We start from the raw sequence: 232695 nt of genomic DNA, 5'->3' as shown, positions 1-232695 counted from the left end.
ACTCAGAAGTGTTTTTCTCAAGGACCTGAGAGCCATGCCTTTGAACTGTAATCAGTACCGCTGGCCCGACCCAACCCTTGTCAGTTTTCACCTGAGCCCCACCTCGCCTCATTCACCCTTTAAAACCCAGTCACCTCTGCATTCACGGGGCTGGAGCTCAGTTCTTTCCCCTGCTCATCATTAGTTACTGCATAAAATCTGTTGTTACTAAAAGTTCAGCTTTGTTTCTCCTTACCAGCTCCATTCACACAAGCTCTTTGGTAAACGGTGGATTTTCTTAGAGGAGTTAAGGTTTGAGGTCATTTGTTTATTTTGTTTATTTTTCAAAGATTGTCCCTTAACCTGCGGCACGGTTGTAGAGTTTACGGAGACAACCAGCAGGCCACGTCCCACAGTCCTGATTGGTCATCCTCTGGAGAAGAGGGCCATCCTCCAGGCTGGGAGGAGAGCAGAGGAGGGCAGGAAGCCAGAGCCAAGCTCCCTTCCGCTGCTCCTTGTGCAAAGTGAAAGTCAAAACCTCCCTGCAAACGGGCCCTGTTTGAAATCCCAGGCCAGTGGACTTCTGTCTCTTCAATGAGCACACATTCTCATTATACTCAGCGGCCAAGACTTGGACTTCTTTTTCAAGTGTAGTGTTGTGAATGAGGTGTGTATTTAAACTTGCACCTGGACCCCTTCACCTCTCCAGACACTAGACCCCATGAGTTTACCATCAGCACGAGGTCCTTAGAAGCCCATCCTCCTCACGGGCAGTAAGGAGGAACAGACAGGAGAAACATCTTGTTGATTAAGTATCTGTTCCTTTCCACACACATTTATTGATCATTCTCCCTAGATTGACCCTGGGGATTTAGTGTTTAGAAGACGCTTCCCTGTTGTTCAGGAGCTTACGGAGCTCCTGGAAGACGGACTGGCAGGATAATGTTGGAGGGCAGGCACGGTCAAGGTGCCGTGCAAGTGAGATGAAAAAGCAGGCAAATCTCAGGACAGTGGTGTCTTCAGAGGAAGGAGCTTTTGAGCTGAGACTTGAACAAAAAGTCTTTGAGAAGGGGCCCGAGGAGGGGATCCTGGGCCAAAGGTGCACGCACAACGTGGACTGAAGGAACAAGAGGATGTGACATGTTTGGACAGCCACTAGCAATCCAGCTTTATTAGAACGTACCTGTGTATGCAGGCGGTAGGGGGAGTTGAGGCAAGGCAGGTGGGCGGGGCCAGACCACAGATGCACCTGTCTCATGTTAATGTGGAGACACCTCAGGATGCAGAACAGCAGTGAGGTGTGATCAGACTTGGGTGTTAGAAGGTCACTTTGGCTGCTCTGGGAAGGAATAATGCCAAAGGTGGTTAAATGAGGGGCTAATGCCCTAGATCAGGCTGAAGTAATCCCGAATCAGGGATTCAGATTAACCTTGAATTAACCTGTTCTTCAAGGAGATCTGGTTCCTTTTAGAGAGAATGGTATTTAGAAATCAAGATCTGGACTACAGGTGTTCTCATTGCTATTGGGTTGCTTCTAGGCCCATTCAGTGGGCAGAAATAGGAATTATAAACTTTATACCACAGGGTAATTTCTTATCTTTCTCCACTCCGTATTCTGTCCCATTTCTTCCACAATGAGAACCTGGTCCCCAACAACATCATTATATTCTACAAGGCACACAAAGTAGATTTAAGTTATACAATACCACTACCAGCAATGAATCTACTAAGTGAATTTTAAGATTTCCAGCTGACAGAACAAGGAAATACACGTGTGTGTACTAAACCCATGTATGCACATATCTATCTATAAATATTTCTATAGATAGCTATCTGTATCTTTATTAAGCTAAACATGAGTTCATACTGATGTCTCCAACTCTAATCCACTACCTATAGATCATTCTAGACTCTTCCCCTTGCTTATCTGAAAACTTTTAAACAAATGGTCCAGATATGTTAGCTAGTAAACTTTGGAGGTCAGAAATTAATGAATCTGATTTTCCCCTTCAGGAAAACAGTCACAGTTTGTTCCAGTTATCTGAATTAAATCACATTCAGGATCAAGAACACTAAATACTTAGTAGGGATATATTCTGGCTCCCCTGTTCCCACAGGTGGGATGGTGCTGGGATCCTGAGAAGACCATTAATGGCCCCAGCAAGTGCTGGAGCTGGGTACCTAGTGATGACCACTTCCTGTGTCCTCAGAGCACCCAACCTGTATTAACCCTCACTCTTAGAGTTTAATGCTGGAGAGCAAGAAGCTGAACATTCTCTGAGTGTCATTGTTTAATTTCTATTTATTTTATCCAATAATAGCAGAAATATAACCCTTGTTTTCCAAGTCTTAACTACTACTGAGAAATGAATGGTGGATTACAGGCTACAGGTATATTTGGCCTACACCGCAGAACAGGTGACCTGTTCCACTTGCACTTTGACCTCTCCCCTCTCCCACGCTGTTCCCTTGGGAGATGGAACATTAGGAGGCTCCTCCCCACCCAGCTTCTAGGCATCACTGCATGATAATATGATGTTGACATTGTTACAACTTAACTTCTTGTTGCACGCTGCCACCATCGCACCACACCATCGTAATACAGTCAGGCTTCAATCCCCAACCTCCAAATCTTTTGTTTGTTTCTTTTTTGAGTGTTGAGACCTTTCCCATTTTTCTGTTTCACACTTACCCTTCCTCAGCTGAGACTATAGAATAAATCCTTCCAGGCTGAGCCTAGAAGTTCTTTAGAGAAGCATGTGCTGTACTGCATTACTAACCACCATTCTAGCCAGTCCAGCGTCTGGAGCAATAACCTGAGCACTGACTACTCCTCAGACCCAAAATCTGATGAAAAATTAAACCAGGGATACAATGTATGGGGTCATAGTTGGTTCCAATCTTAATGGATAAGAAAACATTATTATCACGGTTGCAGAAGAGAATTGCAACTTCTTTTAATGTATATCCAAACATTGATATGTTAATATATTAATAGAATTTATTTCATTTAATTCTGATAACATTTCATTTATCTGATGCTCATAATGGTTCCTTTCTAGACAACTGATTGCGGGAAGAGAAGTGTATGTTTGCCCCCTCACCAATGGCTCTGTTTTAATGTTTATCTCAAGTGAGTTTCCAGACTTCGGGTAACACCCTCTCCCAGAGACCAGTTTCATCTTCTCTTTAAGTTTGGAGCAGGGTGTTGGTGCTGAGTTTGGATCTTGCCGGTCTTGGAATGATGTTAAAACTGTGACCACAGAGTGAGCCACATACATAAATTAAATAAAGAGGGGTGCATTTAAATATCTGCAAGATGTGTGGCCCAGCTAATGAGGAAGAATTTGAAAAGAATGCAAAATGGAATCAAGCAGTACCTTGATTGTTTGAACTCAGTAAGTGCTGTATCAACCTGGCTGTGATTGCATACTCATCAGTAGAACACTGTGGAATAGGGGAAAGGCCACCCCATTAATAGGACATGAACTTGAAGTTCCTGCTTGGCATAATAGCTGATAAAAGAGTAGTATCCAGGGATAAGAAAAATCTTTTGGGATATCTGTAGCTTCAGAACCCCCATCCCACCAGAGTCTTTTTTTTTTAAATATTTATTTATTTTTGGCTGCACTGGGTCTTAGTTGCAGCACACGGGATCTTTAGTTGCGGCATGGGAACTCTTAGTGCGGCATACATGCGGGATCTAATTCCCCAACCAGGGATTGAACCCAGGGCCCCTGCACTGGGAGCACAGAGCCTTAACCACTGGACCACCAGGGAAGTCCCCCACCAAAGTCTTTATTCAACTTAAAATCTCATCCACCTTTGATAATAACTCCAAAATCCAAAATTACTCAATGAAATAACAGTAAGATTTAGAATTAACTACAGAGATAATATAGAAGTAAAAGTTACTATATTAATGTTAAATACAGGAATGATCCTTGCATATTCGGTATTGTAAGTATTTGTAGTACTTAACAGAGCTTAACATATTAAAGAATAGTTTGGAATACTAGAGATTCCAACTTAAATTATGTAATTGTTTACTTGATTTAGATTTTTTTTAATGACTAAATGTCATAACTTGAAAAATATCCTAGGATTGTAAACAGTATCGGGAAATTTAAGGGAACCTAAGCATTTCCATGTTTATAAGTTTAATTTATTAGATTACAAGAGCTATTGAAATACTTGGGAAGGTCTGTTTGTAAGTCAAACAACAGAAGTACTTAAAAAGAAAAACAACACATTGAAGAATGAAATTCAAAAGTCTGTAAGGCCAAACTTTAATCAAAAGTCCCCTTAAAAAAAGTGATTGTGAAAAAAAAAAAGTAAAATAAAAGAAGAAGCAGCTATGTAAAGTGAGCATAAAAATTAAGGAGATTTCTGAATTTGAAAATTAAGTAAATAAAATGCTAGTTAAAATAATAATAATGGTAATGATCATAACACCTTGCATTTTACAGGACTTATTTACGGAGTAATTTGACATTCCTCGAGATAGGGGTTGAAGTTTGAGAGAAAGCTGTAAGTTGAACCGTGATGGCAGGAGGAGTGGTAGATGACCTCGACAGAGCTGTGTGTCCGTCTATAAAGTCCCCACTGAGTGGAGGGATCAAGGCACACTCACCATGGCTCAGAATCTTTCTTTTAGCCCTTTAAAGAAGAACGTCTAACTTTTCTGTGTCCAAGAGTTGACTGGACTCAGGGAAGAGAATGATGATGAAAACGTCCTGCTCTTTTATCCATTGGCACTGAGAGATAGCTCTGCAGGCCCACAAGCTTGTGCATCAGTGTGGCGAATACCTCCTCTTCCTCCCAATGGGGACTGAACAGGGAAAACAGCCAACTCACAGGGTTAGCTGTGTGTTAGCCGGGCACCTCCCCTTCAGGCTGCAAGGAGGAGACCCATCCAGATTACATTAGAGTTAGGCAGGTTTGTGGTTGGGACACCCCGGGAAGTAATGCTTCAGCTGCCAAACGTGAATCCCAGAACATCCAGAGGCTGAGGGCTCAGAAGTCCAGTGGGGGAGAGAGCGACTTTCACTCCAGCCCTGCTGTGTGCTAGACGTTGGTCCTTAGTCTTTAATAATGACTAGTCTCAGATCTCAAGGGGCCAGGAACCTGCTGAGGATACACATGAGTAAACAGGCAATTAGGTTACCAGGGGAGAAGAATTAGAGGAGGGGAAGGGAGGGGGTTCTTGGAACCCACTGGACACTGGTGCCCACTGCTAACAGAGGCGCTGAGGCCTGACTGATCAGAAACATTTTGCTAAACGAAGAGAGGGTGAGGGAAGAGGGTGACAGAGAGCAGGGCCTTCTGAGGAGCTAAATTCAGCATAGGCTGGAAAACAGGGGGCAAAGGCTGAGTGTAGGGAGAGGACTGGGAAGATAAACCAGCCCAGGTAGTAGAAAGAATTACACTGCGTATAAAGTAATGTGGACTTTATCCAGATTTATATACGATGAGTAACATCATTTACTGATAAAAGAGAAACTGGTGGCTGGAAACCTGGAGGGATGGAAACTTTTCACTTGTACACAATTTATACCTTTTGCATTTTGAACAGTGAAAATTATTACTTATTCAAACTATTCAAAAATAAAAGCATTTAAAAATATACTTTTAAACTATCCTACTTACAACGAATCTAGCTGTATATTAGGCCCTGGGTGAGCAAAACCTACCCTATCAGTTTCTAACCTATGAGGTGTTTTCAACACTTTATATCCCCTCAGAGACACAGCCTACAGGTGGATTCCCAATGTCCAAGATGTATAAACAAATAATTATAACATAAGCGAAGTGATTGTTATCCTAGAGATATGGGCTTAGAACTTTGAAAGCACAGGTTTGGGGGTAGGCAACATACTATGCCTGAAGGCTTGGGGAGGTATCCTGTAAATGGGGTTTTGGTGGGAAGTAACATGTAAACTGGGTTTTGCAGAATGCTTAGGAGCTTTAAAAAATAGAAAAGAGAGGAAGAAAACCTCAAAGAGAAATAGAATTTTCTGAAAAGGCCTGAAATATTCTTGGAGGAAAATAGTTTGGTATGATGTTCAGGGCAGCATGGGAAATAGTAGGAGGTGAGGCCATCAGTCAGGATGAGGCCAGATTGTGCAGGCTTTGCATGTTGTACTGGGGACTATGGATTTCTTTCCCAAATACACCCTCATGGACATTGGTATTCTGGAAGCCGCTGAATATGTACCTTTATGATAATTTACTTTTTTCCCAAATAGCCGAAAAAAAAAAACAATGGAAAGAACATTTTCTATTTTGCGTTTTTCCTCCCAAAATTTTGACTGAAATCTCCTAGTTTCAGCGGGTTAATATAAGAAGTTTAAAAAAAAATCAGTATGACAAGCAAATATAAATGGGAAACCTGAGAAGCAAGTGAATTCGCTTGTTCTTTTTTTTCTCCTTGTGAAATATGTTCATAGTTGCCATTTTTATATTTTATATAAAATGTTTCTATTACCAAGACCGTTCTTTGTTTATGTGTTGGGATTAACTAATATAAATACTTTTCATCTTTTCCACGGAAATCAAGGCTTCCTGATGGTTTGCAGGCCCAAACTCTCGCCCACGGCTTGTTTTCTTTGGCTTATACAATTGGTTTTGGTTTTGGTTTTTTTCAGTAAGGAAGTTTCTAGCTTGTCTTGAAAAATCAAAATAGCTGGTAATGCATGGTCTATTTTCTGCATGACAATAGTCAGCTGGACGTGACTGGAGCCTGTTGCCTGCAGGCATCACCCCCCCCCACCCCACCCCGTGTAGGGCCCCAGTTCCAGCCCTCCCTGAGTTCAACCCCACTCACTCCACTGAGCCTTTGGGTTTGCCCTGGGTCTATGGAGCAATTGCTCCTGATTTCCACCAGAGAGGGCTGTGATCAACGTTTCAGAGTGAAGGACAGGGAGGAAGTGCTGGGAGCTGATTCTACCCGGCAGCGAAAGGAAGCCCTCCTTTCCTTCCTGGAGAGTAAGTCTTAATGCACAACTTCCCTTGAGGCAACTCAGTGAAGAGTCAGGACCAAGAGCTACTTGCAAGCCAAGTATTTTGAAATAGAAGGTGGAGAAACAAAGCACACTTTATGTTACCCTTGACACTTGAATAATACTTTGCAGTCAATACAGTTCTGTCAGAGACAGAATGTTATTTGGTCCTCACAGCAATCCTGTGTCAGAAATAGGATACAGTGTCTATCTCTGTGCCAGTGAGACAGAGAATCCCTTGTCTCACCTAAGAGCACCCAGCCAGCAGGTGCCCCACTGCGGTTGCTTCCTCACTTTTCCTTTGGTGGAGAGACAAAGACCCTGGACAAAGCCAGGGTACCAAGAATATGTGGCTGGAGGAACGGAGCAAGGAATGGACAGACCAGAGAAATTTGAGATGTGTCCGTCACAGCCGACTTCCTCATTGTGAGGTGGCCTTCCGTCGGCGCTAGGATTGTGTGCCTACCTATGAACCTTGGGCACAGTTGAATCTCAGTTTATATTTGGTGAATAAATAGATGATCCAAGGAATTCACTGGGCCTCTTCCTATACGGGAAGGGCACTAATATTCCATTGATGTCAAAGGCAAAACTGTAGGGGCTTGGGCCAGTGATCCTGAGGGACAGGGACCTTCTCTCCTCTGGCCAACCTCTTCCAGTGGCCGTGGCTGCGCGTCTTTGCAGCTTTGATTGTGAGGATGTTATCAGCCAGGATGCAGAATCCTGCTTCCTCTCCCAGTTTTCGGTCGCTTTTCCTCTGTGTTTGTTTTCTTTGGCTGCTGCAGGGAGATTTGCTTTTCATCTGAGCAGCACGTGTTCTTCTCGGAGTGAAGAATGAGGCTGTAGCAGGATACCATTGTCTGGGAAGGGAAGAGAATCTCCTTGATTGGGGCTGTCCTTTCCAAAACACGGCCCCTCTGTCGTCAGTACCTGTTGCCGTGTCTCTCCAATGTCCCTTTCTCCCCTTATTCCCCCAAGAAGAAATTAAGCAAGGTGTCTCCTCACCCACAGTTAGTCACAAAATAACCTCTATTTCCCAGGTCCTCTTTCATTTTATGTATGTATGTATGTACTTATGTATTTATGCATTTATTTATTTAACCTGCCAAAGTCTTGAACATCATTAGTATGACCGGAAAATAACGGCTTAGGTATGATTTACGGTACAACACTTGAGTAGCAAGCATTGTCATGTTCTGTTTTGAAATTGAGATGCAATTCACATACCATGAAGTTCACTGTTTTAAAGTGTACAGTACAGTAGGCTTTAGAAACTTCACTGTATTGTGCAATCATCACCTCTATCTCATTCCAGAACATTTCCATCACCGCAGAAACTCCATACCTGTCAGGAGTCAGTTCCAACTCCTCCCCCGCCCTCGCATCCCCTGAGAACCACTAATCTGCTTCCTGTCTTCATGGATTTGCCTATTCTGCACACTTTATGTAATAGGAATCATACAGCATGTGGCTTTTTGTGTTTGGTGTCTCTCAGTGTAATGTTCTCAGGGTTCATCCACGTTACAGCCTGTGTCAGCACCTCATTCCTTCTTGTATAAATGTATGTACCACATTTTGTTTATCCATGCATCAGTTTCCACTTTGAGCTATTATTCATAACGCTGCTATGAATATTCCTGTACAAGTTTTGTGAGACTGTTTGTTTTCAATTCACTTGAGGATATGCTAGGACGGAATTAAGCGGGTCATATGGTAACTCTGTGTTTGACTTTTTGAGGGACTACTAAACCGTTTTCCATAGTGGTTGTACCATTTTACATTTCTCACCAACCATATATGAATTTCCCTTCTACTTTTTCCCAGTTTTCTTGAGATATAATTGACTATAACATTTTACTAGTTTAAGGTGTACAACATAATGATTTGATATTTCTGTATATTGTTAAATGATTCCTACAAAACATTTAGTCAAAATCCATCACCTCACATAGTTACAATTTTTTTTTTCTTTCTTGTGATGAGAACTTTTCAGATCTACTCTCTTAGCAGCTTTTAAAATACAATACAGTACTGTTAACTATAGTCACCTTGCAGTGCATTACATCCTCAGGACTTATTTATCTTGTAACTTTGGAAGTCTGTACTTTTAAAAAAATATTTATTTATTTTCCTTATTTTTTTTTTGGCTGCGTCGGGTCTTAGTTGCAGCACACGGGATCTTTGTTGAGGCATGCGGGATCTTTTCATTACTGTGTGCAGTCTGCTCTGGTTTCTCCCTAGTTGCTGTGTGTGGGCTTCTCTCTAGTTGTGGCGTGCGGGGGTTTTTTTTCTCTCTCTAGTTGAGGCGCGTGAGCTCAATAGTTCTGGCGCACGGGCTTAGTTGCTCCACGGCACGTGGATCTTAGTTCCCCGAACAGGGATCAAACCCGCATCCCCTGCATTGGAAGGTGGATTCTTTACCACTGAACCACCAGGGAAGTCCCCGGAAGTCTGTACTTTTTAACCACTTTTTATTCTTACCTCTTATCATCCGATATCCCTTTCATTCTTAAGCCAAGCAATTAAGGGATTGTCTGGTGGTCTTAGGTGAACTTACATTGTCAAAGAGGTTAAACAGAGTCAAACGCTAGTTAAAATCGTAAGGACAGATTTTAATCAGTAATAGCTGTTGCAATAAGGAAAAGGGTCCAACATGAACTGAATCCAGCTTCGATCTGTACAGAGGAGACTGGGCAATTTAAGGAGAGAATGAAAGAGTAGGCAAGCAAGTGAGCAGGGGCTCAGAAGAGTCATAGAATTGAAAAACTACAAAAAGTGAGAAGGGGGCTTAGTCTTGTGAAAATCATCTGGATTGCTAACTGGGGCTTATCTTCCCACAGAGGCTGAGAGACAGGGGCCCTATCTTTAGATGTGGGCTGGAACAAACAGTAAATTCTTTCTTCCAGCAGCCTTGAGTTTCTCAGGCAGACACGTGAATGGGGAGCCAGGATCATTCTAGGTATTCAGCCCTGAGCTGTTAGAAACTATGTTTTAGTGTTTGCTTCAGTCTATACAGGCCAAGGTTGAGATCTAGCCAAGTCAGAGGAGCCTGGCTAGAGTTTGGTCAAAGGGAGAATGAAGAAATGTGAGGGGAATCTTTCTCTAGAACTGTCCTCTTTTCATGTTCCCCTCAAAGTATACAATGAAACTTAACACTGATATCATCAACTAATTCATTTTAAAATGGGCTCAATGCATCCTGCTATAGAGATTCCATCAACTTAATAGACAACTCATATACAGCATGGCTCAACCATTGAGAAGTAGCCAGAGTGGTATGTTTTCATGGATGTGGAATGGGAACACAGAACTGAAATCTGTACAAGGCCCGAGCAGGAACGCTGCGGGTGGGGTGTCAATCTGACACCATCCTAAATGTGGAAAACACAACAGGAAATAAATTCGCCTGAATGATGTGCTAAAACACTTGTTGACACTAACAGAAGGAATCCTGGCTGATTTTAGATTAAAACTTCTAACAAAGAAGCTTTGGAGAGTGAATGTTCTTGGGCGGAGAATGCTGCTTTATAACTAACTCCACAATCGCTACCATTGAAAGAGTCTTTCGTGATAAATAGGAAGTCAGATAAACTCTCTCGCTTTGGACAAGAGCCTCTGACAGCTTAAAAATGTGTAGCCCCTCACCACCCCGCTGCTCTCTCTGGAAGCAGCCACATAGCACAGGGAGATCAGCTTGGTGCTTTGTGACCACCTAGAGGGGTGGGATAGGGAGGGTGGGAGGGAGGGAGATGCAAGAGGGAAGAGATATGGGAACATATGTATATGTATAACTGATTCACTTTGTTATAAAGCAGAAACTAACACACCATTGTAAAGCAATTATACTTCAATAAAGATGTTTAAAAAAAAAAAATAGGGAACCAGTAGATTTAGTAACATCCCGCCCACCCTACCCCATCTCTGTCTTCCCTGCACAAATCTCTTTCACTCTTTATTTGTTCACCATTAACTGTTATATTGATACACATGAATTGTGACTGAGCATTTATTATATGCAAGATTCTATAGGGTTACAAAACAAATTTGGAGGCATTCTTCTCCCTAGAAACTTACAATCAATTGTGTAAAATAAATGTATAAATAAACAAATAAATATAATACAAGCTGAAAGCCGTAAACTTCATGTGGGAGTTCGGAATCTAGTGATTCAAAGGAAGGAGAAATCACTTCTGGCTGGAATCAAGAGAGAGAGTCCTTCCTTGTTGTTGAAAAAAGCCAAAAAAAAATCACCCTTTTGTGTTTTGTTTGTTTTGGGGTTTTTTGGCCGCATCATGTGACTTGCGGGATCTTAGTTCCCCGACCAGGGACTGAACCCAGGCCCTCAGCAGTGAAAGTGCGGAGTCCTAACCACTGGACCACCAGGGAATTCCCCCAAAAAGTACCATTTTGAATGGGGAGCTCACCATAGTACCAGGACAGCTATTAAGAGAAGTTTAAAAGGAAATGCACAATCAGATTAATCAGATTTGGTGTGATTGCTGCTAGATACCCAGTTAGAGGAAGAGGGAATATTTATATGTGTCACATCTAGGGCTTATTTCCTTCCCTTTGCGGCTTGAGTAGTTCTTTTTTTAAGGCCTAAAAGCCCATCTTTTGTCCAATTAGTTCCCCTAATTAAAAGCATCATGATGACAAATGCTTGCTCTCATATCCTGCATTTTTCCTAATCTAATTACACTGCTTCTAGATATTTCCTTCCAGTTCAAAGTTTTTACAACTTGTTTTAACACTTAAGAACAATGAGTAAAGGACCAGCTTTCACTAATCATATATATAAGGATGTATGTGCCTTAGGATTTTTATATTCTTTGGGGAAGGCCTAGATTTCAAGGGTCATAGAGGAAGCCCACAAGTCTAGAGCCTAGAACTTTTCTAGCCAATTACTAGGATATTAATGGGAAAAAAATTCCAAAAACTCACAAGGACTCAGAAGAGAAGCATCAGAATCTCCCCACGCTGGCTCTCTTTATCATAGCCTGGTTGGGTGGTGTGTGGGGTAATGGTGACAGAGTGGGTTAATTAGGAGAAGATACTGCAATAAAGAAACATAAGCCTCATCTTAAAAAACTTCAGGAGAGTTTCACTACTTTATCTTGGCTTGACATGGTACAGAACCCACTTCCATAATCTATTCATGGAACCAGTTATATCTGGTAGGTGCTAAGGATCTAATGATAAACAGGTAGAAACAATCCTGCCTTCAAGGTGGCCATGATGAGATCCATAATGTTTCCCAAGTTCATTTAGACCAAACTGATCGCTTCCTTTTTTGCAATATCTTGAAGATCTGAGAAAGCAATGACTCAGAGTCTCTGGCAGTCTTAACAACAGTCATTATAAAAACAGAGGTTTGGTTTATAGTAATAATAGACTAGAAAACTCAGACACATACAAGAATATTTTTGGCAACATTATTGGTGATAGCCAAAAACAACCCAGATGTCTATCAACAGTGGAATGGATAAATAAATTGTGTGAATGTGGATCAATATCCAGAGTTGCTACAATACATTATTTTTATTTATTTATTTTTTATTATTATTTTTTATTAATTTATTTATTTTGGCTGTGTTGGGTCTTTGTTGCTGCGTGTGGGCTTTCTCCAGTTGTGGCGATCGGGGGCTACTCTTTGTTGCGGTGCAAGGGCTTCTCACTGCCATGGCTTCTTTTGTTGCGGAGCATGATCTCTAGGTGCACAGGCCTCAGTAGTTGCGGCATGCAGGCTCAGTTGTGGCTCATGGACTCTAGAACGCAGGCTCAGTAGTTGTGGTGCACGGGTTTAGTTGCTCCGCGGCATGTGGGATCTTTCCAGACCAGGGATCGAACCCATGTCCCCTGCATTGGCAGGTGGATTCTCAACCACTGCACCACCAGGGAAGTCCCCAATACATTATTTTTAAATATCTAGTTTTCAACACAAAAATTATGAGACTTGCCAAAAACTGGGAAGGTGTGACCTATACACAAGAAAAAAAGTGGGCAACAGAAATTACCTTTGATTACCTTCTGATGTCAGACTTACCAGAAAAATACTTCATAGCAGATATTATAAATGTGTTCAAAGAACTAAAAGAAAAGATGCTTAAACAAATAAGGAAAGATATGATGACATTGTCTCATTAAATGTAAAGTATCAATAATGAGACAGATTTTTTTGTTTTTTTTTAAGTATAACTGACCTACAACACTATGTTAATTCCTGTTACACAACATAGTGATTTGATATTTCAATAAGTCTAGTTACAATATGTCACCATACATAGATATTACATAGTTATTGACCATATTCCCCACACTGTGCACGTCATACCCATAACTCATTTATTTTATAACTGGAAGTTTACACCTCTTAATCTCCCTCACCTATTTCTTTCCTCCTCCCTCTCCCCTTCTTCTCTGGTAACCATCTGTTTGTTCTCTGTATCTTTAACTCTGTTTCTGTTTTGTTATATTTTTTTATTTGTTTTGTTTTGTTAGATACCACATATAAGTGAAATCATACAGTATTTGTCATTCTCTGTCTGACTTATCTCGCTTAGCATAATACTCTCTAGGTCCATCCATGTTGTCACAAATGGCAATATTTCATTCCTTTTTATGGATGAGTAATATTCTTTTGTGTGTGTGTATATATATGTATACCACATCTTTATCAATTCATCTACTTATGGGCACTTTGGTTGCTTCAATATTTTGGCTATTGTGAATAATGCTTCAATGAACATAGGGATGCATATATCTTTTCTAGTTAGTGTTTTTGTTTTCTTTGGATAAATACCCAGGAGTGGAATTGCTGGATCATAGATATTATTTTTTAATAATGGAAAAAAGTGGAAACTCAGTGTTGAAAAATACAATAACAAAAAATGAAAAATTTACTAGAGAGTTCAGCAGTAGATTTGAGCTGAAGAAAGAATCAGTAAGTTTGAGAACAGATCAATAGAGATCATGCAGTCTGAAAAACAGAATAAAAACGAATGAAGAAAAATGAACAGACCCTCAGAGAAATGTGGGATACCATTAAGTGTATCAGCATACAAGTAATGGAAATACCAGAGGGAGAGGAAAGAAAGGAGCAAAAAAGAATATTTGAGGAAATAATAGCTGAAAACTTTGCAAATTTGATGAAAAACATCAATATACAAATATAAAAGCCCAACAAACTCCAATTATGATAAACACAAAGAGATCCACAGCCAAACAAATTATACTCAAAATGTTGAAAGACAAAACAAAGAGAAAATCTTGAAAGAACCAAGAGAAAATGATGCATCGTATATAATGGAACCACAATATGATTAACTTCTGACTTCTCATCAAAAACAATGAAGGCAAGAAGGCAATGGGATGACATATTCAAAGTACTGAATGAAAAAAATAACCCTGTCAACCAAGAATTATATATCCAGCAAAACTATCCTTCAAAAATAAAACTGAAATAAAGACATCCTAAGATAATTAGAAACAGAATATTTATTGCTAGCAGACTAACCTTAAAATAAATGCTAAAAGAAGTTCAGACTGAAAGCAGTGACTCCAGACAGTAATTCAAATCCACTCAGAAAAACAGAGTGCTGGTAGAGGTAATTATGTAAGTAATTATTAAAGACAGCATAATTGAATATTTTTTCTCTGTTCTTCCCTTAACTGATTTAAAAGGCAATTATAGGGCTTCCCTGGTGGCGCAGTGGTTGAGAATCTGCCTGCCAATGCAAGGGACACGGGTTGGAGCCCTGATCTGGGAAGATCCCACATGCTGCGGAGCAACTAGGCCTGTGAGCCACAATTACTGAGCCTGCGTGTCTGGAGCCTGTGCTCCGCAACAAGAGAGGCCGCGACAGTGAGAGGCCTGCACACCGCGATGAAGAGCGGCCCCCGCTTGCCGTAACTGGAGAAAGCCCTCGCACAGAAACGAAGACCCAACACAGCCAAAAATAAATAAATAAATAAATAAAATTTTTTAAAAAAGCAATTATATAAAACAGTATGTACATAAATGTATTTCTGGTACTGTAACATATAAAACATAATATGTTTGACAATAACAGCACAAAGAGGTTTTGTGGGAACAAAACCACCTTGGAATAAGGAAATAACACCAGGTGATAACTCCAATCCAAAGGAACATATGAAGAGAACCAGAGATGGTAAATAAGAAGCTGAATGTAACAAATCCTCTAAATTTATATTGTTTTCTTTTCTTCTCTCAGCTTTTCAAAAAGGCATAAAATTATATAAAGTAATAATTATAACAATGTATTGTTGGGTTTGTAACATACGTAGACATAAGCACAGTAAGAAGAATAGCACAAAAAAGGGGAGGGTAGAGTAGAGGTATATAGAACCAGCATTTCTAAACACACTGGAGTTTAGTTAGAATGAATCTGATATAGATTCTGATAAGTTAAGATACATATTGTAAGCCTTGGGCAAACACTAAGAAAATAACTAGAAATATACATATTTAAAGGAACTAAAATGTTACACTGGAAAATATTTGTGTAATACAAAAGAATAAAACAGACACTTTAGATTCAAAGATCCAAAAAGCATTTTTAAATAAACCTGAAAAATGTATCTTGCAAATAACAACCCATGAGAGCACAATAACAGCACAAAGAAGTTTTTTGGGAACAAAAGCGTGTTGGAATAAGGGAACAATGCTGATAGTAACTCTACCCCTAAAGAACAAAGGAAGAGAACCAGAATTAGTATTAGCATAGCTTGTGTAGCTCTATTAGTAATCAGGCAATATAGACTTAAAAATATGTTACTAGTGATAAAGAGGGGTATTTTATGATAAAAGAATCAAGCCTGAAAAAATGTGAGTATTGAAATAATAGAAAATATGTTCTCCAACCACAGTGCAGTGAAACTGGAAAGTCAATACCAGAAAGAAATTTGGGAAATTCATGAATATGTGTAAACTAAACAAAATACTTCTAAATAACAAATGGTTCAAAGAAAAAATTACAAGGGAAATTAGAAAACACTTTGAGATAAGTGAAAATGAAATCACAACATACCAAAACTTATGGGATAAAACTATAGTAGTACTTAGAGGGAATTTATACATGTAAATGCCGATATTTTCAAAAACGAAAGATCTCAAATTGATCATCTAAACCTCTACCTTAAGACTTTGGAAAAAGAAGAAAAAGTAAACCTAAAGTTAGCAAAAAGAAGGGAATAATAACTATTATAGCAGAAATAAATAAAATAGAGGATAGGAAAAATAAAGAAAAACAATGAAACCAAAAATTCAATTAAAAATAGGCAAAGGATTTGAATAGATATTACACCAAAGAAAATATACAAATGCCCAGTAAGCACAAGAGAAGATGTCATTAGTCACTACAGAAGTGCAAATCAAAACCACAGTGAGATATCAAGTCACACCCACCAAGGTGGCTATAACCAAAAAGATAATAACAAGTGTTGTTGAAAATGTGGAGAAATTGAAACACTTATACATTTTTGGTGGGAATGTAAAATGGTACAGTCAGTACAGTTTGGTGACTCCTCAAAATGTTATACATGGAGTTACCATGTGACCCAGCAATTCCACCCACAGGTATATACCCAAGAAAAATGAAAACATATATCCACACAGAACACGTAACATATATCCACACAGAACACGTAACATATATCCACACAGAGCACGTAACATATATCCACACAGAACACGTAACATATATCCACACAGAACACGTAACATATATCCACACAGAACACGTACACGAACAGTCATAGCAGCATCATTTGTAACCAAAGCATAGATGTTATGACTTTGTTAAATTAGCATGTGTTAAGTGGAGCACAGAGTGCTAGATGGTGAGCTGCAGTTCAACAATAGACCACAAAAGAAAGGGAAATAGAGAAGATTATCACTCACCAGTCCTAGAGGAAGTACATGCCAGGCCCCAAGGGTCCACGTGGGGAGGTGAAGTCAGGGTACAGACAGAGAGAGAGACAAGACCAAGGGCACATGCCTCTCTTAGGGTCTGAGGGTAGAGTGCTTTGGGGTTCCCAGGCTAAGGTTAGATTGGTTAATTCAAATTTAAGAAGCGGGGTTTTGTTAAATCCCACAGTGGTCTTTTCTAAGGGGCACATAAGGCATACAGGCTCTGGGAGACGGTGGAGGCTTTTGGTCACAAAGGCTGTTGGGTAGTGACATCAGAAATGGGCTGCTATCCAGGGCATATGCTTGCATATGAGAGGTGCGGGTGTCAGTTTAAGGTCCCTGGAGGACAATTGGCCAAACAAAATGGATGCCAAGGCAGCAATCCCGTGGAGTAGCTTAGCTAAACTCGTGACAATGAAACAACCCAAATGCCTATCAACAGGTGAGTGGCTGAACAAAATGTGGTGTGTTGATACAATGGAATATTATTCAGCCACTTAAAGGAATGTGGTACTGACACATGTGGGAATGTGGATGAACCTTGAAAACATATCGTTAAGGGGAAGAAGTCTGTCACAAAAGGCCACATCTTCTGTGGTTTCATGTATATAGAACGTCCAGAATAGGAAAATCCATAGAAAGATGAAGTAGATTAGTGTTTGTCTAGAGGTGGGAGGAAATGGGGAGTGATCGCTAACGGGCACATGATTCCTTTTGAGGGTGATAAAAAGGTTCTAACTTTGATTCTGGAGATTTTGCACAACCCTAGGAACATAGTAAAGTGATTGAATTATGCACTTTGAATGGATAAACTGTATGGTATGTGAATGATAATCAATCTGATTTGAAAAAACACTGACTTTATATACAGCAATAGCTTAGGAACGGGGTTCATGTTCTAGTTGGGAACGCAGATTCCTTTCATACAAAAATAAATAAAACTGCAGTTCAATATACGGATATAAAATGAGTGACACTCTCAGAGCTATGGGATTGTCAGGCAGGAGAGGTCCCCCAGGTGGAGAGACTGTTTTAGAAAAAGCTAGAACTTCAGCTGAGCCTGGAAAGGTGAAGATTCATTCCTAGGAAAGTAGGGAGAAGCCAGGTGTGTGGCCTTGCAGGCGCGTCACATCATGGACCCGGCAAAAAGGATGCAAATATGAAGGACGCCTCAGAAAGTTTGGCCCCAGCTCAGGGTTTCTATAAGGAAGCAATGGAAATTTTTTAAAGTCCATTTGATAGGTTAAAACGGTATATTTTTGTGCTAATTTGCATTTCTTCTATTATAGTGAGGAGGATCCATATGTTTATTAGTCATTTTATTTGACAGACGTTTATATATTTGTGAGGTTTCTTTCCATTGAAATGTTTTCCTTTTGTCTTACTAATTTTGTAGAGTTCTTTATAAATTAATTAGTATATATTATAATTTATAATACATACATATAGGGCTTTTAAAAAATATTTAAGTCGTAATTCTATCTAAATTTTGGATAAGCCTATGGCATGGTATAGGGATTTTTTTTTATATATATATAAATAGCAAATTGTCCCAGAATCATTTATCAAGCAATCCATCTTTTCTACATGGATTGAAAATGCCTCTTTCATTACATAAACAGTAGATCCAAGTAAATGCATCCCATTTTCCCTCTGGTTTCTCATGCTCCCTGGCACACCATGATGTCATGCAATTCGGAAAGCACCTTGCAAAGATTTATCTCAAAGAGAAAGTTGGAAATCTCCTAAATAAATGATAGATAATAGAAGATCTGCCACACAGTCACTTCCGATGATGTTGTGGACGACCTAGAATGATCTGGCAAATGCCCACCGTAGTATCTTCGGCTGGTGGAATTACCAATGTTTTTCACTTTCCTCTTTTCTTCCATTCAAATCTTCTGCGACTAAAATATTCGGAAGACAAACAATAAATGTTAATAAAACAAAAACGCTTTCAAGAATTTAAATCCCTGAAGGTTTAAAAGAACTCAGACACAGGCATGTCTGGGTCCTGCACACAGAGTTATACCAGGTTCAGCAGCTGCTGGAGTTGGTCGTACCAAAGTCCACGTGGCGGGCTCCCCCAGGGAGATCACCTCAGATGCCTGAGGCCCTGCCATCATGATCCGTCTCAACCCTACTTCCCACAGCTGGCACTCCCCTCCCTACTCCTCCTGAGAGGACACCAGATGAATCATCCCTTAATTGCATAACAAGGGCAACGGGCCGGGTAGAAAGCGGTGCACATCTTTCCCCCAGGGAGCAGGGAGTCCACAGGGCCTCCTATCAGTGAGAGCCAATTGTTTTGGAAGCCACGCCATGTAGCTTCTGCCCTGAGCTTGGGGAAAAGCAGCATGGCGACCCACATACCCTCCAATGGGAAGACAGGCGCTGGGGGTGAGAGAGCGGTTTACTGTAAAGACCACTTGGATGTCCAGCATAAGGTATGTGGGAGGGTGGGGAACGAAGGGGACCAAGGCAGAAAGAGTGGTTCAGTCTCCACCTGGACGGAAAGCGTGACCAAGAAGGTAGTGTTTGGATTTATGGGAAATGAGCCTTCTCCTGCAGGGCTTTGCGCCTTCGTGAGGCCTTTCGGTCAGTTTCCTTATTTAAATAATGGGGATAATGATATCTATGTCATTAAGTGACACGTGCTATTAAGCGCCCAGCAGGGCCTGGGCTCTCCTGAGTGTTCCTTTCCTCCACATGTGCACAAGGCATCCCTCCCTGCCCCCCACCCAGGGCCTGGAATGTGCCTTTAGGCAGACCCCGTGCCAGCAGCCACCGGCAGACCAGCAGGCAGAGCGTGTGCAGCAGGTCCTGCCTCTCCTGGGGAGGCCGGGGTCCGGCACTGGGCCAGTCATGTGACTGTCCGGGCGGCAAGGTAAAACCCAGCGCAGGAGGTGCCGTGGCTGCAGCAGAAAACCCTAGGGCTTCTTCTTGTATATTGCATTTCCGGCCCAGCAAAGAGGCATTGTACAAATTCAACACATAAACAGCAGTTTGGGCCTTAAGCTCAAAAGCCTTTTGGCATTCTTCTGTTTCTCCTCCTAGCCGGCGCCTCCCCGGCGCTAGGGCAAGAAGCCCAGAGAGTTCTTTGATTCCTCTCTCTCTCCCTCAGCCCGGCACCCACCCCAGCAAGTCCTGCCACGTCTGTCTGTTTCCTAAACCAGGCTCTGGGGGGCACCCTCCCCGCGGCCCCGACCCCGGGCTCGCTCTGCGGAATAACCCAGCAGCCCCCTCAGAGCTCCCTACAATGTCCACCCAGACCCAGCGTGTCCCCACTGCCGCTCTGGGGGGTCTTTACACAACATGGAGTTGATCCCACTGCCTCCTCCCCACCCCTACTGAGGACCACCGCCTTCCCTTTCCTCTATCGCTGAGGCCCTCGCGCTCTTTGGCTGCGGGCCCCTCCCCTCTCCCCAGACCCTCCCTCTGGCCCTGTCCCCTGCTGGGTGCTCCCGCCACACTGGCTCCTCCTTCTCAGACGCTGCTGAGCCCCTTCCCTCCTGCAGGCTGCCCTGCTTCTGACAGCTGGGTGAAGCTTTCTCCTTGCCAGGAACCCCTGCCCCACGGCTGTCCTCTCCTCCAACAGCCATCCCCACTCACCCACTGGAGGCTCAAGGCCCCTTACTTCCTCCATAGCAGTTGTTTGCTCATTTGTCTTTCTTTCCCTTTGGTCTGTCCCCCCCAAGGATGCAAGGGGCAGGCACGCAACCTTGGTTACTTGTGTGCCGTCCCAGCCCAGTGCTGGGCACAGGGGAGGTGCTCAGGTAACGCTTGTTGCACAGCTGAGGGACTGAATATGTGGAAGAAGGAAGAAATTGATAAATGAATGACAGCGGACGGCCAACACCCTTGTCTGACCCTCCAAGACGCAGTGCCGTGGCAGGGTGGGGAGAGGTCCCGGGCAGACACCCACACATCTGACCTCAGGCTGGCTTGGAGCCCCAGGACTTCCCATGCGACCTTTGAGTGCTGAGCCTTGGAGAGAACTCAACATCCGGTGCGCCAGCACCCCAGCTCCAGCTGTCGGCGTGTCCTCTGTCCTTGTCCTCTCATCAGCAAAGGCTCGTTGAACTCCTATTGTGCACCAGGCACCGTTCAAGGCACCGAGGATGCAGCAGGGAAGCAGACAGCCCCTGCTGTCATGGAGCTTGCATTCAAGGTGGGGAGGGAGACCCCCAAAGAGTGAGCAACTCAGAGAGAAGCGAATGCAGAGTGGGACGGCAGGGAGCAGGGCGCTGGGATGGAGAGTGACACCCGTGGATGGCGGCTGGGGAGGGGGAAGGTCAGGCAAGTTCCTGACCTTCTCTGCTTCAGTCTCTTCATCCATGAAATGGGCTCATGACAGTCCCTCCTCATAGGGCACCGGTAGCCCGTAAATCAAGTCCCCCCCTCGCCTGTTCAAAGCCAGCATAGTGCCTCCTGACACTAAGAGCCCTGCATGAAGTCCCCACCACTAGCTCCAAGCCCCCCAGCCTTCACCTCCCTGAGCTCATCCCCTCCTGCTGCACCCCCAGCTCCCTCTGGGCACCCTGCTGCTTCTCAGTCAGGCCAGGCAGCGCGCGGGACAAACTCCACTCCCTTCCAGACCATAACCAGGGCAGCCCCAAGACCAGACCCCCGAACCGAAGCTCAGGGTCTCACCCTCCCCGCCATTCACACTCCATACGCTCAGGGTGAGGGGCAGCCGAGGGCAGCAGCGGGTTCGTTCTGAATAACTTTTCTAGCGTTGTCAGCAATTACACAGGGAGAGCTTCACGATAGCCTACTTCCTTGTTCCCAAGCCAGGTTATCCAATGGAGGTGCCCATGGAACCCACGCATTCTCCACGGATTTCTGTTTTGTGTTTTATGTTGGCCATAAAACAATAAACAGGGACCAATTTTTGCCCCAGTTACGCCACCAAGCTTCCTACAGAGACTTGTTCTGTTTCTGTCCCTTCCTTTCCCTGCCACAAACACTTACCCAGCACCTACTATATGCAAACACGAGGCTGGAGGCAGTAGGAGGGAGATCACATGTGTTAACAACTCATTCTAACAGAGAGCAGAATAAAATGGGGCTAAGGCTCACTGCTGTGTCCAGAAGAACCGGTTCTTTCCAGCCGCAGAGCTCAGGGAAGGCTGCGTGGAGGAGGAGCCCTTGAGCTGAGCCTTGAGAGAGAAGCAGAGCTCCCAGTGCAGGGCTGGGAGGTGGCTGACGGGAGGGGGCAAAGGCCAGGGGGTGGCCTCTCCTGGCCAATCCTGGCAGTCCTCCCCACGGGGAACCTTGGTCTGGAAGGAGAGCCGGGCAGAGGGTGTGGTGGAGCTGGGGAAAACAGCAGCGGTGCCAGAAAAACAACTTGGATACCTCTCGTTGGCAGGGGACTAAGGCTGCTGGGGAAGTGATTCCTATTGTTTCTGTTTCCTCCGTGGGGGGCTGCTTGAGAGGACGCAGCAGGTCTCTGATTGTCAGTGGCCTTGAGAGCTTCTCAAGAGGAAGGCAGAATAGGAAGAGCCCCCTTGAAGAAATAAAAGCTAAGCAAGGATCAAACGACAGCACCCGTGATCTTGTAAGAAGCAGGCTACAAGAAAATTACTCAGATTCAGAATGCCGGAGCAAAGAGGCACTTGGGCGCCATCCACTCCGGCCTCATTATTTTACAGAAGAGGGTGCCCAGGTCCAAGGAGGTGAAGTGACTGGTACAAGGCCACACAGCCGATTGCTTTCCTGACTCTGTACAGCACTCAGATTACTTTCTGGGGCCAAGAGCAGGTGGAAGGAAAGACAGAGGTCCCTTCTCCCTCCCTCCTGTGTTAGCAGAGGATGGTTCCCAATTCCCAGCCAGGCAGGCCAACGCCTGCCCAAGTGCCCATGAAGACCTCGTGTCACAGGGAGAGCCTCACACGGGTCCCGGGTGGCCCACCCCCTCCCTGCCCACCAGCCTCCTTGGCTCTGAGGCCTGGGAGGTCTGCCAGCTCTGGTTCCAGCCCCACCAATCAGGAGAGCAAAGCAGGACGGGCCTCGCTCACAGCAGAAGGATGTCCTCAGCAGAGGCCTTTGTTTGCCAAGGTCAAGGTCGGTGATCAGGCTGGGGCCGCTGCACTTTACCCACCCTCCCCCCACACTCCAGCCACCCCTGCCTTTTGGGAAGCCTTCCCAAGACAGGGTGAGGGGCCCCTCCTATGGGCCCCTGGGTCCCCCCACGCACACACGCATCACACGGGGTTGTCTGAAGCCATACGATCGACTGCAAGTTCTCTCAGGGCCAAACCCTACTTTGTTTATTCTAGAAATAACAACACCACAATGACACATTTTGAACTCTTTCTATGGGTTTCACTGTGGTGAGAATTAACTCACTCTCTCCTGATAACTCTACAAAATGGGTAGAGTTATTACCCTCATTTGTCAGGTGGGTAAATTGCGATTCAGAGGCTGAGCCTCTTGCCCAAGGTCACAGAGGCAGTGAGTCGTGGAGTCAGATTTCAGGGACACAGCAATGTGCCACCCACATTTGTCTGCTGGGATCGTTGTGTGCAGAGAGCTTTCCAGGCTCTTGAAGAGTCCTTTCAAGACTGCCTCAGTTCCTGAGAGCAGCCTCAACTAAAGTCACGCGCCTTCCCAGGGCAGCCCACGTCCATGGACTGATCAATGTGGGGTATTAGGCCTGGCCTTCCCTGGACAAACCAGGTCAACCCTGAAGGCCCGTTCTAGCATCAGAGCTCCCGTGACTGGGAGAGGGCTTTACTGGGCCTGCAATGCAACTCAGCTTCTCCCTCTGCTGAGTCCTGCCCCCTTCTTTTTGGGGGTTGATCCCAAGGCAACCCTATAACCACCCTGCACGTGAATCTCCAACCTGCAAAGGTCTGTTTGACATCAGGATACAGTGCGGTAACCATGCATCCAGTTGCCCTCCAGTGAAGCAGCTCCACCACCCAGCGTGGTGCCGGCTGCCAACTAGAAACTGGCACTTGCCATCTGCCTCTACCAGGATGAAGCCACTAGCCACTGCAGCCGCTGGCCTTCAACACCCCCTGAAAGGAGTTCAGGGCGGAGATCAGGAATGAGTTTTTCCCTGTGCTCTGGGAAATACTGGCAGAATAGGCCTTCAGATAGTTAGATATTTTCAGGAGAAGATTTTATGAGCCCAAATTCTTGCATCTTCTCATATCTAGAAAAGCACTAAAATCATTAGTGCTTTAGGAGACATCTGCTCCTCGTGACTAGCGGTAAACTTCAGGAGACTAGCAGCAAGCCTCTGCAAAAATGTGTGCTTGACTTCGTGTATCTTCCTTCCCCCAGATCACATATATGCTGACATCCCCCCACTCCTACCTCTTCAGAGCAGTTCCTCAGAGCTATCTAAGAGGCTGTCTCCCAGGCTATATTTCTCATTTTGCCCCAAATAAAGCTTAACTCACAACTCTCATGTTGTGCATTTTTTTTCAGTTGACACGGAACACAGCAAAAGTGCTCGAAATGTATTTGTAATAAAGAAGACGTGGTATACGCATACAATGGAATACTATTCAGCCCTGAGAAAGGAGGAAATCCTGCCATTTGTGACAACATGGATGGACCTGGAGGACATTATGCTGAGTGAAATAAGTCAGAAAGAGAAAGACAGATACTGTATGATCTCACTTATATGTGGAATCTGAAAAAAGCCAACCTTGTAAAACCAGAGAGCAAAATGGTGGTTTCCAGGGGCTGGTGGGCAAGAGAATGGGAGAGATGTTTAAGGGCACAGCCTTGCAACTAGTAGATAAATAAGTCCTGGAGATCTAACGCACAGTCTAGTGAATATAGACAACAATATTGTACTGTAGTCATCAAACTTGCTAAAAGACTAGACCTTAAGTACTCCCACCACACGCGTGCACACACACACACACACACACACACACACACATAATTACGTGACATGATAGAGATGGTAACCATGGCTACAATGGCAATCATATTCCAATATATAAATGTAACACATCAACATGTTGTACACCATAAATTTACACAGTGTTATATATCAAATATATTTCAATTAAAAAATATTTTTTGAATAAATAAATGAACATAAATGAAGAGACTCCTTGGATGATTTAACAAAAGTGCATATTTGCCTTCCCGGTCTTCACTGTTTATAACACCTAGCCAGTAGGTCCCCTGCATGTTTACGATGAGGGGGGCGGAGACCCCTGCCCACCACCCCTCCTGAGCTTTCGCGTGCTTTCCCACCGACGCTCAGGCTGCCTGTTTGTCCTCTGAACACTCTGTGCCCCGGGGACTGAAAGGACTTCTGCATCTCCATGTTACAGATGAGGCCAGTCTGGGTATCCGGAAACAAGGCCACTGGCAAACTAGACTAAGTTCAGGGTGAAAGTTCAGAGTCCTTCCAGTGGCTGGAAGAGACTAGAAGCTATAAACAAACCCTTTCCTGCTCTCGTCTGTCCTCTGCAGCCCTTGATCCTGTCCCGCCCCAGCCCAGCTCCCCTGCAGTGCCAACTGGGTTTGTTTTCCAGCAAAGGGAAAGGTGGGGCTCTTATGTGATCAGGAGGACCCTGGAAGCCACTCACAGCAGATAAAGGATATGTTTAGGGGCAAGAGAGAAAAACACTAAGAGTGGATGGGGCAGCAGGCTGTCTCCCTGCCCCCAACCTCAGTTATGCCGGGTTCCCTCCCTCGCACTCTCCCCCCATCTCTCAGGCCTTCTTTTCCTTCCCTCCCACAGGTCAGGGCACATGCAGAGCTGAGCTGGGGCCACTGCAGAAGGCAAATATTTAATATCCTGCACGCTCGGTTCTGAATACACCCCATATGTCATCTTTCAAAGAAGCCTCTGAAGTAGATACTACTTACTCTACTTTTCAAAGGAAACTAAACCAAATCCTAAAATTCAAAGGAGTTGGGGACCTTGCTCCCCAACTTGCTCCCGGGGTCACAGGGCTGGAGGATTTGAAGCCAGGTTGTGGGTGCCAGTGCTGTTCCTATCCTGCAGGGTGGCTTCCTGCTAGCCTTGGGGCTTTGGCACGTGGGCCCGGGACCCTGGGATGAACAAGAAAGTGCTGCATGGAATCACAGTTACCAGTCAATGGGAATAGTAGCTGAGGCTGCAGAAATCACGCTAAGCAAGTTTGGCAAAATAAAGTAAATTCAACCAAACTGACTTGGGGTCACAGATCCCTTACCCAGCCCAGCCCCACGTCCCCTTGCTCTGCGCCTTGACCACGGCAAAGCAGCAGCTAAGCAATCTCAGCATCTCAAAAATCCAGAGTATGATGGGCAGGTAAGCACCTCGAGTCTTTTTTTGGAGGATTTCTAACTACTTGGATGATAATATTGGAACCAGGAACGCTCATTGGATGTAATTCCATTTAAAGCGTCGCTCTTCCTCATGGTCGCCGGTGGTAACAGGAGCCTGAGAGGAAAGGGAATGAGAGGCAGCTGAAACGGGCAGAAAAAGTAAAGCTGTGGGCCCTGGTTTCAGGCCTCCTGGCCATCGCATTGGAGCCGAATTCCCTACCTTCCCTCAGCTTCTGTTTCCTCATCTATAAAACCCAGATAATAATATCTATCTTGTTGACTTTGTTAATGAGAAGTAGAGGAAATTGAGAATTAAATTGATGTCATCAAGCCACCCAGCACAATGCCTTACTGACTGAAAGAAAAACACAAAAAGCGAAAGTTGTGAGTTATGATTTATTCGGGGACCTTACTGAGGACTATAGCCTGGGAAACAGCCTCTCAGCTAGCTCTGAGGAACTGCTCTGAAGAGGTGTATGGTCAGGCCACTCAAGATGGCTGTTCTCTTGCTCTCTGTACATCCCCCCAACCTCCCGCTGGCCCAGTGCCTGCTCCACCTACAGCCTACTCACAGGACTGACCTTCCTACATACTTGCCCCAGGTCCCAGCTAATGATTGTTCCTAACAGCTTATCAAAGGGGAAGTAAAGGGAATGCCGCTCTGCTGGTTTCCCTGGTAACCACGGGGCCAACCTGACATAATTCCCCCTGTAACTGGTAAACTCCCCCTGCCCCTGGGAGTGAAGGCTGCCGCCTTGTCCTGCCCACTCTCTGCTGCACACAGTAGGGTGTCACCCCAGGACCTTGCTTCAGACATTCCCCCAGCCATTAAACCACTGATGTCTCTGTCACTGACTTCAGGCTCTGTCTTCGGTCTCAAGGCTGGGCAAGTACAAGGCTTGTCGGCCTGCAGCCGAACAAGAGGTAAGATAGGAGCCAGAAAAAGCTATGCTAGGCCTCTGTTATCGTCAGCGACGCTACAAGTATCACTACTACAAGTGGACTCATCTGAAATTCTTTCATCTAGAGATAACGAATAAGCCTTAGAACTCCTCATTCTCATGTTGCTATTTATGTACATACTTAAAATTCCAAGTTAAAGAACAAACAAAAAATATATGCACTTTTTTTTTTTTGGCTGGGGAAAACATGCAGTCAAGCATAAAAGGATGACTGCTGATCACAAAGAATAGACATCTCAAGTTAATGATTTTAGTGTTTTTCTATCTCAGAGGAGATGCAAGAATCTTGGGTCACTGAAATTTTTCCTTAGGTATGCATCTGAACTAGTCGAGGGCCAGTATATCCAACGCGCAGAATGCTTCTTGTCTCTCTGCATCCTGAATTCCCCTCAGGGGCACTGTGGTTGGGTGACTGCAGTGGTTAATGGCTTGATCCTTGTAGAACTGGAACGACAGGCAACATTTTTTTCTTGACAGCCTTGAATCTAGTAGATGTTTGCTGCATCTTGGCTTCCCTCTCTGATCCTACGTGCAGCAGAGCCATGACCAGGGGGAGCAGGTAGAATGGGGGCCGATCACAGGAGTGGCTCACTGATTTATTGAAGTGAAAACACTGAAAGACAAACTCAAGTCTGATTTTGTACGGAAAAATGAGGTGATGAAGAAAAGTGCATAAATCACTTAGATGCCATTTTCTCCTCAACTCCAAAGATCTCCAAATACAGGAATCATCGTCTACAACATGAAGTGTCTCTGCTTCCTAGCTCTGTGCCTGCAGGCATTATAATACTTAACTCAGGATTCTTTCAATGATTAAAGAAGATAAACAAGTAAAGGGTTTTTCCAATGGGTAAGTCTCCCCGCAAAAAAAAAAAAAAAAAAAAAAAGGAAAAGAAAGGTTATATCACCACTTTCTACTTCTGCAGCAATTATAAACATCTTCCATAGGAAGTAAAACAAAAACAAGTAATCTCCCTTCATTTTCAATGAAGAAAGCTAGTCTGTGTGGAAGTGGTTTACTCTGGAATTACAGGGCAAGCAAAGGGAAGTGTGACCTCTCAGCTCTGTGTCTGTCATTACTTTTGCTCTGATTCTTTTGTCTGCTTTGAACCAGATACATTTGTTTAGAGCCTTGTCAACAGATTGTGCAAGAGGAATCACCTGAGAAACACCTTTAAAAAAAGCAAAGCCAGTGCTTGAAGGTGCTGAGTTCTGATCCTAATTTCTGTCTCTAGATGGAGCTGCAGGGTGAAAGGCACCAGGCACCCCTGGGGCGTCAGGCAAGCAAGCCTCTATTTTTCTCCTCCGTTCCTCTCCCCTCTCTGCCTCCGCTCCTGTGTGGTTTGTGTACCCACCGGGATCTAGCAGTGAGCCTTCTAAAAAACCTGAAGAGACCTTCTTTCCCTTTGGCTACGATAGAGTGGTTTGGCTCAAAAACAACTTTGACTCTAAAAAACCACGATCCCATGTATTATTAATTTTTCCCCATTTCTCCATGAATGGTCAAGGGAATTTGAGATTTTTTTTACTCAGGAACCATCTGGGCGTTTGGCAAAATCACGGAACTTCTCAAATGCAGCCTGTACAAGGATGCTGAGGGCATTCGCTTTTTTTGTTTTGTTTTGTTTTGTTTTTTGTTTTTCTTTAACTTTGGGTATAGTTTGTATTATAAAATAAGTTTACAGGAAAATCTTTAAAGTTTTCACAACATTTTGGGGATGATGGCATCACAAAGTTAAATTCAGTTCGTCTCTGCTCCTGCAGAGGGGCGGGGGGACATCACAGGTGCAAAACCTGTCACAGCAACCGCCTGAATCTAAAATTGCATTGATGGCTTCCCAGCCCCACAAGCACTTTCTGCTGAGGGCACTGCCATGCCCAGGAGGACTATTGGTGGATGCGAGGGGGAGGTCTGAGTTCAAGTCCTGCTTCGGGGTACTTCTTGGTGACGGACACCACCAGCTGGAGCTTCTCTGACAAAGCACAGGTGCTGAGCAGGGGGACAGTAGGGGTGATTCCAGGGCAGCTGAAGACATCAGGGACATAGCTTCTGCTTTGTCCTAAGCCTAAAGGTTGGTTGACACACGTGGCCCCAACCCTGCCTGGGTGGATAATCTGACAGCAATTCCAGAAGCTTCTGTAAGGCTCAGTGAGCGGGCATCCTATGCGTGCCCAGCTGGGGCTGGCACCTGGCTGACCTGAGGTCCCACCTTGGAGCCCACTGGCCAATGCAACCTGCAGCAGCCCCTGGGTCCAGCATTTCCCAGCTCAGGCAGAGCAACAGCTGCTTCAGAATCTTCTAGGCTGCTTGTGGAAAATGCAGCTTCCTGGCTACACACTAGACTCTCTAGATCCAAATCAGAGGTTCTGGAAACCTTCGTTATTAACAAATGCATGAGCTGAGGCTCCTGCACACTGACACCCGTTCTCCGGAGGACAGTCCCCCTTTAACACCCAAGCAGAGTCCCCAGTGAGTCAGGGCCCCTGTCCCTCCCCTTGGTCTTGGGGAGCAGCATTGGGCTCCTGCTGGGGGCCCCCCAGGGAGGTGTCCCCCACTGCATGAAGGGGTGAAAAACTCTTCACGCACAGAAACATTAGACAAATTGGGCCTTTTATTTACAGAATACGGAAGAAAAGCATACAAAAGAAGCCTCTTGGTCAATCGTGTCAAGGGAAACTTCTAACTCAATTTTTAGTAGGGTGTGGATGCTGATATATGTTTTTAAAAACTAAAGAGAAAGAAAAGGCAAAAAGGTAATCTGCGGCATGGGCGCCTTGTCTCGGGGGAAATGACAACTCAGCTGAGTGACAGTTTAGAGCAGTTCATCTTCTGTGCACACGGATCTGGCTCCCGGGACCATCCCTGCGAGGTTTTGACTTTTGAAATTTCTGGATTAATTCTTAACCAGAATTCCAAAACGTGAGAGCCAAAAGTGCTTGGCCTTATAATGCCTCTAATTTGGGGGTGGGGGGGGGCAATTCTCCCTTGGACAGGCTTCAGCCGCTCTTGTCCCTCCCAGGTCACACTTCTACGTCCCCTGGGAGACTCAGCGGGCTTCTCTGGGGGCAGGTCAGCGCACTGGGCCAGCGGGAATGCGTCCTCCAAACCCACACAGGCTCCTTGCTCCCGTCTGCCTTTCCTGTGACCAGCAGGTCGCACAGGCCTGACTCTCTTTCCCACCAGACGATGCTTTGCTTTTTCTTCCACGGATGTCGCCTCTTTTCCCTGACTCCCAGCGTGGCCAGGCAAGCTATAGTTATCGTACATGTGTGAAAATGTGCCATCATCAACTCTCATCATTTGAGCTAAAACAAGACCATTTGTTTTCTCTTTTCCTCACCGATATTAATGATGCAGGAATTGGGTCCAAGTTCATGTTCAACATGAGCCTCCAGAACGTGAAGCACAATCTAGCTTCACGGCTACAACGCTCCCCTCCACTCGTTCCTCTTTCTGTCCATCTGTCTGTCTTCCAACCTTCTCCACTTCCCGGTGCCACCTGGCTGGGTTTGATGGGTGACGCATGAGCACGGAGCCCTCATTTCCCTGCCCCGGGAAACTTCACGGGGCAACAAGCAGGTGTTGCCTCCAATCCTGCAGACTGGTCCGTAATAACTATTTTGGACTTCAGGACATTCTGGAAACCAGGTCAGAACAGGGGCCTATCGTGGAGGTTGGCAGCGGGCATCCCCCGTCCGATGGTCCAGTGGCAGTTCAGGGGTCACCCTCCAGGCCCAGGACCCTCACCCGCCCTAACTTTGAATCCAGCTGAGATGATGTCAAACTGGGCAGCACAGAAGAGGAAAGGTTGCGCCAAAGGCAGCCAGTGTGAGCTCACAGGCCTCAGAGGGTCTGGAAGCACCAGCACGGCGTCTCTGGCCACCCAGCCTCCCCTGGACCCCGCCCAGAGCCTAAGATTTTCCAACACTGATAATGCAGAACTGGCACCTGTGCTTCCGCTTCTCTCGCCCAGCACCCTTCTTCTGCTTCCTTCGTACCTGTCTCCTACTTTCTGGTTCCTTCTCTAAATCATACACTTTCATTTCCAGGTATAGCACCTCCCTCTCTCCCCAGAGAGAGCACGCTTCGTCGGCTGGATGTCGAGGACGAGGGGGCTGATGGCACCGCAGGCAGCTGAGTCAGGAGGCCCACGACCTCAGCCAGCCATCTGCCTGCAGGGGAGTATGGCCAGCTCCATGTGACTGGGCTGGACTGGGCTGGACTGGGCCCGGCAGCCCTCGGGAGCGCTCTCTCCCTCAAACAACCTGCACCTGAACTTGCTGATCTTCCCACCCTCACACCACCTCCACATTCATGTCAGAGGAGGTGAAAGTGACAAGTCTTCATCTACTTGAAACAGTCATGACACATCGTCAACACAGCTTTCAAAGCATCGTAGCCTTCAAAGAGGTTTTTCTTCCTTCCTTCTTCTCAAGCCTGTAATTAAAACTCCTGGTGGCCAAGGGGTACAGGAAGGAGATGGGGGGATGACTTCAGGAACAAACAGCTCCTTGGGTGTGCTCAGAACCGAAGCAGCTAAGGGCTGGGAGCCCTGTCAGCCTGTGAGCTTTCCAGAATCGAGCAAATCAGCTCACTCCAGATCCAAATCCCCCATCCCTGTCCCCAATCACCACTCTGCCACCCACCCAGAGCGCGGACTTCTGTCAAGTGTTTGTCTCCACACCAGCCCCCGCCCCCTTCACGGGCAGCCCCGGTTTTAGCGAACTAATCCTAATCCCAAGCCTGACCTCAGCCTAATTCTCTGCGGGATTGTCCACCAGGGCCACCTGTGTCCCAGACACGTGGAAAGCTCAGCAGACGGATGGGGATGACTCATGTGAAACACTCATCCAATTCAACCAAGATGTCTTCTTTCTTCCGAGGATTTTGTGAGTTCAAGTCTGAAATGCTCCTGGATGCACGCTGTTCCCGGAACAGAGGCTTCCAGCCCCTCCCGTGGCATCTGCCCAGGCGGCTCCCGAACTAGCGGACAAACGACACCACGCTGGTGGCCACACCGAACGGGGCGGAGTAGGCAGCGGCGAATCCCTGCAGGCCGACCACGATGTAGCGGCATCCTTTGGTGATAACCTTCCCAACATTCTGTTTTTAAGAACAGAAGAGAACAGCAAAGGGTTAGGCGAGGCAACTTCGTAATCTTCCATGCACAATGGTGCCACACATAAAGAATCATTTCGCCTCATCTTCCCAGGGCAAAGGAGCCAGCTAGCCTTTTCTCAGCTCTCTGGCGTCCCACGCCCAACCCCATCATACGAACACTGGGGGGCTCAGAACAGACACCGGTTCCTTGAAAAGGGCTTTCCAGCCCCGTGTGTTTCCAGATCCTTCAGAGATCTTCTTGGAAACAGCAGTGAAGCTGCTACTTTTAAAACCAAACCAGTTTTCTTGTATTTTTTAAACCAAAGCCCATTCTCTTCTGTTCCAGCTAAGTTACTGGGTCTGCTGAAGGCCGGGTCGAGAGTTTTCCGTCATTCACCTGATCTGAAAGCCCACGCAGTCCTCCCTCTGCCTCCAGGGCACACCCCTTCCTGACCCACATTTGTGTCTTTAAAATCTCCTACTGCTCTGTCCTTGCTGCATCTGCGGAAGTCTTGGGTTCCCGATACAATTCTACACTCCTTGAGGGTAAGGACTGGGCCTTTCTTTCTTGGTATCCACTCTTCCTCCTCCTCCTCTTCAAGGCCTGGTGCTAGACTGAGGGCATCCAAGGGATTCAAGTGGAATCGCAACGGAAAAATGAAGACCACCACCACCGACTAACACTGACTGTGCTTTTCCCCCTCCCCCTTTCTCTCTCCACCCCCAACTTCTGTCATCCTTCTCCGTGACCACAACATCCATGTAGGTGACCTGGACATCATCACACATCTTGTCTCTACACCCTTGATTTTTCCAACTCCAATAACCACTTAAAATCCCTGATCACAATCACAAACCTCCCTTTGACTTCCAACACTGCCTGGCCAGCCTAGTCTGTCAGTCCAGTAGGCTGACTGTCCCTCTCTCCCAGATATTATTTCTTACCTTTTCCTTTCTCCACAAGCCTCTCTGCCCCCAGTGCACACAGAGAAACACACACAGTGTCCATACCCTCATTAGATGATCCCACTTCATCTCTCACCGACTCAGAAGTCATTAGGGAACCCGTTCATCCTCTACCACTGTCTACACCTGCCCCAGCTTCTCCTCCCACCTTGCCGGTGTTCCAGTAGAGAAAATGGCCCTCTTCCCCCAAGGCCATTCCCTTGACACTTGCTGTTGGTACCCTCTCTCACCTTGCCCTCAGCTTTCCTTTCTCCAATATCACCATCCTCTTCCTCCCCATTGGATCATTCCTATCAGCTTACAAATATGCTCAGCTGTCCCCTTGACTCCGTACCCTTCTCTAGGTCCTGCCTGGGTCTCTGCTCTCCTTCACGGCAAACCAGTGGAAAGTGCCATCTGCACATACAGCTTCCACTTCCTCCCTTCTTATTCCCTCTTCCCCTACCCTGACCCATCCAGGACTGCTTGGTCATGGCCATCTGCCACCGCCATGCTGCCTGAGCCAATGAGCATTTTTCTGTCTTCCCCCTGACTCTCAACAGCTCTGGACAAACTTCATGAAACACTCATTTGGCCTCTTTGACTCCATATTCTCTTGGTTTTCCCTTACCTCACATGAAGCCCCTCCTCAGCTTTCTTTTTTTAAAATAATTCTTAATTGAAATATAGTTGATTTACAATGGTTCAGGTGTACAGCAAAACGATTCAGTTATTCATATACATATATATATACATACATGTATATATTCTTTTTCAGATTCTTTTCCATTATAGGTTATTACAAGATATTGAATATAGTTCCCTGTGCTATACGGTAGGTCCTTGTTGTTTATTTTATAAACAGTGGTGTATATCTGTTAATCCCAAATTCCTAATTTATCCCTCCGCGCCCCCCTTTCCCCTTTGGTAAGTTTGTTTTCTATGCCTGTGAGTTTATTTCTGTTTTGTAAGTAAGTTCATTTGTATCTTTTTTTAGATTCCACATTTAAGTGGCATTATGTGATATTTGTCTTTGTCTGACGTACTTCACTTAGTATGATAATCTCTAGGTCCATTCATGTTGCTGCAAATGGCATTATTTCATTCTTTTTTATGGCCCTCCTCAGCTTTCTTTCCCTTCTACCAAACTTTAAAATGTTGGAGTTGTTCAGTCCTGTTCTTTATTTTTTATTTAAAAAAATATTTTGGGCTATAATCTCTCCACAGGTGGTCTCATTCATTTCCAATGACTTTAAGTATTTCCTGTATGCTGATAAATCCCATATTTATATCTTCGGCTCAGACTCAAATATTCAGTTCTCTACTTGAGGGCTCTACTTTTTGAGGCCTCATGATTCCTCTGGCATACACTCTTCCTTGCTGCAACAAACAGACAGATCTAACTTGGACTGGCTACTAGTGCATTCCTAGAGGCCTTTGGCTATCAGGCTTCAACAAGAAGGATGCATCAAGGAGTTAAATTTATCCATGATTATACAGCTGGTAAGAGGCAGGGCTGAAGTTCAATCCCAAAGAAATCTCACTTTAGGGCCTGTGTCCTTACTCCCCACATACACTTCCCTTCTTTAAGGAAGGCAGTACATAACCTTACAGTTGATTGCTTGCGGCCTGGGCTTAAATTCCAGCCCAATCGCTTATTTAATTTTCATTGGCCTCAGTTTCCTCACCTATAAAATGGGCATATTTAGTAACCATCTCGTTGGGTGAAGAGGATTAAAAAGGTTTACGCAAGGAAAGCCCTTAGAACAGTGCCTGGCACCAAATGCAGGCAGCAGGAGTGCTCCCAAAGGTCAGCTACCTTTATTGGAAAATAACCTTTGCCTCTTTTTATTCTGCAGTAATTTACGTGTGTGGTGGTAATTTTGAAATCTAAGATATTTTGTTATCTGTTCAGGAAAGTTTCTTAAGACCGTACTTTCCTATGATTTCAGGCTTACGTCAGCTTTCAGAGACCTCAGGATAACAGGAGAGGCCGTGCTCAGTACTGTATGCCCAGTATCCAGAAAGGGACCGGGTGTTTCCTTTGGTTGTTCTCAGGCCAAAGGAGAAGTTCTGGGAGAGGAAGGTAACTCTGATGGCCTCTTTAGACACTGATTCCCAGGACACTGCCTCGTCAACTTCCCAATGGGACATTAGGGTGTGTGTTGGGGACAGGGAGGCAGTGACGCCGCTGAGAGAAACATCTCTATAAATGTGTAATAAGATTCCGTGGGAGAATTTTACGTACCTGTTAGAAATAACAACAACGACAAAAACTGTCCTCCTGGAGTAAGTATTAACAGTTCAGAGCATCCTTTATAAGCCAAGCCCCTAGAATCATGGATGGCCTGCATTAAACTTGACATTTTGGGTATTTGTACATCCATTTCCCTCAGCCTGCTATTTTAAAAAACTGCTTGTCACTTCATCTTTGCAAATGAGAAAAAAAAATTACTAAAATAGCTCATTAGCTAGAACACAGTCAAAACACAGATTTGAGAAATGTGATGCAAAGAAATGTAAAATATCACCGACCATTTCAGTGTCATTGGAGGGAGCAGATTTTGAAATCTTTTGATCCGAGTAGAGTTTCAACCCATATAATCTCTCAGAGGGGCGGAGGGGCCTGGGGGATCACGGGACAGTGTGGTAGGTTGAATAATGCCCTCCCCTCAAGATGCCCATGCCCTAATCCCCAGAATCTGTGAACATGTTACCTCATATGGCAAAAGGGACTTTGTGGATGTGATCTAATGAAGGATCTTGAATTGGGAAGACTACCGTGGATTATCCAGGGGGCCCCAATCATTATAAGGATTCTTATATCTTTATAAAGATCCAAATAAAGACAACCATCCTTACAAAAGGGAGGCAGGAGGAGTCGGAGAGAAGGCAATGCAGTGCCAGAAGCAGAGGGACAGAGAGAAAGAGATTTGCAGATGTTGTGCCACTGGCCCTGAAGATGGAGGAGGGGACCTCTGGAAGCTGAAAAGAGCAAAGAAAGGGTTTTCCTCTGGAGCCTCCAGAAGGAACCAGCCTGTTGACTGTAGCTCAGGGAAGATGACTTTTAGCCTCCAGAACTGTAGAAGAATAAATTTGTGTTGCCTTAAATCACTATATTTGTGGTAATCTGTTACAGGCAAAGTAATATAGGGAGTGAGGCTTTTCTGGGGGTTCCCGGGTAACCCCAAAGATGTCAGGGATTCCCTGTCCCCACCCCCAGTTTCCAAAAGGGAACGAGCTCTCAACAAAGATCCCTTTCCCCCAAGTATAAAAATCAAGTCTTCCCTTGTGAAATTTGGTCAGGACCCAGGCACAAAGCTGAGGTGGGCTGTCAGCTACAGAAGCTGATTTTTTTTCTGAGTTAGAGCTCATTAAAAACTGATCAGAGAAGAAACAGTCATATGGGACCTCTCCTCCATCCCCTTAGATAACAGCCAACAACAATTACAGGACCCTCGCCATATGCCAGGTGAGTTCCAAGACCTGTACATGGACTAACTCATTTACTCCTTACCACAGCCCTAGTATTAGCCCATGTGACGGATGAGGAAACCGAGGCAGAGAGGAGGGCAGAGCTCAAGGTCACACACACAGTAGGAGGCTGAGCACAGCTGGCGCCTGGCAGTCTGGCTCCAGGTCCCCTGTCCTAACCCCCTACTTAGACGTGGGACATTTTTCTTCCTCTTGAGCTCAAGTTTATTCCACACCCTGTGTTTCCCCTCTCCAGCCCCCTCCTAGCTGCCTGAGTAACAAAATTTAATAACTTTCCTTATCTGCACTTCTTCTTGTGGCTCTCAGAGGTGCCTGGGAAAGGCGACCTCCTATTTGAAGCTAAGTTTGGGGTTTGGTTCCCTCATCCCGCTCCTCCCTCCACCCTAACTGCTTTTGAACAGGCAGGGGCCAGGGGAGACTGCTGACTCCCCGCTCTGCTGCTCTAGCTGTGTGGCTTTCAACAAAGAGCTTAACTTCCTGAAACTCCAGTTGCCTTCACTGCATAATGGGAGTCCATGGCTTTCTAAGGTCGTTGAGAAGATTCAGGGTTACTGTGCATCGTATGTGCAACAGAGCACCCGGCAGCCTGTAAGAGCACAGCAAACCCACACCCTTTCCCCTTGCCTACACCCAGCAAACAGCACTCTCCCAGCAACTCCTGCCCATCTGAACACTCACACCATTACTTAAAAATCAACTGGGGCCACTGACCGCCAAGAGTCCCAGGCACCCAGCCTTTCGAGCCCAGAGGTTCCCGCCAGGGACTGGACCCGGCACAGCATTGGGTCGACCCTGCTTGGGGCCAAGGGGCAGCAGGGGAAGGCGAGCCTATCCTAGGACAGTTCACAAAAGCCGAACACCTTTCTTTAAATAGAAGCAGGAAGGGACTTGGGTGAAGGATTTCAGCGGTTAACAGATAAAAAGGAACTTTATTCACCCTTCCTTGAAGGAAAAGCCATTCCTTAACCACGTTGAACTATTTGCAGGTCATTCCTTATTCCAATGGCCCAAGTGCAATAAAATTTCACCTGGTGACCAAAGCGGGGAAAGTCACCTCCCCACATTTCTAGCGAAGACTTGGCTATTCTCATGGATTTTCAACAAAGAAGGGTGGACCATCTGCTTCCTCCATGTTGGAGCTTAGATGTCGACCTTCTTGGTCGCCATCAAGAAAGTGGAAGTTGAAGGGCAGAAAGGGCACATCCAACTCCAACATGACAGCGTCCTCGCCTGGCCTCCTGGTCTATTGAACTAGCATGTAACACTCCAGAGCTCTCACCTGCCTCATCTCTGCTAGCACTCTGCCCTCCACCTTGGATGCCACCCCTTCTTTATCTGGCGAAATTCTTTTTTTTTTTTAGGTGAGGTGAAATTCACATAATGTAAAAATTAACCATTGTCAAGTGAACAACTCAATGGCATTGAGCACATTCACAGTGTTATGCAAGGACCACTTCTATCTACTTCCAAAATATTTTCATCATCCCCAAAGGCAAACCCACACGCATTAAGCAGTCGCTCTGCATTTCTCCTTCCCTTCAGTCCCTGGCAACCACCCATCTGCCTTCTGCCTCTCTGGATTTACCTATTCTGGATATTTTATATAAATGGAATCATACATACGATATGTGACCTTGTGTGTCTGCCGCGTACTTCCTTCCTTTTTACGGCTGAATAGTATTCCATCGTGTGTATGGACCACATGTTGTTTATCCATTTATCAATTGATGGACATTTGGGTTGTTGCCACTCTTTGGCTATTGTGAATAATGCTGCTGTGAACATGTCCATATATATTTGTTTGAGTATCTATTTTCAATTCTTTTGGGTATGTACCTAGGAGTGGAATTGCTGGATCATATGGCAGTCCTGTGTTTAATTTTTTGAGGAGCTGCCAAATTGTTTTCCACGGCAGCTACCCCATTTTACACTTCCACCTGCAATGCACAAGAATTCCGATTTTCCACATCCTCACCAACACTTGCTACTTTCTGTTTTCTTTTTCCCTAATAAGAGCTATGCTAGTGGGTGTGAACCTAGTACCTCTTCATTAACCTGTGAAACCGTGACTCATCCTTCTGTGCCCAGTTTGCATGTCACCATTGATTTGAAAACTTCCCTGACTTTACAACCTCATCCCTGAAGATGAACTGCCCGGGCTCTCCCCATGCAGCTCCGTGGTGGTGCCCCATAGGGCAGCGTCTCCCCTGGGAGGCTGTGGCCTCCTCTGGGGCAGAACTGCATCCTATCCATTTTTGTGTCTCTAGTGCTCGGCACAACGCCTGACACATAGTGAGAACCCTCAAAGCACCTTCAGCTCAGCCAGCCTCTGAGCCGAGATTTCCACATTATCAGTTCACCAACTGAGAGGCAAATGATGGCTTTTTTTTGTGTGTGATCAGCTGGGACCAGGAAGAAGGATGATTCGTCCTAGCATGACTCTAAGCCTGAAAGTCCCAACTTTATAGTTTTTATTAATATACTATACCACTGCCTGCTTGTTTACTGTTCCCAAAGCTGCTGACATACCTTTAAAGAAGATGATAAAGCTAAGTTTCCAGGTGTGGCGACGTCGGTTTCAGGTATGATAAGAGGTCACCGGAGGACTGGATGATATATCAGATGGGGCCCCTGCCCTTTGGCCAGGATAGAATGAGTTTTGTGATTATCTTCTGGGCGGCCTTGTCCAGTCCCAGGGACCAGAGGCAGTAGTAGCTTCAAGGGTTTCCAGGCCAAAGCACCTGGTTTGGGGCTTTGATCTCTGAGGAGGAAACTGCCGTTCTGTCTCACATTCATATTCTCTCTCTTTCTCCCTCTGTCTCTCTCTCTCTCCCACCCACCCCCATGCAAATGACAGTAGGTTTGCAGAGTACACAGATAGCTGTCTGGGAAGAAAAGCAGATTCAACAAGTGAATACTTACGGATTGTTGAGCTCCCAGGCCCTGGAAATCACCTTGAGAATATTGGGAGAAATAACCCAAACAATTCTCAGCTAGTAGGATATCCTCGAGAAGACGTTGCGGGAAAACAGACAAATTGGGCTGTACCTCACTACTTTCCAACTGGGTCACCTTCTACAAGTCACCTAACCACGCTAATCCCTCAGTATTCCCACTCGTAACACAGGGACACTGATTCCCGTCCTACCAACTACACAAGGGAGTGGGAAGACACACCTAGGACAAGAACCACCTGGGTAAGCGACCCCTTGGGAAAGTTACCCACCCGCCAGAATCGGGAGAGCCGTGGAGCGGTGCGCAGGGAAACCTCTGATTTAATTTCTATCACGCCCCGCAGCTCCCTTTCCCCTTACTGCCCAGTTGACAGCGTGAGCAGTCTCGGGGCTCCAGGAGTGAATGCCGGGAAGGGGGTGCGCGTGGGAGGCGGAGGGGGTGCAGGGCCGCGCAGAGAGGCCGAGACCGTCAGACTGTGGGGAGCCGACTCCGGCTCTCGGGCGGGCGCCCCGCGCTCCCCGACCTCCAAGGGACAGTGGGGGCGGTGGGATGCCTACCTTGCCGTACTTCTTCAGCTTCTGCCGGTACCTCTTCTTGGGCTTCTCGCACGACGCCGGCTCCTCCAGCGGCTCGTAGCGCTCGGGGAGGACCGCGAGGTGCACCCTCCGCGCGCCCCGGCTCCCCGGGCGCTGCGCGCTCGCCCCGCTCTCCGCCGCCTCGGCCCCGCTCTCCAGATGCTCCAGGATAGCAGCCGCCTCCTCGTCCCCCTCCGCCCGCCCTCGCCCCCGGGCGAGGGGCCTGCAGCGCGGGAGACTGCTCGCCGCCTTGCTTCGAAGCCTGGCTCCCACCGTCATGGTGCCGCGGGCCCTCCGGCTGAGGTCGGTGCACGAAGACACCAACCTTTGCGCCCAGCCTGCGCCTCCACCCCCGCCGCCCGCCCTTGCCCAGCCCGGCGCAGCCCGGCCCAGCCCGGACGGGGCGGGGGGCGGTGGTGGTGGGGGGGAGGTGGATGGGAAACTTGGGATCGCAGCGCCCCCTGGCTCTAGGGCCCGGGATGGCGGCGGCTCCACCCAGGCCTGGCTTTCCGGTGGTCGGGCCCAGCCGCCAGCATCCCATCCTCCGGCCAAAGGGGTGAGGGTTGCTCCAAAGCTCAATGCACGATGAACACGCAAAGCACGTTCAACCACACTTGCAACGAAATAAGTGAACCCCAAATAGTGAGACTTCCTTTGCACACGTGCAAGCTGGCAGAGATGATGAGAGATGATGATGATGGTGATGAAAAAGATGACAGTAACAAAGATTATACTCAGACTTCTCTGGTGGCGCAGTGGTTAAGAACCCGCCTGCCGGTGCAGGGGACACGGCTTTGAGCCCTGGTCCAGGAAGATCCCACATGCCGCGGAGCAACTAAGCCCGTGCGCCACAGCTTCTGAACCTGCCCTCTAGAGCCTGCGAGCCACTACTGAGCCCGGGAGCCGCAACTACAAAGCCCGCGTGCCTAGAGCCCGTGCTCCACAACAAGAGAAGCCACTGCAATGAGAAGCCAGCGCACCGCAAGAAAGAGCAGCCTCGACTCCTCGCAACCAGAGAAAGCCCTCGCCCAGCAACAAAGACCCAACGCAGCCAAAAATAAATAAATAAATAAACTAATTTTTTTAAAAAAGATTATACTCAATGCTGGTGAGGGTATGGTGAGAGGATGGTTATAATACAATATTCATGGGTCGCAAACTGGAGACAGGCTTTTGGAAAGGCAATCAGCAAATATTTATCAAGAGTTCTGAAGAACGGCCATACCTTTCTAGGTGCCTATGTTAAGGAAACATTCAGAAACACAGAGCAGTGTGTCCACGGTGCTAATCACAGTCTGACTTCAGTGAAAAGGTGAAGGAAACCAACGGGGATGGGCAAGTGAAATTCTGGTGCAAGCATATGATATCATATGAAGTAATCATTAAAATCACGATTTTCAAGAATATCACTCTGGGGGAAAAAAAAGAGAATATCACTCTGGTAGATATGCATTCTCAGGTCACTGTGAATCTCAATCTGTTTGGGATGCCTTACTTTCTTATGTGGGTAAGTGTCTTTTAATTCTTCAAAACTTAGAGTTAAGTATAAAATAATGTGTTATTATTTCATTGATATTTTAATACTATTAAAATGTGTGATATGTTTAAGAATGATTTGGTTATACTGCTCTAAGTACATAAAATAGTCATAATTTAACATATTAGAATATCAAAAATTACTGGTGATTTCAACGTAAAATGTAAAATCAGGTAGTTTATTTAGACTTATAAGTTTAACTTGAAAGGAATACAAAAATAAGTTAATTTACTGTATTTATAAGAATTACATAGTCCTGTACATAGTTGAAGTACTTGAAAAGAAAGTCACGTATATTAAGTTTATAAAAGTCACTTAAAATGTTTAAGATAATTAAATTAAGTGAATGATAAAACCCCTTACAGTGACTGTTAAATTCTATTAGGTTTGTAAATGAAATAAAACAACACTGAATTTAAAAGGTTATGGGAAGCTTGACCTGTGGATTTGTAACTTTACTAAAATAACTATTAACTTATAAACAAAAACAGACCCTAACTGTCCTTTCTCTATGTGCAAAACTGACTTCGGAGAACCCCCCAGACTACATAATAAATGGAGACATAGGTGGATTGTCCATGGGATGGAAAGTGTGTTTTGTCCATACAAAATACATTTCAAATATCACAACAACATTTAGCTTGCCTGATAAAAAGCAAAACACTAGAGCAACTGAAAACTGATCCCTAGATTGTCTCTATAGTCAGTGAGCAAGTAGGACTCAAGGAGATGTAATCAGAACCCACCTTTACGTTGCTCACCATCGTCTCTTTAGAAGTTATTCAGTGTGAAGAGTGCTTCCCTTGCTCCTGCATGACTACTTAGGCAGTCCTATAATTTTTCTGACCTCACAGTGGTAATCAAAAATCCCAAAGTTGCAAATATGTTCTCAGTTTATATAATGTTAAATCTTAAAATGTCCAATTCCATGTAATACTCAGAGACTTGAACTTGATTTCAAGTTAATCCTCTCTCCTCCCTCGGAAAAATTCAGCACCTGCAGGGCTGGGTTTACTAGCAGAAGAAGCAAAAACAGCAGAAGCATGGCTTTCAGCCCAGTCTGCTTTTCAAAGCAGGGAGCGCACCTGATTATAAGCAGACTTGTTAAATTCCCTCCAGGACCCAAAGGACTCTGGGGTGTGCTCACCTCCTAGCCTCTGCTCACAGGAAAGAGAACGGAAAGGGCTGAGTGCCAATCCATAGGAATCTTTCCTTCCTGGTAAGAATTAGGAGCCTGACCTTCAAAGGAGCAGAAACATTGGAAGGCTAAGATTCATGAAAATACATCATCAGTTAGTGAGTAAAAAAAAAAATATTTAGACACCTCAGAGTCTTAAAAATAATTGCTTATTTGGAATAACTTGCATAAGACAGTTACAGATATTTAATTGAAAACAAAGTTTCCATCTGTAGACATATAAAGGTTTTATGTTTTAATCTTCTGTTTTGGAATAAATGTGTGAATTTGGAAAGAAAGAAAAAAAAGGAAAGGGAGAGATCTTTATGGACCTGAAGTTTTATGAATTAAAGTTGTTTAAAGCTATTAGTTTATTTGTGTAGCCTTAGACTCCAGAAGAAACATATCTCTGGAGCTGAAAAGAGCTGGTTATAAACAATGCAACAGATATAACAGGTTTACTTTTCCAAAGACTGCAACGTAAAGTGAGAGGGGGAGCAGTTTTGAATCCTAGCTAAGTCTCAGTCTTGGGGCAGCCCCCAAAAGGGAGGGTGGTCTACTCCTGCCTTTTCTCATGTTAAAAAAATTTTTTTTTAAAGATTATTTTAAATTTGGAGCCTTCTACATTAACTATCATTTAGTTCAAAAGGTGGTAAAAACAGATGGCATAATAGGAAGAGGAAATTTAACATTTGCATTTAAGTTTTTAAGTATTTTCTTTCCTTTTTTTTGTTTTGTGGCTGCGTTGGGTCTTCGTTGCTGCGCGCGGTCTTTCCCTAGTCGCGGCGAGCGGGGGCTACTCTTCATTGCGGTGCACAAGCTTCTCGTTGTGGTGGCTTCTCTTGTGGACCACGGGCTCTAGGCGCTCAGGCTTCAGTAGTTGTGGCGCACGGGCTCAGTAGTAGCGGTGCACGGGCTCAGTAGTAGCGGTGCACGGGCTTACTTGCTCCATGGCATGTGGGATCTTCCTGGACCAGGGATTGAACCCATGTCCCCTGCATTGGCAGGTGGATTCTTAACCACTGCGCCACCAGGGAAATCCAGTATTTTCTTAAAAAATATATCTGTGGTTGATCTGTGGTAATCCCATTCATGTAGATCCCAGTGAATGCAAAGTTGGGAATGTCAGGCATAGCACATTTTTATTTCACTTAAGGGGTTGGATTTCTGCACCAAAGATAAAGATCAGAGATTTGAGGTAAATACAATGTAAGCCTGGGACTGCAGTTAAAGGATGTTACAACTAAAATTTACTACAATTGTAAAAACTAGGGTCTTCCATAAATTGCTTCTCTTTGAAATCTGAAGAATTTTTTTTAAATTTTGTTTTCTTTTTCCCAGAGAGAGCAAGCTTTTTCCTGTCTTGTGATTACTGTGAGGGGCTGACCATTTGGAGCTCATCCAGAGTCATCTGAGCCCAGGCTGGGCTGGGCCACAGCTCAAATTAGACCCAGCTCACCTCTGATAAACCCAAGCCTCAAACTTCTGGGCCACCACGGTCAAGAGGCCAAAGCGGTTGATCTTATCAGCACTGGGACTGGAAGGGGATTGGAGCATAGTGTCAGCATTTGTTCACCCTGGCTTCAACTCCAGCAGGGCCCTGGCATCAACCACGGTGGGAAAGTTCGAGAAAGCCCACGTGCTTCCCAGAGCTGCCCCTCTGCAGCTTTCTCAGCACAATTCCAGGGAAAAGAGGGCCATCGCGTGGCCAAGTGATTTGTTTACTTTTTATCTGGGGCTCGTCCAGATTCCAGTCTAGCTTGCCAGTCCACATGTAACAAAAAGCTTGGCTCTTTCCCCCTCACCTGTAGGCGTCACCTCTCAGTACCAGGCAAGTCCCCTCCTCGGGTCCCCGCACCCAGCTCAGCGACTTGCCCAGGAGTGAAGGCTGCACGCCCGCTGCCCATCCGTGAGAGGCTTGTCCCTCTCTGGAATTCCATTCACCAAGGCGTCCCTGCATCCCCCACTGGTGCATCATTCTGCATCAGAAGCAGAATCAGAAGTCTTCTGTGGATGAAGCTTTAAAGTGTAACGTATAACATTCAAAATCATCCTTCAACACTATAATGGAATTGTATCTTATTTGGTTGGATTTATTCAAAAGCCACTGAAGCTTTGGAAAACCACTGAGCTATTTGCGTTGAATATTGATAATAGAAAAATGTATGTGTAGAGGAAAAAGGTCAGAATTATGACCTTATGAGTTAAAAGAAAACAAACATTTCTGACAAAACCTGAAAAACCTGCTTTGATATGTATTCTCCTTTGCCAACAGTGCATCACTCAATTATATATGTATATATATATATATATATATTCAAATATAATAAATAATAAAAATATCATGTATTTCCTGGAGGTGGGTTAAGATATTTTAATAACTGGTTCTGTATTTAGAAAACAGCAACACAGAAAACCGTCTTGGCTTATATATAGTAAAACCAAGTAAATATTTAGTTTGATACAACAATACTTAGCACAAATAATGTATTGATTAGAAGGGAATGCTATCATATATGAAAGAGAAAACAAAAACTTGAAGCTGGCAGAGGGTGAGGTGGGGGAAGAAGATCATTAAAAAGTTCTGATATTAGGATAGAATTTAGTACAATGAAAATGTAACTGGAGACATGAAACTGTAGATTCCAAATGTATTAAGACAAATTGAATAAGATGGGTTTGTCAGAATGGGTTTGTCTGGGTTTGTCCAGAACGCACATATATAAATCTCACACATATAGCTCTGCACAGAGTCATTGTAAATGAGGCAGACAGCGACTAAATGAAATTCCTGTTCAATACTCAGAAGATTGAACTGTTGAGGTATTTCTATTTATTTTCATGATGCGAAGTAATAAAACTGACTTACCCTTTTGCCAGTGGCTGAATATAGCCCAAAGTAAAAAGCAGAAACTAAAATATTAGGAACTCAGAACTGTCAAATGTTGACCCCTTCAACTGAAAATGAATGGAACCATTTGGACAGAACTTTGCTAACCCACAGAATGAGGGATTATTTCAGAGTTCTCCAGACCAAAGTAATTTTATTCTATATCCTTTGGTGCACTCTAAGGACACAAGTAAGTACAAAGACAAATTTGAATTTCATTTAGCAATTTAATAGTTACTGCTAATACTGGTATCACTATTTTGGATCATTTTTCTTTTATTGGCAAGTAAACTAAATCAGCAATTCTGTTTGCTTTGTTATAAATCAAGAGCTTCAGAGTGACAATTATATGTATCATTTATGATAAAAGAAGGCATAATTATAGTTTGGATATAAAATTAAGAATTTAAATATTACAGTTGTGAAGTAATGTTAAGACTAAGCTGAAAATGGTTATGAACTTATTACATACGAGTTTGTAAATATAGATGGATGGATAGAGAGATAGAGAGGTATTTTTTTCCATCTCTGTCTACTGAAGTGGCCTACAGCTCACATCATCCTAGTAGCACAAAGTCAGGTAAGCACCTCTAGTGCTCAGAGTTTGGTTTCTAATATCAATTTCCATGGAAGGGAAATGCGGCTTAGGAAAAATTGGCCGAATGCATGTCTAGGATACAGAAGGTGTAAGATGGGCTTGTGATATCTTGTTACTAGAGAGCAAAGACAAGTAAATATTGTGCATTTTAGGCTACCTGGGCCAGTTAAAGGACTGCTTTAGCTAACATAAAATTTTGGTCACACACACACACACACACACACACACACACACACACACAACTAATGACCACGAGTAACTAAAACAAATTGAGTCAATGAAAAGCCATTGGCTCATCACAGTATTCTAAGAGAAAAAATGTGTACAGTATGAAAAGAATGTGGTTATAAAAGACTGGGTTTTTTTTTAGATGTTATTTTAATATCTCTAGGTTTTTGACCCTATTAGAGTCCCACAGTATGAAAAGAATGCAGAATTCCATCAAGTTCCAGAAAATTTATAAAACCATTACATTTTGATATGAGGGACCCAATGGAATGAAGTTGAGAGTGCCTTTGTAGCCAGATGGAAGGACATTTTAAACAACCTGAGTGAATCAAAAACGTGAAAAATTCAACTGAAGCAGCAAAGAATGTTAGCCTCAAATCCATGAGTAGGCAGAAGAAATAAACGTTCTCTTAGTTAAATCTAGAGAATGTGGGCCACAAGACCACGCACTTTTCAAGGGCAACGGGGTGTCTGTTGTATAGACAGGTCTGTAGTGTTCCAACCATTGTGGGTAGTAGGACACAAGCACTGCATCCCGGACAGGGGTTTTCTCTGACCTCTAGTGGTTCCCTCTGGTAATAACTGGAACTAACAACAATTTCAACGTGTCAAACATTTTAAAAGAAATGGTATGGCATTTCTGTGCTTTGGGCTGGGATTATATCCGTTCAATATTGTGGCAGGGGTTATCTCACCCTGACCCAAATCTTTGATTGACAAATGCATTATTACTCGAATGCAGCTCAAAAGATCAAACTTTTCTGAAGATGGTTCCACGAAGAGAAATATAAAAGGGGATGTTGGTGAGGATGCTGGAAAGCACAGGCAGCACAGAGACCAGAGTGTAAACCCTTCCTGTGCCAGACTTTGGACCAAATCATTATGACATCTTTGAATTCTGTTTCCTCATCATAGAAATGAGGGTGTGAATGAAATGATTTCTCCGGTCACATCTGTCCATGATATTCTGGGAATACAACATGCACAAGAGTTTAAAAATCTGAACCAATATCTCAGTCTGGATTCATTTCTTTTTTTATAACTGTAAGAAAATAAACATTTGTTAAATGTCTGGATTGGAGAAGACTTCTTATGGTTAAGAGTGATGAAAGAAATTATAAAGGAAAGACCAGTAATTCGGCAGACAGCATTAAGAGAAATAAAGACAAACAACAAGCTGAGAAATACTGGCAACAAATAAGAAAAATAATAACAGCAAACTTCTATTGTGTCTAACATTTATTAGGGTCTTACAAAGAGCCAGGCATATTCTAAGAGCTCTACATGGTTTCATTTCACGGGTTCATTTCTTTCCATAGTTAATAAAATCCCTTTAACAAACAGGATCATACTTGTAAAAGAAGCAGGTTAAAGAAAGCATTAATTTACAGCTCAAGTTTTAGATCCCATTTTGTACTTGACATCTGAAGCAAAAGTGCTTGGATTTTTTCACCCTGTCCAGCCCCTTCACAAGTAGCTAAGAAAAAAAATATGTCTGCTGTATATCTATTTGGAGGTCATTTAATTTTCAAATAATAATGATAGTAAGAATCCATTTTTCATTTGCTGGAGAGAACAGCTGAAAAAAAGCTGTAGGAAAAGTGAAAAGGGGGACTGTCTTTTTAGAGAGAGAACAGAGACCATTTTGATGCTAGTGAAATTGAAATGCCACTGGGGAAGAATCTCCAGCATCATGTTTTCTAGTACTTTCCAGGTATTCTTTCCCCCAAATCAGTCCACTCTAAAGGGAGGACAAAAGGCAATTTTAAGACACAAAGTTACCTGAAAGTATACAAATTTGGAATCACCTATCTTGAAAGGAAAACATTGAAAGAGGCCTGCTAAATGAAGCCAAGCTGATTTTAGAAAACAATTAAGAATATGTGTATACCTACAGTGAGGGCATGACTCTTATGAGCTAGGGTTATTTCTGCCCTTTGTTGTTGTTGCTGTTCTTTTTTTTAATTGTGGTAAGATATGCATATACAATTGACCATCTTAATCATTTATAAGTGTAGAGTTCAGTGTTGTTGAGTACATTCACATTGTTGTGCAACCATTCTCCAGAATTATTTCCATCTTACAAAACTGAAACTCTAAACCCATTAAACAACAACTCTCCATTTCCTCTTCCCCCAGCCCCTGAAAACAACAATTTTACTTTCTGTTCCTATGAAATTAACTATGAGCTACATCACATAAGTGGAATCATACAATATTTGTCTTTTTGTGACTGGCTTATTTCACTTTAGAGCATACTGCTTATGTTTTCTTCTGGGAGTTTTAGGGTTTCAGGTCTTACATTTAAGTCTTTAATCAATTTTGAGTTTATTTTTGTATATGGTGTAAGAAAAGTAATCCAGTTTGATTATTTTGCATGTAGCTGTACAGTTCTCCCAACACCATTTATGGAAGAGGCTCTCTTTTCCCCATTTTATGCCTCCTTAGTCATAGATTGACCATATGCATGTGGGTTTATTTATGGGCTTTTAATTCTGTTCCATGGATCTATGTGTTTGTTTTTGTGCCAATACCTTACTGTTTTGATTACTGTAGATTTGTAATTTGATTACTGTAGTTTGAAATCAGGGAGGATGTAAACTAAACAGGGTGTATAGTTTGATACAGCCAGTTTTGTTCTTTCTCAAGATCCTTTTGGCTATTTGAGGTCTATTGTGTTCCCATGCAAATTTTGGAATTATTTTTTCTAGTTCTGTGAAAGATGCCATTGGTATTTTGATAAGGATTGCACTGAATCTGTAGATTGCCTTGGAGAGTATGATCATTTTAGCAATATTAATTCTTCCTATCCATAAGCATGGTACAGTTTTCCATTTGTTTGTGTTGTCTTCAGTTTCTTTCTACAGGGTCTTATAGTTTTTGGTGTGCAGATCTTTACCTTCTTGCTTAGATTTATTCCTTGGTATTTTATTCTTTTATTGTGAATAGGAATGTTTTCTTAATTCCTCTTTCTGACAATTCGTTGTTAGTGTATAGAAATGCAAAAGATTTCTGTATGTTAATTTTGTATCCTGCAACTTTACTGAATTCATTTAATAGTTACAATAGTATTTTTGGTGGCATCTTTCGGATATTCTCTATATAGTATAATGCCATTGGCAAACAGTGATACTTTTACTTATTTCTTTCCAATTTGGATTCCTCTTATTTATTTTTCTTGTCTGATTGCTGTGGCTAGGAATTCCATTTCTATGTTGAATAAAAGTGGTGAGAAGGGGCTTCCTTTTCTTGTGCCTGATCTTAGAGGAAAAAAATTCAGGTTTTCACTGTTGAATATGATGCTAACTGTGGGCTTATCATATATGGCCTTTATTGTGTTGAGGTATGTTCCCTCTATGCACACTTTCTGGAGAGTTTTTACCATAAATGGATGTTTAGTTTTGTCAAAAGCTCTTTCTACATCTATTGAGATGATCATATGAGTTTTATTCTTCAATTTGTTAATATGGTGTATCACATTGATTTGTGGATATCAAGCCATTCTTGCATCCTTGGGACACAACTCACTTGACCATGGTGTAAGATCCCTTTAATGTATTCATGAATTCTGTTTGCTAATATTTTGTTGAGGATTTTTCCATCTATGTTCATCAGTAATATATGCCTGTAATTTTCTTTTTCTGTGGTGTCTTTGTCTGATACCTTTTTTGGTATCAGGGTGATGCTGGTCTCATATAATGAGTTCTGAAAGCATTCCTTCTTCTTCGATATGTTGGAATAGTTTGAGAAGGATAGGTGTTAACTCTTCTTGAAATATTTGGTAGAATTCACCTGTGAAGCCCTCTGGTTCTGGGCTTTTCTTTGTTGGGAGTTCTTTTATTTTTTAATATTACTGATTCAATTTCAATACTGGTAATTGTTCTGTTCTTATTTTCTACTTCTTCCTGATTCAGTCTTGGGAGATGGTATGTTTCTAGGAATTTATCCATTTATTCTAGGTTGTCCACTTTATTGGTATTAATTGTTTGTAGTAATCTTAAGATCTTTTGTATTTCTGTGGTGTTGGTTGTAACTTCTTTTCCATTTCTGATTTTATTTGGGCCCTCACTATTTTTCTTGATGAGTCTGGCTAAAGGCTTATCACTTTTGTTTGTCTTTTCAGAGAACCAGCTCTTAGTTTCATTGATCTTTTCTATTGTTTATTTAGTCTCTATTTATTTTTGGTTCTGATCTTTATGATTTCTTTCCTTCTACTATCTTTGGGATACTTTTGTTCATCTTTTTCTATTTCCTTTAAGTGTGATTTTAGGTTATTTGAGATTTTTCTTGTTCCCTGAGGTAGGCTTGTATTGCCATTAACCTCCCACTTAGAACTACTTTTCCTGTGCCCCATAGATTTTGGGTTGTTGTGTTTCCATTTTTATTTGTCTCCAGGTATTTTTTAATTTCCTCTTTGATTTCTTCAGTGACCCATTGATTGTTTAGTAGCATATTGTTTAGCTTCCACATACTTGTCTTTTTGCAGTTTTTTTCTTTTAGTTAATTTCTAGTCTGATAGTGTTGTGGTTGGAAAAGATGCTTGACATGATTTCAATTTTTAAAAATTTATTGAGACTAGTTTTGTGGCCTAACATGTGATCTATCCTAGAGAATGTTCCATGGGCTCTGAAAAGAATGCATATTCTGCTGCTTTTGGATGGAATGTTCTCTATGTATCTATTAAGGCCATGTGATCTAATGTGTCATTTAAGGCCAGTGTTTCTTTATTGATTTTCTGTCTGAATAATTTGTTCATTGATGTAAGTGTGGTGTTAAAGTTCCCTATTATTATTGTGCTACTGTCAATTTCTTCCTTTATGTTTGTTTATATTTCCTTTATATATTTAGGTGCTCCTTTGTTGGGTGCATATATATTTACAACTGTTTTATCTACTTGTTGGATTGATTCTGTTATCATTATGGAATGTCCTTCTTTGTTTCTTTTATAGCCTAGTTTGGTTTTTTTTAAGTCTTTATTGAATTTGTTACACTATTACTTCTGTTTTATGTTTTGGGCCATGAGGCATGTGGGATCTTAGCTCCCTGACCAGGGATCAAACCTGCACCCGCTGCTTTGGAAGGCAAAGTCTTAACCACTGGACTGCCACAGAAGTCCCTATATCCTAGGTTTTAAAGTCTATTTTGTCTGATATAAGTATTGCTACCCCAGCTTTCTTTTCATTTCCATTTGCATGAAATACCTTTTCCCATTCCCTCCTTTAGATAAATACCCAAAAGTGGAATTGCTGGATCATATGGTAGCCCTATTTTTAATTTTTTTGAGGAACTTCCGTACTGTTTTCCATAGTGGCTGCATCAATTTACATTCCCACCAACAGTGCACATGCTCCCTTTTCTCCACATTTTCACCAACATTCGTTACCTTGTCTTTTCGAAAATAGCCATTCTAATTGGCGTTAGGTGATATCTGTGATTTGGATTTGCATTTCCCTGATTTTTAGTCATGTTGATCACTTTTTCATATACCTTTTGGCCACTTGTATGTCTTCTTTGGAAAAAATGTCTATTCAGAGCCTCTGCCGATTTTTTAATTGGATTTTTTTTAATTTTTAATTTTTTGCTATTGAGTAGTATGAATTCTTTATATATTTTGCATATTAGCCCCTTATCAGATATATGATTTGTAAATATTTCCTCCAGTTCTGTAGGTTGCCATTTCATTTTGGTGATGGTTTCCTTTGCTGTGCAGAAGCTTTTTAGTTTAATATAGTAAACCCCATTTGTTTATGTTTGCTTTTGTTGTCAAAACAAAAAAATCATTGCCAAGACAAAAGTCAAGGAGCTTACCACCTACGTCTTCTTCTAGTTTTATGGTTTCAGGTCTTAAAATTTGGGGTGCCAGATGTGAGATTCAATCTCTTTGCTACTCAGGAGTAGCTGGTAGTTGAGTTCCCTCTTGATTATGAGTCGCTGAGCCATGGTGTGGGGTTTATTGTGGGACTGTGTCTCAGCCTCTCTTACCCATTTTGATGTGGGTTTTTTCCTCATTTGCCCAATGTATATGAGCTGCTAGTTTTCAGATTTCTTTCAAAGGATACTGTTCCATATTTAGTTGTAGATTCAGTGTATCCATGGAAATAGGTGAGTTCCGGATCCTCCCACATCACCATCTTGAACAAGAACCAGCTTATCAATATTTTCTAAAAATTTTGAACATATGTCACTTTTATGAAAAGGAATAAAAGGCTTTATTATTTCTTTAAACAGGATAGAGTATAAGATTTTTTTTGCTATTATAAATTATTTTATGACTCTTTGATAGACAGGTAACATTCAAGGGACATCTCAACAGATGAAATTTCTGATTGCTATAAATGTCCGTTGCAAAACTGAGCCAAGAAAAAACTGAGGCACTAAGACACTACTCTAACAGGTAAACATTGATCTCAGGAAAAATCTTTCAGCGACTTAGTAAGTAACTACTTGGGAAGGAAAATGAAAGATAATTATTAACAATTAGCATGAGTTCACTAATGAAACATTATATCAGATAAACTTTCCCTTCTTCCTTTTGTTGTTTTGTTGTTGTTATTGCTATCATTATTAATGTGTACCATGGAAGTATATCTAGATTTAAGCTGAACATTTTGCAAAATCAAAACATGGAAGAGTGGGCTGAATAATAGATTTACTACTCATAATTGGTTAAACGAAATACATGCAGATTCATTTCTCCATGTGCTTGTGCTTCAAGCCCTTCCCAGTGCAGGGTGAAGCTGGGAGGGATAAGGAAGGGGAAGAAGAGGGGTGAGCTTTGGGATGTGGTCTTCTACTTTGTGTCTGGACCTGCAAATATTTAGGGCAGGCTAGCCTTGTCTCTGCTGAAGCAACATCAGCATGACCAGTTTTGGGGGATAGCTTAGATTCGGCATTATAAGAGCCTTTCAATCATAATATTTTGATTCTTGGACTAAGTTTATTATCAATTAATCTAGACATGGATAACAATAATCTATACAAATTTCTATGAGGGTTGAAAAATTTGTCCAAAGTGTTTATGGTGATATCAAACTTCAGAATGCCTCATGTAGAATAAATTAACTATTGATGGCATAAAGAAAAATAATCAACCCAATATAACTCAGGTTCCACCTTAATAAAATTAGCATTTTGAGAATCTATAGTAAACTTTAGTTGGCTTTATGTATAAATAGACATGACTTGGACATATGTTTAAAAAATTTTGATTTCCCACGATAAACAGGTGGGGTTTTCTATTGTTTTACTTGCTTTATTATATCCATGACATCATCTAAGTTAAAATATGACTTACCTAGAGATGATCTGAGACTAGTCTTCCTCAGCTTTTTTCAATTTCATATTTCAATTCAAAGTGAATATCACTAAAATTTCTTTTAACAGAAAGAAATTTTAGTGAGTGTACCATCAAATGTACCATTCAAACCACTGAGTGTAAGCTGAGTGAGCAGCAATTATTTAGGAAATTTTACAGAACATGTCTATTTGCAATAATAATACAGTTGAGCATTAGTTATCTAGGTAAAAGTTTTTTTTTTTTTTAAAGATGATGTCTTTTACATATGATATTCCATATCAACAAACAGTTTTTTGGGACTTATTTCCATAACATACCGTATGTGCTAAGCGTGTTGAAAAAAGTTGAAATATGTACTGGCTGTAATATTACCAATTTTCTTTTCAGATAATTCCTCCTTATCATATACCCTTCTCCTTTCCACACCTCTTGCTTTATACTCATGAAAATGTAGTGTTCTGTTACATACAGAGAAAATGCAATGATGTTACAGACCAATGAGATGAATGAAAAAAATATTTAACTTTTAACCATGCTGGCTTTTAAAAAAATTATATTAAAAATGCTATGTAGACCCGTTTCTATATATGATCTAATTTTTTTTACAATAATTCAGTTAGAATATTAATATTTGCATGCTGGAAAACTTTTGAATGGAGGCTAGATATTGTGACTATTATTACCATGTCAGGTGGTGCACACTTTGTATTCCTATTAATATTCTTGAGGTCTGTTCTGGAACATAAGTTACTTAGAAATAGCTCTCCTGAATATTGCTTGTTAAACTTTGTTAAGCAGGACCAATGCAGTATTTAATCTAGGGCTAACTGGTTCCAACTACTGAGGCAAAACTGAGTACCCACTGACCCATGAATTATGAAGTTTTTCACTGTGGCTGATTGGAGCAGGCACTACTTCTGTATGAGGTTTGATGATTGTTCCAGTTTTTCAGGTGGTTCTTTCATTGGCTTCATGTAGTTTTCTCACATGCACGCACCAATCTCTGCATATCTCTGGGGTTTTGGTACAGCTCTCTCCCCTCCAGACTTTAGCTGTCTTGGTCTCCTTGGTCTCTCAGCTCTGACTCCTTAATGAGGAGCTTCCACTGCACTTCCCCTCCATGTGCCACTTCCCAGAAATTCTCCTGAGGCAGACAGCTGGGTCAATCCCCGGGTTCATGTGTTTCCTCTTAGGGATCACCGTCCTCCATTGACTGATACACAATGTCCTGAAAACATTTCATCAAAATGAAAACATCGTATGAATCTGTTGTTTCATATATTTTTGTCTTTTTTTTTTTTCTTGTTTTAGGTGGAAGGATAACCCTAGTACTTGTTATCCATGTTAGATGAAAGTGGAAGTCTTCATATGCAAGCTGCCAACTTGAATCATATGCCAGGAAGCTCTTCGTGCCACCCACACCTCCCTTTTATAGTCCATATCCTACTCATGCTACCTTGTTGATACATCTTTTGAAAGGTCTCTCAAATATACCCTCCTTTTGATCCTGTGTTAACCACCTCTATCTAGACTATGTCATACATGCTTTATTGCTAATAGTCTCTGAAAAGATCTTCCTGGCTCTATCTAGCCTTCAATCATCCCACAAATTTCTATTACAGATTTTTTTTTTTTTACTGCTGTTTTCCCAGAACCTACAATCTGATGTATATTGGTACTTGACAAAATTACTGAATTAATGAACTGCTCTTCTTTTACAACCAATTTATTAGGTATTTCCTGGGCTTCAAAAGCCCTAATTACTCCCCTCTAACCACAAGTCAAGTCCAAGCTGAGGCTGCCAATCAATGCTTTACATAATCTTCTATCCATCAACTTAGGTGAACCCTGTCAACTCCCTAGAACAAGTGGTTCATTTCTCACATGTGTCTTACAGCCATTATTAACTTCAAGCCTTTTCTCACATGTTCCTTCCATTCTGCCCCTTGAGTTTTATCCATCCTCAAATCCCTTCCTTTCTCATGTTCATACAGCACTCGCCCCTCTCTGAATTCTTATAGCATCTATTCTTTGTGATTGAGCACTTTCACTGTCTCCTATTTCAGTGCGTGTTTTTTTGCCTTGTGCGTGTTTATATTTTGTCTTCCCAAATGGACCAAAATCTTGGAGAAGTAGGAACCCTCTTTTACAATTCCTTTATACACCTTAAGGCACAGTAGGTACCTCAATAGGTATTTAAAAAATGAAGGCAGAGATCTTGATTAACTGACACATGCTGTACATCACTTATTTATAGTAAATTGATGTCTCATTCATCACATGCCATTTTGTTGTCCATATTGTGAAATGGTACCATTGGTGAAAATCACTTCACAATAAGGTCTTTTGGGTTTTAAATCAAGGCCTATCTTATTGGGTCAAGATTCTAGAGTGTATTTCATCTTATTATTTACCAAATTTTTATTTATCAAATTAAATACTGTGCCCAAGTCTCTACAAAATAATTTAATATTAGGGATGTTATAGCAAATCATACTTAAACAGAAATGAAGGAAATCCTGATATCACATAGCCAGTGAACATAAACTGGTATTTATTTATGCAAACATACTATAAAATTCCTCTAAATCTTCAAAAAAAAAGTTATGTTGCCATATAAAATGGGAAAATCTAAAGTGAATATTAAGATTTCATTTTTAGTTCATAAAAAATATTGAAGTAAAATTCCTTGCCACAAACACAGAAAAGTTAACCAGAGTGAGAAAATGCGAAAGAACATCAGTTTTTTACCTTGGAAAAGGCATGTCTATCTTTTAAAAAGTGTTTTAATTGATAGGAACTCCAATAAAAAAGATTAAATTTTTCTTGTCATAATGACATCTTGGAAACCTACACAGCTTTCCCCCATCAACTAAATTTAGCACACACAAAATAAACTCCCCATACAGAATACTTTTGCCCTAGAAAACAGGTAATTCACATTCTGATAAAGAGCAAAAGACAAGTGCTTTATTTGAGAACTGTTCAAGTAAAATTTCAGTGTGCACCAGTGAAGGTGAATAAAGATTTGCGTCAAGTGTTTTGAATGAACACTAGGTTAAAAAGGGGCTACACAGTTGTTGTTGTTGTTGTTTTTTTCCAAACACCATCCTTTGCTAAGGCAAAAATACACTTCATTTTAGAACAGAACTTTACAGAAGAAAGCTACATCACAGTACAGTACAGATTACCCTAGTCTGGAAGCCATCATGGAATGGCACATCACCTACGCTTAGAGCTTTCTAATGTAGGCTAGAATTACAGTATTTAATCACAGCTTTATTTTCCTTTAAACTGATAAAATTGGAATACACTTTCTATTTCTCAGGAGTGTGCAGATGGGGCCCATATGCTGATATTACAGTAATTACAACATTAAATAACATTGCACAGTCAACCTCCAAGGCTAATTCAGTAGAAAATAACAAGTATTAAAATGTACCTTTACTAGTGGTTTTACATCGCATATATCACTAATTGTGAAAGAAAAGTAGGCAAATGCCAATTACAAAGCTGCACATTATAGGCACAATGATGTGGAATAAATACAAGAAATCTGGCAAAATATTAAAAACAAACAGGTCACATGGGAACCAACTGAACAACCACATAAGCGTAAATCAATAATATACTGTTATAAATAGCATGTTTTGCTCGGAAGTCTCTTAAGTGATGACAGATACTACTGTGTCGGGGGTGGGTGAAGAGGCTGGCAGGAGCACGAAGCAAACGTTCCCAATGCCAGTTAATTCCTGAGGTGGCATTATTTCTTAACTGATGCACTGATCAACACTGTAAAGATGAGTTTGTGCTATGAAACAGTCCCAATATTATTGTACTTCCGCAATTAATGTTGTGGGATTTGGAAGGCAGCAAACCTCAGTGACATTTTACATTATAATAGCCAGATGAAGTATTGATTCTTTCTAATTTTGCTCCTACAATTAGCAGTGGGCCAGAAAATACTTTAAAGTTCAAAAGAAAATTTGATGTAGGTTTAACTTCTTCCCCAGTACTTCTTAGTTAGCTCAAGGCAAAGCTATTATTATTTTCACGTACTTTATTTTAAAAACGCTAAGTGCCAACACTGTAAACATTTTGTATCTTCTCAACTAAACCTTGTCTGATAACAAGGATAAGAGCAAAGATAAGCAGGAGTAATTCTGTGTTTAATAAAGCTGATCTATTTATCAGCTTCTGGTTTAAATTTAAATATGATTTAAAAATAATTTTTAAAAGTCCATGCTATAATTGTAAAGACTACTTCTGTGCACTTTTAATTCTGGACACAATTCTCAATTTTCAAAATTGCATGATGGAGGTAAGAATTTAAAAAACCCACCAGAATGTAAATAACAGAAAGAACACTTTCAACTCAAAGCATCAAACGTACATTTACGTGCAGAAATCTAGACAACTATACAGGTTTTTAAGCAATCATCTGTTTTATTATACAACTCTATAAACAGAAAATGAACAGAAATACACAATATACTTACCTGTACATGTGAACCTACTTTTTTAGCTACAGATATTTATTATAGTTCATACTGACTTTAATTTTACAGTTCATAACTATGTATAACCTTATTGCAGTAAGGGCAAAATCTACATGGGGAGATTCACAGGCCAATCACATTAAGCATTGCCAGTACATTCAAAAACTGTACCTCATATACGGATGTATCTTCCCTGATCCTGTAAATTTGAGTTTCTTTACAGCTTAAGCTCATTTGCTATTTTAGATGCAATGTTCTTAAAGGCAATAGAAGTCCCGGATATTCGCTTGAAGCGGACCCCATTGAGGGACAGCCGTGGCAACTTGCAGACCTCCATCTCCCACTGCACGAGGCTATCCTGCCTGGCATCTCCATGGACACAGAAAAGCAAAAACCTCTCTTTTTGTTCATAATCACAGTTATTTGCATCTAACACTTTCCGGATTTCTCTCATCATGTCACTGGGGTCCATTGAACTAGTGGTCTTCATACTCCACGTGAATCGCAAAGAACGTGGCTTGGAATCTTTACCCTCTTCCTTGTCTCTTTCTTTTGGTTCCCCTGTTGTACTTCTGGAATAAGAGGACAGAGGGGAAAAAAAATGAAAACAAAAATTCCATTCAGCAAAGAAATCAAAACACACATAAAATCTAAGTGCTTAGATAATCCAGTGCTTAATAAAACTACCCAGTTTGCAGACTACCTTCAAGCAGATACAAGTATCATCTTGCTGTTACAAAAACCAGACTCCAGGACGCCATCTGTTTTGACTTTTATTAATATCTTCCATTTAAAATAGCACATTTTCTTAAATATATTTGTTTGTGGGAAATAAGTTTGCATCCAAAAGTAAAAAATTTAGTACTTTTCCTCCACATTTCTCTGTTTAAGTTGGAAAATGCAGACCCTCCATTTTCTGTACATTTATACAGAATGGATACCACTAGCATGCTGCTTATAAATACACATTTTTGAAATACAATGAAAAATTTCCTTTCTTTTTTACCTTTTTTGGGTAGGAGAAGGACTGGGGACAAGGAGAGCAGTAATGGCCACAGAGAGATTACTTGTACCTGATGATGTTGAGAAAGAACGTGGTACTGCAATGGGGTAAAGACGTCAGGCCATACCACACCCAGGAGCGTAGACATCAGTTCTAATGATTTCAACGTTTTGCTAAAGATATCCTTAAAATAGTCTACAAGGCTCCACATGACTTATACTCCAACTCCCAACCCCAACCCTTCATCTATCATTTTCCTCCTTGCTCATGCCCATCAAGACCCACTGGCCTCCATACTATTCTCCGAACATACGGGGTATGCTCTTGCCTTATGGCTCTAACACAGGCTGTTCCCTCTGCCGCGAATGCTTTTCCCTCACATAGCTGCATGACTAACTCCCTTACTTCTTTCAAGTTTCTGCTCACTTTCTCCGTGTGGTCTACCCTAACTACCCTATTGCACCCCCAGCTCCTACACTGGCATGGCCAACCTCCTCACCCTGCTCTATTTTTTCCTCTGTAGTACTTATCATATTCTTACATAGTATTTAATTCATTTATTTATTATGTTTATTATTTATTGTCTGTCTCCACTGCTAGATTGCAAAGGCCAGGAGGGTAAGGAGTTTTGTCTGCTTTGTTCACTGATACATCTCAGACATTTAGAACTGTGCTAGGCAAACAGTAGATGATTAACACGTATTTGTTAAATGAATGAACCTTATTGGATTTTCCTTATTGTAGGTCTCCCATAGATAATATAGTAACAGAAAACCTACTTCAAATAATCAAAGAAAGGTAAAATTCATAGATGACTTATGATTCAGAAGATGCTGTAATTAAATTTGTGAAGCAATTATCCAAGCACAGATGTTACAATTTTAACTTGTTAATCTATCTCACTTACATGTGATTTAAAGAAAAAAATGATGTACTTTGAAAGTTTATATTCTACTATATAAATATTTTGTATCTGTTTATAGATTTTATATCACTATTATCATATGAAGTATATTCACGTATACATTTATATGTATCAATTTTTATGTATACATTTACGTATGCTTTCCTCCTCATTCCTAGATATCTGGGCTGACAAAGCTCTGCCAACTATGCAAGCTTGAGAAAAGCAGGAAAGGAGTAAGTACAGAAGATAAATTTCCCAAGTATGGAGAGTATTTATCTCAGTGGCTTCTCTATCAGTCTCTTTTTTGCTCACTGAATCTAAGCCATGGCATCACAGGCCTCTGGGTGTGCAGATCCGACCAGTATCATTCACTGGGACCACATGTACAATGCGGGCCATGGAATCAGCCTGCTAGGGTGGGGACGCACCCACGACATCACTTGATTGAACACTCATCTTAAAAACAGAACTGATGACTAGGAAATGTAAATTACTTTCCTGAGGTCATAGAGCTAATGAGTTGGAAAGCGAAGACTAGAAATCAGATGTTTTATTCCAAGTATAGGTTTCCCTCCATTCCATCAAGGAAACCTGGTGACCTTAAGACAACAGGCACATACAAGATATTTTTCTACCTGTATCTCAAAGGCATCGCCACTGGTAATGTTAACTGTAGAAAGTGCCTGGAAATACTGACACCAATAGTAACAACTAACATTCACTGAGTACTTACTAGGTACCAGGAACTGTTCTAAGTGCCTAACATGTATTATTTACTCATTTACCCCTCACAACAACCCTAGGAGGCAGTCAGAATGAGGACGCATGGGCACAAAGAGTTAAAGCAACTTTCTTAAAGGTATACAGCGAGGTAAGTGGTACAACACAGCCAACGCCCACGCCGTCTGCTATTCACCATCGTGCCCAACCATCCCTCTGAAAGCACAGAACCTCACTGTAACTGGTTTGGTCCCACCGATGCTCCTTACTGCTTCTTCATCTGTAAAATGGATACTTTTCACTTGGTTGTTATGAGGATTAAATGACCAGCCAGTACCTTATAGATAGTAGGTATTAAATAAGTTTGCTCAAAAGCAAAACAGACGAACAGACAAAAAACCAAAGAGCAAAATTCAACAATGACCAAACAAAAGAGACATGTAGTCACATTAAAAAGATAAATGCATGCAGATTAACTGCAACATCAGCAGCGACTTGTGACCCTACACACGATTAAATGTCTCAGAGGACAATCAAGTGGAAAGACAGGATGAGATGCAAGAAAGGGGCTCAAGACTAAGTGACTAAGTGAGGGAGGAGCTGAAAACAAGAGTCCTGCATGTTTATTCAACAGGCAGAAGGAAATTAAAATTATCTGTCCTGCCTCTCTTTGGCTCCCTGCTACGGTGATTCAGGTATCTAACTCAAAAAAGAAATATTTCAACTACTATGACTAAACATATATACAGCACAGTTTGTAAAATAAAAAGACTACATAGGAATGCTCGTTAAAGTCTTTCCACACCTCATTGTGTTTTATGTTTCACATAATTTTAAAAAGGAGAAAGTAAACTAAGGCTTGTGTTTAGCTGGTCAAATATAATTCCTGAATGAAGCTGGGCCTCTGTCCTACTGAGGAACCGCTTGTTAAGGTTCTGAGATTTATACTGGACCCCTTAATGCTGGTGTACACTCGAAATAATTGAATGCCTTCGTTTCTTAAATTTCCCATTTATAAATATGAACACAAGTACTAACATGTCACTAATGTGGTCCCCAGACCAGCGGCATCAGTGTTCCTCCCTGACAATCACAAACCCTGGGGCTGACGCTCAGTCACCTGCTTCCTCAAGCCCTCTGCCTGATTCTGAATGTGCTCAAGTTTGAGACCCACTGCCAGAACGAATACACAGCCAGTATTAAATGTCAAGTAACCCATAAAGTACGGCAGGGTGAGAGTTTTGAAATGTGGTCCACCAATGAAGAGTCCCCTAAGATATATTACGGATATCACATCTTCCTATGTATTTGGTAACCTCCATGTTCTGCGTTATTTGACTGAGACTAATTTTTTTTTTTGCTGCGCCGTGAGGCATGCGGGGTTTTAGCTCCCCGACCAGGGATTGAACCCGTGTCTCCTGCAGTGGAAGTGCAGAGTCTTAACCACTGGACTGCCAGGGAAGTCCCAAGACTGATTTTATTTACATCATTTTAGTGAGAAAAGGATCAGTACATTTTAGTCTATTAATTCTTCTGCTAAGACATGTTTTTTAAAGGACAGAAAGGCTATAAAGCATACAATTCAAAATAATGTTTAGAAAACACAAACTTAAAGTTAATAAACTTAATAAATGCCAGGCAACATTAGGAAAACCCATACCAATATAAAATTTTAAATACACATACTATCTAGTTATTAGTTCTATTCATGTTTATTAAGTGCTGTAAGTATTTCAAAAGTACGTCTTCACACACAGGGACCTAGCAGCGAAGTATTAATAGTGGCTCCTCACCTTGAAGTGTCGGCTCTGCCACTGGCTTCGCCTTCACTTGGATCCCTCAAAACAAAGTGAAGGTTGAGATTTAATGATAAAAGTGAAAAAAATACCAAGAAAACCTACATCTAAAATGATTTTAAAATAAACTTGTTGAGCAAACTTCTAGCATGACAGATTTCTATGACCAGTCAGTCTAATACCATTTCTTATGTTTTTCATCATAACCACACTTGACTACCATTTATTGAGCGTCTACTGGGTATTGCCATAGAGGAGATGCTAGGTGATGGTTTAGGATTTTTACGTGATCTTCCAATTCCCAGCCACGATTTTAAAGTCATAATTTACCTTTTGGTTTAGCTTAGTTCAATCTAAAGTCAAAACTATTTAATAATTATCGACAGCAAGATTTAACTTCATAATGGTTATTAAACATAATTTGAGTAGTCGCTCAATTTAGAAAAATATAAATTAATCTTGTAGTTAGAAATAAAGCTCAACACATAAGTATTTCTAAAAATAAATACTAGGTTTTAAATATGCAAGTAACTTATTTCAGAAGTTATGCTAATAATTCATGCACATGATAAAATGTTATAGCAAACCAAACAGCCTATCCAAGCAGGTGAGTCTAAAGACATGAATTCAAACTTAAACAGAAACATTGATCTTACCTGGACATCCACCTGTGAAGTAAAACCAGGAAGACTCCACTAATTGTTCTTTTGTTGAATGTAATTAGTATTTTTTAAGTCTGCCAAAATTTTAACTATTTGTCATTTTCAAAGGTAATTAAGTATCTAACATAGGAGTATCAAGTTATAAACCAGTTTAAATATATTAAGAGAAGGCTGGTGATAGCAAAATACTATTAAATAGCTGGAAAAATCACCAACTTAAACCCTCAAGTCCATATTTTCTTAACGTTTTAACCATTCCAGAAACATTTATATTATTTACGTAAAATAAATGCAACAGGAATAAAATCAGTGCCACCTTCCTCATTCCCCAAATTAAGAAAATCCAGCAGTACAATAAGCTCTAAAACTTCAACTCATGGTTAAAAATATGAATGCCTTATATGCTTCTCAGGGTCTTTAACTACAGGGCTTTCTTGACAAACATATTATGTAAAAACCATCTTCCTATCTGAATTAAAAAGGATAATAAGATGTATTCTCACATTCAAATGGGGTTTCTTAAATTTCTATTTTTAATAACTAGCATTTTCATTGGGAAGTGTAATAAAAGTTCAAAGCCATCTACACAAACCTATTTTTATTGTAGCACACTGAAATAAACGAAACATTTTTTGAGCAGGCTCAAAGTGAAATGTATATTTCGAGTTACATGTAGATGTACTCATATATACTGAAGGGCAGCTCACCAGCTGGGCAAGAAAGATAATAATGCTGTTGATTCCTGCTGCTAAGATAAAATTCCTTTAGCAGGAAGGGACATACGTCTCACTGGACTTTTCTGTCCTATTTATACTTTGCCTTATGAATCACTGCTAGCAGACTGCTGCCCAAGTGTTAAGCATCAGGAATGAAACACCCCTTAGACCCTACTTCCCTTGCTGTAATTGTGGAAAAAGCAACTGACTCGTCACATCGTTTCCCATACCCTGTTCCTGCCTTCCTGGATGTCACTAGGAACACTGACTGGAAGAATTTCTGCTATTTGGCAATGGTTTCAAATAGTCCAGTTAAGTCAGCTCCAAGCAGCCACGGTGGGAGGCAGCTAGGGATACAGAACGTGCCGCTGGCTGTAACAGCATATGCGATGCAGCATGGTTCTCCAGTGTTTACAACTTAAAGGAAAGCCAAATATCTTATATATAATCAGTTCAACGAATCAGGTTACTCCCTATGTAAGAACTATGGTTAAAAAATCATAAGGTTTGATCCAATCTCCTGTTTGTACAGTAGGTATATAGCACTGATCCAAAGCAGATCATTCTAAATGCTCTCTAAAAGACTTTGGAAATAGTACGTCTATATCCTCCCTTGACAGATTAGTCTAGTGTAAATCACTTTCTTAATTAGAAAGTTCTTTCTTAAAACCAGAAAACAACTCTCTCATGTGGCCATTCTGGTGTCCAGCTTCTTACTGGCCAAGGCGAACTACTAGCTGGTTTCTTCTTTGTGATAATGGCTTTCAAATACATGAACGATTAACTCTGAACTACTCTTTATCCTTCTTTTCTTAAAGCTTAATAACCCAAATTCCTTTACTTTTTTTTCCCTATAAAATCCTATTTTCTTCATCTTTTAAAGCCTTCAGGGGCACGTTGGGGACTTAGCTGGTCCCTGAGTCTGGAGGCGTTTTGGCCTCCACATTGTGCTCAGAGCCAGCCCTGCCCCCCAGCACCCCGGGTGCCGGTGCGGGTCCCACGGGGGCGACAGCGTGCGGCCCCATTTCTTCAGGCTTTAGGCAGGGTGAAGTGAGGAAGGCAAAGGGAACAGAGAGAAAGGCCGGGCTTGAACCCAGGATGGAATTAAGAAGACGAGACCAGTGGGAAGGACGATAACCTGACAGCTGAGTTGAGAATGATAAATAAATAAGGCACTGAGAGGTTCTCTAGCTTATCTCCAAGCCTCCAACCCCCGAAAGCTCAACACGCCGCAAATGCAGAAAGATCAGCTGCCCGTCCCGTCTGCCAGCTGCTAAAGAGCTCAGCAGGTTCAGCCCCGGGATGGAAACCCACGCTTGCTTGTCCTCCTGCGTTAAGTCGTCAGGGGGGTATTAGATGGCGTCATCTTGAGCCACAAAATGCTACCCTTATGCACTGCTGAGAACGCAAACATACTTGTAAAGCCAAAGCTGTTCACAGGGTGACAAGTGGCCTGGGAGAAGAATTGAGCATTTTTTCTCTTCTCTCACCAAATCCAGAATTAATTAAACTATGTTAAAAATCAAGACATTAAAAAATCCTATCTGATTTCTGACAAAGAACGGCAAACAACCTCCTTCCTCCCTTCTTTCCCTACCACGCCCCCCCCCCCCACCCCCCGCCAAAACCCTCTACTAGGTGACACTGTTCAAAGTGTAATAAGGGCACGGTGGAACCTTAGAAACTTCCACGCTAGCTCCCCTCACAGGCTGGCTCTGAACACTCCTATTCCCTCAGCCTTCTTCTCTCTTTCAGGACCTGCCCCCTTCAGAGCACTTATCAGAATGTATTACAGGCTTATTTGTTTACTTTTTAAACTGTCTCCCATACTATTGGTCCGCCCATTAGATGTATGTTTACCGAGTGCCAGAGTACGTGCCAGAGGAAGCACCCAGCTCAGCAGGAGATTCAGCACAAAATAGAGCAAGCCAACAAGCCAACCGCAAACCCCTGTTCTCACGGAGCACATCTCCTCGCCAGAGATGGACGATGAACAACTACGTAAGGCAAGCATACTACCTCAGGTCGTATGAAGTGCTATAGAGAAAAATAAAGCCAGAAAAGGGAGTGTTGGGAGGGAGAGGGGATGATTTTCAACATGGGGTTGAGGAAGGCCTCGCCGAGGAAGTGACAGTCCCGCAAAGACCTGAAGGAGGTGTAGAAGCCAACCCCACAGGTTATCAGCGGAGTATGAAATCCTGAACAAGTGTGCCTGGTGTGCCCAAGGACAGACAGGTGCCCTCTGGGGCTGGTGGGGAACCAGCAAGGGAAAGAGTGGGAGAAGATGATGTCAGAGCAGGAACGGGTGGCCAGACTATGGAGACCACTGGGAGGCTCTGAACTGTATTCTCAGCGAGATAAAAAGCAAGCTGAGGATTTTAAATCGAGGACTTACATTGTTGTGAACAGAACAGGAGGACAAGGGCAGAAGCTAGGGGACCTGCGAGGAGGTGGAAGATCAACAGTGGTTTAGACTGTGAAGGCAGTGGAAGGAGTGCTGGAAGCAGCTAAATCCTGGAACTGCTGTGAAGGCAGAGCCAACACAACCGCTCGTGGAACTGACGTGTGGTACGAAGAAAGGAGGAGTGAAGGGTACTCCAGGCTCAGGGTCTGCGCACCCAGAAGGACGGTGTCGCCATTACCTAAAATGATGAAGCGGGAGGGAGGGGACAGTGTGAGGAGGAGAAGCGGGAGCTGAATTGTGGACAGGTTCTGTTTGCGAGTCTATTACACAGCCAGGTGGAGAGGCAGAGTGGAGTGCTGGATACGGGAGTCTGTCCTTCAGAGGAGCGGCCTGGGCTAAGCATCTAAGTTGGGATGGTTAACACAGGATGGAGTTTCATGTCATGGGCCTGAATGAGATCACCAAGAGAGTGAGGATAACCAGAGAAGAGAATGTGTCCAAAGACCATGCCCTGGGGTAGGCTGGCATTTAGAGGTCAGGGGGAAGGGCAAAGAGACCTGAAATAACCCGCAAAGGAGCCTGAGAAGGGACAGGGAGCCCGAGAGGGCGGAAGCCGAGTAAGGAAAAGGTTTCAGCTTTGTGGAGTGTCGTGAGACCATCAGCGACGTGCAGGAATGGAGGGGCTGTATCAAGAGCAGCCGGTAGAGGGCCCGGCACGTAGTAGGTCTCCACGTTTGTTGAATGCCTACATGGCAATCTTCTTGTCTGGTGTTCCTTACTACATTCCCTCTAGAATCTAAATTTTTATTGCAAAGAGGAATATTTTGCACAATGCTTAATGTACAGTTAGTAATCAAGCATTAAACTCAAAACCTGTTTTTCTTCACCTTAAAATTAATCGTGGCTTAACCAGGAGAAAGTACCGGGTTTTAAAAACTGATTTAAATTGTCAGCCAAATTCCAACTACTGATAACCTAACTACTACCCTGCCGACGGCCAGCCAGCACTCCTGTCCCACTGCCACGCTGACTCTGTGGGGGAGCTTTCAGGTCTTTCTCTGTCGATGTGTCACGGTAACTGCCCAAGCGGTATAAAATCTCAGACTGATACGGTTAGAAACCAACGTTGCATGGGGGGTATATTTAAAGTAGTAAATTCAGCTGTGTGATCTTGGGCAAACTGATCCATGAACAGAGTCTATGAACAGCTCCCAGAAAAGGTGAGAGGCTAAGGACACTGCTTCTCTTTTCCACACCCACTCTCTGAAATCCTAGGAACACTAAAAACATTGAAAATTAAGTACTGAAGTACTATTTTTTCCGCAAGTATAAAACTTTCTTACCCATAACTTCTTATTTCCTCAAACAACTGCCTGGCATGGAGCCTGAGTTTCCCTCCCGAGTCAGGACCCACACAGTGCCCTGCCTGCACTTTCCTTTCTGCTCACGTTCATTGCATATCGTGGCTGGTGGTGTCCAGTCTGATCCTTTGGGGGCTATCCGAATCTTGAGGGCACAGATGCTGTCTCTTTATGTTTGAATCCTGCTCAGCACCTGGCACAGGGCTTGGTACATACGGGACTTTCATGGGCTTTTAGTAGGACCTGATAGCACACCAAACTTACGTCAACCTGAGCTGTGTTCAGCAACTTGTATATCAATGTGTGTTGCCACTTATGCTTGATTTTCAGAAAAGGGTACAATTTCATTATTCTACTGGATTAGGTTACTACACTTGCATTCATTTTGTGTTTACTGTGTTCTGATGTTAGGATTTTATGATGTTAAATTACATAAGTAATCTCTGTGATTCCAATACGTAGGCTTTTTATAAGGAAGAATAAAAGGTAAACGATATATATATATTATGTATATATATTATTAGTGAGCAATTGAAGAGTATTCTTAAGAAATACTATTTGAAGGATAAAGGTAAAGTCATATTTGATTCCTTTTTCTAAATCAAGGTTTTTAAGTAGGGGATACTCTTTGTTCGAACACACATTTTCAATGTCAAGTTTTGCTCTTTCCGCTCTATTCTATAGTATTCTTAAATTCTCATTTTGTTCTCTTGTTTTTCTTTCTTTTCCTTAAGGGAACAGACTTTATGTCTTCCTTGATCTTTTTCTTCCAACTTCTGTAAAAGAGCACGTCTAATGAAATGTCATAAAACCATTTTGGAAAATCACTGTAGAGACTAAAGAAAACAACGAATCTTCTTTGTTAATTCCTAGAGGACAGAAAACACCACAAGATGTTGGTACTGACCTGCGGACGAATTTGGACGTTATTTTGCTTATTATACCAGTTGACGTGCCCCTCCTGGCGTGTGCAAATGCCCCCGTTTCATGCGAGGGGGAAGCGGGCGGCCCGTTGTAGGCAGCGCCGCGGCGCTCGCGGAGCTGCTCCCCATGGAAGGTGCTGCGGCTGGAGCTGCCCCGGGGGAAGCGGGTTCGGTCAGGGGTGGTGGTGCTGATACTGTGAGCAGATGGGGAAGCAGCAGGCACCCGCTGGGTCGTACTGCTGGGACACATTAAGACGTATCTCTCAGAATGATGACAGAGAAAGGTTTCACTCATGCTAAAAACCAGAAGAAAATTGCCATGGCCACTTTTATTCGGCCCTATTCTATCCTTTCCCGTTACAGATGTGATGCATGGGTTGACTGTAATTACTGTTCTCACCGGAGATGGATGACATTTCAGATGCAAACTAAATGCCTTTTATAAAAATTTAGTTACTAATGATTAAGAAATTACTGAAACGGGGATACAAAGATAAACACTCTTCGGTATCAGGAATGCCAAACAAGGGGCACTGCATGCAATTTTTTTTTTTTTAACTATTCTCTTAAACCATTCAGCAATGTAGAACACAGATTTTACTGTTTATCAAAAAGCCTTTGAATTGAAGGCTCATTTCCTATTTATAATTTCGGCCTCAGTGATAGCAAATGCTACAGGACACCACCAATGTGATTAACAAATCTAACTATCAAACATTTTCCTGAATTTGAGAAATCTCAACATACAGAAATATCAGAAAAATAGTCATTGAACTTTATAACTGAAAGGGCTCTTCATGATCATCTGTTTCATCACTGACAGGAAAACTAAAAGTTCTTCTTAAGAACAAGTGACTGGCCAGAGCCGAGAAGATTAACCAGGTCTCAACCCCCAGTCTCGTGGGGTTTTGTTTGTTTGTTTTTAAACCATAAAAACTCAATTTAACTGAATGATAAATTTGGCAACAACCCTCTACTTGATGGAGGGATTTAAAACAAAATCCTTGAAGAAAATTCCTCCAGTAAGTGATATAAATTGTAAGCAACATTTCTGATAACTGCTAGGGGATGTAGTAAGTTTATGTTACAGTTCAACTTCACCTCTGCCACAAACACTGAATCTTCAAAAAGCTCATAATGTGATGGCTATCTTGTATTTTTGTATGGTGCGACATTTTTTAAAACTCTTAACGACAAACAAAATGAGATGCAACCAGCATGTTACCCGGGTCTGTAAGCTTCAGAGCTGTCTTTAATGGTCGGCAGTGTAACTTTAATAGGATGACCAGAAGCGGACATGGACTTCTGGTGGCGGGGTCGTGCTGAGGGGACAGCGGAAGCCACGGCAGAGCCTGCAGAAGATATGCTGCTCGCGGACATCTCCGTGAGGCTTTCAACATAAGACAGTTGAGAAGACCGTGGAATGTAAAAAAGAAGAAAAACTGCAGTTTACTAAAATTTAAGAACTAGATTTTTAAAAGTCTAAATTGACTAATATCTTTCATGACTGAAACACTTAGAAATCAACATTAGTGTTATTACTACTGACTAACAACAATATTCTTGTCAAAAGTGTACAGGGTGAATTTACCACCACCTTCCATGGAAAAGAACTCACACACTCTTGTTCTATATATGTGAATCTGAAAAGTATGACATTATTTTTATGGATAAAATGATTATGATTAGAGACAGTTTTCACTTTCCAGCAATCACAGTTGGGTGTGATGTGTTGCTGTGGTCCATTGTCCGCTATTCAATAAGAATTCATAATTGTAGCGAAAATCCTGTCTCTGGAAACATCATCAAAACACTTTTAGTTCATATCTTTAATCAACAGGCTAAACTGTTATAGACTAAAGGAGCTGCAGATTAGGATTTAGTACAGGAAAAAGAGTAAGTTAGAAATCAATTCCCAACAACCTTTCTAGCCTAAAGGATCTTAGGTCCAAGGAAGATTCATTTACCTTTCTATGCCTTATAATAACATGTACTTTACATGCCTATTAACTGAGAGGAAACAAGTGTAAGAATGGTCTGTCAAGTCTGCTGAAATGACGAGGGATGGAGCTAAATGGAATTTTATTAGAATAGACTCCCCCTGTCCTTTTGTAATATACGGATGAGCAGTCCTTAACTCACGATGAAAAGAACTGAGATTTTTTAAATAATAAAATATGATTTATCATTATTTAAAATAAAACACTTTGAGAAGTGTATGGTTCTCAATGATCAGTTGAGATGGCCACATCTCTTTAGAGGAAGGCAAACAAAGCCTTCACTATTTGTATATAATGATGACTTGATGGGGGGTGGGTGGGAAGGAAGAAGGTAAGAAGGAAGCAGCAAGGGTAGAAAAGAGTAAGATTCAAATAATGAAGATCAGATTAGGACGCTATGATAGGTTTTGCTATAGGGAATTATTTACTATCATATTTTATTCAGAAAAATCACAGGTTAAGACATTTATCTCCCGTTTTCCCTAAATATTTTTCCATTGCTCCATTCTGGTACAGATGAGGAGGTGCCTTAGTAAGAATGGTTGGTTGCAATCTAACTAGCTGTTTTGTGTTTCCTTTCCTCTTGACCCATTCAGCTACAGGAGTTTTACCCAGAGCACTAATGCAAAGCAATGACAAAGGTAGCCCTGCCTGTCACTGTGACAGTTACCTGCTGTCTTTTCCATTCTGCAGTGCTGCGTATCGATCTGTGGTTCTTTCACAGACGTATGTATTCCTTCTTGCCATGCTGCCTCCAGGATACACATTGTTCTTTAAGAAGGAAAAAAAACACATTAAAATATTCTAACTGTATTTGTGGAAAATCAGAGAAGTGAATTTAAGCTGCAAATAACTGAAAAAAGTCTGTGGTAGAATTTTAATTTATCAGAATCTTATATTAACAAGTTCTATCTCCCACCCCTCTCCCTTGTAGGAACAAAAGGCAAAGCACAGCAAGCATCACACAGTTTTCTTAGCTTACTGTCCTACAGCAGTGGTGAACAGTTGCTTGGAAAAAGCTGGGTTTTATTCATGCCTTTGTAAGCTGGTGATAGGGAGAAGGCCAGGGGAGTGGCACAGGCAGCTTGAGGGGACTATGCACGAGAGACACCCCACACTACCATCACAAACAGGAAACCTGGGGCCCTGAAGACGGAAGGCCACCTGGAAGCCTGTGGGTGAACCTTCTGCACCTGCTTGGGAAAACCCCACAGCCACTGGTGATGTTAAGAGACCAAAGCTCCAGGGTCACAGGCAGGCCCGGCTGAGGACACCAACACTGTGCAGTGCCACCCTGGGAATACTTCCTCTTTTCAGCTACACAGATATACAGTGTTTTTTTTAAACTAATAAATCCCTAATATTTGAACATTTAATTATTTCCTACTTTGCTCTTATAGACTACTGAGGAGCTTTAACTGGAAATTAAAAATTTAGAGGAAATTATTGATAACTGGAGATTAAAAATTTAGAGGAGAGGACTTCCCTGGTGGTGCACTGGTTAAGAATCCACCTGCCAGTGCAGGGGACACAGGTTCGAGCCCTGGTCTGGGAAGATTCCACATGCCGTGGAGCAACTAAGCCCGTGCGCCACAACTACTGAGCCTGCACTCTAGAGCCCGTGAGCCACAACTACTGAGCCTGTGTGCCACAACTACTGAAGCCCACGCGCCTATAGCCTGTGCTCCACAACTAGAGAAGCCACCGCAATGAGAAGCCCGCACACCACAACGAAGAGTAGCCCTCGCTCGCCGCAACTGGAGAAAGCCCACGTGTAGCAACGAAGACCCAACACAGCCAAAAATGAATGAATGAATGAATAAATTTATTAAAAAAAAAATTTAGAGGAAAAATCCTAGAAATAAATAACAGAAAATAGGGAAAAATCCTGGAAAAGTGTAAAACCGCCAAGAGATTACTAGAAGTCTGTAAAATTATCCCATGGGCACCAAATGTAGCAATATAAGAATATTCACTTTTGATAATTTCACTGTTTTGGCTGAACTGTCACATGAGTAACCTAATTTTGAACAAATTCCTTGTCAGATCATGCTACCATACATCCTTTAGAGACCTCTAAAACGTTTCTGGCTGTCTTCAGTAACACTACTTTCCTTCTCAAAGTGTGATGGGTGAACCGTTTCTCCTTCAAAACTGTGCCTTCCAGGTTTGTGATCCTCACACGCTGCCTCCCTGGCCTTGTCCCTTTGATGGCAGTGACACTAATACTAAGTGGCTAAGAGAAGAATTTCTCTACCAGAATCTTTTGGCTTATGTTTTTTAAAAAGAAAGATAAGTGTGGCATAGTTAGTTTAAATTTAAACCAATGCCTTAGTTTTTATGCCTTTTTAAAATTAATAAATATGCTTTGAATACCCACTATGTGCATGATCACTAATGATTCTGAGGAAGCTAGTGTGTCAGTATGTGACAGGAGAACATAAATATGGGGAAACAACAGTGAACAATGCAAGGCAGCACACAGCTACGAGGTAAACAACGTGGTCCAGCAATCGGAAAGGCCAACAAGATCACGAGGTAAATAATGTGGTCCAGCAATCGGAAAGGCCAACAAGATCACTTTGCAGTGTTCAGTCCTAGGAGGCTCCATCCAGGAGGCAGGACTTGATCTATAGAAATGGGATTTTCATAATGTGAAGGGGGAACTTTAAGCAAGAGCACTGCATAAAGACAGGGGTGGAAACAGCTGAGAATATTCATGGGAAAATAAGACCAAGTTGAGTTGAATGACAGGTAATCTAGCAGAGTAGCAGGAAATAGGGGATGGAATTCTTTCTTTCTGTTATATGGGGTGATGACACTCTGGACACTGTCCTCTAGTTGATGTTTAGATAAGAGGAAATGATGACTTGTCTAAAAAACTACTTATAAAAAATGTACTAAATCTATTATAGTTAAATCATTTCCAAACAGACCAGCTGGAATGTAAGTGGCTATATCCATTCATCCTTAAAGTGGTTATATACATCTATTTCATAGACCAGAAGGTGATGATCAAATCACATAATTTTTTAAAAGTATGGTTTCCGTTAACTGTGTAAGACAATGTGGGTATTGGGGAGTTTAACCCATTTACAATTAAGGTTATGCTGGGTTTTCTGGTACCTTATTTCATGTTTCTATTTAAAGTGTTTTTATGTTTTCTCTCTCCTTTCCTACTTTCCATAAGCTAATTCAATTCCTTTTCTTCTGTTGGTTTAAAAGTTATACATTTTATTTTTGTCCTTATATTTCTTGCCCTTAAGTTCCTGAATTTATTTTTGCTTATCACTACAGTCGTCCCTCAGTATCCGCTGGGGATTGGCTCCAGGACCCCCTGCGGATTCCAAGATCTATGGAGGCTCAAGTCCCTTATATAAAGTGGCTGAGTATAGTCGGCCCTCTGTATCCACAGGTCCCGTGTCTTCAGGTTCAACCAAACACAGATGGACAGTGAGGGCCAACTGTACTGATTTCTTACACTTACCCCTATCTTTCCTTCCAAGGAATATGCTTTTTCCTTTAATTTCTATCCCTATCCTCACTTCCTGGATATTATCCAGAATTTTGGTTCTGAATTTTCATTATTTTTTTTCTTTTTTGTGTATGTTACCACATACATACTTTAATAAGTTAGTTGATTGCTTTCAATTCCCATGTATTTTACAGCAAAACTCTAGATACCTTTCTCTTATTATAAGAGTACTTCCTCAAACAGTACAGTGTTTTCAAATGGGTCACTGTATCACAAGAGTTGAGGTACTTTATTCATAAGAATATGCTTATTGTACCTTTATGTTTAAATGACAGTTTGGTTGGGTATAAAATTCTGTGTTCAATGTGCTTTTCTTTTGATATTTTAAAAATATATCTATTTTTTATCCATTTATCTTCCTGCATCCATCTTACTGTTGAGAAATCAGGTGTCAGTCTGCATCTTGTTCCTTTTAAGGTCACCTGCTGTCTCATTCTGGGACCTTTGAAGTTTCTCCTCTTTGCTTTTGGTATCCATATATCCCACTTTAATGAGCCCAGGAGTAGGTTTTCCTCCTTGCTTCTGTTTGCCTTTTTGAGACCTTTGAGTATGAAGTTTTCCATCTTTTTAAATTATTATTTCATCTTCAAATATTTCCTCCCTTTCATTTTGCCCCTTTTCCTTTCTATACTCCTATTTCCTAAATGCCACTAATTCTACTTCTATCCTTTGTATATCTTAGTTTTCTTTTATATTTTCTCTTTATTCTTTGCTGCTGTCTTACAGGGGGACGTCTCAATCTATCTTCCAGCTCCCATTATATAATTTCTATAGTTTGCTGTTTTAAGTGGATAATGGGAGCTAACTCTATAAAGTAATTATTATTGTAGTCTGCCTTCATTGAACAGTTTATTTGTAAACATAAAATTAAATGCACCAATATAATATACTATCAAGTAAATATTACAAACATGAAAACTGAGGCAGGAAAGTTTAATGTACTATTTTGTGGTAAGGTTAAATGTTATTTTAAGAAATCACACTTTTTGTTCTTAAACTGCATTTATTAGAAGCTTGGCCCCCTTTGCACGTTCTTTAAATGTATGATTCACTTCAGTATTTTTAAACTTGAAAAGAAAAGATAAAATTTTAAAAAATCTTTAAACAAAAAAATTCTGACAACAAATAACTACAGCATATTGCAATATGCCAGAATATGTACTCACACTTGGAATAGTTGAAGACTTTTTCCTTTCTGGCCCTACAAGAGGGCTTGTAGTCATCTCACTTTTTGAACCAACTGTTGTGCTGCCAAGTTTACGAGCCACATCTTTGTCCCACTCCTCTTTCTGTTCACTTTCCACGCTGTTAGCCTGAGGCCTTTTGGTATATGATACGGCAGGGGGAATGGACGGACCAGCTGTAATTTTTTAAAAAGCATAATTAGCTGAAAAGCAACTGACATATTTTCTTCTAACGAACAAAAACTCTGTATTAAAAATATCTTTATTTGAATACTTTACACTCTGAACGAAGATTAAACTGTTTGATTACAAAAATTAGGTCAGCCCCTGAAAACAGGATTATATTTATCATTCAGTAATATAAACCTGCGATAACTGGGAATGATACAAGAACATAAACACGTGAACTGTATAATGCTTAACAAAAAATGCAAGTTTGGGCAGACTCAGTCTGTCTTTCCACATATTTGACTTTCCCCCACCATGATCACTAAAGCGTCGCTGCTTCTGATTTGCTGAGATGCTCCGCTGGACCTTCAGGTGAGCAGGGGACTGCAGAGTGCTGTTGTTCAAGTCACTGTTGGGCCGTGACCTCTGACACAAGTTTCCACTGGATAATGATTCACCACCTTCAAACTATAAGAAGAAAGACCACCAGCATTTTAAAATTAAAAAAAGTTCATAGAAACAATATGCACGCTTGATTTTTCTAATTTCTTCCAAGTCGTACAAGGAGTAATCAGAACTCAGAAAATTTAAAAGTTTGGATACAGAACTGCAAGTTGGCAAACATGAAGGGAGAGAACTGGATAGAACATCATTCCACAAGTACATGTCATCTTCTGTTATCTTGTACAAATGGCTTTGGGTCCTTCTGGGTCCAAATAATAGCTACCAATTATTGAATGGTTATTATATACTAGCCGCCATGCTGAACTTTTTATATATGTTACTTTGTTTAATCATTACAACAAACCTATGATCTATTAACCTGCACTTTTTAGATGGAAAAACTGAGGTTAAGAGATTCAAGAGACATCTTTGGGATTCCAATTCAGGTATAGCTGAGATTCAAACTTAGGATGAAATCTAAAATTTTACCTTCATACACACACACAAACACACACACATTTTTTGTTTTGTTTTGCTTTCTCCACCACATTTACAGAACAAAATTTGGTTTATTGGCTCTGATCAAGAAATTGCATCTACTTAGAGCTAAGCACGGTGTACTGGGGATTGATACACTTTCCCTCTTTCTGTAACAAAGAAGTATTTTGTTGCCAACAAACTTCTGACTGAATCACTGGCAATTCTTATGGGAAATCTAAATTCATATGTGAAGTTGCTAATGATAAAGAGCAGAGAAATACTGATGATGAAAATTTTAATAGATAACAGCTAACACAGAGCACATAGTAGTGTGCCAGGAGCTGTTCTGAGGACTTGAGAAGTATTAATTCCTTTAAACGCTCTCAGTGACCCTAAGAGATAGGTACTATTGTCATCCTCATTTTGTAGATCAGGAAACTGAGGCACAGAGAAATTAAGTAAACTGCCAAAGTCACACAGTTAGTTAGTGGCTGTGCTGGGGTGGGGGAGGGGTGGGAATTCAAACCCAGCGACCCTGGCTCCAAAGTTCAGGCTCTTACTACTTATAGTAGCTTCGTTCGTTTATATTCAATGCAATTCAAACTTCATTTTAATTCATGCACGGGCTGGGTTGTATGCTTATAAAATTAGTGTTTCCTTTATACTTAAATTAATAGGAAAATTAAAGATCTCAGGAGTGAAATCTGAAATCTAGGTAGAAACAGTTCAAAGACTTTAGAGATAATCATTTGTACTATTTCCCACTTCTTAAAATTCTCTTGGCTTGGCTTCTTTGACACCACTTTCCTAGCTATTAGCATCTCTACTGAAGATCCCTCTCCTCCACTATAGTAGTACCTACCTGGTAGGGTCATTGAGAGGATTAGATGAATTAATACATGTAAAGTCCTTAAAACAGTTCCTGGCACATTACTGTGTGGCCCTCTGATGATGAATCCCAAATTTATTAATGCTATTCAACTCATTCCCTTCAGATCCAGATCTTTATATCCAAATGTCTACTGAACAGCTCCAACCAACAGGAATCTCAAATTCAACCACCCGGAACTGAACAAACCTCCCATCTTCCCCCTAAGGTTCACTCTTTTCCTATCTTGGCAAATACATCTTACAAAACCAGTCACCTATGCTAGAAATCTGAGAGTCTCTTATCCTTCATTTCCAACAGGTTATCAAATACTGTTAATTCAACCTCTTACATGTCTTGGCCTGTTGTGGGTGCCTGTCCCCTTATGTCTCTGAGTATCCTGTACATCCCCCTAATCAGAGCACGTTCCACACTGTACCACACTGTGGACCGATTCTCTCCCCTCTAGACTGAGGGCTCCTTGAGAGCAGAGACCTTCTAATCTTTCTATTCCAGTACTTAGCATAGTTTCTGGTACAGAGTAGGTTCAATAAATGTCAGCTGAATGTACTAATTCACTAATAGTTACTATCTAATTATAAATAATTTCATCCTAGTCTACAAAATGCCTCCCACAGATGTCTAATTTTCAACCAACTGTCAAAGCTCTGGGCTGTTCTTGACTCTCGATTTATACCTTTATATTTGCTGTCCCAAAGGATCATCAAAGGTTCAATCACAATTGGCAGAGAGTGACTTCCTTACTCTCTCTCCCTATTATAGACCTCCACTGGCCTTGAGAATTTCCAACTGAATGTATCAAAACACTTGACACTCTACAAGGCAAAATATATCACCAAACAACCTTTTCCTGGGTTCCCACCTATACATTTTCTTTTCAATGCTGTCACCTCCTTTTGTTTCAGTTGCTGTCTTTTCTGCCCACCCAAAATAACCATGTTACCTCTGGCAGGGCCGTTGCACTTGGGCTGCCCGAGCCATTCTCAAAGACGTGACTGTGAACAGGGCCTCTCAGAGCTAAGCAAGGCTCTATGCCTGCTCTTTCAAAACAGAATCTCTCAGTATTCGGAAATAAGATTAGTCCACAACTCAGCAACTTGAATTTTGAATTCTGATAAATAAGAATGTTAGGGTCTTTGTATTATTTTTGATACAATCTAAAATATATTTGCTAACATTATATCTATACTTAGCTGTGACTTAGCTCAAGAAATAATTCACATTAATCTGAAAAGGTGAAAAACTTACTTCAGGTGGTTTTCTACCTAGAAGAATATAAGTAGCCATGACTTCATCATATTTCTGATTTATTAAGGCATCATTTATCTCATCTCGTGCAAAACCCATGGTGACCATGATGTCTAGAAATAAAAAACAACAAAATGCAAATTTTCTGAAAATGGGTTTATTTTAGTAAAGAAACCAACAAAAATGGGCAAGTTTGCCCACATCAGATATGAAAACTAAATTCTGAAAATTTAAAGTGTAACTTTAGTTATAAAACTTCTGGATTACTAATATACAGACACTGTGTAGTTACAGATACTGTACATCCCCAATTCTTCATGCAGAAATTATCTACATTGTGGGTTAATATATTCACAGGCTACTCCATTTCTCATTGGCCAGCACATCCTTGAGCTGAGTTCCTTTATCCAGCTAGACGTAGTATCTGTCTCTCTGTGACACACACAGAACACCTTCTCTCTCTCTCAACACACCCTCAGCCACTCATGGAGTGGTTTCTCTCATCTCTTAACAATTTCTGCTTTACTCTTTGGAAGGCTTGAGTTCCACAGTTCTTCTGATCAGATTCCTAACACCCTACAATGCTCCTCCTCAGCCATTCTGCCTTCAAGCCAGACAGGAGATGACTCAACTGTGAGTTGTTGATGGCTTTGGGAATGAAGAGAGGGAACCGGTTGGGAGTAGAGCACTGACTGGGTGTGGGAGGATGGACCCTGCTGAGATGGTGGGAAACAAAGGGGGAGCCAAAGTGTTCCTCCCTCTAACTCAGTGCCTCTACATTTTTGGTTAAAATACATGCTATGTTTTGCTGATATTTATCAGTCTGATCAGTGCTGATTCTTAAATCAGTCATTCCTCCTGTTAGGAATTGCTGAAAGAAAAGAATGAGGCTTATCTACATTATCTTAATTTTTATATCACTGTTGCCAACAACTGGTTTAGATTATAATATATGAGAACAAAATAAGGAACTTGAATTTTGCAATGTTTAGTGTACATCCGGAGAAAGAAAAGATGATAAAGCAAGTATTTTTCAAATAAAAATTGCTTCCCATTTACATTTTAAACACGATTTTGGTAGACTAAAGGACTCTCACTCTTAGCCTAGGGACCACCCCTCTCACAATACTTAAATACTTACCTATTCTTTTTATGTCATTGAAATCTGGTTCAGGCTCAGCATATGGCTTTAGTTCTTCTTCTTCATGACCAACATTCATCCATCGATCTTTCATTATTTGCTAGGAAATAAACTCTACATTATGTTTGGCCAATCAGAACATTCAACCACTTATATTAGCTCTTTTTTAGTAAATGTGAAATTTATTGGTTCAGTCAACAAGAATCGTGATGTTTTCAAACTAAAGTTACTGTTTCTAGCTTGATTAGCAGGTCGACAGGAGGTGTAAGATTTTGGGACATACTTATATATCTTATGACAACTCTAACCATCATCCCACACACTCACCAAATGAACTGATTCAAAATATACTGCTTGCTGTCTATGCTCCTCTAAAAGGAATATTTTCACATTTGAAAATTTTAACATAAAAACCTACTGATTTTAACCTCTGCTTCATTTTTACATTTAAGATTAATGGAGAGATTTTTTTTTTTCTTGGTCTTCTACCAAATATATACCTGTAATTTTAAAATCGTCACTTACTAAAACATTAGGAAAGAAGAGATCATGGGAAATGGAAATCAGAGTTAGTAATGACAATATAGCTCAGAGAATATGGGAAGAGAGAACGATCAAGATTTAAGCCTGGAATTAGGAATTAGTAAGAATCAGGGTGAAAACAGACGTTGGTGTGCATTACCAGAGTCCAATTTAAGCTGAGACTGTGAAACAACAGTCAATCCCGGGCTGTTAAAAGGCAACCCAGAGGGGGCAGCCTATGGAATGAGGAAACTATTGGCAAACCATATATCAGATAAGGGGTTAATATCCAGAATATATAAAGAACTCCTACAACTCAGTAACAACAAAAAACTGCCCAATTAAAAAAATGGGCAAAGAACTTGAATAGATATTTCTCCAAAGAATATATACAAATAGCCAACAAGCATATAAGATGCTCAACATCACTAATCATCAGGAAAATCAAAACCACAATGAGATATCACTTCATATCTGTCAGGATGGCCAGTGTTGAAAAAAACGAAAATAACAAGTGCTGCTGAGAATGCGAAGAAACTGGAACCCTCGTGCGCTGTTGATGTGACTGTAAGATGGCATTGCTGCTGTGGTAAACAGTATGGAGGTTCCTCAATAAGCTAAAACTATTATATGATTCAGCAACCCCACTTCTGGGTACCTATCCAGAAGAACGGGAAACAGGATCCTGAAGAGATATTTCATATCCATGTTCACTGCAGTGTTATTCAAAATAGCCAAGATGCAGAAACAATCTAAATGTCTGATGGATGAATGGATGGATAAAGAAAATGTGGTAAATACATACAATGGAACATTACTCAACCTTAGAAAAGAAGGGAGTTCTGTCATATGCTATAACATAGATGAACCTGGAGGACACTGTTAAGGGAAATAAGCCAATCACAAAAAGACAAATACTGCGTGACTCTACTTATATAAAGTATCTAAAACAATCAAACTCAGAGCAACAGGAGGTAGAATGGTGCTTGCCAGGGGCTAGGAGGAGGGGGCAAGAGGGAGCTGTTGCTCGATGGTACGGAGTTCCAGTCCTGTGGGATGAGAAAGTTCTGGAGACCTCCTGTGTGATGCTGTGCACATAGTAAACACGACTGTGTGTAATGTACACTTCAAACTGGAAGGAGGATACATTTACATGTGTTTTTTATCACCCACAAACAAAGGCAAACTAATGGGGATTAATTCTGTATTAATTTAGAAAATTTTTCAACTTTTTATTACTATAGGATTCTAGGTTTTCATTCAAGAACATTCTAGGTGCTGATACATTAATATTCTTTTTCTAGATCCTGCAAAGTATATTCTCTATCTCTAAACTTTATTTTCCAATATTCAACTAATTAGAAAAATAATTTTCCATACACAGATTTTTGAGGCTAACCTTGACTCCTCAGGTACCTTCCCTTCAACTAATAATATTTACGCAAAGTCACTAAGCAAAAGACAGGTGCTCCAGACCAGATCTCTGATAACTGGGGTCTATAAGAATACTGCTGTGCCAGATGGGAAGACTTTCCTAAGGGTCTTGGTCACATGATACTGATATATTTTCATTAAACTTTGTAGATAGTTCATATATGCTTAAAGTATGATATGTAGACATATAACACTTAAAAGATTACCACTTTCTTTTTTCGTAGTTGTTATACTGAGATATACTTGACAGGTTAATTATATTGAGATATAACTGACATATAACTTGTCTTAGTTTAAGGTGCACAACGTGATTTGATATATGTATATATCACAAAATGACCACCACAGTATAAAATCCATCACCTCACACAGTTATAATGATTTTTCTAGTGATTAGAAGTTAAAATGTACTCTCTTAACAATTTTCAAATATATAAGATACAGTATTGTTAACTAGTCATCATGCTGTACATTACATCCCCAGAACTTATTTATCTTATAACTGGAAGTTTGCATTTTTTGGCCATCTTCCTTCATTTCTTCCATCCCTTGCCTCTGGCAATCACCAATTTGTTCTGTTTCCGTAAGTTAGTCTTTTTTTTTTTTTTTTAGATTCCACATATAAGTGAGATCATATAGTATTTGTCTTTGTATGACTTATTTCACTTAGCATAATGCCCTTAAGGTCCATCCATGTTGTAGCAAATGGCAGTATTTCCTTCTTGTTTCCACTTCTGGGTATTTAGCCGAAGGAAATGAAATCACTATCTTGAAGAGATAACCTGTACCTCCATGCTCACTGCAGCATTATTTACAATAGCCAAAACATGGAAGCAAGCTAAGTGTCCATTGGCAGATGAATGGATAAAGAAAATGTGGTACACACACACACATACACAACGGAATATGATGCAAGACATACTTACTTCTTATAACCACTTTGAGCAATGGTAATTTAGGTACATTATCCAACTAATTTAAATAAAAGTAGACTCACTACAAATTAAAAAAATAACATTGCTGTCACCCAGTCTTTAGTGATCATTCATCAATAAAGTAAAAGTGTCAGGGAGGGTGCACATCAGGATAAAAAAAAGATTTACAAAGCAGAGCTGTAAATTCCTGCCACATGATTTTCCAAAATATCAAAGTCCTTCCTGTCCCTCCTCCCAAATAGTATGTCTGGCAGAAGCCTAGACAATAATCAGGCAGCAGCATCTGCAGAAGGAAAATTTTGTTGTTGGCAGAATTTCCTAGGTTGCATGGTGAATACATAAAAATCCTCAAAGAATATGATGAACCACTTAGGACAGCTACACAGTACAGTCAGCCCTCAGTATCTGCGGGTTTAGCATCCTCAGATTCAACCAACGATAGATAGAAACTATTCAGAAAAAAAAAATTCCAGAAAGTCCCAAAAAGCAAAACTTGAATTTGTGACATACCAGCAACAATTTACATAGCACTTACACTGTACTAGGTGTTATAATAATCTAGAGATGCTTTAAAGTATATGGGAGAATGTGCACAGGTTATATGCAAATACTACACACCATTTTACATACGGGACTTGAGCATCCACGGAGGTTCCTGGAACCAATCCCTGTAATCAAGCCCGTCTAGTCCTTGACAACTTTACTCACTTCTGCAGCTGGACTGCACAAATATATAGAGGTGGCAGCTCAGACAGTGCTTAAAAATGGAAGTCTTGAAAAATGTTTAAAACAAATCTATAACATAACACAACATTATAAATTAACTATACTTCAATAAAATAAATTTAAAAAACCAAAAAACCAAATCTATAACAAACCCCACCTCTCCACACACACACATCAGTACAAACAAAGGGATCTAACTGTCCTTTTATCAACACATTACATTTTCGTGGCAGCTCTCTGAATGTTTGTTATTATTACGATGAATGAGAATGGGCAAACAAGAAAACTAATAAACATAAGCTAGACATAAATACTTCTGGTTTTTCAAATGAGCTGAAGTTAAGTCCTTAGCGATGTTCTCAAATTTAAGAGCACAATATATATTTTTTATCATCTTTATTGGAGTATAATTGCTTTACAATGTTGTGTTAGTTTCTGCTGTATAACAAAGTGAATCAGCTATACATAGTACACAAATATCCCCATATCCCCTCCCTCCTGCATCTCCATCCCACCCTCCCTATCCCACCCCTCTAGGTGGTCACAAAGCACTCAACTGATCTCCCTGTAAGAGCACAATATTAAGAGTCTGAAAATAATAACCAATGGAATGAGATTTATAAATAGTAGAATCCCAAGTAAGTGGAGGTTAGATGCTGGAAGAATAGGTAGGAGGTTATCCTGCAAGGAGGAATTGGAAGAGAGGCAAAAGCCTGCGAGCGATCCAGGCAAACAAGAGCAGGGCACGTGGGGGACGGCACGTCAGTATGACTACACGAGGCGGGTGCTGGAGCGAGACCAGGGTGGAAAATTAATAGGGACCAAATCATGAAGGTTCCTTTCAATTGGGTAAAGGATATCTCTGAAGAGTGTGATTTTGCAAAGTCTCTCCGGCCAGTGTGTGGAGAGTCATTCAACACTGGAGACTCAGAAATCCACTAAGAGGCTTTAGCTGGAATCTAGGAGGGAAAAGATACCAGCCCGCTCTAAGGGCAGGCAGTGGCAATGGGAAAAAAGACATTTTCAGTATTTGGCTGGTAAAAATCAACAAAACTCTGTGATTGGAAGTGAGGGGAGAGATGAAAGAGCTCAGGGAAAATGAAGGCGATGATGAGGCTTCTGGTTTAGACAACTTGAGTAGAGGCTGATACCATTTACTGAGACACCAAACTCGGGAAGAGAGGTCGAATGGACTGGGAAAGATGGAGCTCAGGTTTAGACAAACTGAGTGTGAGGTGCTTCGGCATATCCAAACAGACATGTCCTGTCAACACTTAGATACTTTATTCTGAAGCCCAGGAGAAATCTGGGCTAGGGATGGAGATTTACAAAGCAGCCAACAGATGATGACAGAGTGGTGGGATTCTCCGGAAGAGCGAATCGAGTGAGAATGAATACTAGAGCCTTAAAGAACGCCAGCATTACCAGCATGTAAGGGCTGGAAAGAAAAGTAATCCCACAAGTAAATGGGGGGAGGAAAAATCTGCAGAGTGACATGCAAGGCAAGGCGAGAGTTTTTCAAAGAGGAGGCAGTTGTGTCCTTTCAAATAAGGTGATAACTAAAAACGTAATCTGTTGTGTTTACGACAAAGACAGGTGAGTTTTTACTGAGAGTGGCTTCACCGAGTGGTGGAGATGGGAATCAGAAGGCAACGCACAGAGGCAAATGGACAGATGAGAAATTGGTGACTGCCGGTGGAGATACTTTTTAAAAAGTCTGGCCAGAAAGGGGGGAGCAAGAAAGAATACTGGATGGGGACTGTGAGGTTGAAGGATGCCTTTTTAAAAAAACTAGAAGTTCTTTAGGTATGGATAAAGGTTGAGGGAAAGGAGTTAGCAGAGGAGGTTAGGATGGGACAGAAGAGAAAGCTTTACTGAAGGAGCAAGGTACTGAGACGGCACATCACACGTGCTAAATCCAGCACAGGAACGAATGGGTAAGTCTTGGACAAGAGAAGACACCTCTCCACTGCAACAGGGAACTAAGGAGGTGGGTGGGGTTCAGACAGTACCGTTAAGAGTATGGTGGCAGGAAATGAAGAGTTCATGACTACTGGTTTCCATTTTCTCAGTGGAGTAGAAGATAAGGATCTTTGCGTGGAATGTTTCCCCCTACTTTTTCCACCTAAGTTCCTTTTTATCTGTCTTACAATGTCCACACAAAATCTGGGCTCCTTCTATCACTGTCTTTCATGGTACTCTGATCTTTGTGTACAATTATGCAACCTGTCATTATGTAAATATTTTGTGTTTACCTGTTAATTATCTCCGCTATTAGACCATAAACCCAAACAAAGAATGACCTGCATCTGATCTGCTCAGTATTGCATATCAAGCACCAAAACATACCCAGCACTTAAATGCTCAATGCATATTTGTAGACTGAAGGAATAAAACCTCGTCTGTGTTACTCATCTGTCCTTCCTCTGCGTTCCCATGGAACTCTGTATATTTCCTATTGTGACTGTTATCATAGTCTACCTTTTATCACAACTCCTTCACTATATTTAAAGTCCTTGAGGATAAAGACTGTGCCTTGTACTATCTTTCTCAGCACAAATGCTTGTTTGTTGCTTTTGAACAGGGCAGTGTTTTAAAATAAGCCTGGACAGAAGCCTTGAGTAAAATTAAATGTAGAGAAGAGATTAACAACAAGAAGACAGCTTAGGAAGTCACTAAAATGCCCAGGAGATAGAGAACAGAGAACTGAACTGGACAGGATCAAACAGAAGAGAGAAAACCTGTAGAGGCACAATCTTATAGCACCTGATGACAAAATTCATTTTGAGAATGAGGGAAAGGATGAAACCCAAGAGGGGTCTGAGGATTTTAACTCAGGTGCCGGGAGGAATAGAGTATCCCTAAGTAAAAAATACAAGAGCGATAACAGATTTGATAGTGGAAGACAAAATATTAAAAGCAAAATTAAGATAATCCAAATTTTCAATTAATCCAATGTTTTTCAATTAAATGGTGTGTATTTGGTGCTCATTTCACAACCATTATTATCTGTCCACATCAAGGAAAAATATCTATGTGGACTAAACCCTGAGGTAATTTGTCTTTTATCTGGGGAAATAAGATTTACTCATAAAACCTGAAAATATTTGAATACACAATAGAATTAACTGTTCAGGACTGTGCTATTAGCAGTGAGTATTAATAAAGATGAAAAAGAGTAACTTGCAGTGTGGGCTGGAGTTTTCAGGGAAGGAATCCCAAGAAGTTAGGAGGTGAACTCACTCTCCAGATATAGGTAATATCTGGACTGGTGAACAAGTGAAGGCAGACGTGAGGGGGGAACAGTGAGGCATTCTCTCCTTTGACTTGGAACAGAGGTAACACGCAACGAAAGAACAGGAGATCAAGTGAGTATCCTCAGATGATGAATTTAAACTTGATCTGACAGGCAATGGAGAAATGCTACATTTTATTAATGAGGAAGATAAGCAACATTTTAGAAACAGCACTGGGGAAGGAACAATCTGAGGAACACAGAAGGAGCACTGACTCTGCTAGTCTTCACACAAAATCAGATTTGAGGCCGGGCTGATCCAGGGAAGGTGGAAAATCACAGTGAAAAGAAAAGGCCGCTGGGCAGTGATGAGACAGAGAACACAGTTTCGCTTTCCTGTCTTAACTGTTCTGATCTCTGGGGGTCGCCGAGTCCACTTAGCAAAGTTTGTCTCCTTAAAAACAGTTGTGTTTCAAAGCAAAATAAAAATAATCCGAGGAAAAATTTCCTTCAGTAAAAGGAATGGGAGGTAACAGTAGGAAGAAAGAAGATCTGCTTAAGCGAACAAGTAGTAGAATTAACTCCACTAGTTCTAAATCTGAAGGTCTTTTAGAGGAGTAAGGCACAGAGAGCAACAAAATAGGGATAGAGGAAAGAGAAGAGCATGTGGAAGTACCTGTCTTCAGTGTGTGAACCTCACGCCCACACAAAATTCCTCCATGGGAATCGCAGAGTTAACACTCAAAGCCAAGGGAGAAGTAAGTGTCCCCAGGATATGGTGGTGCTGGTGACCGCGGAGTTCATGCAACCCTATTCCCGGTGGTTTCAGGCACAGTGTAAACCACTGGCCAACACACAGCACTAGACCAGTTGAACAAACTAGTCCACTTCAGATTTCATTTGAGATATCTCAACATGAGAAACAAGAGGTCCAACAAGATTCCAAACTTGAAGAAAGTTTACCCTAGCCATCACTGTCACTGAACAGAAATGACTACTTGCTGAGAAGTTCTAACAAAATAATTGATTCAGATGAATTATAAAGAGTTAAACAAATTACCAATGGAAACATACACCCTACACATAGGTCCACACTAAAAAATTATGGACTTTAGGCTGGCCAGATGAAAATAATTTTTCTTAAATGGTTTCAACCTCTGTAAAGTATACCATATGCTTCTGAATTTGTACTTAGAAATTTTCATTAGAAAAACGGTTATTATTATTATTAATTGTTTTTTGCTTTATTGTCACTTGAACTGGGCAGACACGAGCAAGATTTTAAAGATTATCTTAGCAGCAGCTGAAAAAGGTGTTAAAAGTAAAAATAAATACTTTTTGAGGAGGACCAAAGATGAGGGAGAACGGGTAATAATGAGGAACTTTGCTTTAGGCTCAAATTTTGTTATTATTTTTTAAGGTAACACAGTCCATCTTACTTAAGGACTGGAAAAATGAAAGAATATACAAAGAGGGGATAGCAGGAAAAAATTTCAGTATCTTTCTAAAAAAAATCCAGACACACCAATATGCAAATAAATAGGAAAAAACCCAGCATACAACATAAAACACAAATCCTTTGAAAATCATGTGATACTGTCCCCCCCATTATGAGTACAATCAGGAAGAGGTGACAGCACTCATATATACAACCTGAAAAAATTATATTAACTGTTTAGATCTAGAAGCAACTATGGGTCAAGCAAGTAGAATGTGAAATTATTTAAAATAAAGATTCTTTAAATCAAACTTCAATATTAGCAAATTACATAGTGAAGACTAGAGCTTCATCAATAACTCATGATACTCAACTAACACCGAAAAAATACATCAAGTTCCATCTCTTAAAATATGAGAATTAACAGGGAAATAGTTCATATTAAAATGTACAAAGCTGATACAAGTCTATAAAGCTGATTAACCAGACTCCTTTAGACAAGCAGTTTAGGGACACAGAGAGCTTACATATGAAGAAGGACACTTAACCTATTCATTAAAAATATTGAGCATTATCTCTAATGAAAGAAATACAAATTAAAGCAATTATGACAAACTGTATTACTATCATAAAGGCATCAAATACTAGAAATTATTTTTATCCAATACTGAAACAAGCTGTGCAGAATATGTACCTTCAAATGCCTTAGGTCACAAACAATCTTTTGGCAATGATAACACAGGACCTAGCAGACTGTTTATACCCTTTGACCGAGAAATTACTGTCTGGAGAATTTATCTAAGCATACGTCCCAAAGGGAAGAAGTACATCACATTATTTTTAGCAAAAACAATGAGAACAACTCACATGTGGAACAAGCAGAGAATAGTTAAATAAACTCTGATACATAATCCAAGGAGAACAACATAGCTATTGACAGGGAAGGTGGTCACTCTCATGATAAAGCAAAGAGTACATACTAAAAACGTTTAAGTTAAAAAAAAAGAATGCAACATGACATGAAAACATTATTACTGAATAAAAATTTATGTTTACACACTGAAGACTGGTGTTTTGAAAATAGCTGCCTTTTATACTTTATGGATTTTTTGGTTGTAAAGTTGATAATAAAGTAGGTATGAAAATAAAAGTGAAGACTAATATAATTTTCGACATCATTGTTATTTCAAGGGGAGTTTCTTAAGATTTGGTATAAAGAAATCTTTTTTTTTTTTTTTTTCCGATGGTGTCAGGTTTCTCTGGAAAATCACTTCTGGGAATTGTGAAGCAGACCAGCCTTTGTATGGTGATATCTGCAATATTATGATAATATTTCCAATGTAGACTCATGGTTCCGTGGCTGGAAAACTTAATTTTGACAAGGTGGAACAGGAAGTTCCAGACTATATTCAAATACATCAAGTTGAGCTTCTGATGAGCAAATGTTTTCATAATAATAACTTGCTTTTACATTCAAGTCAGAGAATTCTAATACTTTAATCCTTCATATTTTAATGCTAAGGATGAAAGACTTAAATATTTGGCCACTGTAAATTAATCATAGTTAAGACACGAAGTATATCTTATCAATCGTCCATAGAGATTTGTAAAATCTACTCCCCCCAAATAATTTTTGTTCTTTATGGTCTTTTTGTTCCTCTCATTAGCTGAGCTGATGCCTCAACTCTGGACATTTTGTTAAGTGACATTCAAGTAAACTTGGCTCCAATGATAAAAATGGGTCATAAAGCAGGATCAAGAGAGGCTTATGTTCCTATAAAATTTTAGAACTTGTATGAGTGTCAACAATTTTAACTATTTCACACAATTTTCCATTATAATGGTTGAAAGTAAGTTTAGAAGAGCGGTAATATGAAAGTGGGCTTTTTTACTGCACAGATGTCTCTTTTAAAATATTATAACATATCCTTTGACCCCCCCAAAGGAAAAAAACCCACAAAAATCATACGAAGTAACTAATCACATTTAAACAAACAATTCAGTAAAAAATATCTGATAATTGATTTACTGATATAAAACATTTAAAATAATTTTCCAATGGAAGTCACCATCCCTTAACTTCCATCAAAACATCATATTGTATCTTTTAGTGAAAAGTACTGTGGTAATACAATTACAAAGCCCAAACTAACCTGAGAGCTCTGTACACAGGGATGGCTCACTATAAGGCGGCCTCCTAACCAGCATGGAGTCCGTGCCAGAAGGCCCCCATTGCTACACTAAAAAAGTACAGTTTAAATGAGGTTAATTCTCTGAATTTTCTACCCTATCTATTAAGGCAAATAAATGAAGACAAAAAAGTACTAGTGAACAATACATGCTGAATCTCTGAAATTATCTTAGTACAGGCTAAAATATTCTTAAAAACAGATGGGCAAAATGCTTAATAAGTTGTTCTGACTGCAGTGTCACAAGGAAAAAAGATTAGACATTTTGGTTATATGAACCTCTGATGTTACTGGCTGTAACATACTTAGTACTTTTTTTAACAGCGTCTGTTATTATAAATAAACTCACATATGCGGAATGTATGTAGGCAACACAACAGTGTGGTAAGAAATGAAATACCTGTTTCCAATATGTTCTACTTAAATATTTGCAAATTTTCTGTACTGATGTTGACAGGGTTCTATTAACTTTTTTACTATCAGATACAGCCATGAAGTATTCACTGGATTCAAATTTCACTATCTTCTTTTATCCTTGAAATATCTGTACTTACTAAATACAAGGTTTCTATATTGGACCAAGCAATTTCTGACAGAGACTAGGTTTTCCTTCTTCTTCAACGAAGTCAATTTTATCCCTATTTTGATGTTGTTTTAACTTAAGACTTCACTGCAGGACAAAGAAGAAATAAGAGTCTTTAGCCAAACCTACTGCACAACCTTTGAGTAGTGAAAGCATCATGTGACTTTCTCTAGCTCTAAATAAAAGGCAAATGAGATGATTTGGCAATTTTCCTAAAAAAATGTGGGGAAAAATTATTGAAATAATGCTCTGTAGTTCCTTGAATATTTTAATTGTTAGACTTTAAATATGGAGTGGAAAAAATTACTTACTTCCAAGCTGCCTCTCTTGATTGGATTCAGCACTAATAATTTCTTCAGGAGGTTTTCACAGTCGGTGGACATATAGAAGGGAATACGGTACTTCCCTCGTAAGACTCGCTCCCGCAGTTCCTTACAAAGCAAAAGAAAGCACGTATCACTGGCTTATGAAATCACTGTGCTTGGGGATAGAACATTAATATCAAATTTAGCTGATACCTTTAAATTCTGGCCGTCAAAAGGCAAGGAGCCACTGACTAACGTGTAGAGAATGACGCCGAGACTCCACACGTCCACTTCGGGCCCGTCGTACTTCTTCCCTTGGAAAAGCTCAGGAGCAGCGTAAGGCGGGCTTCCACAAAATGTGTCCAACTTGCTCCCGACTGTAAATTCATTACTAAAACCAAAGTCAGCAATTTTAATATTCATATCAGCATCAAGGAGAAGGTTTTCAGCCTAAGAGGAAAATAATAAAAAGGACAATGTAAAGAGCCTACATAAAATAAAACGTTCACTGTAATTGTTTCAGATCTCAAACATCTATTTCTTGTCTCTCATTTTTAAGTGTAACATCAAATTGAGAAGCCCAGTAGAGTACTTCAATGTATAACTTCTCAGAATTACATTTATATAAGACTGAATTTTAACACTATATAGGAAGGCTCCACTTATATGCATATATGTAACTGTTTAAGAAAGGTTATTTAAAAACCATTTTCTTCCATAGGTCATTTTAAACCTAAATTTTTTCCTCATGGTAAGAAACATCCTGGAATTGCACCTTAATATGACCTATTCTAAAGAATGTAAGTCAACATAACACTAATCCATCTTGGGCTTAAAGCAACAAATTTACCCAAATATGCTGTTTTAATAGAGTATCACTGGTTAATGCAAGCCTCAAGCATATATTCAAACTAACTGCCAGTCAGGGGTTCTATGACTACTGAATTCATTCCTTGTCCTTTCTTGCAAAACACATCCTCAACGAAGTTCTTTTCTCAGTAAAAGAAAACAACACAACACAGCCTCCATTAGATCTTATCTGTTTTAAGCCTCCTTTTGCTTTTCTAAAACTAGATTCTCTTCTAGGGGTTTATTATGGTAGAAAGAAGTGATTTCTCCCATGTTTTAAAATGCCGGTTTTCTAAAATCTTCCTAAATCAGAATCATTCAATGAAAAAATTTAAATGTACCTTTTATAAATGCAAGCAATTCAATAAAGGATTTGCTTTTGCACATGTTTTGTTTCAAACTCTGTTACAACTGACAGACTAATGAAGTTATAGCTTAGTTTGTAGATGTGTTTTATCAGGTTACAAAAAGGAGTAAAATTTGACTAAAATGAAAATCAGAGTTCTCTATAGTTTATACCACTGGAGGGTCCAACACTCAGCAGACCCAGGCACTTTGCCCATCATATAGCTCTTCCCTCGCCTACTTTCCTTCTTTTCCTTTTTTAAGGAATATTACCTTGGGATATTTGTTTTCATCTTGTTTCAGAAAATAACACATCTAACACCCAAAACTATGCAAAAAATGTGGTGTCACTTATTACATAAATATTATAACAGCACACAGATTTGGGAGATTTATATTAGATCTTAACATTATGGACTGTGCGACAAAACCAGGTTACTTTGATGTTCTGATGTAAGGGCCTGGTCACTGTAAATTTCTGAGGCTGTCTTGGAGCAAGCTAGACTTCTCCCAGTCTCTCTAAAGATGTCTGGGTGGATAGCAAAGTACCCAAGGCTGCCTCAGAAGAGGAGAGCTGGAGAGGGTTTTGAGGTTTCCTCCCAAGAGCATACAGGAAACTCCTGGGTAATGAACATGATTTTTTGCAGATATTTTCCATATAAGAAATGAGATGACAAACTAGGAGTCAAACACACAGGCAGGGAAATAAATAGCCCTCTTCTTTCTCTTTCTTTGAAGCAGTGATTTCCCTTAAAATAGCTGAGGGAGGAAACAGAAATAGAAATATTTGGAGCAGGAGAAAATCTGTAAGCTCAGAACAATGGAGCCAAATTACAGGATGAGACTTTCAACAATTGTTTAGGACAATGTATTCAAATGTAACACAAACTAGTGCTAGTAACTGACAGAGGCAATGGGAAAAGAAGTTGGGAAAAAAACAAACAAACAAACTCCTAGGTATGGAATATGCAAGTTAACTTTGGATAAATAGAGAAAAAGGAAAAAAAAAACTTTCTTAGACAAGGAATTTTCTACCTTCATTCAAAAAAAAAAAAAAATCCATTTGGCCCCAACCATTTCTTTCTTTTTTTAAATTATTTTATTTTTTAAAATAAAAATTATGTATATTTAAGGTATAATACATGATAATTTGATATACATACAGACAGTGAAATGATTACTTAAGTCAAGCTACATACTTCCTCAGAGTTATCTTTTTTTTGATAAGTGTGATGGGAACACCTGAAATCCCTCTTAGCAAACTTCCAGTATTCAATACAGTATTATTAACTTTTTGGATTAGGCATCAAAAGCTCAGGCAACCAAAGCAAAATTAAACAAGTAAGACTACATCAAACTAAAAAGCTTCTGTACAGCAAAGGAAACCATCAACAAAATGAAAAGACAACCTATAGAATGGGAGAAAATATTTGCAAACCACATATCTGATAAGGGGTTAATATTCAAAATATGTAAGGAACTCATGAAACTCAATAACAACAACAACAAAAAACAGATTAAAAAATAGGCAAAACACCTAAATAGACATCTGATTTCATTTCCCCATGAAATGAAACATGGCTCCCATGTTCACTGCCACAAACAGTTCCTGACTATCACACATTTCTTATTCCAAAGTATGCTAGTTTATACTAATCATATGCATTCAATATTCATAAAAACATTTAAAACTTTCTTTATTTCTTTGAACTTTAATGTGAGGATGAGCACTGGCTCTTACATCAGACAAATCTGGATTTGTGCCTTGACCCTGGTTCTGATGGAATGGGGCCTCAGGCATTCTTAATTAGGGACAAAGTTCCTAATTTATGTTATTAAAAGAAGCTAATTAATGGAATCAAATCCTCTAGTATTTAATGCTAGATAACTTCTCATCCACATTTTCTTCATTTCCTCAATGAAAATATTGCCTTTTAAGAAAACATTCCTGGGCTTCCCTGGTGGCGCAGTGGTTTAGAATCCGCCTGCCAATGCAGGGGACACGGGTTCGAGCCCTGGTCTGGGATGATCCCACATGCTGCGGAGCAACTAAGCCCGTGCGCCACAACTACTGAGCCTGCGCTCTAGAGACCGCGAGCCACAACTACTGAGCCCGCATGCCACAATTACTGAAGGCCACGCACCTACAGCCCGTGCTCCACAGTAAGAGAAGCCACCACAATGAGAAGCCCATGCACCACAACGAAGAGTAGCCCCGCTCGACGCAACTAAAGAAAGTTCACGTGCAGCAACGAAGACCCAATGCAGCCAAAAATAAATAAATAAATAAATTTATTTAAAAAAAAAAAAGAAGACATTCCTACGATTTATGTCAGAGCATGTTTTGCCTATGTTCTCTTCTAGGAGTTTTATGCCCTATATTTAGGTCTTTAAACCATTTTGAGTTTATTTTTGTGAGGGTGTGAGGTAGTGGTCTAATTTCATTGATTTACATGCAGCTGTCAAGCTTTCCCAACACCACTTGCTAAAGAGACTGTCTTTCCTCCACTGTATATTCTTGCCTCCTTTGTCTTTGTCATAGATTAATTGATCGAAGACATGTGGGTTTATTTCTGGGCTCTCTATTCTTTTTTTTCTGGCCGTGCATGCAGCTTGTGGGATCTTAGTTCCCCAGCCAGGGATCGAACCCGGGCCCTTGGCAGTGAAGGTGCCGAGTCCTAACCACTGGACCACTAGGGAATTCCGTGGGCTCTCTATTCTGTTCCACTCATCTGTCTGTTTTTACACCAGTACTGTTTTGATTACTGTAGCTTTGTAGTACTGTCTGAAGTCTGGGAGGGTTATGCCTCCAGCTTTGTTCTTTATCCTCAGGATTGCTTTGGCAATTCTAGGACTTTTGTGGTTCCATATAAATTTTAGGATTATTTGTTCTAGTTCTGTGAAAAATGTCATGGGTATTTCGATAGGGATTACATGAAATTTGTAGATTGCTTTGGGTAGTGTGGCCATTTTAACAATATTAATTCTTCCAATCCAAGAGCATGGGATATCTTTCCATTTATTTGAATCATCTTCAATTTCCTTTACCAATGTTTTATAGTTTTCAGCGTATAGGTCTTTCACCTCCTTGGTTAAATTCATTCCTCAAGGCAAAAGAAACAAAAGCAAAAATAAACAAATGGCACCTAATCAAACTTTATAAAGTTTTTGCACAGCAAAGGAAACCATCAACAAAATGAAAAGACAACCGAAGGAATAGGAGAAAATACTTGCAAATGATGTGACCAACAAGAGGTTAATATTCAAAATACACAAACAGCTCATACAACTCAATATCAAAAAAACCCAAACAAACAAAAAAATGGGCAGAAGACCTAAATAGTCATCTCTCCAAAGAAGACATACAGATGGCCAACAGGCACATGAAAAGATGCTCAACATCACTAATTACTAGAGAAATGCAAATCAAAACCACAATGAGGTATCACCTCACATGGGTCAGAATGGCTATCATCAAAAAGTCTACAAATATTAAATGCTGGAAAGGGTGTGGAGAAAAGGGAACCCTTGCCCACTGTTGGTGGGAATGTAAGTTGGTGCAGCCACTGTGGAGAAGAATATGGAGATTCCTTAAAAAACTAAAAATAGAGCTACCATATGATCCAACAATCCCACTCCTGGGCATATATCTGGAAAAAACAAAAACTCAATTCAAAAAGATACATGCACCCCAATGTTCATAACAGCACTATTTACAATAGCCAAGACATGGAAACAAACCATGTGCCTATCAATAGGTGACTGGCTTAAGAAGATGTGGGGGGTGTGTGTGTGTGTGTGTGTGTGTGTGTGTGTGTGTGTGTGTGTGTATATATATATATACACACAATGGAATATTACTCAGCCATAAAAAAGAATGAAATAATGCCATTTACAGCAACATGGATGGACTAGAGAATATCATACTAAGTCAGAAAGAAAAAGACAAATATTATATAATATCATTTATACGTGGAATCTAAAAAATAATACAAATGAATATACAAAACAGAAACAGACTCACAGACATAGAAAACAAACTTATGGTTACCAAAGGGGAAAGGAAGCAGGGGAGGAATAAATTAGGAGTATGGGATTAATAGATACATACTACTTTACATAAAATAGATAAGCAATAAGGATTTACTGTATGGCACAGGGAACTATATTCAATACCTTATAATAACCTATAATGGAAAATAATCTGAAAAATATATATATAACTGAATCACTTCTCTGTATACCTGAAACTAACATAATACTGTAAACCAACTATACTTCAATTTAAAAAAAAAGAAAGAAAATACTACCTTTTATAAAAAGTTGCTGTGAGAATTAAATAAAAACTAATTTCCTTGTACAGTGCCTGGCACAATTAGGCAATCAAAAAGAGAGCTCTAATATATCACATATCTATTAATAATTAAGAAATTTTTGCTATAAAGTCAATCACTTACCTTAAGATCACGGTGAACAATGCACTTTTGATGACAATACTGTACAGCAGATACAATCTGAAATAAATATTTGGATAAAAGATTCAAAATTATTATGGTAAAAACATCTCAATTTTTCCCCAATTATCATTCCAATTTAGAGAAATTACTAACTTGGATTTTAAAGTTATGTTTAGCAATTTCACTGTTCCTTTATTTCAGAAAACCATACGCATTAAAGTTATGAGATTTTCACTTTTAAATGTGGACAATGTGGAAAAGTAGTATTCTCTTCCTAAAATACACTAAAATATTTGTCAGAGTCCATGAAGATTTCTTTATGGGTTGTTATATTTCTCTGTTTACATGATCCAATGTATACACTTTGTAGTTTTGGTCAAATGGTTTATCCCACTGTTGAAATAAGAATTCTGGCACACATGAATCAGCATTCCAAGATAGCTGGCTCAAGTTCAAAATGCAAAACTCTATGTTAGGAATTATACTAAATGTGTTCAAGGCATGTTTCTTCAGGGGAGTCAACTGACTAAGAATTTATCAACCGGGTATTTAGCAATACCTTATTTTTGTCTCTTCATATAGTATAAAGCAAAGGAAAAAATTTTGAGCCTTTAAAGGAAACCTAATTATCAAAAGAAAAGAGGTAAAAATGAAATTTAATCTTAAACTTGCCACTAATTCCGCTGGGCAAAGCATTCTACCCTTGTAACTAGATTTTGTACACCATCTTAATTTTTAACCATTACATAGGGCTCTTTGGGGATAAGTGCTAAACAGGAAAGAACCCAATGGTTTAAGGGCCAAAGATACAAATGAGAAATAGGTTATAAGCAATTCTATGATAGTTATACACTTTATTACATAAAATACAGAAAAGGAAACAATCTGATAGCAATCAACTAGGAGTTACTTTGTACATATAAGTATATCTGATGTATAGGAGGGCCATTTTAATGCACAGCAGAACATTCAATTCTGTGGATTCAGTTAAACGTAAACACAGTTTGAATGTTGAATATTGGTTAGGCATTTAACAAATGGGGACAGAAATGAGATTTTTGAAAGTTTAAAGGTGATGTGAAGTATGACCATGCTAATAGGATACTGGTTAGAAAAAAAAAAACTTCGAAGTAGTACAAGTGAAACTGATATTTCAGTATTATAAAATTATTTTAATGTATATTAAAATGGTTCAAAGACAGAGAAGACATGAATTCAAAACAAAATCAACACACAGTGAGTAAGATGTAATTCAATTAAATTCATTTTGATTCAACAGTCAGTTTATTGAGTACCTGCTATGTGCAAGAAAATGTGCTGGTTGCGAGGGGAATACAAAAATGTGTTCATGCACCCTACATGCACGCTGCCTTTAAGGAGCTTACAGTCTGATTAGGAGGAAAAATTATGTTTATGAGTAACTATACATACTACAAAGTAGAATCATAGAAGCAGAGATACAAAGAAGTGAGGGAATCATAAAAGATAAAGAATAATCTCAGTTACTAGGTGATATTTGATCTAAGCCCTCCATGAAGGATAGTAAAATTTTAAAATGTGGATGTTTGGGGATGGGGACGTAGGGGGTAAGGAGGTAAAATGCACTGATTTTTAAAAAATTTTTGGCTGCGTTGGGTCTTCATTGCTGCGTGCGGGCTTTCTCTAGTTGCGGCGAGCGGGGGCTACTCTTCGTTGCGGTGCGCAGGCTTCTCATTGCGGTGGCTTCTCTTGTTGTGGAGCACGGGCTCTAGGTGTGCAGGCTTCAGCAGTTGTGGCACATGGGCTCAGTAGCTGTGGCACACAGGCTTAATTGCTCCACAGCATGTGGGATCTTCCCGGACCAGGGCTCGAACCCGTGTCCCCTGCATTGGCAGGTGGATTCTCAACCACTGCGCCACCAGGGAAGCCCTGCACTGATGTTGAGGCAACACAATGTATTTGAAAAGTAGGTAGGAAAATGGTAATACTGGGAGTTAAACCTTGATAGACAAGTTGGTAAAAGTCTCTGAATTCCAAACTAAGCAGGTACTACAGAACCATGAACTGTGTTTGAGCAAAACAATTGTGAATGATTATAATTAATTTGAGGTGTGAGTCCTCCAAATACAGCAGAATCCTACAATGAATGCATGTAGTATTAGTTTTCTTAAGCAATATGCTTCAAACTTCTAATATCCAATTTTTACCATGTAATTAAGAGAGACATACATTTATATGTAAATATTAATACATCTTACTGAACATACTATATAGGCTATAGGATGTTCATACTATAAGGCTATTTTTGTATCATAGATGACAGAACTTTGCTGATAATGAGAATATCTTTTTCAAGTCCCCTTCTCTTGATACCGTGAAGAAGGCATGCTACAGACAATGATTTGGTTACCAAACATGCATTTCACATTAGACAGGATAGTTTCTGTGAAAGCAGTTCTATAGGCACTTCTGGAATAAAAATCTCCTGAGTCTTAAAGACTTAAGAAGGGAAAGATAATTTATAATATCATCACACTTATCTAGTAGGGTACAATTTCTGCCATAAAAGAAGCTCTGGCTTCTGACTTGCTCACTGCAAGAATCCCCATGCACAAGCCCAAGTTTTACTGCATTATTCTATGGCCAGACCCTCCCATCTCAAAACATTCTGTACCTCCACAAATAGGATGCAGAAACTTCCCTACAGTCCTTTTGTTACGGATCTTGAAAACATGATTGACAATCAGTCCTGCACTGACCCTAAGACCAGACATGTCAATGTTTTGCCATGAGGTGCAATTGTGGGGGGAGGATGATTTGCAATTATTTATACGTGGGTCAGGAATTCCCAAGCTTTAAGTAGTAGCCTTGATACTGGAAGGGTTGAATCAATATTATGATTTTTCTTGCAGGCCCTCAAATCTTAAGGAAAGCAGAGGCATTGTATGGGCAATGACTGCTAAATTAATTGGTCTTGAACTGTCCTAGTGCCTCTGCTATATTTAATGGTAGGGTCAAGGACATACCCTTACTAATACAGTACATTCCCTTTCACTGTTAAAGTTTTTAAAGTAATTTTATGAAATACAGAGCAAATAGAAATAAAAGTAAATACACATTTATTAGAGTTTTAATTACATCTATAAAGAAAAATAAACTTAGCAAAAATAAATTGAAAAACAAATATAACTTTTTGCCAAATAACTATAGAATTGTGTGTGTGTCCCTGGTTTTTAAAAATGTGAGTTGGTTACCTATTTAATTTTGGGGGGAACACATACAGATAGTAATACATTTAATATTTATAATAAATAGATAATTATTTTTTAAATTGCCATTGTTTTACATTTTAAATAGCATTCATTTGACACTCAACCTCTGATTTGATTTCAAAGTAATCCAGACTTTATTTTTAAAAAGAGCCAATTAGTAATTATTTGGATCTTTATGAAAATATCTGTGTCCCAGCCTGCTATCCTGCTCCCACCCCTCAGTAGAGATGAGTAAGCTCTTTAAAATAGCACCTTCTCTAATTCCATATAGTACCCAGTACAATTTCTGACCACAGTATGTTTTTAATAAATAAACAAAACCAACTGACTAAAAAGAATAAGAGTGAGTAGTGACAGTCCTTAAAATATAAATTAAAATCCCAATGGAAATACTTAATGTCAATTGGAATTTTCTTCCTAATAGGCTACTAAAACTAGTGTGATTGAGATGGAAAGAACAATGACATTTAAAGTGATGACTGTAGCTCTTTACTTAAGTAAGCCTGGACTTCCATTCCACGGTAGAAAAGAATTTAACAATATGTAGCTGAATACCATTCAATTTCTCAATGTTGCTTCCTCATTACCAGCTGTCTTTAGATTCAGCTATTTTAAGTCAAATGCTCCTAGGAATCTATTCTAAATATAAGGGCTATGATTATCTTTGGTTGAAAGCATTTCATATATACTGTTCCAAAAAGTAATGATTCTGTGAGATATTAATAATAGAGGTTTCACAAAATAAACTCACTCCACGATCAATGTGGAGAATGCTATGTCAAAAAAAAAAAAAAGTTGAACAGGTTTTTTTCCTCCCATCTTCTTCAGGACTTCTCCAATTGTTTGTATGTTAACATATATATAAAATCTCACAGAGGAAGATTTCACATCAGTAGTCATTGTTTCCCAACCTTATTGATTACAGGATCCCTTTAACTGTAGAATAATGTTTACAGAAGAGATACTGAACTATTTTTAAATGAATATTTTAAATTCACTTAGGTAAAGTTTGGGATATAGCAAGCTGTCTGTTGAAACTTTACTTCAGTAAATTTTGTGGACAATTTACAATTTATTAATTGTCATTTCTACAGTAATTTATAAAGTATGATAATTTTAAATACTTCATTCTTAAACATTAAAAACAAAATCTTAGATGAACTTAAATTGCTTTTTCTTATTTTATCATTTCTGTAACAAATCATATTCAAGTTGACCTGGAAATATCAATATCTTACCATATTCTTCACACTGGCAAGGTTCCTTCCCTACTTGACTAAATAAAATTGATCACAGTCTTTAAATCTACAAAAATATGAGTTCCAAAACTGACATCTTTAATTATTTAAAAAATACAAAAACCTCTTTAAACAGTACACATTTATACTGTACACATAAAGCTAATATTCTTGATAATAATTACTGGATAAAGGTTTAAGTATTTACTTTCTATCTCACTCTAGTCTGTATTTCCAGGACTATCAAAGAGTTATTAATAAGAATCTCACCTATAAACATTTTACTATTTATGATGAACTAGAAATAACCAATGGCAACTATTTTAAATTTAAATTCAGGAAGAACAAATTTTTTTCAGTTTTCCATTCTTAAAAAGTACAAGAAAGCAGGAATTTTTCTTTTTAAAGTACCATGTACTCTGAATTCCAGTTTGTGATACTGTCCATTGTACATCACTAAAAATATCAGCAAAACAAAGTTGAAAACTACTTTCCATACCTGCCTAAATTTTGCACGGGCCTCTTTTTCTTTCATTCTTCCATGGGCAACTAAGTAATCAAATACTTCACCTGAATCAGAAAGGTAAAGCAGGCAGTAAAATATACATAGATTTTTCAGTTAACAATATACGCAATGTCAAGTTTTTGCCTTGTTTTTAAAGAAGCTTTTGGCCCACACTTTTCTGATAGTTCTATATAAATCACAACTGTTACATGAATAGAAAAAAAGGAAAAAAAATACATGTAAAATTGAATATGGGTAGCGGCTTATGATTCAACAAAACTCTTAATAAAAAGTCATAAAAAACATAAGAAAACAGTCATAAAAAACATAAGAAAACTTACTTTCTGCTTTCAACTATTATGTAAAAATACAGTCAACTCTTTATTATCCATTCTAATAAAGGGAAGCCACAGCATGGGCAATCAAAAATTACATTTGGCTTTGTATTTGGGGCCTACATTTCAAACAAAATAACAGAAGTCATATTATGTTGGCTCACTCTCTTAAAGTCTACTAGTCATAGAGTCTTGGTCAAATTCCATCTCTCTACCTCCATCCACACTGATTTCTTTCTTTTCCTTCCTACACTGATTATGCGCATTCTCACAGTACTCATTTCACCTGCATTGGTATTTAACTACTTATTATACAGAATGAAATCATCCTTGTGTGCATCTCCTATTACCCCAGATGAGCTGCAAACTCCTTGAATGCTGTCATCATACCCATACTTTACCTGTATCCCCATCCCCATGACAGAACACGAAGTGGATAGACAATACATATTTGTTGAAATAATTTAAAGATACTAGAAACTGTAAAAATTTTCTAATAGATCCTTTACTTTACATGTAAGTTTTTTTCATTTTTCTCTAATCAATAATAATAAAAAAATAACTAATGTTTAGTTACATTATCAAAAATAAAATATCTCAGTGTAAGGGATAAAATTTTTATATCCTTATAATTTGTACCACACAGATATATACATGTATATTAGAAACTCATAAAGTGGCTTAAAGAGTTCTTGTAAAGTACAGCAAAGTGGTTAAAAACTCAGGTTTTAGAATCAGACCAATTTTGGTATGAATCCTTATTTAGCCCTAAGTAGCTATTGGGAGACATAAGGAAGATTTCTTAACTTCGTTTAGACCCTGCTTCTCCCTATTACCTATTTCACATGGGTGTTGTGAGGATTAAATGAAATAATGCACGTGCTTAGCACAGTGAGACTGGCATATAGTAAGCACTCAATAAATTATATATTTGTATCTAGGTATACAGATCTATTACATATACATATATGCAATATCAATCCTAGGACATAAGTAAAATGTTAAAAATCAAATATGTAATGATGTATGTCAGATGAAACTAATAAATCTACAATGTTAACATATTATATCAAGCATACTTAAATGATTAAATGGGATGATGAAAACAGAGAAATGAATAGATGCTCTAGTTGACCCATCATAGTAGTTAATTCTAGATATGTGAGTTGAGGCTGGGAAAGATATATGGCAGGAGTTCAAAAATTTGGACTACTCTTAAGTTCTGCCTGGAACGCTCACACCCCCCGGATGTTTACATGATTCAGTCCTTTACTGATTATATATTATTTGTTTATGATTTGCTTCTCCAACTAGAACGTAATCTTTTGTCATGTTTTTGAGGGCAGGGACCTTGCCTTTGCTCACCCGTGTGTTCCTAGCACCTAGAATATCACTTAGTACACAGTAAACATTTAATAAATAATGTCTGCATGAACAACAGAAGGTATAAACACACTATTCCAAAGTAGCCCTGACGCCTTTTAATAGGCTCCTTTGAACAAAACATGGTTCAAAATCATAAAGGAGTTCCCTGCCCTTCTAATCACTGAAGATCTTTTGCCCCATTAGTGAACCAGAATCAACAGATGTACTCCTGGCAAAGAGGCAGTTGTCTGACTCAACCCCTGTTCATGCTAGGATTCTCGTGTGCATGTCAGATTCAATCCTAAAATATCTAGAAATTTCAGAGGAAAAATATTGTTTTATTCTCTAGAGTCACCTTGCCATTTATAGATTAAAAAGGCAAGAGGATGATTCTAGATTTACTGCTACAGAACCATGATGGTTTGTTACAGGATCATTGACTGGCAAGACTCAAAGAACACCTATCCCTAGGAATCAGAACTGAATAAGGGGCCACTGGCTGAGCTCCAGTACACACCTCTCTACACTACACTACACCCTTCTGCCCCTCCCAATGCTACTAAAGGAGAGCAGTGAGGATCCTACGTGCTGTCTATTACTCCAGCCATTGCTCCCCTTCATCAGCACCAATAAAGAGTTGACTGCACTTACCATTAATCGTTAAAGCAGTATGCGCATTAATATTAACACAGCCTTGTGGCAGCCCTTCATAAAAATAGAACAATGCCCACAGACCTTTAGCTGTCTATAATTTCTCATATCAAAACATGTTTAGCCCCACTCTCTAGACTTTAGATCACTAAAAAAAAAAAAGTCTAACTGAATAAACACTCAGGGTTTCAACAATGATGAATTGATACACAGATCTAACTACAGGATAGAAAAGTAGAGAAAGTTCATTATGTGGTATTTGTAGGTTCATTAATTTTATTATAGATTAACATTTTATGAAAATTTGCATGGCTGTATTAATATTTCTTAAAATCCTATAATAATAAAAAACATTAATGATGTAGGTTTCCAGGTTAAGTAAAAAACCTACAATGAAATATTTTCATGATGAAAAAAAGCTATGCAAAAAACTAAATCTTTTAAAACTTTCAATCTACATAAAAAACTGAAAAAGCAATTAAAATCCATTTAATATTTGTAGTAAAATTTTTTAGAAATCTAAGAGAGGGTATAAAAATACATAGCCTAGATGCTATAGACTAAAATAAATCATCTTTATTCTAGTTACACAAAATCTGAATCATCATAAAAATCTATACACTTTATTAGCTAAAAGAACTCAAAACTAAATTCAACACTAAGTTTTTCAATTGATTAGCGGAAAAAAGGTAATTAGCCAAAGTGGTTTAAATAATTTCTGCTGCCCTCCCTCTTCTTCAATTGCTTAAATTCTCTGAGCCCTTAAAACCTTCAAGTATCCTCATTTTACTTATTAAATGATTTAACTCCATAAATTTTAAACCTGTTTCCGAGAAAGTTAAGTCTTATGCCTAAAAGAACAGTGAATCTGAGCCAATGTATCTCTCATTTGAGGGGAAGTACATGAAAATGATTTTCTATTATATATCAGTGTTTAAAAATCATTCCTATTTTTGACACTATATAGTCAGAATATATATTGGGTTGGTCAAAAAGTTCGTTTGGGATTTTCGTAACATCTTACGGCAGAACCTGAACGAACTTTTTGGCCAGCCCAATATTATATTCTACTAGAAATGTATCTTACATTTCCCCGTCAACTCAGTCTCCTAACTTATAAAATATACAGATCAATACTTGTTTAAATTGAAACATTTTATGGATTTCTTGAAAATGTATGTATATGGAGAATCTGTCATATATGAACAATCAGTGAAATAAACATCTGACCTAGAACATGCTTTTACTATAAACTTTATTAAATACATCCTGAATTTGAGATTTCCTGTTAATAGCCAAGAGCTTCTACTACTACTAATGTTATTATATATTATATTATTTAGATAAGAATTGAAACATTCATAGATAACAATGCAAATTTAGAGTTTTGAAAAATGTCCCTAAGTAATTTTTAAATAAGCCCAAATCCTACTTTTAAATGTAGGATCAATAGGTCTTGAAACTAAACACTGAATTTTCCTTAAGATACTATTTAAAGGCATTTTATGAAACTATAGATTCATTAACATCAAAAAAGACGTGAATGTTAATGATTGGTATTAATAATTCTATATGTCTCATCAAAAGATAACTTTTCATTCCCTTCATCCTTACCTCCACTCGCGTATTCCATGACTAAATAGAGGGTCTTCTCTGTTTCAATAACTTCAAACAATTTTACTGAAAAAAGAAATTAGAGATATAACTCTGTGGTTGTGAGCACATATTGGATATGCTTTAAGAAAATTTAAGGTAACACTAAACCAAAGGAAAATTTGAGTATTTACTAAAAATTATTAATTACAACTTAAAGTTTAAAATTTTTCTCAAGGGTTATTACGACTATGGAAGAAAACTACTTACTGTGAAGTGATTTGGAACCAACTGCTGGGTCAAAAGAGAGTTAAATTTCTGGGATTAAAAAAATCATTCCTTTTCTAATTAGAATAAAGTAATAAAAAAAGAAAATCTTAAAATCAAAATAATAAAATTTTAATTAAAGCTTAAAAAGACACTATTATTATAATGAGCCTATCAAAAAATGTTAAATAATCTTTGGTACAGAAACAAAAAATTTTATAATTATGTGATATTTTTAAAGTTTCTGGTTAAAAAATACTAAATTATCAGACTTATGTATTGACAAATAGTTGAAATTATACACCAAAGTAACTGCATGAGTGTCTCTAATAAACATAAGATTTTTTAATGTGCAAGAAACACATGATTCAAAAATAAACAGATTAAAAGAAGAATTGCTTTTTACTTCTTACAATCCAATGACTGTATAATATATGTAATCAATAAACTTATTTGTAAATATGGGGGAAAAACTGAACTTATGGAAGTAAATTCACTAAAACTGAAATCAACTCTATTTTCTTTAAAATTCAAACTAGTTATTTTGCTTATAAACTATGATCAAGACCAAGTGCCTATTATCAAAATATCTGGAATTATTTTTTATAAATACCTAAATGGCATGCAATCTCTATTTAGAGAGATTTAGTAAGGAGATACAAAAATCATTTATATGCTTTAACTCCAAGTCATATATATTATTTTAGTGACAAGCAGAAGACAGCAAGGTAGTAGAAAACTACATTTGTAGCCTTCAGTTAACTTCCTTATAATCTATTTTTACCCAAAGTATCACTTTCTGAGGTTATCACTTTTTCTCATTTTATATAAAACATCCTTCAAATTGTATCCTTTCAAATAGCCTCAAATTAAGGAAAATACTTTATCGTTAATTGTATATATAAATTTCATACCTATGTTAGGGTGATTCAATATCTTCATTATTCGTACTTCTCGAAACAACTGTTAAAGAAAACAACCAAACAATTTTGTTAAAAAAGAACACTCAAGCAGTGAACCAATCAAAACATCTATTTGAAGACATTTATCTGCTTATAAGACACTACAGGATTCTGGTCAAATAAGAGATTTACTTCACAGTCCCAACTCTAATTTTGCTGAGACTTGGTTCCCAGGACAATTTTAACTAATGAACTCAAATGGTTCTGTGTGTGTGTGTTTGTGTGTGTATGTGAATATACCATATACAGTAAAACTAACATTTATTTGAATACTCATTACTAGGAATAAAAGAAAAACACTGTGGGAATGAAACTAAATGATCATCCACATGACTTTTATCCAAAAAAAACCTTCCTTGGGGTTTGGGGGGCCTGACTCTTTAATCACCTCTACTGGTTGATCAGACTATAAGCAATTATGAATAAAGCTGTATAAACCATGTGTAAGAGTCTGTGTGGACTAAGTTTTCAATTCACTTGGGTAAATACCAAGGAGCATGATTACTGGATGGTATAGTAGAGTATGTTTAGTTTTATAAGAAACCACCAAACTACCTTCCAAAGTTGCTGTACCATTTTGCATTCCCACCAGCAATGAGAGTTCCTGTTGTTCCACATCCTTGTCAGCACTTGGTGTTGTCAGTGTTTTGGATTTTCACCATTCTAACAGGTGTGTAGTGGTATCTGTTGTTTTAATTTGCAACTCCTAATAGTGTATGGTGTTGATCATCTTCTTATATGCTTATCTGCCGTCTATATACTTTCTCTGATGAGACCTCTGTTCAGATCATTTGACCATTTCTATATCAGTTATCCGTTTTCCAAACGCTTTCCAATCCTCAACAATACCAGATGCCAATGGACAGCAGTAAGCATGGAATACTCATCAAATACCATGTAGATTCTAGTTAGTGACGTCAGAGAATATGTCCTTCCCATGAGCAGCCCTGGAGGCCCTGGGCAGAGGGAGCCGGAAGTCACATACCCTCACTTCCTCCTCAGGGGTCTCAGAGGGGTAAGGGCCTTGGTGTGAGCTGGGTGGCCTCAGGTCAGCAGAGGGGAGTGTGGAATCTCACTCCTGTGAATATTCAGAGGGAGGATTGAGGGGACCTCCTATACCAAGACAGAGGGGATGCCGCCCATACCCGGCGTTTCTCACGATTGGCAGCAGGGGCAGAGCTCTGTGGGGTCTCCTGTATTCCTGGTGGGTAGTCCCCTCAGAATGCACTCAGGGTTTTTATCTTGGTTTCTGACACCACCTGGGTCTCCTCACTCTGCTTACCTGACGTCCCCCCTAAAAATAAGGCCCTCACTTCCCTGAGAAAACCAAAGAGGAAGTAAGGGGGCACCTCATCAGGTGACCTCTGCCCACGGACTCCTTGGGCTGACAGCAGAGGTAGATTCTGTGGTTTAGATTTTCAGAGGATCTGTACTTCTGGTTTCAACTTTTTTTTCTTATTATGGCACATTAGCAGGTAAAATTCACACATAATATGAGCACATAAAATTTACATATAACTATAAAATCATAACTCACAAATCTGCTGATCCTAGGTTCTACTATAAGCAGAATTTTTTTCTTTAGAAAAACAAGTCAAATATTATGCCTGCCTCTTATTTTTCCATGGCTTTCATAAACTCATTTTATAAGCACTGAGTAATAAAACAGTCTATTTAAACATTTAAAATATCATTTTATAAGAAATATACCTATTTGTAACCAAAGTAATTTTTTAAATGTTAAACTTTATTATTTAAAAATATTGACTTTTTTTCCTGAATCTCCACCCTGCACCCCAGGAATGTATTAAAAAAAAAAAAATACAGATAGTCCCTATTTTGGTTTTGCTGTACTATATAGATTTTAAAGTTTTTGGACCTATTATTAATACGAGTAGCATTATTGTAAGTTTCATTTGCATTCATTAGTATTATCTCTATTTCTTTTTAAAAAATTTATTGAAGTATAGTTGCTTTACAATGCTGTGTTAATTTCTGCTGTACAACAAAGTGATTCAGTTATACATATACACACATTATTTTTCATATTCTTTTCCATTATGGTTTATCACAGGATGTTGAATATAATTCCCAGTGCTATACAGTAGGACCTTGTTGTTTATCCATTCTATAAATAATAATTTGCACCTGCTAATCCCAAACTCCCACTCCATCCCTTCCCCCACCTGCCATCCCCCTTGGCATCCACATTCTGTTCTCTATGTCTGTGAGTCGGTTTCTGTTTCGTAGATAAGTTCCTTTGTGCCATATTTTTAGATTCCAGGTATAGGTGATATCATATGGCATTGGTCTTTCTCTTTCTGACTTACTTAAGTATGATAATCTCTAGGTCCATCCATGTTGCTGCAAATGGCGTTATTTCATTCCTTTTTATGGCTGAGTAGTAGTAGTATGTATTTCTAATAGAAAAGTCCCCAATAACAATCTTGTTCTCCTATACTTACATGTAAATGAACTACCTCTGTTTTCTTCATTGAGTGTTGCTTTCTTATTAAAATTTTATCTGTTAAGTTGTTAGATGTGACTATACAGTCACAACTCACAAGCACTACAGTACAGAAGCCTTTGTAACTGGCCTCCATGAAACCAACTGTCACGCGGCATTGCCTCTGCAAAACCTGCTGAGCACACTTGTGCACCCTCGACGCTCACTGTTCGAGGTGCTTCCTGCGCCCCTACACTTCCGCGGTTAAGCAGCATGCTTACCAAAGGTTATTTAGATTTCAGACATGTCTGTCAGTTACAGTTGTTACTGCAAATAGGTCATTCAACTAATGTATTAGTTTTCTATTGCTAAGTAACAAATTACCACACCCCAGCAACTTCTAACAACACACATTTATTATCTCACTGTTTCTGTGTGTCAGTATTCACTGTGCATCATGGTCACGGCTTAACTGGGTCCTCCACTGGGGGTCTCACAAGGCTGCCATCAAGGTGCTGTCCAGGCTGCACTCTCATCTAGAGGCTCGACCGGGGAAGAATCTACTTCCAAGCTAACCCAGGCTGTGGGCAGAATTCATTTCTTTACAGCCCTAGGGCTGAGGGCCCTGGATTCTTGCTGGCTCTCCTGGAGGCTGCCCTGACCTCTTAGAGACTGCTCACAGGTCTTGCCAAGTAAGCTTCTCCAACACAGCAGTTTACTTTATCAAGCCAGCAAGGATAATCTCTAGAGCAAGTTGGTTAGCAGGACAGTCTTATATAACATAATGTGATTGTGAGAGTGAATTCTCATCACCTTTTCCTAATTCTACTGGTTAGAAACCAGTCACAGATCCCGCTCACACTCAAAGGGAAGTGATTGTACAAAGGTGTGAACACAAGAAGGCAGGGATCACTGGCGTTGCCTTAAGGTCTGTCCAACAAGATTAAATTTACATAAACCAATGAAGGACAAGTATGCTGTTTAACAAAACAAACCAAATTGAATACTTTCTAAATACTAGATAAGAGCTGTTAAAGAAATTGCTGTCCTGTTAGGTGTGGGCAAGAAGACTGTAAAAGATTAAAAGAAAATCTAGGATTCTGCTCTCAGATCACTTCCCGGGAGTCTTTAAATTCTCCATTAATTAAAATAAGAAACCAATTAGAAATAGCAGCAAACATGGGTTTACAAGTATGACTTGTACAAGATAAACAAAGCCAATCAGTAGACCCAAACTTAAAAGAGAAAAAAAAAAAAAAGCTTTGCACCTAAATGAAAAGATTGGTTGATGAATGTATATTTATGTGCTCAATTTAAATGTTAAATTCTTATGTAATTTTTAATAATTCCTCACTTTAACCTACTTTTTCGATTACCAGTCCTTACTGCCCCATGGAAGAGGGCTTCTGCCTTACTTTGTAACTGGCATAGGTACCTCCAGGAAGAGTGGCCCATTAAGTTGTAGCATTAGTATGCCACACTGGCTCCTTCATTCTATCTTCTTTCTCTTCTGTCTCAAGAAAGAACATCAAATTGCAACAGAGTGAGAACAAAATTGTCACATGGGTAATCTTGAATTTATTCTTGTTAATTTTTATGACGTTATCAGCCAGTTCAGTAGTTTATTCTTAGAAGCAAACTGGTTGAGACACATCTGATCACTAATTAAAACATACTGGCAGCTCCATGTTTGAGAATAAGTAATCTAAAGGAACGGACAGCTACACATCCTTCAGGCATTCCCCTATAAACACTGTCTTTTGTTTGTTTACTTGATTGAGTGGTGCTGAATTCATGAGTTTAGTCCTTGACTGGAGTCTAGAATGTAGCTCTTCTGTTCTACAAAGAATCGAGATGAGCTGGGGAACAGTGTTAAAATCGTCCTGTGAAAAGTGGGACACTTAACAAAAACAGTACCTGAACAGAAGGCCACTCCACTTCCATCTGGAGATGAAGCCAGAGAAATACCATCCCTTTCTCATCAGAAAGGAATTTCTTATTCCAGTTAAAACAATAATATACTGTCATCGGGTTCCTACATCTCAATGTCTTGAATACATTGTTCTATCCATAGTTTCCTCTCCTTCAGCATTTTTAAAAAAAAATTTGTATTGAGATATAGTTGATTTACAATGTTGTATTAGTTTGAGGTGTACAGCAAAGTGATTCAGTTATACACACACATACATATATATACACATATATTCTTTTTTAGATTCTTTTCCATTATAGGTTATTACAAGATACTGAGTATAGTTCTCTGTGCTATACAGTAGGTCCTGGTTGGTTATCTATTTTATCCCTCAGTAGATTTTGACAAGGAGTGAGAAAAAACTATAAAAACAAGCAACGGCATGAATGTGTGTATAAGCTGAGTGTGTGCTGGCTAAAAGTGACAAGCAGTTGTGGAAAGAGGAAGAGTGGCTGCTGATGGAAGAAGTGGTGAGGGGGTTTTAAGTGGTACATTGACTCGGGACAATGAAATGCCAGAATCCTGCCCCGTCAATCACCCTGACTCCGATGGAAACACTTGAACTGTCAGCCAGGTTTGTCATTAACGTTCTAAATCTAGAAAATCGGGGCCAATTGAATAGTACTAGCACGTGGATTCAGTAAAGCGCTATGATGTTTCTTCCTCTTCATGACTCCCCATAACCTCTTCCTAAACTCTAATATTCTAGTTGGTTGCACAGAGGAAAGAGACTGGACTAATGTCAAAGTCTTCTGCACCAGCCCACTGAGTTAAAGGGAGCAGACGAGGGAGAGACAGTGAGCTCCTTATACATATTTGGTCTTTTCACCCAGAAGAGACCCTACCAGCAAGGATGGCAACCTTATCCATACCTGCTCTTCCTTAGGAAAGGGGGAAAGAGGTGAGGGGGAAAGGAGAGCTGAACATTTAGACCAAGATAAGAAGTTTACCCTGAGATGGAGAGTTGTTGTAAAAAAAAAAAAAAAAGTCAATTATTGTATGTATCGTATGTCCAGGCACAAGTAAGGAAAACAGAAGTTTGTGAACATATTAAATAGGCCCACACTACTATCTGAGTTCCTGATTCTAATTTTTAGTCCTATTTTTCCTTTCTCATTTTTAAACTGTGACATCATAATGTTCCTAGCATACCCAAATTTAGCAGGAGGGCTCTGAATTCACTAATGCCTTTCAAACTACTGTTTCAATTTTGCTGTCAGCTGAAAATTAAGGCCAGAGTTTGTTAAGATTGTGTGTTGAATTAAACAAGTTAAGTGCAGAGAGAAGGCTTGAGATGGGTCTTCTATGACTAAATGGCAGGGACTTCACTGTTTGGACTTTGTGACAGCTGTTCTAGTTGTTCAGCGGCCTCTAGTGTTTCCTCCTTGGTTCTTGGCTTTGTTCTAGATAACTGAAGTTAGTGAACAATCCTCAATTCTGTGGACAGGTATTTACTTTCCAGTTCAGTCCTTCCTGGTTAGAGCTCAGGGTCAGGATTAGGCAAACTCCATTAGTGTTAATCAATATATATCTGCCTTAATTATTTCTTCTCTCAACTACTCTGTTCCTTCCTACCTCTTCCATTCCTTCTGCCTATTATTACATTTTTTTGATGGTAGAAAAATCTGTTCTATTTAGAAGTAGTGAAGTGGACATGGCTTAGACAATCCCCATTCTATTTACTCTCAAAGCAGCAAAGCCAGGGGCCGAAAACCTATCATCCTCTCTCTACCAGCCCTGCTCACCGTGCTGCCCTTGGACTCATCAGTGTCACAGGACTTCTTCACTACTTCCTTGATCTTGAGGCAGATGGGGAACAACTCTGTGGCCACAGGGAGCTTGACAAAGGCTGTGGTCAAGCTTGTTCCCCCCAGGAGAGCTCTTCCAGGCTGTCATCAAAGTCATAGTAGACTGAGCTCATAAAAGGAGGGTGACGTTTGTCTGTGCTTTTCTTTTTTTTAATTTTTATTTATTTATTTATTTTTTGGCTGTGTTGGGTCTTCGTTTCTGTGCGAGGGCTTTCTCTAGTTGCGGCAAGCGGGGGCCACTCTTCATCGTGGTGCACGGGCCTCTCACTATCGCGGCCTCTCTTGTTGCGGAGCACAGGCTCCAGACGCGCAGGCTCAGTAGTTGTGGCTCACGGGCCTAGTTGCTCTGCGGCATGTGGGATTTTCCCAGACCAGGGCTCGAACCCGTGTCCCCTGCATTGGCAGGCAGATTCTCAACCACGGCGCCACCAGGGAAGCCCTGTCTGTGCCTTTTAACACAACCTTTTTGGCCTTTCAAGTACTTTGCTCTGATTTGGGTTTGAGGAGGGGCAGAAGGTCTTCTCTGCCTTCACCGTAAACTCTGTAAAAATTCGACCTATATCTCTGACAGCAGTTTACTGGCCTATTAATGTGGAGTGTGGGTCCTGTGCTGTACCCTGCAGGTGACGTTCAGCTCCAAGAGATAGTTAGGACCTTGTCTAGACTTTGTCTCGGAGACGCCAGTCATGGAGCTATATTAACAGAATCCTATAGATTAAACTCGCAGCTTTTTAATTTCTAGGATCACCATTTCACTCCTCTTTTACTTGAGACATCGTATTGGGACACCAAAATATTTTATAAAGTTATTGCTAGTACCAGTATAACAACTTAGGCTAATTTCTTAAGTTCTTCCCATGAAACAGTAGTTCAGAAAAAGAAATCTGAACATAATTAAATAAGTATATATTGATGATTTCTAACTAAAAAAATAAAATGATTGTTTAGTGTTACTTCCAAACTTGACAACTTATAGTCAGTTATTCATTGCAAAATAATAGGCTGTGCCACTTTGCCAAAATTTGTCTTCGTACATGAATTATAAGATTCTTATTTCTTATGAACTGGTACCAAGTTTATAGTACTAGAGTCTTTCCCAAGGCCTTGTACAACTTTGGGCTCAAGTTGGTGCTAGGTAAATAAAATTGTTTGAGATACCAAATCATATAATTTCAGAGAGAAGATACTAAACATAAAATAGACTAAATTTGAAAAGATGTCCAATCTCACTATAAAGAAATCATGGAAATTAAAACAAGATACCATTTTGCTTCTATAAGGTTGGCAAAAGTTAAGAAATCTGATAATATAAAGTGCTGACAAGAATGTGAAGCAAAAGTAAATCGCATACAATGTTAGCAGAAGTAGAAATTGGTGCAGCCACTTTGAAGAGCAATTTGACATTATCTAATGCAGTTGAGGATATGCATGCCCTTCAACCTTATTCTACTTGGAGAGATATACTCTTCTATACATCTTCACGAAAAGATATACATAATAAGAATCATTGCAGCAATGTCTGTAATAGCAAAAACAAAAAGCTAACTGGAAAAAAAAAAGAAACACTAAAACAACAGGAACAATCTAAATATAATCTAACAGAAATGAACTAACTGTAGTAGATATCTATTAATAAGAAAATGGGTAAACTGTGGCTTATTTGTACAATGGCATATAATAACAGTGAAAATAAATGAACTAGACTATATAGACTAACATGAATAAAACTGTAAGACAATGCTAAATGAAAAAAGCAAGTTGCAGAAGAATAGAAAGTTTAAAAATAAATAATACATAGTATTTCATGTACAGATACACATGTGAAATTTTTTAAAAAAAAATAAATGGGAATAAGACCAAATTCAGAATAGTAGTTATTTCTAGGTAGAAAAATATAGGAATAGAACCAAGAAATGGCACACAGGACTTCAACTGCATCTGTAGAATTTTATCTTGTAAAAAAAAATGATTAGAAATGAAACTTTTAGTCCAATAAATAAATATCATGAGAAGGCAAGTTTTTTTAAATGGGAAAGATGTTTTGAAGTCTCCATCCAAAAATTAAAAATAGACTAGTGTACTGTATCAACAAACTGAACTTAGAAAAAACAGGAGTATGACTCAAAATAACTAAATGCGAATATGATTTTTAAAACAGCCAGACAGTTAGTCTAAAATTTATAGGTGATTTAAAGATTTCTAGCTTCCTCCATTTCCAAGAGAAAATTCTTCCATATCTATTTCAGAAAATATTATATACTTTCTTGAGAATACAGAAATAGATGTATGCTTTACAGCCAAAAAAGACCAAGCAATTAAAACAGGTCTTCAGAGTCAGAGCCAGAATATAAGAATCAAAAGCAAAATGCAGGGACTTCCCTGGCAATCTGAGGTTAAGAATCCGTGCTTCCACTTCAGAGGACACAGGTTCGATCCCTGGTAGGGGAACTAAGATCCTGCATGCCACGTGATGCGGTCAAAAAAAAAAGCAAAATCCAAATAGTACTACTCAAACCAAAACAAATAAAAACTAAAGTGATTGTTTATGAAGATTGTTTATAAATAATTCTTGGTTATGAGTGCTTAATTTTAAGAAGGGCAGGGGGATTTAACACTATTGTTGAGACAGGAAGCTTTCCCTGAAGAAATGACTCTAAGGCTGAAATGTGAGAAATGAGTAAGAATTACGTGAAGAGGGAGTGATACAGGATTATGCATAGGGTGGGGTGAAAAGCTGCAAAGGCCTGGTAGCTAGAATAAAGAGTAGGAATAGGAGCAGATGAAAGAAAGTCAGTGAAGTTGGAGTAGTAGGGGATGAGGAGAGCAGGGAGAAGCTGGGGAGACTTGGTGGACCATGGGGTAGAAGAAGAAAGTAGGGCCTGTACACCATGTTAATGAATTTGATTTCTAGACTACAAAAAAAAGGGAAAGCTACCTAAAAGCTTAAATAGAAGGATGACATAATCAGACATATTTTGCATCCTTGATGACTTTTTAAACTCTGTGTGTGTGCATCCGTGTGTGTGTGTGTGTGTGTGTGTGTGTGTGTGTAGGGATGCAAAGTGCAGAAAGACGGGTTAGAAGGCTACTGGGGTAGTCCTAGGGAGAGATAATAGTAGTGCTGTCTAGAGGATCATGACGGAAAAAGACAAAAGCAAACATTCTCAAAAGATATGTAAGATATAAAATCAGCACAACTCAAGGTCAGATTAGATGGTGAGAAGGAAGGAGAGGGAGGAGTCAAGGATAACTCTGAGGTTTCTGACTTGCACAACTTGGGGACAGTGTCATTCACTGAGAGAGGACACTGGAAGAGCACTAGGTGGGCATGTACCAAGCAGGTGGGGTGGAGATCGTGAGTTCAGTTTTGGACATAATAAGTTTGGGTTATCTTTGAGGATTACAAGCAAACGTAGGGGAGGTCTGAGTTGAAGATATAAATTTGTGAGTTTGCCTACCGGTGATAATTTAAACCAGAGTTACCTTTGAGACAGCCTAGGAAGAGAATACAGAAAGAGAAGTCCTAGGACCGTGTCTTGTGAAACTCCAACACTGAGTGGCCCACAAAGAGGACAATGAGTCCACTTAAAGGAAACAGAAAAGGAAGAGCCAAAAATGCAGAGGAAAACGTAAGGAGAAATATAATCTTCTTTCAATAAATACTTGTTAGATTAAGAATTAATTAATGAACACATGTATTGGGCTCCATGACGTGTAGCTTGAACCACAAGACAATTTCCATTTCTAGTTTTACTTTTTTTTTTTTTTTTTTTTTTACTTTTTATTTCTATTAAATTTAAAAAATCCTAAGTCACAATCATTGATTGGGGGAAGGAACAAAGCATTGGGTGATGCGTCAGAGGCACTCAGATTAATTACTGGATCCAACCTTACAAAAGCATTTCTCCAAGCAGACTATGCACAGCTCTCAGACAAATTCTAGGCTGCTGATCTAATCACACTAAAAGGTTAGAAGACTGGAAGTTGCAATTTGAGGGGTAATAGCAATGGGTTCTTAATATACTCTTTGGATATGCTTGCGTTGGAAGGTATTCTTCATATTTGGATGTAACATCTGTATGTTAAACTTGCCCAATAATATGTCATTGAACCCTTTGTCCAATAACTAATGAGGGGTAAAACAGGGTTTAGAAAAGTCAGATTTTTGGTCAGTGAACTGCTTGAAATACAGTTTGGTCTTTCCAGAAAATTTGGTCATCTTATCTTCAACATTTAAACTGTTGATATTTTAGCTAGACATTAACATTATTGATATCACCTTTTAAAAGAAACTTGTTTGAACAACTTCTCCCTCAAATCCATTGTATTTCAGTGTGAAAGATATACTTCCCACCAATTCTCCACACTGTATGCTGAAGAGACATCTTTCAATAGCCAAGATTTTATGATAGTCCCTGTTTTCAGTATTCCTTTAAAACCAAATCAAGATCAGAGGTTATGTTACTGACCGCAGATGTCATGGAGAATGAAGCAATGAGTGACTGGGCATTAGGTATGAACTTATCTATTCACATAGCAGTATCATTCCTTGCAGTATATATATTAAAAAATTCAGTAATGATTCAAAGACAACTTCTGCAGTCTACAACCCAGCTCACTAAATGCTAACCCTTCTCTTTTCACTTAGGTTTTCACTGATCCACAAAAGAATTGGTCAAGACTTTTCCTTCAAATGATCCACACACATAAAAAGAACTGTATGGAAGAAGTACTCAGCACGTAAGTGGTTTTGTGCAGCTACAAAGTGAAATATGCTATCAAGCACACATATGTGAGAGTAACTGGTATTTCAACCTATGTCCAACAGAGAGATTTGTTAAGGAATATTGCCAAGAAGCTTCTGCTTTCTCCTTGATCAAAAATATTTGTCAATAATTATACGATTCCTTTTACAAGTTTGGTTTCTTGATAATTTGCTACAAGAAATGTAATTCTGAATTGCTTCCATGGTTCTGTCCTCTGCTCTACCTTTAGTGACCAGATTCATCAACATGATAAAGATTATTTTGCAGATGTTCTGGAAAACTTAACTAGCTTACCAGAGAGGTCTCCGGGCTTTATCTGAAAACTCATTAAGGTATAAATGGCTTAGGTCACCATTTGACAACATTTTACACAACAGGTAACACACTAGACAATAGCAGTAAATGGATCATTCACTTAAGCCTAATTTCCAGATGTCGGTTATTGAAATTTTTTTACACTTGCCCTGCTTGTGTAAAATCACTGTCACAAGGATTTTCGTTCTTTATAACTGGGATGCAGCACTCCTCTTTATTATTTAATGAGTTGTAGTAGTCTTGTTTCTGTTTTCATTACAGGTTTTACTATTCAGCAAATCACTTCTGAACCGCTATTTTTGTGAATTTGAAATACAATGCAACACAGTAAAACAATAGAAAATGCAAATTAACAAGCAATACACAGAAGACAGATAAACTGCACCCTGGTGACTGGGATCTGAGACAAGCTACACAAACTCTGTCATCTGTGTATAAACTAATGTGTCCAAGTTTCAAACTTGGTGGAATTTCAGAGGAAACGATAACTAATCTTACATTTCAAGTATGTGAACTAGGAATAAAATTGCTTCATCATTCTGCTTTTCCTCCAACAGTAACAGGTTGCTTAAAAGATACCCAAGAATCACGAGTATAGTTCATAGACCCTGGTCTAAAAACCCACTAATGTATGAGGTGGGAGTCATGCTCCAAAGAGGAAGAAGGAAATATAGCATGTATGTCAAATAGCTCTTAAAGTATGAAAACTTATTAAATTGGATTCCATTAATTTAAAATATGTAATACAAATAATATGAGCATATTACGTGAACAATGTTGGAGCCAAAGATGCTTAACAATTCCAAAGACCAAACTGTTTTTAAGAACTTTATATTTTAGAAGTTTGGAACAGTTGGGGTATCAAATTTAGATTACTTTTATCTACCACTGATGTTGACAAAGGAAAGTAATATTTCCTATAAATATTTTATACACAAAAGAGAGTAAAGGAGGGGAACCAGCTTAAATTCAGACCAAGTCCAGAACAAGTTTTAACCAAACACTTTTGTGTTGAGATGAGATTAAAATGAATCCTTACTGTAAATGTATGTGCTGCCATTATCTCCCTTTTAACAAGCACACCTAAGACATGGAGAGCCATTGTGCTATTTTTTACCTATAGGACTTGACTGTCAATGCTAAGGAAAAAAAAATGATTACTTTTAATTCCGTTTTTTTACATTTTTATTTTTTAGATTTGACTGACTGGGAGATGCTCCCAGCATTCAATGGGTAAGGCCAAATGTTGAACGTTCTACAATGCACGAAAACTAAGCAAGCCTCGATCTGTTTTTTTTCCAAACTTTTTAACAAAAAGCGAATCTATGAACACAAATAAAAATTATTTTGAAAACAACAAAATACACACAGTGTACTGGCTACATTTAGCAAATTTCAATCTTTCCTTTGCTTTTATTTTTACAGATTAAAGAAAACAAAATTGCCATTATTTTTTATATGCCTGTTTGGAAAAGCAACAATTTATCAGCAAGATTAGCAGAATTTATAACAGAAATTACATCAACAAGTATATTTTTTATCTGAATAACAGTCCACCTTCATGTCTGCATGTCCGCATGTTTCAATAAGTGTGACTTTGGTTCTGCAACCTTCTCTGGTCCCCCCCTGGGAAAGACAGAGTGGGGGTCACATTACTGTGCCTCCAACGAGCACAACAGGCCTGGACTAGTTCTAAATGTCACTTAAAATCACTTAATTTGCCAGAGTAACCCACAGATTAGCCTAGGAAAAGTGACAAGGCTAGGTGGGCCACGGACAGGGCCACTGGGCTGGTATGCAGTCTGTGCACTGTAAAAGGGTTTCCAGGAGAAGGGGAGGCAAAAACTTGCCCCACTGTGGCTCTAGTCCAGGAAAACACAGCACCTTTGGATAACTCGTCTGCCCAGGGAGGATGCCTTTTTATAACGCATACCACTAAATCATGATTAGCTGAAAGATGGGTGCTGGAAGTTTCTCCCAAAGAACATCCAATAAAGTATATTATCTCATACTCAGAGAGAAAAAAAATCCAGCAAACCTTTCATGTTCTCACAGATGAGAAATACTAATGCTATGAAAAATTATATTGGTTGTCAAATTTAAAAGGAATCTCAGTAAGTACAAAGACAGATCTCTAAGTAGAAATATATAAAATAAACTGAGTTATCTGGCACTGAGACAAGTGGAAAGTCTTAATATCACGGACCCAAATTTTTAATTTAATGGTAGAATCACAGCAGGTGTAGTTAAACATACTATACTAAAATTTTCTTATAAAATCCTGTTTTAGAAATCCAAAGTTATTTACATCACACTTACATATGTGACCACGATCCCATTATATTCTAATAAAAATCATAATGTACTTTATATATATATGTATTATACATAAATATTATATAGTGAGCTATATACAAACATATGACATAAATGTTAAAATATTTGCTTCATTTTTAAAGTACTAATATGTGTATCTGAGAAAATTTTCCCACGTAAATAACTAATGAAGCAACATGAAACAGCTTTACCAGGTCAATTCCCATCCTAACTGCTTTTTTTGGTCCCTCTCCTGCTTTATATTTTCACCCTTTGAAGAAATGGTCGTATCTTTTATTGTAAGTTAGCTGAAAGACTAGTTCTTGTGGAAGAAGGAAGAAAAGCAAGTGAAGCAATAAAAGGAAACCCACCTATGGACAACAGAATCACGAGTTGATTTTTAACAAAGCAGAATCCTTACTACTTCAAAATATTTGATATGAAAAATTGTATTCTACTGAATTAAAAAACATAAGTTCCTCTGATATGGTACATGCATTTGAGTAGCAGATATTTTTCAAACAAACACTTGATAAACATTTTTAAAATATTATTAAATGTAAATATTATGTTTTATATCAAATATTTTCTTCATATATTGATGAAATGTAGTATTGTACCTAACAGGAAATTTAAAATAACTGACTTTACAGAGTATCATATATTAATTAATAAACTCGTATTCTAATTACTTACTATTAAAATAATTAAATACCTTTTGTAGACTGGTAGGATTTAGCTGAGTTTTGTCTATTATTTTCACAGCAACCTAAGAAAAAGAGAATCATTAAAATATATTTGAGAATACATATCTTAATGAATAAAATTTATAAGGAAAACATCTTTTGTTTCATTCCTAACTAGATATAATTTAGCTATATTTGGTGTTCACATAATTGGATGGTAAAGTTTTGATAATTAGGCAGCCTTAGAATATATTCTATTGACCCAAGTCTTTAACCTATTTGATTCTGAGTCAATGAAATTACACCTTTGTTAAAGTTATTCTAGGTTTCCCCTTTTAAAGTAAAAATCATCTCTATCTTAATCTTTTACTCATGATCTTGATAAGTTACAATTATCAGAGGGGAGAGGCTTATAAACTTTTAGTAAGTTAAGTATTATGTGGGTAGAGAGATTGGACACCCAAACTTCCATACAGCAAACTAACAAAACGGATTTAAATGTCCTCTTAAGTCTCTGTCTAATACATCCTGTGTCCCAACAGCTCCTAGGGTCAAAATGGAGAGAGAGGACTAAATTTAACTGTAAGTGACAATAATATTATGTATAGAACAAAATGGAAACTTAACAAAAACATTTTATGACAGATTTTTCCTAATGTCCTAACTGGATCCAGTAAACATTATATAATATAGAATGTTAGATGTTTAACTATTTTTAGTCTTTATTATATAAATTATTGAATATATTATTATTTTAAAAACAAATTTTGCTATATAAATACATCTGATTTGAAACACATGGGATTTTAGAAACCCGATTCTCTTATTATCTGAGAAAAACATCTGTATAATCCTTGCTCAATGTGGTTTCTAAATAGATAAAAATTAGTGGGTGACTTTCTACATATTTATACCTAATTTACCTCAAGCAGTAATTTAAAAAAATTTTTATGGAGGTAACAGTGGTTTATAACACTATATAAGTTTCACATGTACAACCTCATTTCCTGCTCCTGTATTCACTACAGCTTAAGCAGTAATTAATAAGAAGTTATCCTAGCCCGGTTCATGGGGTCGGGTAAAAATCAGAAATTTTTACAGAAGCCATAAAATGAAAGACAGAAGTCTGAGAAAACCTCATCTGTAGCATATCTGATTTATGAGATGCTAATACATAAGGACAATTCTTCTGTGCCATGTATAGATAACTCTATCTACATAAATTCCATTCACACATATCCCAGTGTTTACCATATTGCAACTGTTACTTATTCCCAGAATCAGCTGTAGGAAAGCTTTTGTAACTAGACTCTGGAGAGGTCTAAGTAAATATTAAAAGGAATCATGAAAACTTACCTCTCTACTAGTTAGAACATGTCTTGCCAATTTCACTTTGGCAAAATTTCCCTTCCCTATTGTTTTTTGTAAACGGTAATTTCCAATGTGAGGCTGTTCGTCTGTTGCTGACGTAATGGAGTTTCTACACCGAGGGATGTTCTGTCTGCTACTTGATTTGGTCGGCTGGATATGGGGCTCAGTATATCCATCCACAGATGTATGCTGAGAAAAAGGTTACAAGGTTTCACGGTTAATTAAACTACATTATAAAAGGATAGTTTAAAAAACTACAAACAATTTTCATCAGTAATTCATCTCCAATGAAAATAGATTGTACTACACGATTTTAAAGCATTTTGAGCATTCTGTTCATAATTTCTACTTGACTTCAGCTCCCTTGGCCAGTGGGGATACAGCCATTTAAAATGAAATGTTCTGCGTAGCTTTAGGTATATGCTTTTGGTTTAAAACAAATACAAGTGGTTAGATAGCCAGGAGCCCCAAAGACCATTACTCCTGAAAGGGTGTTACCCCTGTGGGTTGAGAGGACAACACAATCCAAGACTGCTTCATTAAAATGGCAGAATGTCTTCAATGCCAAGACAAACAACCTCATGAGTATAGCTCTGTTTCTCTAAACCAGCTCAAGTAGTTGTCAGGTTCACTCTTTCATTGGCTGGGCATATAACTTGGCCAGTTGACCCAGCAGCTTCCCACTGTAGGTACACCTCTAATCAATTCCTGCCCATTCCCTCACCCACCTCACCATGCCCAAGCAGGAGCTACCTATAGCCCCGCCTGAATCCATGACCTAATATCCACTGCATTCCTCCCCAGTGCCCTCCTCAAGGCAGAGATGTCACTCTGTCTCCTAGGCTCACGCTAGCCCACAATCGCACTGAGTAGCTGACTGTTCCGCTGCAGGCTCAGCACCTCAAGTCCCGGGTAAAGCTGCCTAAGGAACCCTGTTTCCCCAGCTCTGATTGTTCCTGCTCTTGTCTAGTTTTGTCTGCATTCTGACATAAATAAACTTTCTCGCTCTTTTCGTGAAAACGTAGAATGTAACATCTTTATCTAACTGGCATCTTAACAATAGCTGAAGATGAGTAGAACAAATTAGCAAAAGAAGGGGATAATTTTTATTTGCAAGGTAACTAATTCAGACATACAATTGTCCCACCTGCACCACCAAAAGCTTGTCTAAAAAATTTTGATCAGAAATTTCTTGAAGGCAACTTCGAAGACGACTCCGTTTACGAACCTCACGCAAAGCATGACTCACGGTCATTTCTCTATTTGTTACTACTTTCTGATTTTTGTAAAAACTCAGCTCAGGGTGAAAGGATTTTTTTGTGTTTTACACACACGTGCAGCCTGCAGCCTCAGTCTGCGTTAGTGGCCCGCTGGCGTATTTCCACAGCAAACTGTACTTCCGTGCAGCTCAGCATCCATTCCACTGTGCTGTCATTACACATTCACTTCTTCGTCCCAGCCACCCTACCGCAAGCAATCTGCGGGCAGGGATGTTTTCTTTTTACCTTTGCATACTCACCACATTGCAGAGTGCCAGATACATAGGAAAGATTCAGTAAAGCAATAGTTCTCAAAGTGTTGTCCCTGGACCAGCCCCATCAGCATCATCTGGGAACATGTTAGAAATGCAAATTCTCTGACCCTATTCCAGACCTACTGAATAAGAAACTCTGGGAGTGGAATCCAGCAATCAGTGTTTTAACAAGTCCTCCAGGTGATTCTGAGGCAGGCCAAAGTTTGAAAACTACTGCAGCAAATAATGCAAGAAGGTAGTAAATACAAAGTTATTCATTGGCTCTCAGAGACTTTTCTATTATCCGAGCATAAACAAGAGATTTTAACTATAATTAATTTCCAACAGTTAACAGATTGCTGTAATATTTCCTACAAAAAATACTTTTCTACCTGAACTTGTTCTGTAAGGACTGTGGATTTGTCTAACACTCAAAATTTAATCTCCTTCTCAACAAAGCTTTCTATGCCTTTTCATAAAGCAGAGTTGATTACCCCTCTCTTCTGCTGCTATCTTTATATCTAGTAAAAACTTCTGTTACTGAACTATCACAACACCTTTTAAGTCCTGTCCATGGTCTGTTTTCACTGTCAGACTTAAAGCTCCTTAAGCCCCAGAAGTTAATATGGTGTTAGGCACAAAAAAGACACTAAATACATACTATATAAGTTGAAGAAATTTAGGGTCCTTGTGCTCCTGACACCTATACTCAGAATGACTTCTGAGGAATGATTCCTTGCTGTCCAGATCTTTGATGCGTATAACAGCAGGATGAGTTAAAATATCTGAGTTGTAACCCAGCTCCCAATGCTGGTTGCAGAGTATATCCTGAAATAAACCAAACTATGACAGACTGAATTACTAACTCCAAATTTTCACAACCTTTGCCAGGTAACTTTCCAATATTCTCCCACTGAGGATAGGGTACAGTTCTCACTCTTTGGGCATCCAGTCATGTGATTTGCTTTGGCCAACAGAATGAGTTCAGAGTGACAGTATATGCCAATCCCATGCTAGTCATCAAGAGGCCTTGCTGTGTTTCAACTTACTCTCTTAAACTTCTGCCATCACCATGAGAAGGACTTGCCCAGGCTGATACCAGAAGGAAGATGAGAAATACACAGAGCAGAGCTGCTCCCAGCTGAGGTCAGATTAAATCAACTAATCCCCCAGGTGACCCCCTGACTCATGAGAAATAATATATGCTTGTTAGTTTAAGCCACTGAGTGTGGGGATGATTTGTTACACAGCAGTTTCAGCTGAAACATAAAAGCTATTGCTATTTTGTAATTAAGAGGTAAACAAAAAGGAACAATGAATAATTAGGAGAGTCTTACCAGACATGTTCAAATTCTAGTTAAGCTACAAACAACAAAAGAGAAGGCTATATAATCAATTCCTTAAGGAGAAACTCTTGATCAGGTAACCTATACAGGGGCAGCGTCCTTGACTGTTCTGTATGCCGCACAAGTATGGTGAAACAGAGAGGTCAGCAAACTTTTCTGTAAAAAAGCTAGAGAGTAAATATTTTAGGCTTTGCAGGCTCTATACTGTTGGATATTCATTTTTTAAGAATCTTTCTTCGCTCAGGGCCATATAAAAACACACCAAAAGGCTGGATTTGGCCTATAGGATGCAGTTGGCTGACCCCTGCTGTAACACATCATATTTTGGAATGTGGGACTAAATTGTTTCTGGCTAATCCTACCAACAGAGTAGGAGACTCTAGGAAAAATACGGGGATGGCTGTGTCTGTACTTGGAGAGCAGAGGAGGGGACAGAGAGCTCTCACAAAAATACGATTCCTTCTTATCCCACCCCCAGAATTGGAAAGGGTAGTATATTCTCCAAAATGCTTCTTAAAAATATGATTTCCTAACTTTCAACATTAAGCATGACCATTTTAAGAGCCAATCAACTTACACAGAATGCATTTATATGAGTCTTAAATTAGAAATTAAAATAGAATATATAGCACATGTTTTATATTACATAATTCTAATTATAAAACACCTACCCAAACAAATATTCCTCCCCTCAAACCCTCATCTTTCCTTTGGACTGCCACAGCACCACTCAGGAGCAGAATCTTTCCTTGAAGAAACTTCGTGAAGGGTAATTTGGGATAACTGATCTCACCCCTTCCTGATCAACAGATTATCTCTCAAATAGGAAACCTGGAAATAATGTTTAATTTTTAAATGTTTAATGTTCATGGGCTGAATTTATAGTGTCAAGAACTATCTCAGCCCTAAGGCTGATAGATATAAGAAATTATGTGAGCTCAATTATATAATGTCTATAAGTTTTAGTCTGCATCTTTAGCTGAAAATACAAATTCAGAGCTTGTATTTTCTTTCTTCAAGCTGTCCACTCAATCCAGTAGACACTGAACTCCTTCATTTTTCTGCAGCAGTGGCAACATGACCCTAAAGCTGGCCCTGAGTACACAGCATATTCAAAGTAATTATAGGTAATGGTTTCATTAGTTCTTCAAAGCTGCATCCCATGGATTACCAGACTTCAATTCCTGAATCATACTAGAATTTTCCCTGCCTTCAATACCAACTGAAATGAAATAGCTACTCACTAGCTCTGCATCCTTGGACAAGTTGTTTAACCTTTATGTGCCTGTTTCCTTATCTGTAAAAGGGAGCTAATAATAAAGCTTACCTCATAGTCATTCTGAGGATTAGATAAAATAATTTCTGTAAAGGTGTAAATAGTATGTAATAAGAACCATGTAACTGATTGTTAATTAAAACTACACTAAACAAATAAACAAAAATACCCCATTTCCTAGACCAGAATACTAATCCCAAATTTCTGCTATTTCTCTGAGTGTTTGTTGCCTGCAACCACTTCTGGTACGAATATCAGTCAGGTTTCTTGTCTGTAAGCAACAGAAACCAACTCAGGCTAAGTCAAATAGAAAAGAAATTTTTTGAAGTCTACTGGTAGACTGAAAAAATCCTGAAGCATGAAACTCGTATTCTAGTGAAAGAAAACAAGACTATGCAAATAGCCAAAATAAAATAACTATACTTGGTAATAGGGGGCAAACAGGAAATAAAATGAGGTGCTGTGACAGGAACGACTATGGAGGGAGTTGGGGTGATACCTAAGATAGAGTGCATGGAATAAACGATGTTTGAGCTGGACCTGAAAGATGAAAAGGAGCTAGATAAACAGGGGAAGAGCAATCCAGACAGTGAAATGAATAAACAGAAAAATCCCAAGGTGAGATCATACTTTGTTAATTCAAAGAAGAAAGGTACCTAATAAAATGGTACATTAAATGGGACATCTTTTCAAAGGGCTACATCTTGAAAATTCAGATGTCCAACTGAATACTATTGGAATTCAAACTGTTTAAGTTACAGATATAAAGCCCTGTACATTTGACCATACAGAGTCAGATTTAAAAGGCAAGAGAAGGTGCAGCTTGGCTTACTAATAGGTAATGAATGAATAAGTGAATGCATGAAGGAATCAAATAACAAATAAATGATAAAGAAAGAAACCGTTAAAGATAAGCCACATCTCTATCTCACAACCTAATTTCATTCTAGGTAGTTCTTCTCTTTTGCCTGAATCAAACAACTTTTTAAATCAAAAGAAAATCTAGCTGGGACTAGGATTTCCGTTTTCATAATTTTTTGCTAAATGAGAATGGCAATACCCTAGTTATCCAGAGGGAAAATGGTAAAAAAAAAAAAAAAAAGCTATCAATTACTGAAGGGTTATTGTGTGCTAGGAGCTGTATTAGATGTTTTACATGCATTACCTCTTCTAATCTTCACAACGGCTCTGTCAAGAAGCATACCATGATGACCTGTTTTTTTAATTTATTTATTTATTTATTTATTTATTTATTTATTTAATTTATTTATTTTTGGCTGCGCGGGGTCTTCATTGCTGCACGCAGGCTTTTCTCTAGTTGTGGCGAGTGGGGGCTACTCTTCGTTGTGGTGCGCGGGCTTCTCATTGCGGTGGCTTCTCTTGTTGCGGAGCATGGGCCCTAGGCACACGGGCTTCAGTAGTTATGGCACGTGGGCTCAGTTGCTCCGTGGCATGTGTGATCTTCCTGGACCAGGGATCGAACCCTTGTCCCCTGTATTCGCAGGCGGATTCCTAACCACTGTGCCACCAGGGAAGTCCCTGATGACCTGTTTTAGAGATAGGGAAAATAGTGGCTCAGAGAGGTTAGGTACCATTAGACACTGACCGTTCTAGTGTTAATGCCAGGTTCTACATAAATATCAATGAAAGTGCATATATGTGTGTGTTGGGGTGGGTTGTGATCCTTATGGAGCTTCTACCTCCATGTGGTTTTCTCTGGATAAAAAATTTCAAAAGCAAAAGCAAACTACCAGACATATTTTATGCTATTCCTAACATTGCTAGTGTAATGGTCACCTAGAAAGTTACCAACTCCCAGGAATAATATTGAGCACACTAGTAACATATCAAAAAGAAAACTGGCATTCATTTCATTTAAACTACACAGTGAGTAGATTTAGCCAAGTAGCTGGAATTCTGAGGAAATAGAGATGGTTGTCCTATTTTTTGAAAAATGAGATGGTTTATGCTCTAAGTGCAAGTAAAAGGAAAACTTTTTATTTTGGGTGCAGCTTTTTAATTGACTAAACTTTTCTGACTTTGTTGTTAAAGCCGGAAAGTAGCCTGGAGACTACAAAGTTCAGAGCAACTGAATGTGGCTTACAAAATCAAAGCAAAACAGGCACCTTAGAAATCAATCAGCATCTAAACTTCCACAATTTTGCTCATTGTATTCATGCCATAGGTAAATATACCTTGAAATTAGGTCCCGATTTTAATTGCTAAACTCAGATCCTCCCACAAGGATGTATTACACTTAGGTATTTTCCTAGGCAAGGAAGATGTTTTTCCACATTTTGCCTCACCTGCTTGGATAAGGTTTATTTCTTTTTATTATTTTCACTATCCATCAATGATTGTCAAATCAGATATTAAAAAGGACAAGTACTACCTCTCCCCAGACACAGAATTAGCGACAAGTGAGTAGGAAGCACTCTCCCACACGGCACTCACAATGGAGTTTGGGAATCCTGAGTCAACAGAAAGTCATCAAAGTAACTCCAAAGCCTCTCACTTCATCTTATTTTTTGAACTATATCTCCCATCTCACTACTCAGTGATTTGTTTACTCACTCATTCAATCAATAAAAATTTACTCTGACCTACTATATGCAAGACACTATCCCACATGCCAGAGAATTGAGAGAAATCTAAATATAAAAAGTCCTGGTCCTCATAAAGTTTACATTTTAGCAGAGGGAGGTAAAAGGAAGAGAGAAGGGTAATACGTATGCAAACCAATAAAGAGATACAATGCCAACCAGTGGTTCATGGTATAAAAAGAGAAACCAGGGAGGGTAAGGAACTGGAAAGTAAGGGTGGTCATGGGTGGTCTCTGATGAGATGACATTTGAGAAGAGGCCTGAATGAAATGAATGAGTCTAGAAATCAAAAGAGGTCTGGGCTGGAGATATTAATTTGCAAGTAATTCCTTGCAAAAATAAGCACTTCACATTCACCTTTCCCTTTGAAACATCTAAGTTGAAAAATAAAATTACATTTATATGTTGTCTCTTCCCATGTGTATGTGTACACACAAACACACTCCCCCAAAGTCTACTGATCTTAATCCCTTGAACATTTTTTTCAAGTTAAGGATACGTATCTTCCAACCATGAAGAAGGAGTAAACACGTACCAGAGGATTAGAAAACCTATTAATTTTCAAAATGGATTTAGATTTTCTCCTTTGTGAATGTCCTCTGGCCACACTTGAAAAGGTGATACTGACTGAGGGGGATACTAAAAAGAGAAAGAAAACAAACTCTCTCCAAATTATTGAACAGTGAATAAATATGGTTCATTATTCTCAGCTATGGTTAGCATCATGGTTTTGTTTTTATAAACCATATCAATTTATTAAAGCTTACTCTAATATCAAAGTAAATCATGATCTTTTATAACAGCCACTGAATCTACTGGGTGACTGAATATTCAAATGTTCCTGAGAAGTCATATCATGTTATTAGACCTGAAGTTAGGGATGCCATAGCTCACTTCCCAGGACTCTAGAACATGCTGCTTTTGCACACCACAACTACTCTTTGGTCAGCTGATATTAGCACCATTAAAGGCCATGACAATTTAGAAACAATAATCAAATTTCTATTTCTCAAAGTCATTTTTTAAAAAGTAGGGAAATTATGCTTCCAATAATGGATGAATAGTTTGTATCTGACTAACCTATCAGCAGATAAAAATACAATCTCTAGACAAAATATTAAAAACAATTGTTTCGTGGCCTGGAAGAGCCACAAAAAGCAGGCAAAAACTGGAGGGAGACTGATCTTTGTAAAAAGGGAACCAAATAGGGTGAAATTTTTAGTTTTACAGTTTCTACCTGGGGGCAAACTCTGGCCCACCTATTCCTAGTGACTGAAATTTAAGCACAAAGCAACAGTCTTACTGGCTAAAGGAGTCAGAGGATGGAGCTGGGGGCTAAAAAAAATTGACTGGAGAGTGAAAAAGGAAACTGGCAAAAATAAAGTCACAAAGAATAAAACTCTGAAATCTTTATATAAACTACAGGTTCTTTATTGAGCCCTAAACCAAATGTGAGCAAGAGAAACTCCAAGGAACATGTCAGAAGGACACAGCTAGAAAGTTAAGGAAATAAAAAAGATTTGGCTGTTGCCCACCATAGGGAAGGGAAGGCTGAATTTGAAGTCTGAGTCAAGCCAAATTAACTTCCTGCCAAATCAACACTTTTTAGAGGAAGATAACTAAATCCGGAGTCTCTGTATAGTATTATCAACAATGTCCAGAGTCTAACCAAAACTTACTAGATACGCGATGGAACAGAAGAATGAGACTGTCAAGAGAAACAGCAGTCAACAGAAATACACAGCAAGATGTTCTAGAAGTTGGACTCAACAGGCAAGAACTTTAAAGCAGTTATGATAAATACGTTTCTAAAAGTAAAGAAAAATATGATTGGAAAAATCAAACAGATGGAATATATCAGCAGAGAAATGGAAACTATAGTAAAGAAGCAAATAGAAATTCCAGAACTGAAAGTACAATACCTAAAAAGAACAATTCACTTGAAAGGCTTACAGTAGACTGCAAAGGAGAAAGGGTCAGTGAACTTGAAGACAAATGAATAAAAATTAGCCAGTCTGAAGAACTGAGAAGAATAATTAGCCAATCTAAAGAACTGAGAAGATTAAACAAAAATGAAGCGAGTGCCCCTATGATCTGTGGGTCAATATCACACAGACTAACACATTTGTAAATGGGGTACTAGAGAAAGAATACGAAGGAAATGAGGGAGAAAAACTTACTTGATGTAATAATGGTCATATAATTCACCCAAACTGTGAACTCCAAGCCAGATAAATTCAAAGAAAACCAAAAGTAGGTACATCACAGTCAAACTGCTAAAAACCATGTATAGAGGGGGAAAAAAAATCCTTAAAAGGAGTCAGGGAAAAACAACACAATACATACAAAGGAATGACAATACAAATGATAGTTCACTTCTTATTAGAAACACTGGTGCTCAGGTGACAATGGAAGTTTTTAGATGTGCTGCAGAAAAAACAAATGCAACTCCATATCCTTTACCCAGTGAAAATATTCTTTAAAAAAAAGAAGGAAACTATTGTAAATCAACTATACTTCAATAAAAAATGTAATAAAATAAAGACAAAATAAAGACATTTTTAGATGAACAAGAACTGAAAGAATTTGCTGCCAGAAGACATATGCTATACAAAATGCTAAGGATAATTTTTCCAGCCAAAGGGAAGTGACCATAGATGGTAAGATGAATCCATAGAAAGGAAAAAAGAGCTCTGGAAATGATAAATATGTGGGTAAATATAAAACAGCATGTATTTCTTCATCTCTTAATCTTTAAAAGACATATGACTATTTAAAGCAAAAAAGTATAACACCATACTGTGAATTTTATAACATAAGCAGATGTAATATATGTGAAAACAAAAGCACAAAGGTCAGAGAAATTAAAAGATTCTTATAAGACTCTAACATTTTAACTGAACTGGTACAATACTACCCTATGTAGACTGCAAAAATATATGGGTGCATTCTGTAATCTCTAGAGCAACCACTGGGGGAAAATGCACTGGAAAAGATACAGAGGCATAGGTAAGTCAACAGAGGAATTAAAACAGAATACTAGAAAATATCTGATTAACTCAAAAGTAGACAAGAAAGAAAAAAAGAGAGGAACACCACCAACGAAAACAAGAACAGATGTAACAAAAAAAACAAAAGAGCAAAATTAAAGATATCAAACATAAAAAATTATATTTAATGTAAATAAAAATTTCAATTCAAAGAAAGGATTAAATGAATTTTTAAATTAAAAGACATACTTTAAGTATGAATATACAGATAGATTGAAAGTAAAACTATGGAAAAAGACATACTAATGCAAACAGTAAGCAAAAGAGAGCTAGAGAAGCTATAATAACATCAGACAAAATAAACTTCAATACAAGGAGTACTAACAAAATAAAGACACACATTTCATAACGATACAAGGGTCAATTCATTAGGAAGCTATAACAATCCTAAATACGTATGTGCCTAATAACCAAGTTTCAGTAAACAAAAACAGAAAAGGGAAAAAAATACACAAATCCACAACTACGACTGGAGATTATAACAACACTCTCAGTAGTTTAAAGAATTTCACTCAAAACACAGTAAGGGTAAGGAAGATCTGAACACACTACTAATTTAAGGTAGGTTACAGATTTCTTGAAGCACACAGTTCATAGACTCCATGTCAAGAACCCTTTTCCAGATCTTTAAAGCTCTACATATCAAATTAATTACCTTATTGGAAAACTGCACACAGATATTGACAACTTTGGCTTGTCAAAGAACAACTTAAAGAATATCTACATGTTGTACAAACGCATGACTGAAAAGAAAATATCATTAATAAAGATTAATGCCTATTTCATAAGGAACCAGGCAATAAATGAGTTTAACTGTCAGAAAAATTCTCTCAAATGGTATGCTTCCTTTATTACGTTATCATACGATAATGCCTCCTTCATTCCCCAATTTCAGTGTTCAAGGTGAAATTTCTTTTTAAATAGTGCAGTGGTGAGTTGCACTTCAGTGAAAACAGTAGTTTTATGAGTGTCAAAAACTTACACAGCAGAAAAAGAATACTTACTGAAAACAGAAGGCCTGTGGATTCTCTTCCCTTGTGTTCCTACAGCACTTGATGAGCATACCTCAGAAATATAATGGGTTCGGTTCCAGCCAAGTACAATAAAGCAAATATTGCAATGAAGTGAGTCAGCGTCCTCTGAGCCTTCAGCGAGTCATAATCTTGTTGCTGGTGGAGGGTTTGAAATATTTCAAGAATTATCAAAATGTGACACAGAGACAGGACATGAGCAAATGCTGCTGGAAAAATGACGCCATTAGCCTTGCTTGAGCCAGAGTTGCCACAAACCTTCAATTTGTAAAAAACGCATTACCTGTGAAGCACAATTAAGCAAAGTGCAATAAGACAGATATGCCTGTACATTCTTTTATACAACAATTAATACTTTAAAATACAATTGCCTTTTCTTTGGAAACTATCTCCTACTAAATTGTGAGCTTCAAAGTCACCAAGTACTGTATCTTTTACACTTCTTTATCATTCAAATAGTTGGTGTTGCATGAATATGCCCACTAAATATGTAATCTTTTATTATAAGTATCCCACCCAAATTACAAATTTAAAAAATCAATATTATCTTATATATTAAAGCTTATTGCAATGAGATGCCAATAGATCTGGCAAGACAGTCATGTATCAATTTCTAGAAAGATAAACCACAAAAACTGAAATCCAACAAAGAAGACAAAAAAGTTATTAAAATAAATTACTACCAAAACCTTCTGACAGTGACCAAGCTATGCACTGCATGAATCGAAGGGGCAAAGCTGTGCCATGGGGTGACCCTGCCTGTCCATAATGAGTAACTGCATAATTTTACAAACTTTCATAATATAAGTGATCTTTGATCTGATGTTTTTAGGAACCAGAAATGGGTTTGATTTTAATACCTAAAAAGTATGATACTAATGAAGAAATGTGGTCAATACAGTTTATAGGCACACGTTGTTTTATTGTGCTCCGCTTTATTGTGCTTCGCAGATACTGTGATTTTTAAAAATTGAAGGTTTGTGGCAACCTTGCATTAAGCAAGTCTACTAGCACCATTTTTTCCAACAGTATTTGCTCATACCGTGTCTCTCTGTCACACTTTGGTAATTCTAGCAATATTTCAAACTTTTTCATTATTATTATATTGCTTATAGCAATCTGTGACAGCGATCTTTGATGTTACTACCACAAAAAAATTACGACTCACCGAAAGCTCAGATAAGGGTTAGCATGTTTTAGCAATAATGTATTTTTTTTTTTTTTTAAATAAGTTATGGGTTGTTTGGACTGAGGCGACCCAGCACTGGAGCCTACAGGCCCTTTGGTGGGGCTAACAGCAGATTCTGGAAGGGCTCACACCAAGGAGCACTTCCCAGAACTTCTGCTTCCAGTGTCCTTGTCCCCGCGGAGAGCCAAAGACACCCCCCCGCCTCTGCAGGAGACCCTAGAGCACTAGCAGCTTCTCCTTTCTTTGGATGTGCAGTATCTTTTTTGGTGAGTTCCAGTGTCTTCCTGTCAATGATTGTTCAGCAGTTAGTTGTGATTCTGGTGCTCTCGCAAGAGGGAGTAAGTGCAGGTCCTTCTACTCTGCTATCTTGAACCAATCTCTGGAGATACTTATTGCTGGGGAAACCCTGGACGAGTGGACCAGGTCTCTGAGTTTGAGTATGATTTATTCATTAGGCCAGATACCTGTAATCCACGTTTCCGAGTCTGGCTGAACTTTACTGTTGAGAACATGAAAGAATCACAACTGCGTGGCTGACAGGGTCTTGGTGCTCCAGCCGGGTGTCAGGCCTGAGCATCTGAGGTGGGAGACCCAAGTTCAGGACACTGGTCCACCGGAGACCTCCTGGCCCCATGTAATATCAAACAGTGAAAGCTCTCCCAGAGACCTCCACTCAAAGCTAAGACCCAGCTATACTCAACGACCAGCAAGCTACAGTGCCGGACACCCTATGCCAAACAACAAGCAAGACAGGCACACAACCCCACCCATAGAAGAAAGGCTGCCTAAAATCATAAGGTCAGAGACACCCCAAAACACACCACTGGATGTGTTCCTGCCCACCAGAAAGACAAGACCCAGCCTCATCCACAAGAACACAGGCACCAGTCCCTCCACCAGGAAGCCTACACAACCCACTGAACCAACCTTAGCCACTGAGGGCAGACACCAAAAACAACGGGAACTACGAACCTGCAGCCTGCAAAAAGAAAACCCCAAACACAGTAAATTAAGCAAAATGAGAAAACAGACAAACACAGCAGATGAAGCAGCAAGGTATAAACCCACCAGACCAAACAAATGAAGAGCAAATAGGCACTCTACCTGAAAAAGAATTCAGGGTAATGATAGTAAAGATGATCCAAAATCTTGGAAATAGAATGGAAAAAATACAAGAAACATTTAACAGGACTTAGAAGAACTAAAGAGCAAACAAACGATGATGAACAACACAGTAAATGAAATTAAAAATTATCTTGAAGGAATCAACAGCAGAATACCTGAGGGAGAAGAATGGATAAGTGACCTGGAAGATAAAATAGTGGAAATAACTACTGCAGAGCAGAATGAAGAATGAAAAGAATTGTGGACAGTCTCAGAGACCTCTGGGACAACATTAAATGCAAAAACATTCGAATTATAGGGGTCCCAGAAGAAGAAGAGAAAAAGAAAGAGACTGAGAAAATACTTGAAGAGATTAGAGTTGAAAACTTCCCTAATATGGGAAAGGAAATAGTTAATCAAATCCAGGAAACGCAGACCATCAGCTCGGTGCTTTGTGTCCAACTAGAGGGGTGGGATAGGGAGGGTGGGAGGGAGACGCAAGAGGGAGGACATATGGGGATATATATATATATACGTATATAGCTGATTCACTTTGTTATACAGCAGAAACTAACACCCCATTGTAAAGCAATTATACTCCAACAATGATGTTAAAAAAAAAAAAGAAAAAAAAATTCAAAATAAATAAATAAATAAATAAGCTATGTTCGTTGGTTTTTTTTTTTAAAAGACATAATGCCATTGCACACTTAATAGACTACAGTGTAGTGTAAACATAACTTTATATATAGTGGGAAACCAAAATCTTCATGTGCTCATTTTACTGCAGTGGTCTGGAACCGAACATCTCTGAGGTCTGCCTCTACTATACAGAGATCCAAGAAACCTAAAGAAAATCTTCACCACTATCACTCAGTAACATTAAAGAATTATCATTACGGTCATTTAGGTATATGACCTAAGAAGGCAAAGTTAACTCTATACAAGAAAAATATTACAACTTATCACTTCAATTTGAAAAACATAAGAGTAGGTGTGAGTGATAAGCCATATAAACACAAACAAAAATATCCCTTGAAACACTCAATATTATAGTAGTGGTAGATAGACCAGCAATGCTTTTTAAGAAGAAAAATGCAGTGGAAAGATTTATTTGTATCATCTTTCCACTGCTGACCTGAATATAAACCTAGAAAATGCATGTAAATTAATAAAATATCTTTTGGAAGTACTACTTGAGCTCAACAAAGCTACAAGAGAGGAAACATCCTTAATCAATTACATTCTGAAAGAATCATTTGGTGAACTCTTAACTCATCCTTTCATATTCAGCTTAGACATTACCTCCCAGGAAAAGCCATGCGTTGTATAGCTTCTATTCCACCCTCAACTAAGCTGGGTTCCATGCCCATTTTTGGTCTTTTTATAGTTATTTCTAGCAATGTATTGTCCCAAATTTTAAAATTAATTTTTACTAAAATGATATATGCACATAGTAAAAAATGTCACCTCTAATAGGTTACTAACAAAAAATATCAGTTCCCTGTACCAGCCTTTAAGATGTCAAGCCTGCTCCCCAGTGCCTTTTTCTTTGGCTTTTTCCTTCTAAAATTGACTTAAATGTTTCTAAACAAAATGCTTTCATTGCTAATTCTTAGTTCATCAATCAGACATTCTCTCAATTTCCTACTACTGTCAATTAGGATTAAGATCTTTTAGCCTCTCATCTTCCTAATGTAATATGATTAAATTTTCAGTTAAAAAAGTATTGTTTACATGATGATGATTTGTAAATACTTACTCACTGGAAACCACGTAGTATATTATGATGCTTCTATTAAACTTTCTTTTTTGGCAGCTTCCTTGTGGAGTAAATAACACATAATGAAATTCACCAAATTTAAGTATATGAGCTGTGACAAACATATAAAGTCATGAAACAGAACATCGATTAATATGTAAAACATTTCATCATGCCAAAAATTTCCCCTTTGCTGTCAATGCCCTCCTCTCATTGATCTGTTTTCTGATACTATACTCTTGCATAGATAACACTATGCAGAATTTAACCTGTTATGTTCATTGCAATTACTGACATGTTTGGATTTATTTCTGTATTTTGTTTTGTTTTTACTTTAAGTGTCTTGCCTTTATTTTTTTCTATATTCATTGGATTTTCTTTGTTGCTGTTTTTCTTCTCCAGTGATTTGGAAGCTCTACCTCCTGTGTCTATTCTACTGTTGATTATTTTTGAAAATGTAGGGGTAAAAGTCAAGTGGGCCAGGGAAAAGTGGAAAGTGAGGAAATGGAGGCTGCTAGGGCAGATTATGACCCTGAGAAGTCTCACTGTGAATTAGAGGCAGGAGTATGACAGTTGGGGAAGAAAGAGGGGTGTGGAATTGAAGAAGGTTACTGTTCATTTGCATGTTGTTTTAAGATGGAGGAGACCTGAGCATGTTTAAATCCCAAGGGAAGGATCCTGTGGAGAGGGAGCTGCTGACGAGACAAGAGAGGGAAAAGGTAAGTAAAGTTCCTGGGAAGGTGGACAGTGAGAAGATTCAGAGCACACAGATGGAGAGATTGCCCTTATGCAGGAAGAAAGACATCTCCTGTAACAAGTAGAAAGGAAGAGAAGTTAGATCTAGATGTAGAAAGGTGCATACATTTGATGGTAGGAAGCTGAGGGAGTTCCGATCTGATGGCTCTTACTTTCTCTGGGTGGTTGAAGGTAAGGTCACCTGTTAAGAGTGAAGAGAGGCCACAGAGGTTTGCAGAGAGTTAAAAAAAAGACTTGAAATAATCTCTTTAGAAAAAGAAAAAACAAGTTAACCAAAGAAACCTGCTGTTGGGTAGGGCTGCTGAGCAGTACTGACAGCCTAGTTGAGATCAGTGACCATGAATTTATTATGGCTCTAATCTGTCCAGTTGTGTCATTTTTTTTTCAGCAACACTCAAATGCACACAGATTACTGAGGAAGCAGATAAATGAGTTAATCTTGGCCTGGAGTTTGTCAAATAAGTACCACCAAAGAGAAAGCGGCAAGGCAAGACAAGTTAGGTTATTGGCAAGTTACTGAGATGACGGGTCATAAATCTAAGCTAGATAATGAAAGAAAAGAACACACAAAAAATTGATGGATGGGGAGTAGAGGCCAATATACTGGAGGGCTCAGTGAGATCAGAGAATAATTACAATAAGACTAGCTAAGAAAGCCACTAGATGGCCAAGTACCTGTAGTCAGAAATCCAGATGATCAGACTGGTGATAACTGGAAGGACAGTGACCAGATGCTACTAGTATACAATATTTTGTTAAAATCACCAAGAATTATTCTGCATATTTTTCAGATTTTTTTACCATGTGCCTATTCTATTTTTAAATGTTTTAAAGAATTGCATTAAACTTCATAGCCATATTATTAGAAATTATTTTCAATTATCTATAATTTTCACTGATTACATTATTCATGGTAGTTTCTTACATCCCTCCATTTCTTTTCCTTAGGTTTGCTTTTTCTAGTTTGTGAATTTTTTTCAGATAGGTGTGTAGGTGATACACTTTCTAAATCGTTGCAGCTAATTTTTCTTTATTTTAACTTCTATAAACAATAATTCAATTGGAAACAGAATAAGGTACAAAGAAACTTTTTCCCACTTACTCCTGTATTTGTTCAGAAGGTTGAATTTTTTAGAATCATGACTTACTGATAACCAGAAAGTCATTACAATTAAATGGTGACCCATGAGTGACAAAATAAAAATGAAAATATTTTGACAAAAGTTTGTCTAAGGAATAGATTCAAATACAAAGGAGAATCAGTGAGATGTCCATGTTAGCATTTTATATCAGAGGGAAAATAACAGACTATTCAACAAATGGTACTGTATCAACTAGGAAAAAAATAAGTTGGAAGTCTAGGAGTGATGAATTATTTCTTACACCAAAATAAATTCCCAATGGATTAAGGATATAAATGTAAAAAAAAGGAAAAAAAAACCCAAAACAAAACAAACAAAAAGACAAAGAAGCTGTAAAAGTGAGCACTAGAAAAAATAAATGACAAGCTAGCAACTATTTTTATAGTCTCAGCATGGCAAATGCCTTCCTAACTATGACACACAATAGAAGCCGTTAAAAATTTGTTAAATTTGACATCATAAAACTTTTAAAAACACAAGAAAACTTTTAAAAAGTCTTCTTAAAAGATATTCTGTGCTCATGGATTGGGAAAATTAACATTGTTAAAATGCCTGCACTACCTAAAGCAATCTACAGATTCAATGCAATCCCTATCAAAATCTCAAGAACATTTTTCACAGAACTAGTACAAAATATTCTAAAATGTATATGGAACCACAGAAGACACCAAGTAGCCAAAGCAAACCTAAGAAAAAAGAACAAAGCTGGAGGTATCACACTCTCTGATTTCAAACTATATTACAAAGCCATAGTAATCAAAACAGCTTGGTACTGGCTGAAAAACAGATACCTAGATCAATGTAACAGAAGAAAGCCCAGAAATAAACTCACACATATGTGAATAATTAATTTAAGACAAAGGAGCAAAGAACATATAACAGGTAAAGGACAGTCTCTTCAATAAATCGTGCTGGGAAAACCGGACAGCCACGTGCAAAAAAAACCCCCAAAACCAAAACCAAACAAACCCCAAAACTAGGCCCCTATTGTACACCATACACAAAAATCAACTCAAAATGGATTAAAGACTTGAATGTAAGACCTGAAACCATAATACTCCTAGAAGAAAACACAGGCAGTATGTTCTTTGACACTGGTCTTAGCAATATCTTTCTAGATATGTCTCCTCAGGCAACAAAAACAGAAGCAAAAATAAATAAGAACTACATCAAAGTAAAACCTTCTGCACAGCAAAGGAAACCACCAACAAAACAAAAAGACAACCTATTCAATAGGAGAAGAAATTTGCAAACAATATATCTGATAAGGGGTTAATATCCAAACTATACAAAGAACTCATATAACTCAACAACAATAACAAAAAAGAAACAACCCAATTAAAAAATGTGCAGAGGAGCTGAACAATTTTCCAATGAAGACATACAGATTGCCAACAAGCACCTGCAAAGATGTTCAAAATCACTAATTATTAGGAAAATGCAAATCAACACAATGGGCTATCACCTCGTGCCTGTTAGAATGGCTATGATCAAAAAGGCAAGAAATAACAAGTGTTGGTGAAGATGTGTAGGAAAGGGAACCCTGGTGCACTGCTGGTGGGAATGTAAATTGGTGCAGCCACTATGGAAAACATATGGAGGTTCCTCAAAAAATTAAAAACAGAACTACTATATGATCCAGCAATTCCACTTCTGGGAATATATCCAAAGGAAACAAAAACATTAACTCAAAAAGATATCTGCACTCCCACGTTTATAGCAGGATTATTTATAATAGCCAAGGCATGGAAACACCCTAAGTGTCCATCAGTAGATGAACGGATAAAGCAACTGTGGTATACATATATACCCTGGGATAGTATTCAGCGATAAAAAAGAATGAAATCTTGCCATTTGTGACAACATGGATGGACCTTGAGAGTATCATGCTAAGTGAAATAAATCGGAGAGGAAGACAAATACAGTATGACTTCACTCATATGTGAAATATAAAAAACAAAATAAATGAACAAACAGAACCAAACAAACACAAACACATAGACACAGAGAACAGAGTAGTAGTTACCAGAAGGGAAGCATGAGGAGGAGGGGGACAAAATGGGTAAAGGGAATCAACTGTATGGTGACAGACGGAAACTAAATTTTGGTGGTGAGCACATGTACAGTATACAGAAGTAGAAATTTAACACTGTACATATGAAACTTATATAATGTTATAAACCAAAACTAGCTTCAATAAAAAAATAATAAAACCTCAATAAAAAATTAATCTAAAATTTAAAAAAAACCCTCTCCTGAAATCAAACTAAAAGAGAAATCATAAACCGAGAAAAAATATTTGTAACATGTGGCCAGCAAATCGTTCATTTTTTTAACGCTAAAACCTTTGGCAAATCATTAAAAAAAAAAACACTCAAAGAGAAAATGAGAATAAGCAAAGGATAGGTATAAATAGTTCACAGAAAAGGACAAATACATCACTTTCTAACGTATTTTTCATATGACAGTCAATCATAACAAGTCAAATACAAATTTGTTAAGCTACAATGAAATACTATTTTTCATTTATCAGATAAGCAAAGATTAGAGTCTGACAGCATCAGCTGCTAAAGCTATAGTAGAAATATGCACACTCAAATAGCACAGAGTGAAAACGAATACAAATTCTACATAAAGGAGTTCGGCAATATCTATCAAAGAAATTCCTACAATCATTAGACTAGAATTACTTCTAGTAATTTATGCTACAGACATAATCACAAATGATTCAAAACAATGAACTCATACAAAGAAATCTGCTGTAGCACTTTCTGTAAGAGCAAAACATAAAATAAGCGTCAATATTCAACAATAGGGAACTGATCATGTATGTATGGTAGGTATGCTCTTTGTATGTGTGTGTGTGCCCGTGTACAAGCATCCCCATGCTTCGACAAGAAGAGAATATCTCCAGGAGATTACACAAGAGACATAAGTGTAAGTAGTTCTCATTTGGGAGAGGAATTAGGGTACTGGGAATCAGGAATAGAAGGAACACTTTCTTTTTCTAATGTACCTTTTAAAATATTTGGAATGTTGTTCTATATGCACATACATTAACCCTTCAATATAATGAAACAAATGATTTTTTCAAGTTTATCTAAGAGAATGGGCAAAGGAAGAGGGAACCAGCATTTATTGAATGTTCACTCTGTACCATATGTTAACTGGTTGAATAACTTACTCAAATTCAATCCAATAAGTTGCATTATTGGGATTCAAACTCAGGTGTAATAAACTATAAATATAGTTGGAGACATGTTTTTAAAAATTAAAAATTGAAGTAGAACTTTTGGGGGCAAATGGTAGGTGACAGCACATTTGTATAATTCCTTCTTTATAACCAACCAATATTAATGAAGTATGAAAGAAACAAGTAATAATAATAATAATGTAGCCACAACCCCATTTCTCAAACTTCAAATTAATAAAAAATGCTAAGTGAACAGTTTCAGAGGGGCCTTACTAATAACCCCTAACTAGGAGGGCTGATGACCAGATGTATAGGCAGACCACAAGAAAAATGGCAGATGGGGTAGTTGATACCTGAAAAGAACCATGTGGTGAGATCATCTTAACTTTCTCCAACTCAATTTCCTAACTAGTAAAAAGGATTGTAAATCTTCTCATTCTGGAAAGAAAGACCAAAATCAAAGGAGTATTCCCCAACGGGCTAGATGTGACTCTGAAACCCTTAAAATTCAGTGAAACTATTCTAAGAAAATACACCTTACATGAGGTTACCTGATCCCGTCTGCGCCAACCTCCACCATAATCTCGATCCCCTTACCACTCACCGCTTCCTTCAAGCTACTAAGAACTGAAAAGAGGCTATGAACCCGTATATAATTAAACCGAGTTGTCAGCTCAAGTTCTATTTCCACTAAATGGGGAAACAAGTCAAGGAGAATTCACATACATTATTCTTGAGCAAAAAGCAAGTCTAGATAAAATTCCCGATTCAAAGGATGAACTATAAGTAAAAGATTCCCGCACTGTACCTATGCTTAGACACTGGATGGCGGGGGAGGCGGGGTGGGGGGGACTATGAAGAAATCAGGAAGAATTACTCCAGGAAACGGGAAAGAAAAAAAAAAAAAAACCCCAACACTTTAGCTAAACCTTCTCTACAACATATACAAACAATTGCTTGTATTCGCAAAAGAACACTAGGATAAACTGAAAACTAAGGAAAATGGTTACCTATGGGGGAGGGAGGGAACGAGAATGAGAGACAGGGAGGGACGAAGACTTCACTGAATATACCTTGTTACACAGCTTCAATTTAGAAACCATGTAAATGTTTTAAATATTCAACCAACAAATTCAAAACTAAAAGTAAAAAGTAATCTTGAAATATTTAAAACAAAATGAAACAAATGAATTAACCTATATGTCAAATTGGTAAAACAACCAAAAAGAAAAAAATTCCTTTAAGTGACTTTAGAACTGTGTTTTGACGGCATATCCTTAGAGGAACAACGCTTTTAGACAAAGAACTGTTAAATATCATTCAGTAGTCTGATTAATAGTGATATTATTTGGAGACTCTATTTTATATATGTATATATACATATAATATGATAAAGCAAATAAATAATCACAATATGTATTCATGTTATTTTAAAACTTCAGTATAAAATCAAAGTAAAATCATGTAGTATTAAATTTAAAGTACTACTGTCAGTATGAACTCATGCTTTTTTTACTTTAACAAAATGCCTACTTCCTGATTCTGGCCACAAAAAAGGCCTAGAGACACAGACAATCGATTTACAATGGCACTCTCATTAGAAAAATGGCTGATTCAGGTCTGGGGGGCAGGAGATTTACAAGATAAACCTGGGACACATCTTGTGCCAGAAGCAAGAAAGCTGGCAATTATTAATGAAGTTGTGTCAAAAGCCAGCCTGATAGGGCTCCCAGCGTCGCTCAGCCGTCTACTAAATAGCAGAGCTGGGATTGAAACCCAGGGAGTGTGACTTCAAGAGTCATGTTCTTAACCACTATTCTAGACCACCTCTCAAACAAGAAAAATAAATTAAGGGGGGGGGGCTGGGGAAAGAGATGAAAACCAGAGACCAGAACAGAGGAAAAATATCTTACTTGACTCACAAGCACCTCTTAAACGAGTTGATCCTTCTTTCCTCCCTTAAATTCTTTCTTTACTTGGCTTTCACATATTCCTCCTGCCTGAGGGCACCTTTTCAGACCTTGTTGTTTCCTTCCCTTCTCCCCAACTTCCTGATACTGAAGGGCTCCAGGAATTCAGACCTTGGTACTCTTTGTCTTCTCTGTCCACACTATACTAACTCCCTTAGTAATTCCACCCAGCCTCATAGCGTTAAGTAACATGTATGTGCAGACAACTCCAAAATTTCTATCTCCATTCAACTCTCCCAAACTCCAGGCTGCCACCTTGACATGACCATTTAGATGTCTGTTGATATCCCAACCTCAGCTTGTCCCAAATTGGTCTCCATCCCCAATTCCTACAAAACCTGCCCCAACACAGCCCCCTCCGTCTCACTGCAGACAAATCCATCCTTCCAGGTGCTCAGACCCAAAACTCTAGGGTCATCCTTAACTCGGACCCTTCCAACCCTCCCTCCCTCCCTCTCTCTCTTTCTCTCATCCTAAATTCAATCTGCCAGGAAATCCTACTGGTTCTACCTTAAAATATATCCAGAATCCAGCTACTTTCACCATCCCTATTGCTACCACTCAAGTCTGAGCTACCTGGATTATTGCATTGGCCTCCTAAGAGTCTCCTAACATGTCACTCTGTTTCTAACCTTCCCCATTCTACTCAGGGTAAAAATCCAAGTCCTTATAATGGCCCAACAAATTCTGACCCCCTATTACCTCTCTGACTTCATTTGCTACTACTCCCCTTTTTCACTCACCTTGCTCCAGCCAATGTGGGCTCATAGCTGTTCTTCAAGCATGGTTGGCACACTTGTGCAAAAGGACCTTTGGTCTAGCTATTCCCTTTGCCTGGAACATTCTTCTCTCAGACACCCGTTTGGCCAACTCCCTCAGCAAGCCAAATCTTTCCCCAAATTTCACCCTCTCAGTGAGGTTTACTCTGACCTATTTGATACCATATTACCCCCTTGCTCTACTTATTTATTAATATATTAGCTTTCTCTTCTCTCCCCCACTCTGATAAGAACAGAGGTATTTGTCTGTTTACTGTTGTACCTAAAATGCCTGAGAACGTGCAAACATCAAGAAGCACTAAAAAGGTTCAAATAAAATAATTTAACAAAACTAAATAAATGTATCATATTATTGGAGCATAAGTGCGTTATTTAAAAGTAACTATTCGAAAGAAAGACTTTTACACTGGGGGAGAAGTACACCTAAATTCACCTATATGCTGCCTATAAGAGACACTTCTAAAACAAATGGAGTGGGAGCGACCTTCAAGATGGCAGAGGCGTAAGATGTGGAGATCACCTGCCTTCCCACAAACACATCAGAAATACATCTACATGTGGAACAACTCCTACAGAAAACTACTGAACACTGGCAGAAGACCTCAGACTTCCCAAAAGGCAAGAAACTCCCCATGTACCTGGGTAGGGCAAAAGAAAAAAGAAAAAACAGAGACAAAAGAGTAGGGACGGGACTAGCACCGCTGGGAGGGAGCTGTGAAGGAGGAAAAGTTTCCACACACTAGAAGCCCCTTCACTAGTGGAGACGGCGGGTGGCAGGGGGGAAGCTTCGGAGCCACGGAGGAGAGTGCAGCAACAGGGGTGCGGAGGGCAAAGCAGAGAGATTCCCACACAGAAGTTCAGTGCCAACCAGCACTCACCAGACTGAGAGGCTTCTGTGCTCACCCGCCAGGGTGGGCGGGGCTGGGAGCTGAGGCCCTGCGTTTGGAGGTCAGATCTCAGGGAGAGGACTGGGGTTGGCTGCGTGAACACAGCCTGAAGGGAGCTAGTGTGCCACAGCTAACCAGGAGGGACTCTGGGACAAAGTGTGGACCTGACTAAGAGGCAAGAGACCATTGTTTTGGGGTGCGCGAGGAGAGGGGATTCAGAGCACCGCCTAAACGAGCTCCAGAGACAGAGACGGGCGCAAGCCGCGGCTATCAGCACGGACACCAGAGACGGGCATGAAACGCTGAGGCTGCTACTGCAGCCACCAAGAAGCCTGTGTGCAAGCACAGGTCACTATCCACACCTCCCTTCTTCGGAGGCTGTGCAGCCCGCCACTGCCAGGGTCCCGTGATCCCCGGTTCCCCGGGAGAACACACGGTGCGCCTCAGGCTGTTGCAACATTATGCTGGCCTCTGCCGCTGCAAGCTCGCCAAGCATTCCGTACCCCTCCTTCCCCCCAGCCTGAGTGAGCCAGAGCCCCCTAATCAGCTGCTCCTTTAAAGCCCTTCTGTCTGGGTGAAGAACAGATGCCAGAGGGTGACCTACATGCAGAGGTGGGGTCAGATCAAAAGCTGAACCCCAGGAGCTATGGGAACAAACAAGAGAAAAGGAAATTTCTCCATGCAGCCTCAGGAGCAACAGATTAAACCTACACAATCAACTTGATGTACCCTGCATCTCTGGAATACCTGAATAGACAATGAACCACCCCAAAATTGAGGCAGTGGACTTTGGGAGCAACTATGGTCTTGGGGTTTGCTTTCTGCATCTAATTTGTTTCTGGTTGTATGTTTATCTTAGTTTAGTATTTAGAGTTTATTATCACTGGTAGATTTGTTTACTGATTTGGTTGCTCTCTTTTTATTTTAATATATAAATATATACCTATTTTTTTCCTTTTTCTCTTTTTGTGAGTGTGTACGTGTATGCTTCTTTGTGTGTGATTTTGTCTGTACAGCTTTGCTTTTACCATTTATTTTAGAGTTCTGTCTGCCCATTTTTTGTTTTTTTTTTTTTTAGTATAGTTTTTAGCGCTTGTTATCATTGCTGGATTTGTTTTTTGGTTTAGTTGCTCCCTTCCTCTTTCTTCATTTTCTTTTTTTAAATTACTTTAAATGTTTTCTATTTTAAAAAAATTTTTTAAACTTCTCATTTTAATAACTTGACTTTACTTTATTTTTTTCTTTCTTTCTTTCTTTTTTTCTCCCTTTTCTTTTGAGCCGTGTGGCTGACAGACTCTTGGTGCTCTGGCTGGGTGTCAAGCCTGTGCCTCTGAGGTGGGAGGGCCAAGTGCAGGACACTGGTCCACCAGAGACCTCCCAGCTCCACGTAATATCAAACGGCAAAAGCTCTTCCAGAGATCTCCACCTCAATGCTAAGACCCAGCTCCAATCAAGAATCAGCAAGCTATAGTACTGGACACCCTATGCCTAACAACTAGCAAGACAGGAACACAACCTCACTCATAGAAGAAAGGCTGCCTAAAATCATAATAAGGTCAGAGACACCCCAAAACACACCACTGGATGTGTTCCTGCCCACCAGAAAGACAAGACCCAGCCTCATCCACAAGAACACAGGCACCAGTCCCCTCCACCAGGAAGCCTACACAACCCACTGAACCAACCTTAGCCACTGAGGGCAGACACCAAAAACAACGGGAACTACGAACCTGCAGCCTGCGAAAAGAAAACCCCAAACACAGTAAATTAAGCAAAATGAGAAAACAGACAAACACAGCAGATTAAGCAGCAAAAAAAAAAACCCACCAGACTAAACAAATGAAGAGGAAATGGGCAGTCTACCTGAAATAGAATTCAGAGTAATGATAGTAAACATGATCCAAAATCTTGGAACTAGAATGGAGAAAATACAAGAAATGTTTAACAAGGACCTAGAAGAACTAAAGAGCAAGCAAAAAATGGTGAACAACACAATAAATGAAATTAAAAATTCTCTAGAAGGAATCAATACCAGAATAACTGAGGCAGAAGAACGGTTAAGTGACCTGGAAGATAAAATAGTGGAAATAACTATCGCACAGCAGAATAAAGAAAAAAGAATGAAAAGAATTCAGGAGAGTCTCAGAGACATCTGGGACAACATTAAACGCAACAACACTTGAATTATAGGGGTCCCGAAGAAGAAGAGAAAAAGATATGGACTGAGAAAATATTTGAAGAGGTTATAGATGAAAACTTCCCTAATATGGGAAATGAAATAGTCAATCAAGTCCGGGAAGCACAAAGAGTCACTTACAGGATAAATCCAATGAGAAACACGCCATGACACGTATTAATCAAACTATTAAAAATTAAATACAAAGAAAAAATATTAAAAGCAGCAAGGGTAAAACAACAAATGACATACAAGGGAATCCCCATAGGTTAACAGCTGATCTTTCAGCAGAAGCTTTGCAAACCAGAAAGGAGTGGCAGGACATATTTAAAGTGATGAAAGGGAAAAACCTACAACCAAGATTACTCCACCCAGCAAGGATCTCATCCAGATTCGACAGAGAAATTAAAACCTTTAGAGACAAGCAAAAGCTAAGAGAATTCAGCACCGACAAACCACCTTTACAACAAATGCTAAAGGAACTTCTCTAGGCAGGAAACACAAAAGAAGGAAAAGACCTAAGATAACAAACCCAAAACAATTAAGACAATGGGAATAGGAACATACATATCTTAACTACCGTAAATGTAAGTGGATTAAATGCTCCAACCAAAAGACACAGGCTAGCTGAATGGATACAAAAACAAGACCCGTATATATGCTATCTACAAGAGACCCACTTCATAACTAGGGACACATACAGACTGAAAGTGGGGGGATGGAAAAAGATATTCCATGCAAATGGAAATCAAAAGAAAGCAGGAGTAGTAATTCTCATATCAGACAAAATAAACTTTAAAATAAACACTATTATAAGAGACAAGGACACTACATAATGATCAAGGAATCAATCCAATAAGATATAACAATCGTAAATATTTATGCACGCAACATAGGAGCACCTCAATACATAAGGCAAATGCTAACAGCCATAAACAGGGAAGTAGACAGTAGCACAATAATAGTATGGGACCTTAACACCCCACTTTCACCAATGGACAGATCATCCAAAATGAAAATAAATAAGGAAACACAAGTTTTAAATGATACATTAAACAAGATGGGCTTAATTGATATTTATAGGACATTACATCCAGAAACAACAGAATATACTTTCTTCTCAAGTGCTCAAGGAACATTCTCCAGGATAGATCATATCTTGGGTCACAAATCAAGCCTTGGTAAATTTAAGAAAATTAAAATCATATCAAATATCTTTTCCGACCACAACGCTATGAGACTAGATATCAATTACAGGAAAAAATCTGTAAAAAACACAAACACATGGAGGCTAAAAAATACACTACTAAATAACCAAGAGATCACTGAAGAAATCAAAGAGGAAATCAAGAAATACCTGGAAACAGATGACAAAGAAAACACGACGACCCAAACCTATGGGACGCAGCAAAAGCAGTTCTAAGAGGGAAGTTTATAGCAATACAATCCTACCTCAAAAAACAAGAAACAGGGCTTCCTGGTGGCGCAGTGGTTAAGAATCCGCCTGCCAATGCAGGGGACATGGGTTCGAGCCCTGGTCCGGGAAGACCCCGCATGCCACGGAACAACTAACTCCATGCGCCACAACTACTGAGCCTGCGCTCTAGAGCCAGCGCTCTGCAACAAGGGAGGCCACCGCAATGAGAAGCCAGTGCACCTCAGCAAAGAGTAGCCCCCGCTCACCTCAACTAGAGAAAAGCCCAGGTGCAGCAACAGAGACCCAGTGCAGCCAAAAATAAAAAATAAATTAATTAAAAAAAAATAATAATAATAATAATAAAAAAAGAAACAAGAAACATCTCAAATAAACAACCTAACCATACACCTAAAGCAATTAGAGAAAAAAGAACAAAAAAACCCCCAAAGTTAGCAGAAGGAAAGAAATCATAAGGATCAGATCAGAAATAAATGGAAAAGAAATGAAGAAAACAATAGCAAAGATCAATAAAACTAAAAGCTGGTTCTTTGAGAAGATAAACAAAATTGATAAACCATTAGCCAGACTCAACAGAAAAAAAGGCAGAAGACTCAAATCAACAGAATTAGAAAAGAAAAAGGAGAAGTAACAAATGACATTGCAGAAATACAAAGGATCATGAGAGATTACTACAAGCAACTATATGCCAATAAAACGGACAACCTGGAAGTAATGGACAAATTCTTAGAAAAGTACAACCTTCCAAGACTGAACCAGGAAGAAATAGAAATAAACAGACCAATCACAAGCACTGAAATTGAGACTGTGATTAAAAATCTTCCAACAAACAAAAGCCATGGACCAGATGGCTTCACAGGCGAATTCTATCAAACATTTAGAGAAGAGCTAACACCTATCCTTCTCAAACTCTTCCAAAATACAGCAAAGGGAGGAACACTCCCAAATTCATTCTACAAGGCCACCATCACCCTGATCCCAAACCAGACAAAGATGTCACAAAGAAAGAAAACTACAGGCCAATATCACTGATGAACATAGATGCAAAAATCCTCAACAAAATACTAGCAAACAGAATTCAACAGCACATTAAAAGGATCATACACCACGATCAAGTGGGGTTTATCCCAGGAATGCAAGGATTCTTCAATATATGCAAATCAATCAATGTGATAAACCATATTAACAAATTGAAGGAGGAAAACCATATGATAATCTCAACAGATGCAGAAAAAGCTTTCGACAAAATTCAACACCCATTTATGAAAAAAACCCTCCAGAAAGTAGGCATAGAGGGAACTTACCTCAACATAATAAAGGCCATATATGACAAACCCACAGCCAACATCATTCTCGATGGTAAAAAACTGAAATCATTTCCTCTAAGATCAGGAAGAAGACAACGTTGTCCATTCTCACCACTATTATTCAACATAGTTTTGGAAGTTTTAGCCACAGCAATCAGAGAAGAAAAAGAAATAAAAGAATCCAAATCAGAAAAGAAGAAATAAAACCGTCACTGTTTGCAGATGACATGTTATTATACATAGAGAATCCTAAAGATGTTACCAGAAAGCTACTAGAGCTAATCAATGAATTTGGTAAAGTAGCAGGATACAAAATTAATGCACAGAAATCTCTTGCATTCCTATACACTAATGATGAGAAATCTGAAAGAGAAATTAAGGAAACACTCCCATTTACCATTGCAACAAAAAGAATAAAATACCTAGGAATAAACCTACCTAAGGAGACAAAAGACCTGTATGCTATGACACTCATGAAAGAAATTAAAGATGATACAAACAGGTGAAGAGATATACCATGTCCTTGGATTGGAAGAATCAACATTGTGAAAATGACTATACTACCCAAAGCAATCTACAGATTCAATGCAATCCCTATCAAACTACCAACAGCATTTTTCACAGAAACAGAACAAAAAATTTCACAATTTGTATGGAAACACAAAAGACTCCAAATAGCCAAAGCAATCTTGAGAAAGAAAAACGGAGCTGGAGGGATCAGGCCCCCCCACTTCAGACTATACTACAAAGCTACAGTAATCAAGACAGTGTGGTACTGGCACAAAAACAGAAATACAGATCAATGGAACAGGATAGAAAGCCCAGAGATAAACCCATGCACATATGGTCTCCTTATTTTTGATAAAGGAGGCAAGAATATACAGTGGAGAAAAGACAGCCTCTTCAGTAAGTGGTGCTGGGAAAACTGGACAGCTACATGTAAAAGAATGAAACTAGAACACTCCCTAACACCATACACAAAAATAAACTCAAAATGGATTAAAGACCTAAATGTAAGGCCAGACACTATAAAACTCTTAGAGGAAAACACAGACAGAACACTCTATGACATAAATCACAGCAAGATCCTTTTTGACCCACCTCCTAGAGAAATGGAAATAAAAACAAAAATAAACAAATGGGACCTAATGAAACTTAAAAGGTTTTGCACAGCAAAGGAAACCATAAACAAGACGAAAAGACAACCCTCAGAATGGGAAATAATATTTGCAAATGAATCAACTGACAAAGGATTAATCTCCAAAATATACAAGCAGCTCATGCAGCTCAATATCAAAAAAACAAATAACTCATTCTAAAAATGGGCAGAAGACATAAATAGACATTTCCCCAAAGAAGATATACAGATTGCCAACAAACACATGAAAGGATGCTCAACATCACTAATCATTAGAGAAATGCAAATCAAAACTATAATGAGGTATCACCTCACACCAGTCAGAATGGCCATCATCAAAAAATCTGCAAACAATAAATGCTGGAGAGGATGTGGAGAAAAGGGAACCCTCTTGCACTGGTGGTGGGAATGTAAATTGACACAGCCATTATGGAGAACAATATGGAGGTTCCTTAAAAAACTAAACATAGAACTACCATACAACCCAGCAATCCCACTACTGGGCACTTACCTTGAGAAAACCATAATTCAAAAAGAGTCACGTACCACAATGTTCACTGCAGCTCTATTTGCAACAGCCAGGACATGGAAGCAACCTAAGTGTCCATAGACAGATGAATGGATAAAGAAGATGTGGCACATATATACAATGGAATATTACTCAGCCATAAAAAAAAACGAGATTGAGTTATTTGTAGTGAGGTGGATGGACTTAGAGTCTGTCATACAGATTGAAGTAAGTCAGAAAGAAAAACAAATACCATATGCTAACACATATACGTTGAATCTAAAAAAAAAAAAAGGTTCTGAAGAACCTAGGGGCAGGACAGGAATAAAGACACAGATGTAGAGAATGGACTTGAGGACACGGGGAGGGGGAAGGGTAAGCTGGGCCGAAGTGAGAGAGTGGCATGGACATATATACACGACCAAATGTAAAATAGATAGCTAGTGGGAAGCAGCCACATAGCACAGGGAGATCAGCTCGGTGCTTTGTGACCACCTAGAGGGGTGGGATAGGGAGGGTGGGAGGGAGACGCAAGAGGGAGGAGATATGGGGACATATGTATATGTATAGCTGATTCACTTTGCTATAAAGCAGAAACTAACACACCATCATAAAGCACTTATACTCCAATAAAGATGTTAAAAAAAAATAAAAACAAATGGAGTAAAAAAAAGTTAAAAGTAACAGAATGTACCAAAACACCAGGATGGATAGAAAGCAGGGGTCACGTGGTATGTAAGAAGATAAGCTTTGAAACTAGAGAGACCTAGGATCAAACTGTCTACACCACTTTATAGCTCTGTGTCTTTTACTTAGGAAGCTTCTCTGAGCCTCAGTTTACTCATCTATAAAATGGCGATATTACCTATACCTCGAAGGGTTTTTAATGAGAATTACGTGAAACAAAGCATTTAACACAGTGTCTGGCATATAATCAATAGTGGAACATACTGTAATCACTGTCCTTGCCATATACCAAAATGGAACAAATATCTTTCAGTATTTCTGATATCAAAAATATAGTCCTTATAAGAGTTGTTTTACAATAGGAGGAAACACCAGAGTAGCAATTCTAGCTTTCAGATATCTATTCAGTTTTCTGAAGAGGCATAAAGAAGCCGTTAATGTTAAAAGGCCCAGCATACAACCAGAGCTTATCCTAACTATCCTTTCTTCCCTCTCAGGTAAAACACAAATATTTATTATGCCCTGTCAGAGGCTTCTTAAGTACTTACTCTCTGAGCCAGCAACCCTACTCTGCTCTAAGAACTTAGCCTACAGATAAACTCCCATACGTGAGAAATGCGAAGTGACATTTATAAGACAGATGTACTCACTGCAACATAACATTTATAATAACAAAAGGTCAGAAACAACTTAAATAGCCATCAGTGGGAAACTTGGTTAAATATATCCATATAGTAGAGTACTAAGCAATTTTTTTAAAGAAGATCTTTATGTAGTGATACGGAATAATCTCCAAGATATACTCTTAAAAAAAATCAAGGGAAAGAGTGAGTATCACAGGGCTGCCACTTGTGTAAACCTTGGTGGGAGGAGATCTATATTTGCTTATAAATGCATAAAATATCTCTGGAAAAAACTTATGGTAACTAGAGACTAGATTAGGAAAAGGTATACTCTTTCAAACTTCAAAAATTTTCACCTATTTGAATATATCACCTGACATCAAAAATATTTAAATAAAGTAAAAAGACTATTGAGTAGTTAGTTTCTATGAGTGACAAGCAAGGTAAAGTCTGCCTGAATTTATTCACCAAATGTTAACTGCATACCTCCTACATGCTGATGTTTTTATTTTTTTATCTTCAATTTTATGATCTGACATCAAAAGCAAAGGCAACAAAAGCAAGAATAAACAAGTGGGTCTCCATCAAACTAAAAGCCACATTTACTGAGCATGGCAAGCACAGTGTATTTACACCACTCACATTCCCTTATGTTTCAAAATAAAATAAAATAAATCCCTAGCAATGGTTTGCTCTCAGCAATGTGCCTGACCAATAATAGTTTCAAGTGCAACTAGTTTGGTCTACAGACAGAGATCCAAACTGGAAAATCCTAGTGATTAGAGCTATGGTGAAATGGTGTGCTCAGTATGACCCATTAACAGATCAATCAAGAATAAACAGCTTACACTCACCTCTTAAATGTTGGTTCTCTCATCTGGCTGCTCCTCCCTCGTTCTACCCTAACTCTACTATGACCAGAATACACGGGCACCCACTTGTAATCCCTGAAAACGGAATAATGTTACTACCAGTCCACTAACAATAACAGCAGCCATCATTTATTCAATACGTACCGACAATGTCCTCTGTGGTGACTGCTTTATTTAGACACGATTTTATTTAATCCTCAGGGTATACCTGAGAAACTGAAAACATTACCCACTTTATAGATGAGAAACCAGAAACTTGGCAAGTAAAACAAATTGCCGGTGGCCACAGACCTAGTAAATGGCAATTCTAGGAGTCGAGGCCAGGGCTGGCTTACTCTAAAGCCTATGCTCTTCACCAGAATGCTAATTTACCTCCCCAAACCCTCCTCCTATCCCCAAATTAACAGGGTCTGAAGATAGCAAAAGCAGTCCTTCTGGAACCCTTTTCAGAGGTGAGCGCTTACAGAGAACATGCGTCCTTATCAACTCTCATTCATTTGCAGGGCAGGCTCAGCTGCTGGCAGAGGCCTATGGTTGCCCAGACTTGCCAACAGCTAAAAAACAAGATGGAGAGAGGAAGGGATCAAAGATCTGATGAGAGTTCTTAAGGACATGGACAAGGAGAAATCCCATTTGTATCGCTCACTGGCCACCATGACTTGGGCAGTTTCCTCCAGCAGTGTCCACGGCCAGAGCTTTTGGTCTGGTGAGGTCTTTGCCTCCACCCACTCCCAGTAAACTTTGTTGCTCCAAATGCCCCACTCTGCAGTAGACCCAAGACCAAGGGCTCACCAAGTAGCCAACCCTCACAGAATAATGCAAGTAAAAGCACACTTTGATCTTTCAGCATTTCCTTCCATACCTCTGAAACCCTGAGGACAATGTCAACAAACTGAGAGCATGGGCCAGTTTACCAAAGCACGTGTCAAAGCAGTGCTCTCTGGACACTGCCATCAGAACAACCTCACTACTGTGGCACCATCTGAAACTGGCTGTTAGCTAATCACAGGCTCTCAGTGATGGTCACTGCTAAGAAAACCAATCATCTATTTTACAGCTTAAATGCTCAGAAAGGAATGGAAAAATATCTCATGAATGTGATTAAAATATAGTAATTTAATTTCCCCCTTAAAATCTAGTCATTTTTCACATCTACTATTCCATTCTTAATGCAAAAACTGTTGCAAACAATGCCTTATTGAGATATAAAAGCAGAATGTTCCACACTTGAAATTTTATATCCTTTTGCATAAAATAGGTAGCAGCTTTGTACTGGCCTGAACTATAATATAAGCAGAATGTTCCTCCCTCAAAAAAAAAAAAAAAAAAACAGAAGGAGAAAAAAGGAGGAAAGGTAATCTTGTAAAAAAGAGAATGAGAATAAAGAGGAAATCATTTTGGAGGATTCCCCCTTTGGTATTTGAATAAAGTGTCTTAAAGATGAAAAAATAGTATTACTTCAATTACTTCAGGAATAAGATGAAACCCGTACACCTCAACATCACATTGTTTAGTTTAACAAACATTAATTGAGAACCTACAATCGCTGAAGGAACATGATAACAAGAAATGGCCTTAAATATTAAAAGTTAGTGGGAAAAACTAATACAGTTTTGATATGATATGGTAATTATTAATAGGTATACATAGAGTGTTATTTTTCTGTCCGCTAGAGCTGTTTTCCAACATTAAATAGTTATTTTCCGGCCACCTGAGTTGTAACTCAGTAAATCTTCTTTTGCCCATCTTGTACCACATGGAACCTATTTGGATAATATATATAGGAAATAATTTGCATATACATCTGGTCTTTCACCTTTCTAGCAATTATCACTATAATTAAATAACTGTACATCTCCAGAGGGCAGAAAAGGTGCTGATTTGTTTGTCTCTCACTGAGCAAAACACCCTGTACAAGATACCCGGCCTACAACAGGCTCTCGTGTGAAATGAATGAGCGAATATCCAAAAATATAAGACCCATACAATGATGGACTTCCTCGATGCAGTCTCTAATCCTCATTAGGTTATACACAGCCTTCAGTTAAATATAGTTTCAACTCTAAGCCACAAAAAGAAATTACATACCAAAAAATCATAAAAACAAAAAACTCCGAAGTATTTGTATTAAGTGAAAATCACAGAGAACAGAGAGAAATTAAATCCACAGGCTATTTAAAAGCCATTTAATGCAATAGTTTCTACTTTGTCCCTCAACAAACTAATGTTTTTAATGAATAAGCATGTAATCCATTTTAACTTGGCAACCCTTCTCTTTTCTACTGCTATCCTCAAATAGAAGTGCTGATTAAGAGTGAAATGACCAAAAGGAAAACAACAGCACATGAAGGAGGAGAACATTCAGTCTGGATAAACAGGATTATCAGTTTTTTTTTTTTTTTTTTTTTTTTTTTTTTTTTTTTTTTTTTTTTTTTTTTTTTAAACATCTTTATTGAAGTATAATTGCCTTACAATGGTGTGTTAGCTTCTGCTTTATAACAAAGTTAATCAGTTATACATATACAATATGTTCCCATATCTCTTCCCTCTTGCATCTCCCTCCCTCCCACCCTCCCCATCCCACCCCTCTAGGTGGTCACAAAGCACCGAGCTGATCTCCCTGTGCTATGCGGCTGCTTCCCACTAGCTATCTATTTTACATTTGGTAGTGTATATATGTCCATGACACTCTCTCACCCTGTCACATCTCACCCCACCCCCTCCCCATATCCTCAAGTCCATTCTCTAGTAGGTCTGTGTCTTTATTCCCGTCTTGCCACTAGGTTCTTCATGGCTTTTTTTTTTTCCTTAGATTCCGTATATATGTGTTAGCATACTGTATTTGTTTTTCTCTTTCTGACTTACTTCACTCTGTATGACGGACTCTAACTCCATCCACCTCATTACAAATACCTCCATTTCATTTCTTTTTATGGCTGAGTAATATTCCATTGTATATATGTGCCACATCTTCTTTATCCATTCATCTGTCGATGGACATTTAGGTTGCTTCCATGTCCTGGCTATTGTAAATAGAGCTGCAATGAACATTTTGGTACATGACTCTTTTTGACCTATGGTTTTCTCAGGGTATATGCCCAGTAGTGGGATTGCTGGGTCGTATGGTAGTTCTATTTGTAGTTTTTTAAGGAACCTCCATACTGTTCTCCATAGTGGCTGTATCAATTTACATTCCCACCAACAGTGCAAGAGAGTTCCCTTTCCTCCACACCCTCTCCAGCATTTATTGTTTCTAGATTTTTTGATGATGGCCATTCTGACCGGTGTGAGATGATATCTCATTGTAGTTTTGATTTGCATTTCTCTAATGATTAATGATGTTGAGCATTCTTTCATGTGTCTGTTGGCCATCTGTATATCTTCTTTGGAGAAATGTCTATTTAGGTCTTCTGCCCATTTTTGGATTGGGTTGTTCGTTTTTTTGTTATTGAGCTGCATGAGCTGCTTGTAAATCTTGGAGATTAATCCTTTGTCAGTTGCTTCATTTGCAAATATTTTCTCCCATTCTGATGGTTGTCTTTTGGTCTTGTTTATGGTTTCCTTTGCTGTGCAAAAGCTTTTAAGTTTCATTAGGTCCCATTTGTTTATTTGTGTTCTTATTTCCATTTCTCTGGGAGCTGGGTCAAAAAGAATCTTGCTGTGATGTATGTCATAGAGTGTTCTGCCTATGTTTTCCTCTAAGAGTTCGATAGTGTCTGGTCTTACACTTAGGTCTTTAATCCATTTTGAGTTTATTTTTGTGCATGGTGTCAGGGAGTGTTCTAATTTCATACTTTTACATGTACCTGTCCAATTTTCCCAGCACCACTTATTGAAGAGGCTGTCTTTTCTCCACTGTATATGCTTACCTCCTTTATCAAAGATAAGGTGACCATATGTGCGTGGGTTTATCTCTGGGCTTTCTATCCTGTTCCATTGATCTATATTTCTGTTTTTGTGCCAGTACCAAACTGTCTTGATTACTGTAGCTTTGTAATATAGTCTGAAGTCAGGGAGCCTGATTCCCCCAGCTCCATTTTTCGTTCTCAAGATTGCTTTGGCTATTCGGGGTCTTTTGTGTTTCCATACAAATTGTGAAATTTTTTGTTCTAGTTCTGTGAAAAATGCCAGTGGTAGTTTGATAGGGATTGCATTGAATCTGTAGATTGCTTTGGGTAGTAGACTCATTTTCACAATGTTGATCTTTCCAATCCAGGAACATGGTATATCTCTCCATCTGTTTGTATCATCTTTAATTTCTTTCATCAGTGTCTTATAATTTTCTGCATACAGGTCTTTTGTCTCCTTAGGTAGGTTTATTCCTAGATATTTTATTCTTTTTGTTGCAATGGTAAACGGGAGTGTTTTCTTAATTTCACTTTCAGATTTTTCGTCATTAGTGTATAGAAATGCAAGAGATTTCTGTGCATTAATTTTGTATCCTGCTACTTTACCAAATTCATTGATTAGCTCTAGGAGTTTTCTGGTAGCATCTTTAGGATTCTCTATGTATAGTATCATGTCATCTGCAAACAGTGACAGCTTTACTTCTTCTTTTCCGATTTGGATTCCTTTTATTTCTTTGTCTTCTCTGATTGCTGTGGCTAACACTTCCAAAACTATGTTGAATAATAGTGGTGAGAGTGGGCAACCTTGTCTTGTTCCTGATCTTAGTGGAAATGGTTTCAGTTTTTCACCATGGAGGACAATGTTGGCTGTGGGTTTGTCATATATGGCCTTTATTATGTTGAGGAAAGTTCCCTCTATGCCTACTTTCTGCAGGGCTTTTATCATAAATGGGTGTTGAATTTTGTCGAAAGCTTTCTCTGCATCTATTGAGATGATCATATGGTTTTTCTCCTTCAATTTGTTAATATGGTGTATCACATTGATTGATTTACGTATATTGAAGAATCCTTGCATTCCTGGGATAAACCCCACTTGATCATGGTGTATGATCCTTTTAATGTGCTGTTGGATTCTGTTTGCGAGTATTTTGTTGAGGATTTTTGCATCTATGTTCATCAGTGATATTGGCCTGTAGTTTTCCTTCTTTGTGACATCTTTGTCTGGTTTTGGTATCAGGGTGATGGTGGCCTCGTAGAATGAGTTTGGGAGTGTTCCTCCCTCTGCAATATTTTGGAAGAGTTTGAGAAGGATAGGTGTTAGCTCTTCTCTAAATGTTTGATAGAATTCACCTGTGAAGCCATCTGGTCCTGGGCTTTTGTTTGTTGGAAGGTTTTTAATCACAGTTTCAATTTCAGTGCTTGTGATTGGTCTGTTCATATTTTCTATTTCTTCCTGGTTCAGTCTCGGCAGTTTGTGCATTTCTAAGAATCTGTCCATTTCTTCCAGGTTGTCCATTTTATTGGCGTAGAGTTGCTTGTAGTAATCTCTCATGATCTTTTGTATTTCTGCAGTGTCAGTGGTTACTTCTCCTTTTTCATTTCTAATTCTATTGATTTGAGTCTTCTCCCTTTTTCTCTTGATGAGTCTGGCTAATGGTTTATCAATTTTGTTTATCTTCTCAAAGAACCAGCTTTTAGTTTTATTGATTTTTGCTATTGTTTCCTTCATTTCTTTTTCATTTATTTCTGACCTGATCTTTATGATTTCTTTCCTTCTGCTAGCTTTGGGGTTTTTTTGTTCTTCTTTCTCTAATTGCTTTAGGTGCAAGGTTAGGTTGTTTATTCGAGATGTTTCCTGTTTCTTGAGGTAGGCTTGTATTGCTATAAACTTCCCTCTTAGCACTGCTTTTGCTGCGTCCCATAGGTTTTGGGTCGTCGTATCTCCATTGTCATTTGTTTCTAGGTATTTTTTGATTTCCCCTTTGATTTCTTCAGTGATCACTTCATTATTAAGTAGTGTATTGTGTAGCCTCCATGTGTTTGTATTTTTTACAGATCTTTTCCTGTAATTGATATCTAGTCTCATAGCGTTGTGGTCGGAAAAGATACTTGATACGATTTCAATTTTCTTAAATTTACCAAGGCTTGATTTGTGACCCAAGATATGATCTATCCTGGAGAATGTTCCATGCGCACTTGAGAAAAATGTGTATTCTGTTGTTTTTGGGTGGAATGTCCTATAAATATCAATTAAGTCCATCTTGTTTAATGTATCATTTAAAGCTTGTGTTTCCTTATTTATTTTCATTTTGGATGATCTGTCCATTGGTGAAAGTGGGGTGTTAAAGTCCCCTACTATGATTGTGTTGCTGTCAATTTCCCCTTTTATGGCTGTTAGTATTTGCCTTATGTATTGAGGTGCTCCTATGTTGGGTGCATAAATATTTACAATTGTTATACCTTCCTCTTGGATCGATCCCTTGATCATTATATAGTGTCCTTCTTTGTCTCTTATAATATTCTTTATTTTAAAGTCTATTTTGTCTGATATAAGAATTGCTACTCCAGCTTTCTTTTGATTTCCATTTGCATGGAATATCTTTTTCCATCCCCTCACTTTCAGTCTGTATGTGTCTCTAGGTCTGAAGTGGGTCTCTTGTAGACAGCATATATATGGGTCTTGTTTTTGTATCCATTCAGCCAGTCTGTGTCTTTTGGTGGGAGCATTTAATCCATTTACATTCAAGGTAATTATCGATATGTATGTTCCCATTCCCATTTTCTTAAATGTTTTGGGTTTGTTATTGTAGGTGTTTTCCTTCTCTTGTGTTTCCTGCCTAGAGAAGTTCCTTTAGCATTTGTTGTAAAGCTGGTTTTGTGGTGCTGAACTCTCTCAGCTTTTGCTTGTCTGTAAAGGTTTTAATTTCTCCATCAAATCTGAATGAGATCCTTGCTGGGTAGAGTAACCTTGGTTGTAGGTTTTTCTCCTTCATCACTTTAAGTATATCCTGCCACTCCCTTCTGGCTTGCAGAGTTTCTGCTGAAAGATCAGATGTTAACCTTATGGGGATTCCCTTGTGTGTTATTTGTTGTTTTTCCCTTGCTGCTTTTAATATGTTTTCTTTATATTTAATTTTTGACAGTTTGATTAATATGTGTCTTGGCGTGTTTCTCCTTGGGTTTATCCTGTATGGGACTCTCTGTGCTTCCTGGACTTGATTAACTATTTCCTTTCCCATATTAGGGAAGTTTTCAACTATAATCTCTTCAAATATTTTCTCAGTCCCTTTCTTTTTCTCTTCTTCTTCTGGGACCCCTATAATTCGAATGTTGGTGCGTTTAATGTTGTCCCAGAGGTCTCTGAGACTGTCCTCAGTTCTTTTCATTCTTTTTTCTTTATCCTGCTCTGCAGTAGTTATTTCCACCATTTTATCTTCCAGGTCACTTATCCTTTCTTCTGCCTCAGTTATTCTGCTATTGATCCCATCTAGAGTATTTTTAATTTCATTTATTGTGTTTTTCATCGTTGCTTGGTTCCTCTTTAGTTCTTCTACGTCCTTGTTAAATGTTTCTTGCATTTTGTCTATTCTATTTCCAAGATTTTGGATCATCCTTACTATCATTATTCTGAATTCTTTTTCAGGTAGACTACCTATTTCCTCTTCATTTGTTAGGTCTGGTGTGTTTTGACCCTGCTCCTTCAACTGCTGTGTGTTTTTCTGTCGTCTCATTTTGCTTATCTTACTGTGTTTGGGGTCTCCTTTTCACAGGCTGCAGGTTCGTAGTTCTCGTTGTTTTTGGTATCTGTCCCCAGTGGGTAAGGTTGGTTCAGTGGGTTGTGTAGGCTTCCTGGTGGAGGGGACTATTGCCTGTGTTCTGGTGGATGAGGTTGAATCTTGTCTTTCTGGTGGGCACGTCCACGTCTGGTGGTGTGTTTTGGGGTGTCTGTGGCCTTATGATTTTAGGCAGCCTCCCTGCTAATGGATGGGGCTGTGTTCCTGTCTTGCTACTTGTTTGGCATAGGGTGTCCAGCCCTGTAGCTTGCTGGTCGTTGAGTGAAGCTGGGTCTTGATGTTGAGATGGAGATCTCTGAGAGATTCTTGCCGTTTGGTATTACGTGGAGCTGGTAGGTCTCTTGTGGACCAGTGTCCTGAAGTTGGCTCTCCCACCTCAGAGGCACAGCCCTGATGCCTGGCAGGAGCACCAAGAGCCTTTCATCCACACAGCTCTTCTTTTGGGCTTAGTCTACTTTCACTTGCCTGTAGGGCGCTGGGTATGGAGGCCTGGCGGCGACCACATCAGATTAGCGTTCTCAGGGTAAAACCACTGCTCCAGACATTTGAGCTCCGCCGGATTATCAGTTTTTAAAGCAAAAAATGGCTGGGTTCAAATAAAAACACGATTTGATTATTCATTTCCACAGACCCTAGCGCAGCGATTAAAAGAAATGGGGCTGGAGTCGGGCTGCCTGACTTGAATCCTGGCACTGAGACTTAACAGCTGTGTGACCTTGGGCAAGTTACCTAACCTGGGAAACACAGTGATAATAGGACCTACTTCAAAGAGCTATGTTCAACTGTCTCCCACCTACACTGCGGGCCTTCTCTAACCACCTTGTCTAAGAGCCTCGCCAGTTTCTCTCCATTCTTTAACTCTTCTTTATTACCTTCATATCACTTACTACTAAACTAAAGTAAACTTTTAAAGTAACTAAAACTGTTACTTTAAAAGTTACTTGCTTTCATATGACCTCCCTCGTAAGAGTAAAAATCTTGTCTGCTTTATTTACTTCTATATCCCTGGTGCCTAGAAGCAGTGCTCATTATGCACAAGTAGGAACTTGATAAATATTTGTTGAGTAAATGGATGAAGAATACACAATACAGGGAGAGGTACTTCGTAAGCATTCAATAAATGTTAGCCATTATTATCCAGGTAATTAATTCAGGTAAATAATTCAGGCTTTTGTGTTATATCTTTAAATATTTTTTCTCATTGTCCTTACAGGTTTTATTTACTACTCACCAAAATCAAGAATTACATTAATTTACGGCTTGAAAGGATTTTTTCCTTCCACTATTAGGAGCTGCCATTGGGATAGACTACTTCACTGAAGTTCATTGCAGACATTTATTGAGCAACATACTATGATCCACATTCTGTAGATACAGCAATGAAAGACAGCCCCAGTCAGCCAAGACATTTGTGTCTTAGTTTTGTGCCTGGCTCTGGCAGGAATAAGGATCTGTGCAGAATGTAATTGGCTTGGGGGAGGTGGGAGTTTGTAAAGGTCCTGACCATTTCAAGGAAATCCTCACAAGGTTCAATGTGGAACTTCAAACTCCTTAACTCATTATGGCTAAAATTCTACCTTAGCTACTGTTTTTTTTGATAATAATAATGAGACAAACTAGGTTACTGCCTAGGTCAGTTCTCAAATGAGCAAGGTAGGTGTTTCTGAAATATTCCCCGGTAGATGGACGTTTACACAGGTCCTCAGCACACTAAGGACAATATATTGGTGTGTGTATGTTAATGTATATACATTGTTAGTATAAGATTGCCAAATGCTCTCTCTTAAAAGGACCATTCTTTATTCTGAGGCGATGTCCTTCTACTCATTTGATATTAAGCTATCCTTTTTTTTAAAGTAATTATGTTGATAACTCATGGTGAGTTTTTCCCCCGCTTACCTGACAAACAAAAACGTTCTTATTTTTGTTTGTTTGTTTGAAAAAAATTTTATCAGTGAAATTCTGAAATCTAGAACATCTAGAAGTAAACAGAACACAACAGCAGCCTGGCCAAACTCCAAATGCAGAATACTGGATCTTTTATTCATTAACACACTGTCTCTTCATTCACCCAAGCCCAATTTTCTTTAACCGTTGTCTATACTATTTGAGCAGATCTAAATTAATAACTCAGACAATATTTACACAATTTTCCTCATCGTGTATGTGTTTGAGAATGGAATGGTATGGACCTTCCCAGAAAATGCTTAAATCTTATCATGCACTGATATAAACACCATAATCAAACTCTACTCTTGACTTTGTAACTTTTTTACTTTTCATGTATCCTAAGTAAGTCTTGTCATAGAGATGTTGAGAGCACTTAAAGCATTGATTTGATGTAATTAGCTCTTGTCCCCAGAATATTCAAATAATCTTGCACTGGAATATTCAAAGCTTTCTTCAACCTCAAAACCTCTAATCCACTGACCCTTCCCCATTCACCACCATTCATCCCTGTCAGGTCTTCATGTATCTCCTTATCCAGGCGATATGCCATGACCCTTTACTATAACTGCTCCTTTACAACATTCCTTAACTCCTCTGCTTTCCAGCTCCTCTTTCACATTTGCTGGGCAAACCCTCATTACTGTGAAGCTCAATTATGCTTCAACTCCGCATCAGCTCAACATTGTTAGAGACACGTTTACAAGTGGGCTACCTGATTCACTTACATTTTTGGCCACAAATCCCACATGAGGGCTCAACACCATCCGACAATCCTTTATATTATACTTTGCAAACGCTCACTTTACCCTTTAAAATTTACTTCCATTTCATGCTTTCTCCTCCCTCCTCTTATATCCTCACTTGCCAAATGATGTTTTGCTTTATAGTTCATTAATAATACGGAAACAATTAAGAGAGCCACTCAGATGTTTTACCCACATCAAAACTACAGCATATCAACAACCATTATGAAACGCCCTTGATGTTGTCAAAAACCCAAATCACCTCCCATGCTATGGGTCCCATTCAGTCTCACCTTTTCAAAGGTTTTGTTCCTGTACTTACTCTTGCTCACCTGAGTCATCAATTACTCCCTCTCAAATGGACTTCGTCCAATACCGTATAAACATACCCTTGTATCTAATTTTAAAAGAGAAAACTGTCCCGTGACCATATTTCCCCTTCCAACTCTGCTCCCCTACACCTAAAAAGTATCAAAAGAAACTTTTGTGGTTGTTTGTAAATTACTGTTGTCACTTCTCCATCTTTGCTTCAACACACTCCAACCAGATTTGTCTCCGCCATTCCACTGAGACTAGTCTTCTCAAGGTCACCAGTCACCTCTATGTCGAAAAACCCAACTACATTGGACATGGTTGCCCACTCTTTATTCCCCTTGGCTTCGGCAACACAACACTCTCCAGATTTTCCGCCTAACCTACTATCAGTTACTTCAGTGCCCTTTGCTCCTCTTCTCATGAACCACAGCCCTATCCTAAACATATTTTATTCATCTTTTCAAAGATGCTTTTGGTGTTACTGACGTCTCTCGTTTTTGTTTTTCTATTTCCTTACTGTCTGCTCTAATTTTCATTATTTCCTTCCTTCTACTTTCCTTATGTTCAACCTGCTAAGTTTAAGTTGCAAAACTGACCTGAACTTACTTTGTTTTTTTCTAATTAATTCTTAGTCCCTTGTTTTCTAATATGTGTATTCAGGGTAACAAATTTTCATTTTAATTATACTTCAGCTGAACTATTCTATATATGTTCAAAAAGAGTATATTCTGTTCTGAGTATACATTCTACACACATCCACTGAATAAAACTTATTTTGCTTGTTCACATTTTGTTTATTCTTACTAATTTTATTTGTTTGTTTCATCTTTAGATTTAAAAACAAAAAACTGTCAATTTCTTTAAAATGACAAATTTTTCGTTTTACGTATTTGGGGGCTCTGTTGTGTATACTTAGACTCAGTAATACGGTAAAATTATAGGATATAATTATTAATATAATATTTATATATATAATATTAAGGTGTATTAGAGTAATGTAGTAATATATCCGTGTGTATAGCACCTTTGATTACTTAGGGTAAAGATCTACTTTACCTCTAATAGTGCCCTTTATCTTGTTCATCTGATATTAATGTTAATATGCCAGGTTTTAATTACCTTTTTCAACATTTCATTCACACTAAGCTTTAGTCACTTCTAAATTGTTGGAGTTAGGTTTTTATACAAGCTAAGAAACCCTTTCTTTAAACTGGGGAGTTTAATCCCCTTATATTTATTCTGTGATTATTATACCAACATTTTTTTTTTTCCTTTTCTTCCTTCTACTGGATTTAGTTTAATTTTCCTTCCCACTACAAGCTGGTATACATTCTATTTCTTTTAGTTAAAATTTAAAATGTACAATATGCCTTAAACTCTCAAATAGTCTATTTTACATCCTCTCCCTAGTAAACCAAGGCCTCAGAAGTTTTCACTGCAATTTTTCCCCTGCATTGTTCATGTTATTCTTATCTAGCATTTTTGTTCATTTTTTCCCAACACCCTAAAAATAAGCAATTACTCTTTTTGTTAGTGTCACAATCCATGTTTATATTTATCAACCTGAAACTCTTTGCTTATTATAATTTCTTGCATCCAATTCTTTTTTTCTAGATTCTATTTTCTTCTTCCTGAACAACATTTTTTGGTAGTTCAAGAAGTCAGGATAGGGCTTCCCTGGTGGCGCAGTGGTTGAGAAACTGCCTGCCGGTGCAGGGGACACGGGTTCGGGTCCTGGTCTGGGAAGATCCCACATGCCACTGAGCGACTGGGCCCGTGAGCCACAACTGCTGAGCCTGCGCGTCTGGAGCCTGTGCCCCGCAACGGGAGAGGCCGCGACAGTGAGAGGCCCGCACACCGTGATGAAGAGTGGCCCCCACTTGCCAAAACTAGAGAGAGCCCTCGCGTAGAAACGAAGACCCAACACAGCCATAAATAAATAAATAAATAAATAAATAAATAAATAAATAAATAAATAAATAAGTAAGTAAGTCAGGAGCTCTTTTAAAAAAAAAAAGAAGTCAGGATATGTAGGTAGAAAAATCTCAGTCTTTGTCTGAAGATACCTTTATTTTGTCCTTACTCTTAAAGGATTGTTTAATTAAGAAGAGAATTTGAGGTTTATAGTTATTCTCTCTCACATTATATAAAAGTATTTTCCCAATTTTAATATATTAATTATCGCTAATGAGACCTTTACTTGTTCATCCAATTATTGCTACCTGGGAAATGTTTTCTCTTGGACTGCTATTCAGAGTTTATTTTCTATTTTGACTTAGCAATTCCACTAGGTACGGATTTCTCTATTTATTCTGCTAGGTATTCAGTGTGTACCAATCTAAAGACATGTATCTCCTCAATTCTGGATAACTCTCAACCATCATCTTTTCAAATATAGCCTCTCAAAGATTTCTGTTATTATCTCCTTCTGGAATGTCTACTAAAGGTACAGTGTACTTCTTCATTCTATGCTCCATATTTCCTAATCACTCTTTAATATTCTCAATGTCTATTTCTTTATGATTCATTCTAAATCACTTCCTCAGATCTATATTCTAGCCCATCAAGTCTATCTTAAGCTTGGTATAATGTGCTGCTTTTTTAAATTGAAGTACAGCTGATTTACAATATTTTAATAGTTTCAGGTGTACAGCACACTGATTCAGTATTTTTACAGATTATACTCCATTAAAAGTTATTACTAGCTAATTGCTATAAAATCCCTGCACTATACAATATATCCTTGTTGCTTATCTATTTTATACATGGTAGCTTGTGTCTCATAATCCCATAACCCTAATTGGCCCCTTCTTCCTTCCCTCTCCCCTCCAGTAACCACTAGTTTGTTTTCTTTATCTGTGAGTCTGTTTCTGTTTTCCTATATATGTGTGTTTGTATCATTTTTTAGATTTCATATATGTGACACCACACAGTATTTGTCTTCCTCTGTCTGACTTACTTCACTAACCATAATATTCTCTAGTCCATCCATGTTGCTGCAAATAGCAGAATTTCCTTTTTTTAAGACTAATATTCCATTATTATATATGCCACATTTTCTTTATCCATTTGTCTCTTGATGGACACTCAGGTTACTTCCATATCTTGGCTATTGTAAATCGTACTGCTATGAACACTGGGGTGCATGTATGTTTTTGAATTAGTGTTTTCATTTTTTCCAGATATATATACAGGAGTGGAATTACTGGGTCATATTGTAGCTCTCCATACAAAAATACTGTTCTCCATAGTGGCTGCACCAATTTACATTCCTACCAACAGTGTACAAGTGTTCCCTTTCCTCCACATCCTCTCCAACATTTATTATTTGTTGGCTTTTTGATGATAGCCACTCTGACAGGTGTGAGGTGAGGTGATAACTCATTGTTTTTATTTGCGTTTGTCTAATAATTAGCAATGTTGAGCATCTTTTCATGTGCCTGTTAGCCATCTCTATTCTTCTTTGGAAAAATGTCTATTCAGGTCTTCTGCCCATTTTTTAATTGCATTGTTTGTTTTTTTGCTATTGAGTTGTATGAACTGTTTATACATTTTGGATATTAAGCCCCTGTCAGTCATATCAAGTGCAAATATTTTCTCCCATTCAATAGGATGTCCTTTTTGTCTATGGTTTCCTTTGCTGTGCAAAATCTTTTAAGTTTAATTAGGCCCCATTTATTTTTGTTTCCTTCTTTTGCCTTAGGAGACAGATCCAAAAAAAATATTGCTACAATTTATGTCAAAGAGTGTTGTGCCTATGTTCTCTTCTAGGAGTTTTATGGTTTCCAGTCTTACAGTTAGGTCTTTAATCCATTTTGAGTTTATTTTTATACAGGGTGGGAGGCAACATTCTGATCTCATTCTTTCACATGTAGCTGTCTGGTTTTCCCAGCACCACTTATTGAACAGACTCCATTTTTCCCATTATATATTCTTGCCTCCTTTGTCACAGATTAACTGTCATAATTAATAAACCCATACATGTGTGGATTTATTTCTGGGGGCTCTATTCTGTTCCATTGATCTCTGTGTCTGGTTTTGTGCAAGTACCATGCTGCTTTGATTACTGTAGCTTTATAGTATAGTTTGAAGTCTAGGAGGGTGGTATCTCCAACTGTTCTTTTTTCTCCAGATTGCTTTAGCGATTCAAGGTCTTCTGTGGTTCCACATGAAATTTAGGATTATCTGTTCTAGTTCTGTGAAAAATATCGTAGTTATTTTGACAGGGACTGCATTAAATCTGTAGACTGCTCTGGGTAGTATGGCCATTTTAACAATATTAATTCTTCTAAACCAAACGAATGGGATATCTTTCCATTTCTTTGTATCATCTTCTATTACCTTCATTAATGTTTTATACTTTCCAGAGTATAGGTCTTTCACCTCCTTGGTTAAGTTTATCCCCAGGTATTTTATTCTTTTTGATGTGATTTTAGACAGGTTTTTTACTTTCTCTTTCTGATAGTTCATTATTAGTGTATAGAAAAGCAGCTATTTTATCCTGCAACTTTACTGAATTCATTTATTAGTTCTAATAGTTTTGGGGTGGATACTTTAAGGTTTTCTATATATAGTATCATGTCATCTGCAAATATTGAGTTTTACTTCTTCCCTTACAACTTGGATGGCTTTTATTTGTTTTTCTTGTCTGACTGCTGTAGCTAGGACTTTCCAATACTATTTAAATAGAATGGCAAGAGTGAGCATCCTTGTCTTGTTCCTGAATTTAGAGGAAAGGCTTTCAGCTTTTCACTGTTCAGTATGATGTTGGCTGTGGGTTTGTCCTAAATGGCCTCTATTATGTTGAGATATGTTCCCTCTAGACCCACTTTGTTTTTTTTTTTTTATTTTTATTTGTTTTTTTGATGTGGACCATTTTTAAAGCCTTTATTGAATTTGTTACAATATTGCTTCTGTTTTATGTTTTGGTTTTTTGGCCGTGAGGCATGTGGGATCTTAGCTCCCTAACCAGGGATCGAACCCACACCCCCTGCATTGGAAGGCGGAGTCTTAACCACTGGACTGCCAGGGAAGTCCCCTCTAGACCCACTTTGATGAGAGTTTTTCATCATGAATGGATGTTAAATTTTGTCAAATGCTTTTTCTGCATCTACTGAGAGGATCACATGGTTTTTATCTTTCCTTTTGTTAATGGTGTATCACATTGATGATTTGCAAATGCTGAACCATCCTTACAACCCTGGAATAAATCGAGCTTGACCACGGTGTATGATCCTTTCTAATATATTGTTGAATTTGGTTTACTAATATTATGTTGAGGATTTTTATATCTATATTCATCAAAGATATTGGCCTGTTATTTTCTTTTTTTGTAGTGTCTTTGGTTTTGGTGTCAAGTAATGGTGGCCTCATAAAATGAATTTGGTACTGTTCCCTCCTCTTCAATTTTTTGGGAATAGTTTGAGAAGGATTGGTATTAATTCTTCCTTACATGTTTGGTAGAATTCCCCAGTGAAGCCAACCAGTCATGGACTTTTGTGTGTGCTGGGAGGTTTTGTTTTGTTTTTTATCAGGTTTTTTTGGCTGCATTGGGTCTTTGTTGCTGTGCGCAGGCTCTCCCTAGTTGCAGCAAGTGGGGGCTACTCTTCGCTGCAGTGCATGGGCTTCTCATTGTGGTGGCTTCTCTTGCTGTGGAGCATGGGCTCTAGGAGTGTGGGTTTCAGTAGTTGTGGCACACAGGCTCAGTAGTTGTGGCTCGTGGGCTCTAGAGCGTAGGCTCAGTAGCTGTGGGGCAGGGGCTTGTTGCTCAGAGGCATGTGGGATCTTCCCGGACCAGGGATCAAACCCATGTCCCCTGCATTGACAGGTGAATTCTTAACCACTGCGCCACCACGGAAATCCCTGTGCTGGGAATTTTTTAAATTACAAATCCAATTTCACTACTAGTGATCAGTCTCTTCAAATTGTCTGTTTCTTCTTGATTCAGTCTTGGCAGGCTGTATGTTCCTAGAAATGTGTCCATTTCTTCTAGGTTGTCCAATTTGTTGGCATATAACTGCTCATAGTATTTTCTCTTTGTATCTCTGTGATATCAGTTGCTATTTCTCCTCTTTCATTTCTTATTATGTTTACTTGGGTCCTCTCTCTTTTATGCTTGATAAGCTTAGCTAAAGGTTTATCAATTTTGTTTATCTTTTCAAAAAACCAACTCTTAGTTCCATTGATCTTTCCTATTGTTTTTTGATTTCCAGCTTATTTATTTCCTCTCTGATCTTTATTATTGCCTCCCTTCTGCTGACTTTGGGCTTTGTTTATTCTTCTTTTTCTAATTCCTTTAGGTAGTAGGTTAGGTTCTTTGAGTTTTTTTCTTGTTTCTTGGGGGAAGACCTGTATCACTATAAACTTCCCTCTTAGAACTGCTTTTGCTGCATTCCACAGATTTTGGAGGACTGTGTTGCCATTTTCATTTGTCTCAAGGTATTTTCTGATTTCCTCCTTGATTTCTTCACTGACCAACTGATTTTTTAGTAGCATGTTGTTCAGTCTCCATGTGTTTGTGCTTTTCCCATTTTTCTTTCTGTAACTGATTTCTGGTTTCATACCACTGCAGTGAGAAAAAAATGCCTGATCTAATTTCTATCCTCTTACATTTATTGAGATTTGTTTTGTGGCCTAGCATGTGATCTATGCCAGAGAACATCCATGTGCACCTGAAAAGAATCTATATTCTGCTGTTTTGGGATGTTATATGCTGTAGATATCTATTAAGTCCAACTGGCCCATTGTGTCATTTAAGATCACTGTTTCCTTACTGATTTTCTGCCTGGATGAGCTGTCCCTTGATGTAAGTGGAGTGTTAAAATCCCTCACTATTATTGTATTATTGTCAGTTTCTCCCTTTATGTCTGTTAGTATTTGCTTTATATATTTAGGTGCTTCTGTACTGGATGCATACATGTTAGTAGGTGTAATAGCCTCTTCCTGTATTGATTCCTTTATCATTATATAATGTCCTTCTTTGTCTTTTGTTATAGTCTTTGTTTTAAAGTCTATTTTGTCTGATATGAGCATTGCTACCCCTGCTTTCTTGTCATTTCTGTTTGCATGAAGTAACTTTTTCCATCCCCTCACTGTCAGCCTGTGTGTGTCTTTGGCCTGAAGTGGCTCTCTTGTAGGCAGCATACTGAAGGTTACTGTTTTTTCATCTAATCAGCCACCCTATGTCTTTTGTTTGTAGCACTTAGTCCAATGACATTTAAAGTTATTAATAATAAGTATGTGCTTACTGCAACTTTTTAACTTGTTTTCCAGTTGTTTTTATAGTCTTTTATCTATTCATTTATTATTTTTGTTTCTTCCCTTGTGGTTTGATGATTTTCTTTAGTAGTATGCTTCTGTTCCTTGCTCCTATCCATATGAGGGTGCTGGAATCACATTTTTTTTTTAAAGATTTCTTTGATGTGGACAATTTTTAACATCTTTATTGAATTTGTTACAATATTGCTTCTGTTTTCTGTTTTGGTTTCTTTGGCCATAAGTCATGTGCATCTTAGCTCCCCGAGGGATCGAACCTGCACCCCCTGCATTGGAAAGCGAAGTCTTAACCACTGGATCACCAGGGAAGTCCCAGGAATCACATTTCACAATGCTTACACTGTATCCAAAAGATCTGAGAACTGTCATGCTGTCAGCATGTGCCTACCTTTCTGGCTTTGATTTCTCTTCATTCCTACCGGCTTTAAAGCTCAGTTGTGTAGCAAATATACCTTAAAAATTATAGTTAAGCCAATCTATGTTTTTGTAGCAAGAAGGAAGGAATCATCTCAATTCCTTCCACCATGGTATTGGTACTCCCCTCTATTTTCTAGCTACACATTTTCCCTAGGTGAATTTACTATCACGTGACTTTCAATATTAGCTACACTACATGACTCTGAAGCCTTTATCTCCAACAGCGACCCTTCCTTGAATCTTAGACATATTTTCTGACAAAGAACTTCTATCCAGAAAATGTATTTTTAAAAACTCCTACAAATCAAGAACAAAAAGACAACTGACCCAATTTTTAAAATAGGCAAAAGACTTGTATATACATATCACAAAAGAATATACACAAATGGCCAACAAGGACACTAAAAAAGCACATATCATCATTAGTCAGTAATGCAATATAAATTGAAAATTACAAGGAGATTCCACTAAATACCCACCAGAATGCCTAAAATAAAAAAGACTGACAACACCAAATGTTGGTGAAAAACAGTGAGAACTCTCACACATTGCTGGTAGGAGTGTAAAATGGTACAACCACTTTGGAAAATATCTTGTCAGTTTCTTAATAAGTTAAAAATATGCCTTTGCTACAACCCAGCAATTCCACTCCCATGTATCTCCCCAAAAGAAATAAAAATATAAGTTAAAAAAAGACGTGTACAAGAATGATTGTAACAGCTTTGTTCTTAAGAGCCCCAAACTGGAAACAACCCAAATGTTCATCAACGGGTGAATGGATGAACAAATTTTGAAATGTTAATACACAAGAATACTATTCTGCAATAAAAATGAATTACTTGTTGATATATACACAACATGGATGAACCTCACAGACAAGTGAAAAGAAATAAGGAAAATGCACTGCTTGATCCACTTATATGAAGTTCTGGAGCAGGCAAACCTAATCTATAGTAATAGAAATAAAGAGGGGAGTGTGCTCATTAGAAAAAGGCTGAAGTGAAATTTCTGGGATAATGAAAATGTTCTTTATCTTGATTGGGTTGGTATATACTTTTATCAAAACTCACTAAACTGTACCCAAAAAATCTGTGCATTTCTCTATATGTAAATGTTACCTTAATTTAAACAACTAACCATCATCCTTTTACTTAACTGTAACTTAAATGCTTCATTTTCACATGATCATTAGATGCTTACTTACTAAGGAGAGCTAAAACACACCACAAAGTGGAATACTGAATATATATACCCAATTGTTCTAAGTATACATGTACTAAAATATCTAGATTTTCAGCCATATTTTAGGAGGGGGGAAACTTTTTCAGAAGCATTTCATTTGCCAAAGCTACCATTCTGAATACTGTCCAAAATTTATAGAGAAAAACATCTCTTATGTGTCTGCTAAACAAATTGTACACTCTCACTTCCTTGCAAAGGTAGTTATCAAAAGCCATCACCAGCTAACATTCTGATCAAAAAGAGCTCAAACCATCAGAAGCCAGGAATATCCTTATTATATGTGTGTGTTGGTCACACACAGAGTCACACAGCAGCCAGGCTGCTGTGTTGCACAACTCCAGGGCACAACTTTCACATTCTAGTCCATTTCAAAGGTACCCCTGGACTTACACACAGCCACACACAGTGGCCCTGATCTCAGCTGTTCCAAATGGGTAATTAAACTGAGGCAGCAATTGATATGACTATATATAAGCAACACAGATCAGCCTGAAAAGTTAAATTACCCATGGTCAATACGAGTAATAACAACTTCCCTGTACTCAACATAACGGTGCCACCAACTGTACCATCAATTTAACTAAGCTGCCATGTTTCCCCCAAATTCCCTTCACTCTATAGTTCTGAGTTATTATTGGCCATAAGGAACATGTGCAAGATTTGGAAGGCAGAAATGTTATGTTCTGGGTCTAGGTCAGGTGCTTTTGCAGCTCACACTGTGACCTGAATCAAAATATAGTTACAGCTTTCAAACAATTCCCAGACTTGAGTACTTTCAAGACCCAGAGCCCCTTGAATGAAGGAAAGGATACGTCCAGAAGAAAAACAACACTACTTACCCCAAAATGTATACTGTAAATCTTCCTCCTAGCTTTCCCCCAAGTGGAGCTGTGTTAATTTACTAGGATGACTATGCACTGGTGATGTGGGGCAAAAAAATCCAAACTGTCTCCAAACTAACAATAACTCCTCAAAACCCAAAACTCCTCTGTGTTCCACCAGTCACAGCAGGAGCTTAAGGAAATCAGATGATCAATGAACTTTAGAACTGGGCTCATTTCACAGTGGAACCAGTGGGTCCCCAAATCTGCCCTGTGGTTACCTCCCCAGTTCTGGGATATACACTTGGAATATACAAACTCAGCACCTACCAGAACCTACACGCTGGCTCCCAGGCCTGTGAATTAATATAAGGGCATTAGACTGGGGAAGGGCAGGAAAGCATGAGAATTATGTGGTCTTACCAAAATAGTAAACCAAAAGCAATACTGCCTCCTGGAGGGACTGCAGAGATTAATGACAGCACAGAGATACAGGGATGGTAATTCACCCCCATACATCCATTCCCACTCCATCTCCATTTCAACTCAATTATTTGGTCCGTGCAAAAAATAGATAAATCTTGAAAAATGACAGTAAGTTATCAAAACTTAACCAGTTGGTACTTCCAATTACAACTGCTATTCTACATGTGGTTTCCATGCTGGATCAAATCAGCATACCCTCTGGTACCAGGTGTGCAGCTACTCAGCTGGTGAATGCTTTTTTCTCTATGCTTCTTAAAAAGAACATCTGAAGCAATTTGCTGCTCCATTCACTATGCTACTTTGGGGATATTTCAAACCTCCAGCCTTATCTCATAATCTAGTCCAGAGTTACTCAATCTGGGCACTACAGACGTTTGGGAGCAGATCATTCTTTATTGTAGGGGACTGTTTAAAAGCATCCCTGGGCCTCTACTCACTAGATGACAATAGCACCTCCCCACACACACCTGTGATAATCAAAAATGTCTCCAGACATTGCCAAATGTCCTCTGCCAACTGCCCACAATTGAGAATGACTGATCTACTCCGCAGGGACCTCATCATCTTTCTTTCCATAGGACATGTCACTAGTCTGTTATATTGATGATATTATGCTGATTGGATCTGGTAAGCAGGAATTAACTACTCTGATACTTTGATAAGGTACATGTGTGTCAGAGAAAATAAATCCCACAAAAATCCAGGGGCCTGGCTCCTCAGTGAAACTTCTAAGAGTTCAATGGTCTGGGATGTGTTGAGGTATCTTTCTGGGTAAAGAACAAACTGCTGCATCCGGTCCCCCCAACGTTTAAGAAAGGGACACCATGGATACGGAATTTGAAAGCAACATATATACTTCATTTTCATTATAGGTAATCCAAAAGCTTGCCAGTTTTGTATTGGGACCAGAAAACCAGGACTCTGCAAGAGAGCTAAGGCTGTCATCAAGCTGCTCTGCCGCTGGAATTCAGAAGACTCACTGGTGCTTGAAGCATCTGTGGCAGAGAGAAATCAAGTATTGAGCTTTTGACAGGCCCCTATATGTGAATCGCAGTGCAGACTTTCAAGATTTTGAAGCAAAACTATGCCACCCTCTGCAGATAACTATTCTCTTTTGAGGAAACGGCTTTTGGCTTGATATTGGGCCCCAGGAGAGACTGAACAGTTAGTTGATCATTCAACATGAGCTTCCCATTATGACCTGGGTATTGTCTGACTCATCAAGCCAAAAATTTGGGCATGCACAGCAACATTCCACTACCAGATGGAAGTGGTGTATATTAGAAAAGGCTTGAGCACGTCTTGAAGGCACAAGTTGCACATCCAAGTGACTGAGGTGCCCCTGGCCCATACTCCAGGTACACTGCTTATTCTATATATTTATTCTAAACCCACACGTTTGGCCTCATGGGGCACTTAGAGGAAGAAAAAAATTCAAACCTAGTTTACACTCGTTTCTGCACAATATGCTGGTACCACCCATAAGTGGACAGTTGTAGCACTACAGCCCCACTCTGCGGTGGCACTGAAGGAAGAATAGCAAAAAGAAAATTTCCCATGGGTGGAACTTTAAGCAGTGCACCTGGCTGTTTATTTTGCCTAGAAAGAGAGAGTGTGAATTATGGATCAACAGAGATTCACAGACTTGTGCTACTGGCTTGGCTGAATGATCAAGGACTTGGAAGGAACATGATTTGAAAATTAATGACAAGGAAGAAGTATGCTAATAGATCTCCCTGAATGAGCACAGCATGTGGAGAGAGTTGTCCCATGTGAAAGCTCACCAAGGATGACTCATGCGATAGATATCAGTCAGCCTCTTTCTCTAGCCACCCATCTTCCTAGCAACAGGGACTACCATTCACCAAGGCTAATCTGCCTATTGAATAGAATAATACTGAGGTCCCAAAGTGACACTGCAATTCCCAGGAGGGGGTGAGGTTAGCCTGGTAGCAGGTTGATTATATGAGACTACTTTCATCATAGAAGAGGCAGTGCTTTGCTCTCACTGGAATAAATATTTGCTGTAGACAGGAATTTGCCTTCCCTGTCCATAATGCTTTTGCCAAAACCTCCATGGGGAGGCTTACAGAATATATTTTTCGCCATCATGGTATTCCATACAGCATTGCTTCCAAGCAAGGAACTGATTTTATAGCAAATGAAGCATGGCAATGGGCTCATGCTTGAAAAATTCACTGGTCTTATTATGTTCTCCAATACCCTGAAGGAGCTGGCTTGATAAACCAGTGGAATAGCCTTTTTAAAGATTCTGTTATGATGCCAGATGGGTGACAACACTTTGCAGAGCTAGTGCATCTTCCAGGATGCAATAGGTACTCTGAGTCAGTGACTAATATATGGTGTTATTTCCTCCATAGTCGGGATTCATAGGTCCAGGAATCAAGAGATAGAAATGGGAAGAGCTCCTTTCACTATTATCCTTAGTGATCCACCTGTGAATTTTTCTCTTTCCAGTCTCTGCACCTCTGGGTTCTGCTACCACAGAAGTCCTCCTAAGGGAGGAATGCTTCCACCAGATGTCGTAGCAATGATCCATTAAATTGCAAGTTGAGACTGCTTCATGGCAGTGAATCAATAGGCGGAGAAGGGGGTTATTATACTAGCTAGGGTGACTGGTCCTGACTATCAAGGCGAAACTGGGTTGCTATTACATAACTGCTTAAAGAGGAGTATATCTAAATGCAGAAGATGCTCTGGGGCACTTCTTATTACTCCCATGTCCTGAGATAAGTCAATGGAAAATTACAATAACCCAATACAGTCAAGACTTCTGATGGCCCAGACTCTTCAGGAATGAAAGCTACCTCACCATGCAAGGAATTACAATCAACTAAAGTGTTTACTGAGGGCAAAGGGAATATGGAATGAGTAGTAGAAGAAGGTAATTATAAATACCGCCTATCACCACACGACTAGTTGCAGAAACAAGGACTGTAATACTTATATTTCTTCCTTATACTGCTATAAATATATTTGCATATGTATCCACCAATTATTTCTTCCTTTTTATTCCCCTTCCCCATTCCCCTATCTCCCAATATTAAAGTGTTAACATTAGCTAGTTTTTTATGTTTATACACATAAAAAACTAGCTAATGTCACAGGGTATAAAAGGAGAGTGTGACTCAGAAGTGAACATCACCCAAAGAGGGATAAAGGGACTTCATATCTATCTTCTTTTAAGGAGAGGATTAGCATGTTTTTGGTCTACCTAGGATAGTTGCATCATATTAGGCAAAAGCATAATTTGCTGTTATCTTTAATTGGAAGTTAAGTATGGTTAAGATTAGGGTGGCCACATCCCATACTTAAAAGGGATGGCCAAGGCGACATGGGACAGGCTGTGGCGGCTTCTGGTATGTTAACTTAGCTAAGCTGGAACTACATTTCCCAGAATTCCCTTCCCTCTATGGTCTGGGGTTAGTACTGGCACATTTATTAGCTTTGAAGGGCAGGGCAGGGCCAGACACAGCTGCAGCTCATGCCTGACACAGATGATCTGTTGGCGTGTCTTGTGGGCATGGAGCAGCAGGGAGGCTTTCACAGCTCCTTCAGCTCCCACAGGATCACCTACTTCAGCTGCTCTGAATCCCGGTCCAGGTGACCGTGTACCTCTACGATGAAGGGCGTCAGCTTACCCTGCACGTCACCCACCTTAGGGGCTGGAAAGCAGTGAGAGATAGACGTGAGTTCCAGTTTGTCCTCAGAGATTCCAATGTGTCCTGCTCTCCCCCACTTCACATTCATCTTGCCTTCCTAACTGGATGGCCCTGCAGAGTTCAGCCTCTTAACAGACTCCAGAGCAGCAACCACATAGAGAATGCTTAACCAGTCCCCGCAGCTGTGTAACTTTAATCCCACAGCAAAAGCCTTAATCTATATCGCTTATAGGATTCTGCTTCCCTGGCTGAACTCAGATGTAATAATATATGTAAAATTGCAATGTTCTTACTTTTAAAAGGCAGTTGAACATGGAACTGTATTTCTAATTTAAGTCACTATTACGTAAACTTCACTAAGGTGAAATTAATTCCTCTGAAGAGAAAAATACCTATCAAGCATTATTTTTAGAAAGATGAAGAGAAATGTATTTCCTTAAAAGAGAAGGAAGACAAATACAGAATTAGAAGAACTTTTCAGAACTCCACCAAAATCTTGCTCATCAAACCATTATCTATAATTTCTAAGGGGCAAAAATATAAGCCTCACGATTCAAAAAAGACAAGAACATTATATTCCAGCATACACGATGGCACTATCAAAATTATCCTCAACTTGTAAACGCCTGACTTAAAACCTGCCTTTAAATTTGGTTTCAGTAAAATCAATGCAGTCTCAAGAGAGAGATTCCATTAGCATGTTTAAAGCAGTAATCAATGCAAGTATATTTGTACTCAGTCTGAAGAATGAGTGTATTGACATGAAGAAAATGGTAAGCATAGGAAAAAAGGAAGCCCAAGGAACATGAGTTTAGTTGTGTATCTTCAACACTGTGGAGTAGAAGAAAAAATACATCCTGATGAGCCACTGTGAATCTTCCTTTCGCCTTGGTTTTGTTTCTTTGGTACCATTACTGAACAACTAACTATTGCCAAGCATGTAATGTGTATCTAATAACTTAAATCTGACAATCCATCCAACCAGGTATGTATTTTACTCATTTTACAGATAAGGAATTATACACCTTATAAATGACTAAACTGGGAATAAACCAACCTCAGGGATGTCTTGTCTACAAAATTTATGCTCTTAAGCATTACACATACCATAGGTATGTCCACTGCCAATTAAGAACACTGATGTCACCACACACCTATCCTCCTCTGTGCCCTGCTCTGATTCCTTGTTTACCTAGCCACCTGCGGACAATTCAGATTTCCACTTGGCTTTCTTACACTTAAAAGAAGCATTTCAGTATGCCAGAAAGTTATACTTCACACTGTAAATTTAATACAACTTTTGTATTAAAATTTAACACAATTATTTTTGGGTATAAAAAGGAATAAATCCATGACTTAAAATACAGAAATTCTTAACAATTAAAATCATGTGTAATCCAGTAGCCCTAAGGTAAGCACTTAAAACTTTGGCATATTCACTTCCTTTATCTAAGGGTAATAATAATAATAATAATGTTGGCAGCTAACAGTTACATAGCTTCTACTAGGTGCTAGGCACTGTTCTAAGGGCATTATATGTGTTCAGTCATTTAAACCTCACAACAACCCTATAAGATAGGCACTATTGTTATTCCATTTTACAGATAAAGAACCTGAAACATAAAGAAATTAAGTGGCTTCCCAAGGTCACAGAGCTAGTAAATGGCAGAGCTTGGATTTGAACTCACACAGTCTGACTTCAGAGCATGTGCCCTTAACCAAGAAGCAATGTCGCTTCTATATCTGAACTGGGGTATACAAAGGGTGATTACCCCTCTTCAGGAGGTGGACAGGGAGAGGTTGAGCCTGTGTTTTATTTCTAGACACAATCCTCCCTAAGATACTCCCCTCTACCCCAAAACATTCCTCTGGGAGGTCTTTCAACTATAGCTTGCCATAAGACATTACAGGCTAACACAACTGAGTCCCCAGGGGATACAAGAAAACATCTGCCTAAATTATATCTAAAAATACGGTATTATATTGTTTAGAAACTTCCTAGCTCTTTCACTCCCACAAGTGCAAAAACCTTACAGCAAACTCATGCCAGAAATTACAATGGATGTTTGTTCTTTAAATCATTAAATTTGATTTAACTTAACACTCTAGTAGTCAAAGCTTGAGTCTTTTTTTTTTAATTTTTTTTTGGCTGCGTTGGGTCCTTGTTGCTGTGTGTGAGCTTTCTCTGGTTGAGGCAAGTGGGGGCTGCTCTTCGTTGTGGTGCACGGGCTTCCCATTGCGGTGGTTTCTTTTATTTCAGAGCCCGGGCTCTAGGTGCGCAGGTTTCAGTAGTTGTGGCACACGGGCTCAGTAGTTGTGGCTCACAGGCTCAGAGCGCAGGCTCAGTAGTTGCGGCACATGGGCTTAGTTGCTCCGCGGCATGTGGGATCTTCCCAGACCAGGGCTTAAACCCGTGTCCCCTGCATTGGCAGGCGGATTCTAAACCACTGCGCCACCAGGGAAGTCCCAGAGCTTTAGTCTTTGACTATAGACTACATCCAGTTTAGATATATTTAGTAAATCTAACAAAATCCAGTAATTATTCCTGAATATAAGCTAATAATCGTATCAACTTAAATGTCAATACACTTCCTGAATAAATTTTTTAAAGTACAGTAAAATTTTAACTGATGACTTTAACTCATGAACATGAATATGAGGGGTAGGGGGAAACCTCTCTGCAAAACACCTCAGAAGTTTATTTTTAAAATGACCAGAATTTAAAAGGCAAATACCATATCTACATAGCACCACCTCAGATTCTTAAAAGTACTTCAACGTTTTCCAGAGAATGAGTGACTCAATTGTATATATTTACTGAACACCCATCAAGTAGATACTGTGTGTACACGACTGTACCAAAGGACTTTTGGAGAGGGATGTATTTTACTGACATATTCCTGCTGTTTAATAGGACACAGCAAGCAATTCTGAAAGCCAACTATACCAGCACCACTGCTTGACTGATATGGGAATCAGTTACAGGGTTCTCAGTCTCAAGGAGTTTGCAGCATTGTACGTGAGACAGGCTTAAAAAGATGACAGTACAGTGTGAAAGGACTGTCACAAAGAGCACACAGAGTAGAAGCAACTGCGTGATAAATACTCAATCCTGGCCGAACAGAGAGCAGAGTCTCCTATTTGACATACTCTTCCCTCCCCTGGTTTTTCCCTCTCCTGGAGAGGAAGGAAAGGTAGAAGAAAAACGTTGAATAGAAGTATTCAACCAAGCTGGTACCAACCTTTTCTATTCAAGGCTTTCCTCCTTAGCATGCTTTTTGGCCACTAGTAGTTAAGAACTTACTAGAAAATCAATCCCCAGGTTTAAAAAAGCGGCCACTGATACCGAATTTATTTCCCTCCAGTTTTTAGTATCTAAGCAGTAAGCAGAAAGAATCTAGAGTGGCCAGAAGGACCAGTGGCATAATTTAGTAGCGCTATTCAGTCAACAAATAATTTCTATAGTGAAAAGGAAAGTACCAAAATGAGGTGTACCAATAAGTGCCAGAAGAGAAGGTAAATGACTTACCCAAGATAACTAGCTAGTGACTCATTAGCAGCTATATAATCTTCCCCCTTAGGTCAACTGTATTCACCACTGATAAAATTCACAAAGACAGGATGCAATGAAAGGATAATGAGTTACCAATCTCAGCATCTGCTAAATCCTTGTCCTAAGCCCCATGTATCACCCTATTCTTCTGCCCTAAGTCTGGAGAGGCTCTACTTTCTGGCCTCCTAATTTTTTTAAGGTTACTATGGGCTTCTCTAACCTTATTCTCAATACGTACTACCACGGTGAAATGTGTACGGGATTTCATCATGAAATGTGAATCTTTTCTTAACTGGTGTCAAAGAAATAATTATTCTAATACTTGTTAAAACAAGAACAGAGAAAGAGAGAGTTTATTCAAGATTCTTGCACAGGGATTCTTACAGGGATATTACAATACGGGAGAGAGATCAACTCTGAATACAGCAAAGACATCTGGGGATTTACAGCCAAGGAGCACAGGGAGGGCGTCAGTGGAAGGAAAATTACTGAGGAAACATCAAGGTAGGGGGATTCTCGCTAAACTGGCCAAACAGGATTCTTGCTGGAAGCAGGTCAAGAGCTTACACATCAAAGGTAGGGGCTGAGGAACTTGATTAGATATGCAGGTGGTCAGATAGCAAGGGTATGGGATTCTCACTAAACCGATGTAGCAGAATTCTTTGCTGAGATGGGACTGTGCAGCTGCAAGGACAGGACAGACTGGAAGGCCGAGGTCAAAGCCTAGTTGAAAAGAAGGCTCAGAGTAGCCCGAGTAAAGTGTGGTCAAGGAGAGAGCCTCTGTCCCCAGCACTGGCATCTCCCCTTTACCAAACCCTTCTCCCAATATGCCAAGTAAAGTTTTTATAAGCACCATCTTAAAAGCTCTTTCATGGGCCATGAGAAAGCAGGCCATGGAATTCAAAACCCGGAATGTCTCTAAAACATGCCAGCATACCCAGAACACAATCTAATCATGCTGACCCTTTGCCTAAATCACCCAAGGGCCACCACTGCCCCCAGGGCCACTTCTTGCTGAGGCACGCCTGCAGGGCCCTGCCTCCTCTCCTGCCTGGTCCTCTCATGAAACGCTGCCCCTCCAGGCTGCCGTCTGCCTCTGCGCCGCATGACACACAGGGCCTCTGCATAATGCTCCTCCGAAGAGGCCCGATAGCCTCTTCCTCCCACCAACTCAAGTTTTCACAGAGCCGCTTGGCAAAGGACTACTTATCCTTCAAGCCTTAGTTCAAAGGCTGTGAACTCTGCTTGAGCACTCGCTCCTGCTTCCCCCTTCCTTCTTTATTCTGTGTTCTGATCACTCAGATGACAAGGAGCTGTAACTTTCTACTGCACTTGTTTGTCTCTATGTCTATCTCCCTCTGCAGGCTCTGAGTCCCTCCAGAACAGGGAACAGGTTTCATTGGTCTTTGTATCCCTATCCTCTCCAGTTGAGATGAAACAAATAGAAAAGGAAATAAAAGCAAACCCTCTTTTGAAATTGTGAAAGCAGCACTGTTGATCCCCAAAGGAAAGGTAGTCATGCTTTAAAGATTCAAAGTAAATCTGTTACTATATCCCTTACAGGTAGTTCATTAAGACTTTGGACTGTTTCTCAGTTTCTGACTTGTTTACAACCTGAACTAAACTGATACAGTGGTCAAAAAAATATTAAATAATACTTTCTCAGAAGAGAGATTCAGCCTACAATCAAAGGCACCCTTTATTTTGTTGGCACCTCCCCCTCAAATAGAGTTCACCACATAAAGCTGGGAGGTGGAAGGAAGGAACACGAAATTCCTCATTACCCCCTTCTTCCATCTCACACAAATGCCACACACGTACCTCATTATCTCCAAGCAAGACAATTCCATTATTTTCTACTGCTGTCATCACCTACGGAAAGGACTGATTCATCATTTCTCCTATCCCACTTTCTTTAATAACCATCAAACGTAATTCTTTTTTCATTTTAATCAAAAGATGAGACTTATTACAATGTAATCATCATCATCATCATAGCAGTGTTTTACACAGCCTAGGCAATGGATAGCAGCATCAGAATTACCTGGGCCCTACCCTAGAGAAACTGAGTAACTACATGGAGTGAGAGGGAGCAGGGGTTAGGAAATGTGAATTTGAAATGATCTCCCCAGCTGGTCTGCAGACTCACTATATTTGAGAAAAAATAACCTTGATTTATTAAAATGCTGAGTGTCAAAAAATGTGCCAAATACTACGGTAGGTAACATAAGATATACACAAGTAATTTGGAAGTAATCGCTGACCTCAGAGTTCTTCCAATTGAGTTAGGAAGATAAAATTTACACACAGAGGAATTTTAGAACAATGTTTATCTCTATCATATAGAACAGTCTTCAAACGTTAGATCAAGTGCCCAATCTTTAAAACCTTTAAGTATGGACCACTTTAGAAATACTGATTTATGAATTATATATGTATTACTTTACAAACAGATTATGTACATTAAAAAACATAACATAAAAAAAGGTGAAAGTTCTTGGACATATACTAAATCTATAGTAGAGCAAACTTTATAGTAATTAATAAAACATTACTAATATTATGCAATATAAATATGTTTCTTGATTTTTTAAATCTTGGGTTAACAATTGGTAATACAGAGATTTGAAGGACTGGTTACCAGTTAAATTTATGTCAGTACTTGATCTCAATGACTGTCATGGATTAAAAAAAGTACCTCATACAAATAAAAGCAGTGCATCTCTGGTTACATTTATTTATTTATGATGTCCATATTTCCATCTATCCACCAATTATGAAAAAAATTTTTATAAAAGTAATGTTAGGAGACAGCTTCCTGATGACAATTAGCTGTTCTTGAAAAATATCTATTTTAATAATTGTAACAAATGGCTTCTAAAATCTAAGATTTTGATCTGCAAGATTTATAAACAGGTTTGAAAACTGTCCATATTTTAGAGTATACAGATATGAGAAATGACACAGTTTAGGGTAATAAAACTATATAAGTATGAAAATTTCTGAACACCCATTTTCAAAAAGCTTACTCCAGCCTTTCTATAGTATAGCAGGCAAGATATTGTAAAGAGTCCCCCAAGATAAAACACACTTTTTTTAATGCACTGCTGAGCTTGAAAGGCATAAGAGAAACATCCAAAGAAAAAACAAAACAAATAAACAAATATAAAAGACAAACTCCAGCTGAAAGCTACCACAAAAGCCAGCATTGCCCTAGGATCAAATACTAAGCCTTGGACCCACTACAAGGTAGGAGAGCTGAATCTACAACATCCTCATTGAGCCAGGATCCGTAGAGGAGACAAAAGTGTCCCAGGTCAGTAGGGGTTCCCATTAGGGGCAATCACAAACCCTCTATACAGGAAATCATCCTCAATTTGGTCTTCCAAGTTTCACACAGATAAAATCAGGCAAATATGAGTTCATCAGCAAAGATCAGCAAATAAAGGGAAAAAAACAAGTCACAGTGAACAAGTAGATACAAACAAGAGCTAAATCCCCAGGGACTTCAGGTAATGGAATTTCTAGGCATAGAATGTAAATAACTATATATTAAATGTTTAAAAAAATGAAGATCAAATCACAAAAGTAAACAAAGACCAACAGAATGTAAAAAAAAGCCAGTTTGGTCTAAGATAAAAGCTTAGAACTTTTAGAGATGAAAAACAGTATTAACAAAACTAAAAATTCAACAGATGGGGAAACAGAAGAATGGAGCATGCATTGCACACTCTGGTTTTTCAGGGAATTGCCCAAGGGACTGGTTTCTGCCCAGCTCTACTCAGGGTGCTGATGGGAACTGGCATATGCTAGATGCCTAGTGGCTGCTGAGAACAAAAAGAGCTGTTTAGTGTGCTGCTGCTTCAGAGCGACCACAGTACAGCAGACAGACACCAGAGGGAGCAAGAGATTACAAGCTGCCCCCCTGAAAAAAAGAAACCTAAAATTCCTCTAATCAGGAATCTACCCAGACAAGTGAAAAAGGCGCAACTACAGAAAAGGTTTGAGAGCCCTGAGCATCCCCAGCTGAATTGAATAGTGAAAATCTTTCTATGTATGAAGCCAGTACAGAAAGATTAGGAGAGGTAGCCATTTTTTTTTACAGGTGTGGTTACCAACACAAAGCTACAAGGAACATAAAAGCAAAAAACAAAAAAAACACATGACCATGATCCACTCAAGGAAAGAAAATAAGTCTCCAGAAATCAAGCCTAAAGAAACCAGAGTTATACGTATTACCTGACAAGGAGTTCAAAATAACTGACATAAAGATGCTCAATGAGCTTATGAAAATGATGCATAAACAAAATCAGAATATCAATAAAGAGATAAAAAAACCAAACAGAAATTTTGCAGCTGAAGAATGCAATAACTAAACTGAAAAATTCATTAAAGGGGTTCAACCAATTCTTGATGAAGCAGAATAAAGAATCAACAAACTTGAAGACAGGTTGTTTGTAATTATCTAGTGAGAAAAACAAAAACAAAAAATAATGAAAAAAGAGTGAAGAAAGCCTAAAGTACTTATGGGATACCTATGGTATTTATAGGGACAATATCCACATTTGGGGGTCTTAGAAGATGAGAGAGAAAGGACAGAAAGTTTATTTAAAGAAAAAAATGGCTGAAAAATTCCCAAATATGGAGAAGGAAATGGATATCCAGATTTAAGAAACCCAAGAGAGTTTAAATAGGATGAACCCCAAACAGGATGAACCCAAATATGTCCACACCAAGACACATTATAATCAAATTCTCAAAAGTCAAAGACAGAGAATTTTGAAAGCAGCAAGAAAAAAAGTACTTGTCACATACAAAGGAACTCCCACAAACCTAGCAGCAGATTTCTCAGCAGAAAGTTTGCAGACCAGGAAAAAATGCAATTAATACATTCAAACTGGTGAAAGAAAAAACAAAAAACAAAAAACCTGCCAACCAAGAATGCTGTATCCAGGAAAACTGTCCTTCAAAATGAAGGAAAGAAAAATTTTCAAAATTTTTAACAAACTTTTAAACAAAAGCTGAGGGAATTTATCACCACTAGACCTGCCTTACAAGAAATACTAAAGGCAGTCATTCAAATTGAAACAAAAAGACACTAAACAGCAACAGGAAAGCATATGAAAATATAAAGTCTGCTGGTAAAAAGAAATACACAGACAAACACAAAATACTATAATACTGTAATGATGGTACATAAATCATTTTAATTCTGGTACATTAGTTAAAAAACAAAAATATTTTTTAAATTATAACTATAAATGTATGTTAAAGAACACAATATAAAAAGATGTAATTTGTGCAATCAATACTATAAAGTATTGAGGAGGGAAAAATAAAAGTGCAAAATTTTTGTATGAAATTGAAGTTAAATTGTTATCAGCTTAAAATAGATTGCTGTAACTATAAAACATTTTAGATGAGCCCCATGGTAACCACAAAGAAAATACCTACAGAAAACACATACACACACATACACACACACACACACACACACACACACACACAGGAGAAATAAATCAAAGCATGTTACTACAAAAAAAAAATCAAAACACATAAAAAGACAGCAAAAGATGTTGAGACAAAAAAGATTATAAGACAGAAAACAATTAACAAAATAACAAAAGTAAATCCTTCTCTATCAATAACTACTTTAGATATAAATAATTTAAACTCCATGCTCAAAAGACACAATGACTGAAAGGATTTAAAAAAAAAAAAGAAAATCCCAACTAGATGCTGTTTAAAAGAGACTCACTTTAGATGTAAGGACACACATATGCTGAAAGTGAAAGCATGGAAGAAGATATCCATGCAAGTGGTAACCGAAAGAGAGCAGGTGTGGCCATATTTATATCAGACAAATTAGACTTTAAGTCAAAAAATGTCACAAGAGACAAAGAGGGACATTATATAATGATAAAACGGTCAATTCACCAGGAAGATAGAACAATTATAAATATTTCTAGACCCAACACCAAAGCACTTAAATACACAAACACTGACTGAAATTAGGAGAGAAATAGACAGCAACACAATAACAGATTTTTACCACCTCACTGTTAATAATGGCTAGAACCCCAACAGAAGATCAAAGAGAAAACAGAGGACTTGAACAACACTACAGACTAAATGAACCTAACAGGAATATACAGAACATTTCACTCAACAGCAGCAGAAAGCACATACAACGGTCTCCAGGTGACAAAACAAGTCTTAACAAATTTAAGAATACTAAAATCATACCAAATATCTTATCCAAACTGGTATAAAATTTGAAATCAATAACAGGAAGAAAAAATGGAAAATTCACATGCATGTGGAAATTAACACATTCTTGAACAACCAATGGATCAAAGAGGAAATTAAAAACATATCTTGAAACAAATGAAAACACAATACACAAAAATGTATGGAGATGAAGCAAAAGTAGTACTGAGGAGCATTTAGACCAATAAACGCCTACATCAAAAAAAAAAACATATATATATATATATCTATATCTATATCTATATATGTATATATATATATATCTCTCTCAAATAACCTAACTCTACACCTCAAGGAACTAGATAAAGAAGAAAAACCTAAGCCTAAAACTAGCAGAAGGAAAGATATTACAATTAAAAGTATAGCAGAAATAAATGAAATAGAGAATAGAAAAACAATAGAAAAAGTCAACAAAGAGTTGGTTTTATGCAAATTAACACATGACATTTTTTTAGCTAGGCTAACTAAAAAAGAGAGAGAGAAGACTCAAATAAATAAAATCATAAATGAAAAGGAGACCATTCAACTGATGCCACAGAAATATAAAGGACCCTAAGGGACTGCTATGAACAATTAATTACATGCCAAGAATAACCTAGAGGAAATGGAGAAATCCCTACAAACACAACCTATTGAGACTGAAACATAAAGAAACAGAAAATCTGGGGAGATATATAACTAGTAAGGAGATAGAATTAGTAATCGAACACCTTCCAACAAAGAAAAACCCAGTACCAGATGGCTTTACTGGTGAATTCTATCAAACATTTAAAGAAGAATTAATACCAGTCCTTCTTAAACTTTTCCAAAAATTGAAGAAAGGGGAACACTTCCTAACTCATCATATGAGGCCAGCATTACACTAATACCAAAGCCAGAAAAAGACACTACAATAAAAGAAAACTAAAGGCCAATAACCCTGATGAATATAAATGCAAAAATCCTAAACATATTAGCAAACCAAATTTAAAACATATTAAAGGATCATACAAGTTGAATTTATTGCAAAGATACAAAGATGGTCAACATATGATAACCAATGTAACACACCACACTAATAGAACAAAGGATAAAAATCATATGATCATCTCTATTGATGCATAAAAGGCATTTGACAAAATTCAATGCCCTTTCATGATAAAAATTCTCAACTCTCTAGGAATAGAAAAATTACCTCAGCATAATAAAAGCTTCATATGAAAAGCCCACAGCTAACATCATACTGAAAGTCTTTCCTCTAAGATCAGGAATAAGGAAAGTATACTCACTATTGCCTCTTATATTCAACACAGTACCCTCATCCCTCAGTATCCTCAGGGGATAGGTTCCAGGCCCCTCTACCCCCATGGTTACCGAAATCTACAGATGCTCAAGTCCCTTACATAAAATGAAAGACTACTTGTATATAACCTACACACATCCTCCCACATACTTAAATCATCTCTAGATTACTATTAAGTAATATAATAATATAATATGAATAAAAGCTATGTAAATAGTTCTTAGTGCACAACGAATTCAACTTTTGCTTTATGGAACTTTCTGTAATTTTACTTTCCGAATTTTTTTTTAGTTGCAATTGGTTGGACCCATAGATGCTGACCCTGCAGATATATAGGACCAACTGTACTGGAAGTTCTGGCCAAAGCAATTAGGCAAGAAAAATAAAGGGCATCCAATTGGAAAGGAAAAAGTAGAAGTATCTCTGTTTGCGTACGAAACGATCTTATATGTAGAACACCCTACAAATTACACACACACACACAAACTGTTTGAACTATAAACAAATTTATAAAAGTTTCAGTACAAAATCAACAAATATCAGATATGTTTCTATACAGTACCACCAACAAACGACACACAAAAAAATTAAGAAAACAATTCCATTTATAATAGCATCAAAAACAATAAAATGCTCAGGAATAAACTTAACCAAGGAGGCAAAATACTTTTACATTGAAAACTACAAAACATTGCTACAAGAAATTAAAGACACAAATAAATGGAAGGATCTCCTATGTCATAGATTGTAAGATTTAATGTTGATAAAATGTCCATACTACGCAAAGAAACTACAGATTCAACACACTCCCTATCAAAACCCCAATGGCATTTTTTACAGAAACAGAAAAAACAGTCCTAAAATCCACTGGGAACCATAAGGACCCTAAATAGCCAAAACAAGCTTGAGAAAGAACAAAGCTGAAGGTCTCACACTTTCTGACTTCAAAACATATTGCAAAGCTACAAGTAATAAAACAGTATGGTCCTGGCATATAGACAGACACATAAACCAATGGAACAAAATCTACAGACCAAAAATAAATCTATCTATATATGGTCAAACGATCTTTGACAAGAGTGCCAAGAATACACAAGGGGAAAAACACAGTCTGTTTCAACAAATGGTGCTGGGAAAACTGGATATCCGGATGTAAAAGAAAGAAAATGGACCTTTCTCTTATATAATACACAAAATTCAACTCAAAATGGATTAAAGACTTAAACTTAAGGCCTGAAACTATAAAACTCCTAAAAGAAAACATAGAGGGAAAGGTTCACTATGTTGGTCTTGGCAATGATTTCATGGATATGACACCAAAAGCACAAGCAACCAGGCAAAAATAAGTAGGTGGGATTACATCAAACTAAAAAGCTTCTGCACAGCAAAGGAAACTATCAACAGAGTGAAAAAGCAAACTATGGAATGAAAGGAAAGATTTGCAAACCGTGTATCTGAAAAGGGGTTAACATCCAAAATATGTAAGGAACTCCTACAATTCAACAGCAAAAAAACAATCAGACTCTTTTAAATGGGCAAAGGATTTGAATAGATATTTCTCCAAAGATGTATAAATGGCCAACAGGTATATGAAAAGATGCTCAACATCACTAATCATCAGGGAAATGCAAATCCAAACCACAATGAGGGATCACTTCACACCTGTTAGAATATATTATCAAAACACAAAACCAGGAAATAACAAATGTTGACGAGGATATGGAGAAATCAGAACCCTTGTGCAGTTAGTGGTAATGTAAAATGGTGCAGCCACTATGGAAAACGGTACAGAGGTTCCTCAAAAAGTTAAAAATAGAACTACCCTATGACTCAGCAATCCCACTTCTAGGTATTTATTCAAAAGAATTGGAATCAGAAATATCAAAATATCAAAGAGATATTTGCACTCCCACATTCACTACATCATTATTCACAATAGCCAAGATATGAAAACAATCCAAATGTCCATCAATAGCTAAATAGATAAAGATACACATTCAACTAACTATTTTTCCACCATAAAAGAAAGGAAATTCTGTCACATGCTACAACATGGATGGAACTTGAGAATACTATTCTAAATTAAATTAGCCAGTCATGGAATGATTAATACTGCATGAGTCCAGTAGGACCAAGATGGCAGAGTAGAAAGACCCTGAGCTCACCTCCTCTTAAGAACACATCAAGATCACAATGATCTGCAGAACAACCATCAATGAGAAGGACCAGAACCCACCAGAAGAGATCTTCTATAACTAAAGACATAAAGAAGGAAACACAGCAAGACAGGTAGGAGGGGCAGACTTGTAATATAGTCAAGTCCCATACTCCCAGATGGGTAACCCACAAACTGGAGAATAATTACATTCCAGAGGTTCTCCCATAGGAGTTAGAGCTCTGTGCCCATGTCAGGCTCCCCAGCCCCAGAGTCTTATACCAGGAAGACAAGCCCCCAGAGGATTTGGCTTTGAAGGCCAGCGGGGCATAATTTCGGGAGCCCCACAGGACTGGGGGAAATAGAGACTTCACCATGAAAGGGCGCACACAAAATCTCACATGTTCTAGGACCCAGGGTAAAAGCAGTAATTTGATAGAAGCCTGGACCAGACCTATCTGCTGATCTTGGAGAGTCTCCCAGAGAGGTGGGGGGCAGCTGCAGCTCACACCACGGACCCCTTCTACCTCATGAACGCTTGTGCTGGTGGGTGCCATTGTGGAATCCCACCCCACTCATCAGCACTGAGACTTGTGTCCCCCAAAACAGCCTGTAGGACCAGTGGTGGGACGCCTCTGGCCAAGCAACTGGGTGGGGACACAGTCTCACTCATCAGCAAACAGACTGCCTAAAGACCTCCTGAGCCCACAGCACCTCTAGACACGCCTCAAATATGGCCCTGCCCACCAGAGGGCCCAGGACTCAAATCCAACCACCAGTGGACAGGCACCAGCTCCAGAACCTACTGCCCCAACCGGCTGCCTTCCAGAAAGCTTGCTCTAGCCTCTGGAGCAGCCTCACCAACCAGGGGGCAGGCACTAGATGCAAGAAAATGACAATCCAACAGCCTGCAGGCCCAGCCTGCCCACAGCAGGCCAGACCCTGCCCTGAGACCAGCAGGACCCCTGCCCTGCCCATTAACGGGCCAACACAAGCTTCAGGACACCCCACACCCCATATCCAACTCTGTCAGGAACCAGCCCCACCAGCCAATGACCTGACACCAGCTCTGGGATCCCTAGGCAACCAAACTCCAGGACCTGGTGCTGTCTGCGAGCAGTCCAGCACTAACCCCAGGACCTGGCTTCAACCACCAGTGAGTGGGCAACAGCCCCAGAGTCTTCGGGATCCTGACTCTGCCCATCAGTGAGCCAGCATAAGCTCCGGGGAGCCTAGGGGTTCTGTAAACAGCCACTTCGTGACCCAGTACCACTAACCAGCGGCCAGCAGCCTCTGCACAAAGTAGGGCCTGGCAAACTAGCAGACTGGGAGTCAACCAAGCCTATCAGACTGCCCACACAGCCCACAGCAACAGAAGGACACATGCAGCCCTCATAGGGGGAACTCCTATAGCATATCGCTTGGGTGATGAGAGGAACTGAATTCCTGGGAAACATAATCAACCTACCAGATAGAAAAAAAATAAAAACAGTATCTTAGGTAAAATGTGGTGATAGGGAAATAAGATAAAACCTCAAACAAAGAAACAAGATAAAATCCCAGAAGAAGAACTAAGTGAACTGGAGAGAAGCAATCTACACAAGAAGGTGTTCAGGGTAGTGATCATAAATATGATCAAAGAATTCAGAAGAAGAATGAATGCACAGAGTGACAACTTAGAAGTTTTTAACAAAGAGTTGGAAAATATAAAGAACAACCAAACAGAGATGAAGATTACACTAACTGAAATCAAAAATACATTAGAAACAATCAACAGTAAACTAAATGATAAATAGGAACAGATCAGCAAACCATAAGACAAAGTAGGGGAAATCACTGATGCTGAAGAGAAAAGAAGAAAAACAGAATGAAAAAAAATGAGGACAGTTTAAGAGACCTCTGGGACAACATCAAGCACACTAATATTCACCTTATAGGGATCCCAGAAGGAGAAGAGAGAGAGAAAGGGGAAGAGAACATATTTGAAAACATCATAGCTGAAAACTTTTCTAACCTTGGGAAAGAAACAGATATCCAAGTCCAGTAGGCACAGAAAGTCCCATACAGGATTAACCTAAAGAGGAATACACAAAGACACACTGTAGTTAAAATGGCAAACAGTTAAGACAACATTAAAAGCAACAAGGGAAAAGCAACAAACAATATACAAGGGAACTCCCATAAGGCTATCAGCTGACTTTACAGCAGAAACCCTGCAGGCCAGAAGGGAGTGGCACGATATATTTAAAGTAATGAACGGGAAAGACCTACAACCAAAAATACTCTATCCAGCAATGCTCTTGTTCAGATTTGATGGAGAGATTAAAAGCTTTACAGATAAGTAAAACCTAAAAGAGTTCAGCACTATCAAACCACCTTTAAACAAATATTAAAGGAACTCCTCTAAGTGAAAAAAGAAAAGGCCACAACTAGAAACATGAAAATTACAAAATGAAAAAGCTCATCAGTAGAGGCAAATATAACAAAAAGGTAGGAAATCATCCAGGCACAAAGCTAATAGGAAGTTAAAAAGACAAAAGTAGTAAGATCATCTATATCCACAATAAGCAGTTAAGGGATACACATAACAATTAGATGTAAAATATGATATCAAAAACAGTAGTTGTGAGGGGAGGAGAGTACCAATGCAGGGTTTTCAAAATCCATTTGAAATTAAGAGACCAGCAAATTAAAACAATCACATATATACAGGTTGCTAAATAAAAACCTCATGGTAACCATAAACCAAAAATCTATAATAGATATACACACAAAAAAAGAAAAAGGATACCAAACATAAAACTAAAGATAGTCATCAAATCACAATAGAAGAAAACAAAAGAAGAAGGGAAAAAAAAGACCTATAAAAACAACCCAAAACAAGTAACAAAAGGGCAATAAGAACATACACAGCAATAATTACCTTAAATTTAAATGGACTAAATGTTCCAATCAAAAGACACAGTCCGGCTGAATGGAAACAAACAAACAAAAAGACCCATATATATGCTGTCTACAAAAGACTCACCTCATATATAAAGACACAGACTGAAAATGAGGGGATGGAAAAAGGTATTGCATGCAAATGGAAATCTAAAGAAAGCCGGGGTAGCAACGGTTATATCAGACAAAATAGGCTTTAAAATAAAGACTGTTACAAAAGAAAAAGAAGGACACTACATAATGATTAAGGGATCAGTCCAAGAGGTAGATATAATAATTGTAAATATATATACATCCAACATAGGAAATCCTAAATACATAAAGCAAGTATTAACAGACATAAAGGGAGGAATCGACAGTAACACAGTAATAGTAGGAGACTTTAAAACCCCACTTACATCAATGGACAGATCATCCAGATAGAAAATCAATAAGGAAACACTGGCCTTAAATGACACAATAGAGCAGATGGACTTAATTGATATATAGAAAGCATTCCATCAAAAGCATCAGAATACACATTCTAGAAAGAGTGGATATATGCATGTACAAAACTGATTCACTTTGCTGTACAGAAGAAACTAACACAACATTTTAAATCAACTACAAAAAAAAATTTTAATTAAAAAACAAAAACAAAAATGAATTTAGCACCATGATGAATAGAATTGCGTTATTACCCAAAAACTAAAATGCAGAACTTTTTTTAATATTTGTGATTATTTTTACCAAAAGTATACTTTAAGAATAAATTATATGTAGATTTTTAATATTCTTTAAAAAAAGAATACACGTTCTTTCCAAGTGCACATGGAACACTGTCCAGGAGAGATCACATGCTAGGCTACAAAACAAGCCTTGGTAAATTTAAGAAAACTGAAATCCTATCTAGCGTCTTTTCCAACCACGACACTATGAGACTAGAAATCAACTATGAGAAAAAAACTGCAAAAAACACAAACATGTGGAAGCTAAACAATATGCTACTAAACAACCAATGGATCACTGAAGAAATCAAGAGGAAATGAAAAAATACCTAGAGACAAAAGAAAATGAAAACACAACGGTCTAAATCCTATGAGACGCAGCAAAAGCAGTTCTAAGGGTGAAGTTAATAGTGATCCAAGCATCTGGGGAAACAATAAAAATCTCAAACAAGCAACCTAACCTTACACCCAAAGCAACTAGAGAAAGAACAAACAAGGTCCAAAGTTAGTAGAAAGAAAGAAATCATAAACATCAGAGCAGAATAAATGAAATAGAGACAAAGAAAACAATAGAAAAGATCAATGAAACTAAAAGATGCTTCTCTGAAAAGATAAAATTGATAAACTGCTAGCCAGACTGATCAAGAAAAAAAGGGAGAGGGCACAAATCAATAAAATTAGAAATGAGGAAGAAGAAGTTACAACTGACACCACAGAAATACAAATGATCATAAAAGACTGCTACAGGCAACTATATGCCAACAAAATGGACAACCTAGAAAAAATGGACAAATTCTTGGAAAGGTACAACCTTCCAAGACTGAGCCAGGAAAAAATAGAAAATGTGAACAGACCAATCACAAGTACTGACATTGAAACTGTGATGAAAAATTTCCAACAAACAAAAGTCCAGGACCAGATGGCTTCACAGGTGAATTTTATCAAACATTTAGAGAAGAATTAATGCCTATCCTTTTGAAACTCTTTCCAAAAATTGCAGAGAAAGGAACACTCCCAAACTCATTCTATGAGGCCATCATAACCTGATGCCAAAACCAGACAAAGATACACCCCCCAAAAAATGTTACAGCCCAATATCACTGATGAACATAGACGCAAAAATCCTCAACAAAGTACTAGCAAAGGAGGCAAGAATACACAATGGAGAAAAGATAGTCTCTTTAGTAAGTGGTGCTGGGAAAACTGGACAGCTACATGTAAAAGAATGAAATTAGAACATTCTCTAACACCACAGAGAAAAATAAACTCGAAATGGATTAAAGACCTAAATGTAATGCTGGATACTATAAAATGCTTAGAAGCAAACATAGCCCCACAAACTGTGAGGTTGGGAAGTAGATATAGTCATGTTCAAGAAGTCCAAGAATGGCTTAACTTCCTTATGTTTGTTTTAAACAATTAGTGTTGCTCTTTTTAAGACAGATAAAGAATACCAAGTGGACATGCTGTATGGCTAGGTCTTTGTTAGGTGCTCTGACATAAACCACAGCAATACCTTTGTGGATCCATCTCCTAGAGTAATGAAAATAAAAACAAAAATAAATAAATAGAGTCTAATTAAACTGAAAAGCTTTTGCACAGCCAAGGAAAAGATAGCCCACAGAATGGGAGAAAATATTTGCAAACGAAGCGACCGACAAGTGATGACTCTCCAAAATATACAAACAGCTCATGCAGCTCTATATCAAAAAAACAAACAACTCAGTCAAAAAATGTGCAGAAGATCTAAATAGACATTTCTCCAAAGGAAACATACAGATGGCCAAAACGCACATGAAAAGATGCTCAACATCGCTAAGTATTAGAGAACTGCAGATCAAAACTACGATGAGGTATCACTTCACACTGGACAGAATGGCCATCGTCAAAAAGTCTACAAACAATAAATGCTGGAGAGGGGGTGGAGAAAAGGGAAACGTCCTACACTGTTGGTGGGAATGTAAGTTGGTACAACCAGTGTGGAGAACAGTATGGTGGTTCCTTAAAAAAGCAAAAATAGAACTACCATACGAGCCAGAAATCCCACTCCTGGGCATATTACCTGGAGAAAACCATAATTTGAAAAGATACATGCACCCCAATGTTAACTGCAGCACTATTTACAATAGCCAAGACATGGAAGTAACCTAAATGTCCATCAACAGATGAACAGATACAGAAGATGTGGCATATATATACAATGGACTATTACTCAGCAATAAAAAAAAGAATGAAATAATGCCATTTGCAGCAACATGGATGGACCTAGAGATTATCATACGAAGTGAAGTAAGTCAGACAGGGAAAGACAAATATGTGATATCACCTATATGTGGAATCTAAAAAGAATGATACAAGTAAACTTATTTCAGAAACAGAAACAGACTCACGGACTTCAAAAACAAACTTACAGTTACCAAAGGGGAAACATGGGTGGGGGGGGAGGGATAAATTAGGAGTTTGGGATGAATATATACACACTACTATATATAAAAGATAATCAACAAGGACCTACTGTATACCAGAGGGAACGCTACTCAATATTCTATAATAACCTATATGGAAAAAGAATCTGAAAAAGAATGGATATATATATATATATATGTATAACTGAATCACTTAGTTATATACCGGAAACTAACACAATATTGTAACTCAGCCATACTCCCAATGTAAAATAAAAAATTAAATTAAAAGATAAACAGCTCATACACCTCAATATCAAAAAAAAAAAAATCCGATTTAAAAATGAGCAGAAGAAATGAATAGACATTTCTCCAAAGAGGACATGCAGATGGCCAAGAGGCACATGAAAAGATGCTAAACACTGCTAATCATCAGGGAAATGCAAATGAAAACCACAATGAGATATCACCTCACAGCTTTTGGGATGGCTACCATCAAAAAGAACACAGATAACAAATGTTGGTGAGGATGTGGATAAAAGGGAACCCTCCTACACTGTTGGTGGGAAGGTAGAGTGTTTCAGCCATTGTGGAAAACAATACGGAAGTTTCTTAAAAAACTAAAAATACAACTACCATGTGATCCAGCAATTCAGCTCCTGGGTATATACCCGAAAAAAAACCAAAAACACTAACTGGAAAAGATATATGCATGCCAATGTTCATAGCACCATTATTTATAACTGCCAAGATATGGAAGCAATCTAAGTGTCCATCAACAGACGAATGTACAAAGAAAATGTGGTGTATATGTATGCAATGGAATACTACTTAGCCATAAAAAAGAATGAAATTTGGCCATTTGCAGCAGCATGGATGGACTTGGAGGGTATTATGCGAAGTAAAATAAGTCAGACAGAGAAAGGCAAATACTGTATGCTATCACTTATATATGGAATCTAAAATATACAACAAACTAGTGAATACAGCAAAAAAGAAATAGACTCACAGATACAGAGAACAAACTAGGGTTACCAGTGGAGAAAGGGAAGAGGGGAGAAGCAATATAGAGTAGGGGATTAAGAGATACAAACTATTACATATAAAATAAGCTTCAAGATATATTGTAAAACACAAGGAATATAACCAATATTTTATAATAACTATAAATGGAGTATAACCTTTAAAAATTGTGAATCAGTACACTGTACACCTGTAACTTACATGATATTGTACATCAACTATACTTCAAAAAAAAAAAAAAAACTGCATGAGTCCACTTAAATGAGGTATCTAAAGCAATCAAACTTACAGAAGCAGAAAGTAGAATTGTGGTGGCCAGGGGCTAGAGAGAGAGAAAAATGGGAGCTGTTCAATGAACATAAAGTTTCAGGCATGCAAGATGAAAAGGTTCTGCCTCAGTTAACAATATTGTATTGTACATTTAGAAATTTGTTAAAAAGGCAGATCTCACGTTATGTGCTTTTTCCCAGTATAAAAAATAAATTCAACAAAAAGGTTAACAGTGATTTAAATACAGCTAAAGAGTTTTAGTTAACTGAAAGATAGACCTAAACATGTTACACGCAGAAATTGTACAGCAGATTGTACTATAGATTACAGTACAGGGAAACAATGAAATAGGGGGAAAAAATGGATGAGCGTCTAAGACATATGTAGCATAGAAAGAGAATTTTAGCATATCTAATCAGAGGACCAGAAACACTAGAGAGAACAGTAGTAAGGCTATATTCAGAGAGATAATGGTTGCTCCATTTCCAAAATTTATGAAAGATATAATCCACAGAGTTTAGATCTAAACAAATTATACAGCTTGTAGTACAAAGACACAATAACCCACAGAAAAAATGAATCAAGAAGTTAAAGCATAACTATGGAGAACAGTATGGAGGGGCCTTAAAAAACTAAAAATAGAGTTACCATATGATCCAGCAATCCCACTCCTGGGCATATATCCAGAGAAGATACATGCACCCCAATGTTCACAGCAGCACTATTTACAATAGCCAAGACATGGAAGCAACCTAAATGCCCATCAACAAATGAATAGATAAAGAAAATGCAGCATATATACACAATGGAATATTACTCAGCCTTAAAAAAAGAATGAAATAATTCCATTTGCAGCAACATGGATGGACCCAGAGATTACCATACCAAGTAAAGTAAGTCAGATAGAGAAAAACAAATATCATATGATATCACTTACATGTGGAATCTAAAAAAATGATACAAGTGAACTTATTTACAAAACAGAAATAGATTCACAGAAATAGAAAACAAACTTACGGTTATCAAAGGGGAAAAAGGGCAGGGGGAGGGAGGATAAATTGGGAATTTGGGATTAACAGATACGCACTACTATACATAAAATAGACAAACAACAAGGACCTACTGTACAGCACAGGGAACTATATTCAGTATCTTGTAATAACCTATAATGGAAAAGAATCTGAAAAAAGAATGAAAAAAAGAATCTGTATAACTGAATCACTTTGGTGTACACCTGAAACGAACACAACATTGTAAATCAACTACTTCAGTTAAAAAAAGAAAAAGAAAAGAAAAGAAGTTAAGGCATATGGAAGAGTTAAGGTACAACATAATGTAATCAGAGTACCAAAATAAAATTCTAAAGAGACCAGAAACAAGGCAATGTTCAAAAAGATAATATATGGTAAGTATCCAGAACTAATAAAAAGAATATGAATTCAAAGACATGAGAAGCAAACAAGAAGAAAAGAAATCCATACTTAAATACACTGTAGAGAAAATATAACACCTAAGAAAAAGAATCTTAAAAAGAGACAGACAGAAAAGACACCTATACCTACTGGCAGATGACTTCTGAACAGAAACAATGGAAATAAGTAGACAATGGAATATCAACTTAGAATAGGAGACTGAGCAAGGCTATCTTTCAAGAAAATGGACAAAAAATATTTTCATATTTAAAAAAGAAAGTTTATGACTAACAATCCTTTACCAAAAGAACTTTGAAGATGCTATCAGGAAAAGGGAAAATGACCTCCAAAGGAAAGTCTGAGATGGAAAAGGGAATGGTAAAAAAAAATAATAATAATTTAAAATATGTGGCTGATTCTAAACAACCTGAGCTTTAAAAGGATAAGAAGGAGAAGGAGAAGGAGAAGAAGGAGAGTTAGTAATAGCATTGAGTTCAGAAGGAAAATGATAGAAGGCAAAGACATTTTTTTCTCACAACAGACCGTCCTGCATACCCACTTTGGAGACCAGTGGTATGGCCTACACATACACAGATGTTCAGCTACAGCAGACAGCAGTGCTGGCTGCAATCATTTCAGAGGTCTTCTTAAAAACATGAGCCATGCCATAAGGGACTTGTAAGTCTGGGGTAAGGGGAAAAGAACAGGGCACTCCAGACAGAGAAAATAGCAAAGGCTCAGGAATGAGATGAGCATGGCATACCCTGTTCTTCAACCAATAAAGTATCTCATATCATCGCACATGTTCTTTTGAAATCTCTAAGACAAAAGCAAAACAAACCAAAAACCTCAAGAAGCAATAACGTGAGTAAAGCAACAGTGGAAGACATCAAATATTCGTTATGACCTTGGGCAGGTCACTTCACTCTCTGAAGGCTTTGTAGTATGTAATATCCATCGATCCCAGGGTCACTAATATATTTTGATGACAAATGAAAAAATTCAAAAGGGGAATATTATAGGACTGATCTCTTATATATTACTACTAGTCATTGTACTGGCACTGGCGATACAGAACAAAGGAGACAAAGTAAATCAGCAATTAGAAGGCAATGTGATAGGTCCTGTGACATGAGAGGTATGCACAGGAAAATTAGAAAACCCAGCAGTAGTGGCAAAAGCATGCTTCACTCTTGCCTTTTCAAACTACTAATGTCCACCTTGGTAGTTGTTCCAGCCATTACAGTGAAATTCAGATCTATGAAAACAATCATCATCAAGAGTTCTGTTATTAAAAGTTTCAAAATAAACTTAACCAAAGTCAATTTTAAAACATCCCGAGAAGGAATCAAATCAATTTCCTTCATACTGATCAAAATTTCACCACAGAAAGCTACTCGGGACACTTTGGATGCATAAAAATTAGCAAAATTAGAGTTTTTCTAAAACATGAAAACAATTCTTGCTCCATTTAAAAGTACATAAGAGTAACGGTAATATATTCTCTCTATCCACGCTGGAATTATCCAAGTATAATCTAACAGAAGCAAAAAAAAAATATATATATATATATATATTTCAAATACCCATTCTCTTTCTGGACTTACACTTTACAACCTAAAATCAAACACATTTTGCATAAATTAATTCTATGATCTACAACATATGTTTTCTACTTCACTGCGAAGTATTCATTGCCTTTAAAGTTAATCATCGGTTGTTCTGTTGTATTTAGCCATTTGAGGCCTATTAATAATGCATACACAAATCCTTCATCTAAGAAAATACTCCTGAAAAAATACACACAGAATGGTCTCAGAGAAAAGCAATTCTTTCTCGCTCTACTAGATACAGTAGTAGTAAAGAGCAGAATATTTACTACTAATGTTACAGTGCTGCAACATTCTTCTTCTGAACTGTTTAATATGTATATAATATTAACATTTACTTACATATCCTCAATATATATTAGTGACATGGGGAAGGGTAGACATCACATATTCCCAAGGATACCGAATCCATTCACATATGACTAAAATGCTTATAATAACTGCAAATGACAATACAATTCAAAGATTCTTTAATTACCTTATTTGTTTAAATTAAAACATTTTTGGCAGTAATAAAATGTTTTTAGTTATGTCCTTAATATTCCAAAAGGCTTACAAGCATTTAATAGTCACACGAATGTAGATTTTCACAACCATTTTTTAAAATGTGTCAATTTAACTGAAAACAACTTCAAACAAATGTTCATTTTGATTACCATACTGGCCTTAATATATTAGCTAACAAGCAGATATGTTCCTTTATTTCACTGATGAGAGGTAAGCAAGAATGGGTAATGACATTTACTACCAACCAGAGAACAGAGAGAGACACGAATGGTGATTTAATAGCCATCACTGGTGACCCTTTGATAAACACCTATAGCACCTATAAACCAATTTAGCCCTATTTACACACAGCTTTCTAATGTACACTATTTCTTTGGGACTATATTTACCTTTCTTCTTAAGTTCTTTGAGGGGAGAGGCCTTGTCTTAAATACTGCTTCTCTATCCCTTCCAGCTCAAAAAACAAAACTGAGTGCATACCTATTGATAAATTAACAGCCACAGTATAATAGGTACTTCGTATGGCAGTTAAGAGAAAATCAGGATGTGGGTAAAGGAAGCTAAACGGAGCTATAGTTATGCACAATGCAACCAACAACAAGGGACAAGATCATAAAAGTGACTTTGAAATAACATGCTCAGAAACAGAGCAAATCAGTTTACTTAGCATAATCATTTTCAGAAGGTACAGCAAAATTTAGCACACTGTTATTGCTTAACTGAAACCCCCCCCCTTTTTTTTTTTTGGTCTTACAAGTGATGCTGCATTTTGTACTATTCCCTGATTCAGATTTCTATAATGCTATCTCATGTCTGTATAAAGCACCTTATTCATACAACTGTGGAAAGAGCTATACTATTCAAAATCCAGAAGAAAATAAAAACAATGTATTTTTCCACCTCTCCTAGGTTAAAAACACACAGAGTGTTTTGCTAATAAAAACAAAGGTCATCATCTGTCTTACTTTTCATTCATACTGAATGACACGGTTTTTTAAAGATTTTCTGTTAGAAAAATTCTGTACTACCTTGGCTTTAAAATCAACTTTAACCCAATTTTGTACCTTTTTCCGTCACCTTCTTCAATCTCTCAATCAAAATTATGTATCAATTATATTTTTAAAAACAATTAGGAGGCTTTTAAAAACAGTTACGATGTAAACTAAGTTATAAGTTACGGTAACAGCAGCCTTACACTGTATCTTTACCATTTGAAATGCACGACACTAGACAAGACAAAAGCATACTCTGAAATCTCTTCCTGGGTCTTCTACAATAGTCTCTTACCAAAATTTCTTCTCCCTTCGTATATCAAGTTTCTGTGCTCCCCTACTCTCCAAGATTTAAAAATCTGTTTATACCTCCCTCCAACACTTCAGGGGTGAGTTTGTATGTCTTCTGTCTCGTATCTTTTGTTTAAGAACGCCAAAACCCTTCATTATTTTATTTTACCAATCCTATGAAGGCAGTGGTACACCAAGAGCTGGAGAGTCAAGGAGTTAACTAGACAATCAGAAATTGGACAGCCGACCAAAACTTAGCACCCCTCTAAGGGGTACGCAAACCCAGTCAGAAAGATCAGCAAAGGCCCTCTTTACAGGTCATGAGGGCTTTAAAAAAAATTATTTTTAAACGCTTTCCCACAAAGGAACTCGCGCGCACACACACAATTGCACTTTTCAGAATGTGGAAATACAACTGATCTGGTTCTTTCGGTTTTCAAGAGTTTAAACACCAGGGACATCTGCATCTAGATAAAAACTCCTGAGGGCAATTTGATCAAAGACACAGAAAATCCTTCCTTCAAAGAAATGCACCGTGTGACACTCCAAGGAGGAGGAGAGGTATTTAAAGTAAAACCTGCCCTTAATTATTACCAACGACTTGAGAAAGAGAAGCAAAAGCCGTTGGCTTCATACAGCTTTTAAACATTTTGCTGTAACCCTGGGGACACAGAAGCTGATGGTGAAATTCTTCTGCTCATCTCTATAGAAGAGTATCACACAGCAGTAGAAACTCGGGACACACCAACACACACATCCAATCTCTACTCCCATTCTCGTCCCTTCCATTCCCGACCTTCCCCGTTTGGTGCCCAAGACCCAGATGTGGACACAGTGTTACAAAAAGCAAAGTCATGGGGCAATGCAGGCGGGTGGGAGGGCAAAGGACCGAAAGAGCCAGAAAAGCAAGGGAAAAGAGGCAGTCGGATGGCTTGTCTGTGATCATAAAGCAAACATTCGGGTGGGGATACGGAATGCGCGTGGAAATAAAGCCATCCGGGATGCCCACTCTGCCATCTCCTTGTGCCTGTCGCCCTCCATCACCCCATCCTCTCCCGGAGGACCACCTCCGCGGGGAGGGCGCCACTTACGGTGCCCCCACCCTCACCCTTCAGGGGAAAGCAGTGAAATGGGGCTGGAAGGGAGGATGGGGGCTCAGCCCGGGACGAGGGTCACGCCGGGCGCCAGGTGGACACCCTGCGGCGGGTGGCCGCTCTGGGGACCCGGGGCGGCCCATGCGGAAGGTGAAGCGGGGGTCCGGGGAGCGTCTGGCCCCGCCGCTCCCGGGGAGGCTCCGGCTACTCACGTTCTCCGTGTCCCGCTCATTCACCGTCGGCAATGGCGTCCGGGCCGACATTTTGTGCGGGCGGCGGGGTCGGGCCGGGGTCTCGCGGGCCGGGCTGCGGGCCCCGGGAGCGAGCGGCAGGGGTTGCGGCCGCGGGCGCGAGGCCGGGGCCGGGCCGGGGCGAGCGGCTCCCACAGGCCGCGGGCGGTGCAACAAGCGGCCCCGGCGGCGGAGCGGGGGGAGAGGACGCCGCGGAAGGGGAGGGGGAGCCGCTTCCCGCGGCGGCGCCGCCGGGGGACGCGAGCCGGGGCGAGGGAGGGCTGCGGGCGAGGGCGGTTGCCCGGCGCGGGCCGGGCGGCGAGGCCGGCGGGATGCAGCGCCGAGGCTGGGAGGCGGGGCGGGAGTCGGGGGGCGGCGTCCGGGCCCCGCTAGGCTCTCCCGGCCATGGCCGAAGGTGAAGCGGCGCCGCAAATCACTGCTTGGCTCGGCCCGCCGAGCGCGACCGGGAGCCGGGAGCCGCGGCCCTGACAGCGCCGCCCGCGCCGCGCCCAGAGCCCCGCCTCAGGTGAGCGGCGCCGCCCGGCCGAGCCGCAGCCACGCGCCCGGGGCCCAGCGCGGCGGCGCCCCCGCTCCCGGCGCCCCGCGCCTCCGGCGCCCCCGTCCCTGCTCGGTCCGCGCGGTCCCCGCCGCCGCCACAGCCGCCGCGCCTGAGCCGGGAGGAGCTGCCCGAGCCGGCTGCGCGAGGAGCGGCGGGCGCGGCACGCTGCGCCCAGAGGCACTTGGCGGCCGCCGCCGGGTGGGCGGGCGCCAGCCGAGGGGGCCTCTCCATTCATTCCCTCATTAGGGATGCGGGGCCGCCTCCTCCTCCTCCCGCGCTCCCTCGCCCGCCTGTCCCCGTGTTTATTTTTGTTTCTCGCCCCACCCGCGGAGTACGGTCGTCTCAGAGCTTCTGGTGGTTTTTAGTTTGATTCATGTTTGGGTTTTGCCGGGGGGAGGTGACAGGGCGCTGATGCAATTGAGTGGTCCTCTTTTTGTCCGTTTCATGCGGGAAGAATGGGTACGATCCTACCCTGGATCCGACACCGCCTGTCTCCTGTCTCAGGACTTTTCCCATTCTTAAATTCATCCCCTCCTCCCACGTTTCCCAGCTTTCTCAATTTCTGTGCTCCCCTGAGCCCTCTCCTGGGAGCCGTTGGGTTCAGGGTCACTGAATAGTTGGGCAGAGGGCACAAAAGCCCCTAAAAGCGCCAGCAGCCTCGGAGGCGCTGCTCCAGAACGCTGTGCGAGGCGCTCCGGCCAGGCGGCTCGCCTAGGTGCCCGGCACCGGGCGGCCTCCTTGGGAACCGGCGGAAGAGGTCGCCAGGCGCCCGCCGCGGCACCCCCAGAGTGGCTGCGCCCCGGGAGTCACGACGTCTACCCTGGCTGGTCGTCACTTCCTGGGACGCAAGGAAGTGTCACTTAGGCGAGCTTGTTTAGGGAGGGAGGGGAGCTGTCTCTGATTTTGGCCCTGGCCTACCTCCTCCAGGTGGCTTCCTCACCCTTCCGCCCACCTGCCACTTCTTACATCATGCAGACATCCCTCTGTAATGCGTTACGCGGGGCCCCCTAAAAAGCATTGCTGCTTCTTCCTATCTAATTTGAGAGCTTACATTTTGCACACTCAGCCTCCAGAACAAAAACCTTACCATCTCCCTATTCCTCGTCTTTCCAATATGTCTTTTTCACTTTCTTTCATGACTGGTCAGGACGATAAAAGGAGCAATAGATAGCAGGGGTAAATTCAATTTTTGAGCTACTTCCTTAAGCCTCCAATGGGGATCTTAAGATGATAGGAAATTCCTCCTCTCTCCTGAAGTTCATCCATTTGAAGGAGGAATCCCTGCACCAGATGGTTTTTTTAATCCTAACTCGTAAAGGTTGTCTCTGAAAACTTAACACTTGACCCTTAAAACATGTTCCAAAAGGCCTAAAAATAGCAGATACAAAGATATTCTCAGAAAAAATTCTCACCCAGCATATATATTCACTTCTAGAACATCATCTATGTATTTATTTCTTTAGCATTTTATTTGTAGACACCAATTTCACAAAGCAAGTAAAAATATCACAAGATCCCTTAGGTGTTCATCACCATTCCTCAAACAGAATTCAGGCTTTGGAACTGCAAGGCTGCACACTAAAATGTGGTGTGCAACCCAGGATGCCAAGCTTTTATAGTCCCTCTGCAGGGATCCTGAATCACCAAGCTGTACTGAAGTTGCCAGGGTAGAAGCTTGTACTTTTCTGATCAACTACAGCCGTTGTTGCCAATCAACAGTGCAGCCACTCAGAAGTACCTTGTGTTACAATACTACCCCTGTTAACATGAGAGGAAGCAAGCATCGGTGAAAGGGTGTTCACTCCCGTTGGAATATGAATCATTCCTTCAACTGGTTGCTTGGATGTTGCTTTTCAATGCCCACTCACGTATTATCCTATGTCTTTATCCTTGTGGTGACCCAGACAAGCATATTTCTTCCCATTTTACAAAATTCCACTCAACTGACTTATTCAAGATCACAGATGCACCAGGTTAATAGTGTACAGATAAAAGATAACTGGAATATATGGTACTGTTCAATCTTGCAGTGGTCACAAGATCAACAGGTTCCCGCCCCCCTCCCCCGCTCCACCGTGTAAGGTCATTATACCTCAGAGATAGGATGGCTAGTTAGAGACAGAGCTCAAAGGAGAGCCCAGGATTCTGGCATAGTGGCTTCCGAGATTTTGAAGTATACATTAAAAGTCTTGGGTAAATCCCTTAGCTATATTTGCTACACTGTGCTCACATACTGAAACTTATTGAATATTACATAATAATAGTGAGGGATACTTATTTTTTAAATCAGCCCATAAAGATAGTTTTATAACAGTGGAGCTACATTCAAAGAGAGTTTTTATTGGATGGGTAACTCAAACCCATAATTTTGGTTAACGAAATAGACTAGAAACAACTCTGTCCAAACAATGGCGTTCAAACAATCCTATTCATACCCACAGTTTTAGGCTTGATATATAAATTTCACTTTGCTTGGGTTAGTAAAGAGTCATTGTGTCATTTAAAAGGAATTATTGAGTGCGTACCCCTGTGTGAGCTCTCCTCCCCTTAAAATGGCATGAGGCAGTACTGTGATTGAATGAAAACTGTTTAGCCATAGTCCTTAATAGTGAGAATGCACGTAAGCAAAAATTTTTGTGTCATTATTATGTAGCTTCTTGTGCCAGCAACTATGCAGAAATGACAAAAGGAATATTTTAAGTCTTTGAGTAGTGTTTTTTAGGATTATTAACTAAATGGGTCATGTTTAATTTAGAGGTTTCTAACCTCTAAGGTGTTAGGGTGATAAAGGTTTCAGAAAAAAATTGAAGTAATGCAAAAACAAAAGAAAAATAAAGATCTGCAAGGTGCTAAACCCACACTGAAATGTGCTAAATGAGCATGCCTCCCAGCAGCTCTATGGAGCAGAAGTCTCTAGAACTACACTGTCATAAATAGTAGGTATTAGCTACAGGTGGCTACTGAGCTCTTGACAGCTCTCCAGTGTGACTGAGGAACTGAATTTTTCATTTGATATCATTCTAAATAATTTTCAAACTGACATTTGATTCAGTTATTGGAAATTTTAAAATTATGTTGGGGAAAACTTGGGTACATGAATCTATCTTTTCACCTATAAATATGCTGAAATCTAAATACAGATTTAGATAAGTTTAGAAAATTTATCATCTGAATTGAGATGTGCTGTAAATATAAAATGCACACTGATTTTTAATGACTTAGTAGAGAAAAAAAAGGTGTAAGGTATCACTTTAATAAATTTTATATTGATTACATTTTGAAATGCTAATATTTTGACATGAGTTACATAAAATATATTACTAAAATTAATTTCAACTGTTTCTTTTTATTTTTTCAAATGTGAATACTGAAAAACATAAAATTACATATGTGACTTAAATCATATTGGACAGCACTTCTCCATAAGGTAAAAATTGAGAATAAAGAGATTTAATTGCTAAAGAATCAAAGGCCTTGATTAAAAGCTATTAATAATTTGCTCTTTGACTCAACAAACATTTATTAAGTACCACTCCACTCACTCTGCTCAAAGAAAACATTCTTCACCTAATAGTTAACCAGCAGTTAGCATTATAATATTCTTTTTACAGAGCTAAATGAAAAACATGGTGAATTCATACAAATGTTAAGAGATAGCAGTCATTTATAAACAATTTATCAAATGTGACAGATTCAGCAGAATTCATAATAAACTCAGAGAACTGTACATTTCTTATCATGTGCTTTAAATGTATCCAATGTCTGATAGACTTGGCCAGTCAGTCAGTAATTGTTTGTTGAGGGCATACTTTGTTTCAGTACTATACAAAGCTATCTCCAATCTCTCATTTAACCCACACAAGAAAACTACAAGATGGGCAGTTCTGTAAGGTAACAAAGAGTTGTCCCAGCTAAAGAGAAACATGGTTAATGGCCATCAGGAAAGGAACAATCAGTTCTTTTCATAAAATAAACTGGATCCTGATTGCTCTCCCAGCAGTAACAAGGTAAATTTTTATTGCATGTCAACAATCACCACTTAAAATGGTGAATCACTAAAATGGAAAAGGGCCTCAAGAGAAAAGATATATTTTATCCTAAAAACTGTATAAGGCTTGTTATTTAGGTTAGTCCACCCTGCCCGTTGCAAATACAATCTATGTCCAAGTGACATTTAAGCTCCTTCGGTTCCCCATAAAGACTCTCGGCTCAGCAATATCTCGCTGTGTGGAGTTCCCCACATGCACCATATTGCTTTACTCCTCTGAGCCTTTGTGTCATCTGTTCTGTCTTTCTGGAATGTCCTCCCCTCTTTTCTGCCTGATGGACTCCAAGTTGATCTTTAAAAACCTTCTCTTGGAAGGCTTCCCTGACATCCCTACTCCTTCCCACACCCACAGAGTTAATTAATCACCACCACCCCCCCACCCCTGCCCTATCTCTACCTTGCCCAGTCTTCAGCTCTTGCTCCCTTTGAACCATGTACATGGCTGGTCCTCCACCCAACTGTGAGCTGGGTCAAGGGAGGGAATATGTCCTATTTAACTCTTTTTGCCCAAGGCCTAGCAGCAGTGCCTAGCAATTAGTAGATACTCAATTTCCTAAATGACTTTTCTTGACTTGTCCCATGTTGTAAATTTTCCTGCACTTCCACATTCTTTTGAATTTCTAAGAAGCATTACATGGGAATTGAAAAGATGTTGTAGGAGAATCATTAAAGTTTACAACCAGGAACTACAGGAGTAGGTAAGAGTTCACACAGTATACAAAATATCTTCCTAAATCAATGTTGTTGACTGTGTAGCAGAGACTGTTCCGTCTCCTACAGGGTAGTAGCTTAACACAGTGCTGCTAATTTTACGATTTTGTGATTTTACTGTCATCATTCATTTTTATCCATACAGAGGAGTTGCTGATCACTGGTATTTCAAAAAAACCGTCTTTTAAATAAGCATGTGCATAAACCAAGGTGTACTGACAGTAAGTTCTTAGGAGGAAGCACTAAAAGGTAGGCTGAAAAAATTAAAAGTGGAATAACGTGATGGCGGAGTGCTGAAAGCAATAAAGCAGGCAGGTCAACTCCAGGGAGGAGTCAATCAGCAACCAGGTGGCTCTTCCTAAGCAAAACCAGCAGACTGAGCATCACAGCATCTCTTGGCAGTGCCAACTGGAGCAGCAAAATGAAGGAACAGACACAGCAAAATGACTATTTGAGGTGAGTGACGCACTGGTCTTTAGCAACATCGAAAAATACAGATGAAAATCAGCACTAATAGCACCACCTTCAAATAAAGGGACATCGGTTATGCATAGACTCATACAGGTGTGGATACACCCACGTTATTGTACCTTTCAAACTGTAGGTTTGTGATGTCACATAGGAAGAAAAACAATCCTTTGAAAGTTTTATGGTAGCCATCCAAAAGTAAGAGTTTGGTCATCTTTCACTTGGCATTTGCAGTAACAAATTGAACATAATGTAATTCAACATCCATTTAAACAACCTTGTAATCTGATTATCTGACTTCATGGACAATATACTGGATGAATGGTTCCTTTAAATTCTTATGCTTATTTTCTTAGTATAAAAAATATCAGTTTTGTAGATTCTTTCCATAAGCTCAACTTAATTTATTCAATCTGTTCATATTGTTTGTGCTATGTTCAACGTTATGTTACTTACATTTTGATGATTTTCTTTCCTTACTACATAAATATGGACACCATTTGCTACTTTGCTTTTCCTTCATTCATTCATTTAAAAATATCGAGCCCTGCTAATGCTAATATAATGCTAATATATAGTGCTAAGCACTATATTAAGTGCTTCAGAAAGAGCAGTAGATAAAATAGACAAAAATCCCCACCCACATGAAGTTAACATTCAGATAGGCACTTTCAGTGTCTAGACAGTTCAAAAGCAGAGGCTCCCATGAAACAAATAACATTTTATAAAACTGTGCATTGGTTATTTTGCTCTTTTAACAAACATAAGCACCCAGGTCTAATTTAGTTTTTTAAGTAATGAATTGCAGTGGTTAGATCTTTTCTTCAATCCAAAGGTAACTGCTTTCTCTCTTGATATTTTGGCCTTTCTCCAGTAAGCTTTTGTGTAAACGGCTTCAACTGGTTCCACAAGTAGCTTGGGTACTTTAAAATCATAATAAAGATGCCTTCCTGACCAGGTGGCTTGTATTTGATCTACATTTTTGTAACATTATCGAAGCTTTATTACCTTGACACCATTATACTTAAAACCACATTTCATCATTATGAGCTGCTTTATCTTTAATCACTAATGGTTTTTTTCTTATTTCTATTAGTCCCAGATAAACTGTCAATATTTTAATAGTTCAGCGAGAATCATATAATAAGTAGGAATCTGCATTTATAACCATTTTAGCAGTACTTATTTTTCAGGTAAAGAAACAGTTTTGGAAAGTTCCTGTCAGTCCTATAAAAGTTAAGCCCCCATTACTCACTCTAATGGTGTACTCTATTTTTCCTATGTCGCTCTTACAATAATGACAAGCAGGGAGGCATTGTGAGTCTTCTTTCCAGTACTGTTATCTCCAGTGCCTAGAACAGTGCCTAAAATATGGGGCTTCCTCAATTAGCATTGACTGAAGGAACGAATCATAGGTTTGATAATCTCTCTGAATTTGAGCATACGTTTTCAGATCCTAGATTTCTTTCAGACAATCTTAGTATACTGCCATCCATAAGTGAAAGACCCAGTTTAGGTCTCCTTTAATCTTTCCAAACTGTCTCTTCGTAGTCACCCCTTGGGGCCTTGCCATCCATCGCTTAATAGCTCAATTGCCAAGGCTCCCAGAGTAACTTTTCTACTATTTGCCAGTATCTTCTTTTTCTAGTTCTAAAACAAGTATCCAAGTTCCTAAAGTTAGAAATGCCTCTTTTTAAAAGCATTAGAATCATGGCGTGTGCATCTTAGGAGACTACCATGGCTAGAATCCAAATTTACTTATACGTGGAAAAAAATGTATTTCCTTTGTAATATTTTTAGCCTCTCTTTTTGCTGCCTACTTATCTCATATTGAACCTTAATTCCACCTTACCACTAAGCCACAAGTCAAGTCCATACTATTGAGCACCTACTATACACTCTATGCATATGTACGCTATGTTATGCTATGTATGTTAAGAAGAGCTATGCCCAAGGTCTGACGCTGACATGTTGCAATTAATTTTTACATAAATGCAGCAAGACTTACATAGCACAAGTTGAGTCGAACCTTCCAAATGGTCACTCTGAGGAAGTATGTACTGATGTGATGTCACACCTTAGGAACTCCTCTTTTGTAATTGCCTCTGGAGCCTGTGACATGGACTATTGTGTATTCTCAGTGGTGGTAAGTCATTGTCTTTTGAGGATTTATTTTAACGAAGAGTCATTCAGAACAAACTCTGCTGCGTAGTATGGATGATTAAATTGGATAATCTCACATTTGATCAAACATTAGAAATGTAGTAGTTGCAAAATATTTTCTTGTATTCTTCAAGCTGAATCATGTTTTAAAGAAGCATTTAAAACATTGAAAGATGACAGCCTCTTTGGAATAAGCATAGAACCTTAAAAAGTGACTATTTTAAAGATGGTCTCACTGTTTTATAATTGTTTTAGAATCACTTCTACGTGTGGTTACATGGCTCACGCAGTTAAGGAACATGAAAGCTTGATAGAATGATGTGAGAAGTTAAATAACAAAATACAGTGTTAATTGCTAAGTGTCCAAAGGGTAGAAGAGGCAATGTTTACAGATGGCCAACAGGTATACAAAAAGGTACTCAACACCACTAATCATCAGGGAACTGCAAATCAAAACCATAATGAGATATCACCTCATACCTGTTAGGATGACTATTATCAAAAGATAAGAAATAACAAGTGTTGGTAAGGATATGGAGAAAAGGAAACCCTTGTGCACTGTTGGTGAGAATGTAAATTCATACAGGCACTATGGAGAACAGTATGGAGAGTCCCCCCAAAATTAAAAATAGAACTACCACACGATCCAACAATTCCACTTCTGGATATATATCAGAAGAAAATGAAAACACTAATTCAAAAAGATACATGCACTCCCATGTTCACTGCAGGGGTATTTACAATAGCCAAGACATGAAAACAACCTTTATATATAAAATGGAATATTATTCAGCCATTAAAAAGAATGGAAACTTGCCATTTGCAATAACATGGATGGACCTTGAGGGCATTATGCTAAGTGAAATAAGTCAGACAGAGAAAGACAAATACCATATGATCTTACTTATATGTGGACTCTTAAAAAAAAAAAAGCGTTCATAGATACGGAGAAGAGATTAATTGTTGCCAGAGGTGGGAGGTGACAGAGGGCAAAGTAGATAAAGGGAGTCAAAAGTTACAAACTTCCAGTTAAAAAATAAGTAAGTCATGGGGAAGTAATGTACAGCATGGTGACTTTAGTTAATAATACTATATTAATAATATGATAATCATATATTTAAAAGTTGCTGAAAGAGTATATCTTAAACAAAATTTGTAACTCTGTAGGGTGACAGATGTTAACTAGATTTATTGTGGTGATCATTTCTCAATGTATACAAATATCGTATCATTATGGTATATACCTGAAACTAATATTATATGTCAATTATACCTCAATAAAAATAAAATAAAATAAGCCAATGTTTTTGTGTATTTTCTAAACTCATTTGTTTGCATCATATCTTGTAATCCACACTAAAAGTCTGAGAAGCAGACAAAAATTCTTAGTTCATTCCGCAAAGAAGAAACCGAGTCTACAAAGGTGAAATGACTGTCCAGTAGCATACATTTCACAGCAAACTGATCTGGAAATGTGGGTCCTCCAGCCCCAAACCCAGGCCCCCTTTCATTCATTTCTGGGTCTCTTGCATGTACACCTGAGCATCTATCTAAGGATTGCTGACTTCCGCATCTATCTCCCTCATTTCTCGTCCATTCTACTCACCCTAAAAACCATTGTCAGCTTTCTGAATAGGAGAACATCAGTGCAACTGAGACTTGGAGGTGAGTGTTAGGGACAGAAATATATATGAATAGCTGAACTTACCTCCTTAAATGTAAAGAAAAATCAGGACTAGCCCTAGAGGCAAGATCCAGGCCAAACTGTATTTTGTAGCTTGTTCTTATATGGATGGAACCAGATTAGAATTAAAACCAAGAGCAAACTAGAATTAGGAACGAAATAATGCAAAGATGTAACTTACAGCCTGGAAAGTATGTGTTTGTGTGTGAGGGGGCGGGAAATGTGCAGAGGACACCTATGTGTAGAAATAGAGGAGTTGCCTGGGTGGCGGCTGGGAGAGAGCTTGTGGATGAATTATATTGTTAAAGGGTATTAGATCTGTTTTTTTTAATTTGTGTTTTGTATCGGAGTATAGTTGATTTACAAGGTTGTATGAGTTTCAGGTGTACAGCGAAGTGACTCAGTTATACATATACATATATCCATTCTTTTTCAGACTCTTTTCCCATACAGGTTATTACAGGATATTAAGTAGAGTTCCCTGTGCTATACAGTAGGTCCGTGTTGATTATCTTGTTGATTTATCTATTTTATGTACAGTAGTGTGTAGATGTTAATCCCAAACTTGTAATTTATCCCTCCCCCCACCTTTCCCCTTTGGTAACCATAAGTTTGTTTTTGAATTCTGTGAGATCTTTACTTTTAGTGGGAGGAGGTCAAATTGCTTAAGCAACTATCATACTAGAAATGACTCTAAGTGTATTCAGTCGGTGCACACTTTAGAATAGACAGGATCCCACATGGCAAAGGTATTGGATGTGAAATCCCACCGAGATGCACTCAGCAGTTAAAAGGGGTGGATGTTTGAGAAATGCCCGAAGCTGGTGCCCTGAGGAAAGGGTGGGCAGGGTGAGCCAACCCTCAGAAGATTTAGGAACCATCCGGTCCTATCTGTCAATCGGACAAAAAGAAATAAACTGCCAGAAATGGCAATAACAATAGCTTTCCTACAGGCAGGGCTGGCTTCGTGGGCATACAACCCGTGCAATCACACGGGACCCTACTCATAAGGACCTCGGCTTGATTTAATGCTTTGCTTCCACTGTCTTGAAATTCTGAATAAATTTTAAATGAGGGGACCTGCCCTGGGGCCATAATTTATGCAGCCGGTCCTTCTTGCAAAGTTGTCCTGAGGATTAAGTGAATTAATGCGCATAAGGTGCATAAAATAGTTGTAAACACCATAATTACCTCTCAGTAATGTTATTTACTGTTTCTTCTTCTTCTTCTTCTTCTTTTAATTGAATGAAAGATTCTTTAAATTTTACAGTGCTTTACGTTATTATTATTATTATTACTATTACTATTATTAGCTATGGTCCCGGAATACTGGGAGAGGAGACAATGACCTCAGTCCAGCAAGCTTCACTAAACTTAAAACCACCTGCCCAAGAGGCTAAGCAGTTAGTGAAAGACTAGGTGTGTCCTAAATGCCAGTGTCAGACTGAATGACCATCTATCTAGCTCAGGAGAGTAAATGTGGGCCACTTCTATTAAGCAACCACAACAGCTGCAGAAATAACCAGCCACGGGGAAGTAAGAACTCCCATAGTGTGCCTTGTACCAGAATCACAGAAAAATAGATGGCTCCTATTATTTAACAACCTACTGCGCACCCTGCAGTTTCCATTTATCACTTTGTTTAATCTCCACAGCAACCCTATGGGACTTGCCCAGAGTCTCACACACAGTTATGGAATATGTCAGATCCACTGTATCCTGATGCCACCAGGGGGAATTGTCCCTACTCTCAAGGAACTCACAGTCGAGTCAGTTAGACCAGGGCCCCTACTCACCACGTCTCCACTCACCCTGATCTGCCACCAGGATCTAAACACACACACACAACACACACACACACACACACACACACACACACACACACACATACCACAAAATCAAAAGCATCTATAAAGGAAAATAACTGCCTAGAAAGATAATATAAATGACATCTATTAGGACCATGAGGAAAAAACTAAGTGGGTCAGAGTTACATGGGGTTAATTAGAAAAGTCTTTCTGGGGAGCAGAGCTTTAAGCTGCGTTTAAAGAACAAAATGTTCCAGTATAAATGAAGAGGAGTGAATCAGGCATTCTCTGAAGAGAAAGTAATGGGCAAAAGCATGGAGGCAAGAATGAGCACGCTGTGGACAGGAGATGACACACAGATTTGTTTGACTGCCACAGACTTTTCAGCAGTCCAGAAAAATCATTCATGTGCAAAAACATTTAAGGACTCTACTCTGGGTGCTTATATGTGAAAGTCGGTCTTTCCCTGAATAGAACCATGAGCTTCTACCAAGACGGCTTTAAAATAATGCTGGGAAACGTCACTTGCTCTTTTTAATTCCTTAACAGTTTTCTCCCAGTGGGACCATTCAATTCTCCTTGTCTTTGGGCTGCTCTGAATTCTAACGGCACTCACTCCCTTGGGTCTATTAGACCCAAAAAAAGAAAAATCACAAAACTCTTTCTTTCCCTGAGTGTGGATTACAATTTCCATTTAAAGTTGAAATGTATTGTTGTGGGTTTTCTGACATTCTTTCCCCAAATAAGACCACAACTATTTGTACTAAAAGAATATTTTGCAGTTCGACATGTGGAAACTCATTTTGGTAAGATGCTTTAATGCATTACTGAAGAAATGTTTGCTTTGCTCTGCTGCCTGTTATTTTTATAGACCATTTCTTTGCGATAGCAAGAGCTTTAAACAATAAACAATACATGAACACAATCCTGACCCCCCAGAATCTCCTCTGGGGAGAAAATGGGGTCTGGATGTTAAGCTGTACCAGATGGATGGAACGATTGGAACTTCAGGTCCGATTCCTGATTTCAGCATGCCTCACTTACGTTTGTTCTCTGGGCCTCAGTTTCTCTACCTATTAAATGGAGATAGCCATTTTCACTTCACAATACATGCTTATAAAATATGTTCAAAGCCCTAGTGAGGTACAAATATAAATAATTACATATATATATAAACATAGGCTTGCAAGTACTCCCTCCCTCCTATTTATGGTAAAAATACAAAATCTCCATGACATCATGTTCCCAGAATAGAGCACTGATTATCCACCTCAGCCCTCTCAGATGGCGACCAAAGTGCCACGGAAAATCATATTCACGTAGATGTGACCCAGTTCTGAGGGAGGCATTCATAGCTCTGGTCTTTGCATCACTCGCCTAGGTTTCTGAACACGTGTCTATTGCTCTAGAACAGTGCTTATCAAACTAACTATGCTGAAGGGCCAGGTCCCCCCATCCCCAATTTCAAATCTGTCCCCAACTGACACTTTTGTAAAAATACAGCATTTCATTCATAGAAATACTAAAATTTTAAAATTAGACACACAAAATAAAAGCTTAAATTTATTATTAGATTCCACAGACATAAAGTTACTCTGTCAAATTCTGTATGTTTCTAGACACACTCAACATGTACTTAGCTTGTTGCTGAGAGTCGATGAACAATTCCGGGTGTGGCATTGGTGTGGGGAACAGCCCCGCTTTGAGTAGTATTGCTCTGAAGCACCCATCTGAGAACTAAAATACTGCCTGCCATATCAGTAAACAAAGGATGTTGCAGCCATCAAACCATCACATTACAGCTGCCCAGACAGTGAGCCCTGAGGGAACTCAGGATGAGAAAACACAGGATCCTGGCCCCAGATAGCTGAGGTGCATATCAAAGGAATGAATTTAGTGAGCCCAGACTCTTGAATCTTCCAATGCACTGAAAAGCACTAAATTCCTTCGTCTGAAACATCTGATTTTCTTTTATTAACAGTAATCCTTTGATGCTCCGACTACCTGTCTTTTGCTGTCAAAACTTCTGTATATCCTGGCATCCCCCCCTTGCCTCTTCAGAACAGTTTTCTCAGCGTTATCTGAGATGCTGTGTCCTGGGCTTGAAGTCCTCAGAGAGTCTACAAAATGAAACATAACTCTCAACTTTTAGGCTGTTCATTTTTTTCAGATGACACTCCCCAAACTCTCTTTCCATCACTCCTTCTTGTGCCCTCCCAGAAACTTCTTAACACTGAAGCATGACTATGCATGGAGGAGTTTGCAGTTAGTGCTGGAGGTATAGCATCTTCTCAGCTTTTTTCTCCATTTCAAGTCCAGAGATGCATCTGAGTCGTCTCTTAACCACTGGGAAAAGGCATCACCTTCTTGGAAAGAAAGAGAAGTAGTCCAAGCTTGCCCAAACAACTCCAAAGTTGTACACCACTCCTGGGCTCTCTCGGGGATTCCTGAGACGTGCTGTGACGGAACTACATCCTCCATATCCCGGTTCCCGACCCAGAGCCAGTGGGGCCCAAGTGAGTCAGGCACTACGAAGTCCTCCTCCTTCCCACCCTTTGTTTTAGCGACTTCTGCCACCTTTGTTAATAACCTCTGTCTCCTCAGGAAAAAAAAAATGTTTCCAGTCAGCTATCCTTATTCTTTGGCAACATTTTTCTCTAATGACTGCATTCCTGTGATATCAGATAACTAGAAAAGAAAGAAGAACAGCCAATGGGTATCAGTCGTTATGACTGTAAGACAAAAAGGAAATAAATTCCTGGACTTTCAAGTCCTCCCTGCCATGACATCACGGTGGGAGGTTGCCCACTCTTTACTCTTGCTTCTGAGAGAGCTGCAATTAAATTAAGGATTGTTTATCTGGAGTCTGAGAAAGAGGGAGATCCAAAAACTCCCTGAAAAGATATGAGAAAGTGTGTACGTGAATTTTTCTGTAAAATGGGGTCTTCGTGGTAATCCGATTTTCAAGAGTTGCATTTAAAAAGTTAAAACCTGTAACTTAAGCAATCCTAAATGGTTTTCTACAGTATTAGACTCAAGCCTTATGTACTATTTCTTCTTCATCTAGGCACTGTCTTTTTCGAATTACAAGCTGTGATCTGTACCATGAATCACTATGGGCATTAAAAAAATGAATTAGAATAGAATGAAATAATCACCAATAGTAATCATCACCAGCCTCACACATAGTCCGGGTCTGCACTACTTCATGACACTTTTATCATGTGCATGTACAGGGTCCTGTAAAATATATTTCTTACACGCTGGGGCCAAAAAGGGTTGAAAGCCACTGATGTAGAGATTTAGTTCTCAGACTTGAGTGTATACAAGGATCACCTGGGCAGTGAATTAAAATGCATATTCCCAGGGCCTTTCCACACAGAACCTTCTTATTAAAAATCTGTCGGGGGGCAAACACCTCAGGTGACTTTGACGGAGGTAGATTATGAGCTTAAGGTAACTATTACAATGCTGACATGAGTTGATTGGGACTTCCTTAAGTAGGATGCTTCCTTAATTAGGATGCTTTGTTCTTCTGTTTGAAAGAAGAACCATTGTGCATATAGAACCGCTGGATCATTTCAGGCCTGTCCTAGACGTCCGCCTCCATCAGTGCCCTCCAGCGGGGGTCACAGTTAGACAAGGCTCCACCTCCTTTCTGTTGCAGCACCTGGGGGTGTAAGGGGAAAGCAACCACCTACCCCCTCCCCTGTATCAAAGCTTCCCAGGAACTTCTCAGCAGCAAGATGAAAGCCCACTCCCTTGATCAGTCCGTACAAGTTAAGTAAAGCACTTTCAAGATCTAAGAATAATCCTCAGAACTTCACATGAAGTGGAAATCAAGTATGGTTAACACGAGTTTAGAGATGAAAAAGTAACATGTAGGAAAACTCACTCACAACCTCAGGGTGACTTATCTATCAATGCATGCTTCAGTGATTACCTCTATGCTCCCGACTCCCCAAATGACATTCCCACCAAGGCCACTCATTTCTGATCTACCTCCAAGGAAATTTAAGTACATTTCTACTTAAATGTCTTAATTTCAAATGGGCTCAAAACCAAATTTTGCATCTTTGTTCCTCAGAATGGCTTCTCCTTCTGACTTTCCATTTTGTTTCAGTATCCCATACCAAGACCTCGGATTGCTCTGTAGCTTATCTCTACATACACATCACACATAATACACACAGTTTGTATTATAATTATTGTAATTATGCATGTGAGCCTCTACTGCCCCTACTGAATTCAAGTGCTCAGAGGGCAGGAACTGTGATTCATTTTTTTACAAATGCCCCATCAGCATAAAATAAGTCCATCTTCCATTTCCTTAGAGATAGAGGGTGGAGGGCACTTGCAGTAAACCCCGACTCCACTTGAGCATTTCCACCTCCTTGTGCATGCTGCTTGTCGGGGTTGCCAGATAAAGCTCCAGTTCCCTGGTGACTGCAATGTTAAATGCTATGTAGTACGTGAGACTTATTTCAAATGTCACAATTTGCAATTCTTTTGTTCATGTTAGAAATATCGGCCTGGGGGGGATAAATTAGGAGTTTGGGATTAACATATACACACTACTATGCATAAAATAGATAAACAATAAGGACCTACCGTATAGCACAGGGGAACGATATTCAATATCTTGTGATAACCTATACTGGAAAAGAATCTGAAAAAGAATATATATCTATATATATGTATAACTGAATCACTTTGCTGTACACTTGAAACTAGACAACGTCATAGATTAACTATACTTCACTTAAAAAAAAAAGAATCGGCTGAACGACAAAAAAAAACAAAAAAATATTTGCCTGGGATGGAGTTGAGGTATGTAGGACTTCTACTTATGTCATTGGGTAACAAGGTAACACAATTTGAAAGCACTTAAGTTTAAGTACCTTAAATCTTTCTGGCATGACGTTTTTGGATGTCTTAATACCTGAGATTACTTCTCTGGTATATCAATCAGTCAACAGGCTGGAGAGTAGTATGTCCATCAATCACATGCTAGGTTGGTTCTAGTACACTATTTCAAGGCATAATTCTTGACTTCAAGTATCTTAAAATCAAGTTGAAAGAATTGTCTATGAAATTAGAAACAAATTAGAGGGTACTAATATTGTATAACTGGCTATAACTTTGTAAGATTAATATGTACACCAATGGCTGAAAGACGGTTGCATGAAGGTGGGCCTGGACTTGAGCTTTGAAGAATGAAAAGGGTTTAGAAAGATAGAAAGGAGACAAGAGGGGACAGTTGCGGGAAACCACAAAGAGTAAACAAGGTAAGCCTGATTTCAGCATGTATGGAAGATGAATAAGAAAATCAGCCTGTCTGAGGATAGGAGTTTATATTTGGGAACAGAAGGTACCCTAGTTTGTATATATTATGTCAGCCTGGAATATTGAAGTCTTGGAATGATGAAAGGACTTTGAACTTAATCAAATAGGCAATAGAGAACACACTCTTTTCAAGGAAGTGATCAGAAGAATATGGGCATAAGTATCTGTCATTGTGCATATGATGATTGGGAAGGATGAGAATTATGGGATGGTGAGGGGATGGAAGATTTGCCATAATCTATAGGTGAGATGGTGAGAGGCTGGACCACAGCAGAGGCAGATGAGTGGAGGAAAAAATAAGGAAGGAATCTGAGTTGTTGAAAAGACTTAATTCAATCCACAGGTATCCACTGAATGCCTGCTGAATGCAAGAGCTTCTGCTATGCCTGAGAAATTAACGGCAAACAAGACACGCTTGGCCCTGCCCTCCCAGATTTTGCCTCTTACTGAGGGAGGCAAAAATTCAAGAAGCAGGCAATCACAGTACAGCATCGTAGGGATTCTCATGGGAAAAGCGGGGAATAATCTCCACGGGCACAAACAGAATGACTCCCAACTCTAATGGGCCAAGGGCAGGGGCAGAAAGTCAGGGAAGACATCTAAATAAAATAACATCTGGTATAGGAGAATAGAGTTAAAGAAAGAAAAGTATTCCAGGTGAAGGAAATCACATGCAATAAAGTGGAAAATAATGTCACACAATACACACAGGAAACAAACACAGATTAGAGACCCCTCTCAATCTTCAGATCATTTCTCCTTGATAAATGACAGAATTCTGGATTTAAGTCTTCTTTTTGGACTTGAAGATAACGGAGACTGACAAGGTTTATATCCCTATCTTTTTCTCCAGAAATATATCTTCTCGAAATATAGCAGGAAAGAGTCAAGATCCTTGCTCTAGGCAGCTGCTGACTGAAACAAGAGTAGGATATACTTCAAAACATGTTTAGAGGCAAACAACACTTTGGAGAGCAATCATGCCTAGTTTTTATACCTACAGCGATACCCCATTATATGCTAAAGGCTAGATACCAAAATCATTTGTTACAAAGACCCACTTGCAAGGGCAAAGAGGAACATGGAGACACCAGTCTGTGCATCCATGATGTGAATGGTGGGGCAGGTAAAGCATATGAAATAAGCTTAGGGACCACTCGAATTGATGATTGCCTCATTCTTTAATAAAGGGAATATACAGGAAGAGAAGCAGATTGTAGAGGGAAGGTAACAAGTTTGGTTGTTAACACAATAAGTCAGAGGTGTTATGGGACATCCAGTTGGAGGTAGCCAATTTTCAGGTGAACCTGGAGCTCAGAGGATAGATCAAGACACCCTGTATAATGAATACTTTCTTTAAAAAGAAAAAAGAACTGAAGTGAATATTGGAAAATGTTGACATCTGTTAAGTTTTATTAGCAGAGATATAGGAATCTGAATCGCCCACAGAACTATTCTCTTGTGCTAATATTTTTACAGAATTATATTTTTATTAAGTAAAATATTCCAAATATAAAGAAACATTAGGGAATCATTTAGCAAACACACCTGTCAATCCTCTGCCGCCCTGAGCCTTTAAATCTATTTACCCAGAAACCACAAAGGCCAGCAGACAAAAAAGCCACTCATCCTCTTCTCTCCCATCTCTTGTCCCATCTTCTCTTCCTCACGCCCTTTCTTCGTCTTCCCCTTCCTGTTTTGTCATGCCCTTCTCTCTATCTTACCTTTCCTTTTCTCTTGATCACTATTCATCATCTCTGTCTGGTACAGACCTTGTAAGATGCTCCCTTCCCCTTCAACGGGATTAAGTTCACCACAGCTTCCTCTGTATCACCCCTGCTTTCTACAGCCCAGGATGAGGCCTGGGAAAAGGATGGTGACTGATCTCTGCAGAACTCCAGATGCATCCTCCTCTCCACCCTAAAGAGGCTCCAGACTCTAAAAACAACTTGTGAATACCAACCATCCTCCCAAAAGAAAACATTGCACTCAGACCAACCAGGTATCATCCTGTAGCTCTCCTGCGTGTTCTTCACACTGACCCTGCTCTTACACTTCTGCTCACCTCCTAATTTCCTTAGCTTCAAACCCATGTCAAAGTCATTCACTGCAGTCAGAAGAGATCAGACGTTATTGTCAATGTCAAATCCCTCAACATCCAAAACTCTGGGATATATGTTTTAGCCCCCTTTGGCCAGGAACAGTGTGACCTAGCAACTCAATTTAGATGTCTACATTTTTTAAAAAATCATTTTTTTTAGCTGAAGTATAGTTAATTTACAGTGTTGTGCTAGTTTTAGGTGTATAGCAAGGTGATTCAGTTATACATATAAATGTATATATATTCTTTTTCAGATTCTTTTTTCCATTATAGGTTATTACAAGATATTGCATATAGTTCCCTGTGCTATACAGTAGGTCCTTGTTGATTATCTTGTTGATTATCTATTTTTTAAAATTAATTAATTTATTTATTTTTGGCTGTGTTGGGTCTTCGCTTCTGTGCGAGGGCCCTCTCCAGCCGCGGCGAGAGGGGGCCACTCCTCACCACGGTGCGCGGGCCTCTCACTATCGCGGCGCCTCCCGTTGCGGAGCACAGACTCCAGACGCGCAGGCCCAGCAATTGTGGCTCACAGGCCCAGTCGCTCCGTGGCATGCGGGATCCTCCCAGACCAGGGCCCGAACCCGTGTCCCCTGCATTGGCAGGCAGACTCTCAACCACTGCGCCACCAGGGAAGCCCCGATTATCTATTTTATGTATAGCGGTGTGTATATGTTAATCCCAAGCTTCTAATTTATCTTCCCCCCACCATTGCATCCCCTTTGGTAGCCATAACTTTGTTTTCTATGTCTGTGAGTCTTTGTCTGTTTTGTAAATAAGTTCATTTATTTCATTTTTTTAGATTCCACATATAAGTGATATCATATGATATTTGTCTTTCTCTGACTTACTTCACTTAATATGATAATCTCTAGGTCCACCCATGTTGCTGCAAATGGCATTATTTTATTCTTTTTTACAGCTGAGTAATATTCCATTTTGTGTGTGTGTGTGTGTGTGTGTGTGTGTGTGTGCGCGCGCATATATATGTATATAACAGGCCCTCATCCATGTCCATTTGATGCATGCTTTTGTCATAGGATTGATTACACTGTCCTGTAATTGTGGATTTTCTTGTTAGTCTCTCCTTCTGAACTGTATGTGTCTTAGGGGTTGTGACTGTGTCATCTTTGTATAGAAGTTTCTAGCCTAGGGCATCACACAAAAAAGACACTTAGTGCATATGAATAATAAATTAATAAATAAGCCAGAACAAGATAGAGCCCAGAAGTCTGAGAAAGTGACCCTGATTTTGCTGTAGAGAGGTACTGGCTGAAGCAAGCTCACATGTGTCCAAAGCGTGAACAGCAATGGCCCATGCAAGAGTCCAGTGCAATCAGAGAAATCCCCAGTTTACAAACCCTTCTGGTTTTCCAGGTGGAAGACCTCAGAGAGCAATTGTTCTCACTTGTCACTTCAAACACACACACTAAATGTCACCAGATTCCCAGGGCCCACTGCTGTTGACAAGCACCATAAGGAACACTTCCACTCTGAGTCATCTCACCTACCTAAGAGGTCCAAAGACAGAAAGGTTCAAGAAAGGAACCTGGCCTTGCTTTTCTCTGTGCTCTTACATAATAAGGTTTTCTAGTCACTTGTATTTTCTATCACGAGATTTTAGTCAAAGGTCATAGGAGGGACATTGCTGGATGCAGAACTCAGGTTTCCTACCCCCAGACAGCCCTCTTCCCACCAGCTGATTCTAACATCCTTCAAAATGAGCTCCAGCTTTACTTCCTGCAAGAAGCAGCTGATGACCTGCTACACAATCACATTAAAATGCCCTCTTCTGCACTCTCAGTGCAAAGTGCAGGCTTCTATAGTAGCACTTATTACCCTGATCAGAAGAGGGACTGATTGACTGGTCTGTTTTCCTCTCCCAGGCTGGGAGCTGTGAAAGGTCAGACCCCTGTCTCATATCTGATGCGAAGCACTGGGCAACACAAACAGATCTTGCATCACTTCTCTCCCTGTTATTTCCTGGGGTGGGGCATGGAGGGAGTAAATATCCTTTGAGGTTCCTCCTTGTTCTAATGGTCTGTGCTTTTGGTGAGGTCCACGTTTGCCTGTTCCACTGCTGCAGGCAGGAGGAAGATTTTCGTGTTATGTTCCCATGTTAAGATAACGACTAATGAGGAAGATAGCCTAAATAAACTCCAATAGCCCTTCCAGTTCCAAAAATCTAAAATGTCATTTGATGCCACCTTCCTTTCTCTCTCCTGCGCCAAGACCTTGCTCCTAGCCCAACCCACATGGGAGAACGCAGTACTGCCCTCAGCTGCGTAGACATTGGAAGGGTGATGTTATAAACGCTCTCTGGGACTTCCTAACAGCTGGGAGGGCTGAACTGCTGTCGAGTCAAAGACAGGGCCAGCTGCTAACCTGGGATGAAGGACAGAAGATGCTGAAACAACTGTTATAGATTTTACCGGCAGTGGCTTTCCACAGACTGGAATTGAAATGATAATTGCTGAAGACGTCTTAGAGGTCGCCAGTGAATAGGAGAAAGCTCTCTGGCTTTCTATAATAGAAGTCTCTGCCCGAGCGGGATAACAACCTTGAGGAGGGTCGCTTGAAAGATGAATTCATGTGGGGAGAAAGTCTGGGAACACCTCTAAATAGCAGCTTATAGCTTTTCAGAAACAGTGCTGCAATGAGAGTGAAGTCTTTCTCTTTAAAAGGCTCTTTGCTACCCATTAAGGTAGCCAAGTAACAGCACCCCTGTTTTATCAAAAATAAACCTCCTAAATTAATAAATAAGCCCAAGTCATTAGCGGGTATTTTCAGCAATGAACGTATGTTTCTTAGTGGAGTAGAGAGGCTAGAGAAGGTAGTTTCTCCTTCCTGGCTGCAAGTGACCTTAAAGGCACTGTTAAATAATAAAGGTCCATTAACTAGTCTTAAAATAATTGCATTTAAACCAATTTTATGATCCTATATAACCACATTTGACATCATAGTGCAGCAAGATAAAAGTGCTCTATATTGCAGATATTAGCCGATAACAGAGGCAGTATTGTGAGAAGGATTAACTTTCAGGGCATCGAAAGACCCCCAAGTGTCCCCCAAATATGGTGTTACCAGCCTGTGGCATCAATCTCCTCTTCTCCCATCAAGAGGACTAGAAACCAGATCATAAACATGAGAAAGTTGTTCAAAATGTCACACTTAAAAGGCAGTTATGTGACACGACAGAGACTTTATCTAGCCTCCACCACAAATGTTTTTTCCAATTAGCTATTCATCCCCTTAGAAGGTAGAGGAAATCTGCTAACATTTATTGACACCCTAGAGTATTGAGGAAGTGAGCTGTAGAAATACGGGATATCATTTTATCATTGGTAAGTCTGTTAGCAACTTCTCTTTACACATTACTTACGTTTATCATCATTATGACCTGAGTTTTTATGTACATACCCAAGTGTTCTAATGCAGTTGATGGTGCTTGGGAGAAAAAACCAGATGGAGAAGCAGCCCACTTTTCTCCTTCATGTCTAGACTCCAAGTCAAGACTGACAGAGAAAGAGAGAGAGGGAGAGAGAGAGAGAGAATTTTTTCTCAAAATAAAAATTTCTAATTTGCATTCTTGGCATTCACTAAGAGAGTTTTTATGCTTCTTAGGAAAAACAGGGAAAAAAATCTTTAGGGAGAAGCCTAGTATGTCATGACGCTATAGATAGTTCTGCAAAGAGTTCAAAGTGAAGAACCTATTGCAGGTATAACCAAACAAGAACACAACTGTAAATACATCAGTTGCCTTGGTGATAGCCTAGGTGGGCATGGAGTATGTGATGCTAGGTGATGTTCTACCTTAATGGATTAGCAGTAGGGCAAATGTGTCCTGTATGCTCCTGTTATGCCATGCGAGATAAAGGTACACTGTATGTAAAGAGTACCTGTGCTTTGAAAGAAACTCTGCTCCTTGCTTTCATGAAGACAGCCTTCCCACTTTGGACAGTAATTCTGAATCTTCTGATACAGTTAAGGAAGGTGGGATGACCAGCCAGGGGTCAAACCAAGAAAAGCTGTCAGTAGCTTTTCCTTTCCTATTTTCAACTTTCCTCCACCCCAACCCTACACACTTATAGGAGTCCAGAACACATTGTGGACTTGTACTTCTTAATATTGACTCTACTTTCAAGACAGGGGCTCCCAAGAATGACAGTGAAACACTGATAAATGAATAGTTTGCCCAGCATTACCTGAAGGCAGCATGAATGAGTGGGATTTAGACTGTGTCAGAGCCTGAGTTGATGAAGGAAAAGAATGTGAATGTCCCCCTCCTCTAATCCCCAGGGATGTGCCTCTACCATCTCCCCACTGTGTTGAACGTAAAGGGAAAGGAGGGAGCAGGGTGCACCTGTCCAGAAGCACTGTTCCTCCCCAATGGGTGGAAGTTCCCCGTGATGGAGTTAGTCTATGCTGGAAGTAGCTTAAATGACTGTGACCACTCAACAGGTCAGCAGGCTCTTTTTATGCAGTAGCATTATTTGAGAAGTCTGCGAGGTACCCTCACTTTTCTTCCTACGAACTACAGCTGATGGTTTGGTTGAAATCCACATGGTCGTGGTCGCCAGGCATGGAGACAGCCTCAGACTACTAACTCCTAGTCTATTTCCCACATCTATGGGACAGCAAGCTCTAAGGATGATTATTCAATTTAACTAGGGAGATTTTCCACAATACCTTTTTCACTGCATAGTTTCTGATTCAGGGTACTTTGAAAATCTAGGGGACTGTGATTTCCACCCCAAGTTAGATATCATCTATCACCCAGGAAGGCATCTTCAGTCTCGAGTAAGTAGTGACCCAGGACAGAGCCAACCAGGACAGGAATGAAGACTAGCATTTACTTAACTTCGTATATCCAGTCTTCGTATCTGTAGACTAGAGATGGTTATGGTATCTGTCTCAGGGTGCGGCTATGAATATTAAATGAATAAATCAAGGTAAGGCATATAATACAGTGCCTGGCACCTGTATATTCTTGATAAATATTAGTTGGTGTTGCCTTTGTTTGGCTTTGAAGCTGCCTAATTAGAAATTGGAGAATGCAGCAAGGCTGTGTGAATGGGACCTGCCTGAAAAGGGGCTTGGGAAAGTACAAAAAAAAAAACTTCCAGCCCCTTTAAAACTCCAGAGAAGAGCTGAATATTCTCCTATGGTCAATCTTTGAGGATTAGTATTTTATTAATTCACTTAAAAGGGTCAACTTAAAGCAGGATCATTTAATATCCATAATTTACCAGTTTATGTCATCCAAAAAAATCAGCATTTGCTCAAAGAGAAAAAGCAAAAAGGAAAGTAGCTTCCCTGTTAATTCAGATTTTACTTGGAAGCCCCTGGCTTCACAAACATTCTTAATAAAAAGTGAAAAATTCTCAGCCCTAATATTTAAATTCTAACTTAGATCTCAGGTCAGGGCAGTGTATTTGTTATATATTACTGTATAACAAGTAATCACAACCCTAGTGGCTTAAAACAACACACATCTTTTATCTCATGGTTGAATTCTCATGGGCTGTCAATTCAGGCACAGCTTGTCTGGGTCCTCTGCTTCTGAATCTCTCACTCTGAGATTGATTGAGATGCCTGCCAGAGTGGAAGCTTTTTTGAAGGCTCTACTGGGAAAAGATCTGCTTCCAAGATCATGGGGTTGTTGATAGGATTCAGTTCCTAGTCAGCTCAGGCCAAGGCCACTCTCCCCATAACTTGCTTATTTGGGTCTCTTTAATATGGCAGCTTTCTTCATTAAAGCCAAGAAGGGAGAGATTCTGCCAGAAAGACAGAAGTCATTGTTATAGGTAACCTAGTCACAGAAGTAATATCCTTTCACCTTTGCTGTTCTCTGCTGGTTAAAAGTAAGTCACAAGTCTCACCCACACTCAAGGGGAGGGGATTACACAAGAGTATGAATACCAGGAAGCAGGGGTCCTTGAGGTCTCTCTTAGAGTTGACCTGCCATGGAAGCATTCCCCAAACTAAATTCCCCAAAACATTATTGCGTCTGAAGACATTAACTAATGTTCTAGAAAACAAAGTAAATTGAACCAATGCTAATGATTGTTTTTCATCTAGATGTTCTTAGGAAGAGAAATGCAAAATAGACTTTTATATAATGACCCCACATATTATCTGCCATGCTCAAGAAGACTTTCCTTGAAATATTAATACTTGATGTAAGAATGTAAATTGTTCACCCTCTATGTTGATGCAAAGCTGAAACCCCACTGACTTCAGGTTGATCCATGTAATTTATTCAATGCTGTTGTATGTTATGTATCTTGTTTTACACTGTCAACATTAATTAATATTTAATGTTTCTTATATATTAAATATTTATATTACACAAACTCATTCTCCACAGATCCATGCTGAATGGAAGAATGCTTTCAAACAAAAAGCAGAGTCTTGAGATTCTTAAACTGTGCCACAAATAATCAAAAGTTAGAACACATCAAAATGAAGGTTTCGCCTTTGCTTTCTAAAAATACCTGGAAGCAAGCTGTCTAAAGTAAAACAATGAATTATTCTGGAATAATCTAAGTCAAGAATACCAAGATTTTGTAAAACATGCAATTTCTTTCTTTCTCTGTAACACATGTGAACAATATGGAATTTTTGCAATAAAAGGAAAATATCGATGTATCGATATTTTGTATCGAAAAGGATGAGCAAAAACTTTCTAGTTTTTCTCTGTGCGCTGCAGTATAATGGCCTCTTTTGCTATCCCCTCAAGAAAACCTGCAATAGTAATCATTATTAGTCTTTAAGACTCTTGAAGCCAGGTGTGTGTTCCTTTCAGCTGTGTCACTCTGCTGCGGTGGCCTTCCAGTGGGCACACAGAAAGTGGCCCGTCTTCACAGCATCCTCTGTGTTTGTCCTGTGCCATTATGGACAGTTCTTCTCCCAATTTCCATGATTGAAAATCCACTCAACTGCGCATTACTGTGCAAGGTAGACTTTACCGAAGATTTCGTGGTGGAGACCAAGGAGATGTTTCCTTCCCATCACGGATAACTTCATTACAAGTTGTCCCCTGGGACATCTCTCCCTAAGACTGTCTTCTTGTCTCTGTTTCTCCATCCCCAGCTGATATACCACTTTAGTTCTTTAGCTCTTCCAGACCTGCCTAACTATACCCTACATGGCAAACAAAATACCCTCCTTAGAAGTCCATGTAAGATGTTTTTCATTGCCACATAAAGTTAAAAAAATAAACACTGATCAAATTT

General features: G+C 39.2%; 2 protein-coding genes and 3 long non-coding RNA genes across 14 annotated transcripts; 1 reads left to right on the top strand and 4 right to left on the bottom strand.

Moving 5' to 3' along the window:
- Window positions 1–18218: 18218 nt before the first annotated feature.
- LOC309630596 lies at window positions 18219–24338 on the bottom strand. The gene is made up of 2 exons (XR_014245826.1): window positions 21883–24338; window positions 18219–18815 (listed from the first exon to the last, which is right to left on the bottom strand). It is a non-coding gene; the product is annotated as an uncharacterized lncRNA (long non-coding RNA).
- LOC309630591 lies at window positions 18807–24981 on the top strand. The gene is made up of 2 exons (XR_014245781.1): window positions 18807–19355; window positions 24349–24981. It is a non-coding gene; the product is annotated as an uncharacterized lncRNA (long non-coding RNA).
- A 4774-nt stretch (window positions 24982–29755) lies between these two features.
- Window positions 29756–40604, bottom strand: LOC309630471 (required for drug-induced death protein 1). Its single transcript, XM_082395800.1, has 2 exons — window positions 40215–40604; window positions 29756–32265 (listed from the first exon to the last, which is right to left on the bottom strand). Exons 1-2 carry the CDS (start codon window positions 40509–40511, stop codon window positions 32146–32148), a joined length of 417 nt encoding a protein of 138 aa, XP_082251926.1. The 5' UTR covers window positions 40512–40604; the 3' UTR covers window positions 29756–32145.
- Window positions 40605–56907: 16303 nt separating this feature from the next.
- Window positions 56908–206685, bottom strand: MARK1 (microtubule affinity regulating kinase 1). Of its 10 annotated transcripts, none has more exons than XM_082394337.1 (19): window positions 206552–206655; window positions 195100–195159; window positions 122890–123093; window positions 121563–121616; window positions 107177–107225; window positions 106017–106082; window positions 102046–102116; window positions 97058–97114; window positions 91620–91856; window positions 91413–91532; window positions 80040–80139; window positions 78899–79011; window positions 76152–76305; window positions 75652–75845; window positions 71621–71721; window positions 70176–70340; window positions 68935–69189; window positions 62882–62926; window positions 56908–59030 (listed from the first exon to the last, which is right to left on the bottom strand). In XM_082394337.1, exons 1-19 carry the CDS (start codon window positions 206600–206602, stop codon window positions 58676–58678), a joined length of 2451 nt encoding a protein of 816 aa, XP_082250463.1. In that variant the 5' UTR covers window positions 206603–206655; the 3' UTR covers window positions 56908–58675. The 10 variants fall into 10 exon arrangements, with proteins under 10 accessions (XP_082250463.1, XP_082250465.1, XP_082250469.1 ...); XM_082394339.1 differs by having other exon boundaries at window positions 68935–69186; XM_082394343.1 differs by having other exon boundaries at window positions 91620–91797; window positions 102050–102116.
- Window positions 147640–159424, bottom strand: LOC309630648. Its single transcript, XR_014245862.1, has 2 exons — window positions 155281–159424; window positions 147640–155249 (listed from the first exon to the last, which is right to left on the bottom strand). It is a non-coding gene; the product is annotated as an uncharacterized lncRNA (long non-coding RNA).
- Window positions 206686–232695: the final 26010 nt, after the last annotated feature.

Source organism: Balaenoptera borealis, assembly GCF_965194805.1.
Source record: "Balaenoptera borealis genome assembly, chromosome: 1".
NCBI classification, from domain to species: Eukaryota; Metazoa; Chordata; class Mammalia; order Artiodactyla; family Balaenopteridae; genus Balaenoptera; species Balaenoptera borealis.
The sequence above is the reverse complement of the archived record's forward strand: the minus strand, read 5'-3'. Positions and strand labels throughout refer to the sequence as shown.

Bases quoted from the DNA above. Each gene is read 5' to 3' on its own strand.
- LOC309630471 (XM_082395800.1), bottom strand. From the start codon at position 40,511: ATGACGGTGGGAGCCAGGCTTCGAAGCAAGGCGGCGAGCAGTCTCCCG. The intron at 32,266-40,214 runs GTAGGCATCCCA...TCTTAAAAACAG, and splicing joins AGCTGAAGAAGTACGGCAAG to AATGTTGGGAAGGTTATCAC.
- MARK1 (XM_082394337.1), bottom strand. From the start codon at position 206,602: ATGTCGGCCCGGACGCCATTGCCGACGGTGAATGAGCGGGACACGGAG. The intron at 75,846-76,151 runs GTGGGGGAAAGT...AAAAAATTACAG, and splicing joins GCGACGCTTTAGTGATCATG to CTGGTCCGTCCATTCCCCCT. The intron at 71,722-75,651 runs GTGAGTACATAT...TCCTTCTTAAAG, and splicing joins AGTCTTCAACTATTCCAAGT to AACAATGTGTATCCTGGAGG.